Here is a 261393-nt window from a genome sequence, read left to right on the forward strand (position 1 = left end):
TATAGGGTGAGGGATGTAGGGTGAGAGTTGTAGAACACTGGAACAGGTTGCCCAGAGAGGTGGTGGATGCTCCATCCCTGGAGACGTTCAAGGCCAGGTTGGACGAGGCCCTGAGCAACCTGGTGTAGTTGGAGATGTCCCTGTTCCTTGCAGGGGGGTTGGACTAGATGACCTTTGAAGGTCCCTTCCAGCCCTAACCATTCTATGATTCTATGTAGGGTGGCCTCACGTGGTCCCACCACAACAATTCCTTGGGGGCCACCAAAGCCGGAGCCGGGAGGGACCCGGCGCCCCGTTTCGCCTCTCCCGGCCTTTAAGCCACTTGGTGGCTGCGGCACAATTAGGTCACTTAATGGTTTAATTAAGGCGGCGTTTGCGCGGCCGTGTGGGACACCGAGCTCACACAGGAGGATTGGGATGGCTTCATCCGGCATCCGCTCGGCATTTTCCGAACGTCCTTAAAGCGCTCCCGGTGGAGAAGGGCTCAGGGATGGGCACGGCGAGGGAATGTGCCAGAAACCCGCGCCCTGGCACCCACGAGCCGTACGCAGGGTCCGGCTGGGGTGAGAGGGATGGGGTTGGGGGGGGGGGGTCCCTTCCCACCTCCATCTTCTCCTGCAGTTCGGCATCGGTGGCACCGTCGTTCCCGAGGATGGGACACCCCGAGGACCGACACAGCCGCCGTGCAACGACGGTCATTTCTCCAAGGAGCATCCCAGTTCTCCCCACTGGCACCCGATGCCGACGCCGGCTAAAATCCGGTGTCAACCAACGAGCCCGGTGATGGGAATCGCTTTTCTAAGAGGCTGCCAGAGGGCAGCCACGCCGGCACCCACCGTCCCCGAGCACCAAACGGCGAGAAGAGGGACACGGCGGGGACACAGACAGGTGCCGCTGCCACCGCGGCAGACCCGAGCGCGGACGGACAGCGGAGCGGACGCACCGCCATCCCACCCCTTCTCGAGCCGAGACGTGTTTGGGAGAAATTAAAAAAAAACAAAGGGAAAAAAAAAAACCCTGGAAAAATGCGGTCGCACCCCGGCAATCCCATCGGAGGGGGAGGGAGGAGTTGTCAGGGGGCTGGAACGGGCGGTGAATGAGGCGGCGGAGCGGGACAGATGTTTCAATGCTTCCCTTGGCAGTGTGAGAAAATTACTGTCCAGTGAGCAAATGGCCTGGCCAGTTCCCACCCTCGCTGCTGCCCATTCTCCCCCAGCAAGACAAAGGCGGGCGGGGGGGCCGGCCGGGGAGAATCCCATTGTTCCCGCCCGCCCTAATTATGGAAATCTTGTTAATCTATTCAGCAGCGACTCTGAACTGGGCTTTTGTTCGGGGCGCTTTTTAGCGGGGAGCACCACCGAGGGCGTCCAACGGCTCAGCGTTGGCGATGGGGTCCGGGTGTCCCCCCCTCTCCAGCCCCGGGAACGCTCTCGCCGGGGGTTTCGGGGGCAGGCAGGGATGCGGGGCTGCCCCCGAGCGGCACCGCGGCGCGGGCTGCCGTCAGCGGAGCGCAGCTCCGTCGCCCGTGCGCGCGCGGCCGCGGTGTTTTATGGGTTCCCAGCCCAGCCCCGTGTCCGTAAAAACTCATGGCAAAGCCTCTGCGGGCGGATGGAGATGCCCCACGGGCAGCGTGTGCCAACGGCTGCAGCCATCCGGCAGCCCCAGCCGGATCGGGAGAGGGTCCGGAGAGATTTGGAGGGCGAAGGGGAGGGAGAGCACGTGGCCAAGCTGAGGATGTGCTGAAACCAGGGGCTAAATCCAGCCCAATCCCCCCGGAGCACCCGCGCCCCGGGATGAGGGAGCAGCACGCAGGAGGTGACCCCGGAGCGAGCGAGGGCTGGACGTGCCGAGGGGGACACGGAGACCTCTCGGCACATCCAGCCCTCGCTGCTCTCCAGAAGCATCCCGGCCCTTGGGAAGGAGCCGACGCTGCCGCCCTTCGGCTCCCGGTGCGGGAACGAGCCGCCTCCACGATGCTTTGCTCATCCCGCCGCCGTTTTGCTTCTTTTTTGGGCAGAGCGTGTCGGATCATCGCGCGTGACGGATCATCTGTGCTGGATTTTCCTACCGGCACGTGAAGGTGGGTGCCGGGCAGGATCCGGACCGAGCACCCGCAGCCGCGCGGCGACACAATTCCCGCTGCTGCAGCTGCATTCGCGGCACCGAGGGGCGTCGCATCCGTGCGGAGACGCTGCAGGACTTGCGGAGGCTCACGGCAACCCAGGAAAAGAATGTCGGAGGAGAGAATGTCCCGGAACGGGAGGCAGGGGAACGACTTTTTTTCTGTTTTAATGAGGCATTTCCTGATGATCTTTTCAGCTTCTGCTGCCAGGCGCTCATCCCTGCTTCCCAAGAGTGGCGTAGGTGAAGCGCCAGCGGCACCGCCACAACGGCATCGGCACAACGGCATCGCCACAACGGCACCACCACAACGGCATCGGCACAACGGCATCGCCACAACGGCACCGCCACAACGGCACCACCACAACGGCATCGGCACAACGGCATCGCCACAACGGCATCGCCACAACGGCACCGCCACAACGGCACCGCCACAACGGCATCGCCACAACGGCACCGCCACAACGGCATCTCCACAAAGGCATCGCCACAACGGCACCGCCACAACGGCATCGCCACAACGGCATCGCCACAACGGCACCGCCACAACGGCATCTCCACAAAGGCATCGCCACAACGGCACCGCCACAACGGCATCGGCACAACGGCATCGCCACAACGGCATCGGCACAACGGCACCGCCACAACGGCACCGCCACAACGGCATCGCCACAACTCAAACCACGGCTACAAACGGGAATTAGAACCCGCACGGATTTACGTTTACACTTGCCTGGACCTGAGGGTTGTGGTGATGGTTCTGAACTGGTTTAGCGTTAACGCCGTTGATTAGTGCAATGTTTTGGCACGGCGACGCGCGCATTTCAGCCAGGTACCGGTTATTTCCAGGGAATCCCTACATCAGCGGGTCTGGAAGAGGGAAAACCAGCCTGGCAGCAATTTACACCACGGCAGAGCCGGTCCCAAAGCCGGGATGGGGACAAGGAGAGTGCGAAGCCACACTTAGACAGAACAGGACCCCGGAGCAACATCTGGCAGCGTCCACGAAGGGCGAGATGTTTAAACCCCCCAGCCCTCGCCCACGGAACCGGGACTGCGCTGCCGGATTCCTCGTTGAGTTTTCCAAGGTGAATCCGGGTCGTTTGGCAAACGTGCCGGAGAGCTGCGTCCCTTTGTCCACCCCCTCCGCGCCGGTGCCGCCGAAGCGAAGGATGGTATCGCAATCAGAGCAGGGTCCACCTACACATGGTAAAAGGATTTAGGCTAATTCCCACCGTGCCCCCACACCCCCCCCCAGCAGGGACGGCCTCGGCTCCCACCGGCGCGAGCCGAAGGCTCCAGCCTCCGCTCCGGACACTCATATATCAAGTGCAGAGCAGCTGGACACCAGCACAAACTGGGAGTGACCAACGTCCATCGCCCATCTGTGCCGCTCCAGGACCCAAACAGCAAATGAAAAATTAATCTGGATCCGCTCAGGCCGGCGGCAGCTGAGCATCACCCATCTGTCATGGCGAGAGGGGAAAATCCCGGCGAAATGGCACCGGCAGGAAACCGTACGCGGCGCGTGGCCCTGGGAACGCCCAGACCGAGGGGATGGGGCAGTAAAATCCAGGTGTTATCCGTACCGAGGCGACACCGTTAGTGGATTTCAGGAATTTTCCTCCACCTTTCCATGTAGGATGGATGGGAGAGAAAGAAGCAAAAAAAGGGACCAAAAAAAAAAAAACTGGGGGGAAAAAAAGTGGAAAAAATATTAACAATTAGCCTCTTTCTTGCTATTTCTACTTTTCTTGCCTTCACTCGTGCCCAGGTCTCCTGGACCACTCCGACCTGCTGGGATCTGGGCTTTGGTCTTGCACCCACCCCCAGGAACACGGGACAAAACCGCTGAACGATTTGTTTGGGTCTCCAAACCACCGAAAAGGGGCTGGTGCAGCCCCCGCTCCTGCCACACCACCGGCACGTCCCGAAGAGGAACGTTCATCCCAAGAGATGAATTATGGCATCAGTCCATCATCATCTGCCCGCTCCTGGCCACGGGTGCGCTTCGGCACCTGGAAAACGTGGCTCCATCCGACCGCATCCCCGCGCCCGGCTGCACCGTCGCTTCTCCTCTGGCAGACATTCTCCTGCCCCGACCTGCCTCGTCCACCGTAGGATGTTCCTCAGGGTGACATTCCAGCCACGATCTCTACCAGAATCGCTGCTCGAGGGACGGATCCCAGGTCAGAAGGTGGTTTTTGGCAACCTGAGCACTCAGGTCATGGAAGTCCACCACCTCCCAAGGCTGTCTCAAGGTCTCAAACCTCAAGGTTGTCTCAGGGCAGGTGGTTGAGGTGGAGGAGAAACCTCAGCTCTCCCCGGACAAGGGCACCACGGTCCTCGGGTGCTGCTCGGATCCCCGTCGGGACTGAAGCCCTTCACTGAAATGTCATTCCTTGACGCTGGATGAGCTCCCCAGGGTTGGACCCAGCCCATTTTCGGAGGATTACATGACAGAGGAAAATCCATTTCTAATCAGCAGAACCATTTCCCCAAACAGACGTGGCCCCATCAACAGGGCAGGAGGTCAAAGGGACCCGATTTGCATGCAATCTGCATAACGACGGCCACGCCAGCGAGGGTGGCCAGGGCACCCCCAAGCTCCTGGTCCCACCACCCCATTCCACCACCCCATCCCACCCGGGCAGCGGGACTTTGCCTCCCGCTCCTGCCCGAGGCTGGAGGACGCCGCGAGGTGAGGACGTCGCTTCTCCCACCTGGGCTCGGCGCAGCCGCGACCGCCTCCTCCTGCAGCCCCCCCAGGAACATCCCGCATGGAACCACCTGCGGAGACAGCGGCTGTGCAGATGGATATTCACGCCGTCTACAGGAGGATGCAGAGCAAGAGGGTGGAGGCACCTTCACACCGGCTTCTACGGAAGCCCCGCAGCAAAGGACGCGCTGTCAGCAGACGGACGGAACCTGCTCCGGAAAACTCCTCGTCCTGACCTCGCTCCGCTCAGAACCACTTGTCGAATCCCACCGGGACTCACCACATCCCCCCCGAGAGGATGGTCTGACCCCACCTCAACCCGCAGAAGGAGGATCTGGGGGGGGGGTCACGCTCTTCCATGGTGCCGCGCAGTAGGATGCCGGTGGCGGTGGGATGCCAGGAGGATACAGCTGCCGGGATCTGTGCTCCAACGGCACCGGGAGAAGTAACGCCGCCGCGTTATGGGGCTGGACGCTGAGCCTGGCTGCTGCACCCCCCACCCTGGGGAAAACACCGTCTGACCCCCATCCAGCGCTGAGCACACCTGGGGACACCCCATGGGTGGGAGGATCTACGAACCCCGATATACACATAACCCCCAAAAGGTTGGAAACCCTTTGAAATGACTTATTTTTCCAAGGAGAAAGCATCGCCGTTACGTTCCGTCTTCCCACGAGCACTTGGGTGAGGATCTCTAAGCGCAGGAGCCGCTCTGCAGCCGGAAGGGGCCCAGGCACCCCCCAGCCCTCTCCCCTCCGCCTGTTTTTCCCCGGGAAGCTCCAATAAGGAGCCCCCCCAGGGGCAGAAGCGGAGGCAGGAGCCACCAGCCCCGGCTCTATCTCCCCCATCATCTGGCCTTGGGCCGGGGTCAGCGCCGGCGGCTGCGGCGAGAACCGGGCTGCGGCAGGGAGATAATGCGCCCCGTGCGCCGGAGCCCGTCCGCCGCGGCAGCCGGCAACGCTCCGGCTCATCTCCTCCATGGAACGAATCCATCTTAATTAACTCTAATTCCGGGGAGCCTCCCAGCCCTACCCGGCACCGCGCAACGCCGTTGTGTTTTCCGCCCGGGCGCCTCGCCGGGCAGCGCCCCGCAGGGAATCGGCAGGAAAAATCCTCCTTTTCCATCGTTCCCGCAGCGCCGTCCTCACCGGCTCGTGGGACCCCAGCCCCTGCGGACCACCCTCCCCGGCCGCGGCACCCGCGGCTTCGCCGTCTCCCGCCGGAGCTGGGCTGGGGGAGGCCTCTCGGTGGCTTTTGTTTTCACAAGCCTTTTGACTCGCGGATTCTTTTTTTATCAGCGGCCTGAAAAGCCGCGCTCCCTCCTGCACTCCATTCACTAATGGATTTTCCAGAAGTTCCCTTTTTTTTTTTTGGCTTCTTTCTTTGCCGATGCCGCTGCCCCCATCCACGCCCGGGGCTGCGGTTCCCCTCCGCCGGACGCCTGCGCTCGCACGGACGGACGGACGGACGGACCCGCGCTCGGAGCAGCCGCCCGGCCGTCGGCGCGCCGGGAGCTCACGCGGTTTCGTGGCTATTAGAAGCCAATTTGAACCATATCTCATTACAAGCACCAGGTGCAAACACCCCAACCTGCCACGAAAAAAGGAAAAAATAATAATAATAAAAAGTTAAAGAATTAAGAAGGTGGTGGCAGCGTTGGGGCGAAGGCATCGCCGGGAAATCGGGGAGAAGTTTGGTGCCGCGCTGGCTCCGTGCGGGAGCGTTATCGATCGGGGCAGCGCCGTTCCCGTCTCCTGGAGCGAATCCTACGGCAGAAATAATTCATTTTTCCTCCCTTTTCAGCAGCCGCTCATTAAAAAGTCATCACCTCGCGGGAGGAGGGTACGACCGGCCCGAGGTCAGATCCGTAACGACGTGATTTCGGGAGCGCGTACCTGGCTCGTGCCGAGAAGGGCTGCACCGCGCCCCCCGCCCTGCCCCGCCGCCGCCGCTTAATGGGAAAACGGGAATAAATCCCTTCATATTCGCAGGGATTCGCTCCTGGGAGCGCTGCCCACCCATGCCCACCGCCAAGCGACCAGCTCATGCCGGGCACCCCCGACACCAACGGTGGAAAACGGGGATGGCGCTTCGAAAGGTGTCTTTTAAATCTCATTATTTGGTGGTCTCTGCCGTAAATCTCCAAATTTCCAGCTCCTGATTTAGTTTTACATGGCTGGGACATCGCCCCAGCACAAAAACCTGGATTTTCTGGGAGCGCGACGCTGCAAAGTGTCACCACGTCACCGCGTCCCCATCGGCGGCACAGGCAGCGCCGGGACCGCAGCACCGCGCCGTAAACCCATCCCGGCACAACGTCCTGCCCATCGCCGGCACCGATTCAGCCGGGGGAATCGGGGTGCAGCCCCGGGGGGGTCCCAGGAGGGAGAGTGACCGCCCCGTCCCTGCGGCACGGCCGAAGGATGGTGGGGCTGGCAAAGTCCAACTTGGCACGTTGGTGTTTGAGCAGATTCACGTTTGCCAACACCTGATTCAGCGTCCGGAGGGAGGACGAGGCTCCGGGAACCGGCCAGAGCGCCGGGCTGGGATAGGGATGCAGCACGGTGGGGATGGGAGGCAGGATGGGGCTGGTCCCAGGGATTTGGCAATTCCAGATCCAGCCAAACAATGGCAAGACACCTACAGCGATGCCAGAATGGGGAAGAAAACCCCCCACCCCTAAACCCTTCCCAGTTCCACCCACAGTGGGGACAGCGACACCGTGTCTGTGCCAGGCTGGGGAGCCCTGTGTCCCCCACCGAGGACACACGGTGCCGGACACGCGGCACACTCCAAGCCGGGGACGTGCAGGATGAGCCCTTCGGGACACCCTGGACCCCTCCAGCCTCGCGGCACGTCACCCCCAGCCCTTCACAACACGGCTGTCAGTCCTCTCGCCATCCATGACCCCCACGGCATCCCGCTCCGGAGGGACATCAAGCTCTTCGGAGACTCTTTTCCAAAGAAACAGCCTCGGACGGGATCGGCGCTTCGCCGCGGCAGCGCCGAGGCGGCAGACAAAGCCGGTGCCGCGATAAGTCAGAGGCCTGAAGCAACGGTGAGAAAGATTAATCACGCGGAGACGACTCCGGTGCCCGATGCCACGAGTCCCCTCCGGCGCGGTGCCGCGGCCGCACCCCTCTTCTGTTTACACAGCGAGGGCTTTGTCAGGAGCAGGATCCTCTCCCGAGCGCCGGGGCAGGCACAGGGATACTTATTCAGCTATTATTCAGGGGGGTTTTGTACGCCAGACAAGCACGGGTTAAAGTGCAATTTGTCTTGACATTAGTTTTCACTTTCTTGGGGAAAAAAGAAAAAAAAAAAAAAGAAAAGTGGCTCTTTCGAGGGAAAACACTCGCCTGGGTATCACATCTCTGCTGGCCAAGCAGCCCGTCGTGGGAGAGCACCCCGGCATCCTGCCCTGAGAGAGCATCCCGGCATCCCACAGTGGGAGAGCACCCCGGCATCCTGCCCTGAGAGAGCATCCCGGCATCCCGCAGTGGGAGAGCACCCCGGCATCCTGCCCTGAGAGCATCCCGGCATCCCGCAGTGGGAGAGCACCCCAGCATCCTGCCCTGAGAGCATCCCAGCATCCCACAGTGGGACAGCACCCCGGCATCCTGCCCTGAGAGCATCCCGGCATCCCACAGTGGAAGAGCACCCCATCATCCCGCAGTGGGAGAGCATCCCAGCATCCCACAGTGGGATAGCACCCCAGCATCCCGCAGTGGGATAGCATCCCAGCATCCTGCCCCAGGAGAGCACCCCAGCATCCCGATCCAGGATGAAGGACCACCGGCACCATCACAACACATGCCACGATGGCATCACTGTAACTAAACAAACCTGCCCGATTTTCCCATGATTGTCTGTCCTGGGGAGAAAGGGGCCGGAGGGAAAACCTTTCATTTGCATCATCCCGCCTGCTCCCGGCTCGGAGCCAGCAGCATCCCGGGGCTGAGAAACATTTATCCCCTTGCGCGGTCTCACCGCCTGCTTTTCTTTTGGACTTGGCTGGAATCACCGGGACTGGCACTGGGAAGAACTGGTGTATTCCCTGCTCGGCTGCTGCTCCAGCAATGGGAATTTTCCTGCTTAATGGTAATAAAGTCAGATTTAGCCCCAACGGCTCCCTTCGGTCAGGAGCTGGGTGCCACCGCCGGCACGTGTGTCCCATGGGATGACAGCGCCGGACGCCTGATGACATGTGTGAGTGACGCAGCACCAGTGGCACCAGCGGCACCAGTGAGGAGCTTTCCGGAGCTGGAGCACCGCGCCGTTGCTAAACACGTGCGTTAACCAGGACGCCCCTTCCACACCCCAAAACGGAAGAAAACCACGTTTATTTTTGCTAAAAAGCCGCAAGAGAAGGACCCATCTCAGACGGACCCAACCGCGGCCGCGTGCCGGGGCGCAGGGACGGAGGAGATGCTCGGAGCCACCAGCCTTGAGCTTTCTTGCCCGCTGCAATATTCCAGCTGACGTCTGGGCAGATGCGGCGGGATCTGCCCCGGGAAAACCGAAGGAGCCTCCCGAGAGCCCCTGCCCAAGGGCGAAGCTCCACTCCCAACCACGTAACCACCGGAGCTCGAGAAATGGAACCAAAAAGTGTTTGCGATGGCAGAAACGCCGGGGTCAGCGTCGCACGAGGGTCACTATCGCTTCTCCGGGTGCGTTAACGTCATCTGCGGGGAAATTCCCTTTAGGAATCCTCACTCAGATCCGGCGCTCCGGTTGTGAGATTTCTCCTACCCGAGACGCGACCCATCTCCTTCCCGCTGGAGGAACGGATGGAAGCGGAGAGGTGGAGAAAGCCCAAACCAGCAGAGAAGCAGGACTGGGAGGGGAGAATGAAGAATATTTGGCCATTTACAGAAAAACCTGGAAGTGGCGTTTCCACCCTCCGGAACATCTCGACTAGCAGGACACAAAAATAACGAATACGGATAAAACTCCGCGGCATCGGCAAACGCCGGCGAGACGCGGCACCCGCTGCCAGCCTCCTGCCAGGGGATTTTTTATTTTGATGCCGCCGGAGATGCCGGCGTTATGGCGGTGACGATGTGCCACGCGGAATCCTTCCACTCCTTGTCATCCGCCGGCGCGGGACGCGGCTGCGGCTTCGGAGGCGAACGCTCCCGGAGGCTTTTGTGTTTACTTTTTCGGCGGGGGGAAGGAGGAGGTGAATTCAGTGACCCGACGGCCACTCCCCTGGCCGAAGGTTAGGCCCCCGCATCTGTGTTTGGCCACCCAAAATAACAGCTTTTTTTTTAATTTATTGGGTTTTTTTTCTCTCCCAGCAGCTACTGCAACCCCGTGGGGTGGAGGAAGACCGCGGGGCGAAGGCTCAAAACTTCCAACTTGCTTATTCAGGCGCCTCGATACAGGTCTGGGAGCAGCTTGAAGGAGGGATTTGGGAAAACTGCGGCTCCTGCTTCTATTTGTCCGTACAAACACCACCCTCCTCCCCAGCGAAAAGGCAAACGGGGACAGAACACGCTGATTTCTCCAACAACTGTTTTCCGTATTTTAGAGCGCCCGGGGAAAGCCGCTTTGGAGGTTTCCCAGCGTTTATTCCGTGTTTTAACTCGGGGGAACGAACTCCGCCGGGACGCGAGAGGAGAGGTTTGGGTTACGGGAGCGCGTCGAGCCGGCACCAAACCCGAGACGCTGTTAAAGCCCCAACCCGGCCCTCCGAAGGGAGAAAAAGGCCGGGGGGAAAGGGAGGGAGGGGAAAACACCGGCTCCAGATAAGCAATTGTTAACATGATCCATATGGTACACAACCAGCCCTTCTGGGTAACCAAAATGATAATGGCAAACGGGAAGAATGCGGCGGGGGCTGCGCGGGAGAACAAAGGCAGCTGCGAAAACCCTTCCCCGCTCCGGAGAAAACGGATTGTGAGCGGGAAGAGCCCGGGGCTGCTCTTCCCCGGGGCCCAGCCACCCCGACACCCCCCCAGCATCCCCCTGGCACCTCCCGAGCACTCCCTGACAGCCCCCTGGCATCCCCCGGCGTCCCCTCGACATCCCCCCGGCACCCCCCGGCTCCTCCGCAAAAGCTTTACAACTAAAACGTGGGGCGGGGAGTGAAACTGCAGCTGTCAGCAATAAAATAGTAATTAAACCCCAAAATAATCTGACAAGTATTAACAGGGACGTTTCCATAACCAATAATTAACTTCAACCGCGAGCTGCGGCTCAGGACCAGCATCGAGGTAGATGCTGAGCCCGTTCCTCTGCGATCCGGGATGAATCCGGCGCAGGGTGTTTGTGTTATGGCAGGATCCCGCGGCTTTCCCAGGAGCACAACACGGTACATGCCGGTCGTTATCCCCGGCAAGAGAAAATGTCAACACGCTTCTGCTAAATAGAGTGGATCCAAATGTTTAATGGGATAAAGAACTCCCGGGCCTCAGACCCCACCGAAATGCTTCATTCAGAACCATCTCTAAGAGCAAATGGGTGCCGGAGCCGCACGCCGGCATCCGGGAACGCCAAACCCAGCGCCCTGTCATCGCCGCCGGAGCAGGGACCCGTCGGTGCCGGTGGGGAGCGCGTTGGAGGGGAACTGGGGAAAAACCATCAGCAATTCCCATGCACAGAACCAGTTAAGTGGTTCTGAGCCATCATTATTGCATCACGCAGCCGCGCTGACACCCGCATCCCAACCAAACGCCGCGCGCCCAAGTTCTCCGCTTCCGAATCCAAGTCAGCGCGTTCGCGCCCCTGAAATCCATCGGTCGCAAAAACTGGGATCCAATTAATGCCAAGGTTCATTTTTGTTACCCCGCAGCAAAAGTAGGCACGATGTAAACCAGCGCACGACGTCTCCAACACCCAGAGAACGCAGGCAGGAGGACACAGTACCAAGCTAGTTAAAAACCTTCGGGATTTTTTAACCCAAGTGGAATAAGCACACTTCAAAAACAAAAAACAAAAAAAAAAAAAAAGGAAAGAAAGAAAAGAAAAGGATCTTTTGGGCGAAGCTCTTAATTAAAAAACGCCATCGGCTCCTCCGCGCCACGACTGTTTTGAAGGCGAGAGCTCCGGCGTGCGCTTGACGTGCGACAGCGGCCGAGGGGAGCGCGCATTGTTCCTGGGCGGCGGATGGATGGACCGATGGATGGATGGATGGATGGATGGATGGATGGATGGATGGATGGATGGACGGACAGACGGGTGCATGGATGGACAGACAGACCCCTGCCCTGAGCACACCCCTGCCCCGAGCGCACCCCTCCGGCCGTGGCAGCCCCCAGAGCGGCTGGGGCTGGGCTCAATCCCCCCCCGGCCGAGGAGGCTCATGTCAGGAGCACGTTTGCCCGGGGCTCCCTGCGCCCTTTTTGGGGAAAGGAGGGAGGGAAAAGGCAAAGGCCAAAGCGGCGGGGGATGCCTCGTCCCCCGGGAGGGGTCGGGTTACCGGGAGCCCCCTCCCCGCCCCAGCCCCCCCTCGCCCAGCACCCGCAATCCGCCGCTTTCTCCCCAAAACTCGGCCTCGACGGACACCGGGCGGGCGGGAGCCGCATCCTCCCGGAGCGGCGCGGCCCCGGCAGTGCGGGGGCCGCCCCATCGCTGCCCCCCGGGCCCCCCCCCCGGCCCCCCGCTCACCTCCTCATGCCGGCGGGCCCTATCGCAGCCCGGCAGCGGGCGGCCGTGCGCGGCCCCGCATCCTGCCGCTGCCGCCCGGACAATGCGGGGCGGCCCGCGGGCGGCGGGGGCTGGGGCCGGCGCTGGGGCTGGGGCCGGCGCTGGGCTGGGGCTGGGGCTGGGGCCGGGGCCGGGGCCGGGGCCGGGGCCGGGGCCGCCCCCCCCCCCGGCCCCGCCGCCCCCCGCCCCGCCCCTGCGCCGCGGCGGGGCGGAGCGGAGCGGAGCGCGGCGGAGCGGAGCGGCCTCTCGGCCGCGGCGGGGGCGGGAGCGGGTCCGCTGGGGGCGGCGGAGGCTCCGCGCCCCGGTGGGGGCCGGCTCGGCACAAAGGCGGAGCGGAGGGGCGAGCAGCCGAGACCCCGGGATCGCGGCACCCCGACCCCCGCAACCCCCAGCCCCCGTGCGTCCTGACCTCCTGCACCCCAGCGCCCATGCTCCCATGCATCCTAGCATCCATGCACTCCGACTCCCTGCACCCCAGAATCCCAGCCCCTTGCATCCTGACCTACTGCACCCCAGCATCCCAGTGCCCACGCACCCATTCATCCTAGCACTCAGCACCCTAGCATCCCAGCATCCCAGCACCCATACCTCCTAGTACCCTAGCACCCATGCACCCCAACCCCTTGCACCCCAGCATCCCAGCATCCATGCATACATATACACCAGCCTCCATGCATTTCATCCTCCTGCACCCCAGCATTCCAGCACCCATGCACCCTTCCTCCTGCACCCCAGCATCCCAGTGCCCAGGGACCCATGCATCCTAGCATCCCAGCACCCAGGGACCCATGCATCCTAGCATCCCAGCACCCATGCACCCCAACCTGCTGCAGCCCAGCACCCATGTGCTCCAGCCTCCTACATCCTAGCACCCGTGCACCCCATCCCCTTGCACCCCACACCCTGCCCCCCTCTACACCACCCTCCCATACGCCTGCACCCTGGCCCCTGGCCCCCCAGCACCCCGATCCCTGCACCCTGACCCCTGCACCCCAGCTCCGGCCCTGCCCGTGCCCCCGAGGAGCCGCTGCGGCTGGCGGGGAGCCGTGGGCTGAGTCCTCAGCTGCTGAACTGCGCTCGGAGGAATCCCAAATACCTGGAATACTTTCCTACGATTAGTTTACCGTGCAAAAATAAAACAGTTGCCCCAAGGATCCTGTGTCAGTGGGAGGTGCCCACAGCACAACCCGTTTATTGAGGCATTATCCACCCCACCGAGACCCTCCGGACCCACAGAGTCTTTGCTCAGCCCGGGATCAGCCGCGTTGCGACGGCCGGTGACGCGCTCCCTTCTCCGGGCCCAAAAATTCACCTTTTTTGGGTCGGTTTGCACCCGGAACGCCCCGCAGCCACCTCGCCTTTGCTCTCCGAACCCCCGCTTCGTTTTATTTAACCAGCTCAGGCTCTTCCCTGATGTAATCGCATTACGGCGTTATTTCCCTCGCGCGCGTGTTGTGTCATATCCCGCAGGGATTACGACACATTTTCTTTTCAGGAGCGGGCGAGCGTCGCCTGGTCTTGGGCAGATGTTGGAGCCGCGGGCAGCCGGCGCCTGCACCAGCCCGGCTCCACCAGCGATGCAGCGCAGCACCAAAACCCAAACGCCGGTGCGGTGCCGCTGTGCCGTTTGTTTTAACCCGGCTGCAAGCCAGGCATGGGAATATCACTCCTCTGGGAAAAGCCTGGAAAGGATGAATTAATGGGATTTGAAGCTGAGTGCTGGGCAGCCCAGCTCGGGCAGAGTGCGGTGAGCGGACGGGGTGGGCAGGGGTCTGCGCCCCGCCATCCCATGGCAGCTGTCCTCGCGCCGGCGCCGTGGCGGGAGCGCATCCAGGCACCACTGGCTCCAGGCACAGAGCGGGATATTTGCAGGGACAGCTCCTGGAAGGGCCTCGTGTTGGCTTGAGCGCTTTGACACCATTTCACTAATTGGGACTCTCCCACGGTGGCAAAACTCGGGCACCTCGTCGGTCCGACCCCATCCGTGAGCGCGTTTTGCTCCCACCTTGAATTCTCTTAGTGCGGTTTATTCACATGCCAAAAAAAAATCCTTTTTTTTTCCTTCCCCCAGCCACGACAATGCCCCGTTGTGCTTTTTCTTTAGGGCATGACAAAGGAGAAGGCGTCCTTGAGCGCGCGCGGAGCCCCGCTCGGCGCTGGGAGCGCGCGTGGACGTGGCACTTCAACGCCGGCGGCTCCGTCCTTCTCCAGTTTGGCTTTAGGAGAGGGATTGTATGTCACGGCTTCCCGGGAGCTGCTCAGTGACCTGGCAGGGGCTTCCCGCTCTCCCCATGTCCGTAGAAAACCGCCGGGCGCTGGAGGTTCCCCTTTTATCTCCATCAATAAATTTTTTATGAGGAAATGCCTAAAAATTGCCTCCCCCACCCCAAACCACCACCTGTTGCTGGTTTTCCCTGGAAACCCAGTTGCTCCGGGAGGGCCATCCAGGGCTGTTCTACATTCAAGAGGGAAAGGAATGAACTCAGCTTCTTGCTGCGTCCCCGAGGGGTGTCCGGATGGGTCCCTTCTCGCCTCCCAGACGAGGGGACAGCCCAAACGACAGTTCCAGGACTTAATTTTTTATAATAAAATTCAAAAAATATTTATTTTTCTTGATTTTTACTGTGATTGCAGTAAGAGACTGAAAACCTGCAAATGTGTGAGCCCGGCTGTGGCCGTGGGGCTGCCAGACGTGCCGGGACCTGCACGCACACCCGATGCCCCCGACCAGCTCACCTGAGGGCAGCTCCAGCTCCGGCTAAGCCTCCCTCTCCCGGCGCTCTTGGAGTTTTCCCATCCCTGTTTGGCACCCGGCGAAGCTCAGCGCAGATCTGGGGAGTGAAACCATCATCTTCCTCGCTCCCTGCCCAGATCCCGGCCGCATGCTCTCCCTGCGGCACAGCGGGACGCCGCGGCGCTCACCGCAACCTTCGGGCACCGCGGAGAGGAGACCGCGCGCATCATTTCGCCGCCGTGGAGCCGAAACGCCGCGGGAGACGAGCCGAGTGCCCCGGTGAAGGCGCACGGCTCGGAGCTGGCACGGGCACGAGTCGGTGCGACGCACGGGCACGAGTCGGTGCGATGCGCGGCCGGCCGGTCGCATCGGTTGTTACCGGATAGAGGCAGGGGTGGGATCTTTGCCGATGGGATCAAACTGGTCTTGTTCCAGTTCTTACTCACAGCACTCAGGATCCCACGAAGGTCCATCAGCGTCCCTCGTAGTCAACCACATTGATTAATTTGCCCGTGGTGACCCAGCAGGCTCCAGCCACGAGTCCTCCAGGGCCAGGACTTTCCAGCCTCGCCGGACTGGGATTTCGGCCGCGCGTCCATCCCGAAAGTGGTATCGAACAATTCGAATCCCGGCGAGCTCTAAAACGAGCCGGACATTTACCGTGGTTCCGGTTTCACGAGGTATGAGCTGCCTTTTATTAACCGGAGCAGCCGGATTCCTACCCCGGCTCCCGGGGTTCAAACTCACCTCATTAGCCGCGGGAGCGGCGGATGGGAACCGCGGGGTCACGCAATTCATTTTCCCTAATCGCTCCCCATGATTCCTTTAAAAAATAAACTCCTCGTCGAAAGTCCGAATCCGTTAATTATTCCTCTGTTTGATCAGCGATAGAAACCATCAGCAGAAATCCGTGCTGACACCTTCTCCTTAAAAACGCCGGGGTTTCTCTTCTCCCACAGGGAAGCTGCCATTCCGCAGCCCGCATTAGGGTTTAACGGCAAAATACCATAATCCCGGGGCCGGGGGTTTCGGACATGTGATGCCGGATATTTTCCGCCGGTTCACGGAGGGGTGACGTGTCCCGGCCTCGGCGGGAGCAGCTGTGCCCAGAGCCGGACCGAGGCACTCAAAGCGCCCGGCGCCGAGCGAGAGGCATTAATTGAAGAGGCCTCTAATTATTTAATGTCCTCATTCCTTAGGGATTGGGAAGAGCTATAAATTCCCACTACAAAGGGTTTAAAATCCGTGAGAGCTGGAACGCTCGTGGCTCATCCCTGCATGGTGGGATGAGCCGGCTTTGGCTGGAAGGGGGATGCCGGAGCCGGGATACGGAGCCAGGACTGCCTCGATGCTCCGCTTCGGGCTCGTTTCAGCCCTTAAAAACGAGCAGATCGGCGGTTTACGGCGCGGCGGCGCTGGCAGACGTGGCGGGCGGCCGCATCCCTGTGGATCATCACATCGGGATGAGGAGTGCTGTAGAGAGACTTTAATCCCAATCCCACTTTGCGGTGCCGGAGGCTTCGTGTCACGCTCGGCACCGGGGTCTGGCCAAAAGCCACAGAGACCCCAAGAAACCAGCTGCTCTTCGGCAAAGGGTCAACCAGGAAACGCACCGCCATTTCTGGAGGGGTCTCCAACCTGCTGAGCACCCAGGATCCTACTGGAAGCCCCACACACAGGAATAAAACCCGCAGGCAGAGTGGATTATCCTGCTGGAACCACGGGGCTGAGCACGGTCGGGTCCCGGCACGGATCCAGGTAGGTTTGAGGGGTCCGCCGGTGATGTCCGGCTCGGTCCGGCGGTGAGCATCAATCCTGTGAATGCTTGTGACGGGTACTGGTTGTGCCAGTAGAACCAGTTAAAGAGTCTGGGTATAATTAGACCTGGGCAGGTCTAATTGCAAGCAGCAGTTAATGAAGGCGGTGCCCTTAGGAAGGAATATTCTTTCCAGGACGTGGATGGGAAAAATGAGGCCGAGGAGAGTTAAACAGTTGCCCATCGGCAAGCAATGGGACGGGGACAGACCCGGGAGCCCCAATCCATGGTGAGCTGGTGGGAGGAGGGCAGGGGAGGACAAGGGGTGGGATTTTTGGAAGCAGGTCTGGTGAGTCTATGATGCTCCAGCCAGCAACATTTTCGGAGGGTGAGTGAGAAGCTCTGCCAAGCTGAGCGTCTCCGGCTGCTTTTCCTCTTCCAGAACCCTCCAAGCCCTCTGCGATGGGGATGCGCATTCTGGGCTGGCAGCGACGCCATCCTGGCAGGAGGAAGGTGACCTGGTGGGGATGAAGGTGATCTGGTCCCACCGAGTTTATATCCAGTGCCTGGGGGACTCCGGCTTCCTTGCACCAGAAAAGCCGTCGATCCCAATGAAGGGCACCCACGGTGAGGGGCACCCACGGTGAGGGGCACCCACGGTGAGGGGCATCCAGGACCCACGGGCTATGTGTCTGGCAGTACCTGGGTGGCCAGCTCAAACCTCTCCCCCCGCTCCCCATGCTTCAGCCATCCCCCAGTTCCCAGCAAACTGGGAAGCAGGGAGGAGCTGGGACTCTGCCCGCGGAGACGCTGCACCGCAGCGGTCATTAAAAATCTTCCCAGGCCCCCAACTCCCCCGTTCCGGCAGACAACCATCAATCCACAAATTATTTTAAAGCACCGTGCCAGGGCGGGAGGTTGATTTATGCCTTACAAGGCTCGAGCTATTTTCATTTGTCTGATTTATTAACGTTACATAAAATTATACGGAGAGGCGCTGATTTATTAGCAACCGAGCTGCCGGCTCCTCGCTGCCGGCGCTCTCTCCCGGGATTCGGGGATACCTGCTCCCGGTGACAAGATGGAAAACACACCGACTCCGAGCACCCTTCAGCTTCCAGAAATTTTGGTTTGGAAACGGGTCTCCTGTGCATGGGGAGCTTGTGCTGTGTTTTGGGGGGAGACGATAAAGGAGCAGAAATCGGGGAAGGAGCTCGCGGCACGAGCCCGACTCTGGGATTTTAGCGATGGAAACCCCCTGGAATTGTCACAAGTGAAATATCTGAGCTGCACCATCCCCTCCCCGGCCCGTGCGAAGCCTCTGGTTTCAGGAACGGCAGCGGAGGGGGCGCGGAGCGACGCGGGGGCCCGGGACCCCCCCCGGGGCCTCCGCCGAGAGCACAAAAGGAGTTTAACAGCTTCATCTCCCACATCTGGTTGTGCTTAAAATTCGTGGAGTTAATAGGGCTTTTTCCAGCCCAGCGCGAGCCGAGGGCTGGGGGGCGGCTGCGCTGTGGCCATCAGGGACCCCGTCCCCAGCATCCCCGCTCCCGCTGGCAATCAAACCCTCCTCCTCCTCTCTAGCAAGAGGCGAAGCTGCCTCGATTCCCTTCCCTTTCTCCACGGAACCGGAGGAGAGGAGTGAGTGGCACGACCGCGAGCCCCGGAGCATCGCCGCCGGCACGGGGATCCCGGCCACACCGAACCGTGCAAAGGCGGAGAAGGCAGAGGGTCCATTAGCAGCTTTAGGTAATTAAATCGGCTCCCGAGGATGATGACGGCAGCTCGAGGATCCCAGTCCATCCCGAGGAGGGTCCTCATGGGCTTATCTCTGCCACGAGGGAGCAGGGAGAGGAGTTGCCAGAGCTCTTTGCCGAGTTCACTTGCGTAAGGAAAATCGTAATTCCATCCTAAGACCTTCCCCCGGGGCGAACAAGTCCCCTTAATTTAAAAAAAAAACAGGAAAAAAGTCCCAAGACAATGAGAACGATGTGGGGATGAACTGCCAGCACCAACCTGGCAAAGCAGCCACTGCCACCGGGTTTGGTGCTGTCTCCGACGCCGGCTCGGGCCGGGGGTCCGGCCGCGGGGTTCCACCCTCCCCCCGCCCCAAACGCCCGATTTAGCAACGGCGGCCGCAGAACCGGGGCCGCGCTCCGCACGCACAAAGGGGAAAGATTGATCTGGAGAGGCTAAATCCACTTAGAGGAGCTTTAGGGGCCATAAATTGATGGCTCAGGGGACGCGGCGATGGCAACAGGAAACGGCGCCGTATTTACGGAAGGTTCCTGCGGTTTTTGCCGCGGCGCTCGGCGAACGGCTCTGAAACGGCAAGCGACGCCCACGCGCTCGCCGAGCGGGATTAAAAGGAGGCGGGTGGTCCCTCTGCCAGGGAGGATGGTCCCTCTGCCAGGGAGGATGGTCCCTCTGCCAACACCCTCTGGCGTTTCGGGGTAAGAAATCTCCATGGCAGGCAGAGGAGATCGCGGCTCTTCTTGCAGCTTCCTACATCCTGGACCGCTTCCAGCATCCCAGTGAGCCGCGTGGCTGCTGCGCCGGCACTGGGTGCCGGGAAGCGGGAACGGGGAGCGCGGAACCATGATGCAACGAAGCGACACCAGGCGCAGGGAAGGAACGCTCCGAGTCAAACCCCCGCGTGAAGAACCTCGTTCTGATCAAAAATAATGGAGCAAAACCACAAAAAACGAGCAAATCTGACTTTTTCTGCTCCTTCCATCCGTCTGACTCCTGTCTTTTTTCTAACCCAGTGCCTGATTTTCAGCCAATGAGATGTTTGCATCCGAAGTGAGAAACAGGGCGAGTTTCTCCTGAAGGCTTTGGTTCCGCGTAGCTGCCGGGCAGGACTCCCTGGGATGGGGTTCCCATGAGGAGCGGAGCCCAGGGAACCCCGGGAGGCCAAACCACAACCGTGCACTGACCCATTTTCCGCTCCTTTGCAGAATCTGGAGCATCGTTAAAAATTCCCCCCGGAACTGTTTTTTTTTTTTTTCCAGGGGCCAGAAATTCCTCCGCACCAGTAAACATCAGCCGAGCGTCTCCGGCTCCGCGTGTTAAACAGAGCGGAGCGGTGGTTCGGGCTGGGAGCGGGACGGGGGCTCGTGGCACGTGAGCTCACGCTGCCGGAGCCTCGGGAGGGCTCGATTCCAGCAACTGCTTAAAGTTGTGGACAAGCTGAGCTGGAAGAAGGGGACAGAACCCCAGAGCATCCCGCTTGGAGGGTAGAAAAGCCCCCGGAGCCACAGTCGTGGTGGGGTTCGGACTTCAGATCCATATGGAAATTCCGTCGTCCGTTTCAACGTGCAACAGCGGCGGTTTCGGACCGCTGGCGGCCGCTGCCGCGCACCGCGGCGAAACCCCAACGAGCACAATGGGGTCTTGTTTCTGGTAACCCGAGCTGCCTCCGTCCCGGCTCTTTAATTTTAGCCTCCAACGCGCTCGCATTCCTCAGCACCACAATGGCAGATATTTATACTCTGGAATGCAGAGCCCGGCGCTAATTTAACGGGGCTGCGTAACCCGGGGCCGCTCTCCGAACGGAGATTAAGTCGGACCGAGCGGAGTTTTATGAGTTTTATGAGTTTTATGAGTTTTATGAGTTTTATGAATCTTTGCGTTTGTTCACTGGTCCCCTCCTCGGATAAAAGTTCGGTGATGCTCCCTGGAAAGGCACCGGCTGCCGTGCCAAGCAGATGGATGTGGTGGATGGGAGAGGGTGGCATGGCCACGGCTGGTCACTGCCCAAGGAACCCTACAGAGAAGTTCAAACTCTTCAAGGGCTCACAGAGTCACAGGGCGGTTTGGGTTGGAAGGGACCTTCAAGATCGTCTAGTTCCAACCCCTCTGCCATGGGCAGGGACACCTTCCAGTAGACCAGGTTGTTGGAGTGGGTCCAGAGGAGGCCACGAAGATGATCCGAGGACTGGAGCACCTCTGCTACGGAGACAGACTGGGAGAGTTGGGGCTGTTCAGCCTGGAGAAGAGAAGGCTCCAGGGAGACCTTTCAGCACCTTCCAGTACCTAAAGGGGCTACAGGAAAGCTGGAGAGGGGCTTTGGACAAGGGTGTGTAGTGATGGGACACGGGGCAATGGTTTTAAACTGGAAGAGGGGAGATTTCCATGAGATCTAAGGAAGAAATTCTTCCCTCTGAGGGTGGTGAGCCACTGGACCAGGTTGCCCAGAGAAGTTGTGGCTGCTCCATCCCTGGAAGTGTTCAAGGCCAGGTTGGATGAGGCTTGGAGCAACCTGGTGTAGTGGAGGGTGTCCCTGCCCATGGCAGGGGGGTTGGAACTGGATGGTCTTGAAGGTCCCTTCCAACCCAAACCGTTCTGTGATTCTGTGATTCCCTCTGCCACGCCTCAGTTCTTCCCATCAGTAAAAGACGAGGATGAAGCTTTCTTTGGGTGCTGGTGGACATCCCCACCTGGAAGCCTGTCCCTGGAGAAGGATGCTGTAGGACGGTGACAGCAAACCCCGAAGGAACGTCAATGATCTCCGTGTCAGAGCCGCGGAGGCGGGCGCCGCGCGGCGTCACCCACTCGTGCGTGGAGGAAGCCGCGCTGACGCCGGCAAAGTGGTCCCAACTTGAGCGGGTCGGGGGGGGACGGCAGCTAATTGAGAGAGGAGCAGTATTAGCAGATAAGGGGGGAGGTCAGCGCTGCCAGGCTAAATCCTTGACCTGTTATTTAAAAGGTCGGGCAGAGTTCAATAGACTACTCCAGGTCAATTCACTCAATTAAAATATTAAAAGTTCGAGGCAGGAGCACAGAGATGGAGGTTATTCCCCTTCTCCTCCTCACAGGGGGAGAGAGATTAGGGATTATGTCGGGGGGTCCGTGGTGGGCGAGAGGACGTGCCATGAGAGGCAGAGAGCTATTCCTGAGTCGGATGATCATAAGGCAAAATCTCCAGCCATATCCAAGGCCACCGATTCCAGCGTTTATCAGAGCTCATCCCACACCCAGACCCTGTAGATGACATTAGGGATGAGAGAGGGGGATCCACGGAACCGCGTGTCCTCAGCCTTACGCTGCCAGGAAGCTCCAGCCGACGTGTCCCACCACCAGCCATCAGGATGGGAAGACTCCCCGCTCCCACCCTACTGCTGCTGAAGAAATGGAGACCCCATCACGGCCATGGTCCTCCTCAGAACCCGCTCTGGCTAAAAGAGGGCTGGGATTTGGGGCTGGGCTGGCAGAAAATGGGCACAAAAGGTGATGAGGAGGGGGTTCAGCTCCCAAACCAAAGGACCAACACTCCTTGCACGGCGTTGCCATGGCCAAGCGTTGACCGTACCCACCCGTGCCGGTACCTGGGGGCAAAGGGGCTCCCGGGAGCTGCGGGTTCATGTTTTGTGCCCCTGAGGGTTTCAGGGCTTTTCCGCTGCCGGTGGCCGCGACGCTTGGCCGTGGCACAGGAGGTGCTCAGGCTCCCGGCGCGGTACAGAACCCGCTCACACCCACATCGAAAGGGCTTCTCGCCCCCTCCCCACGCCCGCGGCCTCTTACGGCAACTCCAATTAATCTTTGTCACGGGGTCATCAAAAGGAGAGGGGTATATAGATGCATCAGCCATTAATCTAATCTCGTTTAACGGAAGGAAGGGAAGGGCACGCGCTCGGGCAGAGACGTCGCCTGGCAGGACCCCCGGCCCCCTGTGGTGGCCGAGGCTGGGGCACAATGGGGTGCTTCTGCCCTTACTGGTCCCAGCGGATGGGATTGGGGAATGATTTAGAGACCCCAGCGCTGCCATACTCAGAAGAGAGGATTATCCGGAGCGCGGAAATAACATCGTTAAAATATACAACTCCTCATCCATCCCTATCCCAGATGAGTTTTAGGAGCAGAGTCATGAGAAGAGCACCCACAAGCTTCTTGTGAAGCTCAAGGACCAAGAAGCACAGCAGGGACAACGTCCCCAAGAGCTGACCTCTCTTTCCATAAATATTCAAGGAAAAGTTGTGATTCTTCTTCCTCCTGCCCCAATACTTGACCAGCTCCAAACTTGGCTGGCAGGAACGTGTGGTCTTCTCAGCAGCCAGGCCATGGTCCCAGCAAAGTTGTCGGCCCCATGGGAAAAGGCAGCGTGATTGACAATGGGCCAGATCTCATCAGCTGGATGGCAGAAAGCAGCGTCCTGCCTAGGCTGGAGCGATGCCACCCGTGGTTTGTGTCCCTGATGTCCCATGTGAGCCATCGTAGAGAAGCAAAGTCTTTCTCCAGGGTGGACAAACAAAGGTTGCTCCTCTCCAGGCCGGCCGCACGCCAAGCCAGCACACTTTATAAGAATAAATAAAAGCTTTCAGCAAAATTAGCAACAGAAGGAATAGATAAACACTAAGGAGATATTGACTTCTGTTGAGGTGAACGTCAAGATTTATTGACCTGGGGAGGTAAATATTGACCAAGGCAAAGCTAAGGTCAATAATTAACTCAAGGGATGATAAATCAACACGCAATGAAACATGAACTCTGGGCGGGTGTCGTTACAGACATTTTGAATGTCTCCATTGAGGAACCTCTTGACTTTTGGTTAGGTGGCAGGACTTCAAACACATCGTGGATGTGCCTACTGACCTCCGGAAACCCGGAAGGAAGAACAATATTTTGATGAAGAAAGTCCTAAATACAAAGACTCTACAGCTTTGTGCTCTAAAATTGGTTCAGTTTTGGAAGAAGAAAACCCTGGGTGTTGGGTGGATTTACACCAGTCCCAATGTCGCCTGGATTTAGGACAAGGCACCCACTGTATGGATATTTCCAGACTTATGTAAGTCCAGATTTGGTCCTTCTTGCTCCTGAACACAGCAAGATGAAGCTTTTCTTCTGAGTTGAGGCCGAAGAGGCTGAGGAGGTGATCACTGGTCCGACACTGGTGGGTGTCATTCAGACGGCGGATGCAGGACCTCAAACCTCTCTTCCCTCTGCCGGGCAATGAGGACAAGTGGGGCCAAAAGCCCTTTTGTGGGAGGAGGGAGCAACATGCCAGGGCAGTTCGACCGGCTCGGAGCAGCCGTGCCCCACGGCTCCATCGCCTCCACACATCTCCAGGGTCTCCCATCCATCGGCCACATCCCGCCTCTCCCAGCGGTCTGACTCCTCCTGTCCCAGATACGTGGGGACACGGCGTGAGCCTCTCCTCTCTTCCACCCCATCAAAGCCGGGTGACCGCAGTGCTCCCAGCAGCTCCCTGCCTCCCCCACTGCTATTTTCCACGCTCAGTTGAGTGCGGCACCTGGATCTGCTTTTCCCACAACAAGCCTCTGCAAGCAGCTGCCTCCTAAAAATCTCTCGACTGTTGTTCCCCCATCACAGCTCTGGGCAGTCTCGCCGGTGCCGTGGCCCACCGCGGCCCAGGAGCCGGCACCTCGAGTGGCCACGACACCGTCCTGCCCACTCCCGTGGCTCCGCTCGCACAGGCAGGACCAAACTTCACCGTAACGTGGCTGTGGCACGTGCAGGCAGCCGGTCCTCGGCGAATCCACGCCAGTGGCAGGGAGGTGCCACGTCCCTGGCCAGCAGCTCGGCTCTGGCACCAAGGGGAAACGGGGATGGCAGAGAGGCTGACGCTTGATGGAAAGCAGAGCGAGATCGCTGTTGTCAAGAGCTTTTGTCACTCAGGTTGCGGCTCCCTGCACCCTGGCTGACCCCCATGGATATGAGAATAAATTAGCTAAGATAGACGAAACATCCTCGTTAAGCTCTTTGGCGTGAAACTGCAGCACAAGGGTCGTGCCGGGAGCGGGGAGCTCACGGACCGACGATGCCGGTGGTTGGTGGTACCCAGCACATCAACCCCAGGGTGTGTAGTGGACTTTTTACAAGGGTGTGTAGTGATAGAACAAGGGGCAACGGATTTAAACTGAAAGAGGGCAGATTTAGGTTAGATATAAGAAAGAAATTCTTTACATTGAGGGTGGTGAGATACTGGCACAGGTTGCCCAGAGAAGTTGTGGATGCCCCATCCCTGGCAGTGTTCAAGGCCAGGTTGGATGAGGCTTTGGGCAACCTGGTGTAGTGGAGGGTGTGCCTGCCCATGGCAGAGGGGTTGGAACTGGATGGTCTTTGAGGTCCCTTCCAACCCAAACCATTCCATGATTCTTTGATTCTATGTTCCGGGGATGGGGCGATGGAGATCTCCATCGTTGGGTAGAACATCCTAATGAAGCACTTCATGCCACCCAGCTCAACTTCCAGACTCTTTTTACTGGAAAATTGCAAATAAACCCATTGTGGTGCTGCACCTTTCTCAGCAGATCCTGGTCGCGGTGAAGCCGGGATGAGGGTTGAGTTTTCCCGAGCTCAGGAGAAGCCGGGACAGCCCAGCCTGGCCCTGCCCTTCCTTTGGAAGGACCAAACCGCGCTGGGCTGCTTCAGCCACCAACACGCGTCGGCTCCGAAGGGAGATATTCCAAATGCCCCATTCGGACGTCAACGGCAACAACTTGGTAGATGTACAAGGGGCAAGAGGTCCATCGATGGCACCAGTGGCACCAGCCCCTGCCCTGGCTGCTCCCCGGTTTCTATCTGAAAAAGGGGGGAAAAAGGGGAATGGGAAGAGGGGGAATGGGGTGTGGAGGGTTGGCGGCCATACCGAGGGGCTTTGCCATCTACCAGCGCTCCCGACACGCGAGCAGAAAGCCCTTTTCTTTATCCAAGTGATGAATTTAAAGCCTGTTAAAGAAATTTAGAGAGACTCAACGTTGCCAAAGAGCTACCGGAGGGAGCAAACCCCCTCGGGGTCTTCAACGCGACCCACCCACGAAGGCTGCGAACGCCAACAGCACAGGGCAGATGGCTCGGTCCTTATGGAATCTATAATGCCTGGGGAGGGGGACTCAGGTGCCGGGGGAGCTCTGCCTCCCCATCTCGACCCCGAAAGCAAGAACCAAACGGGGACATTTCAACCCCCCCCATCCCCGGGCTCGTCCCCGCGGCCGGTGCCGGGTGAAGGGGGTCCCCGCTCCGGCCCGGGGAGAACGCGGAGGGTCCGCATTGTTTTTTCCTCCGTTCATAAATCACGGCTCTTTGTGGCCCCTTCCCCGTGCGCCGCACAATTCAGGTTCGGTTATAAATAGGGTCCGGGGCTCTTTCAGGTTGATAAAGGCCGGGGGGGTGGAGCAGCGGGGGGGCGTCACGACTACATAACACTTTCATTGCCCTGTCAAAATAAAGAATACCGGCGCTGCCGACCCCTTCTTTTGCAGCATATATCAGCCCGGCTTCTGACACCACGTTTCAGGCCAAAATAGTGATTTAAAAAAAAAAAAAAAAAAACACCACAACCCACAATAACCCCTCCCCCAGTTTCCCACTGGTTGCCCAATCCCATGGCTGGTAGCCCAGTTGCTGCTGGACTTGGGTGGGGAAGGTCCAGCTGGGTGCTCTCTGCTTGGTGGGATGTGGGGATGGAGATGTTGGACCAGCCCGTGCCGGACCTTTGTCTCCCAGCAGTGGAAGGGGCAGAAACCCCCCGGGGGGGATGCGACAGGGAGGAGGAGGATGCAGCTCTGGGGAGGAGGGGGACAAGACAGAGCTGCTGCCCCACAAGAGCATCCGGAGCTGGAAAGGTTTAATGAGGAGCCCCCCGCCCCACCGGGACCTTTGCGCGGTGACGAGGTGCGGTGACGCTCACACCCGGCACGCGGAGCTTTTGGGAAGACCCAGACCCGCGGTGACCTTGACCGGATCCAAGACCCTTCGGAAAGACGACACGTGTCCGTCTCAGGTCCATCACACGAGCGTCCTCATCACAGACACTTCACGCTCCAGCCACCACCCAGCTCCCCCAGGGACCCCCCCCCCCATCAGGGCCGAGCACCCCAAAACCTCACGTGCCGCCGGCATTGCCGACAGCCACAGCACCTGCCACAGGGGACGGGATTGGGCCCACCCTGATGATGACGAAGGAGGTGCCCCAGGCTGGGGAGGGGGTGGGTGTGCTCCGTCCTTGGGCGACGACGATAATCGGAGAGATTTATATTGGCGAAAGGGCAGGGGGGAACGACGGGGGGATGCAGAAGGTGCTTCCTCCTTCATCCGAACATCCCGACATCTCGGCGGGATGATTTAACGCGGAGCAGGGAGGTCCCCGCTCCCCACCGAAGGACGCCGGGTCGCGATCCCCGCACCCCTCGGGCTGGTGCCTCCGTTAAGCTACAGAATTAGGGGCTGGGGGGGAAAAAAATAAATAAATCAGATGCCTGAGATCCCCCCAGGAGTCCAGGAGGAAGAGAAACCTGGGAGAGAGGCACTTTAGGAGGGGCCAGGCTGGGAAGGGGACCCCCGCCCATGCTCTGAGGGTCCCTGGAGCCACAGTGGTCCCAGTACAGCAGATGTGGGATGAGCCCCTGGGAAGCATCCCCTTCCCCCAGGAGCATCGTGCCGCACCCAAGAGGTGCCATCCCAGCCCCAGAGCCCCAGACCCCCCGCTCCTGGGTACAACGAGCCCCTTTCCAAGGGCAGGGAGGTTACCCCCAGCCAACCCCCCGGCCGAGCCCGGGGCCAAATCGGCCCCAGATCTGCCTTTAACAGCTCCAGTGATAAAAACGCCGGTTTATTGGAAACACATGGAGTATTTATAGGGGACATCAAAGCGGGGAGGAGGTTTACATAGCAACAGGCCAGATTACGCAGAAGGCATCTGCTTTTTCGGCAGCCCCCGGGGCTCTCGGGGGGCACAATAAACTGGCGGCACACTGGTCCTTTCATTCCCTGCTCCGGGGAACGCGGAGGTTGGCAAAACAAAACCAAACCGCGTGCCCGGCGGTGTAAACCGCGGCAGGAACGGGAGCGTCGGGTCACCGGCGGCGCGGTCGCACCCCGGCACGCACCGGGGGGGCTGCCAGGGGGATGAATGGCCGCGGCTGGTGGGCACCGCAGCCCCGAAGGGCACCTCAGCTCCAGCCCACCCTCGTTTGCCCCTGGCTTCCATCACCCCGGGTCGAGGCCAGCACCCGGCATCTCCCATCGCGGTGCGGCGATGCCGAAGGAGCGCCGATGCCGACACCGAGCTGCCAGGCGCAGGATTCTTCCTCTAAACGCAGTTTATGGCGAAAGAAAATCCTTAAGTAGGATGTTTGTGGGTTTATCTGATCCGTGGGGGTCGCGCTGAGAGCGGAGCACCAGCCCAGCTCCGTTCCTCAGTTTCCCCACTCATCAGTGAGTCCTCCCAGCGCAGTCAGCAGAGGGAAGGACCGGACGGTGCCAGGTGTAATGCCACGCCGAGGAGATCGCGTGGCTCCAGGTGGTCCCAGGTGCATCGTGCCAGGGCAGGTTCGGTTTCAGCTTGGCAGCCTGAGCTTGGCCGGCCGAGGGCCACCCCCCGGCACCGCCGCCATGCCGCGCCGCACGGCCTTGTGTTAATTAACCTTCCAAACACACCCGGAAGATTTTGCCAAATCTAATAAGGCAGCGCCGGCCGAGGAGCCGGGACGCCCAGGGTCTGAGGTGGGGGGGTAAGAGAGGGGTCCCTCCCTGCAGCTTCAGGAGCCTCCAGTACCTCCCTGACCCTGGGGCTCATCCTCCTCCTCACTGCTGTGATGAGCAATGGAAAAAACATGGAAAAAGGGACAGACTCTGCTTTCTCCCCGGGAAGCAGCCCCCCCAGCCCCTGCCCCGGGTGCGGCAGCATCCCAAGCTGGTGTATTTGGGGGCTGGAATGGAGAACGAAAGCAAACCCCCCTCCTCCTGCCGTGGGTGGGATACAGGCGGCACAGACTCACCCCCGGGTACCCTCGGAAAGGGCTGACCCCCCCGGCGTGTGCCGGACACTGGGGGTTGGCAGTCCAAGAGGGTCCTGGGCAGAGATGATGAATAGCCGGGGCCGGCTCCTCCCGGCGCTGCCCGCGGAGCCCAGCTGGGCAGCTCCGGCCCCGCCACCAATCCATCATCTCCAGCCCTGTCACATCGGGTGCGTCCCCGAACGCGGCTCCATCCCTGCTCCCCTCCCTCGCCAGTCCCACTCCCCGCACTCGGGGTATCCCACCCTTCCGTCCACGCAGTGACGTTCCAGGCGGATGCGGTTCCATCTCCGCTCTCCCCTCTTTCTATTTATTGCCTCCGTGACCGGATAACTCGACATTCATTTTCATGGCAGGGATCTGGCTCCTCTTCCCGCTCCCCGCTCTCGGCCACCCCATGGCACCTCTTAGGTTGCCCCCGGCTCCGAAACCATCGGTGGGGCTGGATGAAACACCTTGGAGACGGGGGATTTTTGGAGTTGGTCTGTTTTTTTTCTCAGCCCTGGGAATTGTTTTTCCCCCAGCCAAGGATGATCCGGAGCTGCTGGAAACCCCCCATGAGCAGCAGCAGCTGCGCTGGGTAGGGAAGGAGCCAGCGCGAGGATGAGGAGGGTGTGTGAAGGCTGCTGGGGCTTGTCCAGGCGGCTCCTGGAGAAACGAGGGTTTGTGAATACAGGGAAACCCCTGTGAGTGACATTGCGTTAAAAAAACAACCCAAAAAAATCCAATTACTTCGTTCACAGTCACCACCAGCCCACGGGGCCGGCGCTGCTGCGCTCGGGCTCGTTTCCGGGCTTTTCTTTGGGGCCCCGATGGTTCCTCAGCCCCTTCCAGACACCCGTGACCCCATGGACCTTCCAAGATCCTGATTCCAAGAGATACCCTGAATATCGGGTGAATATTGGGCATCTCCGCTCCTGCCCGGAGCCGCGGGTGACCGTGCAGCCCCCGCAGTGCAACGTGGTCCTTACAGAAACCCTGGACCTGCTTAAAAACCCTTTTTATGGAAATTTGGGAAGGCTGAGGGATACGGTGACAACCAAGAAGATGGGCTGGAAAATAAACCATTTTAGGGGTGGGGACAGTGGCTGGGGATGGGGACACCGGACACTCAATGTGGTGGCTGGGTAACTCCTTATTTTCCCAGCTCCCGTTGCCTTGTAACGGAACTGATGGATAACACTCATCGGGAAGGCGAGAGCGCGATGCCGTCACCTCGCCTCCCTCCGCGCGCCGCGATCCATCTTCTTTATAGTGAGGATCCGGAGCCAGCACCATCTGCGGCACCAGAAATACAATTACCGGGGGGCGGGGGGAGCCCCTCTCCTTCCAAATTTCATGGAAGCTCCGCAAAGCAGCCCTGAATTATCCCTCGCACACCAGGGACCTCACGCGGCACCGTTTCTCGTTACGTATAATTACAGCCGGGGAATTAGCAAGTCTGATTTTCTCCCCCCTCTTCTGCACCATCCTCGGCGCTTCCCCCCCTCCAAAAAAAAAAAAAAAAAAGGGAGAAATTGAAATTGATCCCCGGCTCCATCGCTGGGCAGCTGTAATTTAATCAGAAAAGCCTCTCTCTTGGCATTTATTTATTTTTTTTAACCCCAAGGTCCTAAATTAAAAAGGACGGTGGCGGGGTGGGAACCGGAGGGGCCGCGGTTTCGGGGAGCCGCGGCGGTTGCCGAAGCGTCTCGCCGGTCCCTGCGCGGGGAGGCTCGTGCCAGGTTTTGCCAGCGAGTGAGCGGCAGTGCCAACAAGCCACGTCCGGCCACACACGGGGCTGGTTTGAGCACCCACCCACTCCCCGGGGCCCGATCCTGCACCCTGCTCCCCGTGGACGCCCTCAATCCAGTGGCTCTTCTCAGGTTCGGGGCTGCCCATCGTGTCGGCGTCGAGCCGCGCTTCCGAACCCGAAGGCGAATGGTAAACGCGACGCAAAAGCCTCGTAAAACCCCTTTGACCTGATGCTGCCGCTCCAGGAGCAGAAATGAGAAAAAAATTACTTGTAACAAACGCGCCCAAGCCCTAAATTGCCTTTTCGGGCAGCGATGCCAGGCTGTGCCAGGGCTGGTTCCTCCGCCTGCGCCAGGGTTGTGAAACTCCGTGTTAAATACGGGAACAAACCCCGGGTTTCTGTTGTATTTTGTCTTTTTTTACTGCTGAAGACTTTTCCCCGCAGCCGCCGTGACCCCGCGTGCTGCGGCATCACCCGCCCTCCGATAAGGCGCTTTATGGTCTTAACGTGCGTTCGAGGTAAATCCCGGTGAAATCCCCCCCTCCTGGTTTCGAGCACGTGCCGGAGCGGGCAGGCGTGCTGCCCACCCCTGCCCAACGCGTGCCACCTCCCGGGATGTCCTGGTGCAGGACCAGGCGGGCACCAGACAAGGGGTTATTGTCCCCGTCGCCCCGAACCCCGCGGGCGGCAGCTCCCCGAGGTGCTCGGCCGAGCATGACGGATGCACCGACGGCTTTGTCCTCGCCGGTGGCGGGGGGTGGCATTCCTCGGCACAGCGGGACTCGCCGCGGGAGACAATCCCCCCTCCGCAGTGTTTGGGATAAGGAAAAGGGATGGGGGCAGCGGTGCAGGCAGCCAGTTTGGTCTCCGGCCACGCGGTTGATGGGAAAAGCAGAGTTTGGGATTTTGCTCCACGGTGTAGAAACCCTGGGATGACACTTGGGGTGCAAACCTCGCTGCTGTCCCCACCAAGCCCTGGCAAACTCCTGCTTACACCCAATTTTTGTTGCACACGCGGGAACCGCACCGGTACCAGCCTCCTGCCGGCACGGTCGCAACCACAGCGGTGTAAATCATGGCTTGACCCCGGGTTTGCACCGGCTGCCGGCCCTCTGCGAAGGGTTGGCCTCGTCATCCCGGCCGGTGACACCCGCCACCGATTTACGACCGGGTTGGGAGCGGGGCTGCGACACCCCAGACACCCCCGCACCCTCCGGCTGACGGCGGCCGCCGCAGCTGGCCCTTCCCCTGCCACCCCGCTCCTTCCCCGGGCATCACCTGAGCGCGGTGGCAGCAGGGCTGGATGCGGCTGTGCGGTGCAGCTCGTCCCCATGGCCCCGTAGCCGTCTCTGGCACACTCGGCCGTGACCCGGCCCCAACCGCGGCGAGGAGGGCCGGGGTTCGGAGAGCCCCGGCGGTGGGTTTAAATCAACGCCCTCCACTTCCCTTCCATGCTGAGTTATTGCACCCTGGTTTGTGATGGAGATGACTGGGCAGCGCCGGACAAGTGACCTGGGCCAGACCACCGGGCTTGGCGCTCCCAGCCGGACCCTGGGCGAGGGGTGAAAGATCAGGGCTGTCCTCCAGCCCCTTCCCGGCCCCCCCACCTGCACGGATGCTCCTGAGCGTCAGCTGTGATTTAGTGTGCGCGGGTTCACCGGGAGAGCCGGCGATGCTCTGCTGCCGGAGGAGCTGCTCTCAGCAGCACATCCCCACAGCAAAGCCACCGACTCCAGTGCTCCCAGAAAGGGGCTCCTTCCCCCTGTGACCGTTTCCACGTGTCAGCCGGGCTGTTGGTCTCTGAGCTCTGCCTCACCCCCTCCCTCGGTCCAGGACGTCCTTAAGGGACACATTCCCACGCCGCGAGGCTCAGGTATGTGCAGTGAGGCCTGAGAGGATGCAGTCACATCTGGGAGGACATGACATGTGACGGGATGCTATGACATCTGGAGGATTCTGTGACATCTTGGAGGACATCATCACATCTGGGAAGACGCTATGAGATCAGGGAGGATGCCGTCACATCTGAAAGGATGCTATGACACCTGAGAGGATGCTATGACATAAGGGAGGATGCTACCACATCTGGGTGGACACTATGACATTTCAGAGGATGCTGCCACATCTGGGAGGATGCCATGACACATGGCAGGATGCTATGACATCTGGGAAAACACTATGACATCTGGGAGGACGCTATGACACCTGGGAGGACATCGTCACATCTGGAAGGATGCTATGACACCTGGGAGGATGCCACGACGCCCATGTACAAACTTCTTAGAAAAAATAACGATAATAATAATAACAATAACCGTAATCCGAGTCCCTCCGGCGCGGGGGCAGGACAAGGCGGTACCGGGGCCGCGGCGCGGAGCCCCGGCCGGTCGCAGCCGCCTCCCGCGGCCTCGGGCATCCCCGTGTGGCGGCCAGAGCCTTTGCAAAGCCCCAGCAGCAGCGAAAGGCTCCGCGAGGAGCATCCCCCCGGTGCCATCCCGCCCGTCCCTCCCGGCCCCCGGCCTGGCCACGGTGCGGAGTCACGGACCAGCACCGCGGGGGAACCCTCGGCCCCACCGAAAGCCCCGGCACACGGGGGGGGGACGGGGGGGCTGAGGCCGCGGCACCCCGGGCCTCGTCCTTACGCAAGTGGCTCAGAGCCCGCGGCTCGCGGCAGGCAGCGGATTACGGCACGGAGCTCCCCAGATCCCCAAATAACTCCTAAGCCCTAAATCTGTCCCCGGACCCCTCCCGGGATTGGGCAGGGTGGGGAGTGTCACGGTGGGGCGACACCACGCTGCCCACCCCATCCCACGGGAGCATAGGGCTCAGCCCCGAGGATTGGGCCCAGGGATTTCGGTGCTGCCGTAGGGTATCTGGCACTGCACCGCGGCGATCGCCGGCTTTGGGGGCTTCCCCAGGCGGAGCAGCCCGGAGGGGGGCCGACAGCCCCTTACACGCCGTGCCAAAGGGCTTGGAGCGGGTCCTGGCCCCTGGCAGGGATGGGCATGGCCAGGGTGACACCAGGTTTGGGGGGACCAGCTCCGGCTCTGCGGCATTGAGCACCGGGACCCTCATGTTCGGCATCAAGATCCTCACGTTTGGCATCAGGATCCCGACATTTGGCCTCAAGATCCTCATGTTCGGCACCAGCATCCTGACATTTGGCATCGGGATCCCCATGTTTGGCATCAAGATCCGACATTTGGCATCGGGATCCTCAGCTCGCGCGTCCCCGCAGGATGTGCCGAGCACGGAGGAAACAGCTGGGATCCTTCATCTGCTCCCTGTTTTCATGTTCAAGGATGCAAAGTGACCTTCGGGACTCAGCCTTAACGGTCGCTTTAAATGGAGGATGTGGCCTCCCACGATCTGCTTTGGAACCAAACTCCCGCCTTTTTGCCACAAAAATAGCTGCTCTAGGGACTAAAAGTGCCCTTTCCCAGATCCCACGGGCCACCCGGCCCCTGTATCCCAGAAAACATGTAAAAACCGACCAACCACACAAAAAAAAAAAGCCCTTTAAAGATGAGGATAAGAGAGCAGGCGGGTTTGGCGTGGGATTCAGGAATCCAGTTTTTGGGGCTCCTGGGTGATGTCCTGAGGAGGGGGTGGGCTGGGGGCTCCAGACACCTCTGGGGGGGGTGGATTTCAGGGTTTATTTAATGCACCTGCACAGTTACGGGCACCTGTGCCCTTGGCAGAAGCAGCAGGTGCCCGGGTCCATCTGCTCAGCAAATTCACCTGCGGATAAAAGGAGGTGGAAGGGAGTTGGGGGGGTTGGAGCTGAGCTGGTGGGGGCTGCTCAGGCTGCAGCATCTCACTGAGGGGAGATGGGTATAAAAATACAGCCCCGGTCTCCCAGCAGCTCAAGATGTTAAATCCTGCCCAAGCAGCCCTGATCCTGCTCAGGGTGGATGGAGCCATTTTAAGCAACAGTTTAAATTAAGATACCTCGGCCGGCTGAGCCCGCGGCAACGTGCGGCTTCTCACAGCTTGGGTGCCCAAAGGCCACCTCGGACCTGGAGTGGAAGCTTCTTTCTCCCTGCAAAGGCTGGGAGGGATTTTTCCACCGTCTCTTGCCGAGTTTTCCGTCCTGGTCGGAGCCGTGATGCTGCCCAGGTGAGGAGGGACCCGCCGGGAAGGTCTGAGCAGCCCCAGGTGAGATCGGGGTACGGTGAGAAGAGCATCCCTCACCCCGGAGCCGGGTTTGGGATGTCCAAGAGGGGCAGGAGAGTTTAATGGAATTGCGAAGGCTTCCTTCCTTTCGCGGCACCGATTGATTCCTGGTCGGCTTCTATTTAGAAGCAAAATGGTTTAATTTCTGCTGCTGGGTTGCAGCCCATCCATCCCTGTGCCAGGGCTGTGGGTTGCCCAGTGCCAGGTGGTTTCAGGGGCTCCCTGGGGAGCCAGGAGCTGCTCCATCATCTTCTCTCCTGTGCTCAGGTCATAGAAAGCTGGATTTAATCCTTCTTTTTGTCCACCGCTCTGGTTCTGCTGCCAGGAAAGGTCTTTGCCGCTGCTTTGACGTGCAGCAGTTCGGCAGGGAGGGCTCAGCCCCCGGCCACGCGGTGGGATGGAGATGTGTCCATCCTGCTGGCACTTGGCATGGCAGCACAGCTGCATTCAGCGCCCCCATTGCCATCCCTACCCCCCTCGCCCCGAGACGTTCCCAATTTCCCCACCCGTCCGGCTTCAACACCCGGACCACGGGACGTCCATCCACCCCGTAAACCCCCACGACGTCCCCCCATTCCCCCGCGCTGCCCTGGGGAGCTGCTCCCCCCGGGCTCTCGCAGTGCCCGAGCCCCCGGCGCACGCGGTTGCATGGGCAGAGGATGGAAACTGGACCCACGGGCTGTGCCGGCAGCCGGGAGCCAGCCAAGGCTTCCCGGCGGGACGGGGGACGCCGGAGCCCACGCGGTTCCCACGCCGGCTCTGTGTCTGCGCAGGGAGGAGTGACCGGTGCGGAGCGTCCCCTCGGCCCCCCCGGGAGAGGCTCCCGGCCCCAGGCAGGGCTCGGGGCCAGGCTGCGCTCGCTCCCCCCGGCCGGGCCGGATGACAGATGCCTGCGGTGAAGGAGAACATGCTGCAGCCCTCGCGTCCAGCCCGGATGACTCCGACCTGGAGCTGCACTATGAGGAGGAGGAGGAGGAAGAGTCGGAGCCCTCAGACACCAGCAGCATCTTCTCTGACGACTCCATCTACCCTTCCTACGAGCCCTCGCTGGGGTCTGGTGGTGCTGGGGAGCTCAGCCTGTACCAGTGCTGTGCCAGGAATGATGCCAAGCTGGTGCAGGAGAGGCTGGAGCACGGGGTGACGCGGAGCGAGGCCACGGAGCTGGACGTCAACGGGAGGGTGAGCGGCTGGGTGGGCACCCTGCGGAACAGAAAGAGGATTTCCCAGGAATAGGCAGATGTTGAAGGGTGGTGGTTGCTAAAGCAGGTGGAAGAGGAGGAAGAGAAGGAGGAGGAGGGAGAGTCCAGGGTGGGATGGCTTTCACAAGGGATGGTCTCTTGGGATTGATCCCATCCTTGGAGCAGAACCTCATCTGTCCTCCCATCCTGAGCCTGTTGGGTCTGGGGGGGTGGGTGGGGAGAATCTGGCGGGGGGTCCATGGGGAGCACCACGGCGGGGAGGATGGTGCAGTGCCGGCCCCGGCGCTGAGCACCGTCCCCTCGCCAGAACGGGCTGATGGTCGCCTGCTGCAAGGGCTTCGTGGACATCGTGCCGCTGCTGCGGAGGTGCCCCTACCTAAACGTCAACCAGCAGGACAAGGACGGCAACACAGCCCTCATGATGGCTGCCCAGGCAGGTGGGCACCACGCGCGGCCGTGGCAAGGGGCAGCCCCCACCAGACCCCCCAAGACGTGGTGTGACATGACCCCCCCATCCTTCCCCTCCAAAAACCCCAAAATGAGCCGTGGGGGGAGCCGAGGGATGTGACTCTCCCCGGCAGAGCTTGCGGTTCATCTCAGCACCCTTTACAAACTGGGTAGACGATGCAAAACCAGAGATTCCTACAGTGACGTCATCTTGCAACGCGTCCTGCCGGAGCGGAGCCGGAGCCGCCCCTCGTGCTCCGGAAAAGCCCCGTGAGCCGCCGCGATTCGCCTGCCCGCGAGGTCCGGGCTGGCAAACGCCACGTGCAGGGACCAAATCCCCGGTCACGAGGGTTTTCCTCGTTACGGCAGAAGAGTCCGGGTCCCTCCGCCCCGATTAACCGCGGCGGGAAGAAGGAGGGTCTTTATTCCCACTGTATCCTTGCTGGGATTGATGATTTTTAACTTTCTTTTTTTTTTTTTTGGCATTTTTGTACTCTTTCCTGTGTTCTCTGCTGAAGCAGCTGGTGCAACGCTGCTCCCTGCCTGGCCAGACCCAAAACAAACCCAACCCAAATCCAGTCCTGATCCTTCCCAATTTCTGCCTCTTCATCCTCCCGAGATGCCGTTGCCAAATGTTCTTTCTCCGATAGGCACCGGCGGTTATCGCTCGTTGAGTGTCGGAACGCTAACACGGCTTCTCTCCGGATTTTAGGACACATCACCATCGTCAACTACCTCCTCAACTACTACCCCGCGCTCGAGGTGGACAAACGGGACCCCCGGGGCCTGACGGCGCTGATGAAGGCTGCGGTGCAGGGGCGGCAGGACTGCGTGGCTGCCCTGCTCCTGGCCGGTGAGCGTCTCCCCACAGGCTTCCCAGGGTTTTTTTGGGGAAGCGGTGGTGTCGCTGCTCGCCCCCCGCTCTGGGGTGGGATGCCGCGGTGATGGTCTCGGCGTCCCGGTGTCTCCAGGAGCAGACCTGCGAGCCGTGGATGCCGTCAAGGGGAAGACAGCCAGGGAGTGGGCAGCCTTCACCGGCCGCTTCGAGACGACCGTGCGGATCCGGAGCCTCCTGCAACGCCCACGGGCGGAGCAGTTCAGTGCCCAGTACCGGCCTGAGTGGCCAGCACTGGCCGAGCTGGTGGCCAAGGCGCTGAGCCCCAAATCCAGGGGCAAGAGGTTGTCGGAGAAGATCCGATCCATGTTCACCTTCAGCTTCCCCCGTGACCCTGCGGAGGACGGCGTGATGGACCACATGGTGAGGATGACCACCTCTCTCGCCGGCCCCTTTGTGGCCACCGCTTGCCAAACCATCTGCCCCGACAGCCCCCCCGAGGTGGGCAAGCGCAGACTATCCGTGCCGGAGATCCTCGGGCAACACGTGCCGGATCCGGATGCTGAGCCAGAACCCACCTCGTCCCCTGGCACCGCTGCGTCCTCTTGCAACGGCCAAGCCGTGTCCGAGATCCGGCTGCTGCCGCCGCGCCGCCCGCCGGGCGGCCTCCTGAGCTTCCTGCCCCTGCGGCTGCGGTGCGGGAACAGCGTCTGCCCCGGAGAGCCCGTCCCCAAAATCAAAGTGAGCAAAGCCTCCAGCCCACCCGCCTGCGCCCCGGAGCGGCGGCCGCGGCGGGGGGACAAGGACCGGCTGCAGCCGCCCAAGTGGAGGTACAAGGAGCTGAAGGAGGAGAAGAGAGCGGCCGAGGAGGGGAAGAGCGAGGGGAGGAAGAAGAAAGGAGGGAAGAAGCGCTAAGGCGGGGGCTGTCGGGGTGGGGGTGAGGTTCCAGCCGACCCCCTGGACCTCCTCAGGGGGTTTGGTTTATTTTTGGCACCGGGGTGGTTTCCTTCCCTGGTGGGATGGTGATGCTGAGGGAGGGGGATGCTGTGGACATACCCAAGGGAGATTGCCCAGGTCCCCCAACCCTCTGCCCAGCCCCTCATCATGCTCACTGCAGGGTGGCCACCTGGGCACAGCTCTGATTGTGCCAAGACCCTGCCTGGCACCGGGCTCTGGCTCTGCCGGGGAGCAGGTCTGTGGCAGAGAAGGCTCTTTTGTCATTTTTTTTTTTTCCTTTTTTTTGCCTCTCTGATCTTCCTGAGATCTTGCCCTTGCAGCACGTGGTGGAACACGGCCGCGCGAATTAAACCGGGAGCGGTTGCCATGTTAACGGGATTGATTTAACGAATAAAGCTCGGGGCTGCCTGTGGGGCTGGCAGGAGCCCTTCCCCCTCACTGCCACCATGCCCTGTCCCCCCCCGTCACCCCCTCGGTGCCATTGGCTTCCCCACTCCTGCCTATTCCCGGGTTACAGATGGACAAACCAAGGTTCAGGATGGGGAAGCATCTCGGTGGGGGCTCACCGGGAGCTGCCAGTGCCAGGCACGGGCTGGAAACTGAACCTGGGGTGCCCATGGGCTCCATCCCCAATGGCCCAGCCACCCCCTAGAGCAGGGACGGGGGGAGAGGACATTACCTGAGACAGGACATGGCAGTCCCACTTCCCAATTTAAACTCTCTGCCGGGACCCCTTGCCTGCACCCATGCTGCCCCCCAGCCCCACTCCCACGGCAGAACCGTGCCGCTGCCAGCATGCCCCGGTACGTGATGCTCGGCAGCGAGCTCGTGCTCCCCATCTTCCAAACTCCTCCTAAATCCATCCCCCTCCCTTTGCCACCCCCTGTTTTATGGTGACAAAAGCCCCCGCTCCCCAGTTTTCGGCTGCGGCTCTGCCTTCTGGGGCACGAAGGGGCAGGGGGAGTTTGGGTGTGTTGGGGGCAGATGGGGAAGGAGCCATAACCTCCCTGTCTGTGCCGCTCCAGCCCTTGGCTCGCAGCGGGCTCCCTGGCATGCGGCTGCGTCCTTTGCCAGCTCCTGGCGGCGGCTGGCAGATGAGCCGGGGGCGGCCGGCACATGGAGCAGCCCTGGCACGCACTGCACCAGCGCGGTGGCCACTGTGCCAGGGGGAAGGGAGAGCCGGGCCAGCCCCTCGTCCCCCTCCGCCACTGCGGCAACATTTCGGCAAAACCCCGAGGGATGGCTGGATACATCCGGCCACGATGCGGGGCAACCCGCGCCCTTCCGTGGGACGGAGCCCCAAACGATGGCAGAAAGTCTCGTTTTGGCTTTGAGGGGGTGGCGGGAGGTTGCGCCACGGCGGGCAGGACCGGCGGGGTGCCACGCATCGCGGTGCTGCCGGCGTTCAGCCCAGCGCTGCGGCGGGCGCCCATCCCTGCCAATTCGCCCCGGCTGCCCCAGCCAGAGGCTGGCACCGGCGCAGTGCGGGGCAGGGAGTGCTGAGAGCACGGGCAGGGTTGGCATGTTCATTACCTACCGCTATGGTCGGTCCCAGCTCGGGATGGATTTGCTTTCCCACCGCGGCAGTGCCAGAGCTGCAGCCTGGCCCGGGGCTCCCGCCCATCCCTGCCCCTAATCCCACCCAGGATTAGGATTTAGTAACTTTTAGAAGTTTTTAAGCAAATATTTCTCCTCCCAGTGCTGATTTTGGTTTAAAAGCATGAAGCTGCTGCGTTTGGAAGACGAAAGCGCACGGATCGAAGCAGCCAGCACCAGCCCTCGCCGGAGAGCCGGCACGCTCGGCTGCCCGGGGAAACTCCAGCCATAAAAGCGGGGTGCTGGCACCCACCGTGTTCCTGCACCCCTGGGAGGCAGCTGGGACACGGGAGCCAGCCAGGAATAACCCGGGAGGGGCCAGTCGCCGGTCAGATCACCGAAACCTGTGCGCTGGAGCAAAGATGGTCACGGCGATAAGGCGTCCGCAGGCACCGGCTTCCTCCCGGGCGGCTCCTATCTGATGGAAACTGCCCGTTTCCCCCGCGCCGGCTCGGCAAAGCTCCCGGCCCCGGCGCGGGCAAGGTCGTGCGTGAAGGTCCCTCGTGTTTTATCCTGGTTTTGTGCTTTTGTTTGTTTAAACTTCCGAGATGACGGGCGATAGCGAGGGAGAGGCGGCCGGCAAGACCTCAAAGACTCGCAGCCGCGCTCCGCCGCCGCGGCACGGGGAGACGCCGGCTGCCGGTTGGGTCCGTGATGCGTTCGGGGTTGGTGATGGCAATGGGGAACGGAGAGGGACGTCAGGACCCGTGACTTCGTTAGGGAAGCGGCTGCCATGCCAGTGCACGTGCCACCGGCTGCCGGCCCGCGGCAACCAGTCACCGCACCAGGCGGTTCTGCCAGGACAAAGGCAGGGATGGGGCTTGGAAAGGCTCTGGAGGAAGAGGAGGGGGACGGGATGAGTGCGAAGGTGCTGAGAGTGGGGTGGCTGAAAGAAAACAACCCCAAAGCGGCAAAACGGGAAGCAGCACTTCCGCTGCCCGCGGCGCCAGCAGCCGCGGTGGCCCCGGCAGCACCACGTGTCCTGGGCGAGTGGGAAGTGCCCAACCTCTCCCCGTGGGAATGGCCCCACCGCCAACATCCCAGCGCCCGCTGAAACCGCGTCTCGAGGGCCGTGGTGGGCGACGTGCCAGCGGGAGGCACCGGGCGAACCCCCTTGGCCACCCCCAGCCCTGCTCCACACCCGCAGCCGTGGCAGAGCATCCCTACCGGGGTCACCATTCGGCAGCACCCCCCGAAGCCACGTTACGCTCTGGGGGAGAAACCCCCCCCACCTTCCAGCGCGGCACCCTGAGAGCGGCGCGGCCAGCACCAAATAACCGGGGCTCCACCGTGATGCTCCCGTCCCTGTGAGGGTCAAGTGCCGGAGCGGGCAGCGCGGCCGAGCACATCAAGGTCATTCCCGCAACATCTCTCCGGACCATTCCCACCCCTGGCATCACCAAAGCAACCAGCTGCCTTTGTGCCAAAGATGCCAGAGGAAAGGAGACGTGATGGATGTTCCCCCCGCTGCCGGCTGCAGCTGGAGGGTTTGGGTTTGCCTTGAAAGCCGGGAAACCGGGAAGGGAAGGACAGGGGCGGGAGGAACGGGGCAAGGGAGAGCAACCAGGATGGAGCGGGGGCCCGGCGCGCGGGAGGAAGGGCGGCTGACCGCGGCTGTGCGCTCGGCAATAGGAAATGCTTTATGAGCTGGGAGTGGTGGAGGGGAGCCAGGCAGGAAGGGGCAGTAATAAGAAACATTTTTGTGACTTCTCCCACATCCAGACCGCGGAACGTTCGCCAAGCGGTTGCGTTCGGCCAACGGGGCCGCCCGAGCCGAGCCTCCGCGGCGGGGCCGGCGACGGAGACGTTCTCCCCGCCGGGACGGGTGACGCTGCGGCCGTGGGAGCGCGCGGCGGGACGGGAGCGGATCCATGAGGGTCCTCCAAGCTGGGGCGCGCGGCACGGAGCGGAGCTGCCCCGGCTGAGCCGCGTGCGCCATCTCCGAGCTCGGGACTGCGGCCGGGAGAGCCTCGCCAGGGCCCGGCGGTGCCGCGGGTGCCCGCGGATGCTGTAGGTGAGTGAGGAAGTGCCGCGCGCTCGCGGGGTTCGGGGCTGCACCTCCTGGAATCAGAATTTGGCCCCGTTTCCTTCGCGTTCGGTGGGACGCCGGCGTTGACGTCAGGGTTAGGGGAGGCTGGAATCGGGGCTCTGGCAGAGCCGGGAGCGTAAATCTGGATTTACTCCGGTGCGGTAGGAGCAGGATCCGTCCCCAGGTCTGTGCTAAAGAGCTGAAATAATACGCAGCTGCTACCGAAAGACACGGGAAACAGGGAGTTTGGGCGTGTTTTGGAAATACGTGGGGAAAAACAAGGGAAAGTTGACAGCTCCGCCGGCCGGGGGCTGGAGCGAAGCCGGTGCGGCACCGGCGGCAGCGACACCGCGGGACTCGCCGCCTCGCCGCACCCCTTCTGCAGAGCCAAACCCCGGGGCCCTCGGAGGAAGGGTGGGTGAGGAAGAGCCAAACAGCGGCTAAAGAGGCTCCAGTTCCAGAGCAAAGCCAGTGCGAGCCGTGCCGCCGGCATTCAAATCCAGCCGGGAACGTCGCCATCGTCCCGGTTCTGCACGAGGAGCTGCGTGTGACGCTGGCCCTGCAGAGAGACGGACACGAGGCGGCTTTGCCGCTGTCTTTGCGCATCTCTCCTTCACGGCACGGCGATGCCATCGGTGCAAGAGGGGCTGGGATGGCACAGACCACCGGCACGGGTCCCTGAGCCGAACGTCCCCCGGCACCGGCAGCACCGGAGGATGCCAATGGCTTTGCTGCGTCTGTGACCGACCTGCCACTACGGTGAGAGGGGCAGGAAAACCTCCATCTGTTGCCCAAAACTGGGCTGAAGCGTTGGGATTCTGCGGCAAAGCTCTTGCCAACTCCAACGCGGTGCCCATCCAGCCTGTCGCACCTGCAGCCGGAGCTGGCAGCGGCTGGCACACGCCTGGCTCACCCCGCTTCCCCCCCCGGCTGGTGTTGGCGCAGGCAGCAGCCGGCACAAGGGTCTCTGCTGTGTCTGGCTCCCAGCAAAAAGGGGAACTGAGTCACGAGCCACCTCCTGCAGCGAAACCCCCCCCGGGAGCAGCAGAAACCGCAGGGGAGGGCGGAAGCGCCGGGATTGCGACGCTCTGCCGCGGCACCCCGGTGAGAGCAAGGGCTCCTCTGGCCATCCCCGTGTCCTCGAGGCTTGTGCCCCACCGTCCCCTTCCCCAGGCTCCTGCCACCTCCCGCTCCATCCCTCCACTTTGCTTTTCTCTCCGTGGGGTCACAGGGAAATTCCCTTTCCAGTCTTGCTCCGGACCCCCCTGGCTGGCACCGCGCCGCGGCTGCCTGTTGCTGCCACGGCTGCTGAGCGCTGCCGGCAGCTTCTGCCAGCACCCATGACCCATCAGAGAGGTTTTGTTTGGGATTGAGGTTTTTTCCCTTCTCCTGATGCTGCTGCAAATCCCAAAGGATGGAACAGGATTTGCCATCACCCCCCAGGCGGGCTCCGGGTGCCGGGAGGGCACGTGAGCCGCAGCTCCAGCGCAAGGAAGGAGGGAGGACGACTGGGGACAGGGATGGGCCCACGGGGCTGGTTTGACTCGGCAGGAATGTTTTTCCCATGGGATGTCAGGGACGGCACTGGGATGAGGTTTGCTCCCAGTTAACGCCAACAAACCGTGCGGTGCCATTGCGTGTTTCGCAGCAAATATCCCGCAGCCAGCTAACGGCTCAGGATTTTATGGAAGTGTTGCTGAGGAGGGAATTCACCACCCAGGAGCCTCAGTTTCCCTTTAAAAAGGTGTGTTTTATAGCTCTTGGGATGACGAGGAGAAGCGCCGTGCTGGGAGCATCCCAGAGGGTCTGGGAGCATCTGGGAGGGTCCAGGAGCAGCAGCCCCAGCCCAGGCGAGTTTATTTTTTAAAATAAAGCGGATCCAAATCTCTCTGCTTCAGCCAGAGACCAGCCCTGGCATTGCTTCTGGCACCGGGCACCCAGGACCAGACCCCCCATCCACCCTCCAGCCTCGGGGCACCCGATCACCGTTTTTTTCTCCATCAGAACCAACCAAACGAGCTATTTTGGGGTGGAAAAACCCATTTTACGCCGCGGCTGGAGCCCGCCTGGGTCAGCCACGTAGCCGAGCGCCGGGTTTGCGTGACTCCGCTTCCCCATCAAGGACAGAATCTAAACAATCTTGATTCCTGTCCGGCGGCCCCGGGCAGGGCTCCTTCAATCGCAGGAAACGGAGACTTTGGCGTGTTTGTGTCGGGAACGGCGAAGAATGAGCCGAGGAGGGGCCGGGGAGCCGCGGCTGCCGCCGGCTGAGCCCTCGGCCATGTGAAAGGGGCAGCGATGCCGCAGGGCGAGGGGTGGGGAGGCAGCACCGGCTCGGCCGTGTTTGGCTTGGCACGAACATCTCTTTTAGAAGGAAAAACTCAAAAAAAAAGAAAAAAAAAAGAAAGAAGGAGAAAAAATAGCAAAACTTCCCCCAAAGGTGCGGCCGGGGAATTTTTGGCTGCCCCCGTAAGCTCCATACAAAAGTCCCCCCGGAGCCGAGCCCCGACCGTGGCATGAGGGCTTTGAGCTCCGTGCCATGGCACGGGGCTCGCCAAACCTGGGATCTCACCGCCGTGCCCGCCACGGCTGCCGAGTCCATGGGGTCTGCCGCCAGGGAGCCACGGGAATGGTGGGAAATGCCGGAATAAGGACCGCTGGGATGAAGGAAGGATGTTGGGGCAGCACGGCCGTGGCGAGGGCCCCGTTCTGCAGCGCTGCCAAGCGCCACGGGGCCGTGTGCCGTGTCCCACGCCGCGGTCGGGAGGTCCCGGGGATCTGCTCTCAGGAAGGGCCGTACCGGGATGTCCGGAGCCGAACTCCGCGTGGAAGCAGCACGTCCCACTTCGCACCACTCCCCCCATCTCCCTCCCCACCAGCCTCCATCGCTCCCCATGGCCCCCAGCCCGGCAATGAGCCTCTGGGGGGGTCTAGGGGGAGCTGGGGTGAGGCTGGGGGGGCTGGGGGGTTTGGGGGGGCTAGGGGGCTGCCTCACCCCTCCGCTCTCCGCAGGAAGATGCCGTGTGGAGCCTGCGGCCGGGCGGTGCTGGCGCTGATGACCCTCTCCCTCGGCTTCGCAGCCGGTGAGTACCGAAACGCCGCGGTGAAGACAACCGGCACCGGGGGGGTTAAAATAAACCTTCGACTCTTTGGGAGCATCGTGGCTCGCTTGGCTCAAAATCCACCGCAGCGGAGGGCGGCTCGTTCGAGCTCGCCCAGGGGATGGCGAAGCTCCACGGGGACCCCCAGGTCCCCAGCGAGGGGCTTCTCCCCTCTGGGACGGTGAGCTGCCAGAGAGGATCTCAGCTTAATTAATTACAGTTCATCAATTAGATAATTACGGGTCCAGGCTGGTGTTCGCGGCAGTGTGGCTGTGCTGGGAGGGGACAAGTCCCCACCAGGTCCCCATCCTGCTCACGGGGCCACCGAGCCCCCAGGGCTCATAGCCCCAGCCCCGCCACCGGCCATGGCACCGGGCAGGGGGGCGACAGGCGCAGGAGCGGGGCTGGTCACAGCCGTCCGTCTGTCCGTCCGTCCCGCCGCCGGCTGGCTGGCTGCCCTCCTGCTGAACTCGCTGATTCCAGGAGGGATATTTTCTACCCGAAAGGGCAGAGCTGAATTGGGAGGTCGGGAGCGCGGCCACCCCTTGTGCCGCTCCAGGGTGGCTGGGGACAGCTCCAGGAAAGACCCTGGATTCGGCACCCAGCACCCACCGGGGAGGCACCGGCTGAGCTCGGGGCTCTTGGACCCATCCTGGCTCTCGGGAGCCGGCTCCCACAGACGGCCACGGAGCGGGGCGCTCCCACGTCCCCTGGGACCCCGCGAGCAGGATGTGACCCTGTGCATCCCAGTTAATCCCAGCGAGCTGGGCTGGATGCGTTTCCCCATCCACAGGGGCGCAGGGACAGGTGACCCCCAGCTTCAGAGCTGGTGCTCGGGTGCCGTTTTCCAGGAGGTCTCAGGACGCGCTGAGCACCCCCAGCCACCTTCCCCAGGCTGGACCCCGCCCGGCCAGAGCTGCTTGATCTCAAAATTTGGTTTGAGAGTTTTTAGGACAGATGTCACTGTCCCCAAAGCCACTGGCACGTTCCGGTCCAGGCAGTGGGGTGGCCCCGTGGCACAAAATGTCCCCTCGTCGTGCCCGCAGACGAGCTGCTGTGTGCCTGCGACGTGCCGCACTGCGGCGTGCCCACCTGCACGGGCAAGGTGTGCTTCGTCAGCAAGAGGAAGGAGGAGGGGACCATCACCCAGCACCGGGGCTGCTTCTCCCAGAACATCCTGGAGAACTGCCACACGCCCGTGACAGAGCAGTACGGCATGAGGTGCTGCAAGTCCAGCATGTGCAACGCCAAGCTGGAGATCTTCCTGCAAGGTACGGGGTATGGTCCCCTTCGAGGAGCTTGCAGGGAGAGGGACAGAGCTGCCCACCCGGCTGGAGATAGGGTTGGGTCTCTATGTCATCCTCCTCCTCGCTCAGCACCTCCAGGGTCACCCTTTTCCAGGTGGGATGGGGCCAGTGAGATGTCCTTGGTTGTCCCTTCTTGGGCTGTGCCTGCAGAGCTGCCACCCATGGGGTTGACCCCAATGGAGCCATCCTCCCCAGCTCCAAGCCCCAGCTCCAAGACCTCCACCCTCCCCAGGTCCAAGTCCCAGCACCAAGTCCTCCATCCTCCCCAGCTCCAAGCCCAAGAACCACCTTCACGCTCCCATCCATCATTTCCCCCTCCCAGGAGAAGAGGACCTGGGAAAAACGCCTTCCCTGCCCAACCTCCTCCTGATGATCTTCGTCCCGCTGCTCGCCCTCCTCGTCCTCGCAGTGCTCGCGGCGCTCTTCTGCTGGAAGGTGGCTCAGCACCGCCAGAAGAAAAGCGACTTGGGAGACATGGACCTCATGCTGAAGGCATCCATGGTGGGGGACAGCACTTTGGAGGTGGGTGAGCCCCGGGGGGGACCCCGAGGTGCGGGAAGGAGGGATGCGCTGGGTGCGGGGCAGCAGCTGGACTGACCCCGTTGCCACCGTGGCTGCGCAGGACTTGCTGAACGACGACTGCACCACGGGCAGCGGCTCAGGGCTGCCCTTCCTCGTCCAGCGAACGGTGGCTCGGCAGATCACGCTCGTGGAGTGCGTGGGTAAGGAGAGTGGCCGGGCACGGTGGGAGGCTGCCCTGGCCCCCGCAGCCGGTGCTCGAACCCTTTCCCGCAGCAGCCGGTGATGGCACTGCCATGCCAGACCTGGGAGCAGGGGTTGGACCCGACCGTCTCAGCCAAAACCCCATAGAGACCCTCAGTTCTCCCCAGTCCTGCTGGTGGGGGAGGCGGGGAGCAGCTGGGTGGGCAAGCGGCAGTTGGCCACGGTCAACGGACCCCACACCGCCCCACCGCTGTTCCACACCGGGAGCTGAGCTCATCATGCCAGGCATGGGGAGGGGGGGTCGGGGGCTGGAGGGGCTGCGTGACACCGTGCCACGGCCACGGCAGGCAAAGGACGCTACGGCGAGGTGTGGCGAGGCGTGTGGCACGGCGAGAACGTGGCCGTGAAGATCTTCTCCTCCCGGGATGAGCAGTCGTGGTTCCGTGAGACGGAGATCTACAACACCGTCCTCCTCCGGCACGACAACATCCTGGGTGAGTGGGGGGCCGGGGGGGCCGGGGGACACCTGCACAGCAGCTCCACGGTCCCGGCTTTTCTCCTCATCCAGGCTTCATCGCCTCCGACATGACGTCGAGGAACTCCAGCACCCAGCTCTGGCTCATCACCCACTACCACGAGAACGGCTCGCTCTACGACTACCTGCAGAGGACGGTCCTGGACGTGGAGACCTGCCTGGCCTTGGCCTCTTCCATCATCTGTGGCCTCGTCCACCTCCACGTAGAGATCTTCGGCACCCAGGGCAAGCCCGCCATCGCCCACCGCGACCTGAAGAGCAGGAACATCTTGGTGAAAAGCAACCGGCAGTGCTGCATCGCAGACCTGGGTGAGACAGGAAGGGGAATGCAGTGCCCTGGGGATGCGGAACCCCTGCGGATGCAGTGCTCTGAGGATGCAGTGCCCCAGGGATGCAGTGGCCCAGGGATGTGGTACCCCAGGGATGTGGTGACCTGGGGATGCAGTGCCCCGGGGCTGTGGTACCCCAGGGATGCAGTGCCCCAGGGATGTGGTGCCCCAGGGATGCGGTGACCCAGGGATGCAGTGCCCCGGGGATGCGGTGCCCTGGGGATGTGGTACCCCAGGGATGTGGTGACCTGAGGATGCAGTGCCCCAGGGATGCGGTGCCCCGGGGCTGTGGTACCCCAGGGATGCAGTGCCCCAGGGATGTGGTGCCCCAGGGACGTGGTGCCCCAGTGATGCAGTACCCCAGGGACGCGATACCCTAGAGGTGCGGTACCCCAGGGATGCAGTGCCCTGGGGACGTGATGCCCCGGGGATGCAGCATGGTGAGGACACAGCACCAGCATGGCACTGACTGGGGCCGGCATCCCTGCAGGACTGGCCGTCATGCACTCACAGGGCAGCGACTACCTGGACATCGGCAACAACCCCCGGGTGGGCACCAAGCGCTACATGGCCCCCGAGGTGCTGAGCGAGCAGATCCGCACCGACTGCTTCGAGTCCTACAAGAAGACGGACATCTGGGCGTACGGGCTGGTGCTCTGGGAGATCACCCGGCGGACGGTGGTGAACGGTGAGCAGCCGGCCGCCGCGCTCCCGGCTCACGCCGCCGCTCCGCTCTTGCTCCTTCCTTGCCTCTTTTTTATTTATTTTTTTTTTTCCCTCTTTCCCTTCGCCCAGAAGATTAGCTGTAAATTATAAACACTGTAATCTGGTGTCAGCACCCGGCTCCCTGATTAAAGGGCCCATTAGACTCAATCAGCGCTTTGTTTGCTCAGCGCTGATTAGAAAACAAGCGGCGTCGAGCGAGCGCTGCCTGGAACCCGGCCACGGCCAGGACCTCCGGCCGGCGGGGCTTGGCTCGGGGCGGGGGGACAAGGGATGGCGATGGGGACGGGGTCCCCCACTCACTGGTGCGAAGCTGGCCAACGGCCAACGTCGCTCACTAGTGCAAAGTCCAGGAGAAGCATTAATTAAATGGTGGGCACTGGTGGGAGAGGTCCCCCCCAGGCACAATCTGGCCGGGATAATCCCGTTTACCGCCCCGGGGCTCCTTCAGATTAAACATTTTTTCTGAATTACCAAAACCATGTGCAGGGGATGACCTTCAGTCGGCTGGATTTAACCCCTCCAGGCACCCTCGCCCTCCGGGATGGGCTGAGCATCCCCTGCACAGCCCCGGGGCACCAGGGACGGGGGCTCCAGGGGACCCCGAGGTTCGGGGGCCACCCCTCAAGGTGCAGGGGGGTGGTGGGTGCTCGGGGCAGCTTGGGGGGTTAAGCCCCGTGGACACGCAGACATATGGAGGCACTAAGTGGAGATTAGCTGGGCCAGCTGGCTGGCTCGCCGCGGTGCTGCCAGCGGAGGTGCGGGGCTGCGAGGTGGCATCGGTGCCGGGAGCTGGTGCTGGTGCCAGGAGCTGGTGCTGGAGCTGGTGTTCATGGTAGGGCTGGTGCTGGGCTTTGCCAGTGCCAGAGCCACCATCAGCGCCAGAGCCAGTGCCAGAGATGGCTGCAGCCTCCCCATGCCATCCTGGTGAGGTCCCGCGGTGCAGCCAGGGCTGTATCCCCACACCCCCCGCCAGCATCACCGCCGACACAGTGGGGCAAATCCCACTGGTGATTCCTGGCCCCCCACAAGGCTGGGGGCAGGTCGGTCGTGCCAGTCACCCCGGGTGATGTGGGGGGGGGGGGGAAGTGAACCCCATGCCCCCCCCACTGCCCTCATGCCCCCCCTCCTTCTGCAGGCATCGTGGAGGAGTACCGGCCGCCCTTCTTCGACGCCGTCCCCAGTGACCCCAGCTTCGAGGACATGAAGAAGGTGGTGTGCGTGGACCAGCAGACCCCCGTGGTCCCCAACCGCCTCTTCTCCGACTTGGTGAGTCCTGGGGGGAGGTCACCCAGCTCCCACCCTGAGCTGGACCGTTGCTCCCCATGAATCCCTCCCATTTTCCCCTCTTTTTGTGCCTTGCCCAGGTTTTGTCGGCGCTGGCGAAGATCATGAAGGAGTGCTGGTACCAGAGCCCCTCGGCCCGTCTCACCGCGCTGCGCATTAAAAAGACGCTGAAGAAGCTGAACAATTCCCTGGAAAAGCCCAAACCGGAGCAGTGAGCGCCAGGCACGTGCCAGAGCTGCCTGTGGGCTACACCGGGGACGGCGGCAAAGCCAACGCCAGGACGGCTGCCGGTCACGGAGGGGGTTTTTGTTTTCCCACCTCTCCTCGGAGCTCTTTTCATTTGCAAGGAGGGAAAAAAATAGGAAAAAAAAAAAGCAAGCAAGGGAGGAATCTTCCAGCTCGGTTATAAAAATACCCCCCGGATCAGTCATCCGACGCCAGCACGTCTCGCCTGCCCGGCGGGGATGGCAGCGGGCGCCTGAGGCTGGTGGCCCACCCCAAGCCCCCCAGCCAGATGCCACGGTCAAGGGGCGAGCAGACACCGGAGCCAGCACCATCCCTTGGCCGCAGCCCCTGAGCCCGGCTGGGCACCCATTCCACTGCTGGCACCCAGGCAGCAGATGCTGCCCAAACCTGCCTGCCCGGCACGTTGGCAGCAGGGATGCCGCAGGCTCGGCGGCGGCGGCAGGAATTCTCCGGCAGGGCTGCGGTGCCCGGCGCACCTCTCACCGAAGGAGGTCTGGATTTCGTTGGGAAAGGATGATCCACAGCCAGCGTCCCCCCAGCCGCGCCAGATCCGTGCCCCGGCGTGTCTCAGGGCTCCCCAGGACGAGGAGCCACCAGCACCGGGCATCCCCCGTGCCACAGGGACCCATCGAGCTGGGTGCTCCAGCAGCTGCAGTGGCCCGAACCTTCCGTGGCGAGCAGCCAGCAATGCCCCTTTCCAAACCCTTTTGGTCTTTGCCAACGTGTTGGTGTTTTCCGGGCTGTTTTGGTGCACTTCGCGGCCGCCTCCAGCCCGCACCGCTCGCCGCCATCCCAAAACCCACCCCATGCCTGAAGTTGTTAGGACGAGTCCGGGATGTTCAGCAGAAGCAGCTTTGCGCCCTGCTCCGTAATTATTTAATTATTAAGATTTAATATATTTAATAAAGTGTAAAGCTATTTTATCGCTTAACAGCTGCCAGCCTCCCCCGTCGGGCACCAGGCGACCGTGGCAGGATGAGACCCCGTGGCCCGGCGCTTCTGCATGGCTTAATTTATTGCTTCGACACCGTGTAGCTGCCGTGTATCGCTCCGGCGTCGCCGGATCCCGCAATAAACCTCGCTCCAGCCTCGTGCCAACCCTCTCCCTGTGCCCGCGAGGGGCTGGGGCTGCACCGGGGTGGGGGGCTGCGGCTGCCACCCTCCCACTTCTTGGGGTTTGCGCTGCTGGTGGTCCCCGGTGAGGGCGAAGCCCCCGGGCTGAACGGGGAGCTGGCTGCTGGGGGGGATGTTGGTCCCTGGGGGACATTGGCCTTTAGCGGAACATCCTGGTGTCTTCCCGGCACATCGCTGCGGCCACCTCTGGCTTGGCTTGTCCTGTCCTCGTATCCCGCTCCCAGTTAAGAACTGGGAGCAACTGGTCAGCAAAGGGGAGCTGCTGGCTGTCAGTGGGGCAGGCACTGGGGTGAGGGGTACGTGGGGCTGAGCAGGGCATGGCTTGGGGTGCTCAGCACAGGGTTTGGGGTGCCCTGCCTGGGGTCTGGGGTGTCCAGCCTGGGGTTCGGGGTGCTCAACACGGGGGTCAGGGTGCCCTGCCTGGGGTTCGGGGTGCCCAGCATGGGGTCTGGGGTGCCCAGCCTGGGGTTCGGGGTGCTCAATACAGGGTTTGGGGTGCCCTGCCTGGGGTCTGGGGTGTCCAGCCTGGGGTTCAGGGTGCTCAATACAGGGTTTGGGGTGCCCTGCCTGGGGTTCGGGGTGCCCAGCATGGGCTCTGGGGTGCCCAGCCTGGGGTTCGGGGTGCTCAATACAGGGTTTGGGGTGCCCTGCCTGGGGTCTGGGGTGTCCAGCCTGGGGTTCGGGGTGCTCAACACGGGGGTCAGGGTGCCCTGCCTGGGGTTCGGGGTGCCCAGCATGGGGTCTGGGGTGCCCAGCCTGGGGTTCGGGGTGCTCAATACAGGGTTTGGGGTGCCCTGCCTGGGGTCTGGGGTGTCCAGCCTGGGGTTCGGGGTGCTCAACACGGGGGTCAGGGTGCCCTGCCTGGGGTTCGGGGTGCTCAACACGGGGGTCAGGGTGCCCTGCCTGGGGTTCGGGGTGCCCAGCATGGGCTCTGGGGTGCCCAGCCTGGGGTTCGGGGTGCTCAATACGGGGTTTGGGGTGCCCTGCCTGGGGCGCAGGGTGCCCAGCACGGGGTTCGGGGTGCTCAACACGAGGGTCAGGGTGCCCTGCCCGGGGTTCGGGGTGCTCAGCCCGGGCACGGCTCAGACCCCATCACGCACCAGTCGCCCCCTGCCTGCAGCTGCCGGGCTCCCACCGCACCCTCCCCGTGCACGGGCACGGGCACACGCACCGCACCATTACGTGTACACACATATCATCGCACACCCCTTTTCCCTTTCCCCCCCCTCCCAATTCCGTGTCGGCCGACCCACCCCGGGCGCGCCCGCCCCTTTAAGGCGCGCGGCGCGGGCCCGGCCCCTTTAAGGCTCGCCCCGCCCCCCGGCCGCGCGCCGGCGCTCGCCCCTCCCGCAGGCGCTGGCGGCCGCTCGGCACCGAGGCCGCGGCGCTCGCCATGGCCGCCCCGCCGCCGCCCCGCGCCCGCCGCCCCCCGGCGCCCCCCGCCGCCGCCCTCGCCCTGCTCGCCCTGCTCCTGGCCGGAGCCATCGGCGGAGCCCGCGGTGAGTGGCGGCCCCCGGGCCCGGCCCGCACCGGCCACAATATGGCGGCGCGCCGCCCCGCCCCCGCCTGGCGCCGAGACCGTGAGGGGAAGCGAGGTGGGGGATTGCGGGGGGGTGTGTGCTGAGAGGAACCGGGGACGGGGGTCGATGAGGAGAAGCCAGAGGGGAGGCGGTGCGGGGGGGTGAGGGAAGCGGCGGGTGCGGGGGGAGCCCGGGCCTGGGAGTGAGGTCGGCCCGGGGGGGGCGGGGAGGGGGTGGGGGTGAGACTGGGGGGGGGGGGGGAAGGGGGTGCGAGAGGGTTCGGGGGTCTGGGGGTGCCCTCGAGGCTGTGGGGAGAGCCCTGAGAGGTTTGGGGTAAACCCCCCTTGGGGGGGGCTGCGGGCAGGAGGGGCCCTGGGGGGGCAGGGGAGGGGGCGTCAGGGTGGGCAGAAGGAATATGGGGGGATCCATGGGGTGAGGGGGGGTCCTGGGAGGTGGGGGGGTGTCTCTGGAGGCATGGCGGGGGTCGAGCCCCCGGGGCGGGGGTCGAGCCTGGCCGGGGGGGCTCGCAAGGGGGCGTTTACTGGGGGGGTGTGGTGTGAAGGGGCCCCGTGAGCTCGTTTGGGGGGGTCGTGCCCCCCCGCCGCAGAGGGCCCGGTTGTGTGTCTGGAGGGGCAGCAGCAGTTGGGGATGGGGGCTACGGCGCCGGCCCTCCCCCCGGGGCCGGGGGTCGCTCCGAGGAGGCACACGCTCATCCCCGCTTTGGCTGGGAGGGGGGGAACTGGGAACCCCCCAGCCTGGCGTGGGGAGGCAACGAGGGGAACTGGAAATTTATGGGTTTTTCCCAGAGTGAGGAAGAACTGGGGGGGCTCTGTGTGTGTTGGTGGGCTCAGCCCCGGGGGGGGACGTGCCCCCGTGTTGTCGCTGGGCTCCATCAGACCTCCGGAGTTTGGCGTCGGGCTGTCGGCGCGGCCGAGGGGGGGTCGGCAGCCCCCCACGCACCAGTGTGCCCTCAATATGGAGCCTCTGGAAATCTGCGGGGATTGTGACACCTGTAAATATTTGTTTGGAGGGCGGTGAGGGAGGGAAAACTCTTTGTTTCGGCTGTTTGTTCTCTGGCGATGTTTTTTTCTGTACCCGGGGGTGGGATGCGACCACTTCTGCTTCCTGGGGAAGAGTGGGAGGCACCAGCTCTGCGCTTTTGGAGAGATCGGCCCTTTTCCCCAGAGCTGGACGAGCCTGGAGCATCTCTGCACGCCTGTTGGCACAGACAGAGGACAGGCTGGTGGCCACGGCGTCGGAGGCTCCGCCGCGCCGTCCGTCTCTCCGTGGCTATCGGGGGCCATCGCCGCTTGTGTAACACGGGTACCTGTTCCGACAGGAACCGCATGGAAACGCTTTTCTCCTCCCCAGCCCTCTCGCCGGCCGTGTTCTGTATTCCCAGCCGGCTGTCAGAAGGTAATAACTCTGTGCCTGCGGATCCGGACTTGTTCGCTGCGGAAAACGGCTCCAAACCCCACTGGGGCAGGAGGTTGGGGTGTATCTGCGGGTCGTGTTGACTCTGGTAACCCAGATGTGCTGTAGGGGAGAACGGCTCGGCTTCGTTAAAACAAAAATTTTACTTTAGGTTAAAGCCTGAAGTAAAATCCAGCCTCGGGAAGGTGCTCCAGCTTTTCTGCGATAAATGGCAAAGCAGAACCACGTGAGGCTCGGCGCGTGTGTCTGCTCTCAGGCTTTCGCTTCACGTTTTTTATACAGCTGGTGTTGATCAAAAATACGTATCTATAAAATAAATAAACAGGAAAGGGCCGATTGACTGTGCGTATCTCCTGGAAGCTCGTCCGAGCGTCGGTGCCTTTGATGCCGAGCTCTGTGTGACTGGCTATTGTTTCCGCTCGGGATGTGCCGTACGTTTTCAGTTGTGCTGGCCAGTAAAAGGTGTGACTGGTGTCGGGGGCACGCGGGAGCAGGACGACAGGGAATAGGGATCCGAACCCTGAGGATTGTTGGCTCACTGTGCCTCCTCAGCCAGCAAGGCTGCCCTTACTATCGTGCTTTATACAATAAAGCTCTTGACAGCTCCTTATTTCGGGGTAGGTTGGAAAAACATCCGAATTCTTGCAGTGCTTGGGAGGTGGGAGCCTCTGTGTGTGTTGGTAAACACGCTCCCCTCTCCTTCACTTTAAAAAAAAAAAAGGGAAATTAAACCCAAAGGTGCCTGTGAGCGGTGGTTACGGGGTGGTTGTAGGTCGGCGTTGTTTGCGTGCTTGCAGTAAAGCCGAAGAATTCCGTGGGGAGCAATCTTGGGCCAGCAGATTTTATTATTAACACCTGCCTAAAATATTTACCCGGTTAAATCAGGCAAACTCCGCGTAGTCCATGAGTTATATCCTACAACTTTCCAAGAAAGACTCCTCTAACTGGAAATTAAAAACGGTGTCCAACAAGCATTCTTGAACTCCTTCAGCTCCTTGGCCAGACAGCTCGGATTTTTTTTTTTTTTTTTCCCTGGGTTCGCCGTCCGCTGCCAGTAGTGGATGCTCCGGAAACGGCTGTTGCGAAAGGAGCGGAGTAAAACGTCAGTTCTCTGAACAGCAAGCAAAGTTCACTGGGTGTCGACCCGGAGAAATATGTTGTACAGCACGCAGCCGGCGCGGTTATTCCGAGGAGGAATCGCTCAGCTCCAGGGAGGAAGCTGCGATGGTATTCCGGGGATGAAGCCCTCGCTGGTGCTGAGCTTGTGGAGTCAGAACGGCACGTGTGAGCAGACGTACGGGGTGGGAGCACTCTTTTTTTGTCCTTATTGTTTGAGCCACTGGCTTCCCGGCCTCCCTTTTCTTTGGTTGTGGTCCCATATTTATGATTTTTCATCAGAAAAGCAGGATTCCCTGCACATAGAATCATGGAATGGTTTAGGTTGGAAGGGACCTCAAAGACCATCCAGTTCCAACCCCCCTGCCATGGGCAGGGACACCCTCCACTATACCAGGTTGCTCCAAACCCCATCCAACCTGGCCTGGAACACTTCCAGGGATGGAGCAGCCACAGCTTCTCTGGGCAACCTGTGCCAGCGCCTCATCCATCCTCAGAGGGAAGAATTTCTTCCTTAGATCTTATATCCGAGTGAAAAATATCTTCCTTACATCAAAGCCCCTTGTTGAAGGCTTGGGTTTGTAGCGCTTGCCACTTTCTGTGGGCTTCTTAGGAGTAACCCATGGACTGCTGGGTGCTGGGATACAGGCTGCCCCAGGAACAACTTGTTATTTAAACAAAAAAAAAGTGTGTGCCAGTTGCCTGGTGATGCACAGCGTTGGGTTTGAATCGTGAAAACCATGGGGAATGATGTATGTGTACCTGCCGTGCCGTGTGGCTGGTTTGCACAGTGCTGGTGTGGTACGGGTGGCTCCTAAACTGGTTTCCTGACAAGTTAAAACACAAAATAGGTGTCAGACCGGAGCCCGGAGAGGGAGTTCGGAGCCATATGTCTGTTTTGGGAGTTGTAGAGCAACAGCAGCAGAAATGTCAAGGCTTTTTCTAATTAACCTATTAATGATGAGACTCCTGTCAATTTGTTTATTTAACATTCACTTGGAAGCTCTCCTTTTGTGTTACTGGAGTAGATGCAGGGAAAGTTCTTCACTTTAAAGGTGAGAGCACGTTCTTCCTGCCTTTTTTTTTTTTCCTTTTTCCATTTAGTGTATGTTTTCTAGTCAGCCCTGATGCATTCACGTCAGGTTCAGCCTGTGCCAGGGGACTGCAGCCAGCTTGAAAAAGTTGGGACTCTTGTTTCCAACTTTAAATATCCCAGTATAATTTTTAGTTTCTGGATGACTTGCGTGAAAGTGGTTTTTTTCGTAGTACTTTGCAGCTAATTTTAACTCTGTTTCGTTTAGCAGCAGTGGGTCAGTAGATTTCATAAGCACCAGCAAGGAGCAAAAGAGATGTTGAGATCCAAAAGCAGGAGGAAAAGTTGACGGAACCACAAGATGTAGGAAAAATATCCAAGATGGTGGTAGTGTATGGACAGAAGGGCAAATCTGTACTCGTTTCTTCAGCTGTGAGGAAACAGGGGCAGTGTGAGTGTCCAGAATTAGTCTTGCACTTGATTTTTGGAGGTGGTGGGTGCAGGTGAGCTGACTCTGGGGCTTGGAGAAGGTCCTGGTGTGCTGTACGAAGTGGGCATTTTAGACTCGGGTGTATCCTAGAGAGGGATGTAGGGATCCCAGTTGTTGACCCCAGGCAGCAGAATAATCAAGGTGAGTGCAATGGAAAGTAAATCTTTGGGTGTTAAGGTCTTCATCGGATAGCTTTGAGTGTCTTGGGGTGGTATGGTTGGAGGAGGAGCCCAAGAGGACTCTTGGTGCAGACCTCTGCTCCCCTCCCGCGAGGGAATGGATGTCATTCCTAAACCGCTCTGTGATAAAGGTTATTCTTTATTTATTTCAGCACAGCGTGTAGCGAAACACTAAAAGGCATTTCTTTCTTCCAAGCGTGTTTACACACGTCCCTCTTCATTAGAGCATCTGAAGAAACTGCAGAGGTACAAACCCAGTTGTTTTCCATTTCTCTTGCGAACATTATGCTGCTGCAGCATTAAAACATCGCTACCAGAACGGGCCTCATTAAGTTAGGTGCTGCACAGAGACATAATAAATTGCAGCTCCTCTTCCAGAGCCTTGTAAAGGCTCCAAAGTCAGGGGAATCGTTCTTCCAGCCTCGATTGGAACTGGTGAAAAAGAACAGCAGCTTACGATCGCTGCAAAAATCTGTTTATCTGGTAAATACGTGGGTGGTTATTGGCAATTTTACCAATGATCATGCTCAGGTTAATTATCTTAATACATCTTGATCAGGTAGCGTTCAGCCCCGAGAAGATGTCGTCTCGCGTAGCACAGCTTCAGGAGATTTTGGAAAACGTATTCCAAAAGGTTCCAACACCATTACGTTGGATTTTGCTGTGAAACTTTCCCCTGTCTTGCTTGCAGAGACATCTTGACACATGCAATCCTGTGTGAGAATAAATGTGTGCAGAATGAGCTCAGAGAGTTGCTGGATAAAAAGGAACGTTCTTTGACAGGCAGAGCTTCATGTTTTAGTCTCCGCGGAGCCCAGAGCTCTGATCTATGGCCCCCCACCTCTTTGTTTGGATTCATTTTGTAAATAAACATCACCTTTAACGGGGGAATTTGGTGAAAGGGGGTCTTCCTCTCTGCTGGAGTTAATGCAAAGGGATGCTAGCACCTCTGTGCCCCCAGTTCCTACTGGGAGCGATCCTGCTGCCACCTGTGACCCATCACCCTTGCTGGGAACCTCGCAGGGAGCAGGAGCACCTCTTGGGCTCAGGGTGGTCCCTTGAAGGGACACCCACCCACCTGGCCCAGCCACCGAGCCCCGGGCTGTGTTAGCCTCGGATCGGGGAGAGTTTATCTTGGCAATGCCAACGGACCACCGGGCCGGCTCGTTCCTGCGATTGCCGTCACAAATTCCTTGGATTAAATCGCCACGAGGGTTCGCTTCAGCGTTAACGCCAACCCGATCCATCTCCCGAGCGAGAACAAAGCTCGCCTTCCGAGGATCCGCAGCTTAATGCCAGGCCTGTTCAAACAGCTTCTCCGGAGGGCCGGGTTTGTCTCGGAGCGGAGCGTCGGAAGGAGCGTGCTGAGCAGATGGAGCCGACTCCGCGGCCAGCCTTCCGTGCAGACTCGGCCCCGGGCGTTCCGAGCTCGCCGCCCCGGCCGGGCGAGCTGCTCGGCGCTTTTCCTTTGCTCCATCTCTTGCCTTCGGCCCAGCCACTTTCTTTTCTTAAGTAGATTAGATGTTTTGCTCAACAGGAGCTTTTCTTCCCAAATAAATAGAGTTCCGTTGGTGTGAAAAGTGCTTTTTTTCACTCCTGTCTCCTTTTCTTCACCCGGGCATTCCCAGCTGCTGTCGGGGGCACCCGAGAGATGCCCGGCGGGGGCTCTGGGTACCCGTTTGTTTTCAGACCCCCACCCAAGGGGAAACAACAGTTGCTTATCCCTGACTTCTGGTGTTACTGATACAGAAGAATTTTCCCTTCTGGTTAGTCAAACTCAAAATGCTGGACCCGTGCAGGTTGCCCTGTAATTTTCCTCGGTTCCCAGCGCGTCCCAGTGTGGAGAGGCCTTTCCTCCCTGGCACAGCCGGTGCCCGTAGGAGCGGGGCTCATCTCGCTGCAGCTCTGGCAGCCGGTGGCAGGCGATGCTCAGGGAGGAACATGGCTGCAGCCATGGTAGATGTGTATTCTGGGCTTTTTCGTAATAAAAATAAAGACAGAGTCGGCTCCTGGCTGCATGAGGGAGGCTGGAGCTGGACTTTGGCTTCTACCCAGGGATCTGATCGTCTTTCCTAAAATTTGAGTGCCTCCCTGCAGCCCAGAGGTTATGGATTGGGATATCTAGAAAGCCCTTGGAGCTGAAGGCTTAATTTTCTGTGTTCCTGCAGCTTTCCTTACCGTAGGGGTGCCTGAGGTGCTAAATGTGAGAATTCCTCTTAAAAAGGAACTGTTGTCTCCAAGGGGGAGCAGGAGGTGAAAGGAGGCCGCCGTGCTCTGCGGGGCATACCCCTCCTTAGCAGGAAACTTCTGCTTTCCCGAGGAACAGATAAGGATCTTCTCACTCTGTCCCTGCGCACCGGGGCTCGGGTGTCACACCTGGCAGGTAAACTGATTTCTTTTGGGTTAATTCTGCAGAGGAAACTGAGCAGATACAACCAGCTCCTCCGCTTTCCTTCTCAAAGGGGTGCTTAGTTTCAGGCCAAATACTTCCAGAAGTTTACAAAACCAGTTTTATGAGTGCGTTGAAGTGTTTTGTTTACTTCTGAGCTTCTGGAAGCACAACTGCTGTAGCCGAAATCTTGGGTTTGAGACCTTAGAAATGAGTCTTAACAGGAACAAAGTTCAATTTTACCGTACCTCCATTGAACTGAAAAAAATCCTACGTGATGAAATGTGCATGGTTTAAGTGTTTTTAATTTGTGCCTTGAGTTTTTGATAAAGTGATAAAGGAGATGCTTTAAAACGCTCTTTCCTTTTAAGTGTACTTGAAGGTAGGAATGTGCCTGGGCTGCTCTTTCCTTTCTCATGTTTTCATAAAAACTCCATTATAACCAACCTTTGTTCCCCTAAGTGTGGGCATTTTTCAGAAGAATTGGCTTTTCTGTGCTCTGCTGCCCACTGGAAAACAGTGTACTGGGGGCAGTTTGTCAAGTTGAACATTAGTGGGTTTTTTTTTTTTTTCCTTTTATTATAAAGTTTCCTGTAAAAAGCTGTGTGATCCATGTGCATGGTGCTCTCAACACGTTTGGGTCTCAGGGTCTTCCCTGTCCATTTTCTCTTCTACATCCCTTTTCCTTGGCCTGTGCATAAGCCACATGTGCTCATAATGCTTTTTAAAGACATCTCACTTAACAGCTCCTGTGTGTTTTACTGGCTTTTTAGTGCTCCTGCCGTTTGGAATCTCTTGGTTCAAACTCAGCAGCCCCTGCATGTAGCTCTGAAATACTGCAGCCCACCCTTGAGCTGGTCAGCAGCTCACACCACCAGCGAGGAGCCGAGGAGCAGCGTGTCCAGAGAGAATTAAGTAAATAGTAATGCAATTAGGCTGACCGATTTACCGAGGACGCTGGCGATAAGGGATAATGGGTGTCTTCTCCTAAATGAACCCTGGCATTGAGCAGGACCTGCTTATTTTTCGTTAAGCTCAAGGTAACGTGTCCCCAGACGTGGGACCCTGCTGGGCTCTGGACCCGGTGCTGGCTGGGAGCGGGAGGCTCTTCCAGTGCCGTGAGTACCTGGAATGCTGATGCTCCTTAAATCTGCCAGTTGCGGAGATGGTGCGACTGGGGGCTCAGCATTTCCACAGCCCCTGATGCACAGGAGTGACACTGACTTTGGTGTTTATCTTTAAACCAAGAGGTTACACGCAGACGTAGAGGGTTGAGCTGTCGGAGTGGGGAGAGTTAACTGTGGCGCCTGTATCTTTTAAAACACTTCTTCAAACTCTCTCTCCACCTGCAAGACCATTTCTGCAGCGGGTAAGTACATGTTTCCGAATCCCTCCGGGGAGGCTGGAAGATCTGATGAAAGCTGAAGGAAATACTGCTGCTAAACAAGCCCCACCCTTCTCCTTGACATTGTTGTACTCGCTCTTTGTTCCCTGGCATGGCGAGGCCTGGGGATTTGCTTACAGTTTTTCAGGCAGCTTGAGGAAAGCACACTGACAGCTGGGAGGCGGAAAAAATGTGGGAATCTGCCTCGGAGTTTCTCCTTCGTTCTTTACCCAAATAATCCTGATGGAGAGCAGGCAAAAAGCCAGGAATTTCTGTGACCCAAAGTAGCGTCTCGGCTCGGGAAGGCAGTTACTAAATAAGTGACTGATCCAGTTGCGCGTGGCACGCTTGGCTGGCGTAGTCGGTTGGAATGGGGTTGGTTTTGGCGTCTGCCAACTGCCTCTTGCCTCGCACGGGCTGGGGTGGTGGTCGTGCCGTGCCAGGCAGCTTGTCTTCGGCGTAGGGCAGCGCGTTCGGGCGAAAACAAGTCTGTCAGTTTGAGTAATCGTTGTTTTCGGCGTGAGTTCTGACCCGAGCTTGGGTTGGGAGTGGATCTCGGTAGAATCTAGCCTAGTTTGCAGGGATGACTTGGGTCATCTCTGTTAGGGATTGCAACAGAGGCAGGAAGAAGGGCTGTCTGGGCAGTCGTCTTCTGGAAAGTCTCCTCTGTTTCCACATTTTGTGCTTAAATTGGGGTCTGAAATACTGAACGTGACTTGCTCTGTTCCTAAAGCCAGTTCTTCCTGAGCCTGAGAACAGCCCGTTCCCTCTGAAACGGGAAACTGGAAGAAGAAAGTTCTCTCTTGTTTGAGCGTTTGGTCTCTGGTGGGTTTTAAGGAGGTGGTCTTGTTTTGATTCCTGCAGCTTTGACATGTTTGTGCTCCGACTGCAAACAAGCGAACTCCACGTGTGAAACGGACGGCGCGTGCATGGTCTCCGTCTTCAACCTGGATGGCGTCAAACATCACGTTCGGACCTGCATTCCTGAAGCAAAACTGATTCCTGCTGGGAAACCCTTCTATTGTCTGAGTTCCGAAGATCTGCGTAATACTCACTGCTGCTACTCTGATTTTTGCAACAAAATTGATTTAATGGTTCCCAGTGGTGAGTAGAGAGCTAAATAAATGGTCTGTTTGAAGTGGGGAGGAGAGAAGCTGCCTGTTTGGGATCGGGAGTAAGGAGTTCTCGGCCCTGTTTTCACCTCTTCCCTTAGGTTGCTGTGTGAACTTGAGCACTGGGTTTATGTCCTTGATCTGTAAAGTGGAAATAATAACAAACTACTTCAAATTAAAATGTGAAGTTGCTTGAACTCCCCTGTGGCCGACAAAACGTCACCAGCTGGTGAGGTTGTTTTAGGGTAGGAGAAGCTTCCAAAGTTTAGGGTTGGTTTTTTTTCCCCACCTGCACTCAGTAGCTCTGTGTTATGATACTCAGCCCTGCTGCTGGTATCCTACAGCCTCCTGAAACGCAGTGTTCATCTACAGTTCAATAGAAACTTCTGCTGCGTGGTGCTCTGTGCCAGCGGTGGCCGGAGGACGGCACGTGTTCCCTGGGCACAGCTCGGATCCCTTTTCCGGCGCCGAGTTGTGCTGCAGCCTGACTTTTATCGGCCGGAGCTGCTTGCCTTCTAGGACTGCATATCTTTTCGGTGATGAGCCATCAGTTTGGGGATGTTGCAGCAGCTTCAGAGTAAAGTGTGCGGGGCGGAGGGGTGCCCAGGTTCTGGATGGGTGAAGAGGAAGCAGCCCTGCCTTTGAGTGAGGGTGTGGGAAACGTCTGCTTCTTTCTGTTTCCTGGGACAGAGAGGGCACGTGGTGTTTCCTCATACCTCCTTAATCTCCATTTTGGGCTGCTGTTTTGTGGGTCGTATGAAGACTGCAGTATCCGTTTTCCTTGCGTGCAGTGGGGAAGTCTGATCTGGTCTCAAAAAGACAAATAAATTGTCTTCAGGTACAAGTCTTCGCTGGTTGTTACAGGGCGAAGGGGAAATTGAGTCCTTACTGACTGGTTGTTTTTTCTCCCACTTGGAGAGTTCAAGGGGAAGGTAAAAGTCTGGCTGTTGTAGCAAATTCAGCCCAGAACAGGCTCCTGTCCTCTTTTAAATAGCAAATGCCATAATCCCTGGTCCTACCACCGATGCACCGTCCCCTTGTAGGAGTTTTAGCTGTACTTTGCCTGCCCACTGACTTGATCAGCCCCATGTTAATGCTGTTATTTGGTGTGTCCTCTGCCATCCTGGAACAGCCAGCTAAAATTGTCCAGGCTCGGCGAGGATAATTAAAACGCAAGAAGAAAGTCCTTAAAGAACGCTTGGGAAGGAGTGATAATTCTCTAAAACAATCTGATTTTTCTCCTCGCTTTGCTTTCAAGGACACCTGAAAGATAACGAACCCCCATCGAGCTGGGGTCCTGTGGAGCTGGTGGCGGTGATCGCCGGACCCGTCTTCCTTGTGTTTGTCGTCATGATCATAGTAGTCTTTGTTTTTCATCACCACCAACGAGTCTATCACAATCGTCAGCGGCTGGACATGGAAGACCCCTCTTGCGAAATGTGCCTGTCGAAGGACAAGACCTTGCAAGATCTAGTCTACGATCTCTCCACCTCTGGCTCTGGCTCAGGTATTCAGAGATGACTAGAAATGACGAATGGGAACTCGCAGTTGCAATGGAGTAGTCTATTCTGGGCTCCTGGTTGCCACAGCGTTGCACGGCCGCGAAGCCGTTGCCTCGTCAGCCTGTTCAGGTTGCCGTGGCGTGAGTAACGTGGAGGGTGTGCTTTGAATTCAGTCGTGCAGCCGGCGCCGTAGCCACAGCCCCGCGTCAGCGCTCAGGGCTTAGGCTCAGGAAGAGCAATAGTTCAGCTCCCCTGTAACCGCTGATGTGTAAGAATAGTTTTGGTTTAGCTCTCCTTTTCCGCAAGAGGATAACTCCAAACGGCTACATCTGTTTGAAATTTAGCCCTGGAACTGGGTTTGGGTTGGAAACAGGCATTAAGTGCTAACCTGTGGGTTGTTGGCTTTCAAAGGAGGATGCTGGATGTCACCTGCATCAAAGCCAGCAGGAAAATGGGAAAGATCCCAGCAGCCGAAAATTTTACAGTGTGGAAATACTGCGTTTGCACAGCCCGTTTCATCCCAAAGAGTCCTTGGGTCTTCCGAGGTGGACAGTGTACAGCATTCACTTCTGTAGCACTTAAAAGAAATCATCCCCGGAACACACAGGGAATTCATCGTTTTATTCGTGACTTTGAACTAGGAAAACGGTTAGGTTTAAAAAAAAATACCAATTTTGCAGCAGATGGAAACTGTAAGATAATCCACAGAGGGAGAGCATATAACAACCTGATATTTGACCAGGGAATAGACCTTCAGCACCTGCATCTGCTGTATGTAAAATGTTTTGGGATCTGTTTTGTACACGCTCTCAGCAGATGAGCTCTGTAGCTAAGGTAAGAGGTGGCAGCTGTGTCAGGACTCTGTTCTTAGGAGAAGTTCTGGGGGTTTACTGCTTTTTAGCCGAGTCGTGTCTTCAACGAGCTCTGTTTTTTGCATATTCAGGCTAAAGTTACTTTGATCTGCCGTGGAGCAGAAGTTCCCCAGCCGCTCTGTGCCTAATCACTGGTGGTTTGCAAACTCCTTCAAAGAGATATGCAGATGCTGCCCGAGCAGCCAAATGACACGTCCTACGCAGGAGCTACCACCATTTGCTGGTTTGGGTCTTGCTTAGGCTGCTGGTTTTCTAGGTTTGAGGATGTCCTAGTTCAGATTCTGGGGCTTCAGACGTTTCTTTTGCCACAACAAGCATTTATTCCTCCGATTTCTTGTCCACAGGTTTGCCACTTTTCGTCCAACGAACTGTGGCTCGGACAATTGTCCTTCAGGAGATCATTGGCAAAGGCCGCTTCGGGGAAGTGTGGCGTGGCAGGTGGCGTGGAGGCGACGTAGCTGTAAAAATCTTCTCTTCGCGTGAGGAGCGGTCCTGGTTTAGGGAAGCAGAAATATATCAAACCGTTATGCTGCGACATGAGAACATCCTGGGATTTATTGCTGCAGATAACAAAGGTAAAAAAAAAAAAGCCTCGTTCCTGAGAGCAGAGATTCCACCAGCGTGCAGGCTGCTCCTGGGAGTTGCCTTTCTTCACTTGGATTTGCAGTTAAATGGTTAAAGAAAACTGCCAGCGTGCTTTTCGGATAGCTGCACGTTTGGATGTTTTTTGCCAAAACGTGGTAAAATAACCGCTGCGTGCAGCGGTGCGTTTACTGTGCCTTACAAAGCTGTGTTTTGCCTTAAACTTCATAATTTTTCCCCCAGTGTGGCTGTTGAGCTGCAGCCTCACCCAGCAGCTCTCCTCTGTACCAACAAGATGGGGTGCAGAATGCCCAGTGGCTGTGCCATCCCTGCTTCGTGCCCGTCTGAGCACAGTCTCTTTTCCGCTGCAGATAATGGAACATGGACGCAGCTCTGGCTCGTCTCCGATTACCACGAGCACGGATCTCTCTTTGACTACCTGAACCGATACACGGTGACTATCGAGGGCATGATCAAGCTTGCCCTCTCTGCTGCTAGCGGGCTGGCCCATCTGCACATGGAGATTGTGGGTACTCAGGGTAAGAGCCAAGTTTGAAAAGGTGCTGGGAATTCTTGAGGAGAAAACAAAGCCGAGCTGATGAGGGGGACTGATGTCAGCCCGGATTTATCTGGGCACTATTGACCAGAAATTGGCTGGCTGCGAGGTGGGTTAGCCTGGCACTAGCTCTTGGGAGTTCTCCCAGCATTTCACATCCCCATCCTAAAATTGGTGCTAGTTGGTGGGATGTTAGCGCAGACAGCAGCGACATTATCAACTCCGTACGTCTGGTGCCTGGGACGATGGAGTTTACGTCCCTCTGGAGGCCTCTGGATGCCAGTGCATCAGCAGTGCCTCCGAAGCGTAAGCGGAGCCTTGGCATACCATGGGCTGTCAGCGCTGAAGTGGATCCAAACAGGAAAACGTGTTGCAACACCAAGAGTTTTAACTAACGCCCTGAAATCCGGTGCTGCCTCCGCACCAGTTTGACTTAACGGATTTCACCAGACCTTGACCCCCGGTCCTTTTCATTTTGCTCTGTTAGGAAAGCCTGGGATTGCTCACAGAGACTTGAAATCCAAGAACATCTTGGTGAAGAAGAACGGCACGTGTGCCATCGCTGACCTTGGTCTGGCCGTCAGGCATGATTCCGTTACGGATACGATTGATATCGCCCCGAATCAAAGGGTTGGAACCAAACGGTAGGAGAGCGGTGTTCTCGGCCAGCGTTCGAAGGCGGCAACTGGTTGAGCTGGTGAAATTCTCTGTCTTAAGCGTTTCCAAGCGTCTCGTGGAGTGCCAGTGTTGTGCCCAGGTTGATGTTGAGGGACGTCAGTGCCTTTGTCTCCAGGTGCTGTCAAGCTGAGAGGTGCAGACCAGCTCCATAAACTCAACACCAGGGAGCTCATGCAATGTTTGACGACAAGCTTTGCGTTCTCAGAAGCCTTTTGGGGCCTGCTGTCTGGAGCCTGGTGTGCTTTTGGATGTTTTTGCCTCTTTCCCAACTTGCTATTCTCTTCTGAGTTATTTTTTTCACTCTTACTAGGCCACGGGGCCCGGTTCTGTGCTGATTAGGGCTGCGCAGAGCAGAGTTTTGTCTGCTGGGAAGTGCTGTGTGGGAAAACTTGCCATTTACTGTCTTCTGGAAAATCCCTTCCTAAAATAACAAGCTGTTCCTTTTCTGCTCTGCAGATACATGGCTCCTGAAGTCTTGGATGAAACCATCAACATGAAGCATTTTGATTCCTTCAAATGCGCCGATATCTACGCCTTGGGCTTGGTCTACTGGGAGATTGCTCGAAGGTGCAACGCAGGAGGTAACGCCCTTCGTGCGCCCGTGCCGTCGGCGTGACGTGCTCCTGGGTTTCCCAGCCCCGGTGGTTTGTGTCGATGGGATGTTTGGGAGGTTTGAGGGCACCCTGGAGAAGAGGGCTGCGGGAGCGCGGCGCCGTGGTGCGTGGGGCAGTCCTCCTGCCGTCGGCTCGCTCGAGGTTCGATGACCCTCCCTCTCTGCTGGGAGGTCTGGATCGCAGCACCCTGACTCCGTTCCAGTTTGGGCAGCTGCGTTTTATTTCCCTGAATTTTTCTTGTAAACTCAAATCCCCAGATTCTTCGTTTCTGTTCTAAATAACTGCAAAGTGTTGACGCATCTCAGCAATGAGTCATGTAGCCCAAACCAGTATCGGCGAGCGCCGTGGTGACGATCCGTTCTCCCAGGAATTGCATTTCCCCTGCTCTGCCTTTCAGGTATCCACGAGGAGTATCAGCTGCCGTACTACGACCTTGTACCCTCCGATCCTTCCATCGAGGAGATGCGGAAGGTCGTATGTGATCAGAAATTACGGCCCAATATCCCGAACTGGTGGCAAAGCTACGAGGTAAGGTCTGCTTTCATCTTCACATCCCCTTCCCCCTCGGTGAGTAAAGAGTGAATCGAGCTCCAGTTTTGGGAGGTGCAGAGGCTGTATCAGTGTCCAACCAGGCAGCAGCCTGGTGGAGACCGACGTGGGGTCAGTGCTGACGTCTGCCCTTCTTTCCTACCCAGGCACTACGGGTGATGGGTAAGATGATGCGAGAGTGCTGGTACGCCAACGGAGCGGCTCGACTCACCGCCCTCCGCATTAAGAAAACCCTCTCCCAGCTCAGTGTCCAGGAAGACGTGAAAATCTAAGGCTCTGAGCCCCAGCAGGAAGAAACTGCACAAAAGCTGCCGTGCTAGAGTAGACGTGTGATGGAGGCCTACCTCGTGTTTCTGCCCGATCTACTGCTACCAACCAGACAGCGTGACCTCCAGGCTGCTGGGTGGGGTGTCGGAGCCTGTTGAGTCGCTCTCTTCCCTGCTTGGGTATGAAACAATCAGAAAAACCTTTTATGATCACCTCCTGACAGCGTGAAGACTTCAGAGGGACTTGACCTGAGGGACCTCAGCCGTGAGCGTAACTCTCGTTTCTTTAATGGAAATCCCTGTAAAGCTGGGTGCGCACCGTGCACCCGTTGGCGGTGTTTGAGGCCGGGGTGCTGGGAGTGGGAAGGGAAAGGGAAGGTTTTTTTTTTCTTGCCGTACTCTGAGGATTTGTTTTTTTTCCAGGGACTGGCATGCTAATGCAGAAAAAGCATTTGCAAAACAAATGGTGCTCCCTTCCGAGAGGCTGAGCCTGAACAGTTTATCAGCTTCACGAAACCGTTTCCCTCCTTTTTCTTAAGCTTGAAAAATTCCAAGTGGAACCCAGAATCCTGGCCGGCTGTCGGTGTGCGCGGTGGCGTGTGCATGCGCGAGGTGCGCGTGTCCCTGTGCCTGTTCCTCTCCTTCCGTAGACGTGCGGTGTCCGGCCCCGTAGGGTGGCTCATCTCTGTTCGTGCTTTCTGTGCATGTGCAAATCTGGAGTGTCCTTTTTTTATTTTTTGGGGGGTTTTGGTTGGTTTTTTGAGCTGTGCGCGCTGGTGCTCTCCTTGTCGAGTCGTGAGCGTTGTCTCGCTTGGACAGGCTGCTTCCAACCAGATCCTGAGCTCTCCGCTGGGTGCTGCGGCCTCGCTGTCCGCACGCCGGCTGCAGGAATGGCCCATCAGGTTGCCTCACTGCCACCCCCTCCCTTTTTTTTTTTTATTTTATTTTTTTTTTAAGACAAAACAAAATGAGGAACTGACTTTCCTGGAATCCAGGTCTTTTTGTCTCGAGCCCCTGTGGTTTGTAATTCTTGATAGGGTGGAAAGAGAGACCTGGGGGGATGGGGGGGGTGGAGATGCCACGGAGCTGAGATGCAGGTCAGAGATAGAGCGGGCACTGTGCCCCGCTGGAAGGACACCAGGCCACGGGGCGACACGGGAGACCGTTCCCGTAGGAACGTGATTCCCGAGTCTGCCAGCTGGGCACGCTGGGCAGCGTGGGGCAGCCATCTCGGGGTGGGGGGCCGGTGCCCGGGTGTGCTCCGTGCCTCCCGAGAGGCGCCCACAGGGTCTGACAGCGGGGTGTGGGTTGGAAATCGATGTCCATCTTTGATTTACATATATAAATATCTCGTAATCTGGAAGTGGCCGTGCATAACGGGGGGGGTGGGGGGAAACTGCATGAATTTTCCGTTGATTAAATGCTGAATCAGGGTGAAGTAGGGTTGGTTTGACTGTTGCCTGCAGCTGGGCCTGGGGAAAATCAGAAGGAGCCGAGTCTGTCGTGCTGGTTGCAGCACTGAAGGCAAACTGGGAAGTGCTGGTTGGTCGGTGGTTAGGTCAGTATCTACGGTATAGAACTCTGAAGCCATAACTTTTAACTGGAGTGGTTTTGATTTTTTTTTTTTATTATTATTATTATTTTATGGGAGGGTCTGGATTTTAACTTTTTTTAATATTGTTAATTCTTTATAAGAGAAGAAAAACAATCTATGATTATTACCTCTTGACCTGTTCGTTTGTAAAGAAATCACTGAAAAAAAAAAAAAACACACAAAAAAATGCACACAGCTCGATTTACACTGGAACTGTTTCTACTCAAACCTTGAGCCTGCTCTGTAAGGTGAGGTTTCATCTCTGCTCCGGCCACCGGGGTCAACTTTTTTTTTGTTTGTTTTAAAAAACACTCTGTTCTTGCTGTCTGTGTATCTGTCCGTGTGTCCGTCTTGCCCCAGACTCCGTATCTTGTCCGTGACTTTGTGTACGATGAGGAGTGGTGGGGGGTTTTTTTTTTTTTGCATCGTGTTTGGAGCCGTTCTCGTGTCCTGCCGTGGGTTGGAGCGGTCGGGCGGCGCGGAGCTGCCGTGGAGCCATGTGGAGTGTCCGCTTGGATGTCGTGGATGTCCAGCTTCCCTTCCCCTCCGATTTGTCCTGACTCCTGTCTCAGCCAGAGGTTACCGTGTGTCTCCGGTACCGTACGTCCCGTAACCGAACCCTTCTGCATTTAGAAGCCGAGGTGGTGGTGGGCACTCACAGATGCCCTAAAGACCCTTCAGCTGCTGCCACGGGCCCCTGGCGATGGCCCGGCCCGCCGGGTTGGGGAGGAGGAAGCCTTGGCGCCCGCGAAACAAACCGCCATAGGAAAGCCCGTCACGCCGGTAGGTACGTCGGCCGCGCGCTCCTCCGCCAGCACCGCGGCCTCCCGTTTCCCAGTACGAGTCTCCCGTCCCCGCTGGCGGCGCGGGGCGGCTCCTCCAGGACACTAAATCAGCTACGTGACTTGCACTGACTCACACCCACCCCTCCAACTGTAGCCACACATGCATCTGCCTCAGCGCCAAACCAAACAGCGGAGCGGTTTCGGACCGGGGACGGTCGGAAGGGGTGCGGGCAGGAGGACAGGGTGTCCCCTGCCAGCGGGGTTGCAGAAGAAGCATTGTTTGCAGAGAGATACCGTGGCGAGATGGTCAAAACCGAGGAGGATCCGAGACGGGAACGCTGACTATGTAGCATTTATCCAGCACTTTCCATGCAAACACGTGCCAGGGAGGCGCAGTGCTTACGTAGCTGACTGGTAGCAAACATCGGAACCGCTGCCCGGCTCCGAAACGTGCCCGGCTCCGAGGTGGCCGCAGCATCCGGGGGGGAAAAAACACGCAACACTACAGAGAATTGGGGAGAACAGACGGATACCGAGGAGGGGAGACGTCGGATTCCGGAGGGCAGGCGGCGTTGGGGAGAGGCAGAGGTACGGAGCGCGCGCGTCGCATCCGGCGCAGGGTTCATCGGCGGTACGCTGGCTTCGGAGCAGATCTCCTGGTACTTCTCTGCCCCTTTTCTTTGTTTGGGTTTGTATATTTTATTAGAAATGGACTGTAAAATAGCCACTTAGACACTTTACCTCTTCAGTATGCAAATGTAAATACGATGTAACATAGGAAATCTTTTGTTTAATATAAACCAAGGCTGTCGATTTCTGCTGTACATGATTAAAAGTCGGTTTTATTCACTGGAGGTGTCGGAGTCTCGGGCGATTTGCTGCGGAGAGGGGCAGGAACCGAGCGGCGAAGGCTTAAAGAGTCCCAAAAAAGGGTTGGGTGGGGGCTTGTTCACCTGCAGCCGAAATTCATCTCCCTGGGAATGCTGCTCAGCAGATCCTAGTGTTGAATATTCCCCTTTTTAGTGGGGATGGAGCTTCCCTGCTCCTCGGCCGTAGCGGAGGCGAGATGAGGATGGAGATTTCCAACCCGCTGAGCCAAAATCGGGTCTCCCCTTCTTGGGGGGTGGGGGGGGGGGGGGGAGTAATCGGAAGCAGCACCCCAGAGCGTCCCCCTGGGTGTCCACACACGGACCCACAGCTTCAGAGAAGGATCAATCCCAGTTCACGCTGCCCAGCAGCCCTGTAAAATCCTGTTTGCTCCGGAGGCAACTGGTGCTGTGCAAACTGCCCTCGTTAATTCTCCCTAATTAGAGCCTCCCGGGAACGAGCGTGTTGTGAGCGGATCAAGGGGAAAATCCGCCGGGGCCTGGGGTCCCCCGTGGGCTCAGACTGGTGGTGGTGGTGGGGAGGGGGAGCTGCCATCTGGGCTCTCCCCTGCTCAGCTTCCAGCTTTGTCTGCAGCTCCCGGGAAACTCCAACCTTGTCCTGGAAATCGAGGCAGCGGGTGAGTTGAGAGTATTTTTATTTTATTTTTTTTTTAAAGCCAAAATTGTCTTTACTCTTCTTTTAGGAAATACGATGGGAAAACAGGTCTGGGATGGCTTCGGCCGAGGGGCCAAGCCGTTACCTGGGCTGCTGGATTTTGGGAACAGGATGGGATGTTCTTTGCACCCTCATGAAGGGTTGGGGTTTGGCGCCCTGGGATGGGTGGTGGGCTCAATCCTGTCCTTTCCCAAGCACTTCCAGGCTGGAGGAGCTCAGCTCTGGGAGCGAGCTTGCCTCCTGGTAACCCTTGGACAGCACGTGGGCGGGCGGCTTGGGTGTAACGCCGGCGGGATTGTTACAAACTTGATTTTTTTTGGCAAATTTTAAATAAACATCTGGGCAAACCCCTTAATTCCAGCTGGAAAATTTCTGCCGCTTCCTAGGGCAGCGCTGCAAGGAGCTGCCCGGAGCCGCGCGACGCGTTGGCAGCAGACACCCCGTCTGCCTCCGGGAATTGTTTTTTCCCTCCGTGTCCCGGTCCTCAGCTCGGGCAAAGCTCTTCCAGGACCGGTTTGGATCCTCCGGTCCTGTCTGCCCACCGTGGTGCCCCCGGCCTCCAGCTTCTGCCCGGAATTCCATCCCAAACGCGGCCTCGGGGGCGGGTGTTGTCCCGGGGGGGGGTGAAGCGGCCGCTGATGCCGGGCTGGAGCCGGGCTCCGGTACAGCCCCACCGCTGCTTCCCGGGGAAACCCACCGGATTCTCCCGTTACCGCCCCCGAGGTGCGCCCCGGGAGGACCCCCCCCCTCTTCCATGGTCCCCCCCCCTCCTCGCCGCGACCCCCACCCCGCTGCCCCGCACCGTCAGCGCGGCCCCCCCGGGGCTCCCCGCGCCCGGCCTGGGGCGATGCTCCGTGATGGGCGGGGCTTAACGAGGGGGGCGTGGCCTGTGGCCGAAATGGGCGTGTTCTCCCCGCAGGGGGGGGCGTGGCGTGCGCTGGCCCCGCCCTCCCGCGGGCTGATATAGCGGCGCGCGGGGCGGCGCGGCCCGGCCATGACCCTGCGGCGGCTGCGGCGGCTCCGGCCGAAGGAGGAGGATGCGGCGGCGGCGGCGGCGGCGCCCCCGGAGCGCCCCGGTCCCGCCGATGTTTACCGGGCGCTGGCGGCAGCCGGCGGCACCCTGCCCCGGGTGCGCAAGGTAGGGCTGCCGGCAGCCCCGGCTGCGGGGAGGGTGGGGGGAGCCTCCCGTTTTTGCGCACCGGGGCCGCTGGGGACTCAGCGTCGGTACTGGCAACGGGATGAGGGGGGACGGGGGTGTGGGGTGTCCCAGTCCCGCGCGGCTGCTGGTGCCTGCGCCCTGCAGGGCTGCTCTGGTGTCTTCTGCTGGGGTCTGGTCCCGCCCCGGTAACCCCCAGCCTTTTCCCCGTGTCCTCATCCCACCCCGGTGACCCCCCACCAGCCTCTTCTCCTGCCCCATCCTGTCTCAGCATCTTCCCAGCGTCCCCATCCCACTCCGGTGGCATCCCCCCAAGCGTCACATCCTACCCCAGTATCCTCCTTGTGCCCAGACCCTCTCCCAGTGTCCCCCCACCAAGCCCCACGTCCTGTCTCAGTTCCTCCCCACGTCCCGCCCTGCAGCCTTCGGGGCGCAGAGACAGGCCCCACCCCAGTGTACGTGGGTCACTGGGACAGACGTGTCCCCACGGCCCCTCTGGGCTCTGCCCCGCAGGGAGGACAGGGGGACAGGGCACAAGGTACCCTAGGGTCCGGTTCGGTGGGACACAGGACCATCTGCCACCGTGCCCCAGGAAAGCCCCTCTCCGGTGGCGCTGGGGCTGTCACCACCCTGACGCTCCCCCCGGCCCCGCGGCACTTCCTGAGCGTCGGGGGGGAAGCGAGAGCGGGGCCGACATCCGGAGCAGAAGTGGCTCTCGTGGCCGCGCTGGCGCAGGCCGGGTCACGTGCGGCGGCCTGGCTCCCGCTCACCGGCCGAGGCCACCGCCGGAGACGTCTCCGAGGGGGCTGGGGCGTCCCGCGTCACCTCCCCGTCACTGGGGTGACGTGGGGGTCCGACGTGACAGACGGCAACTTTCCCAGTGGTGAACGCACCCGATTCCGGTGGTTTTGCACTTAAACGCCCACGGATGCACTCGGGACGGACAGCCCCAGGGCTGGTGGCACCTGCGGGGCTGGTGGCACCCGCGTGGCACAGAGAGAGGGAGGCAGTGGCACCTGGCTGCCACCAAGATGGACCACGTGCCACTCTCGAGGCCGGTGACGCCGGCCACACCGTGCCAGGGCTGCCAGAGCCCAGCGGCTGCGGAGGGGCATTTGGGGACAGCCCCGTCACCTCCTGCCCCGCGGCGAGGGTCCCTTCGCCCGCCCACGCCTCCGTGCCCTCCACAACAGGGACATTGTCCTGGCTGGGGGGGAATTTTGCATGAAAAAAAACGACTTTGTGACCACAACAGGGCCCCTCTGTGCCCAGTGCCCCCCCGGAGCGTGGCGTGGGGTGGGGTGCGGCGCGGGCTGACGTCAAAGCGTGGGGCGAGCGCGGAGCAGATGTGAGGGTGGCTTTGAGCACCGATAAAAGCCTCGTTATGCCCGGCCGTTCCGGGGGGGCCGCGGGACAGTGGGTGCACCCGGGTGCTGGTTCGGTGCCGCCTTGGCACGGTGCTCCCCGGGGATTTGGCGGGGTCCTGATGGGACACGCGGTTTCGGCTGTCCCTGGAGGGGGTGGCGGGGGGGACGTGTCCTGGGACAGTGTCCCCCACTGACGACCCTCCCTCTGCCGCAGGACACGGGGTTCAGGTGGGTGTCCCCGAGCCAGTCCCCGGAGGAGCACAGGTAGGGACGGGGGACACACAGGAGTGGGACTGGGGTCCCAGTGGGTCGGGGCTCAGCGCCCCCTGGACATTGCCCTGCTCTGGACACCCCACGGGGGCTGGAAATGGGGGTGATTTTATGGGGGAACCTGGGGCAGGTGAGAGCAGCGATGGGGACACAGCTCCCAGCGGGCCTGACACCCCTGCACCCCATGGGGACCCTGCCTGGCACCCATGGAACAAGCTGCAGGGCTCAGCCAGCCTGGGGGTCCTATCACTGAGGCGGGGGGGGGGGGTCCCGTCCTCAGGGTCCTGCCCAGCACAGAGAAAACCCAAACCCCAACTCAGCGTTTCATTAGAGAAGTGCCCGAGGTCGGGGTCGGGGCAGGCCGGGGGCTCTGCCATGTCCCTGACCCTTGTGTCCCCCAGGAGGGTGGTGACGCTGGAGAAGAAGGCAGAAGAGACCTTTGGCTTCGAGATCCAGGTGGGTGCCATGCCATGCCATGCCATGCCATGCCATCCTGTTCCATGCTGTGCTGTTCCATGCCGAGCCATGCTGTTCCATGCCATGCCGTACCATGCTGTGCCATGCCATGCCATTCCATGCCGTTCCGTGCCATGCCGCACTCCCCACCCTTCCAGCTGCACCTTGCTTTGCATGGAGGGTATTTTTAAATTGTCGCTGAGCCAGGGTTTATTTTAGCGGTGACGGAGCCGCCCGGTTACCGAAGCCTCCCCTGGCCATGACGGCGGGGGCAGCCGGGGGGGGCCCCGCTTGGGGTGCAGCCATCAGGGACCAGACCCCCCCACCCCAGGGGGATGCTGCCCCACGTCGCCCAGCAGTGATGAAATGCTGCGATTTCTGCCTCGTGGCTTCTCTGGAGGGGGTCGGGGGGGACCCCGGGGGTTTGGGGGTCCCTGTGCCCCTCACCACCCCCACCCCCCCCCCCCCATTTCAGACCTATGGGCTGCACCACCAGGACAGGAACAGTGTGGAGATGTTCACCTTCGTGTGCCGGGTGCACGGTGGGAGCCCGGCCGAGGCGGCGGGACTCAAGGCTGGTAAGCACATCCCCCGGGGGGGCCGGGGGGGCCCCCGCAGTGGGGACCGACATCCCTGAGCCCGATGCCCGCCCCCCACCCTGCTCCAGGGGACACGATCACGGGGGTGAACGGGCTCAACGTGGAGGGCGTCCGGCACCGTGAGATCGTGGAGATCATCAAGGGCTCAGGCAACATGCTCCGGTGAGCTGGGGGGGCGGGGGGGGCGGTCACGGGTGGCCCCCAGCCCCCCCCACTGACAGCTCCTGCCCCACAGGCTCGACACGCTCTACGGGACGTCCATCCGGAGGGCCGAGCTGGAGGCCCGGCTGCAGTACCTGAAGGTGATGGGGGGTGGATTTGGACGTGGGGGGGCCTGGGGACCCCCGCGGGGTCCTTACCCCCCCCCACTGTTTGCCCACAGCAAACGCTCTACGAGAAGTGGGGGGAGTACCGCTCGCTGATGGTGCAAGAGCAGCGGCTGGTGCGGGGTGAGTGGGGTCTGTGGGGGAGAATGGGGGCTGGGGTGGGGAATAGGGGCTGGGGGGAGGTGGGGGGGGAGGAGTGAGGGCTGTGTGCTTCCCCCCTGACCCCCCCCATGTCCCCCATTAGGTGTGGTGGCCAAGGACCCCAGCATCTACGACACGCTGGAGTCCATCCGCTGGTGCCTGCAGGGCGAGGGGGGGCTGCCCGGGGGCTCCCCCCGCGCCAGCGCCTGCGGCAGCGACGACTCCCTGTACCAAACGTGCCTCTTCGCCTCCGCCGACTCGCTGCACCGGGACAAGGACGGCGACGGGGACCGGGACAAGGACGGCGACAAGGCCGGGGACAGTGGGGGTCCTGCGCCACCCCCCCCGCGCCCCCGGCCGGCCCTGGCACGCAGCACCAGCCTCCGGTGCGCCGGGGGGCCAGGAGCAGCGGGGCGGCTGTGGGCCCGGGCTGGGGAGCCCGGGGAGGGGGCGGCCGCCCCCCGCAAGGGCCGACACAGCAGCTTCCGCCAGCGGCTGCTCAAGTTCATCCCAGGACTGAACCGGGCGCTGGAGGAGGAGGAGAGTCACCTCTAGCGGGGGGCTCTGCTGGCCCCTCCAGGCCTATTTATTTATTTATTGCATGGGGCTGCACCCCCCCCGCCCCAGGGACTGCTGGAAGGAGCGCGGGGTCAACCCCCAGGGTCCCAGCTCGGCCCCCCCCATGCTGTTGGGGTCACGGCACCGAAGGACGGACATGGGGACCCCTCCCCGAGGTGGCTCGCGAAGCCACCGCTCATCTCAGGAATCGGTGCCCTCCTTGCTGGGGGGCACAGGGGGGACCTTGTATCCCCCCTGTCCCCAGGCTCGGGGGCCACGGGGGTCCTGCCGCCCCAGGGGGGTTTTGTACTGCACCGGCGCGCTCGGCGCTCGCCAATACAGAGGATTTTTGCAGCGGCGTGTGGCTGTGAGTGGGGGGGCACAGACCCCCGTGGGGACGGGGACAGGCTGGTGGGGGGAGAACGTGTCCCCTGGGGGAGCCCACGGGGGCTGCAGCCCCCCCTGACCCCCATGCTGCCCCCTTTGCACCCCCTGCTGCCAGCCGGGCTCTGGGCAGGAAGGCTTCGGGGTGACCGGTGTCACCTCGGACCCTGTGCGGGCTCCTGGGGACCCCCCTGTCCCCCCACCCACCGCAGCAGCTGGTGCCGTGGGCCGTGTCCCGGTGCTGCGGGGCGCCGGCCAGCCCTTCCTGCCCCGCTTCCTCCGGCAGCTGGCGGGAAGCCGGTCCCACCCTGAGCCCTTCCGGCTGCCCGTGGGGAGCAAGACGGGCACTGGGGTACCCCCCACCTCCCCACCCCGTTGCCCCCCAGGTCCCACCGAAGCAGCACCCAGAGGCCTTGGGGTGCACAGAACCCCTTTTGCTGCTGCAGCGAGCACCCACGGGTGCACGGGGGTGGCCTTGCACAAGGATTCCCTTGCACAAGGATTCCCTTGCACGAGGGTTCCCTTGCACGGGGGTGGCATTGTGTGGACAGTCTGTGCAAGCACTGACAGCCCCCAGCCCTCTGCCGCAGGGGAGCGGGGAGCTGTGCTCTGTGCCTCAGTTTCCCCTCTGGCTTGTACCCATCCCTGACTGGGCCACTGTGTGTTTGGGGAGCCCCGGATCCGAGCTCCTGTACCCACCGCCGGGCCCCAGGGTGCCCGGCCATGGCTCAGCCCCCCCGGGGCCCCCAGGGGGATCTGCAGGAGATTTCGGGGATGAGAACCGCGGAGGCACGGGGGGGCTGCACGGTGCTGCAGTGCGGCATGCACGCATGTGCCGCGTGCCCACCCGTGTGCGTGGGGCAGGGGTGCGTGTGGGGCCCGGCCGGCTCCCCGCCGCCCTCCTGCCTTGTCCCCGTTCCAGGACGGCTCCGTGCTTGGACATTTATGGTCTGGCTCACGGGGCTCGCGGCAGCCGCCCGCGCGCTGCCAGGGTCGGGGCACCCCGTCCCCGTCACGGGACCCCCCCCCCGCGGCAGCTGCCACCCCACGCCGAGCTTTTTTTAGCCCTGACCTGATGCCGCGTATGCCCAGCGCTGGGCAGGCGTCGGCTGGACACCGGAGTCACGCGTGGCACTGGCTGAGCCCAGGCTGCGGGGTACGGCCCGGGAACGCCCCGGAGCAGCCTGTCATTACCGACAAATATAGGCTCGGAGCAGGGAGCCGGCACCGGCCATGGGCACCCTGCAAGCACCACCCGGCCCGTGGGCACCTTCCAGTGCCCTGACACCCACCCGGCCCGTGGGCACCCTCTGGTCCCCCAACACCCACCCAGCCACAGCCACGCAGGCCCCGAGGGCAGCGGGAAGGGTTGGCTGGTGGCCACCATGTCGCCATGGCCTCACCGGGGTGTTGAGGTGGAGCCAGCACCCCAGAGCCGGCGTGAGCCGGGGCTCCCCCCGCGCACACCCGTGGCCTTGCCGGGGTGACCGGGCTTGGGTTTCCTCCCCCGGAGCCGGCCGTGCCCCGCGGCCTCTCCCGGGGTACAGTTAATCCCGGTGCGGGGGCTGCCAGCGTCACCCTCCTGCCGCCGGCAACGCCGCCACCGGCTCAGGCACCGAGTGATGGGTGCGAGGGGCTGCGGCCGGCCGCGCTCGGTGACACCGGTGGCTTTGGGACCCCCATCGGCTCCGGGACCCCTGGGCTGACCCTGCCCCGGGGGGCTCCTGGCCGTACCCCCAGGCTGGCACCGGCTGTGCCCCCCGGTTTGCACCGGCTGCAGCCCCGGACCGAGCCCCGGTACCGGCGGCGCCGCTCGCGGGGTGCGGGGACCCCGACAGGTCCCGGCCGCGCCCGGGGGATCCCCGTGGGGGCGGCCCCGGTGATGCCGCGGGATCCGGGGACGTCAGCGGCTAGATGTGACGTCACGGGGCCACCGCCTGGGGCGGGCGGCGCGAGGGGCCGGAGCGAGGTAACGGGCGGCGGGAGGAGGCGGCGACGGCGCCCGGCCCCGGGCCGCCACCTCCGGTACCCCCGTGCCCCCCCCGGGCTCCCGGTGCCGCGCTCCCCGGTCCCCTCCGGTGCCGGGCTTCCCTCCTCGGGGGGCCGGGTCCCGTGAAGCCGGGCAGGATCCCGGCACCGGCGGTCCAGGCAGCTCCTCCCCCGACCCGGTCTCCGCCGTGTCGCCCCGACGCCCCGGTGATGGGCCGGTGCTCGACGCCGGCTGCGATTCCCGGGGCGCGGCGGCACCGGCCCGAGAGCCGTTCCGCTGCCCCGGCGGGGCCGGGCCCGGGGGGCTCTGCCGCTGCGGGGGGCATTGCTGGGGTGGCACTAACGGGGGTGGCACTAACGGGGCTGCCAATCCGGGGACGACGACAGTGCACGACGGGCCGTGTCCTCTAAGACCCCCGGTTCGCCTCCGGGAGAGGATACCGGAGGGTACCGGGGTGGTACCGGAGGGTACCGCGGGGGGATACCGGGCCCCTCTCCGCCCACCCCTCGCCCTCCCGCCGCCCGGCCCGGCCCCGCACGGGCTGAGCTCATCTTTCCAGCCCGCGGGCGCTGTTCCCGGCGCTGGGCGCCCGCCAGCAGCCGCCGCTCTTTCCATCGCCCCGGCCAGGGTCTCCCCGCCGGGACCGGGCGGCGACGGGACCCCACGTCCCCCTCTCCCGGGATCAGCCACCCCGGGCACCGAGCAGGAAGAGACCGGAGGCACCGGGAGGATACCGGGGGCACCGGGAGAGCACCGTGGACAGTGGCACCGGGGATGCTGAGCGCCGAAGATACCGGCTCAGTTGGGCACTGGGCATAGAGGCACGGTGGATAAGGGAGAGCAGCGGGGATACCGGCACCGAGGGGGTACCGGGAATGGGGGCACCACCGAGGGGGCACCAGGGATGGGGGCACCGAAGGGGCACCGGGGATGGGGACACCGGGGGATGCCAGCCCCGAGGTACCAGCAGCGAGGGGACACCGGGCATACCGGCACCGCGGATACTGGCACCGAGGGGGTATCGGGGATGGGGGCACCATCGAGGGGGCACCAGGCGTGGGGGCACAGAGGGGGCACCGAGGATAACAGCACCGGAGATACCGGCACCAAGGGGGCACCGGGAATCGTGGCACCGGGAGATGCCGGCACCGAGGGGACACCGGGGATACCGGCACCGAGAGGGCACCGAAGGGGCACCGACGATGGGGGCACCGGGGATACCGGCCCCCCCTGCTCGTCCCGGCATCGGGGCCTCCCCCCTGTCCTTCCCCCCCCCCGCCCCGCTCCACCGGCGGCCCCGGGAGCCCCGGAGGAGGGGGGGGGGGGGGGGGGGGCACCCGGGCTATTTTTAGCCGGGGCCGCGCGGGTATTTTTAGCGCGGGCGCCGCGGTTGCGTCAATGGAACCCCGCGTGCGTCACGGCCGCGCCCCCGCCGGAACCGCCCCCCCCCCGCGCCTTCTACGGCGCCGCCGTGCGTCACGGGCCCGCGCGCCGCCCCGCGCGTCACCGAGCGCTTAAGAGAAAAGTAGTGGCGGGGCCGGAGCCCGGCGGAGCGCGCGCAGCGGCGGCGGCAGCGCAGCGGGAACCGGAGCGCCGCCGCGCCGGCACCCGGGTACGGGCGGCACCGGGCTGCGGGGGGCAGCGGGGGAGGGATGTCCCGGGGGTACAGGGGACGTCCCGGGGGTACCGGGGACGGGGGTTGAGCGCAGCGGGGTGTGCATGGGGTCGAGCGTCCCGGGTGGCATCGGGGCGAGCCGGGTGGGGTGGCCCGGTGACACCGGGAGGAGTCGGTTTGAGTGCCCCGGGGATGAGTGGCACCGGGGGGGAAGCCGGTTCGGGTGGCCCGGTGGCACCGAGGGGGAAGCCGGTTCGGGTGGCCCGATGGCACCGGGAGGGAAGCCGGTTCGGGTGTCCCGGTGGCACCGGGGGGGAAGCCGGTTCGGGTGGCCCGATGGCACCGGGAGGGAAGGTGGTTCAGGTGTCCCGGTGGCACCGGGAGGGAAGGCGGTTCAGGTGGCCCGGTGGCACCGGGGAAGAGCCAGTTCGAGTGTCTCGGTGGCACCGGGAAGAACCGGATCGGGCGTCCTGGCGACACCGGGAGGCGTCGGTTCGGGTGTCCCGGTGGTACCGGAGGCGAGCGGCGGCGGGCGTCCCGCAAGGTGCATGGGGTCGGGTGTCTCGGTGGCACCGGGGCTCGCCGTGATTCGCGTGTCCGAAGTGCCACCGAGGAAAGTCTAGGGTCCCGGTGGAAGGGACCGGGAGGTGTGTGCCGCGCCGGGCTCTCCCTCCGGGATACCCGGTAGCGGGAGGGACCGGCAGAGCGAGGGGTCCCGGTCCTGGGGATCCCGGACACCAGGCTGCGGGAGGAGCCGTGTAGCACCGGGAGCCGTTTATCGGGGCTGCCCCGGACCGTGCTGGCGGTCCCAGGACCGCCCGCCGGGTCCGGGGGGAGGCAGAGCCACCCCCAAACCGGGCATCGCCCCGGGCGTCCCGAGCAGAGTGGCCACGGAGCCGGTGCGGGCAGCACCGGGGGCATTGCCGTGCAGGCAAGAGTGTGCGGGCAGCACCGGGGGCACGGCAGCGCGGGCAGCACTGGGGGCATTGCCGTGCAGGCAGCACCGTGCAGACAAGCCCCCCGCTGCCCGCTCGGGCCTGGCAGCGTTTTGGCAGGGCGAGGCAGCAGGTGCAGGCAGGGCGGTGGGCAGCGTTACAGTCCCCCCTCCCCGGCACTACCGGCTGCTCTCACCCGCCCGCGGCCCAGGGCCCGGTGCCAGCGGCTGCCACCAGCCCGCGCAGGGCAGCGACCTCCGGGCCTGGGCATGGGCAGCTGCCTGCGCTCCCGAACCAGGAATCTGCAATTTCTGCCCAGACCGTGGGCAGCGTGGGGGCTGCCGAAGGGAATCGGTGCCCAGTTGTCTGGGGGGGGTTCATGGCAAGGGGGAAACCCAAACACCACCGCCGCGGGAGCGATTTGAATAAGGAAGCGGTATCCATGCCGGGCGCTGCCCGCTGCTGCCAGGCAAACACCGTGCCGGGACTGTGGGAAGGGTTGAGGCTTTGCATAGCCCAGCCGGCGGTTTGGAGCCAGGATTTGCATGTCGGCGAGGAAAGATGCCGCTGGCAGAGCCGGTGTCCCCCACTGCCATGTCCCCAACGTGGCCTCATGTCCCTCAGCTGCGTGCGGGGACAGGAGGCAGCTGGGGGGGGGGTCACCACCACCTCTGAACCCACCGCCTGAGCCTGGCACAGCCCTGGTCCCTGGTGAATGGGCACAAACCCCACCAGGGCACCGGGAGCAGGCCGGGGGCCAGTGCCACCCCGTGGGTGCCAGGGCTGGACCCACGCTGGGTATTTTTAAACGCGGCTCCCCGGGCAGGTATCGATTTTCTGGGCACCGGTGAAAAGTGCCCGGACTTGGCTGGGGGAAGCCGGGGGCTGGCGGGTGAGCTGGCAGCGGTGCCGTGGCGGGGCCGTGGCAGCCGGGTGCCAGGCGCGGCGTGACCTTTAAAGGTCTGTGAGATGAATTACATTATCGTCTTGCCACCGGGGTCACTCCTGGCTTGACTTTCAGCTGCCCCGGGACTCCTGTTACGTCTTAACGTGGGGCCGGAGCTGTGCCACGGGGACGGGGGGCTGCAGCGACAGGCTGGGGTGGGCTCCTTGCCCCCTGCACCCAGTGGGTCCGGCTGGGTTTGCTTTCCCAAAAGGCTCCGAATGGGCGGTGGTGGGAGTCGGACCCTCGAGCTCCGGTTCAGCCCGAGCTCCGGCTTCCCCCAGCCAGCCCCGGGGCTCGGGAATCCGCCGGCCACATTCCTCCCTCCTTCCCTTTCGGCGGCTTTGCTAAGCCAGCGTTTTGGGGAATGTCCTTTGCGCCCATTGGTTGCGGCGTGACCTTTCCCGGGGACGGCGGCGGCCGCCACCGGGCTGCCAACGGCTCCGGTGGTCCGGCTCCGGCACGAGGGGGAACCCGGGGAAGCCCCCGTAGTTCTCGCCCCGTCTCCATCCTCCACCCGGGACGGAGGGGCGGCGGCGTGGTCCCCGCTGACGCCCCGCTCTCCCCGCAGAGATGCCCTGCATCCAGGCGCAGTACGGCACGGTGGGTGCCGGCCCCTGCGAGCGCTGCCCGGCCGAGCTGCTGAGCCCCGAGGGCGGCCGCTTCGCCATGGAGGTGGCCGGAGCGGACCTGGCGGCCGCCCCCGCCCTGCCCAGCTTCAGCACCTTCATGGAGGGCTACGCCGGCGAGTTCGACGCCTTCCTCTACCAGCTGCCGGCCGGTGGCCAGCCCACCGCCACCACCGCCTTCAAGCTGGAGGACTTCCAGGTGTACGGCTGCTACCCCGGCGCCTTCGGCGGGCAACCGGACGAGACCCTCTCCTCCAGCGGTTCGGACTGTTACGGCAGCCCCTGCTCCGTCCCCTCGCCCGCCACGCCGGGCTTCCAGCCGCCCCAAGCGCCAGGCTGGGAGGGCTCCTTCGGCACGTACTCGCCCCCACCGAACTACGAGGGCGGGCGGCCCTGGGCTGAGCCAGCCAAGGGCGGTGGGGCGCAGCCCCCCTTCTTCGCCTTCGGCCCCCCGGCACCAGCCCCGGCGGGTCCCCGGGACCCTGAAGGGACAACCGGGCCCCTCGCCCCGCCTGGACCCGCGGCTGCTGGACACGGACGCCTTCGCCCTAGCCCAGGGCTCCCCGGGGGGCTTTGCCGGGCTGCCCCTGGCCCCCTCCTCGCCGCTGCTGGAGGGGCCGGCGCTGGCCCCCGCCAAGGCGCGCAGCCCCGGCACGGGCGAGGGCCGCTGCGCCGTCTGCGGGGACAACGCGTCCTGCCAGCACTACGGCGTGCGCACCTGCGAGGGCTGCAAGGGCTTCTTCAAGGTAAGGGGGACCCCCCCGCCCCGTCCCCTCAACCCGCCGCCGGGATATTCCCACAATGCTTTGCGGCAGCAGGAGGATGCTGCGGGTCGCCCCGGGGAGGGGCAGGGCAGGGAGCGCGGCCCCGGGAGCCCTCCCCGCGGACGCGGAGCCGGATGCCGGGCTGGAGCGGGAGGCAGGGGAGGACAGAAGGGCTTTTGTTCGGTGGCTCAGCGCCCCGGGCTGAGCTCGGGCCGCTCCTTCCCCGCCCGCAGCGCACGGTGCAGAAGAACGCCAAGTACATCTGCCTGGCCAACAAGGACTGCCCCGTGGACAAGCGGCGGCGGAACCGCTGCCAGTTCTGCCGCTTCCAGAAGTGCCTGGCCGTCGGCATGGTCAAAGAAGGTACTGGGGTCCCGTCCTGGGGGCTGGGGCTGGGATGGGGGGGTCACTTCAGCCAGCCTGGTGGCGCTGAGGATGGATGTGCTCATTGCACGTCCCTCGCCGCAGTGGTCCGGACCGACAGCCTGAAGGGGCGGCGGGGCCGGCTGCCATCCAAGCCCAAGCAGCCGCCGGACGCGTCGCCCGTCAGCCTCATCACCTCCCTGGTGCGGGCACACATCGACTCCGTCCCCAGCGCCACCAAGCTTGACTACTCCAAGGTAGAGCTGGTCCCAGCCCGCGCCCTCCCCGCGGCCGTGCCGGGGCCGGATCCTGACCCCGGTGCCCCGCGGCAGTTCCAGGAGTCGGTGCCGTGCCAGTTCGAGAAGGAGGACTCGGTGGACGTGCAGCAGTTCTACGACCTCCTCACCGGCTCCATGGACGTCATCCGCAAGTGGGCTGAGAAGATCCAGGGATTCGCCGAGCTGCCCAAAGAGGACCAGGACCTGCTGCTGGAGTCGGCCTTCCTCGAGCTCTTCATCCTCCGCCTGGCGTACCGGTGAGCCCCGGCGCGGCACGGCGCGGCAGGGGATAGCTGGGGCTGTGCTGGCGGGATGACCCCTGGTTGTGCCCTCAGCTCCAAGCCGGAGGAAGGGAAACTCATCTTCTGCAACGGCGTGGTGCTGCACCGCCTGCAGTGCGTGCGCGGCTTCGGCGAGTGGATCGACGCCATCCTCGAGTTCTCCCACAGCCTGCACCGCATGAACGTCGACGTCCCCTCCTTCTCCTGCCTCGCCGCCCTCGTCATCATCACTGGTGAGCCCCTCGCCGCCTGCGCCGCCCTCCCTTTCCCCGCCCTGCGTCCATCACCGTGGCCTCATGCCTCTGTGTCCCTTTCCCTTTCCCAAGACCGCCACGGGCTGAAGGAACCGAAGCGGGTGGAGGAGCTGCAGAACCGCATCGTGGGCTGCCTGAAGGACCACGTGGCAGCGGCGGGGGCCGACGCCGGCCGCCCCGGCTGCCTCTCCAAACTGCTGGGCAAGCTGCCCGAGCTGCGCAGCCTCTGCACCCAGGGCCTCCAGCGCATCTTCTACCTGAAGCTGGAGGACCTGGTGCCACCGCCGCCCATCGTCGACAAGATCTTCATGGACACGCTGCCCTTCTGAGCGCCCGGCGGGGGGGGCTGCTGTGTGCCCATGCCCCAGCACCCCCTGCCCGGGGACCCCTGGGTCACCCCCTGGGATGCCTGGATCACCCCCTGGGTCCCCGTGGGGATGCCCGTGTCCCCCTCCATGTGCCTTCATGGCACCGGGGCGCAGATGCGTGGCAGCCCCGGTGCCTATTCCCCCCCGGGGGGGACATCGCCAGCGCGGCGCTCCCCTTCTCCCCTGTAAAACGTCCCCGTTGTAAATAGCGAGCGGCCGGATCGTGTACAGAGCGGGGAGCGCGGGGGCGGCGAGGGGGGTCCGGCCCCCCCCAGCAGCCTCGTCCCCCCCCCCTCCCCTTTATATATTTTTTTTTTCTTTTCTTTTTTTTTTTTTGTTTTTTTCCTCTCTTTTGGCCGATTTCTGTATATAAACTTGTACGTTCCTCGCCAGCCGCCCAAAGGGGCCGTTTCTCCCATGCGCCGCCCCCCCCCCTCCCCGGTAATAATCATCTTTTAATTTAATACACAGTGATTTGGGAGGGGGGGGGGGGAGGCTGGCTGAGCCCCCGCGCCCGGGCACAGCCGAGGTGCCCGAGCCGCACGTTGCCCACGCCGCTGCCCTTGAACCGTCACTCACCCCCGCGGCGGCGGCTGCCGCGGCCCCGCACCTGTCGCCCGCTTGATTTATCCTCCCCAAAATAACCGGGAAGCGTGACCGGGACCCCCCCCTCCCCGTGTCCCTGCGCCCGCGGCCGTTGGCAGTGCCAACCCTGGCACGGGGTGGGGGGGTGATGGTGTTTGGGCTCAGCCAGGGGCTCTGGGGGGTTGGGGACAGGGTGGGGGGGTCCCGGTGGGATGAGGGGTGCTCGTCCCCTCCCTGCTGCCGGGGACAGCCGGGCCCCGGAGCAAATATTACCGGGGACACCGAGGGACGGTGCCGAACAAGGGCCACATTGAGGCTGGGGGGGCCCCGCGGCGTCGCACAACAAGGGCCCCTCTGTGTCCCCCCCCCCCCACCGCCCGCCCCCGCCGTGGGGAGGGCGCTGACGCACAGCGGGGCCGCGGCCGGGAGGTCGGTCTGCAGGGGACCGGGAGAGCCTCGTGCAACGGGGACAGGGGGGGCACGGGGTGGGCTACTGGCACCGCACAGCACTGTGCGGCGTGGCCCTGCTCCGGCTCGGGGGGGGTCAACTATGCCATGCCATGGGGCAGGAATGGCCGTGCCTTGGGGTGGGAATGGTTGTGCCACGGGGTAGGAATGACCGTGCCGTGCCATTGCCATGGGGCAAGAATGGCTGTCCTGTGCCATGGCATAGGGCAGGAATGACCATCCATGCCATGGATGCCATGCCATGCTGTGCCATACCCGTAGGGCAGGAACGGCTGTGCTATGGGGTAAGAATGGCCATGCCATGCCATGCCATGCTGTGCCATACCCGTAGGGCAGGAACAGCTGTGCTATGGGGTAGGAATGGCCGTGCCATGCCATGCCATGCTGTGCCATACCCGTAGGGCAGGAACGGCTGTGCTATGGGGTAGGAATGGCCGTGCCATGCCATGCTGTGCCGTGCCATGGAGGAGGAATGGCCGTGCTGTGCCATGCCACAGCTCAGCAGCTGCCTGTCCCAATGTCCATCATGATGCCAACCCACACCCCGAAGCCACCAGGGAGGGCAGCCCCAGCCACCCTGAGGCCACCAGTTGAGTCAGAGAGGGGTGGTGGGTCCCTGTCCCCTCCCCATGGCTCAGGACTGGCTTCTGCCCACCTTGTCCCCAGCCCTGTCCTTGTCCCCAGCCCCTTGGCAGAGGCTGCTATAGGGGGAACGGGGACGATGGTGCCAGCAGGGCCAGGTAAAAATAGCGCCGTGGCCGGCTCCGGCCACAGCGGTTGCCCCGCGGCTGCATGGCACAGACACCTGTGTCACAGTGTGTGCCCGGCCCTCTGCCCGGTGACATGCCACGGCCACAGCCCTCCTGCTATTCACACCCACGGTGGCGTGCGTGGCCCAATGCCGAGACCGGCCAGGGGACACTGGCATGGCATCAGGCCGGTGCCTCAAATCCCCATGTCCCTGTGCCCTCCATGTCCATCCATCCCCCTCTCCCTGTGTCCCCTGTCCCCATGTCCCCCTTTCTCCAGCATTCTCTGTGTCCTTGTGCCCCGTGTCCTCATATCCCTGTGTCCCCCTGTCCCACGTGTCCGTATGTCCCCATGTCCCCGATGTCCCTTTCTCCAGCATCCCTCGTGCCCTGTGTTCCCATATCCCCGTGTCCCCATGTCCCCGTGTCCCCCATGTCCCTTTCTCCAGTATCCCCTATGTCCCCCTGTCCCCCGTGTCTCTGTGTCCCCCTTGTCCCTATATCCATGTCCCCCGTGTCCCCCTGTCCCCGTGTCCCCCCATCCCTGTGTCCCGCTGTCCCCGTCCGTGTATCCATGTCCCCCGTGTCCCCCCTGTCCCTGTATCCATGTCCCTCGCGTCCCCATGTCCCCTTGTCCCTATATCCATGTCCCCCGTGTCCCCCTGTCCCCCCATCCCTGCGTCCCGCTGTCCCCCTGTCCGTGTATCCATGTCCCCCGTGTCCCCCTGTCCCTGTATCCATGTCCCCCGTGTCCCCGTGTCCCTGTCCCCATGTGCACCCTCGTGTTCCCTCCGTGCCCCCCCCCGGCCGTGTCCCCCCGCCCCGGGCCGTGACGCCCCGCGGGTGCCGGGACCCTCGCCCCGCCGCAGCCCCGCCGCGGAGCCTCCGGCGCAGGGGGCGCTGTGCGCCCGGCGCGCCCCGAGGGACTGAGCCGCTCTGCGCCGCGGAGCGCAGCTCTGTGGTCCCGGAACGAACCAAGCGCGTGGCGGTGCGGGGGGAGGGACAAGGAGGGGAAGGCGGGCGGGGATTCCGCCCCCGGGGGCAGCACGGCGGTGGGGAGCGGCATCGATGGGCGCAGAGTTAGCGGGCAGAGGTGTGGATTGAGAAAACGCGGCTGCTGCGGCGGGAAGAGCCGCCGTTTCGGCAGGTGGCGTGACCGGACACCCCCTACGCAGATGGGCTGCACCACTTCCCTGCTCCCCGCGGTCAGATGGTCGGGCCCGGGCGGTGAGTGCGGGGCCGCCGGCGGCGGGGGGGGCCCGGGGCCCGGGGCCCGGGGCGGGGTGAGAGCGGCGGGGGGCGGAGGGAGACCGGGGCCCTCGAGGCTGAGGCGGGCGCGGGGCTCTCTGGCAGCGGGGGAGGGGGCCGATCGGGACCCTTGGGTCCCTCTGGGTGACTGGGGGGGCCGTACTGGGACCACTGGGAGACTGGGGGGGCCGTACCGGGACCCCTGGGTCCCTGCGGGGTAGAGGGGGGGCTGTACCGGGACCCCTGGATCCCTGTGGGGTGGGGGGGGATGTACCGGGACCCCTGGATCCCTGTGGGGTGGGGGGGGCCGTACCGGGACCCTTGGGCCCCTGCGGGGTGGGGGGGACCGTACCGGGACCGCTGAGTCCCTGTAGGGTGGGGGTGTCATACCGGGACCGCTGGGTCCCTGCGGGGTGGGGGGGCCGTACCGGGACCGCTGGGTCCCTGCGGGGTGGAGGGGCCGTACTGGGACCCCTGGGTCCCTGTGGGGTGGGGGGGCGCACACCGGGACACCCACATCCCCAGCGGGTGGGTAGAGGGGCTGTTACCGGGTTCTGTTGCCGAAGCAGGGGCACAGCCCCCCCGCCAACACCCTTCTTTCCCCGCAGGACCCTCTGTTGTGCCCCCCCCGGAGCCGCCCCCGCCATGAACTGCCGCGCGGAGGTGCTGGAGGTGTCGGTGGAGGGGCGGCAGGTGGAGGAGGCCATGCTGGCGGTGCTCCACACCGTCCTGTTGCACCGCAGCACCGGCAAGTTCCACTACAAGAAGGAGGGCACCTACTCCATCGGCACCGTGGGCACGCAGGACGTGGACTGCGACTTCATCGACTTCGCCTACGTCCGCGTCTCCTCCGAGGAGCTGGACCGGGCGCTCCGCAAGGCGGTCGGAGAGTTCAAGGTAAGGAACCCCCCCAGGACCCGGCAGGGATGGAAGTAGGAGCTCAAAAACCCGCCAGCTGTGCCGTGTCCTCGCCTGCGAGGGGGAGGTCAGTCCCTGGCACCCCCTGAGCTGTGCCACGCGCTCTCTTGGCAGGATGCGTTGCGCAGCTCGGGCAGCGACGGGATGGGGCAGATCTCCCTGGAGTTCTACCAGAAGAAGAAGTCGCGCTGGCCCTTCTCGGATGAGTGCATCCCCTGGGAGCTGTGGACCATCAAGGTGAACGTGGTGAACCTGGCTAACGAGCAGGAGCGGCAGATCTGCCGCGAGAAGGTGGGCGAGAAGCTCTGCGAGAAGATCATCAACATCGTGGAGGTGATGAACCGCCACGAGTACCTGCCCAAGATGCCCACCCAGTCGGAGGTGGACAACGTCTTCGACACCAGCCTGAAGGACGTGCAGCCCTACCTGTACAAGATCTCCTACCAGATCACGGACTCCCTGGGCACCTCGGTCACCACCACCATGCGCCGGCTCATCAAGGACACGCTGGCTCTGTAGGGCTGGGGGCTGCCAAGGTGGGTTCACCCCGCTCCCTGTGCCCCTGGTGCTTTGGGACAACATCTCTGCTCGGATCCCTCCTCTCCACCTCCAAAAAGCCTCTGCAAGGAGCTGGACTCGACCTGGCCCTTAATTAGGGGCTGCTGCTGGTTTGTTTTGCACCGCGGGGCACTCACCCGCCTCGAAGAACCGGCTCGGCAGCTCCCAGGTTGGCCGAGGGGTGGGAGCTGCTGGTGGGTACGCGCGGCATCGGCTCGGCACTGGGGACCGTCACGGAGGGGAGATGGTGGCTGAACCCCGTCCGGCCCTGCCGGCGGCTGCTCTCTGGTTTGCACGGCACAGCTGGTGCTGGCCCTGGCCCTCGTCACCGCGTGCGTCCCCCAGTGGCATCCCAGTCCCCGGGACTGAGCCGCTTCGGGGCCTGGAGACGAGCTCACCGCCCTCCGCCAGGGCAAAAATAAAATATTTCTCCTTTCCCGTGGAGTCTGGTCACCTCCCGGCTGCTGCTGGGGCTGGTGGCTGCGGGATGGGGGGAGGCAGGTGCCGAGGGTGGGCTGGGGGACCCCTCGTGCCGTGGGGCTCACTGGCTGCAGTAGGGAGAGGGAGAGATCAGGGTGGGGGGATGCCCCCAGGTCAGGGTCAGTGCCACCCACCCCCCCCAGGAGCAATACCCCGAGTGGGGCTGCCCCAGTTTGCCCCCCAGGGGAGGGGATGGGGCAATGCCCCTTCGTGCAGGACTCTGCATGCCCCCCCAGCACCGAAGTGGGGAGCAAAGCCCCTTCCCCTGCCCCGGGGGGGGGTCATCACCCAGGCACCAGCTCCTCAGCAGGGCGAGGGGGGCCGCGGGGGCGGCTGAGACGGTCCCTGACATCACTTAAACCCTCCCCGTCTGCTGCGCGCCCGCACTCTGCTCCCGGGAGGAAGAAGAGGAGGAGGAGATGAACGCCACGCTGGTGCGAGCCAGCGCCCAGGGGAACGCGCGGGTGGCCGAGGCCGCCCAGATCGCCATCGTCCTGGTGCTCTGCCTCGCCGTCGCCTTCGCCCTCTTCTTCCTCGGCTGCAACCTGCTGCTGCAGGCGGAGAGTCTGGCGGCGGCCCCGGCGCAGGGCGAGCGGCGGGCATCCCGCGAGGCCGAGGGGGCCACCGAGGGGCTGGAGGGACCCGCCTGAGCCCAGCAGACGGACAGACAGACGGATGGATGGACGGATGGACAGACAGCGGCGGCTTTGCCCGCAGCGTCTCGGATGGCACTTGGGGACGGAGCAGGATGGCGCTGGGGGCCGCACAGATGGATTAAATGGCAACGGGGCCAGCGGAGCTGCTGGGGGGCCGGTCCTGGGGCCGGGTCTGGATCCGGCCATGGGTGCGGCAGCGCTGGTAATCCCCCCCAAGAGGATTAGGGGAAACTTTTATTCCCTGTTTTCAGGGCTAATCCCTAGGCTGGGGGGGGTCTGGGGTCGCATCCTGCCCCTCTGAACCCCTTGTACCCCCCCCCAGCGGAGATGCCAGGGCTGCATCGTGCTGCCCCAAACCCTTCCTGCCCCTCTCGGGATGCATCCTGCCCCCCCCAGCCCTTGGGATCCTGCTGGCACAGACGCAATGGCCACATCCTGCCCCAAACCCTCCGCTCACGGGAGGGCCCATGGCCCCATCCTGCCCCTCCATCCCCTCCTGCTCCCCCACCCCAGCCCTAAACTGCTCCCAGTCCCCCACAGCTGCCAGCAGTGGGGTGAACCGGGGCCACCCCACCCTGCAGTGGGGCTGGGGGGGGGGGGGCTTCCCCCCCCCCCGCAAAGCGTGTCCCCTCCCTCCCTTAATCCCGCAGCTTTAATAACGCCGCCACAAAGCCCTGCTTAAGGGTCTGCTCCTGGCATACACGTGCCCCCCCCCTCCCCGGGACACAGGACCCCTGGCATGGGGGGGCTCCCTGGATGCCGGGGTCCCCTCTGCGTCTCCCCCCGGCCCCCCAAGAAGGCAGCAGCCACATAAAAGACTCCATATATTTCACATGTACAAAAAGTCGCCGGGGAGGGGGGGGTGTCTGGGGGGGTCCGGGGCAGGGGGCACCATCCTGCCACCCCCCACCCCGGCCTGGCTTTGGTCCCTTTTTTTTTTTTTTGGCAATTAGTGTTCACATCAGTGGTCAAAGTGACGAGCGCTGGGGGGGGGGCCCGGTCCCTGCAGTGGGCTGGGGGCTCTGGGGCGGTGACCCTCACGGGGATGAGGGGACCCCGATGGGGACGAGGGACCCCAGTGGGGCACCCCATGGGTCAGCCACCGCCGCTGGGCCCCCCCCCCAGCCAGAGGCAGGACTTGGCCTCTGCCATGGGCAGACTCGGTGGGGGGGTCTGGGCCACACGTTCCCCTCAGGGTTGGGGGGCCGGGGCCACCACCTGCCAGCCCAGGCGAGCATGGTGGCACGGGATGTCCCTGCACGGTGCCGGGGGCAAGACGGAGACGTCCCCTCAGGCCTGTGGGGTAGAGCAGAGTGAGGAGGGGAAACTGAGGCAGCCTGGCCGCCGCAGCCCGGCGCCAGCCCCGAGTCCTTACCCTTGCTCGGCTACAGGCGGATCCACCTGCGGGCTGCGGGAGAAGGGAGAGGGTCAGGGGGACCCCCCTGGCCTGGGGGACAAGCCCGGGTGACCCCCCAACGGGGCCAAGGCAGCCCAAGGTTGGTCCTCCAGGCACTGGGCTGGGACCCAGCGCTGGGATCCAGTACTGCACTGGGACCCCACACTGCAGCAAAGACCTCCCGGTGCTGGAAACCCAGCCCTGCACCAGGACCCTCACTGGGACCCAGCCTCACACCAGCATCCAGTGCTGGGACTCATCCTGCAGCGGGATCGGTGCTGGGATCCAGTATTGTGCTGGGACCCTGCACCACATCAAAGACTCCATACTGGAAACCTGGCCTTGCACCAGGATCCTGTGCCGAGACCTTGTGCCGGAACCCCAACGTTGCACCGGAATCCAGTCCCAGGACCCAGCCTTGCACTGGGATCCTGTGCCAGCATCCGGTGCCAGGACCCAGCCTTGCACCAGGATCTTGTGCTGGGATCCTGTGCCGGACCCCAGCCTTGCACGAGGGTCCCACACCAGGACCCTGCTCTGCTCCAAGGGGCTGGGAGCGGGTGCTGGGCACCCTGGGGTGACGGCATGCGGGGAGGGGGGCGTGCAGGACGGGACATGCGGGACCAGGGGGTGGATCCAGGGGGTATCCGGGGGGGGTATCCGGGAGTCCGGGCATGCAGGCGGTACCTGGGGGCTAACAGCTGGACTCGTCGTGGTGGGACGGGTCGCAGAAGAAGCGGGAGCCGCGCTTGGCGGTGCGGGCGGTGAAGGGGACGCTCTTCAGCGCTGCAGGGGGGCAGGGGCGAGGAGGGGGGGGACACGGACATGGGGAGCCGTCAGCCCCCGGGTACAGGCAGGACCCGGGCAGGGGCGGTGGCGGGGGCCGTACCGGTGATGATGTCCTCGATGGTGCCATCTTTGCCCTCGTAGACGGGGCGGTGGTCCTTGGCCTGGCGCCGCCGCAGCTCCGCGATCAGCTCCTGCTGCTGCCACTTGTTCCGCTGCGAGGGAGGCGCGGGGACCCCGGGTTGGGGACACACGTGTCCCCTCCGTGTGTGTCCCCCCCCCCAGTCTCCTCCAGCCCACCCACCCTCACCTTCTCCTGCTTCTTGGCCTCCTGCGCCAGCAGCTTCTCCCGCATCACCTCCTCCTGCTTCTTCCGCGTCTCGTTCTCCTGCTCCGCGTCCTGCCGGGGCCAGGGCATGGTGGTGGGTGCCAGCCCCCCGGCCAGTACCGGTGTCACCGACCCCCCAGCAGCGTGTGTCCCCTCCCGGCCCCACCTCACCTTGTAGGAGCGGATGAACCGGACAAAGACCGGGAAGAAGACGGACGGGGGGGTCGTCTTGGGGCTCTCGCCGAAATACCGCACCACCGTGTTGTAGGCGTCCTGGCCAGGGGGACGGGCGGTCACCGCGGGCCACGTGTCCCGTGGCTCCCGGTGGCCTCCCGGCACGAGGGGTGTGCAAAGCAAGGAGTGCACGAGGACTGTGCAAAGGAAGGTGTGCACGAGGGCCGTGCGAAGCAAGGAGTGCACGAGGGCCGTGCAAAGCAACGTGTGCATAAAGCACGTGTGAGGAGCGTGCAAAGGAAGGTGTGCATGACAAGGCCTGCACGAGGAGCGTGCAAAACAAGATGTGCATGAGGAGCGTGCAGGAGGAGTGTGCAAGCAAGGCGTGCATGACAAGGCATGCACAAGCATGCAAAGCAAAAGGCGTGCACAAGGAGCATGCAAAGGAATATGTGCACGATAAGGTGTGCACAAAGAGTGTGCACAACAAGGTGTGTACAACAAGGCGTGCACAAGGAGCGTGCAAAGCAAGGTGTGCACAACAAGGTGTGCACAAGGAGCGTGCAAAGCAAGGCATGCACAACAAGGCGTGCACAAGGAGTGTGCAAAGAAAGGTGTGCACAACAAGGCGTGCACAACAAGGCGTGCACAAGGAGTGTGCAAAGAAAGGTGTGCACAACAAGGTGTGCACAACAAGGCGTGCACAACAAGGCGTGCAAAGCAAGGCATGCACAACAAGGCATGCACAAGGAGCATGCAAAGCAAGGTGCACACAGCAAGATGTGCACAGCAAGGTGTGCACAAGGAGCGTGCAAAGAAAGGTGTGCACAACAAGGTGTGCACAACAAGGCATGCACAACAAGGCATGCACAAGGAGCATGCAAAGCAAGGTGCACACAGCAAGATGTGCACAGCAAGGTGTGCACAAGGAGTGTGCAAAGAAAGGTGTGCACAACAAGGCGTGAACAAGGAGTGTGCAAAGAAAGGTGTGCACAACAGGTGTGCACAACAAGGCGTGCACAAGGAGCGTGCAAAGCAAGGCATGCACAACAAGGCGTGCACAAGGAGCGTGCAAAGCAAGGCATGCACAACAAGGCATGCACAAGGAGCGTGCAAAGCAAGGCATGCACAACAAGGCGTGCACAAGGAGCGTGCAAAGCAAGGTGCACACAGCAAGATGTGCACAGCAAGGCGTGCACAAGGAGTGTGCAAAGAAAGGTGTGCACAACAAGGCATGCACAACAAGGCGTGCACAAGGAGCGTGCAAAGCAAGGCATGCACAAGGAGCATGCAAAGCAAGGCGTGCACGCCAGTGCTCCCCAGCCCTCACCTCGGCCGTCCGCGCGTCCTTCTGCAGCCGCTCCAGCTTGCCCTCGCTGGTGGCCAGGAAGGCGCGCAGGACGCCGTTGTCGTGCAGCCCGCACTCCCGCCGCAGCAGCTCCATGCCCCGGCCCAGCTCCTTCACGTCCAGCAGCACATTCTCCAGGGACACTGCGGGCACACGGGGGACGGGTCAGGGGACACAGGGCTCCGGGGGATGCCGAGCCGGGGTGGGGGACGTGGGGACGGGGAGCACCTGCCGCCGCCTTCTCCACGAAGTGCAGCTCCTGCCAGAAGGTCGCCAGCTCCGGGTACTTCTCCCGCACCGTCAGCGCGATGAAGTGCAGCAGCGTCATCTTTCTGTCCGTTGACTTGGTGTCCAGGAGCTGCAGAACGATTCAGGGCAGCGGGAGGGTGGTCAGGGCTGTGGGACCCCCCTGGGGTCCCCCATCCCAAGCACCCGGGGCTGGGGGGGGAGGTCCAGGGCTGCCCACCAGGTCCAGGCTCTGCAGTTTGAAGCCGTAGACGGCGCCGCGTTTGCTGCTGTTCATGTAGTTGCCCAGCGCCAAGATGATCTGTGGGGGGCAAGGAGCAGGGATGGGGGTCAGGGAGGAGCGAGACCCCTCCATAGGACCCCCCCACCCCCCTATGGTGAGCAGGACCCCGGGGTCCCTGCATCCCTGCTCCCCCCACGCTCACCTCCAACATGTGCTTCAGCTTCTGCGAGGACTTGACGGAGGCCGAGGCTGCGATGATGGCGTTGAGCTGCTGCAGGGGGACAGGATGGGGTGGGGGGGCGGCTCAGCTGTGGTGCAGGGTCCGGGCACCCCTGGCAGGTGCAATCCCCCCCCTCCCCAGCTCCGTACCGGCGTCAGCATCTGGAGGTTCTCGGCGAAGTTGCCGAGGAAGGCCATGATGGCCATGCGCTGGGGCAGCCGCTCCACCTTGCTGAAGTGCAGCATGAAGCGGTCCTCGTCCGCCAGCTCCTCCAGCGGCTTCCGCTCCCGCTCGTACTGCCGCAGCGCCTTCACCTCCGCCTCCGTCGGCAGGAACCGCATCAGGCACTCCACGAAGTCCACCGGCAGCGTCGCCAGGTCGAACCTGCCCCACGGCCGCGCCGTCGAGGACCGGCTCCCCGCTGCGCCCCAACCAGACCCCCTGTGCCCTGTCTGGGTCCCCTGCACCCCATTGCACCCTAACCAGACCCCCTGTGCCCTGTCTGGGTCCCCTGCACCCCATTGCACCCTAACCAGACCCCCTGCGCCCTGCCTTGGCACCCCTGAACCCCTACCAGACCCCCTACACCCCAATCAGCACCCTGCATCCTGCCAGACCCCCCCTACACCCTGCCTGGACCCCTTGCACCCCCAACCAGATCCCCTGCAGCCCAGCCAGCCCCTGCACCCTGTCTGAGTCCCTTGCACCCCAATCAGACTCTCTGCATCCTGTCGTCCCCCTTGCACCTTGCCTGGACCCCACTGCACCCCAACTAGAGCTCCTGCACCCTGCCTGGCACCTCTGAACCCCAACCAGCCCTCCTGCACCCCAATCAAACCCCCTGCACCCTGCCTGGCTCTATTACACCCCAAACAGCCCCCCTGCACCCTGTCTGGGTCCCCTGCACCCCAGTCAGCCCCAGTCCACCCTGCTTGGCCCCTCTACACCCCGCCTGGACTCACTGCATCCCAAACAGCCCCCCTGCACCCTGCCTGGACCCCTACACCCCAGTCAACCCCCCTGCACCCAGTCAGCCCCCCTGCACCCTGGCTGGCCCTCTGCACCCCGACCAGCCCTCCCTGCACCCTGCTTGACCCTCTGCACCCCGACCAGCCCCCCTGCACCTCACCTGGCCCCTCTTCACCCCAGCCAGCCCCCCCCCAGCCCCACAAACCCCCCCCCCAACCACTGCACCCCAGCGCAGGGCCACGTACGTGTGGATGGCCCTGCAGATCTCGTCGGTGCCGCGGCCCGCCTTGCGCAGGGTGATGGCCAGGTTCTTGGCACGGTTGGCCTCCAGCAGCGTCACCTTGCTGGCCGCCTTCTGCGACGCCTTGCTCTTGGCGCAGACGAGGTCCAGGGCTGGACCCTGCGCCTTGGTCTTGAAGAGCTCCTCGAAGCGTTCCAAGTCCAGGTCCTGGTGGGACGAGGCGGGGGCTCAGAGGTGGTGGCAACGGTGCCCACCCGACCGCTCAGCCCGGTGCCCGCGCTCACCTCCAGCACCCGCTCGTCATCCAGCTCGCTGAACACCGTCCCGCTGATCTGGTTGGGCTTCAGCGCCGTCCAGTTGAAGACGGGCAGTCGGAACTTGGTCTTGATGGGCTTCTTGATCCGGATGGCTGCCAGCGGCGCAGGAGCCGGCTCAGCCCCCGCCGGGGTGGGGGGACGTGTCCTCTGCCCACCCTGAGCCACCCCAGCCTGGTGTGCCACTCCCCAGGCTGTCACTGGCCCCGTGCCGTGGTCCCTGCACCCGTCCCTTGGCCCCGTGGTCCCCCCACCCTCCCTGTCCCATCCCCATCCCCATCCCCGTGGTCCCCCCACCCTCCCTGTCCCATCCCTGTGGTCCCCCCACCCTCCCTGTCCCCATTCCCATGGTCCCCCCACCCTCTCCGTCCCCATCCCCATGGTCCCCCCACGCTCCCTACCTACCCGAGAGCCCGACGGTGAGGGCGATGGAGGGCGAAGCCCCGGGCAGCGGCGGGGCCGGGGGGCACTTGCCTGCGGAGCGAGGAGAGGGTGAGACCATCCTGCCAGGGGGATTGCCCAGTTTTGGGGACACACCCCCCCCCCCAGCACCAGGGACATCCTGGTTTTGGAGCTCACCCCCCATCCTGGGGATGCTCCAGCCCTGGGGACACCGCAGCCCCAGTTTTGGGGATGCCCCGGGGGGGCTCCCCATCCTCACCTGGGAGTGGGGGTGCGGGGGGCGGCAGGGGGGGCGGCGGGGGGGGTGGGGGGGGCGCAGCCTCCACAGGGGGCAAGACAGGGACCCGCAGGGCCTCCTCCAGGGGCTCGGGCTCGGGCTGGGGAGGGGGCTCAGCCCCCGGCACGGGGGGGGGCTCGGAGCCGTAGCGCCGCCGAAAAGCCTCGTCCTTCTCCTTGATCATCCGCCGCAGCGTGTGCACCTGGTGGCTCGTGTGCTCGTAGGTCTCCTGGGGACAGCGGGTGTCACGTGGGGGTGTCGGGGGCAGGGGGGGGGCCAGGACCCTGCCCCGCTCCCCACGGCCTCCCCCCGCCACGCACCTTCACCATCTCCAGCTCCTTCTCCCGCTGCAGCAGCTGCTTCTCCAGCTCCGCCACCCGCATCATGTTCTCGTTCTCCAGGTCCAGCAGCTTCTCCGTCAGCTGCGGGGGGGGGGGACACACGGCTGTGACAGTGGCTCGGGGACCCCCCCGGTATCACCGCTGGCCTCGCCGGGGGCAAAGCCAGACCCCGGGGGGAATGTCCCCGCATCCCCCCGTGCTCACGTACGTGGGACAGATGCTCCTCCAGCTCCTCCACCTTCTCCAGGGCCACGTTCTTGGTCTCGGCGTCCTCCAGCAGCCCCCCCACGTCGAAGACGTTGTCCAGGTACGCCTGGATCTGCACCTGCAGCTTCTCGCTCTCCGTGTGCCTCGACTTCTGCGGGCACCGGGGCGGCGTCAGGGACAGGGGGGTGCTCCTAGGGGTGCCCCCCCCAACCCCCATGACGCCCCGTACCTGCAGGAACTCCTCCAGCCCCAGTTTGGTGAACTCGTACTGGAGATGGACGCGGAAGTTCATGTCCTCCACCGAGTGCACCACGATGTTGATGAACTGCATGCAGGCGACCTACGGGCAGGGCTGGCATCACCAGGAGCCCCTCCTGCCCCTCCAGAGACACCCCCGCGTCACCCAGGACAGGGTGGCCCACCATGAAGTCGATGCTGCTGTCCTCGTTGCGGAAATAGTCCATCAGCCGCTCGAAGCGGTGCTTCTCCTTGCAGACCTGCGCCAGCAGCACACGTGGGGTCACACCAGCATGGCCCCCCCCCAGCCACCAGTCCCCCCAGCCACTGGGCTCCAGCCCCCTCATGCCAGCCCCAGCCTGGTGCCCCCAGGCCCCCTGTCCCAGCCTGGGCTCACCCTCCCTGATCGCCCATCCCTGGGGCTCCAGAGTCCCCGTCCCAACCTGGTCCTGGTGTCCCCCAGTTCCTCCATGTACCAGGTCCTGGTTCTCCATCCCAGCCTGATCCTGGTGTCCCCAGTCCTCCCATCCCAGCCTGATCCTGTCCCCCAATCCCAGTCTGACCCTGTACCCCCCAGTCCTCCCATCCCAGCCTGATCCTGGTGTCCCCAGTCCCCCCATCCCAGCCTGATCCTGTCCCCCAATCCCAGTCTGACCCTGTCCCCCCCAGTCCCCCATCCCAGCCTGATTCTGGTGTCCCCAGTCCCCCATCCCAGCCTGATCCTGTCCCCCAATCCCAGTCTGACCCTGTCCCCCCCAGTCCCCCATCCCAGCCTGATTCTGGTGTCCCCAGTCCCCCATCCCAGCCTGATCCTGTCACCCCCAGCCCCCCAGCCCAGCCTGATCCTGTCCCCCTATCCCAGTCTGATCCAGTCCCCCCCAGCCCAGCCTGCCCCCCCCCCCCATACCTCCTTGAAGTTGTCGAATGCCGCCAGGATGATCTCGTGGCCGCCCCTCACCAGGCAGACGGCCGCCAGCAGCTCCAGCACCAGCGCCTTCGTCCTACAGCAGAGCAGTGCCAGCACCGTTACCCCCGGCTGGCACCAGGGATCCCCCCCACTCCCCAAAACCCACCCCCACATCCCCTTTACCGGGGTTCTTGTTGTTGAGGCTCAGGGCGATCTCGTTGACGGCGTGGGGATGGGACATGACCAGGTTGAAGCCGTACTGTGGGGAAGGAGCGGGGACAGCGTCAGCAGTGCCAGCGTGGCGCTGGCACCAGTGGCATCGGTGTCCCCCCCCCGCGGGTGGCAGTACCTGGTAGTTCATGATGGCCCGGAGACACATGATGCAGAGGTGGACGTCGTCCTTCTGGCTCACCAGGCGCGAGTTCTTCAGCGCCCTGCGGCTTGGCAGCGTGCCATAGCTGGGGGACACACCGGGCACCGGTGAGCGGGACCCTCGCACCACCGCTGCTGCGCCGCCAGCGCTTGCCCGGGCGGGAACCAGCCCCGTGGGACCACGGTGGGGACCAGGGTGGGTACGGCACGGGGACAGCTTGGGCACAGTGGGGCATTCGGAGGGGCAGAGGCAGAGAGAAGCAGGCAGAGGGCGAGAGGGACAGACGCTGGCAGAGATGCGGCACGAAGCCACCGCGAGTGCCGGGCTGGCCCCGGGCAGCCGCTACTTACCCGGCGGGCGAGCGGCCAGGTGGGCGCAGAGGAGAGAGAGAGAGAGCGCAGCCAGAGAGGGGGGGGCCCGGCCTGGAAGCAGAGACGGGGCGCGTTACCCCGGGGCACGGGGGCAGAGGCAGAGTGGGGGGCGAGCAGAGGCAGCGCGGCCGTGGCAGGCGGAGGGACGGGCAGCGCGAGGATGGCAGCGGCGAGCTGCTGTGGGCGGCACGCGGCATGCAAGGCAGCGCGGATGAGGCACGCGTGGCACGTGCCACGGCAAGGCCGCGCCGAGGGCAAGGCACAGCCTGGTGCTTGGGGTGTGCCATGGGGCAGCTGGCACACAGGACGTGGCACGTACCACGCACACGATGGTGCATGGCACAGTATCCACCATGGGCAGGGTGGTACGCAGCATGGCACGCATCACACGGCAGCGAGCGTGCAGTATGTGCCATGGCAGGATGGTTCATGGCCTGGCATGCACCATGGCAGGATGGCACACGGCACAGGGCACGATGGCACAGCACGCACCATGGCAGGATTGTGCATGGCACGCACCACAGTACATGGCACGAGGCACCACGGCACGGGGCACAACAGCATGGCACACACCATGGCAGAACTGTGCATGGCACACACCAGGGGTAGGACAGCACAGGGCACATGGCACATGGCAGCGCCGTGGCTGGGCAGGCGCTGGGCGCAGCGGCGGGACGTACCGTAGTGCGGTCTGGCGGGCAGAGCGGGCGAAGCTGCTGGCGAAGGGGGCGGGCAGGGCGCTGGGGTGCTGCAGATCCTCGATGGACCTGCTCCAGGCGCGCAGCTTCTCCAGCGCGCCGTCCTCGCCGCCTTCCGGGCACTCAAAATCCAACCTGGGTGGGACACGCGCGTGGGTGGCAGCGGGGGGGCAGGGGGGTGGCAGACGGTTTCGGCGCGGAGCGGCACAGCCACCGCGGCAAGCGCTGAAGCGGGCAGCGGTTGGGCAGCGGCGGGTGGGGAGAGGCGCGAGGGTGGCCCCGGGACCCCCGTCCCCCCGGGACCCCGCAGCAGGCGGGTCCTGGCTCGGTGCCTGTAAGGGGCTGAGCGGTATCAGCCGCCCGCAGCAGGGAGCTGCCAAGGGGCACCGGGACCCTCTGCGTGCCCGGGACCCCCCGCACCCCAGGGACCCCCCAGCACCCCACTCACATGACGGCGCACTGGGCGAAGGACAGGTAGTTCACCAGCACGTCCAGCCCTTTGTTCTCATCGTTGAGGAACTCGCGCACCCACCTATGGCACCACGTGCCCGTCAGGCCCCCGGGAGTTGGGGGGGGACACCCTGCATCCCATCCCCTGGCACAATCCTCCCACCACCGGGACCCCCAGGATGGGGACAGCGGGGCCATCCCGCGGCTCTGGTGGCGGTTGCAGCCCCTCGGCTATCGCCGGTGCCAGCGCCGGTGCCGCGTTATCTGCCGGCTGCAGGGCAGGGAGGGCTCGGCCCCGGGTGCAAGGCGGGAAGCTGAGCTGGGTGCTGGGGCTGTGCCCCCCCACCAGCACCTAGGCATCGCAGGGTGGGAGGGTCCGGGGTGCCCCGGCCCCCTGGGCTTTAGGGTGATGAGTGAGGGGCTGCGCTGGGCTCTGGGGGGGTGCACGGGGGGGGGTGGGGAAACATGGTGGGAGTGTGTGTGTGCACGGCGGGGTGCGGGGGGGTGTACTGGGAGTGTGCACAAGGTGGGGGGGTCTGCATGGAGGGGTGGGGGTGCACGTTAGAGGGGGGGCTGCACCCGGAGCGCTGGAGCACAGGGGGTGCACACACCCCTGGGGGTCCCCACGCCTGCCCGTGCCCCTGCCCGCGGCGTGGGGGGTGAGTCTGGCAGCAGCGGGAGCCGGGGATGGGGGGGCTGGGGGGGGCCGTGGCCGCCCCTTTCCTGCCGGCACCAGCCCCTCGCCCCAGCCCATTTCCTGTCTCCGGCTGCTGCTATTTTCGGGCTGCGGGCAGGGAAGCGCCGATCGGCGGGGCCGGTGGCGGGGCCGGTGGCGGGGCACAGCCTGGCACGTGCCCGAGCCACCCCGAGCACGCAGCCATGACCACGGCCGCGGAGCCGGGCACCCACCGACGACATCCCCACCCTCCCTGCTCACGCCCCCCATCCCTCCGTGCAGCTCCCGGCACGCCGGAGGGACGAGCTGCCAGTGTGGTATCGGTGTGCCGCCGGCACGGTGCCGGTGCCAGGAGAAGCCGGGTGGGATCCGGCCCCTCCGCCCGCACCAGCTGCCCCCTGGGACCCACTCGCCGGCAGCCCTGGCCGGCGGCACAGCCGGGACAGGAACCAGCCCAGTTCCTGCAGCGCCTCCGACTTCCCCTGCAGCTGCAGCGGGGCCGGTGCCAGGACCCTGTGCCCCCCCCCGGGACCCCCCCGCCCACCCCCGGGTGCCCGGGCTCACCCGATGTGGTTCGTCCTCAGGCTGATCTCCAGCTCACGCAGCACCTTGGTCGACTCCTGCACCCTCCTCCTGAACTTCTGGGGGCACAGTGAGGCTGAGCGGGCACCCCCTGGCCCCTTCACCCCCCCTGACCCCCCCCTCGCCCCCGCCAGCCCCTCACCTTCCGCGTGACGCCCGGCTCCAGGAAGCTCCGCAGTTTCTGGATGTAGGCGTGGGGGGGCTCTTCACCTGGAACCGCTCCTGGGGGGCGGTGGGGGGGTTGGTGACGCTGGCACGGCAGCGCCACCCCCCCCCAGGACCCCCCCCAGACCCCACCTGGTCACAGATGAGGTCCCACTTCTTCTCGTTGTCGTACTGGCGCAGGAGCCGCGCTTTGTCCGGGGGCAGGTTCATGGAGCTCTGGGGGCAGACAGGGGGGTCACCCTGGGGGACATGGGGATACTGCCCCCCCCGAGTGTGCCCAGCCCCACGGCACAGCTGGGGTCCCCCCTGAGGGCACCCAGTCCCACGGCACAGCCGGGGTCCCCACTGAGGGCACCCAGCCCCATGGCACAGCCAGCGTCCCTGGCACTGGGAACACCAGTGGGCACCACCACCCACATGGCACGGGGAGGGCAGTGCCACCAGTGCCACGTGCCAGACGCCGGCAGCACCAAATCTCCCCAGTGCCGACGCATCCTTCCTGTCTGTACCCGCTTCCTCGCCGGCAAACCGCAGCCTCCGCTCCCTGACCGCAACGCAAAGCCTGGCAGTGGTGCCCAGCTCAGCGGGGCACTGGGCGTCTTCAGGAGGGACCCTGGCGACCGCTGGTGCGGGATGTGGCCTGGGGCATTGGTACTGCCAACGGCACAAACGGGATGCCATGGTGGAAACTGGATGGCGGTGGGCTCCGGGCCACTCCAGTGGGCGATGCCACCCCACAGGTTGATGCCACCTCGGCGGGCAATGCCACCCTGGCGAGGTGGCTCACGGGCAGTGCCATTAGCAGGAACTGGCCACCGCCACAGCCGGGAGGTGCCAGCACTCTGCCCGCCCTACGGCAGCTAAAATTATCCGACTCCCGGTCAGCCTGGCCCAGCGGAGCCGCAGGAAACCGGGGCAGAGCCTGGGCGAGGCTGTGTGCCCCCGGAGCGGGGCACACGCCGGGACGTCACCCCCGGGATGGGGTCCCCGCCAACGCCGCCCTGGGAACGCAGCCGGTGCCCCCTCCCCACAAGGCCACGCTTATCCGTACGCCGTGGCCGACGGTAAAATCACGGGGCCCCCGGGATGGCGGCGGGGTGGGGGGCGACGCACGGAGGCCCCGGGCAGGGGGCACCGGGGGGGGGGGGGCTTTGAAGCCCGCCGCCCTCGCCGGCATTCCCGCCGCTCGGCTTCCTGCCTTTGTGGCGGGAGCGGGGCCGCTCCCGGCTGGGCACTTCCTCCGCCACCACCCCCCACCCGGGACCCCCACCCAGCTGCCCTGGGACTCAGCCCCCCTGGGGACTGGGGGCTACTGGGATGGGAGCCCACCCCACGGCGGGGGGCACCCGGGGCCAGATCCTGCCCATTCGGGGGCCGCTGGCGCTGCAGCCCCATCACATGATGAAAATTTTCCGCCCCGGCAGTAGCCGGGACGGCACCGGGCGACGCCAACGCCGGGGCACTGTGGGATATTGGCCGACGGGGGGGTTCCCCAGTGCCACCACCCCCAAAATCCCACACCGCCCCGGCGTCGGCGTCACTCGGCAGGATGCGTCCCCCCCGCCACCGGCCCCACGGGGACCGGCAGCCGCATCCGCCTCGCGTGGGATGCAGGGACGGGCAACGGCCCCGCGGGCGGGTGCCACTCGCCACCGGCGGGACAGTCCCACGCTGGCGGTGCCAGTGCCCCCCGGGACCCCTTGGTTCCGGCTCCCAGAGCCCCGTGGGGCCACGTTCGGCATTTCCTGCCCGGACGCGGCTTCCACTGGCTACGGCCACCACCGGGCCGGCAGTGCCGGATCTTGGGGGCCGTGTGCCCCGGTGCCACCCAGTCCCGGTGCCACCCAGCCGGTGGGTGTCCCCCCCAAACAAAGGCAGCGCCGTAGATGGGCCACCCCACAGCGGACAGGCCACGGGGCCGCTGCGCCATGCCGTGAGCCGGGCACCGGTGGGACATGGTGGCCTCCGTGGCCTTGGTGGTCCCCGATGGCACCGGGGGGGCACAATGTGGGGACGGGGGGTCACTGCCGAGCCACGTCCCGGTAACGGGATGGCACCGCAGCCTTGGCCGGTGACCGCTGCGGGAAGGACACCGCCCCGGTTGTGACAGCGGACAGGGGACCCTGTGGGGCACCCGTGCCCACCGGGACCCCGCGCCCACCGGGACCACGTGCCCAGCCCCGTGCTCCGCCGCGATGGGACTTTCCCGGGCCAAAAAGTCCCGGGGCCGAAGGGCCCCCCCCCGGTGGCACCGGGAGCGGCGTCACCCGCCGGGGCTGTCCCGGGACGGGCTTCCCCCGGGGTTGCCCCCAGCCCCGCGGGCACCGGCGCTCCCTGCCTGCTCCCGGTTCCTCCCGGCGCCGGTGCCGTCACCGGCCGCGCCCGCCCGCCCGCAGCCGGACGCCGGGAGGGGAGCGCGGCGGCGGGGCGCGTCCGGCCCGGGAGGGCGCACCGGGAGGGGTCCCGGGTAGGGACGGACCGGGAGAGCGCAGCGGGCTCCAGGGGAAGCAGGGACGGAGACCGGGGGAAGCGCACCGGAGAGGCGCACCGGGAACCGGAGGGGCGCAGCGGACGGCGGGCGGGGGGCGCAGCGGCGGGGGTCGGTCTCTCACCAGCACCAGGGCGAAGCGCTCCTCCAGCTCGCAGGGCTCCGGCATCGGCATCTTGCCCGGGGCGAGGAGCCCGGGCCCCCCCGGGGCCGCCGCCGATCCCGGGCCCCGGGGCAGCGCCTCCCCGTCCGCGCTCTCCACGTTCCCCATCCCCGGCCCAGGCACCGGGGGGCGGCGGGGGAGGCTCAGCCCGTCGCGTCCGGCCGCCGCCACCGCCTCCCTCGGCCGCCCCGCCCCGCCCGCCCCGCCCGCCCCGCCCCGCCCGCAGCTCCGCGGCGGAGCCGCCAGGGGGCGCCCGAGGGCGAACGGGCGGCGGCGCCACCGGGGGGCGCCCAAGAGCGCCCGCCAGATGCCGATTGGCCCAGTCCTGTCTACTGCAACCAATGAGCGTCGAGCTTCTGTGCAGGGGAACGAGCGCCTGGCCAACGGCTCCGCTCGGGCGCGGCCGGCCGCCAATGGGCGTCGGCGTCGGCTCTCCTCTCCCCAATAGGCAGGCCAATAGGACGAGGCGGAGGGCGGGCCTTCGCTGCGCGCCGGCCAATGAGCGCAGGGGGCGTGGCGGAGCAGGGACCGCTCGAGGCCTGGCACGGACGGCGGAGCGCCGCGCAGGTGAGGGCCGAGCGGCGGCGGGGGGGGCCCGGCCCGGCCCTGGGGGTCCCCGCGGCCCCCCGGGACCCGAGCGGCGGCTGCGGGCGCGGGGCAGCCCCCACCGGGCCTCACCGGGGGGTCCCGGCGGCTCCCGCCCCCACCACCGGGCCTCACCGGGGGGGTCCCGGGCGGCTTCTGCCCCCCCGCCGCGCCTCACCCCGCGGGGGGCCCGGTCTGGGCGGCTCCTGCCGCCCCCCACCAGGCTTCCCTGCCCGGGAAGGGGGGGAACCCGCGGGTCCGGCCCCCCGTGGGGTCCGCCGGGCTCCCGGGGGCTGCAGCGGCGCGGGGGGAGCCGGGGGCCGCCCCCCCGGGGGTGCCCGCAGCGGGAGCAGGCGGGTGCCGGCGGCCCCGGGGCAGCGCCGGGGCCGGGGCTGGGCGCAGCGTTGGTGGGTAAAGGTCGCCCGGCGGTTACCCATTGACAACGGCCGGCGCTGCCCTCGCGCCACCGACCGACCGGGGACCGGGGGCGTCACCGGCGAAACCGAAACGGCTCCGGTCCCGTCTCAGTCTCGCGACAGGCGGAGGGCTGCTGTCCCGGCCCTGGCGCGAGAGGTCCGGGTCTTTCCGCCGTCCCGGAGCCGGCACCGGGACCCACCTGCCGCCCCCGCGGGGAGAGCGGGCGCTACCGGACGGAACCGGCCGTCACCGCCGCACCGGCGCCGGGAGGAGGCTGCCACCGCGCCCCGCGCCCCGACAGCTCCCCCATTGCCCTGCGCAACCCCCCCGGTACGGCTGCGGGGCAGCGACCCCCGGTTCTGCCCCACCGTGAGCCGCGGGGCCAAGCCAGGGCGTCCCCGTTGGCACGGTGGCACCAGACCGGTGCTGGGCTGAAACCAGTGCAGCCCTGTACAAGGGCAGTGGGTGTAGTGGTCTGTGCTGGTGTGGCAGGAGACCCCAGGCCCTCCCCTCTGCTGGGAAAGCCGGTTGACAGCCCCGCGGCCGGTGCCCCTCGGGGACAAGTGACTTGTGCCACTCGCTGGGCTGGTCGGGCTCCTGCAGGTGCCATGGCAAAGAGCACCGGGCGAGCCGGCTGGACCAGGGGCTGGCAGAGGGATCGGAACAGGAAGGGGTGAGGAGGAGGAGGAGGAGGCCCCGCAGGGAGCCACGCGCTGCCGGAGCCTCCTCTGGGATGTCATTACGGGTGCTAATAGCAGCCTGGCACAAAGACGCTTTCCAGGTGCCAGCAGTGCTCCCATGGGGTCGGGTCGTTCCCAGCGCAGCCCCCGGCCCCGCAGCAGCCCATGGCGCTGGCACCAGCTGGGCAAGGAGGGCTCCGCGTGCCCAGCTGGCACAGAGCGTGGCACAGCCCGAGCAGTTTGCAGCTCCTATTGCTCATTCCGGGCAGGTCCTCAAGCTCCTGTGCGGCGTGGCAGGAGCTTCGGGAGCCTGGGAGGGCACCAACATCCCCCTGACCCATCTCTTGCAGCTGGCACCTCTGCAAAGCGGCCGGTGGGCCCCCTCCCAGCCGGCACCATGAACGTCTTTGACCGAAACATCAACTTTGATGCCCTCTTCAAGTTCTCCCACATGTGAGTAACGCCTCGGGCAGGCCGGGCTCGAGGTGAGGGGCTCAGGGGAGGCTGTGCCAGCCTCACTGCCGGCCTCACTGTGGCTCTGCTTGCCCGCAGCTCGGCCTCCACCCAGGAGCACCTGAAGAGGGTCTATGCCAGCTTCGCCCTCTGCATGTTTGTGGCGGCCGCAGGGGCCTACGTCAACGTGGTGACCCGTCTCTTCCAGGTGAGGGGCCTTCGAGGCATCATGGGGGGTCCTGGCGCTCGCACCCCCCTGCCCACGAGGCACTGCCGGGCTCCCACCTGCCTCTTACCCCACAGTTCAGCCTCCTGACCGGCCTGGGTGCCCTGGGGCTGATGGTCTGGCTGACGGCCACCCCGCACAGCCGGGAGACGGAGCAGAAGCGGCTGGGGATGCTGGCTGGCTTCGCCTTCCTGACAGGTAGGTGGGCACCGGGCACCCTGCCGAGTCCCACGGGACCCCGTGCCGCAGGGAGGGCACACAAGGGCCCCGACACAGCACCAGAATGGTTCCAGTGACACCCTGCTCTGTCCTTCCAGGCATCAACCTGGGGCCCCTCCTGGAAATGTGCATCTCCATCAACCCCAGGTAGGTGCCTGCCCCCCCCGACGGCTGCCCCCTGCGGCCCCCCGGGCCCCGTTCACCCCCTCTCCTCTCTCCTAGCATCATCCCCACCGCCTTCCTCGGCACCGCCACCATCTTCGCCTGCTTCTCGCTGAGCGCCCTGTACGCCCGGCGCCGCAGCTTCCTCTACCTGGGAGGTGAGGGGGGACCCACGGGGGGCTGGGGGCTCCCCTCATGGGGCGAGGGGCACCCCATGGTGGGGGCCAGAACCTGACCTCACTCCCTGCCCTCTCCTCGCAGGTTTCCTGCTCTCCGGCCTCACCCTGATGCTTCTCTCCACCGTGGTTAACATCTTCGTGGGATCCACTTGGCTCTTCACGGTGAGACCCCGTGGACGGACGGATGGACATTGGCTCGCACCGGTGCCGCTGGCACGGGATGCCCCCATCTAACGTCCCCCCCTCCCTCCCGCAGGCCAACCTCTACCTGGCACTGATGATCCTGTGCGGCTTCGTGCTCTTCGACACGCAGCTCATCATCGAGAAGGCGGAGAGCGGGGACAAGGATTACATCTGGTGGGTGCCAGGGCTGGGGGGGCACAGGGGGGCACACAGACCAGGCCCCCCTGAGCGCGTCCGTCCGTCCCCGCAGGCACTGCGTCGATCTCTTCCTCGACTTCGTCGACATCTTCCGGGAGCTCCTGATGATCCTGGGCATGACCGAGGTGGGTGCCGGTGCCTGGGCACGGCCGGGGCAGGGACAGACCTGCCCCTCGGTGCTGGGGGGCACGGGGGCCACGGACCCGGCCGTGACCACCCGCTTCTCCTCTTGCAGAACAAGAAGAAGAAGGAGAAGAAGTGAAGCGGCTCCGGGCCGAGGTGGAGCTGTCCCTGTCCGGTCCCATCCGGTCCCCGTCCCCCCCGCCCCGTCCCATCCCTTCTCCGATCCATTAAAGGGGTTGCGCTTTGCTGCTGATGGAAAAGCAGCCCGGAAGCTTTCGCACCTTGTGGGTTTTTCTCTCGTTCAGCTTTTCTCCGATTAGAAACTGGATCCTGCTGGAGTTCGGCTCCCTCCACCCTTCCCATTCCATCCCCCCCCCCCCAGCACCCACATCCCTCGGGGTTCCCACTGCCACGGGGGCTTTCCGTCGAGGTTCCTTCCCAGCCCCATGGGTGTTATCCCCCACCCCGGGCAGCCGTGGGCCTCCCAATGCCAACTGGGGGGTGGGGGATGGATGGTGGGACCCCCCCCCCCCAAGCCAAACTCAAGGGAGGAGCCGCTCCTTGAACACCAGTGCCAAGAAACGCAACGGAAAAGAAAAACGGATCCGCGGGGCCGAAGGTGTTTGGATTCCGAGCTCTCCCAAATCCTTTGTACACCGGGATGGTTCAATAAAACGCTCAAGACGTGAAGCTCTCGCCCCCCCGGCCCCCCCGGCACGACGCAGAGACGACAGCGGCGGCACAATAACGTATATAAATAACCCGGGGGGGGGGGCGGCTTTATTGAGTTAAAAACCCGGCGGGTGGGGGGCTGTACACTGCGATAGCACCATCGGAGAGAGCCGGGCACGGGGGGCATGGGGCACTGGGACCCCCCCCACCCCGGGAAGCACCCCCAGACTGGGATTGGGGAGTAGGGGGGGAGGCAACGGGGCAGGGGTGGGGGCGGAAGACGTGCGAGTGCGGCCGGGGGGGCTCAGCCCTGGCTGCCGCAGGAGGAGAGGCTGTCGTAGAGGGAGTCGCTGAGGGACTCGGAGTGCTCCAGCCCGGGGGGGCCGTGCCCCCCGTCCTGCGACCGGGCCTCCGTGCTGCCCTCGTCCCCCACGTCCGAGGCACTGGGCGTCCGGCTGCTGCTGGCGCTCAGGGCGGGGGGCAGCGGCGGGGGGGCCTCTGGGGATGCCGCGCGACAGCCCGCCGGGCTGCACATGGGCGCCTGGGGAGGGACAGTGTGGGCAGGGGGGGCTCGCTGGGCCCCCTGCTCCCTGCCAGTGTCACCTCAGGAATGGTGGGGGGTCCCACAGCCCCCCCGCTCCCTGCCAGTGCCACCCCAGGAATGGTGGGGGGTCCCACAGCCCACCCCACTCCCTGCCAGTGCCAGTGCCACCCCAGGAATGGTGGGGGGGGTCCCACAGCCCCACCCCTGCTCCCTGTCCCCCCCTTACCAGCGTGGGCCGGTGCAGCCCCTCCAGCCCACCGGGGGGGCAGAGGAAGGGGTCAGCGGCGCCGCAGGCTTTGGCGTTGGGGAAGGTCCAGTTCTTGCTCTGCTGGACGCGCCGCGGCTTCCCAGAGGCATCACCGGGATCTGCGGGGAAAACGGGGTGGGGGGGTCAGTGCCAGCCAGGAGGGCCCCACCACCACCCCGCTGGGGGGCTGAGCCCCCGTTGCCCCCATGGGTGCACAGCCGGCACCGTTGGTGGTGCCTGGCACACCCGCAGCATGGCGGGACACTGACCGTGGGGACTGGTGCGGTGGCTGGGGGGGCCGGGGGGGCCCGGGGGGCGGCATGTCGGGGCGCTCCGGTGCTTGCCGGCCACCAGCAGCTCTTCCACGCTGGGCACTTCCCGCTCCAGTGTCCGGGCCTTGCGCGGCACTTTGGTGATGGCGGGCGGCCGCGCCGGTACGGCACCGGGCAGCGGCTCGGGGCGGCCCCGCGGTTTGGGGGTGCTCTTGGCGGGGACCCCCCCGTAGTCAGGGGGTGGGAAGGTGCCGATCCCACTATCCAGTGTCCGCGTCAGCGACCCGCAGGCTGCCGGCACAGGGCACGGTGTCAGTGCCAGGGGGTCCTCCCTGGCACCCCCTCCCCACCATATCCTACCCCCCCTCCCCACGCCAGCACTCCCTCACCGGCGAAGTGCTGCGACGTCCCCGATTCCGACAAACTCTCGTCCGACGGCAGCTCGTCCCGGAGCGCCACGTCCGGCACCTGCGGCGGTGGGAGACCATGAGCGGCCATGGGGTCCCCCACCCCGCAGCAATTGCGGGGGGAGAGGGATGTCCTCACCTTATCCGGGGGCTCCCGCAGGTGCCCCACGATGCCGTTGCGGGGCGGGTGGCAGAGACGGGGGTCTTTGGCATCGGGGGGGACCCGCCGGAGGTCACACAGCTCCCGCTTGTGCTCCAGGCGGTTCTCGTAGGGCGCATCCTTCCCGTCCACCCTGGCACCACCGCCATGTCAGGGTGGGGGGGTATAGGGATGTGACCCCCCCCCGACACCCTCCCACCCCCTCACCCCGGGGTGGGGGGTCACCACTGACCTGTCGAGGAGCTGCTGCATGAAGGTCTCGGCCGTCACCTCCTGGTACATGACCGGGAGGGCACCGGGGCCGCGGGGGGGTCCACGCGGCCGCCCCTTCTCCAGCGCCAGCCCCTGCAGGAAGACGTGCTCGTCCCGCAGCGCCTTGCGCAGATCCTCCGCCTTCTCCATCAGCTTCGAGATGTTGAGGCTCTCGGCTTCCAGCTTGCGGGCGGCCAACTTGACCTCCCGCCGCAGAGGAGCCGGCGTCCCGGCCCATTCCCGCCCGCGCCCGCCATCGCCGCGCCGGCTCAATGCCGGCAGCTTGCTCCGGCGCAAGCCGAACCAGCTGGCCAAGCCGCCGGCCGCCTTCCCCTTGGCTTCGCCGCCCGGCGCCCGCTCCTGCCCCTGCAGCCGCAGCACGTTCTCCTCGATGCCCTTCATCACCTTCTCCTCGATGGCCGAGTGCCCGGCGGCGCCCGGCGGCGGCCCCGTGCCAGGGGGCTCAGGGGCGGGCGGCGTTTTGCGGGGGACCCCCACCGCCACCGCCTTGGTGCCCGCTGGCTCCTCGCCCCGCGGGGCCCCGGCTTTGCCACCGCCTGCCTTGGTGGGCAGCTTGGTGGGGCTGCCGTGGGGGCTGCGGGCAGCCTTGGCAGGGGGCGCCGGGGGGACCCGCGGTGGGGTCCTGCCGCCAGCGGGGCGCCCCTTGCCCCCTGCCTTGCCAGGCTCGCCCATGGAGCCGGAGGAGTAGCAGCGGGCCAGGGGCTCCCCGCCGTGCGCTGGCTCGGGGTGCTTCAGGCTGCCCCCCAAACCCCCCCCGGGGAGGGGGCCGCGGCTCGGCCCCGTGGCCTCGCTCCGGCCGCCCTGGGCCAGGGGGCTCGCGGCCCTCAGCCCCCCGCAGCTTGCCCAGGGCGGCCAGGCGCTCCTTGAAGGGCAGGTAGCCCGGCTCGGGGGGCTTCTTGCCAGGGCGGCGGGAGGGGGCCGAGCCCCCGGTGCCCCGGCGGGCGCTGGGGGTGAGGCGGTCGCCCGCTCCGTGCTGGCGGGGGGTCCCAGTGGCCCGGGGGGCTGCTCGGCCACCTCGTAGGCACGTGGCGGGGGGAAAGCGGGGGGCTCCGGGGAGCCGGGCTGGGGGGGGGCATCGGGGGAGGCACGGCGGCTGAGCGCCGGCGAGGCTTCGGCGTTGCCGCTGCGGCACGGGATCTTGGAGGCGCGGGCGAGCTGGGGGCTGAGGCGCAGCGCCCCGGGGGGGGGCGGCAGCTTGAGCACCTTGGTGGGGGACGCCAGGGGGTTGCCCCCCACCCCGGGCAAGAGCGGGGCGAAGCCGCCGTCAGGGCTCTCCTCACCCGGGGCGTAGAGCCCCAGGAAAGCGGGGTGCTCCCCGCGCCGCTGCCGGGGGGGTCCCCGGGGGCTTCGCCGCTGTGCCGGCAGCACCCCCCCTCGCCACGCAGCAGCCGCTCGGCCAAAGCGCTGAGCAGGGCCCCCCCCGGCGCCGCAGCCTCCTCCGGCGACGAGCAGGGGCTGCCCTCGGCCCCCCGCCACCCCCCGGCAGCCCCCGGCCCCCCCCGCAGCGGGCAAGGGGGCCAGCCCGGGGCGGCGCAGGGTTCGGGGGAGCCGGGGGAGGCCAGGGGGGGCCCCAGCAGAGGGTCTGTCTCCTCCAGCTTGCGCAGCACCTCCAGGATCTGGGCTTTCTTCTTGAAGAAGGGGGAGAGGGCGTCCAAGGGGGGGGCACCGGGGCTGAGCCCGGGGCTGGGTGATGGCACCGATGGAGTCACCTGCAGGTCACCCCACGGGCACCGTCACTCCATGGGCACCAGGCACCGAGCCCCCACGGCACCGTGCTGCACCCAGACTGGTGGGGCTGGGAGAGGGGAACACCATGGGGACACGATGGGTGGAGGGGGATGGGGAAAGGACGCAGTGGGGTTTGGGATGGGGACACGATGGCGTCGGGGATGGGGACACTGGGGGCAAAGGGGGTTGGAGCTGGGAACATCACAGGTGGAGGGGCTCAGAGTGGGGGATGACAGGGACCCGGAGAAGGGGACACCATGGGAGCAGGGACAGGGACACCGTGGGCAGCCAGGCTTGGAAAGGGCAATGCCACAGGCTCAGGGATGGGCACACCACAGACCCAGAGAAGGGACGACACCATGGGCTTGGAAAGCGGGGTGCTGCGGGCTTGGGGACACCACGGGCTTGGGGACACCACGGGCTTGGCGAAGGCAATAGCATGAGCTTGGGGAGGGCAACACCAGGGCACGAGGGTTCGGAGACGCCGGTACCCACCTCGGGCAGGGGGACGCAGCAGCTGGGGGGCAGCGGAGGGGGCGGCTGCTCGGCAGAGCCTGGCTGGGGGCTGGCTGGGGTGTCCAGGGGCACCAGCACCGGGTGCAGCGGCAGCTGGAGAGGAGGGAGATGCTGGGTTAAGCTTTGGAGGGAGGGGGCTCTGCCCTGGCACCCTCCCTGGCACCGACGCAGCCCCCGGCCGCACCTGGGGCAGGGATCCGGCCGAGAGCTGCAGTTTCTGCTGGAAGAGGTCGCTCAGCGCCTGGTTCTGGCGCTCCAGGTCGAAGACCCGTTTCTTCAGCTTGATGCACTCCTCACGCAGGTCCTGGCCGGAGCAAGGCAGGGGGGGATCAGCCGGGACCCCCCCCCCAGCATCCCCCCAGCCCCCCACCCCAAAACCCACCTTCTGGTTGAGCAGCGCCTGCACCACGTGGTTGGCGACCTGGGGAGCAGAGGAGGGGGCTTGGGTGGGGGGTGCGAGGGCACACACAGCCCCACGTCCCGGCACACGCGTGTGCACGCGTGTCCCATGTGTCCCCCCGGTACCTCATCCAGGCAACGCTCGTACGTCTCCCGCTGGTTCTCGTTGGCCTGGGCCAGGGCCGAGTTCTCCGCCTGGAGACGGAGCGGAGACGGCTCAGGGGACATGGCAGAGGGGCCCAGGCACCAGGCCCCCCCCCACATGGTGCCCAGGGGACCCCTCCTCTGCCCGGTGGGACCCCCATGCATGGAGGAATGGGCTGCCCCAGGAGCGGTGGCACATGAAGGCCATGGAAAGCAGGGAAGTGCTGCCCCCCACCATGGCATCTGGGCTGCTGGCCCCGTGGCACAGGCCACGGCTGCACGGTGGCATTGGCTGTGGCTGCACCGTGGCCGTGGTTGCACGGTGGCACTGGCCACAGCTGCCTGCAGGCGATGGCCATGGCTGCCTGGTGGCACCAGCCACAGTGGCACGGTGGCAGTGGCTGCACAATGGCAGTGGCCACAGTTGCCTGGTGGCACCAGCCACAACTGCCCAGTGGTCCGAGCTCTCCGTGGCCTCAGCCGCCGGCCCCCCAGTACCTCCAGCTCCCGCAGCCGCTGCAGGAGCTCATGGCTGGTGCCCGTCTCGCCAAGCGCCGCGGGGCTCCCGTCTCCTGGCACCTCGGCCACGCTCTCCGACATCGCTGGCTGTGGGGGGACGCGCATCAGGCCGGGGGCCCAGTGTCCCCTGCCCGGTGTCCCCACAGCACAGCCCGGACCCCCTTACCTCGCTCGGGACGTCGCCAGCCCCGTCCCTCCACGGAGTCACCTGCGGGGAGAACGGGGCTGAGGAGGGGGACGGAGCCTCGGGGGAGCCCCGGGGCCGAGCCCCGACCCCACCGGCACCGGTACCGGTACCCGGAGCCACGGGGACCCCCTCCCGCAGCCCAGCCATCCCTGCCCCTTCCCGGGGCGTGCAGGGACCGCGGGACCGGCCCCGGGGCACCGGGATGTGCAGCACCCCCGGGACCAGCCCCGGCCCCGGGGCACCGGGATGTGCAGCACCCCCGGGACCAGCTCCGGCCCCAGGGCACCGGGATGCGCAGCACCGGGTGCACAGGACTCCCGGGGAGCCTCCCGGTGCTGGCCCCGGTGCCGCCACACCCCGCTTCCCCCGGGGCTCCCCCCGCCACCGGTGCCGGTACCTCCTCCCCGTGCCGGAACCGGGGCCGGCCCTGAGCACCGGCCCCGAGCACCGGGCACCGGCCCCGCTCCCGCAACACACTCACGCCCGGGGCTCCCGGCGGCGCCGCCCGTCCCCGCTCAGCGCGGCCCCGGGGCCGGTCCCGGTGGCGGCGGCGGCGGCGTCTCCATCCCGGCCCGGCCGCGCTATTGTTGGGAGGCGGCGGCGGCCCAGCTCCGCCTTCCCGCCGCGGCCGGGGAGGAGCCGCCGCCGCCGCCGCCTCCGGTGCGCGGCTCCGCCAGCGCCAGCCCCAGGCAGGGAGCACCGGGGAGCCGGCACGGGGGGTCCGGGACACCGGGGAACCCGGGAGAGGCGGTACCGGTTACATCGAGCATCCCGGGAGAGGAAGCACCGAGCATCCCCATGTAGCACCGGGCACCCCCGAGGGTACTGGGCACCCCATGGAGAGGGATCTCCCTGGGGCACCCAGCACCCTTTGGAGAGGGACCCCCAGGACCCTGGGCACCCTTCGGGGTGGCCCCCGGGGCTCCGGGCACTGAACTGTGCCGTGGCCCCAGGCCGTGGCCTCCACCCTGCACCCCACGAGCCGGGCAGGGGTCTGGGTTCACATGGGGCCATGCGGCCCCGGCTCACCCAGACCCCACGGTGGCAATGCCCGGCACCCCGGCGGGGGAGTTCGGCAGCACGGGGGGAACCGGAGGGGACAACGGGAGGGTCTGGGGGCGATGGATGTGGCGAGGCTGGGCAGGAGGGCGCTGGAAGCAGGCAAGGTTAGGGCACGTGAAGCACTCGTGACAGCCCTGTCCCCCACCAGGGACCCTGCACGGCTGCACCCCGGGTGGGAGCACTGGGGGCCACTGGCTGGCCCCGGGGCCAACTCTGCCACCTTCTCCCACCCAACACATCGAAAGCAGCAAAAATAACTGGAGCGTCGGTATTTACAGCCCTGCCTGGTGCAGCAGGGATGGGCACAGGGGCTGTGGGGTGGCCCCCATGGCCCTGCCAATCCTCGAGCCGGCCGTCCCCACCGCCGTGGGCTCCGTGGGCCCGGGACCCCACCGGCTGCATGCACAGCAGCACCATGCACCAGCACACGCGGCCGGACCTCGCGCGTGCTGTCCCCGTCCCCGTCCCCCTGCAGCCCGTGGGGCCGGCAGTGAACCTGGGCAGGTCTCCGGGGTGGCCCGCGGTGCCCGTGGGTGCGTGGGCCCCCCTCGTGCTGCCCCCGGCGCAGGAAGCGGCCCAGAGGCCGGCGGCTCCGGCTGCGTCACGGGGGGGAAGTGAGGCTCTGTCTGGAGGGGAAGAGCAGCCCGCGGCCCCCCCAGGCCCGCCGGCGGGGGACAGCCGGGGGGGCCCTGACAGATGGATGGCGCCACCGTCCCCTCCCCCAGCGTGGGGCCCTGCGGGGAAGGCGGGAGGGTCCCTGTGGGGAGGGGGACACAGCTCCAGCAGAGCCAGGAGCACTCGAACCCCATGTCCCCCTCCCCAGCGGCCCCCCCCCCCCAGTCCCTCTGGGCCAAGCGACAGCAGCCGCTCACTCCAGGCACTGCGGGGACACGGCACGTGCCCAAACCACACGGCTGTGGACACGCCAGCGCGGCAGGGAACGGTCCCCTGCACCCAGCCACGGTCTCACGGCACAGCCACGACGGGCCGGCCTCGGTGTGCCCCACACCAGTGTCCCCACCCTGAGCCTGGGGACATGGGGTGACAGCCCCAAGTGGCCCCAACGCTGCTGGGCTGCTCTTGGGGCAGTCAGGACACACTGGGGACAGCCCAGCGACAGTGAGGATGCACTGGGGACAGCGGGGACACCCTGGGGACAACTGGGATGCACCGGGGACAAGTGGGATGTGCTGGAGAAAGAGCCTTGGGGTAGCAGGGACACATCGAGGACAGCTGGGACTCACCAGGGACACGTCAGGGACAGTCAGGATGCACTGGGGACAATGGGGACATACTGGGCACAGTCAGGATGTGGTGGGGTCAGCAGAGACACATGGGGATGTACCAGGGGACAGTGGGGACCAGTGGATGGGATGGAGGAGAGCAGGGGACAGGCCAGGATGCACCGGGGACACTGGGGGCGCATCAGGGACAGCCAGGACACAGCGGGGAGAAGAGCCTGGATGTACCGGGGGACGGTGGGGACAGACCGGGGACAGCGGGGACGGACCAGGGACAGGCGGGATGCGCCGGGGGCACTCGGGATGTTCTGGAGACAACAGCCCGGGGACAGCGGGGACATGCAGGGGGCACAGCCGGGAGGCACCGGGGACGCACGGGGGGACCGGCCGGGACACCCCGCGCCGCCTTCCCCGCGGGACCCCCGGCCCCGCCGCTCGCCCCCACCGCCCCGCCCCGGCGGCAGCGGGGACCCTCCTCCGCACCGCGGGGCTGTCGGTACCCCCGAGCCGCGGCCCGACTTCCCGGGGGATCCCCCCTCGCCCGCGCCCCCCGCCCGCCCTCCCGCCGCGGCGCGGCCGGACTCACCGGGGGCTACGGCGGGGCGGAGGCGGCGGCGGCGGCGCGGGGCGGCATGGCCGGGACCGGGGCCGGGACCGGAGCTGGGGCCGGGGCCGGGGCTGGCCCGGCGGCGGCGGCGGTGACGTCATGGCTCCACCGGGCCGGCTCCGCCCTGCGCCCCCGCCGCCGCCAATCCGCGCCCGGGGGCGGCGGGGGGGGGTCCCGGGGCGGCGGGTGTCCCGGTGCCTCCGCATCCCTTCCTCGGGGCCGGGCTCCCCCCTCCCGGCCCGGTGCCTCCCCGCAGCGCGATCCCCGGGGCTGCCCGAGCGGAACCCGGTGCCCCCCCGCCCCGCTGCAGCCCCCGAGCTCCGGGGTCTCGTGCGAAGGATCGAAATAAGGGAGCGAGACCCCAAGGCGGGGTCCCACCGGCAGCAGGTCCGCAGAGCAGAGGGATCGCCCCCTTCCCCCCCCCCAGGGGGGGCCGTTGATCATCCCGTGCCGCCCCCCCCAGCCCAGTTGCTCCATCTCGCAGCTCCTCCGTCCCCAGCCCCAGCCCACCCTCGCCCCAGGACACAGGGACACACGATGTCCGTCTCCATTGCTTTATTGGGGGGGCGGGGGGGTGTCCCCGCAGAAGGGAACCTCATTCCCAGATCCCATGTCCCACCCCCAACCCCAGAGGCCCCCCCAGGGACCCCACGGCAAAGGACCCCACAACCCCCAGGAGCACCGAGAGCCACGGTGTCCGTCCTTGCTCCCAGTCCCGCTGCGGCTTCTCCCCGGGTCGCCCCATCCCTGCGTCGAGGACAGGCAGAGCCGGGGCAAGGAGGGTCCGGGGTCCGGGAGCCCCCATTGCTCCAGGGACACCGCCGGCAGAGGAGCTGGAGCTGTGGCTCAGCCTGGCACCAGGCAACGACACCGTCCCACCGCTGGGCTCCGTTGCCAGTCGGGCTTCACGAGGGAGCAGAGAGAAGCCACGTGCTGCCGGTCTCAGCTGCTGGACGTTGGCTCCAGGCTCCCGTTGGCGGCCGCTCCGCGGGCCTGGCCGGCGGAGGTGGATTCCTCCGGCCGCCTCTCATCCCTGGGCCCCAGGCGGCACGCAGTGGTCATGGGCAGGTGACCCTGGAGGGGGACAGAAACGCCGCAGTGGGCTGGTTGCCCAGGTGAGGGCAAGCCCAGGCTGTTGTTGCTCCCACACGAATTGGCCGTTCCATGGGGACCGGAGCGCCAACAGACCGGGAGATGTTTCCTCTGGGCTCCTGCTTGAAACCAACGGCTACAGCAAACCGGTGGTCTTCATTCAGGGCCTGGGGGCGTGTGCTTCAGGGCTGGGGGTCCCCTCACCCCAACATTTGGCTCCCACCAGGGGAGAGGCACCGCAGGGACAGTGTCGGAGGGGTGACAGGGGACGGGGCGTCTGAGGACACCTCCAAAGACAACACCCCACGGGCCCGTCCTGAGCGAGCCGCAGGCTCCGGGTGGGACACGAGAGGAGCAAGTTGCAAGTGAAAAACGAGACTCAAAAGAAGGAAAAAGCAGAAGCCCTTTGCCCAGAAGATGACAGCTCCCCTTAAAATCCCCAGCTGGGAGAAAAGGGGCTCCTTCCAGCATGTGAGACATCCCCACCACATCCCACGCACAGCAAGAGGGTGGCACTGAGCCACCCACGGAGAAGAGGTGCCCGCCCACCCTCCGCCACTCCCCCGGCACGGGCTCTGGCTGCCACCCCCTCGATGCTCCAAATACCATCCAGACCGTGGGTGTAACACGGGTCCCAGCTCTGCTGCACGGGAGAGCAGCCCCCCAGGGTCTCCCTGCACGGCAGGAGGGCAAACAGGGACTTCTCCAGCCCCACGGACCGCGGCTCGCCCGGAACGAGGGCTGCGCTACCGCTGGCAGCCCTGGCACTCGCCCAGCTGTACCTGCGCAGGCAGCTCGGCCGGAGGTTCTCTGGCTGGGGAGAAGACGTGGGCAGAGGAACCCCCTCTGTCCGTCGGTGCCATCTGTGGAGGGAGGCCGGGGTGGGAGGGCTCCTCCAGGGCCAGGATGTCTATGGGGGTCTCGGCAACGTCTCTGAGGGACTGATCGAGGGCCACGGAAGGATCAAAGAGCAGAGGGGACGGGGGACACTGCATGCCATCGCCCACCACGTCCAAGTCCTAGGAGAGAAAACACCAGGAGCGGCTCATCAGCAGGAGGGGTGCCCGGGAGCCCCGTGGGAGACAGCAGCACGAGTCCTCGCAGCCCATCTCGTTACTCCCTCGAGCAGCAGGGCACGAGCGGGCAGCATGGGAGGAGGGCAGAGCAGGGGGCACCACACCACTAGGACCCCCAGCCTCAGCAGCCAGGAACATGACAGGAGCCGCTGCCTCCAGGAACGGCGCGATCCAGGCTGGCAGTGCTCCCACCAAAAACAAGGCGTAGGGCACAAGGTCCGGAGCCCAGCATGACGTGCTGCCCCAGAAGCAGCCCGGCAGCAGGCAGGAGGGTGACAGGGTCCAATCCTGCCTTCCTCAGGACACCCAGAGCAGCCACCCCTCTCCCAGGATTTCACACAACCCTCTGCTTGCCGCCGCGTGCGTGGATCACCCCGCTGACGCGAGGGGCTGGGATTCCTGCGAGGCCATTGTTAGAGGACGGGATTTGTTTTGGCTTTGGAGGGCGTTTGACACCAAGGCGAGATGTCTGCGACTCACGAGCAGCACTCTACCAGCCCGGAGCGACGCGAGATAAAACACAGATGCCCTACGCAGCCGTACGCTGCCGCAGCTCCGAATCCCTCCGAGCCGCGGAGCGAGGGCTCTCACAGGGTGTCTGTGGTTACATCCACGCACTGCTCGGGGTGCCCGAAGCACCCAAAACCCCGCACGGAGCGGGGGACCCTCTCGAAGGACAGGCTGGGGAAGAGAAAGAGTGATGTTTTTCATTTCTGACCTGAAAAAACCCCAACCAAACCCTCTCCCATCAAGGATGTTTCCACAGAGAGCGACGTGCCGGCTCTGCCCCGCAGGAAGGAGGGCTGGGATCGGGTCCGACGCCCACCGAAGGCAGGGAGAGCATTCCCTCGACCCTGGGGGTGCTGGGCCCAGTCTGACCCCACAGCAGCAGCATTTATTCTCCCATGTTCAAGGCTGTGGCTGCTGCCATCCCCGGGACTCCGCAGCTGCTGGCGATCCCTCCTCCGACTCCGAAGCAGTTACGGGCTTTGCCTCCCGCTCGATCTGAACACTAAAGCAAGTGACACCTCGTTCCGAGGAGCGGCTCCAAACGACCACGGTATTTTTTGTTTAAACAAATTTCAGAGGATTTTAAACATGGAGGCTTAACATACATGCAGGACATCAGAATAATCTAGGGATTAAAATCCTCATGGATTCCTCATGGGAAAGTGGGGGGGAAAAAAAAAAAAATCCTCTTTTTAAAAAGCGCCTAAATACGGATTTAAATGAGAGCACAGCCCTTCTATAGGAGCAGTCACCAACCCTACAGCAACAAACACCTCCCAAACCTTTCGCATTCCTGCACGTTTCGCAAGAGACTCTCCTTCCCCAAGCCAGCAGGAATAAAAAAAAAATAATTCTACGTTATCCTGTACTTTACAGGACCGTCCACGCGTGCTCCACGCAGGGAGCACCGCGTCTGCCGTGCTGCAGCCTGCCCCACCGGCATTTCGGCGTGACTTCGTGGGGAGTAACGAAACCAGGAATATTTCTGCGGGACACGTTGCCTAAAGCACACGGCACAACTTACGTCGCTGAACTCCAAGGGCAAGCTCTCCGTGGGCTGGAGCTCAGCGGCGCTCAAGTACAGGTCCGTGGGGGCAGCTCCCAGCTCCTCGGGCACAGCCAGCACCTGCTCGGGCACGTACATCTGCGGAGGCAACTGGAGATGGAGCGGGCAGCACGGATCCTCGGAGAGGCTCACGGGGACTGGCTTGTTGCAGGGCACTTCCTCAGAGCCTTGACACGGCTTAAAGAGAGTCTGATTCGTGTCCTGACAGATGTCTGGGAAGATGGGGTCAAGGGAAACCTGTGCAGCAGACAGGCTACAGGCAGACACGTATCCAGAGGCACAAATGCTCCCGGCTCACCCACCGCCCTCCAGCAAACGGTGTTAAAAACCACGCACATCTCTCCAAGATCAGACTCCAGAGTCGCACCCCGACTGCCCGGCGATGAGGGTGACGTTAATTGCACAACGGAAAACGGGGACAACAGTGACAGCCTCCCAGCAACGGCTGGGAGACGTAGCTGGGTCCCTGTACAGCACTCCCAGATCCTCGGATGGAAGATATCACAAACGCACGGGCTTGCTTTGATTCGCAGACGTCCACTTACAAGGCATCTGCACAAGCCATAACACCTAACGCGCAGCGGAGATGCGAGCACACACAATGCTTTTTCCACAGCCAGGAGTTTAGTTCCGGTATTTCTATCTTGCCCAATGCGTTTTCCTTCCCAATGGAAAACCTATTCCTGCCAGAGGTGTAAATGGGATTTCCGGCCTTTAATCACAAACAGAAACTCTGCTGCGATTGCGTCGCGCTCGCAGAGCGACCCACCAGCAGAGAGTAGCTACACACCGAATCCCATCCTCTTCCAAGGGCAGCGTGAAACTACAGACGGACCCACCGTGGAGGCTGTCACCGAGTGAGGCACAGCCTCGGCACAGGGGACACCCCAGGGCTGCGGCCGAAGCAGGTTTTGGGTGGGGATCGAGTCTTCCAGGTCAGATCCCTCAGCACCAAACCCACCCAAATAACCACCCGGCTGTTCTCCACGTTTGTGGGGTTCACGTCGCAGTTTCCTCTTCGCACAGCACAGTGTGGGAGAGGAAAAAAAAAAAACAACAACACAAATTAATTTCCAAACCCAAATAAAATGGCAAAATGCAGTTTAACCCAGTTTCTTAAGCTGTCTAGGTTTCAGATTTATCCTTTCCTCCTCTTCTCCCTGCACCGAGGCAGCTGCGAACGCTCCGATACGCCTTCCCAGCAGGCTGCAGGGAGCCCATAATCCGTGCTCACCACGGGACCGAGCCCAGCCTGGAGGAACCAGATCCCTCAGACACTCGTGGGCAGATGCGGTGAGGAAAGCATCTCTGTATCAACAGCAGGGTGGGGAAGGCAGATTCCCATCTCTCCGAACGACTCCCGGATCAAGCACGGACATTACGGGTAGCCGAAGAGCGCGGATTGCCGAGCTGACAAAAATCCCAGGCTCCACCTGGAGCCCACCAGCCCAGCTGGGATCGGTCCCTCCAGTGCATTGTCACAAACAATCCAGCTCCTGCAAAGCAAACAAAGCCCCAGAGCCCCCGACAACGCACCGAGCGGGGCGGCTGCAGACGGTATCGGCTCCGCGGGGCCGATCCAAGGAAAATGCTGTTTGTGTCCGTGGAAGCCAGCTGACAGCTCGGACGTAAGGAAATCACACCTGGCTTTGTTCCACTCCCTTCTCCGCCTGCCCTGCTCAACACGAGCCAGCTGCAACGAGCGGCTCGAACCGTTTTACAGGTATTTATCCTGACTTTATTTCGGAGTATACGGTCACTGGAGAGAAACAAAAGCAGCTTCCTGCTCTCCGGGCGGCTCCCTGCGCGTAGCTGGAGTCGAGGCTGCCAACTCCAGTAACAAAACAACAAAACCAAGAGCTCATCCTCCCCCTCGCTGCCAGCTCTGCTCTGGGACGCAGCGCCGGAGCTTCTCCCGACTCACACCAGCAACAGCTGCTAACGCCGCTCCCACACGATCCAAACCCGCTCCTGGACGCATCCGCCCAATCCCACTTGGACAAGAGCTGCGCAGATGAGGCGTTGAGCGACCTGATGTAGGGGAAGGTGTCCCTGCCCATGGCAGGGGGATGGAACTAGATGGTCTCAAAGGTCCCTCCCATCCCAAACCACTCCGAGTCCATGAATCTGGGGCGACGCTCAAAGCGTGGATCCTATGTTGGGGTGGTGATCCCTGAGCTGGAGGGATCCCAGTGGAAATTTCGGTCACCTGCAGCCAAGACTTGCTTCTGCTCCCCTTTCACTCAGCCAGAAACCCTCTCATGCTTCCCACGGGCTTCGTGAGGTTCCCTTTTCTCTTCCAAGTGAACTGGCCACCCCGTTCGGATGCTCTGGTGAGGCAAGCTCAGCTTTCTGTCACTCCCACACAAACTGGTCATTCCACGGGGACAGGAACACCAACAGACCGGGAGACGCTTCCTCTGGGCTCCTGCTTGAAACCAACGGCTACAGCAAGCCGGTGGCCTTGATTTAGGGCCAAAGAGGGAAAAAGGAGGATCAGACACACTTCAAACCACCAGCAAACGGTCAAGGCAGCACAGGCAGATCAAAGGATACGCATGAGGCAGTGCCGGGTCATTGGGAGGGACTGGTTGGAGCATCGGACATCATCGACAAAGGCCAAGCACCTCTGGCTGGAACGGGTGGTGTGCGCCTGCAAGTCCAAGAGAAGAGCTCAGAGCTGGGCTGGAGTCATCCGGCTCCGCTCCAGAGAAACCCCCCAGCTACACAACACTCACGTCCTGCTTTCAAAACACGCCAAGACCAAACTCCCCGTTCCGCTCCAGCAGAGCCTCACTCCTCATTATCTCCTTCCATTCAAGCCTTTACTAAACAGAGCTGAGATAATAAGGCACGACTCGATTTCCATAGGAAGAACTTCACCCCAGAAGTATGTCCCAACGAACGAGGCTTCTCAGACTTATCCTTCAACTTCGAGGAGTCAGGGAAGGGAACACTTCGAATTTTAAAATGGTTTCCAAGAAATGGCTGCACACAGCTTCCAATTTAGGTTCAGGTGTGATGCAAGGGGCCTGCCTTTGGGTCCCCACAGGTCACAGGGCAGTCTGGGTTTCACCATCAGAAGGAGGAGTATTTTCCACACGTTTTTCAGCGATGAAAATCAGGCTACCCTGTACCGAGCCCTCCCTTTCAAAAGGAAAACTCTCCAAGCCCACACTTTAACTTTTGCAGTGTTGGTGCCTGTTTAAAATGACTCGAGGAACCCTCAGTGTCTCCGCCAACACGTGGACACTGAGAGTGGTGGCCAGGACCAGATCTTTGTGTCCTTACAGAAAGGGGCCATCCGGCAGGGCCAGAGCGGACCTGGCCTGGGATCGCTCCAAGAAAGGGACAAGAGGAGCGACTCAGCTTCCCAGTAAGGCTGTAGCTCCAGCCGGAGGCTGGACACTGGTGCTACTGGACGCACCTGCTGGGCAGCGCCGTCGGTCGCCAGCATCCTGCGCTCCTTCAGCTGCCGGTGGAGCAGGGCCTCCACGCCGTAGCGCTGCCGGTAGCGGCGCAGGCACTTCAGGCGCTTCAGGTTCTCACGCTCCTTGGCCATCAGCCCCTCCGGACCCGTCAGAAGGCTGCTGCCTGCGGGGAGCGAGGGAGAGGTCAGAAAATACCACCCCACCTGCCACGTCCTTCCATATTATTATTTTTTTGGTATCGAGAGCCAAAACCAGCTGTGGAGAGCTCCAACAGCCGACTCAGGACACAGAATTCAACACGCAGAGGGAAGGAGCAGAGTCCCATGTATAGACAGAAAGAGCATTTTTGGTTACACAAGATGACCAGGCAGACTCCATCCCAAAAATTTATCCTAACTTCTCTCTCTGCACATAAGGAACATTTGATATTTTTCAAATATCTTTTAAAATAATGTGTCTAGTTCAAAAGTCTATTGTGCTTTCTGCAGGCAGAATAGAAGTTTGTCAAATTGCAGCTCGCTCCTGTCTGTGCAAGTTCTGGAAGCTTCCCGTAAGCACCCCGAGCTGTAATTACAGGGCAACGCTGGGGATCTGCTTTTCTATTACTGGTTTGCTAAAAAGAGTTCTACAAAATTGTTATGTACCAAACTTTCAGTTATTTTTACTTGGGACGGAGCTGTATCATGCCATTTTCCAGGATGAGCTATTCTAAGACCACGCTAGAGAGAGCGTTCTTTGCACTGCAACACTTGCAACCAGTTACACAGCCCAGTTCTGCCTCTGAAGGACAAACTCCTGCCTCCAAGAGTATGTCCCATCCAGAGAGAAATTTTACTGAGGCAGAAATGCTGTTGCAAGGGAAAGCTGCATCTGTGCTAAGGAGGAATACGTCATTACAGCAGCACTGGTGGAACCACCAAAACAAACTTCGGCCGAGACAGACAGGACCTTGCAGATGAATAAATTTTTTGTTTAGAAACCCAAAAAAAACAGGAAATCCCATACAAAAAAAGAACTTTTGTCTCAGAATTAACTTTGTAGTCTCATTTCCTGGCAGCACTGCAAACTTTGAAGAGCAAAGAAACGCGGCAACCTTTCTAACCCAAGCGATACCAATCTCCGGGCGCGGGGCCAGCTACAGAAATACCTTCTCCAACTGAGTTTGGGTCTTACAGTAATTTCCACCCTCATGGAGACAGAACTGCTCTGAAATCTGCTCAAAAAAAGAGCAATTTTTTTTTTTTTAACGCAGAGTTCTGCATGTGTTTTAGAGAAATGCTGTGCCCTCGGCCAGAGAAATACGGATCAGTGACTGCCTGGACCAGTACTTGCCTATGGCTTCATGCTCTCCTTTGCGGCTGTGCAGGTATCGGCGCTTCTTCTCCTTCAGAAGGTGCTGGAGTCGCTTGAACTGGTCGATGTAGAGAGACTGCAGGCGGATCAGCTTCTCCCGCATGATCAAAGTCACCTCCTCAGCCGTGTACACACCAGCATGCCTGAAAAACACCCACACAAGAAGGGTGAAGTTCCCAAGGGTCCCTCAGGGCTGTTCTCCTGACCGAATGAGATGGATGTTCTCAGAAACACGGGCTGAGCAGGGCTGATTAGCCAGATCAACGGGAAGCGAGCAGAAATATTGACTTTTACACATTTATTTTTAAGTTAAGAGATCACTCAGAGACTCTTGCTGAATGGAACACTCCACACTGAAAGGAGATCACTATCAAATACTCCCCAGAAGAACAACCGGGCCCAAGACTGGTGAATGTTCACACCTGGCAACTCACCAAGGCACAAAGTCCAACTGTGACACCATTAATGTTGTCACCTCTAACATAACCACCACCTCCTCCAGTGTCACACTGAGCTCAGAACGCTCTGCACGCTACACGTGTGCAAGGAGCCAGCAGCCACCAGCACCCAACTTACTTCAAGGGATCCTCCTGGTCGCTATCAATGCTGTCAGCTTCACTGTCCGGGTCCCCTCGCCACGTCTGGTCCACCGTGATAGGGTCCTGTTCACCATCACTCCAGCTGTCCTCATCTGAAAAGTCAAGTCACCCTCAGCAACAGGACACTGTCCTACATCCCAGCCCTCACTGCTCTGGAACAGGACAGCTGGGGACCCCGAGAGCTTGGCTCCACAGAGGTGAGCTGGCTCTGCCTCTTGCCAAGAGAGGCTTCTCCTCCCCAGCGCAGCGTGAGCAAGGGACGTGGGACAACAGGAAGCCCACCAACTCGGCACAGCCAGAACACAGAGCTCCTGCAGAGCGACACTCCTGCCTACTGAGGAACCACGACCTGCTGGATGAACGACCCTGCAAGACGGGAAGCTCAGCACGGAGCCAGCACTTGACAGGCACTGCTAGAGACTAACACAGCAGAGAGGGAAGCTAATGTTTCTACTCTGCCAGCACAAGGGAAGAAGATCTGCAGGATTTTGGTCTGGCAGTGTGACTTGTCTACAGTCGGTGGCAGGTGAGACACACCAGGGTCTGCAGAACATGATCTTCTACCCACGGACCCTTGGGATCTTTTTTCCACTGGATTTAAGAAGTGATATTCTTGGCATTTCCACACAAAATGGAGAGCTCCAGGTCCTCTCTTACCCAGTTTTCACTTTCAGTTCTTACCTAGAATCCGACTGGCTTCGCTGCGGCTGCTCTCTGCGGTCTGGGAACCCAGCTCCGATTTGGCGTAAGAGCTGAGCTGGCAAAGGAGAGTCTCACTTACAGGTCCAGGATTGGACTTCTTCGTCTGAGCCTGGAGTGCCAGAGTGTTCCTACGGGCATGCTCCGCACAGAAGGACACGCTGCAGGAATAAATCACAAGCTCATTAAGACTCCAAGCCCTCTGCCAGCAAAACAAACAAGCGATGCAGTGAGAAACATCCCCTGGCACCTGGACAGAACATCCCCTCCACAGCAATCTCACAGAGAGCGCTGCTGGCTGCAGGTACAGCTCGGAAATGCCAGAGAGCCCCCGGTGGCTCGCAGACCACACACCACCGCTGAAATGCCACCTCTGGCACCAGAGCTGGCAGCCACATGGCACAGCAGCAGGTAGAGCAGAGCTTTTTACATAAAGCCACTGAGGTGAGCTCTTCTGCTTCCAAACCTTCACACTGGACTCTCAGTTTCCATGCTAAGCACGCTATCCCACACTGGGTAGAGTCTTTTTATCGCAGAGGGACCGAGGGCAGAATCAAGACTACCAGTGTCCCCATCTGAGAAGGAAACACGGGTCAATGCTCCTGTAAGGGAAACTGTGCTCTGCTGGATGTCGATAACTGTTCTGGGTCCTTCTGTCCACAGCAATCAGAACATCTGATATACATCAGAGAACAAGAAGCACAACCAGGTCATCAACTCCACATAAGAAGCGACCAGAGTATCCGTGCTGAGGATTATCGGTAAGCATGGACAGCAGCAAGTTAAATCTGCTGACCTGAGCAGAGGCACGGCACCGCGTGGGTGCACATACAGCTCTTAAGAAGGACCTGCCTGGATCACTGCAGCCACCTTCTGATGGCAGAAGGCAGCAGCCGGACAGTCCTGCAGGACCAAGACAACTCCATGCAGTGCCCAACGCTCACAGAGTCTTTTTCTGGATCAAAAACACTTCAGAAAGAGGGAGCCGCTTGTCTGAGGCAACATAGTGCAGCAGCTGAATCAGGAGAAGGACCTTTTTCTGCCCATTTTGATTCTACATGGTACAGAACCCGGAGACAGAGGTACTCACCCATCCTTCTTCTCTGGTTTGGGCGCAGCATTGGGACATCGCTTTCCGTTCTTTGTTGAGACGTAGCTGCACTGCTTGAAAGGGGCACTCCTGTCTTCGAGGATGTGCTTAATACAAAACTCCTGCCCCTCCAGCCGCGGCTGGGAGCACTGGCGGTGGGTGAAGGCACACGACAGAGGCTCCTGCGGCCTCGGCACTGGAGTAAGGCGGCCTCGGCTGGAGGGCAAAACGTGGATCCGAATTCTGTTCATACCAACACCTGCTCGAGAGATGCAGACCAGTTAAAGGAAATGAAACAAACTATTGATTAAAAAAAGAAGCAGCATGTGCTAACACCTCTGAATAAAACACTTTGACCCCCTTGTACAGGCGGGAGATGAAGTAACTCCCGCAGAGAGAATTTCTCCCAAAGTCCGAGGAAACTTTTAGCTTTGCAGCAACCCCATTTCTGCGCAGAATGAACCACATCTCGCTCACCCGAGCTACCCCGCAGCAGCACCCATGCCCAGGCGCGGGCACGGGCAGCGCCGAGCTCTGCGAGGGGGGGCACACGCGTGTCCAGAGGTACCCCCCACCCCCCCCGCAGGGCCCCCTCCTCCCCGCAGCCCCACGCCCCCCCAGGGCTTATCGCTCCGCCCCACACACGGCGCACCAGCCCCGTAAGGCCCGATACGAGCCCCATCCCCCCACGGCAGCTGCCCCCCCCCCCCCCCCCCCCCCCCCCCCCCCCCCCCCCCCCGCCATGGCGCCCCCGCTCCCCTCACCCCACCGGCCCAGCGCTCCCCCCAGACCCGCTGTCCCTCTGCCCCCCTCCCCGTGCCGCTCCCCGGTGACCGTCCCCGCTCCCGCCGCATCCCGGTTCCCCCCCCGGTCCCGGCGCGGCCCCTCTGCCCCCCGCGCACGTGCTGCACCACCCGCCCCGCGCATGCGCAGCCCGGTTGCGCCGGCGCCGCCATTTTGTCCCCGGGCGTGAGGGGCGCACCGGAGAGCGGCCCGGGCAGCGCTGCCGGAGCGGAGAGCGGGGTGAGAACCGGGCCCCCCCCGGCCGGGGAAGGGTGTCGGGGCCCCGGGGGAGCGCGCAGGCGCCGCGGGGAAGCGCTGCGTGAGCCCCGCACAGGGCGGGCGGCACCGCCGCCATCTTACCTCGCTGCCGCCCCGGCCTCCCTGCTGCCTCGCCGCTCGCCCGCCCCGCCACCTCATTGGCCCGCCCGGCCGCCAATCCGCGAGAGGCGCGGAGGCGGTGCCGCGCGCCGTTGGCCGAGCCCTCCGTCACTCCGCAGGGAACAGCCACGCCCCCGGCAGTCACGTGAGGCCGGCGCGGCGGGAGCGGGGCAGCCCCGAGCGAGGGGGGAGGCGGAAGCAGGTTCGTGCTGCGGCTCGGGAAGGGCAGGAGCTCTCGGCAGCCCCGGGCACACCGCGCGGTCCCAGCGCACCGACAGGGGGCCGAGAGCCCCCCCGGCTCTGCCCCGTCCCCTCCCGGTTCCCCGTGACAGCTGACGGCCGACATTGGTCTCTGCTGATGAACGGAACGGGCAGAACGAGCGACTCACCGCGGAGCCCTACCCAAACCGGCGTGGGGGTTACGGACGGCAGAGGGTCAGGAGCACCCACTGCTCTGGAAAACCAGCTGGATGTAGGAGGAGTTGCACAAAACCTACAGAGTGTATTTATTGAAGGGCGGGAAAGCCTCTGAACAAAGGAAATCGGGTTTTCCGAAACGTTCAGCCAAAATTCGGGTGGCTGCCCTGGCCCGGGGTTCGGGTCACCAGAACCGTTTCCAGTTCAGCTGTGAGCAGCCACGCACCGAGGGGATCCCCTGGAAGAGCCACCCCGTGCCCTGGGCACGGCGGGGGCACAGTGACCCTTCCAGCCAGCCGTTCTGCACGGCCTCGTCCTGCATCCCGGCTGGGAACACGCCATGCCGCCCCTCTCCACATGGATCCCTAGACAGCCACGGACCGAGTCCATAGACCGACTCCACCGACAGGTTTCACGCCCAAACCGGCTCTATATGCACCAGCAGGACCCCACCAGCCACCGGACCGCTCTGCCCCAGTGGGTACTCTTGGGCACGATCTGGCACTGCCAGCTCCTGCAGACTCCCCCTCTACAAAATGCAGCCATGGCAGGGCTCAATCCAGCACCCTACTCCAGCTGCTCTGCACCAGCCGTCCCAAAACACCACCAAAAGCCCCCAGCACACGCGCTGCTAACGCCCCACCACCACCGGGTTTTCCAGTGTCAGCAGTGGGACCTGCAGGAGTGGAGCAAGGGATGGAGATGGGATCCTGAAAGCAGGATCCGATCACCGCGCAGTCACAGCAGCCACGATTCTCCCACCCCCATCCTGAGCAGCCTCCGGACTCTGCTGTCCCCTCCACCCCCCAAAAAACTCCTGAACCCACCATCTGTTGCAGAAACCACCACCGAGCCACCTCCAGCCCTCCCCGGGCTCCCCCGCAGCACCACAAAATTCAAATGAACAAAACACTAAGATATAAGTTACTGCTTAAATTATTTGTAAAACATCTTAAATTTTCTGTGACATATTTTAAATACCCCCCGGAGCCCCCCCACAGTGTGTGTTCCCCAGAGGGGGCTTCAGTTCTGGCAGGCAGAGCCCACCAGGAACTCGATGGGGGAGGGAGCAGGAACAGAGAAAGGGTTTCTTATCCTTTCACAGCTTCAACAACTCCGAACTCTAAATATCAATAATAAAAGTTATAATATAATAAAATAGTTCTTCGTGAGGCAGTGGAGATCGAACGAGCCCTTTCAGGCCCCCCCAGGGGCAGCCCAGGTTCGGGCTCGGGCTCCGTAGAAACTCAGTAGTAAAAGTTTTACTTGGGGAGAGGGGGGAGTGGAGGGGGGGGTTCTGAGGGCAGGGGGGGCGGTCGGGGCTTGTCCGTGTTGGCGGCGGCTCTGGAGCTGGTGGAAGCCCGGGGGGGGTTCAAGAGCTCGCCGTACGGGTGGAAGTCGAAGGCGGGGGGCTGGGTGGGCTGCATGCCCTGCGCGCTCAGCAGCGAGTGCAGCATGTTGACCGTATCCTGGTAGTCACTGGCCTGGCTGGCGTTGTGCCCGTTGGCCCCGTGGGACCCTTGTCCGATTTGCCGTGGGTGCCCCGGGCTTTAGTGGCGGGGGGTAAGGGAAGGTTACCCGCATCCGAGCCGTGCCCGCGGAGGTGGGCCGCCCCGGGGAGGTGGGAGTAAGGGAACGGCATGCCGGGGCCTTTGGAGGCTTTGCTGACTTTGGGCTGGTGCTCGTGGGCCGTGGCCATGGCTGTGGCTGCTGCCTCCTCCGCCAGGGGCCTCTTGCGGGACGAGGCGAGGGGGCCGTAGCTCTTGTGGGGCACGGCGCCGGGCTGGCCGACGTGCTTAGAGTCTCCCGGCCGCTTGTTCGGCACGCTGCTGGGGCCGGCGCCGAGCTGGGCGTGCAAGTGTTTGTGAGAGTGGTGGTTGTGGTGGTGGTGGTGGTGGTTAGAAGGGTAGGGCTTGTGTCTCTCCTTGTGCTCCCGGTTCTTGCTGCTGCTCTCATCCGCAGAGCCCAGCCTTTCCGGGGCATTTGGCATCTTGATCCGCATTTTTATCTCCTCCTGCTTGCAGGGGAGCGGCCTCTCCCCACCTCCACCTGCCACCGGGATCCTCAGCTTCAGCGCCGAGGCTTTGTCACCCTTTTCAGGGCCAGGAGGGCGCTCGGGGTTCTCCGAGCCGCCCATGGGAATTTTCAAGATGATGGGAGAGGGGTTGCTGTCCTGCTGGACTTCCCTCTCCCGCTGCTGCTGGACCAGGAGATTCTGCGCGGCGTAGGCGTACTGAGAGCGGACGTTGGCCTCCATGTTCTCCAGCTGCCGCTTCTGCGCCGCCAGCTCCTCGGCGTGCTTGGCCCGGTACTCCTTGAGCGACACTTTGGCCGCCGGGGCGTTCTTGCCGCTCTGCTTCTGATAGCCAGCGCCGTCTTGCTGCAACGGATGCTCGGGGGCCGACGAGCTTTCGTTAGTCCTGTGACTCTGGCCAGCCTCCAGCTTGGGTGGAGGGTGCTGCTGGGACATCCAGTGGTCAGGCTGGGACATATCCGTGCCGCTCTGGTCGCCGGGCGACTCCGCCGCAGCCGACAGAGACGGCCCCGCTCCGGTGGTCGAGGACGTTGACATGCTCATCAACCCAGCAATGTTCATGTCTGAACTGTTGTTCCTGGAAATCATGTTGAGGATCGTCTGCTCCGACAGGCTCTCATCTTCACCGTGGTCATCAGCCTTCGACTTTCTGGCTGCTTGAGTAGCCTGGAATAAAAGCAGCAACGGGTCATTCACTTTGGGATGCTACAAGAGCTGGTTCGATGCCAGCAGCTCACCCCGTGAAGCACAAACTCTTGTTTAAAGACAGATCCGCTTTGCCCCCGTCTCTCCTTGCGGGAAAAGACCCAACCGGTGCCAGAGCAGTGGAAAACCCAAGTCTCTACAGAGTTAACTGGGAACAGATGAACTCGAGCGCCGAAGCGAGATTCTGCAGACGCGGAGCGTTCGCGTTTGCCCCCACACGTGCCCTTCAGACACTGTCTCCCATTGTAACACCGGAGAAACCAAGAGCTTGTGTTCTCCTGCAAGCACCCGTGCTCCCAAGGAGATTCTTACCCGCCAGTTCCGGATACGTTTAAGCCGGTTGGGAGTTTTCTCAAGGATCTGTAGGAATTCATGAGTCAGTTCTGCAGAGGAAACACAAAGCAGGGCAAGAGGGTCAGAGGTGGGCAGAGCAGCACTGATCCATCAGGGCAACCCCCTGCTTACTGCTGAGTGGAGCTACTCCAGGAGGGGAAATACTGACAACTAGTATCACTGGCCCCATTGAAACTCATCTCACTGTGCACCTTCTGCCATCCCTGTTGTACCATAGGAGCTGCTGCTGCTGCACTGGGAACAACCTTGGCAAGACCTGAAGTCCTGGAGTCCATGAACCGGCCGGTGGCCGCATTTGAACGACAGAGCCAGGGACAGAGATGCCAAAATAACGTAAGAGCCTTTGGGGAGGGGTGAACCTCGCTCCAAAACTTACCATCTAAGAGCTCCAGAGTTACAGTGCCATCAACGTATTCCCACCAGTGCTTCCCGTCCGTGGAGACTGGGATCTCCCAGTTGGACCACTTACAAGCCAGGTGGATACAGACGCAGGCCACAACGGGAGGGGTGTACTGCAGGCTGAAGGTGGTCAGGTGCAGGCTGCCGTCACCAGCAGGGAGAGAGAAACAGAAAGCCATGAACTCCCAAGCCTGAACCTCGGCACTCGCAATCGCCCACCGAGCAGCCGCTGCACCAGAGGCGGACACGGTGGGGAAGGTCCTGCCATTCCTCCCCCAGTACAACCCTACTGTTACGGGCGTCTCTATCCCGCTCCACCGATTTGCTTGTTCCTTCCCCGTTCTGCCGTGGGTAATTTGGGTCCAGGCAACTCTGGCTCAAATGATTTTTAGGAAAAACACTGCGGCTTCGGCTGTGAATAGCACCATACGCCGGAGTGACTCAGGAGCGCCTAAAAGGAAGCCTGGCCGCCTCGTCAAGCACTTTAATTAGTAAATTAATGTGCCGTGTGACAGCTCGGCCATCAGGGCTGGGAGGTCTAGGTAGCACTGGGAACAGGAGAAACGATGGACTAGGAAAGCATCCTACTCTACCTGCAGGAACACCAGGTCCACCAAGCCCTAGAAACCATGGAACCCGCTGTCACACCCGTCCATCGGCCCTTTCCAAGAGCGTCCGATGGAAACGGTGCCACCGAGCACCGACACGCAGCCGCCGGACGGCATTATCCGCATTTCTTCGCCGTGCTCGGGTTATTAAATGCTTTTCCATCAATGCAATGCAGAGACACAGAGATATCCATCTACAGCCAAAAAGTCTGAGGCCGTTTCACGGATACCACGTTTATCCATACATCAAGAAGTCAAACCCAGGGAATTCAGAGCCTTTATCCGGTCTGCCAAGGTGAGAAGTGAAGTTAAGGTGCACAAAGAGAATTAACTCTGCCCCGTAATGATGCCAGAAGCAAATAAAAGTTGAACATCTGTAGCTACACCTGGTTCACCACCGAAGCACCTGCATCAGGCGTTTCATGTCGTCACTTCAAGGCAAAATTGCCTGGCTGCATTTCCTACTTTCTGCCTGGATTTCCTTCCATTATAACCTTAACTCGTAATTCTTTGGTTTTGCAATTATTGCTGCAGGGATAAAACACGTTTCAAGGATGTATTTACCCACACGTTCCTAACACCACCTTCCCTTTACACTCGTTTTTGCAGGAAACCCACACAGTGCCCTTTGGAGCTAGAGAGCACCTTCAGCAAACAATTCTCCCAGCACGCCGCGGAGGTGAGCTGGCAACACCTCTCCCGGGCAGAGAGGAGACAAATGACTCGCCCAAGGCCACAAACTTCCATGGCTCAGCCTCTCCTCGCTCTGCAACCTCACCTGTGCCAACACCTAAACCATCTTTTTCTCCCATCCTTTCACTTCTGCGAGCTCCTTCGCAAAAACACAAAGGTTTTTCCACGGGACTCAGTCCGTTCCACCTGTGATTTGTCTGAAGCTGGTAATCCAGGAAACTCAATTAAAAAAAAAAAAAAAAACACGTCTGAAGTCCCAACACAAGAGCTGGTATCAGCCTCGCAGGGAAAAAAATTGAGCAACAAAACTACCCAGACCTCTCAAGATGAAAAAAAACCTGGGAGCTTGATTTCCAGGACTCTGGTCACGCAGGCCAGACAAGACTATAGTTTTCCCTTGAAATGCCTCATGCCTGCATCCAGCTACCCTTTTTTTCCCTTTATACTCTAGATCAGCTGTCTCTGGGGTACAGACTGTATTTGTTGACAATTTTCACAGCACCTGGTCCAGCGAAAACTCTGACACCCACGTACTAACCGAGTAAAACCGTATATATTCATTTCAAGTCTACCTTTTTGTTTCGCTTTGGGGTTTGTTGTTTTGTTTGGGGTTTTTTTCACTTTCACAACTGTCTATCTCCCCATAAACGAAAGCAGTGAAGCTCCTGAGCATCCCATCCGCCTCATTTTGCGGCTGGTTTTGACCAGCAGCTAGCAGGAGAAAGAGTTCCTGCTCTTTCTGAACCAAACCGAGCGATCCCCAGTTGCTCGCAGGCTGACCAACACCCCAGGGGTCACCAGTAGCACATCTCCTCCAGATAAGACCCTCTGTCAAACACGAATCAATCGTAAAATAATAACCTGTTGGTAGCCATGAAGTAGGAAGTCTGCGCCAAGTCCTTGCTGGCTGGAAGGGAAAAGGAAAAAGCAAGGAGTTAGTCTGCAGAGCCACAATATCGCGCCAGTTGTTTCCAGCTGCCTCTATTTTGATGCTCTTTATAGTTATCGAGGAGACTGGCTTTAGGCAAGTTCTCAGATGAACACTACAACGTATTTTTACAGTTCTCTGCCCAGCTGAGGTTACGTGGCAGAGGAGCCGCGAGCACCCTACGTCTGACATCACAGAATGGTTTGGGTTGGAAGGGACCTCAAAGATCACCTAGTTCCAACCCCCCTGCCATGGGCAGGGACACCTGCCACTACACCAGGTTGCTCCAAGCCCCATCCAACCTGGCCTTGAACACTTCCAGGGATGGGGCAGCCACAGCTTCTCCGGGCAACCTGTCCCAGTGCCTCACCATCGCTCACCTCGCACGAGCTGGGTGCACTTCACCACATGGGTATGGGGGTGGTCAATGGTGATCTCAAAACCTGGAAGAACACAGACATACGGCCATCAGGAAAGCAGCAGCACACCCCCACGGATCTACGAACCTCACGTTTCCTGCTCCTGGGGACAAGGCCTTCTCCCCTTCCCTCCTACAGCCCCTGCTCTCTGCTCGGAGGCAAGCAGGAATAGAGGAGATCGTTTTCCTGTATCCAGAAGACTCCAGTTCTCCAGTCACAAAACCCGAAGGTCACTGCTGCTGCCAGACCTCCACGCAGCTAAATGACTTCTGTGCTCGAAAGACCTCACTGAAAACAAAACAACTATTAAGGATTTCAAAAATAGCAGGACAAAGCCTCTCACCAGCAGCTGGGAGGAAGGAGAAGACAATGGCATCTGCTCAAAGGAATTTCTCTCACCCAAAAGCTAAGAGGAAACAGACGTTTTCCCTTTGAAGGAGCCTACAGCACTGAAGAGAACTGAACTAAATCCTCGCTTCGGTTTCCTATTCAGTTTGTGCATTATGTTTTAAAGAAAAAAAAAAAATCAAATCGCTCCATGTGTGCAACAGATTTGGTTCTTCCCATGCAGAACGTTCTAGAAGAACTGGGACGTGAAAAAAAGGCAACTGGAGAACTGAGTCGTTGCAGAACTGGGGTCACAGTTTCGCCACTGGTTTGCCAAGCCAGCGCGTCCGACACACCTGCCCCTCCAGTCCCCTCGCGAGAGAGGGACTGGGAGCACCGAGTCGGAAATAGCAGAGGCCTACGGAGTACTTTGGAGTGGCAGGCTATCTACAAACTCCCTCTGAAATGGAACAGATGTTAGCAAAAACACATTTTAACAGTATATTTCAGAAAGGAACGGGATACCGAATCCAACAGCCACAGCCCTAAACGTAGGCTCCAGCTTCTACTTTCAAAAAAAAAAACCCAAAACTTGCTGTTTTTTGTTTGTTGTTTTTTTTTTTCCACGTTCAGCTATCTGATCAAAATCTTAACTTTCAACCCAGGTTCTGTCAGACATCTCCCAATGCAACCTGCTTCCTGGCCACACAACTAGAACGTTATCAAGTTCAACAGCACAACAGAGGAGAGCGACCGGTGCCCAAACGCTACAAAACCTGTCGTGGGGGGAAAGAAAAGAGATGAGCTGCACTTCCACACTTCCATTTCTCCGAGCATTGAACCTGACACAAGTTCCACCTGAAAAAACGGACGTTAGAAGGAAAACAGGAGCAGGTGGGGAAAATAAGAGTTTGTTGCCTGGGCTCTTGTTGTCCCACTGGCCAGCTGTGCGTCTGCCCTCCAGCTGTGGAGAAGACTGTGCGGTTAGGCTCTCCACCCTGCGGAACACTCCTGGGTCTGGGATTCGTGTGGCAGCCCGTCCGCTTTGAAAAACTTACCCAGGGTCTGCAGTATTATGCTCTCTAGAATGACCAGGTCTTGGGCTTGCTGCAGGTAAGCCTGGGGTTGAGAGGACAGGCAAGTTACTCACGATGAGGCACTCCGTATAAAGCCTGCACATTTCTAACACCCTTTTCTCAGGGAGGCCAAAACAGCAAAGGGGGAATCTTTATGCCAATCTGCACTGGGGGAACTGGCACAGATTCCCTGCCAGAAAGGAGAAAGCAGAGTGCTGGGGTGGACCCGCTGCCCTGCCAGTGCTTCTGCCAGGGGACGGCTGCATCGGGATCCACAGTGGCCCTCTCAGTCCTGGTCCCTCGCACTGCACGGGACGGCTATCCGAGCAGTACAGGAGAGGAATTAGCTGCTTTTTGGGTTTTTTTTTTCCTCAAGCTTTCCTGGATAAAGCTGCCCCTTTTCAGCAGGGTTGGCTGCTCAGTTCCAGGTAAGACGGGCTGTCTCGAGAGATGGGGAATCGGCAACGTTTTTACCATGTGTGGGGACAGAACAGAACCAAACCTTCTGCTCTGCCACGGGCACTGCTCAATCCACACCCACGCCCTCCTCAGCAGCTTTTCACGCAGACACTGTCACACAGCACATCCCAGCCACATTTGCAGCAGAGAACAGGAGAGGGGTTGCCACAGAGCAGGAAACAAAAGCCTTCTGCTGTACAGAAGCCAAAAAGCTCTCACAGCACCAGAGCAGTTTAACTGGGAAGCTCTCCCTGACCACCCCAGGACACGGTCGGTCACTCAGAGAGCAGGTACTGCTGAACCCGATTTAACGAGACGCTGTAGCCACGCGGTTCAGGATGCAGCACGCTTCCGCCATTCCATTGCTCCTGCCTCTGCTCCTCACATCAGGGCCCAGTTCTTCCACCTCGACGCTTACCTCGCTCTTGGTGTCTAGAGTTTCCTGGTGATGCAGGCAGGCGTTTGCTACCTTGATTACATGCTCCAGCTTACGAGGCTGCTCCTCCACCTTGGCTGCCAAGAACAGAGCTGCTGGTACCACTGACTTCAGAGAGAAAAAAAAAATATTTTATTTAAAGTTCGTAAGTTTAAAATTAACGCAAATAAATCAGGCTAATTCTCAGGTTTAAAACAAACATTCCTTTAGGAAACAACCACCAGGACAGAAAAGGGTCTTTGGTGACTCACAGAATCACCCTTCCCCTTCCCAAGCCCCATCCCCAGGGCTGCTCCCACCACGGTGGCCCCCCAGCTGGCTGCCAGGAGCAGAGCTGGGGGGTTCCCGGCGCCCCCCACCCCACCAGACCCCGGCACACTTACGTTCCTGTGGAACTGGGTGAAGGACTGCACCATGTAGAAGCGATGCATGTACACGATGGCCGTGTTGATGGTGAGCTGGGAGCTGACACCGGCGGTTAAGGAATCACACAGCCGCCACGGCGACACTTAAGCAGCGCCCTCAGCTTCCCTGCATCCCACCGGCACCGGGCCGGTGCTCTCCCCGCCGCCGAGCCCGGTTCTCCTGGCTCTCTCCCCGGGTTTCACTCTCCCCGCGGCCGGGCCCGGCTCTCCCCGCTCCCGGGCAGGGTCTCACTCTCTCCGCCGCCAAGCCCGGCTCTCCCAGCTCCCGAACCGCCGCCAGCTCTCCCCACTCCCGCTCCAGGCCCGGCCTTCCCCGCACCCCGACGTTCCCCTCCCCGCTGCCGGGCCGGGCCCGGCTCTCCCCGCTCCCGAAACGCTCTCAGCTCCCCCCGCGACCCACCCGCTCTCTCCCCGCGCTCCCGACCCGGCCCCGACCCCCCCCGCACAGCTCTCCCCGCGGCCCAGCCCGCCTCTTTCCGCCTCCCGGCCGCTCCGACCCGGTGGTGGTGGCGGCGGCCGAGCGCAGGCCGCGCGGCCTAGCGCGCCCCGGATACACGTTGAGGCGCTGCCCCATTTCCTGCAGCAGGTTGGCCGCCTGCTGCCGGTACGAGAGCTCCTTGTCGGGGTCGAGCCCGGCGCGCCGAGAGGGGCTGCGCTCCAGCTGCTCGCGGCTGAAGTACCAGCGCCGCCCCGCCGCGCCGCCGGCCCCGCCGCCCGCCGCGGCCTCCATGGCGCTCTGCGCCCGCGCGCGCACCGACGCACGCACGCACGCACGCACGCGCGCGTACGCCTGCGTCACGCGGCGCGCCGAGGGGAGGGGGAAGGAGGGGCCGGCGCGGCGCATGCGCAGTCGGGTGGATGGGCGGCGGGCGGGGCGGGGAAGTGGGGGGGGGGGGGGCGGCCGTTACTCGCCGCTTACCGGTAACTCAGGCCCCACCGCTTCCCGCCTCCCCCCCCCGCCCCACACGCCGGGCGACAGCTCGTATCCAAAGTGAGTTTTATATATAATTTATCTGTACACACAAGGACAAAGTACCTCAGGTCTGCGCTGGGGGAGGGGGGAGGGCTGCCCCCCCACCCCCGGGTGACCCCCCCCCCTCCCCCGCCCCAAAACTGCTTCTAAAAACAAAAAAAAAAAAAAAAAAAGGAAAGAAAAAAAAAAATCACTTCATTATTTGTTTTTTTTGCATTTAAAAGGGGAGGGGGTGCTGCCCCCCCCCCCCCCACCGGCAGCCCCCCGGGAGGGAGCGGGACCCCCCGGCCGGGGAGGGCCGAGGCTCCGAGGGGGGCCTGGGGGGGCCGCAGAGGTGCTTTGCCTGCACCCCCCCGGGCAGGCGGCACTTCAGTTTGGCACATGGAGGGGGGTGAGGAGAACACCCCCCCCCAACACCCCTGTCCCGTCCCTGGGGGGGCCCCTGTCTCCCCTCTTTGGCACATGGGGGATTGCAGCAAAGGGGGGGCTGCACCCCAACACCCCCCCTCTGCAAACACCCGGTGCGGGGCTGGGAAATGTCCCCCCCCGACACACCACCCGGGGGGGGGGCACACCCCCCCTCCCCAGCCACCTCCCTTATGTCCATGTCTCCCTTTTTTTTTTTTTTTTTTTTTAAACACGTGGATTTGGGGATTTTTTCCTTTTTCACCTTACCCCGGAGCAGGCTGGGGAGGCAGCGGCCTGGGGGGGGGCGGGACACACACCACAGTGCCCCCCCCTAACTCCCCCCAGGGCCAGCGTTGAGGAAGTAGGTGGTCATCTCCCCCTTGCCCTTGACCTTGACCAGCCCCCGGCACTCCAGCGCGTAGCCCTTGGCCGCCAGCACCTGGTACAGGTCCGTGGTCACCTGGTGGAGGAGGACACGGGGGTGAGGGGGCTCTGGGAGGGGGGGGGAGGGAAGCCCCCCCTTTTCCACCCCCCCGCTGACCTGGATGCGGTCGGGGACCCCGGTGCTGTCCATGCGGCTGGAGACGTTGACGGTGTTGCCCCAGATGTCGTACTGCGGCTTGCGTGCCCCGATCACCCCCGCCACCACCGGCCCCATGTTCAGGCCTGGGGGGGCACAGGGGGGGCACAGAGGGTCACAGCTCCCTCCCCTGCCCAGGGGGTGAGGGCGCGGGGGGGCGTGCGAGGGGTAAAGGGGGGGCAGAAAGAGGGGCATGGGCGAAGGGGAGGGGGTGGGCAAAGGGTCTGCACGTGCACAGGGGTGGGGGAAGGCAAAGGGGTGTGCAAAGGGGTGTGCAAGGGCCAGGGTGTGCAAAGGGGAAGGGGCGTGCAAGGGTTTGCACGTGCAAAGGGGAAGGGGTGTGCACGAGTTTGCACGTGCAAAGGGCTGTGTGAAGGCTGCGTGTGTGAAAAGGAAGGGGTGTGCAAGGGTTTGCGTGTGCGAAGGGCCGTGTGTGCAAAAAGGAAGGGGTGTGCAAGGGTTTGCACGTGCAAAGGGCCGTGTGTGCGAAAAGGAAGGAGTGTGCAAGGGTTTGCACGTGCAAAGCGGTGTGCAAAGGCCAGGGTGTGCAAAGGAGAAGGGGTGTGAGGGCCAATGCCTGCAAGGGCTGAAGGGGTGTGCAACATCAGCATGTGCAAAAGCCTGTGTGCGAGGGCTGTGCGCGCAAAGTGGAAAGGGTGTGCAAAGATTTGGGGTGTGCAGAAGGGCGTGCACGGGCCGAGGGGCGTGCAAGGGGGCGTACACAAAGCGGTCTGCAAAGGCTGTGTGTGAAAAGGGCGAGGCGCGCAAGGCTTTGCCGGTGCAGACAGGTGCACGAAGGCTTGGGTGTGCAAAGCCCAGGGGGGCGTGCAAAGCCCACGAGTGCACGGCCATGCACCGGAGGCCGCGTGCACGACGGGGAAGAGGCGTGCAAGAGGCAGCAGACACGAAGCCACAGGCGAGGGCCACGTACACACGGGGGCAGCGGGTGCACGAGGGCGTGCGAGGGGCGTGCAAGGAGTGTGCAAGGGGCGCTCACCGATCTTCATCTGGAAGTTGTTGAAGGAGTGCTCGTTGATGTACTTCATCTGCTCCATGAGGTGCATGGCGTAGTCGGCCAGCGCCGCGATGTGGCTGCGGCCCTCGCGGTCGTACGTGGCGGCGTTGAGCCCCGAGGCCGCCATGTAGGTGCTGCCGATCGTCTTGATCTTCTCCAGCTGACGGTACTTCTGCTCGCTGATGATCTGGGGGGGGGCACGGGGGGGGGTCACCCACAGCCCGCCTCCCTGGGCACCCCATCCCCTGCACCCCATCCCTGGGCACCCCATGCATCCTACTCCACTTCTTTGGGGCCCCGTGCACCCCATCTCCTGCACCCTGTCCCCATGCACCCCATCTTCCTGCACCCCATCCCTCTACACCCCATGCATCCTACTCCACTTCTCTGGGGCCCCGTGCACCCCATCTCCTGCACCCTGTCCCCTTGCACCCCATCCCCAGGCACTCCATCTCCTGTACCCCATCCCTGTGCACGCCATGCATCCTACTCCACTTCTCTGGGGCCTCGTGCACCCCATCTCCTGCACCCTGTCCCCTTGCACCCCATCCCCATGCGCCCCGTCTCCTGCACCCCATCCCTGTGCACCCCACACATGCTGCTCCACGGCCTCTCCAGCACCCCATGCACCCCATCTTCCTGCACCCCATCCCTATGCACCCCATGCATCCTACTCCACTTCTCTGGGGCCCCGTGCACCCCATCTCCTGCACCCTGTCCCCTTGCACCCCATCCCCAGGCACTCCATCTCCTGTACCCCATCCCTGTGCACGCCATGCATCCTACTCCACTTCTCTGGGGCCTCGTGCACCTCATCTCCTGCACCCCATCCCCATGCACCCCACACATGCTGCTCCACAGCCTCTCCAGCACCCTGTGCATCCCACCTTCCTGCACCCCATCCCTCTGCACCCCATCCATGCTGCTCCACAGCCTCTCCAGCACCCTGTGCACCCCATCCCCATGCACCCCACCCATGCTGCTCCACAGCCTCTCCAGCACCCCGTGCACCCCATCCCTGCATACCCCACCCCCTCGCACCCCGCTCCGCCCCCCGGCACCTCGTCGAAGTCGGCGATGATCTCGTTGAGCAGCCGCAGGCACTCGACGCCCTCGTTGTTGGCCTCCAGCTCGACGTAGAACTCGGAGAAGTTGCTGATGGAGGCGAACATGACGGCCACGCACTCGCACGACTGGTAGTAGAGCTCGTCGTTGCGGCGCTCCCGCGCCAGAAAATGCGCCGCCACGTCCTTGGGCAGGATGTTGTGCAGCAGCCGCCGGTTGTACGCCTGCAGCTCCTCCATCTCCTCCTTCTCGCCCGTCGCCTGCGTGGCACGGTGCCATGCGGGAGCCGCGCCGAGGCCCCCAGCGGCCACCCCGGGGCGCGGGGAGGGGGTCGGCGTCGGCCCCTCGTGCCCCCCAGCTCCTACCTGCAGCTTCCAGAGGAAGTCGAGGCGGGCGGTGGACTCGACCTGCTGCGCGTGCAGGTACAGCGCCAGCGCGAAGACGGCCAGGATGACGGGGGTGACGTACCGCAGGGCCACCTTCCCCTCCGCCGGGCTGCGGGCACCCCCCGTCCGCTTGAGCTGGGGTGCCAGATGGGTCCGTGCCCAGCCCAGGGGCCCCAAGGCTGCACCCACCCCTTAATATGCACCTACCCCAGAGACTCCCAAAGGTGCACCTACTCCAGGGACCCCAAACCTGCATCCAGATCCCAAACCTGCACCCACCTAAGGGATCCCCTACGATGCACCTACTCCAGGGACCCCAAACCTGCACCCACCTAAGGGATCCCCTACAATGCACCTATTCCAAGGACCCCAAACCTGCACCCACCCAAGGGATCCCCTACGATGCACCTACTCCAGGGACCCCAAACCTGTGCCCAACGCCATAAGATGCACCCACCCCAGAGACCCCCAGGCTGCACCCAGAGACTCTGTAAGATGCGCCCACCCTGGCACCACAGACGCCCAAAGGACTCTCCTGCTGCTGCCCACCCTCACCCCCCTCCTCCCATTTTCCCACTAATCCCAGTTCCCCACTCACCATCCGCCCTGGGTCCCATTGAAGGGGGGCCTGGGGAGGGGAGAGGAGCTGGGGGTTAGCGGGGTGGGGACATGGGTCCTGGGGTGGGGACCCCTGGGGACGGGGAGGGGACACCGGGCACTCACAGGGCATTGGCCACTACCAGCAGGTCGGCGTTGTCAAAGAGGGCGGCCTGGGGCCCCTCCACCAGCACCAGGTAGGTGCCCTCGATGGCCACCATGAGCAGCAGCTTCCCGATGCTGCTGATGTGCAGGAAGACGGAGCAGGCCAGCAGGCTCAGCACCACGCTGTAGGTGAAGTACTGCGGGGGACACGGCGCAGGGATGCACCGGCACCCCGTGGGGACGCCCAGCTGGCATCCCGCACCCAGAGGGACCCCCTGCCCACACCCACGGGGATCTCGCACCCATGGGGACCCCCTGCCTGCACCCCCAGGGACCCCCTGCCAGCACTCTGTACCCTCAGGGGCTCTGTGCCAGCACCCATGGAGGACCTTGCGCCCGCAAGGACCTGTGTCACCACCCCATATCTGCGGGGGCCCCATGCCAGCACCCGGTACTCTTAAGGACCTCATGCCAGCACCCTGGGGGACACTGTGCCTGCAAGGACCCCATGCCAGCACCCTGTACCCTCAGGGACCCCATGCCAGCACCCTGCATCCTCAGGGACCCCATGCCATCACCCTGTACCCTCAGGGACCCTGTGCCAGCACCCAAGGATGACCTTGCACCCACAGGGACCAACACTCGCACCCATGCAGGACCCCATCCCAGTGCCCTGCACCCACGGGAGCCCTGCACCCCGCACCCATGGGTGCCCGGTGGCTGCTCACCTCGGGGAAGTCACAGGCCAGCCCGGTGCGGTGGCAGGGGCCCGTGGGGGTCCCCAGGGAGAAGTTGAGGGCCCGGAGTTGGCACGGTCCCACGGCCTCGGGGGTGACGTTGAGCTCGTGGGCAGCGCAGTCCCGCAGGGCCACCCGGCTACAGGTGAACTGGGGGGTGGGGGGGGGCAGAGAGAGGGGTGAGCCGGTGCCCCGCAGCCCCCCGCAGCCCCCTGCGCCCCCACGGCCCTACCATGTTGACAAAGGCGGCGATGAAGACGAGGAGGATGGTGAAGACCCCGATGACGGTGCTGTGGGCGCGGGACTGGACGATCTTGCGGGAGAGCTGCTGCAGGGCGGCGGGGAAGAGCTGGGGGGGGGGCAGAGGGACCCCGTCACGTGCAGCCGAGCCCCCCTACACCCCCCCACCCATCAACCCCGGGACTCACAGTGACGCAGGAGTAGACGGCGCAGACGAAGAGGATGGCGGCGAGGAGGATGAAGATGCCAACGTAGACGCCGAGCATCAGCGGGGAGCTGGGAGGGAGGCGGCTGTGAGCACTGGGGTGTGCGAGGGGCCGGGGAGCGGGGTTTGGGGGGGCTTGGCACTCACTGGGGGAACACCACGATCTGGAGGCAGCAGATGAAGCAGAAGACGAGGAGGGTGCAGGCCACGTAGCCACCGAAGCGGTCGTCCACCTTCTTGGAGTACTGGGAGGAGAGGGGTGAGCTGGGGTGGGTGGAGGGGGACGGAGGAGACACCGGGGGGGAGGAGATGAAGAGGATGGAGGGGCCACGACAAAGGGGACCATGGAGCCAGTGGGATGGAGGGGACCCCCCAGATTAGAGGGGTCGGAGGTGACCCACGGGATGGAGAGGGTGGAGGGTACCATGAAACCAGGACAGAGAGGACCCCCGGGGATGGAGGTGAGATGAAGGGGACAAAGGAACTGATGGGGGTGGGACAGAGAGGACTTCGGGGGTGGAGAGGATCAGAGGGGGCCACAGGGCCAGGATGGAGGGACCCCCCACCTTCTTCTCCAGCTCGGGCGTCTGGAAGGTGAGCAGGAACTTCTTGACGTGGTCCTTGCGGAGCTGGTCGATGCTGCGGGCATCGATGGCGCGGCTCAGGAACTCGTCCACCTCGTCCTCGGGGTTGAGGGCCTCCTGGGCACCGCGGCTGGGGGCACCAGCAGGTCAGAGCCCACCCGGACCCCCAGCTCTGCCCCAGGGAGGGACTGGCTGCCACCCCCTGGGCACCCCAGCATGGGGACACTTACTTGTCCTTGCTGGAGTCCTCGATGCCCTGGGGAGACACAAGGGAGATGGGGGTGTCAGAGACACCCACACGGATGGGGGGGACCCTCATAGATGACAAGGACATGGGGCACCCCCCAGGGCCACCAAAGACGGGGGACAGTGGTAACCAGGACAGGGGGATCCCCACAGGTTCCCCAAGTGTGGCAAGGATTTGGGGTGGGGGGTGTCTGCAAAGGGAGGGTGGAGGGCTCTGAAGGGGGTCTGACACCAGCGAGGACGGGGAACCTGAGGGTCCCCCAGGCCACTGAGGACAGGGGGGAACCCCAAGAACTGGTGAGGATGGGGGGGACACCTGGGGGTCCCCATGGGCTGCTGATGGTAGGGGGGGATCCCCAAGGGCTGGTGAGGATGGGGGGGACACTTGGGGGTCTCCATGGGCTGCTGATGGTAGGGGGGAACCCCAAGGGCTGCTGAGGACAGGGGCAGACCCAGGGACTCCTGGAGGCCGCGGCTGCGGCGGGCAGGAGGAAGCAGGCACAGGCTGCGGGCAGGGCTGGCACAGCTCCATGGCAGCCGCAGAACAGCAGCGAGAGGCTGATACCACCGCGGCGAGGGGCCCCCTGCGCCCGACACCCCCCCCCGAGGCCACTCACCATCTGCCGGAAGGCCTTGGAGTCCTTGGTGCGGGAGAAGGAGCGCTCGGGCACCCAGCGCGGCACCAGCCCCTCCGTCGAGTTGGCACGTGCCCGCTGCAGCTTGGCCAGGATGGCTTTCTCCTCCTTCTGCGGGGCGACACGGCCGTCAGAGGGGTGGCCCCGGGTGTCCTTCCCCCCTCCCAATCGTCCCCACCAGACTCACGCGCTTCTGGCTGCAGCCGACGATGAGGAAGGTCTCGATGTTGTGCTCCTTGAGGTAGGCATTGCGCTCGCCCCCGTGCCCCGGCTCCACCTCGTAGTCCCCATTCAGGTACTGCAGCGTCGCCCAGGTGATGTGGATGCGCCTGCGGATGGAGGAGGGGGGCAGAAAAAAAGGTGCTGAGCACCTTCTGCCCCGCGCCCACCATCCCGGTCCCCATCCCAGCTCCCCCCCCGGTCCCGGCTCACCCGGCTTTGCCGCCCGCTTCCATGTGGTTGGCGAGGGTGACGTCGTTGGACCAGACGTCGAACTGCCACTTGCGCAGCCCCAGGGACGCCGCAGTGCACCCGCCCGCTGTGGATGCCCACGCGCATGTTCACGTTCACCCCCTTCACCCTCCCGCACCAGCCTGCGGATGACACCGGCACCGCGTCAGCCCAAGGCACCGGCGGCACTGGTGGCAACCGGCGGTGCCGCGTCCCGCGCTGGGGATGTGCCAGCACCAGGGTCAGGTGCAGCACTCCAGGAGCACGGTGGCACCATGAATGTGCCAGCACCAGGGTCGGGCGCAGCACCCCAGGAGCACGGTGGCACCGGGGATGTGCCAGTACCAGGGTCGGGCGCAGCACCCCAGGAGCACAGTGGCACCATGGATGTGCCAGCACCAGGGTCGGGTGCAGCACCCCAGGAGCACGGTGGCACCAGGGATGTGCCAGCACCAGGGTTGGGCGCAGCACCCCAGGAGCACAGTGGCACCGGGGATGTGCCAGCACCAGGGTCAGGCGCAGCACCCCAGGAGCACAGTGGCACCGGGGATGTGCCAGTACCAGGGTCAGGCGCAGCACCCCAGGAGCACGGTGGCACCGGGGATGTGCCAACAGCAGGGTCAGGCACAGCACCCCAGGGTTGCAGTGGCACTGGGAACGTGGCAGCACCAGGATCAGGTGCAGCCTCCCAGGGTTGTGGTGGCACCAGGGACGTGGCAGCACCAGGGACGGGCACGACCGCCCCCGTTCTCTGCCCCCACTCACGAAATGGCCTCGATCATGTCGACCCCCATCTCGACGCAGCAGTGCGCGTGGTCCCGCGCGCCTCCGGCAGCCCCGACACGCAGTAGTAGTAGCAGTCCCCCAGGATCTTGATGCGCAGGCAGTGTTCTCCTGGGGAGGGGAGGGGGGACACGGGCAGGTCAGGGGGGCCCTGAGACCCCCATCCCTCCAGCTCCCACCCCCCCCAGCCCCGCCGCTCACCGCCGCCAGCTTGTCGAAGCGAGCGAAGAGCTCGTTGAGCGTCATCACCAGCTCCTGGGCGGTGCACTGCGATGCCAGGCTGGTGAAGCCCTCGATGTCCGCGAAGAGGATGCTGCCGGGAGGAAGAGCATGGGCTGAGGAGGGACCCCCCCTCACCGAAGCCTCGCCCACTCCCCCACCCGCAGCCCCACTCCCGCGGTACCTGACGTTGTCGTGCTTCTGGATGTAGATCTTGTGGAACATCATGTCCTCCTTCTTGGTGTTGATGTCCTCCTTCATCTCCATGGCCACGTGCTGGGGCAGCACCGAGAGCAGCAGGCGCTCCTGCACCCCGGCACCACCCATTAGCGGGCGGGTCTGGGGCCCTGATGGACCCCCCCAGCCCAGCACGGGAGACCCTGGGACCCCCCGGGACCCCCAGCCCACCTGCTGGCGGTTCTCGCGCTGGAGGTGCAGCCGCGCCTGGATGTAGCCACGGGTCTCCTGGAACGCCTGGCGCTGCGACACCTCGGCCGGGTAGTGGGTGCAGACCCCCACCACGTTGGTGCAGAGGAAGATGAGGGCATTGGCGCTGAGCTGGTGGGGAAGGTGGGCTCAGCGCAGCGACATGGGGACCCCCAGCCCCACGACGAGACCTGCCAGCTCTGCCACCCCAAAACCCCGGCTCTGGTATGGGGGGTGCCATCAAGAGGAGCAGGGGGGCTGTAAGGGTGGAACATGGGGCAGGGGGATGTGGGGACCCAGGGTAGGGGGCATGCAGGGAGCTGGGGACAAGGTGAGGGGGGATGTGGGGCATGGGAAACTTGGGTGGGGGGGGGTGCAGGGACATGGGGGACCTGGAGATCCGGGGCAGGGGGACACGGGGCACCTGAGGCTGCAGGAAACCAGGGCATGGGGGATGCAAGACATGGGGACACAGGGCAGGGGGGGCACAGAGGACCTGGGGACACAGGGCAACAGGGGGCACAGGGGACTGGGGATGCAAGAAACCAGGGCAGGGGGGATATGAGGATGCAGGGACTCGGGGTGGGGGGAACATGGGGACCCCAGGGTTGGGGGGGGACACGGCCACCGCGGGCACTTCGGAAGCGGAGGAAGCCAGGGGAGGGCCGGGAAGCGGAGATGGCTGAAGCGGGAGAGCTGTGGTTTCCCCCCCCCTTTGTCCCCATCCCCGTCCCCGGGACCGGGGCCAGGGCTATTTATAGCACTGGGGCGGGCTGGGAGCGGGGGCCTCGCACCCACCCGCCCACCGGCCCCATCACCCACCCTGGGGGGGTTAACCCCACTAAGGAGGGGTTCCCCTCCCGTGCCTCCCCCCCCCCAGCACCACGTTCTCGCCCTGTGCCCCATGGGGATGGCACGTGGCCCCAGCCCCGGCCAGGCAGGGCGAGGGTGACGGGTGGCCCCGTGCGAGGAGCGGGGAGCGCGGTGAGGCCCCGCCAGGGACCGGGAACACGAAGCCTCGGGGACGAGGGAACCCCCCCACACCCCCCCTGTGCATGCAGCACCCCACGGGGAGCATCCGCCACCCCGGGGTGGCAGGACTGGGGATGCTGCCAGGGTCCCAGCCCCCCCGGGTGGCAGCCATCCCCCTGCCCTGGCGCCCTGACCCTGTGTCCCCCCTCAGGGGCTTCCGCTGGTCCCACAACGGGGGCTTTGTGGGTGCCCCCCCCACCCCCGGCACAGCCCACAATGGCAGGTCTGTGCACGGCCCCGCTGGGACAAGGGGCCCTGTCGTCCGTCCCCCCCTCAATGCAGGGCTGCGCCAGCAGAGTGACCCCCAACCACACCGCAGGCAGCACCCACAGGACCCCAGCACTGGGACACCCCCCTAGGACCCCCCCAGCCCCGGACAGCTGAGGGGCCCCTCCCGCATCCAGAATTTTCCATGTGCAGAAAAGCCCAATTTTGCAGAGAGGGACACGGGGAGCCGCCGGCGAGGATGGGGGGTCCCACCCGGGGTCGGAGACAGGCAGGACCCCCACAGCACAGCCCCCCCCCCCCCCCATGTGTGCACGTGTGCATCCCCCCCACCCTACCTGCTTCCAGAGGAAGGGGTCGGCGGCGTTGCGGTGCCAGGCGATGGCGAGGTGCAGGGCAGAGAGGAGGCCGCCGGCCAGCACGGCCGCCCGCATCCGCACGGGCAGCAGCGTGTAGGTGATGTAGATGAAGAAGACGCTCCACCAGACGCCTTCGGCCGCGCTGCGCGGCGCGACGGCCGCCGTCCCCAGCGCCTGCACCCCGGCCAGCAACCCCAGCACCACGTAGCTCACCACCCACATGTAGTCCTGGGGGAAGGCGCTGCGGCTGCACAGCACCATCAAGAGCAGGAAAAGAGCCGTGGCGCTCGCCAAGGCGGCGGCCGCCGGCACGTGCGGGGCGCCGGGCAGGCAGTGGAAAAGCAGCATCACCCCGCAGACCAGCACCAGGACCCCCATCAGCACCGTCAAGCTGCTCTGGTTCATCTGGAAGAAGTAGCGCTGGTAAAGCCGCTCCAGTTTGGCCGACTGGAAGCGTTTGGAGCGGAAAACCTGGAGCAACCGCCGCCAGCATTCGGTGGCCAACGGCCGCCCCCCGGCTCCCTTCGGCCCCTTGGCTTCGCCGTCTTCCAAACCCAAGTCCACCGATTTGAGCCCCAGGTCGCCCGCCGGTCCCTTCTTGCCATAGTGGTCCTCCTGCCAGGTGCAGCGCGGGCCCCGGGGGGGTCCCCCGCCCCGCTCCATCTCAGGGTCCTGAAGGCAGCTCATGTAGCGGGGGCCGCAGAGGGTGGCGCGGGGGCGGGTGCCCTTCTTGCCGTTGCGCTCCCCCCATGCCGTCTTCCGCTCGTCCACCTTGGGCACCAGGATGCCGCTGAACCACGACATGCTGCGGGCACCGGGAAGGGGTCAAGCACTCAGGCCCCCACCCGAACGCCCCAGAAGGTTGCCCACGGAGGGGGGCAGGGCAACCTGGCGGGGACGGGCAGCAAAGAGCCCTGATGTCCCACCCTGAGGAACACAGACCCTCAAGCCCCAGCTTGCCCACCAGCCCCATGGCCCCAGCAGGAACAGCTGGTGCCGGTGCCCCGGTGCCGGTGCCCCGGTGCTCGGGCCCTGCCAAGGCCGCCCCGAGCCCGTCCTCCCCCGGCGCGGCGACCTGCGGCAAAGCTGGAACCGTCCCGGGCGTCCCGGCCCTGTTTATCTTGAACGGTGGCCAACGGGCTGCACCGGGCACCGCGGCCCCGGGGCACGGGGGACCAAACGGGACGTGGCAGCCGGTTCCAGCCCCGGGCGAGCGGCGGTGCCGAACGGTCGCCCAGGAAGGGCCGGCCCCGGCGGCGGCGGCCACCTCCCTGCCTGCCCGCTGCGGGCACGGCCCGCGGGGAGCCCCGCCGCGCCCGGCCCGTTCACCCCGCACCCGCCAGCGCCCTCCCGCTGCCACCCTGGGCAGCCCCGCCGCACCGGCGGCTCCCGCCGCACCGGGCAGCCCCCCTGCGCACCGGGCAGCCCCCGACGGGGCCGCACCGCTCCTGCCGCCCCGGGACCCAATCCGGTCGCCCCGCCGCCACTGCACCGGTCCCCGCCGTCCGTCCGTCCGTCCCCCCCCCCCCCGCCGCGCCCGGTCGGCCCCGCTCACCTCCGCCTCCGGCGCCGCCGCCCGCGGGGCCCCGCGCCCCGGCACGGCCCCGCCGCCGCCCGCTCCTACACGGCGGCCGCGTTGCGCCCTCGCCGTCCCATCCCGCGCCCAGGCCGGGCCCCCGGTGGCGGTGGCGGCCCCGGTCCCGGCCACAGCCCCGGCCCCGGCCCCGGCCCGCCCCGGCCGGTGCCCGCCCCCCCTCCCCCCCCCCCCCCGCCCGCCCGGATCCGCTCCCGGGCGCTCCCGGCCGGCGGCCTTAAAGGCGCAGCGGCGGCGGTGGCGGCCCGGTACGGTCCGGTACGGCCCGGAGCGGCCCGGTGCGGCGGGGGAGGCGCGGGCGGCGCGCGGGGGCGGCGGGCGCGCGCGCGGGCACGGGCAGACCGGCACCCCCGGGGCTGCGCACACACACCAGGCACACACACACACACACACGCACACACGCACCGCCGCGCTGCACCGACATGGCGGGGACAACGGGGACGCGCGCACGCCGGGCCCCCCCCCCCGCGCGCGCACACACACGCACCCCCCCCACCCCCCCCGTGCACCCCCCTTCTCGGCACCGCACACGCACACCCCCCCCCCGAGATTGTCCCTTGCACGCGCACCCTGTACGCACCCCCCCCTTACCCCCCCCTTGCACGCCCACCCTGCACACATACCTGCACGCCCCCTTGCACACACACGCGCGCGCACGAACACACACGAGCGCACACCCTTGCACACGTGTGCCCCTCTGCGTGTGCACGCACGCACGCGTCTCCCTGCACACACACTCACACGCCCCTTAGGCACCCCCAGGCGTGTGCACACGCACACGCACGCCTGTGCACACGTACCCTTGCACACACAAGCGCATGTGCGCGCACCCCCCCCCCCTTTGCACGCAGACGTGCCCGTTTTGCACGCGCGCGCGCACACGCGCAGGCCCCTTGCACACACAGACGCCCGTTTTGCACGCACACTCGTGCAGGCGCCCGCACCCGCTTTGCACACGCAGAGATGTGCGCGCACACCTTTGCACGCCTGCGCTCCCGCTTTGCACACACATGCACGCACACACACGTGTGAACACGCCCTTGCACGCACACATGCACACACCCCTCCCGTTTTGCACACACACACACACTCCCACTAACCCCCCCCCACACACACACACCCCTTGCACGCACCCCACACCCCCCCATCAGCACCCCGTGCCCACACAGGCGCAGCGCACCCCCTCACTGGGGTCCCCCCTGGCACCCCCCCACCCCCCCGTACCCCACGAGTGTGCGTGGGTGAGGCCCTGGCGCCCCCCGGCCCGTGGCGGGGCCCCCCCTCCGGGCCCCCCCTCGGCGGCGGCGCCGGGCCCCGCGCCCCCCCCCGCAGCAGCGCCGGGCCCCGGGGAGCGCAGATTAATCATTAATTAGCAGCCGCCGTCCCCGCGGCCCCACGCGGAAGTCCCGCCGCGCGGGGGGGGGGGGGTGGGGGGGCGGGAGGGGGCACAGGAGCCCAGTGTAGGGGACGGGCCGGGGGGGGCACCTCGGGGGACACCGGGATGGGGTCTCAGCACACCCTCAGTGGGTGCCAGCACCCGCCACCACGGGGATGGGCGCTGAGGAGCTGCCTGCGCCTCGCCCCGGGCCGGATCCTGCCCGTGCTGGGGACCCCAGGAACGGATCCTGGCCCTGCTGGGGATCCCTGGGACGGATCCTGGCCCTGCTGGGGACCCCTGGGACGGATCCTGACCCTGCGGGGGGCCCCTGGGACGGATCCTGACCCCGCTGGGGACCCCTGGGACGGATCCTGACCCTGATGGGGATCCATGGGGCGGATCCTGACCCCGCTGGGGCTCCCTGCGCTGGATCCTGATCCTGATGGGGACCCCTGGGCCGGATGCTGACCCTGATGGGGACCCCTGGGACCTATCCTGACCCCACTGGAGCTCCCTGCGCTGGATCCTGGTCCTGATGGGGATCCCTGCGCCGGATCCTGGCTGTACTGGGGCTCCCTGAGTCGCATCCTGACCCTGCTGAGGCTCTTCAGGACAGACCGGGGCCGTGCAGGAGCTCTCTAGAAGGATCCTGTCCACATCAGACCTCCCTGGGCCCGATCCTGACCGTGCCCCGGGCCCCCGGGCCGGATCCCCGCCGCTCCTCTCCCCGCCGCCGCCGCCGCAGCCGCCGCCCATCGCTCCGGCCGGGCGGCGCAGGGATGCGGCAGCCCCGCCGCACCGGGCCGGATCCGGCCGCCCCCGTGGGCACGGCGGGGACACGGGGCGTGGGGTGAGTGTGCGGGTGGGCTGCGCCCCCCGCGGCCCCGCCTGCCCCACCTGGGAGGGAGATGTGGGGGCAGATTCCCCCCCGGGTCCCTTCCCGGTGGGATGCGGTCGGCGGGGCTCCCGCAGCCCCGGACGCGCGTGGGCATGGCGGCGGCCCCGGGGCTCTTCTTTCCCGGTGCCGCCCTCACGGTCCCGGCAGCACCGCGAGTTGCGGGGAGGGTCTATCCCCGGTGCCCCCCGGTGGCTGCCCAGCTGCGGGGGCGCGGGCCGGACGCCACGGGGATGGGCGCGGGGGCGGGCAGGCGGGGGCGGGGACGGTCGGGACGCCCCGGCGGCCCCGTGTGATGCGGAGCGCGGCAGTGGCGGCGACGGCGGCGCGGCCCTTCCCGGCGGAGAGCCGCGGTCCGGTGCGGGGCGGCCCCGCCGGGATCCCGGTGGCTCCGGTGGGTGCCACCGGGCATGTCCGCCCCGGCGCAACCCACCGCTCCCGGCTCCTTCCAGGTGAGCGGACCGGAGCCCTCCCGGCCGCCGCGGGCCCGGTGCGGCCCGGTTCTGTTCTGCCCGCAGCGCGGGGGCCGCCGGTGGTAGCGCAGCGGCGGGGCCGCGCCGCCCGGTGCTGCCCCGGTGCTCACCGGCCGCCCCCGCCGCTCCCCCCGCAGAGCCCCCGGAGGCTCCCGAAGCGCAAGAGCCGCTTCAAGCGATCGGACGGCAGCACCTCGTCCGACACCACCTCCAGCATCCTCCGCAGGCAGGTGAGAGGCCCGGCACCGGCACCGGCACCGGCACCGGCACCGGGGCGGGGCAGCCCCGGCCCCCCCGCCGCGGTTCGCTCCCGGGGGCGGCGGCGCTGCGGCTCCGCATTAAGGCACGGACCGGGAGGGAGCGGCCGAACTCTCCCGCCCCCGGGGGGGAAGCGGGCGGCCGCCTCCGCCCCGCTGCTCCCCCGGGACCGGGGCTGGGCACCGGCACCGGGCGCCGGTGGCATCGCAACAGCCGCTCCCCGAGGCTAAAAATAGCGAGTGCTGCGTCAGGGCCGGGCCGGCCGCCGGGCACCGGCACTGCGGCGCGGGGGGGGGGGCGGCGGGCGGCCCCAGGGAAACTGAGGCAGCGGAGAGAGAACGGAGTGGGGGGGGAGTCTGTTGTACCGCCCTGCCCGGTCCATCAGCCGGCACCGGGCCTCCTCCCCGCGCTGCCCAGGGGGGCATGGACCCCCTCGTCGGCCCCCACCCGTCTGCTCCGGTTCACCGAGCGGAGCATCTCGCCCCGGCCGCCGGCGGGGGAGCGAGTACCGGGGCGGCCCCGGGGAGGGCGGGGGGTTCCGGTAGGGGAGGCCCCGGGGGGAACAGAGAGGCCCGAGCATCCCGTTTCCCTCCCAGGGTCGCCCCTGGCCCCCCGGTACCCCCGGGAACCCCCCGCCCCGGCCCCGCACCCGGCGCGGCCCCTTCAGCACCTCGGAGAGGGCCCGGCCCGGCCCCGCCGCGCTGCCCGGTACCGGGGCCGGTGCCCGGTACTCGGTGCCCGGGGCCGGTGCCCGGTGCTCGGTGCCCAGGGCCGGTCCCGCCGCTGCCCGGAGACCCCGTCCCACCGAGCGATGCCCCGCGGCCCCCGGTCAGGGCCCGAGCCGTCCCAGGCCGGTCCCGCCGATGCCCGTCCCGCTGCGCGGTAACGGGGCGGGCCGGGCCGGTCCCCCGGGGCTCGCCGCTGCCCCCCTCCTCGGGGGCGGGGGGGGGCGCGGCGGGGGGGCGGGAGCGGCTCCGGCCCCGCCGCAGGCCTCGCCCCGCAGACGGGGCTGCTACCGGCTCGGGGCAGGACGGGGGCCGCCGCACCGGAGCATGGAGGTACCCACGGGGCCCCCCCGCCGCTGCCCCGGGATCCTGGGCCACGAGCTCCGGGGGGGTGTCACGGCCCCTCCGCCGCCTCCCCGAGACTCCCCTCCCTTGCCGGGAGCTGCCTCTTTTGCAAACTGCCCCCCCGACCCCTCTCCCACTGCCCCGGGGCCCCGTCCGGGTACCGGCTACCGGAGCCGCTCGGGACCCCCGACCGCCAGTGCAACCCCCCCGGGGGTCCCACCGGAGCGGGCCTGGAGCCCCCCGCCAGCCCCGGGAAGGGAGAACCGCGACCCCCAACACCCCCCTCCCCCGCAGGCTGAGCCGGCGGGGGCGGCTCCGTGCGCCCCGGGGGGGCGGCGGGAGGCGGGGGCGGGGAGGGGCGGGGAGGGGCGGTGGCGGCGGCGCGGCGGAGCGGGCAGGGCCAGCCGGAGCCCGAGCCGCAACCGGAGCCGGTGCCGGTGCCGGAGCCGGGCGGGGGGGGCGCGGGCGGCTCGGCTCGGCTCGCCCCGTCTATGTCGTTTTCTGACTCCAGCGCTACCTTCCTGCTCAACGAGGTACCGGCCCCGGTACCGGGGGGGACCCGGGGGGAGGGCGGGGGGCCGTGCCCGGGGGGGCCGCGGTCAGGGATGGGGTGGGGGGAGTGCGCCCGGGGGGCGGTGATTGTGCACCGGGGGCTGTGCCCGGTGCGGGGGGGGCTCTGCCGCCTCCCGGCCCTTTGTTCCCCGCCGCCGCTGATGGTTTCGCCCCCCCCCGCCCCCGCAGGTGCCACCGGGCCCCGGGACCGGAACCGGGAGGGGTGGGATCCCGACCCCCATGGGCGGGCACCCTTCGGGGGCCGAGGCTCCGGGCCAGGGGCTGCTTGGGGGGGGGGGACGCTGGAGACGCTGTACTGGAGATGTTGGAGGGGGGAAGATGCTCGGGGGGGCGGTGACGATGCTGGGGGGAGCGCGCTGGGGAGGCCATATTGGGGGGGGCCCTGCTGGGAAACCATAATGCGTGCGTTGGGGTGGGGGGGCGCAGGCCCCCCCCCATGTGAGCGAGGTGGGATGCACAGGGTTGGGGGGGGCTGTGCTGGGCAGCGGTGCTGAGCTCAGCCCAGCAGGGCCCGGGGGCCTTGGGGGGGGGGCGGGGGGGGCTCAGCCACATCCAGGGACCTATAAATATTTCACCGCAGCTTCTGCGCCTGTTCCGGGCACAGCAGGCGATGGGTAATTACCGACAGGGTGGGGAGAGCCGGGGGGCTGCACCGAGCACCCACCGGGCACCCCAGGGTGGGGGTGGCTGCAGCAGGCTCACGTCCCCAGGAGGATGGGGACCCCCAGCCCGGCCCTTCCCTGGGGTCTCGCCCCATGGCTCCCCCCATGACGTGGGGGCTGCACCCCAGGGCAGCCATGCTGGGCGATGCCACCCATATTTGCCCAGTTTGATGCCACCACGGACCCCTGAAAGCTGGAAGGGGCTGGAGATCAGCCGGGTCTCCCCCTCGGGCTGGCACTGCCTCAGGGTGAGGCCCCTCTTTGCGGGGGTCCCCGCAGCCCCCCGGCACTCAGCCCCGTCCCCCCAGGGCTCGGCGGACTCCTACACCAGCCGCCCGTCCCTGGACTCCGACGTGTCCCTGGACGAGGATCGCGAGGGTGCCCGGCGCGAGGTGGAGAGCCAGGCCCAGCAGCAGCTCGAGAGGGCCAAGGTAGCGGGTGGGGGGGACACACACGACACCCGAGGGGGGTGTCTGGCAGGTCCTGGGGTCACTGACCCCCCCCCCTCACACCCACCATCCCCAGCACAAGCCGGTCGCCTTCGCCGTGCGCACCAATGTCAGCTACTGCGGGGCGCTGGACGAGGAGTGCCCGGTGCAGGGAGCCGCCATCAACTTCGAAGCCAAAGATTTCCTGCACATCAAGGAGGTGAGTTGGGGTATGGAGGGGGGGATCAGGGCCAAGGACCCCTCCCCAGCCTCATCCCTGCCCTGCCCTCGCCCAGAAATACAGCAATGACTGGTGGATCGGGCGCCTAGTGAAGGAGGGGGGGGACATCGCCTTCATCCCCAGCCCCCAGCGCCTGGAAGCCATGAGGCTCAAGCAGGAGCAGAAAGCCAGGTAGGGACCAGACCCCCGACCCCCCCAGATCCCCCCCCAGCAGTCGCTCACCCACCTCTTCCCCCAGGAGAGCTGGCAATGCCTCGGGCCTCGGCGACAGCGGGAACCGGCGATCGCCTCCCCCCTCCTTAGGTAAGGGCAGGTCCTGGCCCGAGGGGGTCCTGGGGGGGGGGAGTCTCGGAGGGAGGGGGGGCCCCTCCTTTGCTGTCGCCAACCTCTGTCTCTTCTCTCCTCTCCCCAAGCCAAGCAGAAGCAGAAGCAGGTGAGTCCCCAGGGCTGGGCTGTGCCCCGGGCAGGGGGAGATGGGGAGGGGGCTGCAGGCAGGGCTGAGCGCAGCCACCCTGGGGTGGAGTGGGTGGGGGGCAGACACCCCCCTTCTGCCCCTGGTTATGGGGTTGGGGAGGGCTCCAGGATGCCGGGGTTCTCTGGAATAGGCTCGTTGACCCCTTCCTCCCTGGGGTGGGAGCGCAGGGCAGTGACGTGTCCCCATGTCCCCCCCCCTGCAGACACAGCACATCCCACCCTACGACGTGGTCCCCTCCATGCGGCCCGTGGTGCTGGTGGGGCCCTCGCTGAAAGGATACGAGGTATGGGGGGGGGGGGCCCTGTGGGGCGAGGGGCTGGTGGGGGGCCCCCACTGAACCCCCAGGGTGGTGGCCTGCACCCCTGGTCCCCTCCCTGCCCGTCGCGTGCCGGTGGCGGGCAGATGGCGGGGCCGAGGGCTGCTGGCAGGGTGCCGGGCGGCTGCCACCTCCCTGCCGGTGCCATCTGGCCGGCTCACCGGGCTGGTGGCCCTGCCGGCAGGTCACCGACATGATGCAGAAAGCTCTCTTCGACTTCCTCAAGCACAGATTCGACGGCAGGTGAGACCCCCCCCAACCCCTACCTTGGCCCAGGGGGGTACCCAGGTCCCCACCACTGTCCCTCTGCCCCCCCCAGGATCTCCATCACCCACATCACGGCCGACCTCTCGCTGGCCAAGCGCTCCATCCTCAACAACCTGGGCAAGCAAGCGATCCTGGAGCGCTCCACCACCCGCTCCAGCATCGGTGAGGGGCTGGGCTCACCCCAGGGTGCAGGGACCCCCCCAGGGGACAGCCCAGCCTGACACCCCCCCCACCTCCGTCCTCCCTCCCCAGCCGAGGTGCAGAGCGAGATTGAGCGTATCTTCGAGCTGGCCAAGTCCCTGCAGCTGGTGGTGCTGGACGCCGACACCATCAACCACCCAGCCCAGCTGGCCAAGACCTCACTGGCGCCCATCATCGTCTACGTCAAGGTGTCCTCACCCAAGGTGGGGGGTGACTGCGGTTCTAGGGGGGCCCCAGGTGCCCCCTGTGGCAGCATCACCCTCCTCTCCCCTCCCCAGGTCCTGCAGCGGCTCATCAAGTCCCGTGGCAAGTCCCAGGTGAAGCACCTCAACGTGCAGATGATGGCAGCCGACAAGCTGGTGCAGTGTCCCCCGGTGAGCCGGCACGTCCCCCACCTGAGGGATGCCCGAGGTGGGCGGGGGGGTCCCTGAGCCACCCCTGACCCCTCTCGCCTGCCCCCCAGGAGCTTTTCGACGTGATCCTGGATGAGAACCAGCTGGAGGACGCCTGCGAGCACCTGGCCGAGTACCTGGAGGTGTACTGGCGCGCCACGCACCACCCGCCGCACGCCCCCCACGCCGTGCCCTCGCCCACCGGCCTCCCAGGCTTGCAGGTACCCCCGGAGCTCCCCCCTTCCCCGTGGGCAGCTGGCACAGGGGTGCACGGGCTGGGGCTGGGAGGGGACGCAGCGTCCCCCCCGCCATCCCCCCAGCCCCATCCCTGCCGGCAGAGCCAGCAGCTGCTGGGGGAGCGGGGGGAGCACTCGCCGCTGGAGCACGACAGCCTGATGCCGTCAGACGAGGCCGGGGAGAGCTCCCCCCAGCCCTGGGGGGCCGCGTCCCAGCGCAGCTCCCGGCACCTGGAGGAAGAGGAGTACGCGGACCCCTACCCCGACCTCTACCAGCCCCACCGACACCACAACAGCGGGTTGCAGGGTCCCGGCACGCCGGATCGCCAAACTGAGCGCAACCACGACAGGAACTGGCAGCGCAGCCGGCCCTGGGCCAAGGACAGCTATTAGGGGTGGGGAGGCGGGGGGGGGACCCGGCTGGGAACCGGCCCCCCCCCTACCCTGGGCGCTCCCCGCCTCGCCCCAGCCCCGTTCTGGGGGTGCTCAGACAATCTCCCTCTCTCGGGGAACTCGTCCGCACCGGCAGCTTCCTCGCGCCCGGCCCCTGGGCACGTCTTCAGCCATAAGCACAGGGGAGGGGGCCGGCAGCCAGGATGCCCCAGGACCCCCCACTCCCCCCAGCTCCTGGGGACCTGGGGGCAGCCACATGCCTTCTCCCTGCCTCAGTTTCCCTGCCTGATCCCCGCATCGCCGGCCGTCTCATTCCCCGCAGGGCAGCCGCCATAAAGAGGGTGCCTCCCCCCCGGAAAGATCTGTGGGCCAGGTAATGGGGAGGGGGACACACAGTTTTAGCAGCGTCCCCCATCCCGCACAGACCGGAGGAAGACGAGGAAGGTGCCCGCCCCCCCCCCGGGCTCAGCCTGCCCCCTCCCCTGCCCCTGCATGGGACCCCCGGGAGGAGGGGGCCGCACCAGTCGCTTCGCTCTGCACCGATTTCCCCCCGTCCCGGTCACCGCAGCCAAACCGCTTCCTCCCCCAGGGCCGGGGCACAGAGGGGGGCAGCCGGACCCCGTGCCAGGGCCGGGGGGGGCCGCCCCACGCCTGCACTCGCTGCCCCGTCCCCGCCACCCCCCCTCCCCACGTAGCCGTCACCGCACGTCACCGCACAGTCCTGTAAATACGGCGCCCGCCGCCCTCGGCCGGGGGCTGCTCGGCGGAGGGTCCCCCCCACCCCGGGGCCCTGTGCAGGGAGCTGGCCTGAGCCAGCGGGGGGGGCACAGGTGGGGGCCACAGATTTGTTATAATTTCTTTTGTAGAAAGCACTGATTTCCCTGTAACCCGTTTCGGAAACACGAGAGTGCTCGGAGGTGCCGGTGTCCGTGTCTCTGGCCGGGGAGGGGGGACAGGGGACACCCCGGCACAGGGACGGTGGGCTGCGGGGGGAGACCGTGAGGGGGAAAGGACCCAGTGCTGGTGGGTGCTGAGCACCCAAAGGCTCTCTGCTGGTGGGAGATGGCACCCAGGGGCTGTCGGGCACCGCAGGAAGGGAAGAGCACGCGGAGGCGACGTCCGGCAACGCAGCTGCGGGTTTATTCCGGCAGCCCGGAGTTTCGGCTAAAAAAGGGATGAAGGGAACGCAGCTCCTGGGACGGCTCTGCCCAAAAACCAGCACGCAAAGCCCAGCGCCAGCCTGGCAGCGGGCGGGCAGGGAGGAATCTGCCCCCCAACAGCCTCCGGCAGCTCCAACAGTCCATGGGGAAGGCGGGGAGGGGGACTGGGAGAACAGGGGGGACGTTTTGGGACAGTCCTGGCCCCGGTCTCTGCTGTCGGCAGTCCCAGGGTCTGGGGGTCTGGGAAAAGAGCAGCCGGAAAAGTCCTGGCAGCCCCCAGCCCCGCTGGTCCCAATGCCCCCAAAAGGGTGACTGAGAGGGGGGCACCAGCCCCAGGGACTCAAGCGAAGATGGTTTCCTCGCGCCGCTTCTTGGTGAGGATGGTGCCAGGCTTGTGCTGGGCGTCGGGGTGGTTGGCCAGCTCGGGTGGGCAGGAGGACACCGGGCTCTCCAGGATGGCCTGCTTCAGGTCGTAGAAGACGGTGGAGTCCTCCTTGGTGAGGAAGGTGATGGCTACACCGCTCTTCCCCGCTCGGCCCGTCCGCCCGATGCGGTGGATGTAATCTGCAGGGCAGCGGAGGGGTCAGCGCTGGGGCCGGGCACCCCCCGCAGCCCCCCCGGGCCGACCCCCACTCACCCTCGATGTTCTTGGCCATGTCGTAGTTGACGACCATGGAGACGTCGTGGATGTCGATACCGCGGCCGGCCACGTCCGTGGCCACCAGGATGTCCTTGGCACCGGCCTTCAGGTTGGAGAGGGCGAACTCCCGCTGCTCCTGGCCTTTGCCGCCGTGCAGGGTGCAGGCGTTGTACTGTGGGACGAGGAGGGGGTCAGCGGTACCCGGAGCCGTGTCCTGGGGTCCCCACGCAAGGGTGGGGGTGCAGGGGGTCGGGGTGACCCCCACCCGCCACAGCCAAAGAGAAGGGGGTTCCGGCCCAGCCCAGACTCACCCCCATCTTCTCCAGGGATTTCGCCAACACATCGCAGCCCTTCTTCTGGTTGACGAAGATGATGATGGGCGGGTCGAAGCCCTGTTCCAGGATGGCTAACAGCTTCTTCCTGTTGGGGAGGAGGACAGTTGGGCGAGGAGAGGCCCGCAGGAGCCCCTCTTCTCCCCAAGGTTCCCCCTCCCAGAGCTCCCTCACCCTCAAACACCCCAGACCACCCCCCAAGCCCCGTCCTCCCCGCTCCATCCCACCCCAGCAGCCCCCTCCGCACCTCTTCTCCGACTCCGACATGAGGAAGACCTTCTGCTCCACCCGCTCATGGGGTTTGCCGGCGGAGCCGATGTAGACCACAGCCGGACGGCGGAGGTAGCTGCGGGCCAGGCGCTCCACCGCCGGCGGCATGGTGGCCGTGAACATGACGGTCTGCGGGAGAACGGGGCAGTGAGCCACGTCTTCCGGGGGGCAGGAACGCGGCTGAGCCGTCGCCATCAGTTCTCCACAGCCCCGAGGTGTCCCCCGGCCACCCCATGGACCGCGCTCGGCCCCACGGCAGCACCCACAACCCCCTCCTGGGGCTCCCACCTGCACCCACCTGTCTGTACTTGTGTTTCCCCGACTCAAAGTTGGCCAACATCTTCTCGGGGTCCTCGGCCTCGTCGGTGTCGGGTTTTTGGTTGGTGACGGGCATGTGCTCCAGGATCTTCTGCACGTCGGGCTCGAAGCCCATGTCGATCATGCGATCCGCCTCATCCAGCACCACGTAGGTGCAGCGGCTCAGCACCAGGTACCGGTTCTCCAGCACGTCGATGAGACGCCCCGGTGTGGCGATGACGATCTGGGGGGGGGGCCAGGAGGGTCAGTGGGGGCAGACGGGGGCTGCACCGCTCCCCCCGCTGCCCTCCGCAGGGGCCAACGCTCACCTCGCAGCCCATGCGAAGGCGGAAGCCCTGGTCCTCGCGGGAGATGCCTCCGATCACGGCCACCGTGCGGATGCCCAGGGGCTTCCCGAACTTGATGGTTTCCTCCTCGATCTGCTGGGCCAGCTCTCGGGTTGGGGCCAGGATGATGGCGTAGGGACCCTGGTCCGACTCCTCAATCCTGCGGTGTGCCAGGGCACGGCCGCGTCACCAACGGCGCCAGGGCCACCCCCTGCTCCGCAGCACTCCGCTGCCGCCCTGCCCCGTGCCACCTACCGATCGATCTTGGGCAGGGTGGTGATCCACACCAGCAGCGGGATGAGGAACGCCGCCGTCTTGCCGCTGCCGGTCTCGGCCACGCCGATGATGTCGCGGTTCTGCAGGCCAATGGGGATCGCCTGGCGCTGGATGGGGGTGGGCTCCTGGCAAGGAGAGCAGCAGGTTTGGGAGCGGAACTTCCCCTTCTCGTCCCCCCCCTCCTCAAAGATCCGACCCCAGGAGCCCCCTCCTCCCCGTTCCCACCTTGTAGCCGCACTTGTCGATGACCTCCAGGATGTGGGGGGGCAGGGAGGAATCCTTCCAGGAGCGGATGGGGTTGGGGATCTTGCCCCCCTTGGTGGTGATGCTGTAGTCCTCGCGGAAGATGCGCCAGTCCCTGTCCGTCATCTCGTCCAGCTTCTTCTGGGACCAGTGCCGGTCGTCCCAGCGCTGCTTGGCCTCCTTCTTCCGCAGCTTCCGCAGCCGGGCCCTGGGTGGGGGTGAGGAAGGGGACAGGGTTCACTCCATGCATCTCACCACCCATCCCAAGGACGTGCTGCAGCCCAGAGCCACCCCCCAGCTCCGCACTCCGGCCAAGCAGAGCCAGCCAGGACCCCGGACACCCCTTGGTGCCCTCCCAGCTGCCCCCAGTATGCGCTCACTCTTCCTGCTCCTTCTCCTCCAGCGTCCGCCTCTTCTCCATCAGGTCCCCGTAGAAGCGTGACTGTTCCCGTTTCTGCTGCTTCAGGTCGATCCCTGCGATGAAGCCCCGGCCCAGCAGCTGCACTTGGTGCCGCTCCTTGTACCTAGAGCGGGATGGGGGCATCAGGGGCAGGGCTGGGGATGCCCCCCAGCCCCAGGAGCACCCCCAGGGACACCCTCAGGGACATCCCCACCCCCAGGAGCACCCCCTGGGATACCCCCACCCCCAGCACCCCCAGAGACACCCCCAGGGACACCCCCACAGCCAGGGACACCCCCAGGGACACTCCCAGCCCCAGGGACCCCCCCAGGGACACCCCATCGCTCACAAGGGGTTGTAGTCGATAGAGGTGTCTTCCGACGCGTCCCACTCAAAGACGAACTTGCGGTCATTCAGGTGCCGCGTGCGTCTCCGCTTCTTCACCCCTCCCAGGTAACGCTCCTGCAGGTGGGAGAGGATCAGTGGGGAGGGAATCCAGACCCCCCCAGCCCCCCACCATCACCCCAGCCCAGCTGCCAGCGGAACCTTGATGGCGTGGAGCTCTTTGCTCTTGTCTTTCTCCTCCCGGATCTTCTGCCTGCCCTCCTCGTCCTCGGTGCCGTTGGTCTCCCGCTCCATGCGTTCCCGGCGCTCCCTGCGCTCACGCTCCTGGGGGTCTTCTGGGGAGCAGGGGAAGGGTATCGGAGCCGAGCACCCTCCCATGGCGGGGGGAGGCGCTCCAGGGAGTCCTGCCCCAGCCCCTCGCAGCCAGGCAGCGCGTGGTGGGGACGACACCTTACCCAGCATCTTCCTCCCCATCTCCTGGAACTGCTTTCTCTTCTTCCTCTCCTCCTCCAGGAGCTTCTGCCGCTCCTCCACCTCCTGTTGCCGCCGCCGCAAGGCCTCGGCCTCCCGCTCCGCCTTGGACAGGAACTTGGGCTGGGAAAGGAGAGGGAAAGGCTCACACCGACCCCCTTGCTGCCAGAGCTGTCCCAGTGGAGGAACCCCTCTCCTCAAATATCCGCCTCATCCCAGGGAGTTTACAGGAGAGCCCGGATGCGGGGAGAAGGCTCCCAGCTCCTACCTTGGCTTCTGCCTCCTCTTCAGCCTTCTTCTTCGCCAGCAGCTCCTCCAAGGACAGCGGCTGTGCCTGCAAACGCGGGGCCCGACCGTCAGAGGACCCTTTGCCCCACCAGAGCGATCCCCCATGGGAGCTGTTCCCAGCCAAGCCCCCTCCTCACCTTCTCCTTCTTCAGGGCATTCTCCTCCTCCTCCTCCGCTTTCCGTGAGTCCCGCTCCTTCCGGGACTTGGAGTCCTTCCCCCGGCTCGGGGACAAGCTTCCAGCAAAACAAAGAGGAATCAGGCACCGAACACAGTCCCAGGGTCGCCCCATCCCCACCGACTGGGAGAACCCCACTCTCACCCAGTTTACTTCCGACAGGAAACAGCCCCGGGGTGCGTATCGGGGAGCAGGAACACCCCGAGAAGCGAGGGAGCTCACCTCGATCGCTTCCTGTCCTTGTCCCGCCGGTGCCCATCCTTCTCCCGGTCCCGGTCCTTCTTGTTCCGGTCCCGGTCGCGCTCCTTGTGCCGGCGATCCCTGCGGAGCGGGGCAGTCATGGCGTGGCCCCAGCCCAACCACCTGCTCCGACCCCTTTGAGGGGCCGTCACGGACACGGGAGATCTCTTCCCAAAAAACTGGGGAGCTCCCTGTAACACCCCTCACCTCTCTGCCGACTTGGACCGTGAGCGAGACCGCGACCGGCTGCCTCGCCTCCTGTCCCGGGACCGGTGCCGCTTCCTGTCCTTGGAGGGGGAACCCTTGCGGTCCCGGTCGCGGTCCCGGTCCCGATCCCGGTCCCTGTCTGGGGAGCGGGAGCGTTTCCTCTCCTCCTTAACAGGGGACGCGTCCCGGTCCTTCTTGTCTGCCAGTTCTCCAGCCATCTACAGGGGAGAGGGTCAGACAGAGCGTGAGACTGGGGAGGGAGCCCCGGGAGGGGGCGGGGAGGGCTGGGGGACCCGGAGGGCGCAGAAGGGACCTGGGGAGGGGTCCTGGAGGGCTGGGGGACCCGGGGAAGGGGGGCACAGAGGGCTGGGGGACCCGTGGGGTGCGGAGGGGACCCGGGGAAGGAGAGTGTGGAGGGCTGGGGGACCCGGGGGGCGCGCAGGGGACCCGCGGAAGGGGCCCGGGGGGCTGGGGGACCCGGGGAAGGGGGGCACAGGGGGACCCCGGGAGGGAGCGGGGAGGCGGGAGGTCCCGGAGCACCCGGAGCACCGGGGATCCAGGCCCTGCTCCGGGTGCCCGGTGCCGGGGCGCAGCCCGGTGCCGCGGTCGCGGGTCCCTGGAGACCCTCGGGCCCGCGGAGCTCCCCGGGCCCCTCCCGCGGGCCCGTTCAGCGGCCGCCGCCGCCCCCCGCCCCCCGGCCCCCGCTCACCGCCGCCGCCCGCGGGCCGAGGCCTCAGCACCGCCCCGCCGCCATGGCCGCCGCGGGGCACGCCGGGAAGGCGAGGCCGCCCCTCCGCGCGCCGGGACTACAACTCCCAGCAGCCCCCGCGCGCGAAGACGCAGCACCGCGCCGCGTCCCGCGGATCCTTCCGCCGCGCTGCGCCCCCGACCCTGCGCACCCCAAAACCCCCCCCGCGGCCCCCACCGACACCCCCACCCCGGGGGGACCCGGGCAGAGCAGGAGGAGAGGCCCGATGGGGGGTTGTGGGGTGCCGCCCCCCCCAAGGCACCCAGTAGCACCAGTACCACTCCCCACCCCACCCCAGGGACTTCGCCCTCTGCATCACCACCCGCAGGTGACAGCACACACACCAGCGTCACCATCACCCTTCCCCTGCTGGCACTGGTGACACCCCCCTCAAGAAAAACCCCACAGGTGTCCACCCCCCCCCCCCCCCCCCAAAAAAAAAATAGGACCAGGCCCCCGCTGCACATGGGTGGGTGTTATATTTCCGATAATAAATAAGCTTTTTAATAACACTGACCATGGAACAGAGACATCCCCCCCACACACCCCCCCGACAGTCCATAAAACAGCCCCCACAGCCACCCCCTCCCCACCAGGGTCCCTGGGGCCAAGCAGCAGATGAGGGATGGGGCAGAGAGGTGGGGGGGAAGAGGATGAGCCCCCCCCAAGGGTTGAGGAGCAGCCATTGAGCACCCCCCCAGACCCCCACCCATGGCAACTCCATGGGTGCTGCCCCCCAGGACAGGGGCTGGTGGGGGAAGCAGTGTGATGGGAGGGCAGCAGGCACCCCATCTTCCTCGCAGGGCTGAGGGGGGCTCCAGGGCCCTGTGCAGCCCCCCCACCCCATCCTGGGCACTCAGGGGGGGTGGGGGCTTTGAGGCAGGGGTGGGGTGGGGGGTTATTCATGTCGTGTGTCCCCCCCTTCACATGACAGAGCAGCTTTTTGCTTTTTCCTTCTTGAAGGTGGAGGAGATGAGCTCGGAGCGGCTGGGCAGGTGCAGGAGTCTCTTGGAGAGGCTGCGGGGGGGGCTCTTGGGGGGCTGCGGGGGGGCTTTGCTGAGGCAGATGCCGGACACGGTCCGGAAGATGCTGTGGACGCTCTTCTCCGAGGTGAAGGCTGAGCACTCCAGGTAGCTCTCGGCTCCCAGCTGCCTGGCCGCCGCGCAGCCCTGCAACCCACCCCCGCGTCAGGCTGGGGCAGCACCCCCAACCCACCCCCCACCCCGCGGCACCCCCCTCACCTGCTCGTAGGAGATGGGTGCCTGCTTCTGGTGGGAGAGCTCCATCAGGGTGCTCAGGTCCGTCCGCAGGTCCGTCTTGCAGCCGATGAGCAGCACCCGTGTGTTGGGGCAATAGTCCAGGATTTCCGTCTTCCACTGGGGGGTGGGGGGGCACGAAGCTGCCGTCAGCATGAGGGGGACCCTAAACTGCTCCCTGCCCCCTCTCCACGTCCCCCCCTCACCTTCTTAGATGCACTGTCTAGGGTCTCGGGGCGGCTGATGTCAAAGCAGAGCAGGACGGCGTCCGAGTCGCTGTAGCAGAGGGGACGCACGTTGTCATAATAGGGTGAGCCTGGGAGAAAAAAGGGGGGGGGGGCGGCTGTCACTTCACGGCACTACGCCCCTCTCCCCCCCCCAAGGGGACCAGACCCCCAGGCGGGAGGTACTTGCAGAGCCTGGGGCAGGGGACAGACAGTTCTAGAGCCCCCCCAAACACCGCTTCTGCTCCCCGCATCCCATTAGCATCCCCATTGCCCCTAACGAGACAGCAGGAAACAGATCCCGCGGTGTTTATATAACAACCGCCCCCCCCCTCCATGTTGGGGAGCCCCATCAGCGGGTGGGGGTGTCGAGGGGCAGCCGGGATGCGAGGGCGGGGGGGGTGGCTGCCACCCCCACAGGGTCCCCAGGGAACCGGGGCCACCAGCACCACTCTGGGGACCGTGGGGGAAGGCAGTGCATAGGGGTGCGGGGGAAGTGGGGTGCCCCTCCGGGTGTGGGGGTGGCCGGGGTGCCCCCCCCCACCTTCATCACCGCCCCCGACCCCAAAGGGCCTCGGAGGGGTTTTTGCAGCCCAGACGCTCCGTGCACGGAATAGCAAAGAGGCTGCGCCAGCACATCGCCATAGCAACACAGGGACCGCGGGTGGCGGGGACCCCCCTTCCGACGGGGGGGACACTGCAGCACCCGGGCAGCGCTGCCCCGGCACCCCCCGACCCCCCCACAGCCCTTCGGGGTGCCCAGGGAGAGGGAATACCAGGATGCCCCATCACCCCCCCATTCACAGGCAGCCCCGCAGGGAGGGTGCAGGGACCCCAGCACCCCATACCCTACCTGGGGGGGGGGGGTTCACACGGATGCGGGGGACCCCCCTCAGGAAGGGGGTCAGCCCTGTCTCCCCCCCAGCCTGTGAGTGTGTCCTCCCCGCAGGGCCAGTCCCCGGGGACTCCCCAGCATCCAGGCCCCCCCCCGTGCCCCCCAGCCCCGGAGATCCACCCCCCCTACCCCGAAGCAGCCCCCCAGGTGCCCCCACCGCGGCCACCACGCCGCCTCGCGCGCTGCAGGGACTCCGGTGCCCCCCTCCCCCCCCCCCGCGGGGCTCCCCCTGCTGCAGCCCCCTCGCAGGGCCCCCCCGAACCCCAGGCCTGCCGCTCCCCCCGAGACCCCAACCAACCTTCCCCCAGTAAATCACCCCCACCGAGGCCAGGGCTGTCCCCGCCTCGCTGCACCCTCCGGTACCGGAGGGACACCCCCACCGCCACCACCCCCGTGCATGCACCTTCCTCCCCCCCCCTCCCCCGGTACCGGAGGTGTCCCAGAGGCTCAGCTCCACCCGCTGCTCCTCGCTGGCCAGACACGCCGTGTAGTTCTCGAACACGGTGGGCACGTACGTCTGCAACGGCACCGAGAGCATCAGCGCCCGGTCCCGCTGCCGGTCCCCGGTGCTCGGTGCCGGTCCCCGGTGCCGGTCCCGGCTCACCTCGGGGTAGCAGTCCTTGGCCAGCACCTGCAGCATGGCCGTCTTGCCGCACTGCACGTCGCCCACCAGCACCAGCTTGCAGCGGGCCGGGGCGGCCGCTACCGGCCTCCGCTCCCGCATGGCGGCGGCGCAGCGCGGCCCCTCCGCCCGCGCCCGCCCGCCAGCCCTGCGCCCCGCCGCCGCAGCGCCCTTATATACCCCGCCGGCGCCGAGCCCCGCCCACGGCGGCGCCCGCCCGCCAATCCCCGCGAAGGATCCCGGCTCGCCGGCCAATGGCAGGGAGGCGGGGGACTGGCGGAGCCCGCCTTGTCGCGCGCGAGGCCGCTCCTCCAGGCCAGGGGGCGCCCGACTGGCTGCGGGCGGAAGTGGGGCCGTGCGCCCGCCCTACGCCGGAAGTGGGGGTTGCTAGGAGACCGGTGAGACGCCGGTCGCTGGCCCGGGCGTGTTTCGGGGGGCGCGACTGGTACCGGGATGGCTCAGGCGGGATCCCCGTGGTGCGGGAGGGGGCGCCGAGGGGCGGGGGGGGACCGGAGGGATGCGATAGCCCCTGGGGGTACCCCAAAGCGGGGGGCACCTGGGGGGTCCCGAGAGGAGATGGGGGTGAACGGGGGAAACGGGGCCTGGGGGGGGCCCCGGGGGGAGATGGGGGTGAACGGGGGAAACGGGGCCTGGGGAGGGGGTGCACCCCGGGCACCCCGGGTGCTCCCCTCACCCCGTGTGCCCGCCCAGGCGCCATGCCAGTCAAGCGCCACTCGCGGGAAGCAGCTCCCATGGCGGCGGAGGACGGGCTGCTGCTGCTGCAGAGCCGAGCGCTGGCCGAGGAGGAGGCGGCCAAGGCGAAGGGGGAGATGCTCACCCGGTTCCTGAAGGTTCGTGGGGTGCCAGGGGGGGAGTCGGTGGCACATTCCCCCGTGCACCACCCAGCCCCTGACCCCCTCCCCAGGACAAGCTGGCCAAGGAGGAGCGCAGCAGCACCCTGAACCTCCGCAAGCTCCACGCGCAGTGGCGGGCAGCGCTGCGGGAAGCCAAGGACGAGGAGCTGCGGCGGGACATCGGGATCCTCAGCCAGACCTTCGCGCGGGTGATGGACTGCAAGGACAGCGTCATCGAGGCAAGCGCAGGGCTGGCGGGGTTGGAGTGGCACCAGGGCCCACCTGTGACCCCCCTAAACCGCCGCAGTCCCTGGCCACGGACCTGGAGGAGGCCGAGGAGCAGCATGCCCGGGCGCTGCGCAGCCACCTGCACGACGTCGATCGCCTGCTGCAGCTCCAGCGCTGCCTCCTGATGTGCCTGGAGGAGGGGTACGGCGCCCAGCTGCAGGCCCTGGAGATGGAATTTGAGGATGAGAGGTGCGGAGGGGGAGAGGGACAGCAGTGGCACCCGCTGGCTGCCCTGTCCGGGTGCTGAGCCCTCTCACAGCCCGCGGCTTCCCTCTGTCAGCAGCTCCCCTGCATTTTTTTCCCCAGGAGGATCATCCTGGAGCAGCATGAGCGAGAAAGCAGCTTCCTGCGGGACATGACGCTGGCCATGGAGCAGAATTACGCCAAGAACGAGCATGAGGCCACGCTGAATTTCCAGAGCGCCCGGGATGACATCAAGCACAAGGCATGAAGAGGAAGAAGAACCAGCAAGGAGCCTTTGAAGCACGCGGTGAGGTTTGGGAGGTGGGGGGGTCACCCACAGCCGTGTCCGTCCCCAGGGCCAGCAGGAGAAGCACTACAGCCGCGTGCAGCTGGGCGGGAAGGCGGAGGGGCTCTGGGAGCAGTTCCAGCGCGCCATGCAGAGCTACGCAGAGGCCACCGAGCACCAGAGGGTCACTTTCGAGGCGCTGAAGCAGAAGGACGAGAAAAGCTCCCGGGAGATAGAGAAGCAGACGAAGAAGCTGCAAAAGCTCCAGGTTGTGGCAGATGAGATGGCTGTGGGAGCAGAGACACCCCTGTCCCGCTGCTCACGTGCTGCCTGTCGCCAGGACGCGGTCGCAGCCACCAAGGGCCGGATCGCGGCTCGTCTCCGCGAGAGCGAGGAGCAGAACCGGCGTGTGCGGGAGGAGAAGGAAAGGGCCCTCGGGCAGCTCCAGGAGCTCAAAAGCGACATGAACCGGGCCAGGGCCAAGGCCCACGGCAGCCTGGCCAGGCTCGTGGCGCAGAGCGGAGCTGCCTTGAAGGCGCTGGCACGGGTGGTGGAGAAGGTGAGGCCGGGAGCTCGCTGGCAGAGGGGAGCACTGGGGTGGGAGCACAGCTGTCTCCTCCCACCCTGCCCTCACTCGCATCCCCCCAGGCCCAGCGCGTCCTGCGGCTGGCCGAGATGTGCCGCAGGCTGGAGACGGAGGAGGAAAAGGTGCTGCCCTTCTACCCTTCATCCCTGGAGGAGGAAGAGCAGCGAGATGCCCGGCAAGTCCTCGAGGAGATGCCCACGGAGCCTCTGGCCCGGGTGAGGAGGCAGCGACGGGGTCCCGGATGCTGCGGTGGGGGAGCGAGGGGTGGGATCCAGCCTCGGGGACAGCCCAGCTGGTGCCTGGATGGGCTGGAGACCCCCTGCCCTCCCCTGTGCCCCTTGCCCAGGCCATGCAGGACTACGTGGGGTTGGAGCGCTTCTGGCAGCGGTTCAACAAGGTGAAGCTGGAGGAGCAGGCGCTGGAGCGGGAGCGGGCGGCCCTGAGCCAGAGGAACCGGCACCTGCGGGAGCTGCTCGGGCAGTACCTGGCGGGGATCTCCGTCAGCCGGGGGGTGCTCGACGGACCCAACCTGCTCCTCGCCGTCGAGCGCAAGAACTGCGTCCCCAGAGACTCACCCCGCGCCGGGGGTGACTGTGCACAGGGTGGTCAGGGTGCCACACACCTCGACAGCCTCCTGGACCCCGTCCCCTGCTCTGCTGGCACTGGCTGAGAATCCCACTACGGACCGGGGTGCCCAGCTTGGTGCTGGGGGACACCGCAGAGACCGTGACTGCCCAGAGGTGCCATAAAAGAGCTTAACTGCCCAAAAATGTGCTCCAGGGTCTTATTTCTGGGACCCACTGAGCTTCGTTGGGGCAAATGCGGGTCTGTCGCCTCCCGCTCAGGTCTGACACCCACCAAGAGTGGGCAGAGAGCTTGGCGAGGTGCACAGCCCCTTCCCACTGGTTTATCCCCCCACCGCTGCCGGAGCCGGACAGAGTAGCCACGGAGCAGCCGCGGATGCCAAGGGGAGGGCTTTATTTCTTTTTGGCTTTGTTCCTCTTCTCCTCCTTCAACTTCTTCTTGGAGAGCTTGGGGCTGCTGGCCTTGCGGTACAGGTGGTACCCGATGAGCCCCAGCAGCGCGGGCACCAGCCCCAGGCACAGCAGTGGCAGCACCTCGTTCACCACCTTCTGCCAGTAACTGGCCCGGGACAATCCGACCAGCTCCACCTCGAACCGCAGCACCGCGTCACCTGGGTCGGGGGAGGCAGAGCCTGAGTGGGGGGCACAGAGGGCTGGTGGGGACCCCAAGGGGACCCCGAGGGCTGCGCTCACCTGGAATGGTGGGAGGGGAGCCCCGCTTGCCGTAGGCCAGGTGAGGGGGGATGATGGCTCTCCGCTTCTCCCTGCCGTGGCGAGAGACCGTCGGTGCCAGTGCCCAGCGGGGCCGGACCCACGCCAAACCGCAGTGGGAACGCTGCGGGGGGGTGGGCGCTGCCCACCCCATCGCCCCACCGCCCGCTTACCCCACACACATGTCCAGCAGACTCTGCTCCAGGCCTGTGAGGAGACGGGGGAGAGGGTGAGGGGGGCTGCCCAGGGGCATCCCCCAGCCCACCTGACACAGCCAGATCCCAGTTAATGCCCCCCTGTCCCCCTCCCAGCCCCTCGCTCACCGGGGATGACTTGGTGCTTGCCCAGCTCCACCTGGAGCGGGTCCCGGCTCAGCGAGGTGTCGATAATCCGGCCATCTTCCAGGCTGCCCTGCAGGGACACGGGCACGAGACCGTCACCCCTGGGCACCCCAGGGCTGTCCCCGTGCGGGTCCCAGTGTTGTCCCCCTGCCACCCTGCTGTCCCTATCCCTGTGCTGGTCCCAGTGCCACCCCCATGACACTCTGGGGACATCCCCACCCTGCTCTCAGTGCCAGGGCACTCCTCATGCTGCTCCCAGTGCCAACCCATCCCCATCCCGGGGCTGCCCCCGTGCCAGTCCCAGTGCCACCCCTATGCCAGTCCCACTCCCACCCAGGGCCCATCCCGGGGCTGTCCCGGTACCACCCCAGTGCCGCCTCCGTGCCCACCCTGGTGCCGCCCTAGTGCCACCCTCATGCCCACCCCGGTGCCATCCTTATGTCCACCCCAGTACCAACCCAGTGCCACCCCGGTGTCGTCCCAGAGCCTCCCCGGAGCCCCCCTCGCCGGTGCCGGAGCCGCCCCCGCCCGCCCCGCCCGCGGAGCGCAGTGCTGACGTGTTCCTCCCGCCGCCCGCCCCGCACCGTGTAGTGGACGTGCACCGTGTCCCCCGGCGCCGACAGCTCCGTGCAGCCCTCGGGGGCCGCCACCTGCAACGGGGGGTCACGGGGGGACTGGGACGGGGCGCCCCCGCCTCGGGTTCCACGCACTCCCCGCACCCACGGGTCCCCCGAGCGCTCCGTGAGCCGGACTCCCCCGCCGGACCCTCCGTCCTCCCGGTGCCCCCGTGCGCCCCCTGCGTAGCTCCGTCCTCCCGGTGCCCCCCCCCTCTGCAGTCTGGTCCTCCCGGTGCCCCCCCCCTCCGCAGTCCGGTGCCCCGTGCACCCCCCACCCAGGCCGTGCTCGCCGCCTCCCCCCCCGCGCAACAGCATCTCGCCGGTCCCCGGTCCCCTCCCCGAGTCCCAGCTCCCCGCCAAGGAGGCCACAGCGGGTCCCCGCTGCCCGGTGCCCCCCGGTCCCCCTCCCCGTTCCCCCCGGGGCTCACGAGCGTCTCCAGCCGCAGCCCCCGGGCGCCGCTTTCGGTTTCGCTCTCGGCGGCGCGGGCGGGCGGCGGCGGCAGCAGCAGCGCCAGCAGCAGCAACGCGGCGGGGGGCGGCATGGCCGGGCTGGCGGCGGCGGCGGCGGCACCGGGACCGCCCCGCCCGGCCCGGCCCCCCGGGCGCTCCCCGAACCCCGCCCCCCGGCCCCGCCCCCCCCGGCCCCGGGACGCTGCACCGGGACCGACGCTCGGGACAGGGGACGCGCCGTCGGGGCGGCGAGAGCTGCCCCGAGCCCCCCGGGGAGGTCTTGCGGGCGGGGGGGGGGGGATCCCCGGGTCCGGCCACCCCCTCGGTGCACGGGGACACGTGTCCGTCTGCGCTCCGGTGCTGGCACCGGGCGTCCGTCTCTGCCCGGTGGCTGTCCCGGTGTTCCCGGGCTGAGCCGGCCGCCGCTGCCCACCCCCGGCGGGGGGTTCGGGTAGGGGTCTGGGCTCGTCCCAGGGCACCGGCTGGGTGCAACACCCAGGGTCCTGACACGGTCGGGACTCGGTCCCAGCAGGCGGCAGCAAAGCCTGGAGAAACCGGCACCCACCGGCGTCCAGGACCCCTCCCTAGTACCCATCCAGGTCCAGGACCCCTGCCTGGCACCCACTTGCGTCCAGGACCCCTCCTCAGCACCCACCCGTGTCCAGCATCCTTCCTCAGCACCCAGTGGGTGCAAGGCATCCCTTCTCCTGGCACCCCAGCACCCTTTCCAGCCCCACAAGCCGCGTGGGACAAGGGAAGCTGAGCCCCCACCAGCAAGGAGCTGGACTGGGGGGCCTGGAGCTGGGCCGGGGCCCTGTGAGGAGCCAAACCTGCCCCAAAGCCCTCGTGTCCCTGCGCCTGGGGGGACACAGCCCCCCCGGGCAGGAGGGAGAGCCCAGGGCCAGGGAAAAACGGGGAGCAGCCCCGGCTCGGGGGGGGGTCACACTGGCACATGGCAGGAGCCTGGTTCCCTCGCCCCATGCCGGTGGTGGTGGTGGCCCCGTTGGAGACAGCGGTCCCCTTGGCGGTGGTGCCGGTGCAGGCCCCGGTGCGGCTCCCGGACGACGGCATCGGCACGCCGGCCCCACCGGCGCACCCACATACCAGCCCCGGTTGCCGAGAGGTGGGGAAGCCCGGCTGGCGGATGGGGGGCTAATGGGATTAGGGCCACCGGGTCAGAGCCGGGCTGGCCCCCGCCACACAAAGCTGCCGGCCGGTGGGAACGCACCGGTGCCGGCTCCGCGGCTCCCAGCCCACCGGGGAACCCCAGTCACCCCCACTTCAGCTCCCTGGCATCCGGGCAGCCAGCACCGCACCCTGGCTTGGCGTCACCAGCACGGGGGGGTCATGGGGGCCAACAGCCCCCCCCATCTGGTGTGGGGACAGATGTGCTGGCCCCCAACGGGACTCAGCTGGTCCCCTGGCCCGTGGGGGGGGTGACACCGGGGGGCTGAGCCCCACTCACGCCCAGCCCAGCACTGGCACCGTCCCCACGCCCCGGCTGGGATTAACGCTAATGGGATTTACCATTTCATCCAATATTCCCCTAAAGATGAGCCTGGGAAGGGGGGGCCCCCCCTCGCCCCCCCGCCAGCCCCCCTCGCCCCCGCTAAGCTCTTTCTAATTAAAACCAGCCCGGGGCTGTCCATCACCGTCCCCTCCGCCGGACCCCCGCGCCGGGGGGGCTGCGGAAGAAGAGCCGTGGGGCAGCGCTACATAAAACATGTTTAATATCCAAGGGGGGGGCCGGGGGTCACCCACCGTCTCAGGCGTGGGGTAGGGGGGGTGTGGGGGGGGCGAGTACACACGTCCCCGGACGGGGCAGAGCCGCAGCGACACGTCACACCAAGCACAGACCGGGGGTATAAATACAGTGCCAGGGAGGGGGGGGGGGACAGTATGGGGCCGTCCGTCCGTCCGTCCGTGAGGGGCAGGGACATACAATCACTATGCTGGCATGGGGTTGGGGTGCAGGTGGCCTGGGGTGGGAGGGGGGGGCACGGCCGGGGGGATCGCGGGGGTCCCAGTAGCCCCGTCCCCCCCCACCCCATGGGGGTCACACTGCGGGGAGGAGACCTGCCTCGAAGTGACATGGGGGGGGGCCGAGGACGTGTGGGACCCCCCCGGGGGGGGCACGCAGGGCTGGGAAGGGGTGCTGGGGTGGGGGGTGGGGGGTGGGGAGTGTATGGTCCCAAATGCCCCCTGCGGCCCTGCTGCCCCCACATTTGGTCCAGAGGAAGGCGAGGGGGTGCGGGGACATGCACGGGGATGGGGTGCCCTGGCACGGCCCCCCCCGGGCAGGGCAGCACCGAGGTGGCCCCCAGCCCCCATCCCGCTCCCCGGGGCTCTGCCCCCGCCCCCCCAATACGTTATATATAGCTGTATTTCCACGCACGCACACACGAGATCCGAGGGGAACCGAGGAGACCCCAAAAAAAGGCGAAAAAACCCCACAGCAACCGGTGCCAGAAGAAAGCAAAACCCAACCGGGGCGGGGAGGGGGCGGCTGGGGGGGGCCTGGCACAGCCCCGGGGGGGGAACCGGGGGCACGGGGAGGGGGCCGGGGCCAGCGGCCGCCCGCTCACTTCTTGTTCTTGAGCTGGTTGGCGAGCCAGTCGAGGCCCTCGTAGAGCCCGTCGCCGCTGGTGGCACAGGTGGCCTGGATGTACCAGTTACGGTGGCGCAGGGAGTGCAGCCCCAGCTTGTCCGTGATCTCCGCCGCGTTCATGGCGTTGGGCAGGTCCTAGGGCAGAGACAGGGTCACACACCAGCCCCGACGCCACGGGGACGGGCGCTGTCCCACCGCGGGGGCAGACGCCAGCCCCAACGCCGTGGGGATGGGCGCCGTCCCAGTCCAGGGGGCTGACAGCAGCCCCGACGCTGCGGGGAGGAGCAGGGGTCTGCCACGGGGATGTGAGATACCAGCCCTGATGCCATGGGGATGGGCAGAGCCTTGCCACAGGGGCTGTTTTACGGCAGCCCTGACACCACGGGGACGGGCACCGTCCCACTGCGGGGGCTGACACCAGCCCTGACGCCACGAGGAGGAGCATGGGCCTGCCACCGAGGTGTTAAGATCCCAGCCCCAACACCACAGGGATGGGCACGCTCCTGCCTCAGGCACCCAGACACCAGCCCTGACGCCCCGGGGATGGTCCCAGCCACATCATAGGGGCCGCTGCCCGCCGCCCCCCGCAAGCCCAGACCCACCTGCTTGTTGGCGAAGACGAGGAGGACGGCGTCCCGCAGCTCGTCCTCCGCCAGCATCCGCATGAGCTCCTCCCGCGCCTCGTTCACCCGCTCCCGGTCATTGCTGTCCACCACGAAGATCAGCCCTGCGGACGGCGAGCGGGTGCTGCTGGGAGCGCAGCATCCGGCCGGCCCCGCGGCCACCCCGCTCCCCGGTGAGCCCCGTCCCCCCCCACGCCGCGGCCCCGGGGGGGTCCTACCCTGGGTGTTTTGGAAGTAATGCCGCCAGAGGGGCCGGATCTTGTCCTGCCCACCCACGTCCCACACGGTGAAGCTGATGTTCTTGTACTCCACCGTCTCCACGTTGAACCCTGCGAGGAACGACAGCGGAGGGAAACTGAGGCACGCGGGGCCGCCAACAGCCTTCCAAGGAGCCCAGATGGGGAGGGGTCCCCACCACGGTGCCCGCCCCCCGCCCCGCACACCTATGGTGGGGATGGTGGTGACGATCTCCCCCAGTTTCAGCTTGTAGAGGATGGTGGTCTTGCCGGCGGCGTCCAGCCCCACCATCAGGATCCGCATCTCCTTCTTCCCGATGAGGCTCTTCAGCAGGTTCCCGAAGATGTTGCCCATGGTGACGGCGGCGCTGGCTCCTGGCTCCGTCCGCAGGCGAGGCCCGATCCTGCGGGGGCACGGGGCAGGTGCTGGGGCGGGGGGGGGAGCTCCAGGGATCCCCCGTGCTCCGGGGGGGCTGCAGGGATCAGGGACTCCCATGTCTCGGGCTTGGGGGACCCCGGGTGGGGGTCCAGGGATGGGGCCACGCATTGCATGGGGGCTGCCCTGGCGTGCAGCTCAATGTGGGGGGGCCGTGCTAGGGGGGTGGCCCCCCCCACAATGCACCCTACAAGGGGACAGGCGAGCGCTCTGCACTGGGGGAAACTGAGGCACGGATCCCAGCCCTCCTCGGGGAAGGGCACAGCCCCCATCCCGGCCCCGACACCCCCCCAGCCCGTCCACGGCCCCCCCGGCCCTGCAGCCTCTCCGAAGGGGGGGGCCCCGAGCATCCCCCGCCCGGCCCCCCCCGCACCGCAGCGCGCCCCTCCCGGCCGTGGGCTGCCGCCCGCCCCCGACGCCCCCCCGCAGCCCCTCGGCGCGACGCCCCCTGAATCCATTGCCCCCTCCCGGACCGCAGCACTCCCCCCTCCCCGCTGGCACTGCGCCCCTCCAACGCACCGCCCGGATTGCAGCGCACCCCCAAATCGCCGCGCTCCCCCCGCCCCCGCCGCATCGCCCCCCGCCCCCGCACGCCGCACAGCCGCTGCCCGCCCCCCCCCCCCGGTATCCCCGAGCCCCTCCCGCTGCACGGCATCAGCCCCCCTCGGTGCGATGCCCCCCCCCACCCCGGTGCTCCGCACCCCCAATGCACCGCGCACCCCCAAACGCGCTGCAGCCCCCCCCACCCCCCCTCCCCGCCTTCCCCCCCCCGCCCTCGGTGCAGCGCACCCGCCGACACGCGGCGCCCCCAAACCGACCCCCCCCCGGTGCGGACCCCCTCGCACCTGGTGCCGGTGCCGGTGCCGGTGGCGCCCCCCGCCCGCAGCTGACTCTGCACCGCTCCCGCCGCCGGAAGCGGAGGCCCGATCGCGCCGATCTCGCGAGAGCGCCCGGTGCCCCCCCCCCACCCCGCTTCCCGCCCCCCCCCGGTCCCCAACCCCGCACCGGGCCCGGGGGCGCGCGCTGAAGCGGGGGGGGGGGGGGCCGCGGAGCTCGCGAGAGCCGCGAGCTGTTTCCATGGCAGCGTCTGCAGCAGTGCGGGGGGGGGGTGTGGGGGGGGGCTGCAATGGGGGGGGGGGCGCGATGAGGTGGAGGGGAGCGGGGGTGTCCCGGTGCCTCCTCGGCATGAGTACCGGGGGGCAGAGCCCCGTGCGGGGGAGGCATGACAAGGGGGGGTGCCCTGTGCTTCACGGGGGGGACGGCGGGGACCCCAATAACCGCATGGGGGTCCCAGGGATGCTCCCCCCGCATAGGGACCCTGGCCCTGCCTCGGGCCAGGCTGGACCCCCCCGCCCCGGCCTGGTGCGACACCGGCGGTACCGAGGCCGTCCCGGTGCTCACGGGCCGGGCAGGGGCTGGCAGCGGGCGCGGGGCACCCCCGGCTCCCCCCCGTCCCTCGATCCGCCCAGCTGTCCCGCGTCCGTCCGTCCGTCCGTCCGTCCGTCCCTGCTCGGTGCGGCGGGACGGGACGGGACGGGACGTGCGGCCCCCCCCGCCCGGGCAGGTAAGGGCGGCCGCCCCGGGGGCACCGGCAGCACCGACCGCCCCGACGGCTGCGGGAGCCGCTACGCGCCGCCGGGATCCCGCGGACGCCCCGGGGGCAGGGGGGGTCCCGAGCATCGCCCCCTCCGGGGCCACCGTCGGGCTGCGCGGGGGCAGCAGAGGGGACGGGGTGGGAGCGGGGGCACCGGCAGGGGTGCTCGAGGCAGCGGGAGGCGGCAGAGGGAGCGGGCAGGGGGTCCGGGGGGAGTGGAGACCCCCGGGAGGGCCCTGAGAAGGTGCAGGGGAGAGGAAATCGTGTTTGGACCCCGCCGCTGGTGGCACAGCCCCGGGCAGGGCCCTCCCGGCCGCGCCCCGGGGCCTCCCCGCGGCCGCTGACCTCAGCCCCGGGAGCCCCGACGGGGCGGCGGCCCGAGGGCGCGGACACCGCCTGGCCCGGCCGGGAACCGGGGAGGGGGGGGGCGGGAGATGCCGTCCTGGAGTGGACCTCGGGGCGGCCTCGGGCCCCTCCCGGGCCGGGAGAGGGGGTAAGGGGGGGGGGGGGACCCGGTGTGAGCCCCCCACCCGCCACCGGCCCGGGCTTTGTCCGTTCATGAATTGAAATCGCGAGCGGCGGCCCCGGGCCGTGACGGGCGAGCGGGACTAATCCGGCCCCGCATGACTGGTCCGGGGAAACCGCCGTGGGGGGATTACCCCCCCCGGGCCCCCCCACAACGGGGGGCTCTGCTCAGCTCAGCGCCCCCCCCCCCCCCCCTCCCCTCCCCAGCCCATCCCGGTCCCGAGGATTTCACACACACGCACCCCCCACCCCCCCCACCCCAGGAGGGGACAGAAGAGACAGACCCTCGTCCCCACCGAGACACGTCCCGGCACCGGCCCTGTGGTCCACGGACACGCGGGGCCATCCCCCCGCCCTGGGCACCCCCCTGCCCTTCTCTCCATCACATCCCTTCATCCCTCTCTCCGGTCCGTCTCTCCGTCCCTCCCTCCGACACTCGGTGCCGGCCCGGGCCGGGCGTCCCGGGGCACGGGGAGCCGTGCGGGACCGTGTCGCACCCACGGAGGGTGCACACGCCATGGGCGCCCACGGGCACGTTCGCTGGGGGTCTGGGGTGCAGGGGCGGCGTCGGGCCCCGTCCACAGCCAGCCTGGCCCGCTCTGCCCCCGGGACAGCCCGGCCCCGAGCGGCCAGAGGACGCGGCCGCCCCGTCGCGCCGGGCACGGACCGGTACTGGCGGCGACTGGAGCGGTAGAGGGGTCTGGGGGTCCCGGACCGGCCTCGGTGACCGGCGCAGCCCCGACGGTCCCGCGCCCCGGCGAGGCTGCGCGTTCCCCCTCCAAACCCGGGGGTCCCGGGACGGCGTCCCCGGGCTGTCCCGGGTCTGTGATCCCCTGTGAGCCCCGGGCTGTGCCCAGCCTCTGCCCTCCCCGTTCCCCCGGGGCTGTCCCGGGAAATCCCGTCACTCCACTCCCCCGTGCGCTTCGGGCTGTCCCGGGAGATCCCGGGCTATCCTCGGCCCCCGCTCCCTCCGTGCGCCCGGAGCTGTCCCGGGCCGTCCCGGGCTATTCCGGGACCTGCTCCTCCTGGCGCCGGGAGCTGTCCCGGGCCGTCCCGGGCTTCCCCCGTCGGTGCCGGTGCCGGTAGAGCGTGTGCGCGGAGCGGCGGGGCCGGGCGGCGGGGGGCGGCAGCCGGGTCCCCCCACACCCCCCCGGCCGCGCTCTGGGCACGGGGCCGGGGCGCAGCCACCCGCCGGGCTAATCCGGGCCGTGACGGACAGGCCCGGCGCCGCCGCTCCGGCCGCCCCATAAGAGGTGCCGCGGCTCCGCCGCTCCCCATTGTTAGGGCGAGGACGCGGGGAGGCCCCGCTCGGCGGGACCGGCCCATGGGGACCCTCCGCGCCGCCCCTATAAGAGGGAAGGGGCTGGAAGATGCTCCCGGGTGCTGAGCGCTGCGCACCCGCCGCGCCGAGCCGAGTCCAGCCGAGCCGCCTCCCCGGGGAGCCACCGGGAGCCGTGCACCGACCGCCCAGCATCGGCACCGGGCACCGGGTACCTCGTACGGACCGCCGAGCACCGGCACCGGGCGCCGGGCACCGCGCACGGACCGCCCGACGCCGCGCCCCGGGGACCGGGCGGGGAGCGGCGGGCACCGCGCTCCCGACGCCGGGCACCGGACACCGGCTGCAGCCCGGTGCGGGTGTCCGGTGTCGGTATCGGTGCCGGCCCGCCCGCCCGGCGCTCCCCGCGTCCCCCCGCGGCCGCCCTCATCGGAGCCGCCCGCCCTGCCCGCGCCCCGCGCGTCCGGAAACACGCGTGGATGTAGCGGCCGGGCCGGGGGCTCCGCGGCACCATAAATACCCCGGCGGCCGCTCGCCCGCGCACTCTGCCGGGGCCTCCCGGTGCCGGAGCCATGCGAGCCGCCGCGCTGGGGCTGGCGCTCCGGGCGCTCTGGGCTCTGGCCCTCTCCTCCCTCTCCAACACGCTGGCGGTGAACAACAGCGGGCGGTGGTGGTGAGTCCGCCGGCACCGGCACCGGTACCGACACCGGGGGCGGGATGGGGAAACGGGACTGGCACCGGCACGGCGGCGGCTGCCCCGTAGCCGGAGATGGGGCGCGCAGGTGCCACCAGAGGGGATGCACGGTGCCGTGACCCCCCTCCCCACCAGGCTGCGGGGAGGAGGATGCTCCGGTAGCGGAGAGGAGCCGGGTCAAGGCTCCCCCACGGGACGGGGGGGAGGTTGAGGTGGGGAGCGGGATGCCAGGGACCCCCTCCCTGGTGATGGTCATCGGCGCCTGTGCCACAGGGGCATCATCAACGTGGCCTCGTCCACCAACCTGCTGACGGACTCCAAGAACGTGCAGCTGGTGCTGGACCCCAGCCTGCAGCTGCTGAGCCGTAAGCAGCGCAAGCTGATCCGGCAGAACCCCGGCATCCTGCACAGCGTCAGCTCCGGCCTCCAGACCGCCATCAAGGAGTGCAAGTGGCAGTTCCGCAACCGCCGCTGGAACTGCCCCACCTCCCAGGGCCCCAACATCTTCGGCAAAATCGTCAACCGGGGTGAGGCCACGGGGCGGTGGGAGGCGGCGCGGGGCTCCCCGGACCCCCTCCGCGGCACCCCGGAGGAGGGATGCTTGGCGAAGCATCGCTGGTTCACCGCGGGGCTTCGCCAGCGTCCAGCCCATCACCAGCCCGTCATGGCTGTGGGTTGGGGGTGCAGGTGGGTGCCCCCTCGCCATCCCGGCAGCACCCTGAGGTCCCGCTCCCCTCCGCAGGCTGCCGGGAGACGGCGTTCATCTTCGCCATCACCAGCGCCGGCGTGACGCACTCGGTGGCCCGGTCCTGCTCGGAGGGTTCCATCGAGTCCTGCACCTGCGATTACCGGCGCCGCGGCCCCGGGGGGCCCGACTGGCACTGGGGGGGCTGCAGCGACAACATCGACTTCGGGCGCCTCTTCGGGAGGGAGTTCGTGGACTCCAGCGAGAAGGGCCGTGACCTGCGCTTCCTCATGAACCTGCACAACAACGAGGCCGGGCGCATGGTGAGGGCACGGGGGGCTGCCAGCAGCACTGGGGGGGAGGAACGGGGACGGCCACCGAGCCCCCCAGCCTGTCCCTGCGCATGGCTTGGGAACCGTTGGAGAAAAGTTTCCCACCTGGCTTTAGGCAGGCTGGGCATGATGCGATGCTGCAGGGAAACGGGGTGCGGGAACGCAGTGGTCCCCGGGGGGGGTCCCAGGCTGCTCACAGCACCCCGTATCCCCCCCCCCCGCCCTGCAGACGGTCTTCTCAGAGATGCGCCAGGAGTGCAAGTGCCACGGCATGTCGGGCTCCTGCACCGTCCGCACGTGCTGGATGCGGCTTCCCACCTTCCGCGCCGTGGGCGACGTCCTGAAGGACCGCTTCGACGGCGCCTCCCGCGTCATCTACGGCAACAAGGGCAGCAACCGGGCATCGCGCGTGGAGCTGCACCACCTGGAGCCCGAGAACCCGGCCCACAAACCCCCCTCGCCCCACGACCTCGTCTACTTCGAGAAGTCGCCCAATTTCTGCACCTACAGCGGGAAGACGGGGACGGCGGGCACGGCCGGGCGCTTCTGCAACAGCTCCTCGCCGGGGCTGGACGGGTGTGAGCTGCTGTGCTGCGGGCGCGGGTACCGCACGCGCACCCAGCGCGTCACCGAGCGCTGCAACTGCACCTTCCACTGGTGCTGCCACGTCAGCTGCCTGAACTGCACCAACACGCAGGTGCTGCACGAGTGCCTGTGAGCCCCTGGCACCCATCCTGCCCAGCCCCAGAGGGGGTCTGTGCCAACCCCCCATGACGGGCGCCCGGCTGGATTGAAGGTGCTCATGGATGGGCGTGTGGCCGTGCCCTGGGGACCCTCCCCGCGTCCTGTCCTGGGCAGAGCGGGCACCCCGGGGCCAGCAGCTGGCCTGGGTGGGCTCGGTGCCACGCACCTTCCCGGCCCCGGCTCCGTGGGGTCCCCCTTCTCGCTGTAAATAAAATATTTATTGTGGTCGGTTTGATGCCGCCTCCCCCCTCCCGCCGCCTCGTGCTTCGCTGGCCCCAGGCCCTGTTTTTTATAATTAAAGATAATAATAATTAATAATAATTAATAATAATAATGCTTTGTTACAGGTTTTACTGATAGCCTTTAGAGAAGAATAAAGGATATATTTTTATCAGTCCTGCCCCGATTCCTTTCTGGGGCACCAGGGTAGGGAGGGGATGAGTTTGTGGGGAGGGGGACAACGTCCGTCCACTCCGTCCATCCATCCATCACCTCTCCACCCACTCACCTCCCCATTCGGTGTCCATCAGTCCCTCCAACCGTCTGTCTGTCCATCCTTCTACTCCTTTCCTCTGCCCTCCCCTCCGGCAGCCCCTCCCTGCAGACCCCCTTCTTTCTCCCGCCGTGCCCGTCTCCAGCCCAGCCGTCCCTGCCGCCGCTCCCGGCCGGGACGTCCATCCCCACGGCTGGGGCGCCCATCACCATGGCACTGGGCTGCGACATCCCCGGCGCTGGAATTTGCCGGAGCGGTGGGGCTGGTGCCGCCAGGGCCAGGCGTTGGGAGCGGCCACGGGAGGTACAAGACGGCAGACAGGGAATGAGCATCGTCCATCACCGCTCCGGGCCGGGGCTGACGGCTCCCCTCGGCGCCGGGGGAGGAGGGGGGCTGGGGAGGGCACTGAGGTTACTGGAGATGGGGCTGGGGGGGGGCTGGGACTGGCCACTGGCCCCACACGCAGCCCCACACCCATGCGTGGGGTCTGGCTGCAGCTGGAGAAAGGCCATGGCAAAGGTGGGGCGCAGCTCCGTGGCTGGTAGTTGCCCCACTGGCATGGGCACCTCCCTGGGATGGGCATCCCACCGGAATGGGCATCCCACCAGGGTGGGCATCCCCGTGGGATGGGCATCCCACCGGAGTAGGCATCCCCCTCGGATGGGCATCCCTCTGCAACAGGCATTCCCCCAGGATGGGCATCCCCTTGGGACGGGCGCAGGGCCCACGTACACCCGCTGCACCGTAACTCCACGCCGTGGGTGCGGGGCAGGGCGAAGCAACAGGCTGCAACCCCCGTTCCCATGCCCGACGCGGGGTAAACCACGGGGCCACGGTGGCATCCAGGCATGGAGAGCGGGCAGTGCCCCGTCTGGGGACCCTCGGTCCCACGGCAGCGGGGGTCCACCCAGCCTGGGGTGCCCCGTGGTCAGAGCTGGGAACCCCATGGGGCCCCCGGGCATCCGCAGCATCAAAGGCTGCGGGATGACGCTGCCGCCACCCGAAATATCCCCAGAGCCGATAGTGGAAAAGTTGATGTTTAGACCCAGGCGGCAGGGGAGGGGGGGGGAAGCAAAAAACCCCGGGGGCCCCCGCTGTCCGCGCCGAGGTGAAAACACAGCCTGGCGTGGCGAAATAAAATAAAGAAATGCGAGAAAAAACGACTGGAAAGGAACAGAGCCCGAAATAACCCGCCGAGCATCTCCCGCCTGCCGGAGTTATCTGCCGGCTAAATTCTGCGCACGCACAGGGCATGAAAATAGGCTGTTTTCCTGCGGTAGCGAGGCAGGAATATGGATAATGACATTCTTATAAGTCACCTCTGTTACTCAGCTTTTCCTGCGTGCCCGTGACCGCCGGGCACCTTGGGCAGCCACGACCCCCGGGCAGGCAGGGGCACCCCGGCTGCGGGGCACAGACCTCCCCGGCTTGTACAAATACGCCCGGGCGCTGGAAATAGCCGCTGTCGCAGCGTCGGGGCCGGCGCAGGGACGGGGACGGGGACAGGGACAGGGCGGTCCCGCCCCGTGCCAGCCCGTCACATCTGGGAAGCAGGGTAACAGCTGGACGGTGGCCGCAAGCCGGGCCTGCTGCAGGATGGGACCCCCTGGCAGGGCTGGGGAATGGCAGGGGGGGGCTTTGTCCAGAGGTGCACGACAGACGGACAGAGCCATGCCCAGAGGCATGGGACAGAGGGATGGGACAGTGCCCAGAGGTGTAGGACAGAGGGACAAGGCAGTGCCCGGAGGTGCAGGACAGATGGACAGAGCCATGCCCAGAAGTGCAGGACAGAGGGACAGGGTCTTTTCCAGAGGTGCAGGACAGACGGACAGGACAGTACCCAGGGGTGTAGGACAGAGCCATGCCCAGAGGTGTGGGACAGAGGGACAAGGCAGTGCCCGGAGGTGCAGGACAGATGGACAGAGCCATACCCAGAAGTGCAGGACAGAGGGACGGGACAGTGCCCAAAGTTCCAGGACAGGAGGACAGGATGGCTCACAGAAGTGCAGGAGAGAGGGACAGGGTCGTTTCCAGAGGTGCAGGACAGATGGACAGGACAGTGCCCAAGGGTGCAGGACAGACAACCAGAGCCATGCCCAGCTGCACAGGCTGGCCAGTGGCACCAGCCCACCCGCGGGACCGTCCCCATCCCATGCCCATCCTGTGCCCATCCCGTGCCCCGCCAGCCGTCGGCAGCAGCACAGCCCCATCCCGGCTCCCCTCGCCTCCGACCGCCGTGGGCCCGCGTCCCGCCAGCGCCTGCCTCGTCCGGCCGCCCCCCATCAGCCGCCACATTCCTCCGGCGCGGGGCCAGCGCGCCCAGCAACCGTGGCAGGGCTGGCCTCTAATCCCCGGGCATGCCAACCCCGGGGGGACCGTCGCCGTCACCCACTCCCCGATAGGTGACCAATGCCCGAGACGAACAATTAGGGACAAAGCCGGAGCCGCCGGGGGCTAACGCCAGCCTTCACGGGTGCCTTGTGTGGCATTCGGCGGGTTTAATGAATTGTCCATCACTCCTTTCAGCTCCGCTCGCCCGGGCGGGATTAATCGGAGAAGCCGCAGCGGGGAAGGAGCAGCTAAGCCCGTATTTATTACTCCGCCATTGTAACTAATTGAGGTAATTATCTGTGACTCCAACCCCGCGCCACAATGCCGCATTCACCGCACCACCTTCCCGCCGCCTTCTCCGCGCGGCCTGGGCACAGCCGGCGGCGTGGCCGGCACCGCGCGGCCACCGCGGCCCCCCGGAGCGGGTGGCCGCTGTGATGCGGGGCTACGGTTGGCGCGGTGGCCAAGGTTGGTGTGGTGGGATGTGGTTGTCCAAGGACGTGGCGTGGCTGGCACGGCGTGGCCGTGGCGTGGCTGGCACGGCGTGCATGCGGAAGCCACCGCACCGGGGAGACGCAGCCGATGCTGCTGGCACACGTGGGTCATGGCATGGCCGGTGCCAGCTGCACACGTGGGTCACGGCTCTCTGGGGACACGGCTGGCACTGGCACACATGTGACCACGGCTCCGGGGATGTGCCAGCACCGGTGCCACATGTGGCTCATGGCTCTGGGGACACCGGCACCGCGTGGCTGTGGTGGTCCCCGGGTCCCGGCTGGCACAGCGCGATGCGCAAGGCAGGGTGTCCCCCTCCCCGCGTCCCCGCCGTGCCCAGAGCGGGACCCCCGGTGCCCCCCGGTGCCCTCCGGTTCCCCCCGTCGGTCACCGGCTGCTCGGCGACATCTGGCGGCCGCGGACGGGACCGCGACCCGGTCCGGGGCCACCGGTACCGGCCGGGACCCCCCGGCCCCACGCGTGGGCACCCCCGTGGCTGCACCCCCCCCCCGCCCCGCGGGGACCCCGGGCTGCGGCGGGGTTTGGGGGGCGGCGGGAGGCGGGGGGGCGCGCGGGGGGGGCGGCGCTGGCGCCAGCGCAGCCCGAATTAGAAGGTGATTTTCCCGGCGGGGAGCGGGAGGGGTTTGGGCAGGAGCTGAGCCCACGGAAAGGGCCGCGCCGCCGTCCCCCGCGTCTGGGACACCCCGGGCCGCGGCGGGCACCGTGCCCGGCTGTGCCGAGCTGTGCCAGGCTGTGCTGGGCCGTGCTGCATGGAGCTGATACCAGCTACGCCGGGCCGTGCTGTACCATGCTGAGTTGTCCTGGGCTATTCCAGGCTTTGCTGGGCTGTGCCAAGCTGTGCCAGGCTGCGTTGTGCCATGCCAGGCTGTGCCAAACTGCACTAGGCTGTGCCAAGCCGTGCTGAGTCGTGCCAGGCTGCGTCATGCCATGCCGAGCCGTGCCAGGCTGTGCCGAACCGCACTAGGCTGTGCCAAGCCATTCTGGGTCCATACCATGCTGGGCAGCACCGAGCTGTGCCAAACAGTGCCAGGCTGTGCCAAACTGCACTGAACTGTGCTGTGCCAGATGATACCACACCGTGCCAAGGTGTGCTGAGCTGCGCCAGCCCCCAGTGCAGCTGTGCCACGGTGGGCCGAGGTCGCCGGCACGGCTCGTGGCAGACCCAGGCCCCCGGTGCTGTGCCAGGCACCCGAGGCCCCGCACCAGGATGGGGGGGGGTGATGTGTGGGGTGACGTGGCCTTGGGGCTGCCCCGCTCGCGGCCCCGGACGCCCGGGTCCCCCACTGCGTCGGCTGCCCCACACCGTGACCTCCCGGCCGGTGTCACCGGGATAATGACAGGGTCGCGCAGGGGGGCGGGGGAGGAGCCGGTTTTAAATAACGTGCAAATTGGACACGTTATTTGTGCGGTTTCCTCTGGCCGGGGGGGATCCACCCCCCCCCCCCCGCAGCGTGACTAAGAGGTGGCGGCCGTCGGGGGGGACAGTCACCCCCGGTGACTCACCCGGGGTCCCCCCCCAGCCGTGACGTGGGGCTAGTGGCCGTGGGCCAGCCCCGCCACGCTCACCTACTCATTATGGGGGACCCGGAGGGGGGTGTGTGTGTGTGGGGGGGGGGGGGGCGGCGCGTCCCACCCGCGCCGTGATGCGCTGCGGTGCCCGCCGGGACGCCCGGGGCCTCCGACTGACCCCAGGACCGCGGGGGTGGAGGGGATGTCTGGATGCCCAGGTCCTCACTGGGGTGGGGGGGGGGGGTCCAGAGGAAGGGGGGGCCCTGGGGAGGGTGATGGGCCCCATCGAACCCCCCCTCGCCGCACACACACAAGGGGCAGAGGCGGCACATCGGGATCCCGCAGCCTTTATTGGGGTGAGCCGGTGGGAACCGCAGCCCCAAGCCCCGCCCCTCGAGGGCCACACCCTGCCAAGCCCCGCCCCACCTGGACCACACCCCGCCAAGCCCCTCCCCCTCAAGCCCGGGGGGGGCTCGCAGCCCCCGGGGGGGCCCCGGTGCTCTCCAGGCTGCTGCTGCTGCTGCTGTAGGCGCAGACGTCGCGGCAGTGCCGCCGGCGGGGCCCCCCCGCGCCCCCCTCCGCCTCCGAGTCGGAGTCGGGCGCCGTGTGCCGCCGGATGCGGGACACGGCCTCGCGCAGCGCCTGGGCGTACAGCACCGGCCGCCGCGGGGGGGGCCGCCCCCGGGGACCCCCATAGCCACCCGGGCTGCACCAGGGACTGCGGGGGCTGCCGGGGGGCTCCTGGGCAGGCGACGGTGCTGCTGGGGGGGTGGCAGCCCCAGGGACCGCGGAGGGGCTGCTGGTGGGGGTGGTGGGCCCTGGGGACCCCCCGGCGTAGCGGACCTGCTGGCGTTGCGGGGGGGGGACATACTGGGCGCGGACCACCACGCGGGTGGCGTCGATGAGGACGTGACCCCCCGTCCCTCGCCGGCCTCTCCCGCGTCCCGGGACCCGCTCCCGGCTTGCCGCCGCCCGGGGCAGCGTCTGGCTGTACTGGGGGGTGCCGGACCCCCCCGGGGATGGCTGCCCCCCACAGGGCCGCCGGTGTCCGGCCTCGGTGGCTGCCCGGGGCAGCGTGTGACTCCAGCCGCCCGGCACAGCCCCGCGGCCCCGGAGTGCCGGCAGGGGGCTGCGGGGTCCCCGGGGGGGCCAGAGCTGCAGCGTGCGGTGGGGAGCATCGTAGGCGGGGGGTGAGATGTAGGGGGGTGGCCCCCCACGGCGGGTGTGGGTCGCCTGCACCCGCTGCATGTGTGCCTCGTAGCTGGGGGGGCCCAGCCTGCCCCCTGGAAGCTTGGGATGGGGGGGGCACGGCGAGTGCCGGGACCGGGATCTGGTGCCCCCCGTCCCCTCGGGCTGCCCTGGGGGCCAGCGGGTGGGGGGCGGCCGGGGCCGGGTCTCACATCCCGGGGGGGTCGGGGTGGTGAAGTCCTGCAGGCGGCGGGGGGGAGCAGGGGGGTGCTGGGGGCCAGGGGGGGGCCAGCTCTGCCACGAAGCGCTTCTCCAGGTACCTGCAAGACAGAGAGGGGGGCGTGAGGGGCACCGGGGCTGGTGGGGAGGTGGGCAGCCGCCCAGGCAGGGACTGGGGTGCAGGATGGACCCCCCCACCCCACCCATCCCCACTCACGCAGTACTCCCCGGCGAAGCGGCGGTAGGTCCAGGGGGGCGCGGGCCGGCACCCCGCGGCCATGCCGGCGGCCGGGCTGCAACATGCCACCGTGTCGATCTCCACCAGCAGCAGCTTGGTCCGCTCGCAGATCCGCAGGCGCCCCGTGCCCCGCTCTGTGCCCCCCAGCATGGCCCCGGGGGGTCCCCGCCGCGGGGGGGGACCCCACCGCCACGCGCTCGCCAGAGCCTCGCCGGAGCCACGCGCCCGCCCGCACACACGCGCAGCCACCGCCGCACGTGCGCCCCCGGGGACCCCCACGTCCTGCCCGCTGGCACTGCCAGGCCGGCGGCCACGGGGTATGGTGTCCCCCTGGGGTGGCCTCGCCGGCTGGGAGCCCAGCGCACCGCAGGGACCCCACCGGCCGTCCTGGGGGTGTCCCCCCCCCCCCCGCCCCGGGATCCCTTCCCCCCCTGCGACAAAGCGAGGCGATGCCGGGTTTGGCACCGAGCGCTGCAGCCCACGCGGGCTCCGAGCGGAGCTTAGCAACCCTCCGGCGGCGGCATGGCAACGGCACCGGCACCGGCACCAGCCCCCAGTATGGCACTGGGCCCCCCCGGACCTCCCCCCCCAGCCCCACGGGCACCCGCCTCGGCTCTCACCTTGCACCGCTGCACCGGAGCCTGTGCCGGACCTCGGCGCTGGCGGGAGCTGGTGGTGGCGGGGGCCACGTCTCGGCCTCCCCCCCGGCCGGGAATGTGCCACGCTCAGCACGGTCCGGCCTCGCGCCTCCCCCGAGCGGCACCGGCAGCGAAACCGGGTGTCCGAGCTGCCCGCGACCCCCACCAGCACCCCACGGCGACCCCAGCATCCCGGCCCCCCCAGTGCCGTCCCTTCCAGCCTCCCCCAGCCCCGGCCCTGACACCCCCCCCTCACCGCGGCCACCACCAGGAGGGTCCCCACATCCCACCGGGTCCCCGTCCCTGTCCCGTCCCCAATCCCGGCCTTTTAGAAAAGCCACAGGCGGAACAAACAGGGATTTAGGGTCTGGGTGAGCTCAGCAGATTCCCCCTGTCCCGGCTGGGGGGTGGGGGGGCCAAGTCCCTTCTCTGGGCACCCCCTCCCTCGGCACCGGTGCCCCCCGAGTGCCCCCCACGAAGCCGGGTTCGTGCCAGGTCTGTGTTTATTCGCGGTTTCTCCGCACACACGAAGCGGTGGCGGGCGCAGACACAGCCCGGCAGGGAGTATGGCCAAGGGGGGGGGCGCTGGGGGGTGCGGGGGGTGACCCCGGGCCGGACGGAGCTGAGTGAGGGCGATTCAAACCAAATTTGGTGAAAGCCCATGGCGGGGGGGGGGGGGGGGGGGGGCGGGGGGGGATGAGGGTCCGCACAGGGGGGACCCCAGGGGGGGGTCAGGGGGTGCCCCCAGCATCCCGCCCCCCCTGGCCAACACGGTCTTGGGGCGCGGGGGGAGCCGCGGGCTCTGCCCACCCAAGGAAGGGCTGGGGTGGCGTGGGGCTGCCCCACGGCTGGAGGTTATTGCTGGACACTGCTGGTGAGAGGGGACCTCATCCCAGGAACCCCTGCCAGCCCGGGGGGGGCACGGCATGGCAGGAGAGGAGGGTGGGGGCACCAGGAGGGGCTGAATCCCCCCCCCCCCATCGCCTCAGGGGCCCTGCGGCAGGACCAGGGCTTGCAGGATGTCCGAGAGAGAGACGATGCCCTTGACCACGTCGCTCTCATCCACCACCACCAGCCGGTGAACCTGGTGGGGGGGGACAGGGAGGGGCTGAGGCCGGTACAGGGACCCCGGCCCCCCCTTGTGCCCAACACTGGCACCCCGGGGGATGGTTACCTCAGCCTCCACCAGGCGGTTGATGATGGTTTCCAGCGTCTCGTGCTTGTAACACTTGAGGACGCCCTCGAAGTAGTGGGAGCGGTGCTGCAGCGCCCGCGTCACCGTCACGTCCAGGTTGTTGTAGGTCTTCTCGGCCGCCAGGTTCTGGGGCAGGGAGAGATGTTGGGCACACGGCCGGGCCCCGGGCGGCCCCCACCACCCCGCAGCCACCCCCCAGTACTCACAATAACGTCAAATTTGGAGTAGATGTCCACCACCCGCCCTAGGGAGGCAAGGAAAGGGCTGTAAGACGCGCCCATGGTGCCAGGTTTCCGGTGCCTGGTGCGCCGGAGGGGACGTGGACCCTGGTTGGTGCCAGGTTTCCGGTGCCTGGTGCGCCGGAGGGGACGTGGACCCTGGTTGGGGTCATCCAGCACACGCTGTGCCTCGTGCCAGGCCCCGTCCTTACCCGAATCATCGACGACCGGCAGAGCGGACACGCGGTGCTGCACGAAGATGCCCAGCGCCACGTAGATGGGGGTGCTGGTGCGCACCATGGCGATGTTGCTGTAGGTGCCGATCTGCAGCTCCTCCAGCGTCTTGGCCATGAACTCGGGTTTTGGGACCTCTGCTATCTGCAGGGGACGGGGAGGGGGACAGTGCTGACGCCGGCTCCGCCTGCTGCGCCCCAGGCCCCGCGGTGCTGCCAGCTCCGGCCGCCCCTGGCTCGTGGGGGGCCTGGGCCGCCGTCCTAGGAGTGAAAGCAGAGAGCGCTGGGTGCGGAGCGGGGTCCGGGGCACCCCCGGGCAGAGGTGGCACAGGCGGAGGCGGCGGAGACGGCCTGCGAGGTCCACGCAGTGTCCTGGGGGCATCCCAGCACCCGCGACGCACCGCGAGCTGCGCCAACCCCGGCGGTACCTGGCACAGCCCGGGCTGAGCTCGTCTCGGGGCGGCCCCCGCCGCCGCCGCGGGACGGGGACGGGACTTACAAAGAGTTTGAGGAACTTGAGGATGCGTTTGTGGGTGAGGATGTAGAGCGTGTTCCCCGAGTCGGGGTCGATGACGGGCAAGCGGTGGATCTTGTTCCGGATCAGGGAGGTGACGGCATCAAAGAGGCTGCGGGGAGAAAGGGAGACGGAGAATCGGGGCTCGCCCGGACCCCGGGCTCACACCTGAGGGCGCTGCCGCCGGCCGTGCCCCCCTCCCCGCAGCACGGGCTTACCTGGCGTTGGGAGAGATGCAAACCAGCGGCTTGAAGGAGTCTTGTAGGTAGACCTCTGCGGGGAGAGGAGACGCTGAGGGCACCGGCAGCACCACGGGGTGCGGAGCCGTGGGGCTCCAAGCGTGCCAGGCAGGCGTGGGAGGGCAGGAGGCAGCTGGCAGCGATGCCTCTCACCTCTCCACGTCTCTATTTTGTGCTCCTCCAGCTCGTAGATCTGCACCTGGGCACGAGGAGAGAAACCGGGATCGACGGCGGCCGCGTGCCGGGGGCCAGACCCCGGGTCCCCGCAGGGGCCAGCGCCGCGCAGACACCCCGGTCCTTACCATGGGTGACTTGTAGTAGCGGTGCAGGATGTTGATGAAGTCGGTGATGGTCAGCATGCCTGGGGGGAAGGGTAGGGTGAGGGGGGGTCCCGCCAGCCCCCTGCCACCCTCCAGGACCCCTCGTCCCGCTCGCTCACCCACGAAGCTTTGCTTCTTGCTGTCCCACAGTGGAGCAGCCCGCACGCCGTTGGTGACCAGCGCGAAGAAAGCCTTCTTCACCTGCGGCCGGGGACGTCACCGGAGGGACAGAGCACCCCACGGGGGAGTGGGGACCCCCCAGAAGCCCACGTCCCTTTGCCCCAGTTTGCAAAACCTTTACGAGGCGGGTGAACAGCCCCGAGACTGTCCCACAGAACCCAAACCTGCCTCCTAGTCCCAGTTAAGCCTCCAGTCCGGTCCTCGTCCTGCAGCCCCCAGCCCCAAACCTGCCCCCCGGCCCCAGCCCACCTGCAGGGAGGTGTCAAAGACAACCAGTTTGGAGCTGGTGGGGATCAGGTCGTAGCAGCGGTGGGACTTCATGAAGGTGGTGTAGGCGCCGCGGTGGGGCTCCCCTGGGGACGGGCAGCGTGAGGTGCCCAGCAGCGGCGAGGGGACGGCCCGGGACACCTCAAATCCTGGGACACCCCAGAATCTGGGACACCCCATCCCAGGGCCCTGGGACACCCCTCACCCCGGGACACCCCAGAATCTGGGAGATCCCATTCCAGGGCCCCGGGACACCCCTCACCCTGGGACACCCCATAATATAGGACACCCCATCCCAGGGCCCCGGGACACCCCAAACCCCAGGACACCCCAGGACACCCCAGAATCTGGGACACCCCAGAATCTGGGACATCCCATCCCAGGGCCCCAGGACACCCCTCATCCCGGAACACCCCAGAATCTGGGACACCCCATCCAAGGGCCCCAGGACACCCCTCATCCTGGGACACCCCAGAATATGGGACACCCCACCCCAGAGCCCCGGGATACCCCTTATCCCGGGACACCCCAGAATCTGGGACACCCCAAACCCCGGCACATCCCACACCCCGAGGCACCCCACGCCCCGGGGCCATCGCAGCCTCCGGGACACCCAAACCTACGCGGCACCTCCCGGGCCCCCCCCGTACCCCCTTAGACACTCCCGCTATCACCTTCCAGCCCCGGGGGGCTCAGCTCCACCGGGGTCTCCGCGGCCGGACCGGGACCGGGGCCGGGATCCTGCGGACAGACACGGGGCGGATCGACCCCCGGTCCCGTGTACCCCCCGGCCCCGCTCCCTCCCGGTCCCGGCCCCCCCGCCCGGTCCGTCCCCGCTGTCACCCCCCCACCTCCATGGCCACCGGTCCGTCCCGCCGCCGCCGCCGCCGCCCCACTTCCGCCCGGCTCCTGGCGGCGCCTTCCGCCAGCACCGCCCACGTGACCGGGCGGCTCACGTGACTCATGCCCGCGGAGCGACCTTTGCCCTCCCGCCGGGTCGCGGCGTTGGGGGGGGGGGGCCGGGACACGGACACGATGCGGGGGTCCCATGGGTGAGGGGGGGTGGCACGACACCTCGGGGAGGGGTCACGGGCGGGGGGGAGGGGGGAGCACGATGTCAGGGACCCCCCCCGGGGGGCTCAGAGAACCCCCAGAGGCACAAAGACCCCCCCCGGAGGCATAGGGACCCCTCGAGGGGCACAGAGACCCGCCCCGGAGACACAGGGACCCCCCGGAGGCACAGGGACCCCCCGGGGGACACAGAGAACCCCCAGAGGCACAAAGACCCCTCGGGGGGCACAGAGACCCGCGCCGGAGACACAAAGACCCCCCCCGGAAGCACAGGGACCCCCCGGGGGGCACAGAGACCCCCCCGGGGGGCACAGAGAACCCCCAGAGGCACAAAGACCCCCCGGAGGCACAAGGACCCCTCGGGGGGCACAGAGACCCGCCCCGGAGGCACAGGGACCCCTCGGGGGGTACAGAGACTCCCCCGGAGGCACAAAGACCCCCCCCGGAAGCACAGGGACCCCTCGGGGGGCACAGGGACACCCCCGGGGGGCACAGAGACCCCCCCCGGAGAGATGGGGGGGGGGGGGGCGACACGGCGGTACCACCCCGCTGAGCGCGCCGGGGGGGCCCCCCTCCCCCAAGCAGGCAGGCACACGGGGGGGCTTCTCACGCGCTTTATTTTAAAATAACATCCAGTGGTTCCGGTATTGGTAAAAACGGGATTTCTACACGCCCCGGCTATGTACAGCTCTGAAAGTTAAATTTCTCGTATATTTTTTTTTTTTTCTGTTAAAACTTTCTCATCCCCCACCCCCACTCTCGCTTTTTTGTCCTTTTTGTTTGTTTTGTTGTTTTGTTTTTTTTTTAACTTTTTTTTTTTCTTTTTTACCTTAAACTTTTTTTTTTTTTTTTTTTTGCAGCTTTTTGACGAGTTGCAGGAAGCAGCTTTTAAAGATCGCCCCGGCCCTGCTCGGCCCCCCCCCCCCCCGCCACACCGGGGGGGGAAGAGGGGGGGGTGTGTGGGGGAGAGGAAAGCACCAACCCCCTTCAGCTGCCCCCCCCCCCCCCCCCCATAACCCCGAGGGGGCCAGACCCCCCCCCGGAAGCAGGAGGGTCCCCCCCCCCTCCGTGCGTTTGTGCGTTAAGAGATCCCAGCTCCCCCCGAGCACCCCGGGGGGGGTCTCCCCAGGGAGGGGGGGGGCAGGCAGTAGCCCCTGGGGGATGTGTGTGGGGGGGGGGCACAGCTGGGCAGCTTGGGGGGGGGGGGGGGGGGGGGGCCCAGCATGTAATGCCCACTCGCTGCTTCGCTCTCCGAGGCCCCCCCTGCCTGGCAGAAGGCTCCAGACCCGCCCCCCCCCAATCCCCGGAGATTGGGTTTAAAAATGCCGCAGCCCCCCCTTGCCCCTGCACCCCAAATCTCAGCCCAGCAGAGCACAAAGAGCCCCCCCTCCCCCCCCATCTAGTATATACAATATAAGGTATAAATAGATAAATAACCTTCCCCCCCCTCCCCATCGCCGCCCCCTGCGCTGATGGGGGCTGCGCGCAGCCCCGGCCGTGGGTGCCGTGGGTGCTGTGGGTGAGAGGGGGGGCCCCACCCAGGCCCCCCCACCCCAGCCCCACCTCACACCTTGGCACATCGCACGGCTGGGACCTCCCGGGGTGGGGGACGAGGGCAGGGGGCCCCCCCCACGCCCCCAGTCTTCCCAGGGACCCCCAGCAAGGGGCCTTCTGCATCCACATCTGGAGAAGGGGGACTGGGACTGGGGGGGGGGGGGGTGTGGGTCTACATCCCCTGGAGCCCAAGGGAGAGGAAAAGACCCCCCCCCCGGGGGCCAGCTCCGGTGGCAGGAGGCTCTGCCCACATGAGGGGGGTGGGGGGGGGGGCTCACATTTAAAAACAAGAACACCACCAACACAAAAAAAAAAAAAAAAAAAAAAGCAAAAAAACTAACACTTAAAATGAGGTAGGTTTGGGTGCAGAAGCTCCTTGTGTCTGTCGGGGGGGGGGGGGGGCCCTCGCCCCAGGCGCCTCCTCCCGCGCCGCCGCGCTCCGGGGGTCTCGTCCACACGCACAAACAAAAAGAGATCAAAAAGGAACCGAGCGAGCTCTGGCCGCCGCGGCGCGACGGGGCAGAGCCCGGATTGTCGAGCTCAAGGAGTCTGTGTTACCTTGGTAATTAGCGAGCAAATATTATTAGTTTCGTTTCTAAAAAAAAAAAAAAAAAAAAAGGAAAAAAAAAAAAAAAATTAAAATAAAATAATCCAGGCCGGCTCCGAACTCGCTCCGGCTCCGCTGGGACCACTCTGCTCCCCCGTGGCTCCTCCACGAGGGAGGTGGGCGGTGGTGGTGAGGGGGGGGGGGGGTCTCGCTGGACATCCCCCCCATCCTCCTCTTCCTCGCAGGACGAAGCAAAGAAAACCCTGAGTTGCCAGTTCGTCCGTCCGTCCGTCCCGCCCGGGCAGGGCCGGCGGCTCCGCGGCGGCCACCCTCCCCGCCGGAGCTTCCGTGCCCCGGCTGCCGCCGTGCCCGGCTGCCCTGGCACCTCCGGCGGGGTCTCTGCGGTGGGGAGCCCCTTCTCCCGGTTAGTTCATCCACTTCCGGCAGTTCCAGGCTCCGCAGTGGCACGGGATCTTGTGCTGATCGTCCTCGAAGTCGAACTGGTAGTCGTAGGTGAGCTGGGGGGGGAGCAAGGAGTCACCCACGGCACGGCATGGCACGCAGCTGGCATCTAGCCCCCCCCCCGGCCGCCCCCGCGCCCCTGCCTGACCTCCTCCCCCTTGGGGATGCGCCGGCTGGAGATGATGATGATCTTGTCCTCCTTGTCGAAGGTCACGACTTCGGCCACGCAGTTCGGGGCACACGAGTGGTTGATGTACCTGGATTTTGGGGGGGGGGGGGGGGGGGTGTGTGGCAGAGAGGGGTGGGGGTCATCACCGAGATCCGGGGAGGGAGGGCAGGACAGGCGGACAGTCGCTGCTCCCGCTGCGAGGGGGCCCACCACCCCAAAAAGCCCCCCCTGGGCTCACCTGGCCGGGCCCCCCGTCAGCGTGGCGTCAATGACGTGCTCGTTGTTGATGCGGAACATGTAGATGCCGCGGTTCTGGGGGGAGAAGAGGGTGTCAGCAGCCATGCCGAGCCCCCCACACCCCACCAGAGCCCCCCACACACCCACCAGAGCCCCCAACGTCCACCAGAGCCCTCCAGTATCCACTGGAGCCCCCAACGTCCACCAGAGCTCCCCAACGTCCACCGGAGCTCCCCAACGTCCACCGGAGCCCCCAACGTCCACCGGAGCCCCCAACGTCCACCAGAGCTCCCCAACGTCCACTGGAGCCCCCAACGTCCACCGGAGCCCTCCAGCGTCCACTGGAGCCCCCAACGTCCACCGGAGCCCCCAACGTCCACCGGAGCCCCACCTGCTCCTCGTAGATCTTCTCCCGCCGGTTGGCCACCTCGTTGCGGATGATGGTGCCGATGTACTCGATGACCATGGTGTGCTTCTCGATGTCCTTGGCCGCGTAGAGCCCCAGCCCCTGGATGCGGGATCGCGCCAGGTAGACGTTGTTCTTCCACTCCGTCTTCAGGCGCCGGTACTGGGAGGACTTGGAGTGCACGAACTGTTTGCTGTAGGGCGTGTTGGTCTCGCCGGTGAACGTGCTCTGGTACGCCTTGGACATGCTTGTGCTGTTCAGGGTGTGGGGCCTGCCGGGAGGGCGAGAGGAGGAAGGGGGGGGGGGTCAGAGGTGAGGGATCACCAGGGCTCCCATCTCTCCCAGTGGATCCCGGCTCATCCCAGCTTACCGCTTGTAATGGGTGAGGATCTTGGGTTCGGAGCGGGCGCAGCCGGTGGGGTTGATCATCAGTGGCAGCTCCATCAGCGGATGGCGCCCGTAGCGGAACAGGTAGTTCTGGCAGCTCTCGACGCCGGGCAGCTGCCGCGGAGGGGTCGTGGGTCGAGCAGCCGCTCCCCACCTGCCCCCCCCAGCCCCTTTCCCTACGGGGCGGAGAGGAGACAGACCCCCCCCCCCCCCAAACCACCACCATGCCCAGGACCTACCGACTCGGCGATGCGCAGCACCGCGTGCACCGTGAGGCCGAAGAGCTCCTCGCCCTTCAGGTACTCGGGGAAGAGTCGCAGCATGTCGGCTTCCTTCCTCATCATCGCCACCGGCTCGATGATCCGGTTCCAGACGGCTGCCGAGGGAAGAGGGGGTTGGAGCCGGGGACCCGCCGCAGGCTGCCCCACCACCGCGGACCCCCTGCCAGAGCCACGCTGGGACCTCCCATCACCATCAGCGGGACAGGGGTGGAGGAAGGCAGCGTGCCGGCACCTGCAGCTCCCTTACCCTGCGGCGAGGAGTCGGAGAAGACCAGATCCTCCAGGCCCTGCTCGATGACTTGCACGACGAACTCGGGGCGCCCGTTGTTCTCGCAGATGGTGCAGCGGTAGCAGCAGCGGCGGTTGTTGGTACGCAGGCTCCAGTAGATGCGCGTGGCCTCGTAGCCCACGGGGTAGAGGGCCGTGACGCTGTGGAAGTCGGCCATCTGGTGCGGCAGGAGCTGCCCGATGGCGTGGAAGACCAGCCCGCCCACGCGGAACATGTGGAGCCGCTCGCCGCGCTGGATGATGCTGGCGATCTGCTTCACCTCGTCCCGTTCGATGTAGACGCGGCGGAAGACGGTGAAGCTGCTCAGCTCCTGCTCGCAGGGACCCTTCAGCTTGTGCACGGGGCACAGCATGGTCTTGTCCTTGAAGAACATGCACTTGGCGCGGATGGCGCAGGCGAAGTGGTAGACGCTGGGGCAGCGGATGCGGTTGCAGCTGTTGGTGGCGCCGGTTTTCTGGCACAAGGAGCACTTGGTGAGCAGCCCGCGGTGCAGGGCCACCTCCACGTTGATCAGCGCCCCTCCCTGCGTCTCGTAGACCTCCGTGGACCACAGGGCACAGTTCAGGTGGACCCAGAGGTCAAGGTCGAGGTTGAGCAGGCGAGCCGGCCCGTCCGTGGCCCCGTCGCCCTCCTCGTGGCAGAAGCAGCACTTGCGCAGGTCCCGCGGCACCTTCTCGGGGCGCAGGGTGGTGCCCAGCTTGTCGATGAACTCGGCGATCTCCTTGTCGCCGTCCCGCTTGGCCCCCCCTTTCTGGATGGTGACGAGGAATCGCAGCCGTTTCCACCGCACCCCCTTCCACTTCTTCAGCCGCGGCCGCGCTTCGTCCCCGTCCTCCGGCGGCCGCGAGCGCGGCTTGAAGCGGGGCGGCGAGTGGGGGGCCGCGGCCCCTTCCTCCTGGGGGGCCGGCGAGGGGGCTGGAGGCAGGGGCGAGGAGGGGGCCGGGGCTGCCTCGTGAGCCGCCTCGGGGTCGGGGACCCTGGCGGTCTCGGCGGGGCTGGATGGGGAGGGGACAGAGGGGGACAGCGGGGGCGAGGGCTCCTGGGGCATGACGGAGAGCTGCCGCACGTCCAGGTTGGAGACGTTGTTGACGTAGCAGTGGTGGAGGGTCTTCTCGGGCACGGGGCTCTCCTGCGGCACGGGGAGGGGGGCACAGGTCAGAGCGTCCCCCCAGGGATGGGGACCCCCAACCTCCCTGCGCATAACAGCGAGGGGGCCTTGGCCCTGCAGGGACCCCACGGCACCTCCCCGACCCCTTCCACGTGGTCCTGGGAGACTCAGCACCTTTCCAGGGGTCTGGTCCCCCAGGAAAACCCCCTGCACCCTCCTGCAGCCACGAGGGAACCTACAGGGACCCCCCCCTCACCCTTCCTGAGGTCACGCTTGGTCCCAAAGGGACCCCTCCAGCATCCATCACGTAGCCGGAGCCTTACAGGTACCCCAGTACCCCCCTCCCAGCGTCGCAGCCCTGGGGGGGACCCCCGCGCCCCGCTGACCTGTCTGAGCAGCGTCAGGAGGTCCAGCTCGCCCTTGAGGCTGTACCCCGGCAGCACCGCGTCGAACTGCTTCAGCCACTCGGAGCTGCTGTCCGGCACCTTCCCGGCCAGCGCCGCCTTCTCCTTGCCACCCAGCACCCCTGCGAGAGACAGAGAGCCCGTCACGGAGCACCCGGCCCGGGGACACAGGGCACCCAGCCTGGGGACACGGAGGAGCCCACAGGGACATAGGGGCACCTAGCCCAGGGACACAGGGCCACCCATGAGGACAAGGCAGACACTCACCAGCCATGTCTGTCTCCACCTTCTTGGCCTCAACGACGGCCGCTCGCACGGGGCCGTCCGGGAAAAGGACCTCGTAGGAGCTGGGGATCTTCACGCTCAGCAGCTCGGCCATGGCCACCATCACCCCGTTGAGATTCTGGGTCAGAAGAGAACAGGATGGGTCCGGGGTGCCGGATGCCACCATGCGGGGTCACCGCTGCCAGGACCCCCGAGGGTCTCGCCTCCCCCTGTCCCCTCGCTCACCTTGGCGGCCGCCGCAGACACCGTCAGCATGACGGACACCTCGCTGCTCTTGCCCTTCTCCCACGGGGCGCCCGGGCCCGCTGCCCCCACCTTCCCGGGGGGAGCCCCGAAGGGCTCTGCGGCCTCGTAGGGCTTCGTGTCGGGGAACACTGGTGTGGGGAGAGGTGGGTCAGAGCCACGGAGAGCCAGCTCCACCGATAGCCACCCCCGAGCCCACCCAGCCACCCCAGACCCGTGCAGGAACACTGCTGGGAACCCACCACTTTGTGCAGGACAGAAATCGGGGTGCGGTGACAGGGACGGAGCACCCAGCACCGACGGGAAACCCTTGGGAAGAGGCCAGCCCTGACACACGGGGTCACGCTCAAGGCTCTGCTGCCCAGGGACTGTATGCCCCCCCAGACCCCTTCCCCTCAGCCCACACAACCAGGGACCCCCTCCTGCCCCATCCATATACCGCACAGACCCCTTCCAACCTCATTTATGTGCCCTGCAGACCCCCTTCCCTGCCCTACCTAACCCTGCCTGGTCCATACATCCCACCGACCCCACTCCTGCCTGGTCCATACATCCCACCGACCCCCCTCCTGCCTGGTCCATAAACCCCATCGACTCCCCTCCTGCCTGGTCCATACATCCCACCGACCCCCCTCCTGTCGGGTCCATACATCCCACCGAACCCCCTCCTGCCTGGTCCATAAGCCCCATCGACCCTCCTGCTGCCTGGTGCCCATGTACCACAGACCCCTCCTGCCCTGCCTGGTCCATACACTCCCCAGCCCAGCCCAGCCCACCTGGGATACTGGCCCGGGGGATGATGGGGATGATGGGGGACAGCACGCGCTCCTCCAGCTCCGGCTTGGCCTCGCTGAGCAGGGGGAAGCGGAGCAGCTCCTCGCCCAGCACGCTCTCGGGGGACGAGGCAGGGACGATGCTGTCGGGGGAGTCGCTCTCATCGTCGCTCTCCATCCTGCAGAACACAAGGTGTCACGGGCCGCAGGGGCCGGTGGCACTGGCGGGTGGGTGGGTGTCACCCACGGGGGGGGTCACCGTGGCCGGTGGCTCACCTGACGTCCTCGGTCTGGTTGTGGGGAGGGGTGGGCAGAGCTGCCAACAGGTCCAGGCTCTTCACCTCCACAGCTGGTGTGTCTGCATAGGCAAGGGACGGGTGTCACGGAGGTGGGGGGGGGGGGTCACGGGTGACGCCAGGGACTCCATGCCACCCCTTGTGCCAGCCACGCTCACCTTTCTGGCCGTGGGGCTCACGGGCCGCGTCGGCGTCCTTGGGCTGCTCGCCCAGCTCCTCGGGCACCGTGACACCATTCACCATCTTCTGCTGCACGGAGGGCGGCGGCGTGGGGGGCAGCGAGGAGGGCGGCGTGGGTGGGTTGCTGAGGTTGTTCTGGGGCGGGGGGGACAACAGCGGGGTGAGCACAGTGGGGTGGCCCAGGACCCCCGGACTGGGGCACGGGGAGCAGTCCAGGGCACAACCCAACCTCACCTTGGTGAGCAGCTGGGAGTAATAGTCGGGCACGCTGTCGAGCACGGCGCTGCCGAAGGCGCCCCGCAGCTGGCTCTTCCCGTTGATGGGGCTGCTGCCGAAGGGCGCGAAGAGGCTGAAGTTGGCGGTGATGGTCGGCTCCGTCAGCGGCAGCAGCGACAGCTCCTGGGGGCAGAGTGGTAAGGAGGGGACGGGGGCAGAAAGCAGCCCCCCGCCGTGCCCCCGGCCCCTGGCCATACCTGTTTCAGCTGTTTCATGAGAGCTTCGCCGGGGCGCAGCCCCTCGTCCTTCCGCAGCTTCTTGCGGGACGCCGGGACCCGCTCGTTGCCCTTCTGCACCCGTTTGGGCTTGGCGACCGCCGGCTTCCTGGCGATGGAGGGGTCCTGGGGAGGGAGAGAGAAGCAGGAACTGTGCCGAGTGCCACGCCGCGTGCCCATCACCCCCCCGTCCTGCCCCACAACGCCCCATTCACCTCCCGGCCCAGCAGCACCGGCTGCGGCCGCAGCTCCGTCCCAGTGCCCCGGCTCTCCGTGTGCCCGTTGAGCTCGCCCGGGCTCTGCGCCGAGAGCTGCACATTCTTGGCCCGCAGCAGCTTCTGCAGCAGGAGGTGTCCGGCCTCGGAGCGGCCGCCCGGTCCCAGAAGACTGTTGGCTTGGCCAGCTCCGGGGTCTCCGTTGGCCTCCGGCTTCGCCACCTCGTCCCCGTCCACCTCGCACTGTGCCACCGCCGCTGCCGTCTCGTCCTTCGGCTCCTGCTTCACCAACACGTGGGGGGGTTCTCCTGCTGTGGGGGGTCCCTCTGGCACAGCCCCATTGACGTGGGTCTCGCTGGGGTCCGCACCAGGTGCCTCAGGGTCCCAGGGGCCGTGTGCCGGCTCAGGCAGGGTGCCGCTTGGCGCGGGCGTCAGCCCCTGCTCCGCCGGTGCCGCAGGGCTGGGGGCCAAGGCCGGGACCCCCGGCGACGTCTTCTTTGGCTCTTGGGGGCTCTGCTCGGGCGCACAGCCCAGGGGCGAGGGGGCTGGCGGTGTGGGGAGCCGAACGAGGCCGGGCTGGGGGCCACGGGCAGCCAGGGCCGCCTGCACCAGCTCAGCCAGCGGCTGCTGCCCCGCTGGCATGCGGCTCTGCTCCGCGGCGAAGCCGCTCTGCGCCTCCAACCGTGGCTGGAAAAGCGGCCCCAGCGGGCGAGGGGGCTGCCGGGCCGGGGAGCTGTGGTCAGGGGCCTGCCCAGGGAAGGGGCCGGGGGGCCGGAGCGCCTGGCTCTGCTGCAGCAGGTTCTGCTGGTGCCGCTGCACCAGGAGCGCCTGGAGCTGCTGCTGCTGCTGCGGCGTCAAGTGCCGCAGCTGCGGGTTCTTGGCCAGGACGCCCTGCAGCTGCGCCCGGATCTGGCCCATCACCGGCCCCGGCACCTGCCCCAGGAGACCCGAGGGGAGCGTGGCCGTACCCGGCGATGGCACCGCTGGCACTGCTTTGTGCTGCCCGGGGCTCTGGAGCCGCGGCTGGCCCTGCAGCGAGCCCGACGACCCCTTGCCCGGCTGCTCCGGGGGCCGCGGTGCCTGCGGCAGCCCCAGCCCCTGCGCCTGGCCCGGCCCGCAGCCCAGCGGCGGCTCCGCCAGCCCAGCGGCGTCCCCGTGCTGCTGGGCCAGCTCGGGGCGGGTGGCCCCGGGGCTCTGCAGCGGCGGGGCGAGCAGGGCACCCGGCTGCACCGGGGCTGGCCGCAGCGCCGGCTGCGCGCCCAGGACGCCCGGCTGCGGGGAAGCCAAGAGGAGCTGCTGGCCCTGCCCCAGCTCAGCCTGCTGCTTGGGGGCCGGGGGCTCCGGGCCACCCAGCCCCGGGGGGTTGAGGGCTCCCTGCTGCTCCTGGGGACCCCCGTGCAGCTGCCCCCCACTCTCGTTGCCCTCGGCGGGCAGGGCGCTGCCATCCGCAACTCCGGGCTGGTCCTTGGCAGCCAGGACCGGCTGCATTCCCTGACTCAGGTGCAGCAGGGAGGGGGTCTGGCCCACCGCCCCGTGCTGCGGAAAGTGCTGGATCGGGGGCTGCCCCTGGCCCAGCCCCAGGAGGCCCGGCTGGGCGGCCGCCGAGTTCTGTTGCTGCTGCTGCGGTGCCAGCAGCGCCCGCGACTGCCCCAGCTGCTGGGACAGCACGAGCCGGTGGCCCAGCATCCCCGGAGTCTGCGGCGCCAGTTGGGGCGAACCCAGCACCCGCTGCTGGTGGGGGGCCAGGAGGACCTGCCGCTGGGGCTGGGGGTGGCCCAGCACCGCCTGGTGCTGCAGCCCCGGCGCCTGCGCGTGGCCCAGCAAACCCGGCTGCTGCTGGGGCGAGAGCTGCTGCACCAGCAGGCTCTGCTGGCTGCCCATCAGCCCCGGCTGCTTCGGCACCATGGGCTGCCCCACTGTGCCCGGCTGCGGGGTCGGTTGTTGCTGCCCCAGCAGCCCGGGCTGCCCCACCATAGCCGCTGGCTGCATCGAGCCCTGGCCCATGGCGCCAGGCTGCTGCATCGACGTCTGTGCCATGACGCCAGGCTGCTGCATCGACGTCTGTGCCATGACGCCAGGCTGCTGCATCGAGGCTTGTCCCATCACGCCCGGCTGTTGCATGGACGCTTGTGCCATCATGCCCGGCTGTTGCATGGATGTCTGTGCCATGACAGCCTGCTGCTGCATCGGCGTCTGCGCCATCACGCCCGGCTGCTGCATCGAAGCTTGTCCCATCACGCCCGCCTGCTGCATCGGCGTCTGCGCCATGATGCCCTGTGGCTGCATCGACGCCTGTCCCATCACACCCGGCTGCTGCATCGACGTCTGCCCCATCACACCCGGTTGCTGCATCGATGCCTGCCCCATCACACCCGGTTGCTGCATGGAGGCCTGTGCCATGACACCCTGTTGCTGCATCGATGCCTGTGCCATGACGCCCGGCTGCTGCATCGATGTCTGCCCCATCACACCCGGCTGCTGCTGCATCGACGCCTGTCCCAGCATGTTCTGTTGCTGCTGCTGCTGCAGTTTCTGGGCCAGCTGCATCCTCTGGAGCTGCCTCTCCTGCATCAGGCGGCTGTCAGCAGCCAGCCCACGGAGCGCGGGGTTCCCGGCAAAGAAGGCGTTGGAGGTGCCGGGCACCGGGGCGTTGCCCACGGCTTGCTGGCCCATGAAGGATAAGCCTTGCTGCATGGCCATGGACACGCCGCCCTGGGGCAGGCGCAGCCCCCCGGGCTGCCCTGGCTGCTGGCCGAGGCCTTGCGCGCCGCCCACCATGGTACCCGCCGGCTGCTGGACGCCGTGTGCCGAGAGCAGCTGCCCGGGGAGCTTGGACATGAGACGGGGGCTCTGCGAGGGGCTCAGCGCCATGACGGCCGACGCCTGGTGCTGGTGCTGCTGCTGCTTGTTGCGGTACTCGGCCATGAGGTTGGTGTGCTCCTTCTGCTGCTTCCGCACCTGCCAGGGACGGCGGGGTGTTGGCACCGGGGACTGGTGGGGTGTTGGCACCGGGGATTGGTGGGGTGTTGGCACCGGGGATTGGTGCGCCTGCCCACCCGCAGAGCCCTACCTGGTCCAGCTGCTTCTGGATTTTGCTCTGCTGCTCCGTCACCAGCTTCAGCTTCTCGGCATCGGCCTCGGGGAACTCCCGCCCGGCTTTCTTGGCAGTGCGCTGCTTGGCGCAGAGGGCCTTGCGCGACTTGCGGTGGGCACCGATCTGCTCCTCCAGCACCTTCAGCTGCATCTGCAGCAGCTGCTGCGTGTGGAAGAGCCACTCCTCGTACTGCCGCTGGTCGGCCTCGTCTGCAGGAGCGGGGAGAAGGCTGGGATCAGCGGGGACCCTGGCTCCGGAGCGATGCCAGTTCCCCCCGCGCCGCATCGGTACTCACTGATGACGCCCTGCGCGAAGGTGGGTGGGTTGGGGCGAGCCTGGGTCGGGTCGGTGCCACTCCGCTCCTGGCAGAGGAGAGCATTGAGGACGTGGATCACACTTATTCCCGCTCCGTGGTGCACCCCCGTTCCCTCTCCACAGCCCCCACCCCCCCAGGGGACCACGAACCCACCGCCCAGAGCGGCTGCTGCTCAGCAGGGACCCGAACACCATGCCAGGCAGCCCCATGGGGACCCCCATGCCCGTTCCAGACACCCCACTCACCTGCCCACTCCCCGCCAGCAGGTGATTCTGCATCTCGGAGACGGCCGGGCCCCCCGAGAGCCGCTGCGCCAGCAAGGAAACCTGTTGCCTTTTGGGAGGGGAACACAGAGATAAGGAACGAGCCGAGGCGCCCTGCCCACCCCAAGCCATGCCCCGTTGCCCGCTGTGCCCCTTACCTGTTCATGCCCGGGGCCACCCCGATGCTGCCCTGAGCCATCACCTTCTTGATGCCCTTCAGTGCCACCATCTTGGCCTTGGCAATAGGGTCCATGATGTCCTCGGCCGCGAACTTGTCCAGGTCTGCCAAGAGAGAGTCAGCGGACGGTGCCGCTGCGCCTTCAGTCCTGTGCCCCCCACCCCAAAACAACCACCCGCAGCCCCTACCTGTGTCTGGGAAGAAGCTGTTGGCCAACTGCTGCTGCATGACGAGCTGGGGGGGCTTCAGGCCCAGGGTGGGTGGCTGCACCCCGGCCATCGGCTTCTGCACCAGCACCTGCTGCTGGCTCTGCTGTGGCTGCGCCAGGGCCACCTGCACGCTGTGGGGGGCTGCCAGCACGTGGGGCTGCCCGGGGGCCATGCCCATGTGTGGGGTTAGTCCTGGGCTCTGCTGGGGTGTGCCAAGCCGGGGTGGCTGCGGCGGCATCAGCGGCGGCCTGGCCACCAGCCCCAGCTGGAGGGGGGGCTGTGGGGCACCCAGGCGGGGTGGCTGTCCCTCGGGGGGCTGCCCGGTCGCTGCCGTGTGCAGCATGGGGTGCCCCGGGGCCGGGAGGTGGGGAGTGCCCCGGGGCAGGTGGGCTGACATTTGCTGCTTCTTCTGCAGCTCCTTCTTCTCGTGCTCCAGCAGGTCCTCGATGAGCAGGGGCAGCTCACTGGCCACCAGCGAGCTCTCCATCTTGTCCAGGTCATCGGCCGGTGAGTGCCGGGCACTGCCCAAGCCCAGGGCTCCACCATCCAGCTCAAACTTCTCCAGCAAAGGGTTGCTCTGGCTGCCCATCTGGGTGGTGGCCAGCCCGCGGCTGGGGCCAGCGTAGGGGTCCTTCTCCGGCACAGGGACGCCAGCGTGGCTGCTGTTAGCCAAGTGAGTCAAGCCAAGGCGAGCTGGGCCAGCGCCAGGGCTCAGGAGGGTCTGGCTGGATTTGAGGCTCAGCCCCAGCGAGGCAGAGATCTTATCCGTGCCCTGCAGAGCCTCCGACTTGACGGGGACTGGGAGTCGCTCGGGGCCGCCGGTGGTAAACTGGCATGGAGAGGTCTTCAGACAGCCGTCCTCCAGCTTGGGCTTGACGTCAGCGGGCACCGAGCCCGCCTTCGCCTCCGTACCCTGTGCCTTGAAAGCTGGGTCTGGTGCCAGCGCGGCGCCCGGCGGGCAGGGAGCGGGGCCCAAGCCCACCCCAGGCACCAGCCCTTCCTTGGCCACCTCCGGGTCCTCCGTGGACGGGGCCACGTCTTTGCCGTCCCCGGTATCGGGGAGCTTCGTGCCAGGTGCCGGCGGCTCCGTCTTGAGCTGGGCTTCGCGCTCGGCTTTCTCGTTAGCCGACTCGACCAGGCGAAGGTGCTCGTTGAAAATGTCCTTCTTGTCGCCGGTGTCCAGCTCGGGGTCGGTGTAGGCCAGCAGGTCGAACTCGTCGCCGTTCAGCAGGTCGTCGAGGTGGGGATCCGCCGTCTCCAGGCTGTCCAGGTTGTCCAAGTCATCGTCCCCTTTAGCCACGTCCGGATCCAAGCTCAGGTTGGCCAAATCATCGTCGTCTTCCAGGTCCTTGTGGGAACCGAAGTCGTCGTCCAAATCGGGCTCCACTGGCACCTCGCAGGGCAGACGTGCCCCCTCCAGGCTCAGGTGGCTCTTCCCCGGGACCGGAGCCGGCGTGGGGTCCGGTGCGGGGCCGTCCTTCGGTCCGTCGGGGCGCAGAGCAGAGCTGGAGGACAACGGGCGCGGGGGCACATGCTGCAGCTCCAGGCTGGGGGCTGGCAGCGGCAGGGGGGCGGCCGCTTTGGTGTGAGGCTGGTGGTGGCTGTTGCTCACGTCGGTGCCCTGCGGGGAGGCGGGCGGCAGCGGCACCGGCATCTTCTGGGGCTGCAGCGCCGGGGCGGGGAGCGCCTGCATGGGCATGACGGGGGCGCAGAGGGCCTGGGGGGTGCCCTCCTCCCCGGGCAGGAAAAAGCGGGGTCGGGGTGCCTGGGGGGCAAAGGGGGAGCCCACGACCCCCCCGGGTCCCTTCTGCACGTTGTGCCGCAGCTCGATGAAGGGAGCACCCAGGGCGGCGGGCGAGGCGGGCACTGTCTCGGTGGGTGCCGGCAGGCGGGTGCCCAGGCCGCCCACAGGGGTGCCAGCGGCCGGTGGGGCGAAGCGGGAGGTGACGGGGAGCCGCAGGGCCGCGGCTGCCGCCTGCTGCTGCTGCCAGAGGTGCTGCTGCGGGGACGGCGCCGGGAAGACGCCGCGGGGGTAGAAGGCCTGGGGGTGCCCCACTGCCGCCCTGCAAGACATCACAGTGTCAGCATCGGATTGGCACTGCGATGTCCGTGACACACCGCACGTAGCACGCAGAGGTCCGAACCCCCTCGGACCACACCAGGCACCCAACGAAATCACGGCCACCTCCGTCCCTCCGGGGTGATCCCGGCAAGCAAGAACTTGGGGGGACGCAGCCCCGCTCGCTTGTCACCCGCCGCGGTGAGCCCACCGCGCCGCCGCTGGGCACTCACCTCCCGTTGATGTCCAGGGCGGACGGCGTGGCCGCCGGCGGGGGCCGCGAGAGCCGCTCGTCCTGCGCAAAGCCAGCCTGCACCATGACGGAGCCGGGCAGCTTCCCGGTGCCAGCCGCGGTGGCCAGCGTCCCGAGGAGGCTCTTGTCCTGGAAAAGAGGGAAGGACGCGGCGTCACCCCATCCACCCACCCCCAGCCTCCCAGCAGAGCCGTCCCTGCCGAGCCACCCTACCTGTGCTGGCTGGTAGGGAGCCATGCCCCGGCTCAGCTCGAAGGGCTGGCTACCAGCCTCGGGGGGCCACCCCGCTGGCGAGGAGGTGGCAGCCGCCGCCGCGCTCTCCTTCTCCTGCCGCAGGCTGTTGCGTTGGATCTGCTGGCGGATGAGCAGCTCGCGGAGCCGCTGGCGCTGGGAGGAACCAAGCGTTAGGACCGAGAGCAGCTCGTGCCAGGACCCAGGGACAAACCACGCACGGAGACTGCTTTGGTCGTGCCAATCTATGCCCACCAGCCCGGGTCACCGTGCCCTGCTCCACGCCTCTGGGAAAGGAGCCACGAGCGGAGCCGGGCTCCTCAATGCCATTGCCAACTGCAGAGGTCCCGGTTCCTCCCTCGCATCCCCTCTTGAACTCGGACGGACGCGGCGCAACCGTCGGTGAGTCCTCACCTGCCGCTGCTTCTCCAGCTCCGACTGGCTCATGGTGCCGAGGGCCGCATCCTGAGCGCCAGGCAGCTCTGCCAGGTCCCGGTTCGGGGGCGCCGACAGCCCCGCGGCCACCTCGTCCCTCTTGTCGGCCGGCGTCCCCAGCGCGGCACGGGGCAGGAAGGTGACAGATGCGTCCTGCTGCTGCGGAGCGGCCGGTGGCTGCTGCGGCAACACCGAGGGCGGCCGGAGGGGCGAGAGGCTGTAGGTTTCGGCAGCCGCGGTGCCCGGCCCCAACGGGCTGCCAGCTTGGTGGAAGCCGGGGGACGAAGCGTAGGTCGCGCTCTGGGGCTTGCCAGGGACATAATGGCTGTTGATCCCGTGGGGCTGGTGGGATGGGGAGCCCTTGAGCGGCTCCGAGACGGTCGGGGGGAAGGTGAAGCGCATGGGGGGCTGGCTGCCCGGGAAGACGCTGGCACCGGGAGAGCGGGCGAAGGGGGGTTGCTGCCCACCCGGTGCCTTGGCATGGGGCTCGCCTGCCGGGGTGCCCCCAAAGGCCCCGCCGGTCGCCGGGCTGTGAGAGAGCGGCACCGACTTGAACCCCGGCTCCGGCATCTGGGGCCGCGGCGGCTTGTGCAGGGGGGTGAAGGGGTCCCGGGACTGGGGCCGGGAGGGCGGCTGGGAGTAGGGGTCTGGCGACTGGAAGCGGGGGGTGACGGGGGACTGGCAGAAAGCTTCGTTGGAGAGTGGCCGGGGCGTGAGGGGGGACTGGGAGCTGGACTGGGACTGGGGGCTGGCGGGAACACGGGAGAAGGGCTCCGAGGGCAGGGAGCGGGGCGGGAGGGCGCAGCAAGCCTCGGGGGGCTGCGGCCGGGGCGTCAGGGGGGGCTGTGAGTAGGGATCTGGGTAGGGCGACTGGCGGTAGAGATCGGGGTGGCCAGGGGGGGAGGGGGCCATGGGATGGGGGTCGGGGGGCCGGTGCCCCAGCCCCGGGCTCTGCGGCTCTACCTGAGACACCCGCGGGGTCATGGGGGCTTTGAAGACGTCGGCCGCCTTCAGCTCCGCAGCGGAGAGGTGGGGGCCACCCGGGGAGTCCCCGTAGCCCATGGCGGGGGCGTAACCGGGCGAACAGACCCCCAGGCTCCCCCCTTCCTCCTTCTTCACCTCCAGGCCCTTCTTCTGCTCCCCGAAAGGCAGGGGAGAGAGGAGGGCCTCAGGGGGCCGGGCCCCGGGGCTCCCTGGCACCGAGAGGTTGTCCAAGGAGGGGCACCGGGGTTTCAGGAAAGGGTCGGGGGTGCCAGGCTGGTGCCGGGGGGTGCCTGGTGGCGTGGGGTGGAAGTCGGGGGGCTGGGAGCCGGGGCCAGCGCGGGGCTGAGGTTGGCCAGGGAAGGGCTGGAAGGCAGCGCCCGCCGTGGGGCTCTGGCCCAGGGACGAGGGGAAGTGGGGCTCCAGCGCGTAGGCGGGCGCCGCGCCGTAGGGATCGTGCGAAGGCACTTGGGCTGGGGACTGGGGTGGGAGCTTGAGGAAGAGCTCGCTGGGCGACTCCGGCCCCCCTCCGGCACCCACTGGGGGCTTCAGGAAGCCCTCGCTGCCGCCACCGGCGGGGGGGCTGCCGATGTAGACGGGCTGTGCCCCCGGCGGCACCGGGATCCGCAGGTGCAGCGAGGGCCTCTCCGGTTTGCGCAGTCCCTCCCCTTTGGTCTGCTTGTTGATCTGGCTCTCGGCCTGCTGCAGAGAGAGCCCGGCCGTCAGAGCGGCGGGCACCCACGCCCGCCCTGCCAGGGGGCTGGGGAAGGGGCTAAAGGGGCAGGGGGTCGGCACGTCGCGTCCCCCAGGGCTGGGCCGGGGCCATCGGGCACCTCCCCGCTCCAGCACGTACCTTCTGCACCTTGTTGATGCGATGAGCCGCCCGGTTATCTTTGGCCTTTTGCTAACGAAAACACGAAGCCAGCTGACTCGCCGCCCCCGGTGCCCCGAACCCCCCACCCCGGCAACGCCCTGGCACTCACCAAATAGGGGGCTTTGTCCGTGGCGGGCACCTTCCTCCACAGCTTCATGATCTGTTTGCAGCGGCTCGACCAGTCTGGGAGTCCGGTACGGGCAGAGGAAGAGGAGAAAAGAGGTGTCAGCCCGTGCCCGATGAGCCCACTCGGTAGGTGCCCACTCCCCTTGACACGAGGGGATGGCTCTGTGCCCAGGAGCTGGCACCAAGACTCCCCCCACCATCACTGCAAAGAGCATGTCAGTCCCACGGCCAAGCTCTGTGCCAGAGCAGACAGGATCTCCCCTCCGAACAGCGAACAGGGACCAGGGGTGTGACATGCACCCACTGCCCACCTGCCCTCTGGGGGGCCACAGCCCCCCCAGAGCCCTACCTGGATAATCCTGCTTGAGGTTGGGGAAATTCATGTTGGCATAGAGGACGGGCGAGATGGTGGAGAGTTCGCCCAGCTCCTCGTCCTTCTCCCAGCGCTGCAGGCTGCGCTGGTTGTAGGACAGCCCGTCGCCCTCGCCCTCCGTCGTGGGCGTTGTGGGCGTCGAGGGGGTGGTGGCGGCCGAGCTACTGGCCCAGGGGCTCTCGGGCTCGCAGTGGTCTGGGCTGAAGAAGCCACTCCGCTCCCTGCGTGGGAGAGAGAGCGTCACAGGTGTGAGGAAAGGGGGGGTCCCACAGCACCCCGGGGGTCACTCCATCCAAGGAGGTCAGCCCCAGCTCCCCCCACCACCCACCTACCTGTTATCGAGGAACGGGGACTGGCAGACACCCGGATACGAGTCCAAGGAGACGGCTCCGGAGAGCGAGCCCAGGGAAACGCTCCCTGCGAGAGAAGGGAGGGAGGTTGCAGGGGGGGCAGAGCTGGGGCTCCAGCCCGTACCCACCCCAGGAACCCCTCGGACAACACAAGACCCCCTCCCCACGCTCCCGAAACGCTTTCCGCGTTCATCCCCAGAGCAACATGGAAAACCCAAGCCCGAGCCCTCTTGTTCCAGCGGCACCGCGGCTGTTCCCACAGCTCAGCCCCAGCGAGGACACGGCACCATGTCCTGGGGCTGACGGCAGCTCCTGCCCTTCTCCCCCCTACCCCGATGGCCACATCCGGGCTCGGGGCTGCGCTGCCCCCACCCACCCTGCCCCGGCAGCTGGAGATCTCCCTGCAGGAACGGCCGCGGCGCCCGGCCGGGGTCCTGCCCTGCGCCGCCGGCCTCCATCCCTGCAGCCGCGCAGTTCAGGGGCTGCTCCCCGCGCTCCGCCGAGCCCAGCACGTCTTTGAAGAGCTGCTGGACGTCTTTGCTCTCCATCTTGGGCAGCTCTGCGGGCGGGAAAAGGAGGTGAGTGCCCACGGGTGGCACATGGGGCAAACCCACACCAGCAGGACAGAAACCAGGGAGTCCCGGTCCCAGAGGATCGCGGTCTGGGGGGTCACACGGGGGTCCCAGCTCGGGGGGAGTCCCAGTCCTGGGAGGGTCCTGGTCCTAAGGGGGTTCCAGTGCTGGAGGCATCCCAATTCAGGGGGGTGGTCCTGATCAGGTCCTGGTCCCGGGGATGCCTGATCCCAGGGAGGGGTCCCAGTTTGGAGGGTGGTTCCAGTCCTGGTCCAGGGGGGTTCCAGTCCCTTGCGGGGGGGGGGGGGGTCCCTCACTTTAGCTGCCGCAGGGGCATGAGGACGCCTCACCTTCCGTGGGGATCTTGTCGAGGTCAGAGCTGAGCGCGCCCTCACCCGGGGTGGCCGGTTTCTCCGTGTCCGCAGGATCCGGGGAATCCTTTGGCTCATCGGCCCCTGCCAGGAGGAACCAGAAGGTGCCACCGACACCCCGGGACGGCCCCTCCTCGGGGCTCGGGACCCTCCGGAGCGGCCCCCATCGCCCCCCGCCCCCACGGGGTGACGGGAGCCCCCCCGGCCCGCAGAGACCACCCCGCCACGCGGGGGCGCCCTAAGCGCCGCTCTGCGGAAGTCACGCAGCGAAACCATAGAGCTCCCACCCAAGCGCCTAGAGCGTCCTCCTCAACCATAGAGCACTCCCCTCTCTATGGTGGCAGACGCTCTAGGCCGCCTCTCGAAGGCCCCCGGGAAGGACTCGGCTTCCGGTCAGTCCCGGTGGCTCACGGGGAAGGCGGGGGGGGGCCGGGGGGGCCCCGGGGCTCACCGAGCTCCTCGGCCTTCGCGTCGTCCTTGCCGTCGTCGTCCGGAGCGGCGGCACTGCCGTCGGTGCTGTCGTCCCCTGCGGGGCACCGGGTGCCCATCACCCCCAACCCTCAGAGCCCTCCTGCCCCCCTCGGTGCCAACCAGCAGCCCCCAACACCCCCCGGTATCCATAGCAACCCCCAACCCCCCCCCCATTACCACCGGGGGCCGGGTTGGGGCTCCCGGGGCAGACCCCGGCTGCACTCACCTCGGGGGTGCACGGGGGGTGCCCCCTGCAGCGCCCCGGCTGGGTTGGGGTCCCCCTTGGGCCGCGGGGCGCTCTGGCCCAGGGAGGGGCGGGCGGCCCCGTCCCCCACGCCGCCCGCTGCCAGCAGCGCCTTCCGGCTCAGGTCCATCAGCGCCTTGCCGAAAAACGCCTCCTGCCAACGAGAGGGACACTGTCAGTGCCGTGATGGCCGTCAGGGTGTCCTCTCTTGGTCCATCCCCACCTCTGGCCACCCCTGGGCCACCTCCAGCCACCCCTAGGCCACCTCCGGGCATCTCCATCCACCCCCGGGCCACCTTTGGCCACCCCCATCCCTCCCACCTGGAGGTAGGGGGGGAACATGTCCTCCAACTTGCTCTTCTTCCTCCCCCGGCGCTTCTTCTTCTCGTCCCCCTCTGCCGAGCCCGGATCCAGGCCACCCTCCGCCGGGAGGTCCCCCGGAGCGCCTGTGAAGCCACCACCATCAACACCCTCCCCCCCGAAGAGAGTTCGGGGCCGTTCCCGCGCCGCGGGAAGGGCACTGCCACCCCGTGGTCCCTCTCCGTCCCCAGGGGACGGGGAAGGGAACGGGTGCCAGCGGGCCCTACCGTCCTCCGGGTGCCCCTCGGCGCTCAGCCCCTCGCGCCCCGCTTCGCCCAGCGCCGCCGAGATCTTCTTCGGGCGGGAGTGGGACTTGCGCTGCCGCACCATGAAGCCACCGATGCCTGGGGAGCGGAGGGAGACAAGGTGGGGGGGTCACGGTGGCGGTGGAGCCAGGAGGGGGGTCCAGCCCTGGGGGGCAACCGCGGGTGGCACTCACCGGGCCGGTACGGCTTGCGCTTCCTCTTCTTGCACTCCTCCGGGTCCTCCAGCCCCTTCCCTGAGTCCACGTCGGCCCCGGTGTCCCGGTCGGGGCTGGCCGGAGCCTCCAGCTTGATCTCACACTCCATGTGCTCGACACCCACTGCCGGGGGGACGAGGGGAACGTCAGCCTCCGGGCACCCTCACACCGCACCCCTCTGGCTCACCCGCTGGGAAAAACTCACCTTCGGCTTTGAGCAGCTCCTCGGCGTCCAGGTCACCATCCTTCTTGTCGTCGGGGCCCAGGGGGTCGCCCCCCTCCAGCCCCCCGTCGCCGTTCAGGGCGCCCGGCCGGCCCTTGCGCTGCCGCCGCTTGTGCAGGGGCGAGAGGGAGAGGTTGCGCAGCACCGCCATGCCCGTCTCCGTCAGCCACACGCCCTCGAAGCGGAAATACTGGGGCTCTGCGGGGACAAACGCCAGCGTTGGCGACGAATGCCAGCACCAGGGAGCCCGCGGCGCCGGTGCCGGCACCGATTTTAGCGCCGCGTGTACCTGGCTCCTTGGCCTTGACCGAGGCGATCTCCGCGGGCGGCACGGGCACTGCGGAAGGAAAAGCAGGCAGGGAGGTGAACCCCCACATCCCCCAAACGTTCCCCAAACCCCCCGGGCTCCTGCCCTGGGCACTCACTGGCCGGTTTGACCACGTAGGGCTGGCAGGCGCTGCAGTCAAAGCCTTCATCCGCAGCCTGCTCCACCTCCTCCTCCGTGAAGAGGCTGTCGCACGCCGCGTGCAGCCACCTGCGGGCGAGCGGGCACCCCGTCGCGCACCCGACCCGAACGCAAAGATCCCCCCCCCCACACACTACGCATGCGCCTCGTGGCGGGGTGGCACGCCGCGAGGACGCGGTGCTCACCGATCGCAGTGCCGGCACTGGATGAGCAGGTCGTCCTCCACGTACTTCTGGCGGCAGAAGGGGCACACGACGAGGCTGGCGCAGGGCGCGCAGTGGGTGTAGTTGTTCTGCCACTCGCAGTGGAAGCCGGGGGAAGCCGCCCCGCACTGCACGCAGCACACGCACCTAGGGGCAGGGGGACACCCTGAGGGGTCAGTGCCAGCCCTGGGCACCCCCTCCCCGACCCTAGGGCTGCCCTCACGTATGCCCCGTGCCCCACGCACCACTTGCACTTCCAGCCGCCCTTGGGCACGGTCTGCAGGGGGGGGTCCAGGCAGTAGGTGTGGTAGCTGATGTCGCAGTCGTCGCAGAGCAGGAGGCGCGAGGGGTCGGAGGCTTTGCCACACACCTCGCAGACGATGCACTCCACGCAGCGCCAGCCCTTCAGCAGCATCACCTTCGTGATCTGGGGGGGGCACGGAGAGCGGCTGCGTGAGCCCCTGGCACGGCCACGGGGGTCCCCAGGCTTGGCACGGTCGTCAGGGACGCCTCGGAGCGCGGCACGGCCATGCGGACCCGCTGGGCACGACCTCGTGGTGGTGGTGTGTCCCGAGGGACGTGGCAAGGCTGTGCGGGTCCCCTGAGGGGCACGGCACGGTCCTGCCCGCCCGGCGCGGGGGTCCCTGTCCCCCTCACCTTGCTGTTGACGCAGTAGGGGTGGTAGCACTGGGAGCACTGGGAGCAGGCGAGGAGATGCCCCTCGGCCCCGCGCCCGAAGCTGCCGCACACCACGCACATGTCCTGGGGGAGAGAGGCCGTGAGAGCAGCCGGGGTGGGGAGGGACGGGATGGGAGGTGGGGAGGGGGGGACAGGACCCTGTCCTGTCCCGTCCACCTGTCCGTCCCACAGCACCCCAGTTACCTGCATGAGCACGAACTTGTCGGTGTTGGAGAAGAGGACGACCGTGTTCTGCATCGTGTCGTCATCATCCTCGTCCTCCTCCTTGCTGGGTGAGCTCTCCACGTCAGCGAGCTGGGGGCACAAGGAGGGGGTCAGCACCAGGGACCCCCACTCTCCATGCAGATAGTGGTGGGCATCAGCCACAGCTTGGAGCCAAACCGGGGCAGGGGGGGCACAGGAATACATGGGGGCAGCTGACCCCCTGTCCGCCAGCCCTCCCTGGGGGGCAGCTCTGCACCAGCCCTACACTTGTGGGGCAAAACCCCCAGACCCACAGCACCTGCCCCCCAGGACCCCCACCCACCCTACAAGCTCCTGAGCCTTTCCCAGGGACCAGGATGGTGGGGAAGGGGATGGGAGGGGGGCACGCTGGGCTCTCAGCCTCGCCACCTAACAGCTCGGGGACCCCCCCCACAACCCCCCAACACCTGCCCCAGCCCAGCCTTACTGCTAGGGTGTCAACGGACGAGGTGGTCGACTTCAGGCGCGCACGGCCCCGGCCCCGGCCCCCGTGGGACCCACCTCGGGGGCGCCTCCGCCCGGGGAAGCTGCTGCTGCGACCCTACGCCAAGGGGAGAGGGCGGTTACGGCAACCCAGGGAGGGGGGGGGGCCCGGCTGGACCCCCACCACACATCCCAGCTGGGGCAGGGGCAGCGGAGGGGCACAGCCACCCATCCCACCCCCACCGCGCGCTCAGCCCTCGCCTACTCGCCGCAGGGGCAGCCCAGGGAGGGGTAGTGCCCCCCTCCCACCTCGAGATGGGGGCTGGCGGGGTCCCCCCCAGTACCTGCTTGACGCGGGAGCGCCCCGGGGAGCTGCGCCGCCGGCTCTTGTCCGCGTCGCCCTTGGCAGCTGGCTCGAAGAGCAGCGAGTCGTCGGTCTCGGCGCCCAGCGGCAGCGACCCGGCGTCCTCCTTGGGCAGGCTGGCATCGGCCGAGGCGGGCCCCAGCTCCAGGGACAGCGAGCCCCCCCCCTCGGGGTCCGGGGAGCCCAGCAGCGGCTCCGAGCCGGGGAAGCTGCTGCTGGTGTCCCCCTGGCTCAGGTTGGAGATCTCGTTGAGGATGTCGGGCCGGGGGCGCAGGGTGGGGGGCTCGGGGCCCCCCTCGTCTCCACGGCCCAGCAGCTTCTCTCCGGCGGCGCACACCTCCATGGGGGTCTCGGGGCCCAGCTCCTCCGGCTCCAGGAGCAAAGGGGACCCCTTGGCTTCAGGGTCCCCCCCAGCTCGGCCTTCCTCCAGCGCATCCTCCTCGCTCAGTGGTGGGGAGCTCCCGCTGGTGCCCTCCCGCTCCAGCCTTGGTGCCTCTTCTTCCTCCTCTTCTTCCTCCTCAGGCAGGCCTGGGAAGGGTCCCAAGTCTGGGGCCGGGCTGGCACAAGGACCGTCTCCAGGGGGGCTGGCTGGTGACTCCCCCTCGCCACCGGCTGTCTCCATCTCCTCATCCTCGGGGGGCTCAGCGGGGACCGGGGTGCAGGCGGGAGAGCCCAGGGGCGGTGGCGGGGAGCTGGGGGGCTCAGTGTCCATGGCGGTGCTGGGGCTGCCGGGGGGCTCGGGCAGGGCTGGGCCGGGGGGCTCGGGCACCTCGTCCTCCTTGGCATCAGGTGAGGGGCCTGGGGGGTGGGCAGGTGAGACGGCGCAGAGATCTGGAGGAGTAGAGAGGAGAGAACGGTGACACCGCAGCCCCCAGCAGAGACATGTGCCCCCCCAGTGCGTCCCCAGACCCACCTGGGGGAGCCGGGGGTGCGGGTGCCGTCTCGGCGGGCAGCAAGGGCTCCGGCTCCAGCTCCATCTCCTCTTCGGGGGGCACCTCTGGGGCCAGGGCTGGCACTTCCTCTGCCACAGCCACCTCGGGGAGGAGACCTGCGAGACGGATCCATGGGTGAGGGGGTTACGGGGGTCCCCTCCACCCCTCCTGCCACCCAGTCTGGGGCTGAGAGGCAACAAGTCTGGACCAGGGACCCCTCAGCCCCCCAGGTACCCCCAAAATAGGGCTTCCAAACACGAAATCAGGGTCAACAGATTGAGGGTCACACAAAACCAGTGCTGGGAGAGGACCCAGGTGTGGGATCTCTGCACCCATGGGAGACAGGGACAGACTCAAAGGTCCCCCGTTTACCTGGTGGCTTAGGGTCCTCCTCGGGGGGCAGCTCGCTGGGGAGCGGCTCTTCGGGGGGCAGCTCGTCAGGGGGCACTTCTTCAGGGGGCAGCTCATCCAGGGGTGGTTCGTTGGGGGGCAACTCATCAGGCGGCGGCTCGTCAAGGGGCAGCTCGTCGGGGGGCGGCTCATCAGGGGGCAATTTGTCGAGGGGCAGCTCGTCGGGGGGCTGCTCCTCGAGTGGTGGTTTATTGGGGGGCAGTTCATCGAGGGGGGGTATGTCGAGGGGCAGCTCCTCGAGGGGTGGTTCGCTGGGGGGCAGCTCCTCGAGGGGGGGTCTGTCAATGGGTGCCTTGTCAAGGGGTGCTCTCTCGAGGGGCAGCTCATCAGGGGGTGGCTCATCAAGGGGCAGCACGAGAGGAGGGGGCTCCTCGGGAGGCTGCATGAGAGGAGAAGGGTCTTTGGGGGGCGGCTGCATGAGAGGACGGGGGTCCTCGGGGGACTGCATGAGTGGAGGGGGCTCCTCAGGGGGCTGCACGAGAGGAGGGGGGTCCTCGAGAGGCTGCACGAGAGGAGGGGGGTCTTCAAGGGGCTGCATGAGAGGAGGAGGGTTCTCAGGGGGGCAGCATGAGAAGAGGGGGGTCCTCTGGGGGCTGCACGAGAGGAGGGGGGTTCTCTGGCAGCTGCATGAGAGGAGGGGGGTCCTCAGGGGGCCGCACGAGAGGAGGGGGGTCCATGAGAAGAGGGGGCTCCTCAGGGGGCTGCACATCAGGGGGCAACTCATCAGGAGGTGGCTTGTCAAGGGACAGTTCATCGGGGGGCATCTCGCTGGGGGGCACCTCCACAGGGGTCTGCTCGCCAGGAGAAGACCCGCCATCGCCACGGGGTGCCTCCTGGGGGTCCCCCCCTGCCCGCGTCTCCTCGTCGCACCCCACAGGCTCCGGCTCAGGCTGGGGGACGGGCACATCCGTGGGCTCACTGCGACCAGGAGACGCCAACCTGGATGGAGAGACCAGGCGAGGGGAGCGGGACTCAGGCCAGTCCCTCTCACCTGCAAAGGGGGCACCCCAGTCTGAGACCCTCCCCCATAACCTGTCCCCCCCATCCCCACTCACGTCTGGGCGGGTGGGTCTGGTTGTGGCGCGTGTGCCGGCGTCTCTCGGGCACCCTCCGCGGCACGGCGCTGCTGGCAGCCCTGGCACACCGAGTAGCTCCGGTCCCACTGGCAGCCAGGCTCGAGCCCCGCCGGCCGCCGGCCACAGTCCGAGCAGACCCGGCAGTCCTGCGAGGGGGGGGCAGGAGGCTGTCAGGGGCAGGCAGGGGGCTAAGTACCCACCCCGTGCCCCCTCAGCGAGAGCGGGACGCACCTTGCACTTCCAGGAGCCGGCGGGCAGGCCCTGGACAGCTGGCTCCATGCAGAAGGTGTGGTAGCCCTTGTCGCACGCCTCGCACACCAGCATCATGGAGTCCTCGCCCGGCTGCCTGTGGGGCGCAGGGGCGAGGGGGTGAGGGTGGCACCCCCCCCTCCTCGTCCCCATCCCGCCGCGATGGCCACAAGCTCACCTGCAGGTTTGGCACACTTTGCACTCGGGGCACTGCCAGCCCGAGCGCTTGCGGGGGGTCAGGGCGATGTCCAGGCAGGCTCCGTGGTAGTGCTGCCCGCAGCTGGTGCAGAAAACCAGGTCCCGCAGGTCACCCGGCCCGGCACACACCGAGCACCGCGCGTCCTCTGGGCGAAGGGAGACACGGGGGCTGTCAGCGCCACCCCCTCGCCGGGCTCTGCCCCCTCCCCAGGCCGCAGGAGGGGACCTGGCACCCAGGGCTGGCAGCCCCAGCCCTGTACGCACCCATCTGCGCGGCCTCAGCCACGTGCTCCGGGCAGAGGAGCCGGAGGGTCCTCATGGACTGGAAGCAGCCGCTGGCGGCGGCGCAGGGCAAGTGGTAGAGACGGGGGCAACCGGTTGCCCGGCACGGGATGGTGGCCCCCAACCGCCGACAGTGTTCACATTTCTGAAAACGGAGGGGCCCGACGGGGTCAGAGGTGCCACGCGGGGCCAGGCTGAGCACCCCCCGCCGCCCCCCACCCTTCCCCGGGACCCGCTCACCTGTGAGATCCCTGAGAAAACGGCTCTGTCCACGCCGGTCAGCCCCGCCGCCTCCTGTGCCACGCCGGCGGACCAGGCTGCGCACCAGCGGTGCACCCAGCAGTGCCCTGCGGGGAGGGGGGGTCAGGGATGGGGAGGGGGGTCCCCGGGCCGGACCAGGGTGGGTGGGATGGGGACCCCGGTGCCGCAACCGCGCTCACCCGTCGGTTCGAAGAGCTGCGCTGGAGTCACCCGCTCGGAGAAGCCGATCTGCACCAGGTCGGTGCCCGCCGGCTCCGGCGAAGGGTGGCTGGGCACCTCGGGGGGCTCGTAGCCCGCCAGCCGCTCGGGCCAGTCGGGCGCCGGCTCAAAGCGCTGCAGCTCCCGCTGCCCGTGCGGGCTCCAGTCCCCACAGTCGCAGAGGGCGCAGCGGCGGGCCGGCGTGCTGGGGCGGGGGGAGATGACAACAGGGGTGTCAGAGACGCTCCTGACCCCCCCACCAGCTCCATGCCACCCCCTCGAGCGCCCCCCCATCCTCACCTGCCAGCCTGCGGAGGTCCCTTCGTGTCTGTGCTCTCCGGCTCCGGCCCTGCCGAGGCTCCTTCGGGGGGTTTCAGGGGGTCCCCCTCCGCGCTGCCCATCTCCTCCGAGGCCACGGCCCCATCAGCTGCGGGGGGAGCGGCTGTTACTCACCACAGTGGGTCGGAGGGGGGAAAGAGCACCCAGCACCCTGGGTGCCCCTCCTGGCACCCAGCCCTGCCCCGCACTCACCGGGCGCGTCCTCGTCCTTCTCCTCGCTGGGCGGCTTCTGTTCGTCCATCCTGCCTGCGGCGTCCCTCGGGGAGGCCCGCGGCTGCGAGGGGGGGGCATCCATCAGCACGTGGACGGAGGGACCCTTCCCCAGCCCCCCCGTGATGCCACCCTCCCCCCCTGAGGGACAGGACAGCCACCTGCGGCCGCTCCCCGAGGCGAGTCCGTGGGGTCTCAGCCCGGCGGACGCATCCCGCCCCACGTGTGCCAGCAGCAGGCCCCGGTCCTGGGGGGGGGTCCGGGAGACCCCAGGCAGGGACGGCTCCTTCCCGCTCCCCCCGTCGCACCCCAGGGCTCCCCCGAGGGAAGGGTGGGGACGGCACAGTGATGCCATGGGGCACCCCGGCGTACCCAGGGCACCGCGCTCCCCGCTGGCAGGGCCACGGGGTGGCCAGGAGCGCGTGACCTCGATTAAACCTGGGAGGGGGCAGCAACCACAGCCCCGTGGCACCCTGGGGGGTCACCAGGACCCCCAAGGAGCCACCCAGACCCTCCCAGCAGTGGCCACACCGACTCCACCGGGCAAAGCAGCCCCAGTGCCCACAGCGAAGCCGGGAACCCCGGTGCCGGGTGGGATTTGGGGTGCAGCGATACGGTGGGGTGCCCGGGGGCCCCTCCCCAGCACCCGTGCCTCAGTTTCCCCAGGGCCAGCACCAACGCGGCCAAGCCTCCCACAGCACCGGGGGTCCCAGGATGGGCACCGGGGAGGGGGGACGCGCCGGGGCAGCCCCCGGAGGCGTCGCGGGGAGGGACCGCGGCCGGGCACGGTGGGGTCCTGGCTCGGGGGTCCCCCCCGGAAAATCCCCTCCGGTTCCCCGGTAATCCCGGGGAGATCGGGGCCGCCCCACAGTGGCTGCGCGCTCCCCGGAAGGGCCCCGGCGCGCACCGGGGACGGGGGGTCGGCGGAGGGGCCCTGCCGGGGCTCCGGGGGGGCTAAAGCACCGCGCGGGACCGCCCCTCCCCTCCCCGATGCGCCCGGGCCGCGCTCCCCCCGCCCTCCCCGGTGCAACGGAGCCCTCCGGGGGGGCCGAGCCAGCCAGGCGCAGTGCCCCGGCCCGCCGCGGCCTACCCGGGCACCGGCACCGGGGCCCCGGGCCCGGCCGTACCTGCGCTCGGGCGGCAGCGCGGCGGCCCGGACCCCACCGGCTGCCCGGGCGGCGGGCACCGCCGGTACCGGTGCCGGTAGCGAGCACAAAGGGAGCCGGGGGCCGCGCTCCGGGCCCGGCCGCCGGGGAAAGGCCTGGCCGGGAGGAGGCGGCGGCGGCGGCGCGGCCCGGCGGAGGCGGCGCGGCCCCGGGGCCGAAACGCGAAGCTTCTCCTTTCCGGGACCGCGGGGACCCGGGCCCGAACAGCGCGGGAACCCCGGCGGGGCCCCCTCCCGCCCCCCGCCCGGCTCTTACCCCCGCGGCCGCCCCTACGCCGACGGGCCTCGGGGCGCGGGGCGGACGGTGCTCCCCGGCGCGGCCATTTCCAGAGGAAAGTAGGTCCCGCCGCCCGCCCCCGCCCCGCCCCGCCCGCCCGCCCGCCCGCCCCGCCGGGGCCGCCGCGCTGCGCCCTGGGGGCCGCGGCCGGGGGGGGCGCCGCGCCCGCACTACTTGGCGGCGGGGGCTCGGGCGGAGGGAGACGGCGCTGCGGCGGCGGGCGCTGCGGCAGGCGGGGGGTGTGACGGCGCGGGCCGCAGCGCACGCTGCCGGGAGGGATCCCTCCGCGACGCTTAACCCCGCCGGCGCCGGGGCGGGCGGCGCGCACGTGGGCACGGCGGGGCGGAACCGGGCAACGGCGCTGGCTCCGCCCACCCCCGGCCCCGCCCGCGCGGGCACCGGAACGGCTCTGCCGGGGGGGAAGGCGGGTGCCCGCAGGGAGGGCTCCGGTACCGGCGCCGGTTTTCCGCGGCTACAGCCGCCGCGCTCTTCCCCGAGCGCACGGGGACGGGCGGCCGCACCGCAGCGGGTACCGGGAAGCCCCGCGCGCCCCACGGACCCCGAGCTCTCGGGCCCGGGCGGCGGGGCGAGGGGACACAGGCTGGCACCCCCCGAGCGGGGCATCCGTGCGCCGAGCGCGGCCGGATCGGAACGGCGGCTCTGCTCCGCTCCGCGGCCGCCGTCCCCACCGGGACCCTGCGGAAGCGGCCCCGGCCCCCTCGGTCACGGCCGGAGACTCCCCGCCCCGCCGTAGGACAGCACCGGGGGCGAGGGCAAGGTACGGGGCGAGCAAAGGGCCCCCCCGGGAGCCTGAGCCCCCAGAGCGCGGGGTGAGGGGGTGGGCTCAGACCCCCCACCAGCCCCCAGGCTGCGACATCCCAGCCCCAGCACCCAGTTCCAGCCCAGCACCGAGCATGGGGCCACAGAGCAGCACCCCCCCTTCCCCCCAACACCCCACTTCTCAGCAGCTCCTGCTCCTCTCTAACAGCGTAATTGGGTAATTAGCAGTAATTAGCCCGACTGGGTGGAGATAACCCACATGGGGAACCGCAGCCAGGCCGGGCACCCCAGCACTGCAGAGCCCCCCCCAACCCAGCCCAGGCTGTGGCTCCCCAGGGGGCACAGGGCTGCAAAGCCCCCCCAGAGTCCCAGCGACAGCCCCAGGGTGCTCAGCCCCACGGGGAGGGGGCTCTGCCCCATAGTGTGTTCAGGATTGGGGGGACCCCAAGGCTGGAGTGTTGGGGGATCCCCACGTGCTGCCTCCCCCCCCATCAGGGCAGGAACAGCCCCCCCAGCCCCAGCTCCAGGGGGTTCTCAGGCAAAACAACGTTTAATTGTTCCAGCCCCGACTCCCACGAGCGGCGGCTGCCAGCGCGGCACAGCCGGACCGCGGCACAGCCGGACCGCGGCCCCACGCCAGGAACAACACCCGCATTCAGCCTCGGCTCCCCGCAGCCAGTGTGGGGGGGACACAAACGGCCCCAGCATGTCCTTGTGCATGTGGGGGGACAGCAGCTACGAGCCGGGGGTGCTCCCTGGCCGGGACGGGACCCCCACCCCGCTCCTAGCCACTCGTGAGCCACATAGTCCGTGCAAAGTGAGGGGTCCTGCAGGATGGCGGGACCTCCAGAACCAGCCCCCCCCCCAAAAGCCACCGCTGTGGTCTGGGGGAAGGTGCCATGGGGGGTTTGCCCCATCCCGGGGGTCTGCCCTGGGCAGGGCTCACATCAGGCAGCAGCCGGTGGATCTGCCGTAGGAGTTGTCCAGCCGGTCGATCTCCTCGATGATCTTCGTGAAGATCCCCTGGGTCACCTGGGGACGAGAGGACGTCAGCCTCAGCACCCCGGGGACCCCGCCCCCAGCCCCGGGGTGGGGGGTAGCATCACCCTGCCCCAGACCTGGTTCTCCTTCGCCGAGGACTCGAGGAAGATGGCCCCCCACGACTCTGCCAGCTTCTTCCCTTCATCCGTCTTCACCTCCCGGCTGGAGACACAGCAGAGGATGGGCAGGGTGGGCCACCGGGTCCCCGGGCACGGGGGACAGGAGGAGGGGACGGCACCCCCAGAGCCCTCCTTACCTCTGCAGGGACAGGTCCGCCTTGTTCCCCACCAGCACCACGGGCATGCTGCGGGCACGGGGAGGGTGAGAGCCCAGCCCCCCCCCAGGCACCCCCATCCTCCCCAGGAGGGACAGCACCTACCGTGTCTTCCCCCGGCTCTCGTACAGCTTGTTGTGGAGGGTCTTCACCACCTGGAAGCTGTGGGGAGAAGGGCAGCTCTGGGCACTGTGCCCCCTCGGGGTCCCCCCCACACCAAGGGGACCCATCCCCAGCCCTGAGGGTGCGGGGGCTGCCCGGCAGGGTGGGGGTAGCCAAGACCCTCACCTCCGCAGGGACGTCACCGAGTACACCAGGACGTAACCGTGGATGCCGATGACGAAGGAGTGGGGCAGGATGGTGTACTCGTCCTGGGGGAGGGCAGGGCCGGTAGCAGGGGTGGCTCTGGGGCCAGCAGCCCCTCACCCCCCACACACACCCCCCGAGACCCAGCAGTTACCTGTCCAGCTGTGTCCACCAGCTGGAGCTGGAACTCATCCTTGCCCACCACCACCATCTTGTTGTAGGCTGCAGAGGTGGCACCAGGTTAACGGGGCTGCTGGGGACCCCTGTCCCCCCCAGGGACCACCCCACTCCAGGGGTGCCTCAGCCCCTGGCACCCCAGCACAAGGTTTTGGGGCACACATCCATCCTCATCACCTGTGGCCCTACAAAGGCAGCAGGAAGGGGGACCCCAAGCAGGTCAGCCCCCCCCCAAACTTACTGCTCTCCACCGTGGGCTCGTAGCACTCCACGAACTTCCCCTCCACGAACTGGTGGGCCAGGGAGGTCTTGCCTGGGGGGGGCGAGGGAAGCGCTGGGCTGGGGGCCTGGGTCCCAGCATCACCCCGGGGCAGCGGAAGGAGCCCCACGGAGGGAAGGGAACCGCCTCGATGACCCTGCGCTCGCCGCTCCCTCCCGGGGGGGGTTCCAGGGGACACGGCCCCGGGGTGACGGGGGCTCCCGGGGTGGGCGTCCGCCCTGAGCACCACCCCACAGCCGCCCCCCCGCCGTGCTCTGAGCCCGCGGCGGCGGGAGGCACCCACGGGGTGCCCGGCACAGCCGTCCCCGGTGCCCTCCACGCCCCCCGGCAGTGCCCCCGTGGGGCAGCCCCGCTCTCACACACCACCCCGGGCAGGTTCCCCCCCCGATCCCCGTGGGGCAGAGGGCACAGCCCCCCTCCCCCGCCGCCCCCCCGCACTGACCCACGGCGCGGTACCCGAGGATGAGCACTTTGCGGTGGCGGACCGGCGGCATGGCCCGCGGCGCGGGCGGGCGCGGCACACGCAGTTATAAACCGCCCGCCGCGGCGGGGAGGCGGCGCTGCCCGCCACTACACCGGCGGCCCCACGTGACCACAACACCGCCCGCCCGCCCGCTCCCATTGGCTACGCGGAGGCGGCGGGGGCGGGGCGTGGCGGCCGCGCAGGCGCGCTGGGCGCTGGGGCTCCATTCATGAAAACGGAGGGAACGGTCGGGGCCACGTGGTGGCCGCGCACCTGAGCGGGGCCCGGGGGGCGCCCCCCCCACACCCCGGAGACCCCCAGGAACACCCTCACCCCCCCCTAGATCCCCACCCCGGCCTCCTCCAGCCCTACAGCCCCCTGGGATCCCCCAGAGACCCCCCAGCCCCCCGGGACCCCTCAGCCCCAGGGACCTGCATCCCCCCAGGATGCCCGACCCCAGTCGCAGGGACCCCCAGTCCCGCGGGATGCCCGACCGCAGCCCCAGGGACCCCAAGCTCCCCCCCGGGGTGCCCAACCTCAGCCTCAGGGACCCCCAGTCCCACGGGATCCCCCAGCCCCAGGGACCCGCACCCCCCCAGGATGCCCGACCCCAGTCCCAGGGACCCCTAGTCCTGCGGGATGCCCGACCCCAGCCCCAGCTACCCCCAGCTCCCCCCCGGGGTGCCCAACCTCAGCCTCAGGGACCCCCAGTCCACGGGATCCCCCAGCCCCAGGGACCCGCACCCCCCCAGGATGCCTGACCCCAGTCCCAGGGACCCCCAGTCCTGCGGGATGCCCGACCCCAGCCCCAGCTACCCCCAGCTCCCCCCCGGGGTCCCCAACCTCAGCCTCAGGGACCCCCAGTCCCACGGGATCCCCCAGCCCCAGGGACCCGCACCCCCCCAGGATGCCCGACGCCAGTCCCAGGGACCCCCAGTCCTGCGGGATGCCCAACCCAGCCCCAGCTACCCCCAGCTCCCCCCCGGGGTCCCCAACCTCAGCCTCAGGGACCCCCAGTCCCATGAGATCCCATAGCCCCAGGGACCCCTAGCTCCCCGGGATGCCCGACTCTAGCCCCAGGGACCCCCAGTCCCAGGGATACCCAGTCCCACAGGATCCCCCAGTCCCAGGGACCCCCAGCCCCCCAGGATGCCTGACCCCAGCCCCAGGCCACCCAGCGCGGCCCCGTTCACCCACTCCCAGCCACGGCTCCACCAGGGCCATAAAGTCTCTTTATTTACCCAAACAATTAAATAGTAGTATTTCTTTTTTTGTTTCTTTTTTTAAAGAGAAGTGGTTAAAAGCAGGCTGGCCCCCTGCCCCGCGGGGCGGGCCCCACTGCCAGGGCGGGCAGGCGCGGGGGTCATTTATATTACCATTTATAAATAGAAAAATAAAACTCTCAAGCAGGGCAGGTTAGCGGTTAGCGCGGTTAGAGCCGTGCCCGGCACAGGGTGCCTGTGCCTGCGGCAGCCACCCCGTCCAGCCACCCTGCGGCACTGAGCTGCACGGGGATGGGGACACCGTGGGGGACGGAGGGACAGACTTGGAGCTGGGGGACAGGCAGGAACTGCTGCCAGATGCTCGGCTGATTCAGCACCGCCCCCCCCTTGGGCTGGATTTGGCCCCCGGAGCAGGGTCTGGTGGTGCCCAGCCTCGGCTCAACAGGCAGCAACCCCGGCCCCAGCCGCAGCGGTTAATAAAGCAATAAATACAGGGGGAGCGTGCGGGGGCCTGGGGCATGGGGACCCAGCCGGGCACTCAGCAGTGCTGCAGGGGGGGCCCCGGGACATGGGAGGGGGCTGAGTCCGGATCCCTGGGCCACCCCATGACACCCCACCCCAGGGAACCCCTCCGCACCACCCCGTGCCCCTGCACAGCGCTGAGCCAAGAGGCACCTCGACCTCTCCACGGAGCCAGAGGTGTCCCCATCTCTCCTCCCCAGCACCCGCTGGTCCAAGGGGTACCCAGGGCTGGAGCCCCCCACTTCCAGTGTGTGGCATGATCTGCAGTGTGGCGACTCGGGGGACCGGGGACCCCTATGCCCGCAGGGCCTCGTGGCCCAGCACGCCCCCGGCCAGCCGGTAGAGCAGGCGGGAGTACCAGTGCATGCCCGTCTCCGGCACCGTCCCGTTGCCCGCCTCGGCGCGGGTGGGCAGCAGCGAGAGGAGCCCGTGGAAGAGGCGAAGGGGGGCGAAGGCGCGGTGTGCCCAGCGGTGGCTTTCCAGGACGGCGTAGCAGGATGCCAGCACCCCATTGACCAACAGGGTCCCGTGGGAGGTGAGTGGGGCGAAGACCCCCACGCCGTCCTCCCGCGAGACCCTCAGCACCCGTGCGGGGCGCAGCCCCTGCCCGCCCGCCCCGTGGGCCAGCACCGCGTCGCCCGGCCGCACGCGGCGGGCGAAGACGGGCAGGAAGGTGGCCGTGCCGTTGGCCACCCCGCGGGCTGCGAAGACCAGGTGGGATGGGGTGAGGAGCAGCCGGCGCGCCGGGCTGGCCGTCTCGATGGCCACGAAGGAGGCGCGTTGGCCCATGTCACGGTCGAGGAAAAGCAGCACCTCGGTGGGCACCAGGCGCCCGCCGGGCTCAGCGCCCAGCACCCAGTCGCCCTGGCGCAGGTCAGCCAGGCCCCGGCGCTCGCCGCTCTGCAGCGTCACGGTGGCGTGGCCGGGGAAGCAGCCGCCGGTGCGGACGGCCAGCGAGTTATCTGGGTGGACGGAAAAAGCCGTGGGTGCCCCGTCCTTGCCGGCCACCTCCACTGGCCACCAGCCCTGAGTGGACCCACCCTCCCCAGCCCCCAGACCGCCCCCGGAACAAAGCGGGTATTTTCCGAAGCCCCCCCGGTTCCTGCGTGTGGCTCCCAGGGAGGCCGGGCACTGCAGGGCCCCTTTGTCCGCCCCGCACTGACGCCCTTTGTTCGGGGCTGGGACGGTGACATTTATGGCCACTTTCACTTTCTGTCGATTGTCACTTCTTGGCTGGATGGGGGCTGCCGGCCGGAGCGGCTGCGGGGCTGGGGGCCGCAGGCTGGGCCGCAACCGGCCGGATCGGCTTAACAGCCCTCGCTGTGTCCCGCGCCGGGAACCGAACGGCGAGGGTGGCTCCGGCCGGGCAAAATTTGGGGGAGGAAGTGTGTTTTTTGCCAATCTGATGGCAGGAAAGGCTGGAGGGGAGCTGGGCTGGGGCCAGACACGGGCTGAACCCGCTGGGGCCGGACACTGGTCAGAGCCAGGCTGCATCCCCCATGGATCTGGGATGCCACGGGGCAGCAGAGGCGGGGGCGGGACCGCGTGCTGGGATGCGTATGGGGACAGCAGCCCCCCACCCCAGCGGCAGCCCCCTCCCCGCGTGGTACCTGCTTTGACGGAGACGTGGACGTGTGCCTTGGACTCATAGTAGACCCAGTCGAAGCCGGCCTCCACGGCCAGGCGCGCCAGCATGCCATACTTGTGGCGGTCGCGGTCGGAGGTGGTGATGTCCAGCGCCCGGCCCTCGTAGTGCAGCGAGTCGGGGAGGTGGTGCCCGTCCTCGTCCCAGCCCTCTGTCACCCGCAGCTTCACCCCTGGCCACATGTTCATCACCGCGATGGCCAGAGAGTTCACCCGCTCCTTGCAGCGCTGCGGGGGGGGGACACCAGCACTGGTGTCACCCCCAGCCTCATCGCAGCTCCCGGTCCCCTCCCCGGGAGATTTGGCACCCAGATGGACACTGGGCCTGCATGGGGCTTGGAGGGAGCCCGAAGGGGCTGCTGGTGGGGGCTGATGGGGTGTCCCCCCCCCGGGGCACAGAGAGGGGCATGACTGAGCTGCCCCCCCCCACTCAGGTGCAGGTTGAACGTTAACGTGCCCTGCGGTCCCGTGGTGGAGCCACTCCTTGGCACGGGCAGCCGGGCAGAACGGGCAGGGGACCGCGACGGGCACCGGGACGGTGTCACCTTCCCCGCGGCCACGGCCGTGACTGATTAACCCGGCGGGGGGGGAATGTGGGGCAGAGCCGGGGGCGCAGCTGACCCTGAACCGGACCCGAGCCCCGGGGTGGCACCGCGGGCTCAGCATCGGCCGGGCGGGGCAGGGAGGGGAGCAGGGCCGGGAGGGGCACGGGGGGGGGTATGGGGGGACCGGGGCTCCGGTGCCCAGAGCCGAGAGTGATGGGGTGGCAGTCCCGGGCAGCTCCGGGATCTCTCTGCCCATCAGCACCGATGCGGGGTGCAGGGACCGGAGCTCCCCCCGGTGTCCCCCCCCCCCCGCCAGCAGCTGGTGAGGTCGCAGCGTCCCTCCGTGCCCCGGTGCCCCCCGCTCCCCCGTGCAACAAAGCCGCTCCCGGGAGCGCGGAACCGCGGGGGCGGGAGTGCGGGGCGCGGGCCCGGGGCAGCCCGGCCCGGGACGCGGGGGGGGCGGCAGCGGCGGGGGGGCAGGAATGCGCCCGGCCCGGCCCGGCCCGGCCCGGCGACAATAGGCGCCTTCCAGCCCGGCGCTGACCTCAGGCCCCGGGAATGCCGGCGCGGCCACAAAGGGCCCTTTCAGCCGCCCGCACCCCGGGCCGGCTCCGCGCCCGCGGCCCCGCCGGGCCCCGCCGCCCCGGCCCCGCCACCGCCGCCGCCCCGGCCCGCGGGAGCCTCCGGCGCCGCCTGGACCACTCGCAGCATCCCCCGTCGCCATGGCGACCGCGGAGCCGCCCCTCGCCATGGCAACCGTGAGCATCCTGGCGGGGCGCGGCGCCTCCCGGGCTCCCGCCGCCCTGGATCCCCTTCTCGGGGAGACCGGGGCCGCCCCCTCCCCGCCGGCACCGCCCCGGGGAGGGGGCGCGGGGGGCGCTGGGGGAGCGGAGCCGCCGGTACGCCGTGTTCCCGGTGCGGCGGCCGGACCCCGCGCCGCCGCCGCCCCGTCGATCCCCGACGGCCTGGTTTTTAAAGCCCAACGCGGCGCGACCGGCCCGTCCCGGGGCTCCGGTCCTGCCGCGCCGCCGCCAAGGGCCGGGGAACGGCGCCGGGGACCGGGGCGAGGCAGAACGTGCGCCCCGGGGAAGGGTCGGTGCCCCCCAGGGAAGGCTCGGTGCCCACCGGGGAGAGTCGCTGCGCTCCCGCCCGCCCCCCCGCTGCCCCCGCGTCCCCGGGAGCGAGGCCGGGCCGGGCGCAGCCCCCACCTCGGTCATGAGCCGGTCCGCCCCCGTGTTCTCCTCGTCCTTGAAGATGATGTCGGGGTTGTAGTTGGGCACCAGGTCCCTGAAGCGCTCCGAGCCCCGCAGCACTTTGCCCTCCGCCTTCCCGCTCGCCCCCAGCGTCTGCTCGGGCACGTTGGGCACGAACTGCTTGTAGAGCAACGGCGAGAGCTGCCGCCGCCCCAACCGCCGCCGCCCCACCGGGCCCCGGCCCGGGCCGCAGCCCAGCACCGGCGCGGCCAGCAGGCAAGCGGCGAGGCCGAGCAGGCCGAGGGCGAGCGGGTTCCGCCGGGGCATCCCGGCCACCGGGCCCCGTTGCCACCGCGGGCCCCGCTCAGTCGCCGGGGGCAGGGGCGGCCGGGGCGGGCATGGTCCCGGTGCGGCGGCCCCGGGGCTTTTAGAGGGTCGCGGTGCCAGGGGCGGGTCGGCGCCGTTTCCTTCTCACACCCACGGCCCCGTCGCCGCTGCGGGATCCGCGGCCGCCCGGGACGACTGACACCCCCCAACACCCCCCCCCTCCTCCGCCGGTGCCGCCACCCACTCGGAGCGCGGCACCCGGGCACCCGGACGGTGCCCCCCCTCCGCCGGTTCCGCGCCCACGGGCCACGCACCCCCTCGCCTGGCGCTGCACCCCGGCCCTGGGGACTCCTCGACACAGCCCGAGTCTCGGGGAAAGCCCTTGCGGACCGGCACCGGGCACACCGCACCGGGCACTGCCCCGGGACTGGCACCGGACACCCGGCTCCTGGAGCTGCCCCGGCACCGGGAGTCGTTATCCTGCTCCTGGCACTGCCCCAGGACCGGCACCGGGACCTGATCCCGCTCCCCGATCTCGCCTCCCCTCCCCGTATGAACCGTGCGCTCCGGTACCGGCTCTTCTCCCCGCTCCCGGCACCGCGCTCCGGCACCGGCACCCCCCTTATCCCGCGTTTCTGGTCCCGGGACCTCTTCCCTCACCTGTCACCGCCCCTCGGGACCGGAGATCCCCCCTTTCCAGGCACCGGCTCCGGTCCCGGCCCCTTTTGTCCCACCGCAGCCCCTGGCACCGTGGACACCCGTTATCCTAACGCTGCGCTGCCGGTACCGGCACCTGCTCCGTCCCTGACACAGCTCCGCTCCCGGGACCCGCTTCCTGGTACTACCCCGGTCCCCCCTCTTCTGTCCGACCCCCGGTACCGGTACCCGCTCCTGGCCCAGCCCCCGGTACCGGCTCCCCTGGGTGCCGGTCGGCACCGTGCGCTGCCTGCAGCCGCCCCGGCCGGGCTGCCCCCACCTGCGGCCGCTCGGCTCCGGCACTGGGCAGCCCCGCCGGGCCCCGCCTCGGACCCGGCCCCCGGGAGCGGCGGCAGCCGCGGCCACATCCCCCGGGGCCGCCCCTGCCGCCACCCGGGACCGGAGCACCCCCGGGACCGGGCACCCCCAGGGACGGGGCTCCCCCAGGGCACAGGGGCATCCGTGGGACCAGGGCACACCGGCACCGGACCGCCCCCCCCCCCCGAGCTGGGGCTGTGCCCCCCCCCAGCACCCCCAGAGTTCCCAGTGGGGCTTGGCGAAGCACCCAAGGGTGCCGGGGTCCCCGTCGAGGGCAGGAGCGGGACGGTGGAGGGTTGGAAGCAGATGGGGGGGGGCCCGGCTTCCCCCGCAGCCCCAGTGCCAGCCCGGGGTGACTGGGAGGGGAGCGGGTCGCGGGGAAATCGCGGGCACCGATGGCCTCATTTCCTGCAATATAAACCGGGCTTCCTGCGCTTCCTGCTCGGCCCCGGGCGGGGGGGGGCCCGGGCCCCCCACCCCCACTATGGGGGCAGCAGCCTGGCTGGGCCCCAGCAGGGGCAGGATGGGTGGGGGGCCGGTTCCCGGGGCAGTTTCCGCTCTGGCCGCACGACCCCCTCTTCCCCAGGAGCACAGGGGCTGGAGCCCCCCCACTCTATACCCCTCGCTGGGGGCAGCTCAGCCCTCCCACCTGCACCCCAAAACAGCCTGACACCCCCCCAACACCCCTGGGCAGGGAACTGCCCCCTCCTTCAGCCCTTCCTGGAAGGGGCTCATTAGCTCCAGCCAGGAAAAGGGTTAATTATGGCCCCCAGAGAAAGGAGAAGGGGGGGGGGAAACACAGGACTGGGACCCCTATGGGCAGGAAGCCCCCCCCCCCCACTTAGCCCTGCCCTGAGGGAGAATAACCCCCCCAGATTCAGATATATTTATATTAAAAAAGAGATTGTTTATTGCTCCAAACAAGTTCCGTGGTAACAGAGACCCGACAGACTCATCACACCATCTGCTGGGGGGGGGGCTGGTCCCCAGTGCCCCCACCCTCCAGCCCTGCTCCTCCCTTGGGGCCCAACCAGTGCCCCCATCAGCCCTGGGGGTGACACGGGGACAGGGTGTGGAGTGTCAGGGGGCAGGGGGGGCACAGGGCCCCCACTGCAGTGTCAGGACAGTCCCTGGCCTGGGGGGACATTTAAAACCCAACTGCACCCCAGGGAGCAGCCGGGGCACTGAGGGGATCTGGCTGCTCTTGCATGAGGTATGTAAATGGGGGGGACGACCCCGCGCCCATGGGGGGGCTGTGACGGGGTCACGGCTCAAGGACAAGGCTCAGTAGCGCAACAGGCTGAGACAGACCTGGGGAGGGGGGCAACCCCCTCCTCATGGCATCTCAGCTCTCCCTGAGGGGCTCCAGTCACCGCCAGGGCCAGCTCTGTGGCTGGTGGCCATCATGGGGGCCACCACGGTGTGGGGGGGCACGTCCCCGTGCCCGTCCCCCAGCCCTAGCAGGGCTCGCCGAGGGGCTGGGACCGCGTCACGGGCAGCGGCAGCTTGTGCAGACCTGGGCAGAGGGAGAGCGTGAGAGCCGGGGGGGGGACACAACACACAAGAGGGGCACCCCAACACCTGTCCCCGTGTGCCCGTCCTCACCGAGGGCACGGATGAGCTCAGCCTGGACGGCCCAGGAGACCCTCTTGACCAGGCAGAGGGTGGTGAGCCCCGCGAAGCCCATGTTGTAGAGGAAGACGATGTAGAAGTTCCCCAGCCAGTTGAAGCGGCCAAAGTCGCCCAGGAGATCGAAACGGGTGATCCCTGGGGGGTGGGGGGGTGCTGGTCAGGGCACCCCTGGGGACACCCCAGTCCTGGGGTCACCCTGACCCCCCGCAAGGGCTCACCCAGGGTCCTGGAGAAGACAGGCAGGGCTGAGCTGAGCACCAGCAAGGAGACGCAGTTCCCGATGATCTGGGGGGGACAGAAGCATTTGTTGGGGGGGGGGGGGGGGGGGTGAGCGCTGCCCCAGTGCCTGGCACCCCCCCCGGGCTGGGGAAGGGGTTCCCCAGTGCCAGAGACCCACCGGGACCCTGCCTGCACCCAAAGCAGCAGGAGGTGGGGGGTACGTGTGGGGACACCCACAACCGCACGCTGGAGGGACCAGGGGGTCCCGCACCCTGAGGGGGACCTGGGAGCCCCCCAGCCCCAGCCCGGAGCTCCCACCTTGGTGAGGGGGGTGTCCTGCCGCTCGGGCAGCAGCCGGGTGAAGAGGGGGGAGCTGTAGAAGCCCACGACGGAGGAGACCATGAGGTAGCTGCGAGGGGCGTTAAGGAGGGGAACGGGGTGGGATGGCCCCAGGGATGGTGCGGGGGACACGAGTGCCCGCCAGAAGGATACAGGATGAGGACGACCTGCAGGGCAGCTCCGAAGGAGCCCAAGATGGAGAAGGAGACCTGGCCCAGGGACGCGTCCTGCTGGGAGAGGAGGAGGAGGTGGCATGCTGGGGAGGGGGAGCGATCCCCAGGCCAGCGTGGGACACGGCTCTGCACTGTCCCCGTCCCCCCACCCGGGTACCTGGATGCCCCGGGGCATCGCGGCATCGTCCAGCAGCAGCTCCAGGACGTGGAAGCAGACGATGAGCACGGAGATGCCCTGGGAGGAGCAGGGGGGGCATGAGGGTGGTTGGGGGAGGCCAGGCTGAGCCCCCCGGGGAGCCCAGGGACACCCACCGTCAGCGCCAGCAGGCCCAGCATGGCCAGGGGGTAGCCCAGGTTCCTCTGCCAGGGCGACGCTCGGTGCCGCAGCTCTGCGGAGGGGAGGTGTGCCCAGGTAAGAGGGGAGCACGAGCCCCCACCCCAGGGCAGCAGGTTGGGGGGGGGCCCTTAGGTGCCAGGACAGGGGGTTACAGCCCCCCACCCGGTTTCACACCCACCCGCCCTCTATGGGGCTCCCAGTGCCAAGCTGGAGAGAATCCAGGCATCCAGGGCATGCCCCCCCCCTGCCCCCCCCAACCTCCTTACCCAGCTTCCGCCTCTTGCTCCGGATGCTGAAGAACTGCTCCCGCAGCAGCTCCACGTTCAAGTTCAGCCAGCAGGAAGATTTGCCTGCCCAGGGGAAGGTGCCGAGGGGCTCATGGGGGCTGAGGGCTCCCATGTGGGGGGCAGAGGGGTCCCCACCCCACCCTGAGCATCCCCCCTCCCCAGCCAGTGGCCATGCTGGGCACCCACCAGAGCAAATCCTGCGGGACACGGCGGCTTCCTCGAGCCTCGTGCAGCTCAACTGCTCGTCCAGGTCTTCCAGGAGCTGGGCATGGGTGAGGGGCCGGTGGGGGGGCGTGAATGGCACCCGGTGCCCAGGATGGGAGACCGGGCAGCCCCAGGGACTGTAAGCCCCCAGGCTGGGGTGGTGGGACTGGGGCGAGGGGGACACCTTACCCGGGGCTTCACCAGCAGCTTCCCAGTGACGGTGAACATGATGGAGAGGCCGAAGGGGGTGCACACTGCGGCGAGAGCAGAGGCTGAGCGGGGGATGCCCAGCCCCTCACCCATCCCCACGGCCCCAGAAGGGTCCCAGGTAGGGGCTGGGGGCTCAGCCCTGCACCACGACCCCTCCAGACCCCAGCATCCACCCCAGGGCACCCGCGCCCCCGACTCACGCAGCAGCAGCAGCACGCCGAGCAGCGAGATGCCAGAGTAGAGGTAGGGCAGGTAATATTCCCAGAGGTCTGTGGAGATGGTGGGGTCAGGCCAGTGGCACCGGGCATCCCTTCAGCACCAGGGCCTGATCCTGCCCTGCTGGAGCCGGGAAAGCCCCGGCGCATCCTGGCAGCACCCACCGTAGAGCGACTGGCGGGTGGCCGCGTCGTTGCTGACGATGGCAGAGGCCACCCACACCATGCCCAGCACCAGCAGCGTCAGCAGCAGCAGCACCACCGACGTCTCGTACACCCGGGCCATGATGCCCTGCGGGAGCGGGGTCAGTGGGGAGCTGGGGACAGGGGGGACGGGGTGGGGGGGCACCCCCAGCGCCACCCACCTTCCTGGATCCCGCAAAGCCCTCCGACTCGGTGAAGAAGTAGGCGAAGGGCATGAGGAAGACGAGGGACAGATTGGAGAAGAGGAAAACCAAGTTCCAGAGGCCTGGAGGGGAGAGGGGGGATGGCGTGGGGTGAGCTCCAGGGGGCACAACCCCAACCCACGGCCCTCAGGGCACCCTGGGGCCACCCCCCACACCCACCGTGGATGAGGGACCCGTTGAGCCACTGGATGTAGTAGTTGTGGGGGAAGGAGAGCAGCACCTCGTTGCTGATGATGGAGAAGGGCAGCAGCAGGACGGCGCCCAGCGCCACGGCCAGGGTGAAGGTGCAGAGCCCCAGTCTGCGGCACGGGTGAGCGTCAGCTCCACGGCCGGGCCCCCACGGGCATCACAGCCCGGCCGTGGCCCCCCCAGGGTCACTGGTCCCCACGGGCAGGGGGGATCCAGCATCCCAGCTGGGCAGGGAGCGGGACGGGCAGCGACTTACGCGATCCTGTTGACAGCAGCATCCTCATCATCGTGAGCTGCGAGGGGGGAAAAACCCAAACCACAGGGGCTGGGGGAGGCACGACTGCCCAGAGCATCGTTCCCTGCCCGCTCCCAAACCTCCTCCCTGCTCCGAACACTGCAGAAACACTCCTGGGGGGTGTGGGCTCTGCTCCCCTCCCATGGCAGCTGGGGAGGTGCCCGGTAGCGACCGATGGCACAGCAACCCCGGCTGCGGCAGGACCGGGGCTCCCGGGGGAGGCAGAAAGCGATGGAGGAACGAGTCCCGGGGAGGCTGAACGCGGCTGCCGACGGCCGCCTGGCTCCGGCAGCTCCCGCTCTCCTACCTGCCGCGAAGTCCGTGTGCTTCTTGAAGTGGGTTATGATGAAGTGGCAGAGGATGTAGAGGCTGGCGAAGAGCAGGGCACAGATCTGCAGGCAGAGGAGCGTGGGCAGCACAGGCAGGCCCGGAGGGCAGCGCTCCCACCCCCGGTGATGCCACCAGCCCCAGGACCCCTCAGCTCCACCCTATTTATTTTTCCACTCCTGGCTCTGGTTCCGCCCCAGACGTGCGCTCAGCTCTATCCGTGCATGAGGGCTGCACCCATGGGTGCCACCGCAGCACCCGGGGGGACACAGGGAGACCCCATTCAGCAGCTCTGGGTCAGCCTGGGCTGGCAGAGAGGGATCTGCAGGGATCAGAGTGGTCCAGACCACGTGGGACACCCGTCCCGTCCCGCTCCATCACTACCTGACCCCACAGCCCTCGTCCTGCTGGCACCAGCGCCTGGCAGAGCCACGGGAACAGCCTTGAGCCGGGCACCAAGGCCAGCTGTGGCGTTCCTCCCACTCCTGCCGGCACGCCAAGGTCCGGCCGGAGCAGGTGACATTCAAGGAACACGATGACCTTTCATCCCACCAGGAACGCGGCAGGATGGGGAAAGGTCACCCCAATCTGCCACCTTGGCACAGGTGGAGCAGAGCAGTCACGTCACCTCCCTCTTGCCTGGCCCGGGGGGCTCAACCGGCTGGGGGTCCTCAGGATCTGCCAGGTGGGGTGGCAGGGAGCTCTGGGAGCCAGTCCAGCTCCGGACCCCTGGAGTGGCAGTGCCCAGCAGGGCCCCCCGTCCTGCCTCTGCCCAGGGAAGGGTCTCAGGCCGCAAGTCCCCTCCTGCCATGGGCTGCACCCCGCAGCCCAAACCTTGGCCGGGCCGGGGGACTCCAACACCTCCCACTCCCAGTGGGGTGAGGCTGAGTGAGCTCCACGCTGGCCGTGCTGAGCCAGGAGCTCCTGGGAGAGACGTCGCTCCCCGGGACAGGTCGGGGCAGAAGTCTGGGGAGCTCCAGCGCAGAGATGCCACCGGCTCCTCCCCGCAGGCATCGAGCCCGGTGGTGGCCAGGTGGCCCCGGCACTGCTGGTCACAGCCCGCTTGGCCACCCTGCATGCAGCATCCCGGAGGGCCCTTGGGAGATGCCAGGACTGGAACACCCAGCTCGTCTCCGTCCCTGAGCCCGCAGCAGCCGGTGCCCTCTCCCGGCAGGGCAGAACCAGAGGAGCAGACGCAGCTGCTGCCCTCCGCGGTGCCCACGGTTTGGGGGGGCTCTGCAGGGCCCCCTCCCGCTGACACCCCATGTCCTGGGGGCTGGGTCAGAGGCAGGGGTCAGGGTCTGACACCACCGCACCCCAGCACTGGGCACCCCCAGCCCTCCCACTCACCCAGGGGCTTCCCGTCGGGGCAGGCGGGGTCCAGCCCCGGGGCTCGGGCACGGCGGGACCCCAGTGCCGTGGGGGGCGACCGGCATGGCGCAGGGGCTGGGCCGGACCCGGTAGGGGGTCGCGCCTGGGGCTCGGCACGGCCCCGGGCCCCGGCTATCTGCGGGGCGCACGGCCGGCCCGCCGCGGCTCTGGCACCGATAAGGACCGTGCGCGGGGCGCAGCGGCAGCCGTGCCCCAGAACCGCCGCCGGGGAACCCGGCCATCCCGAGGGACTGCGGGCTCCTAGCCAGGACCCTACAGCTTCCCCCGCCGCCGCACCGGGACCCTTCCCCTGCCCGAAGCCCCTCACCGCGGCCGCGGGCCGCCGGTACTCACGATGCACTCGCGGACCCGCTCGTGGAAGAGCTGCTCCCGCACCGACAGAGCGTCCTGCTCCGCAGGGGCCATCTCCGGCCGGCATGGCGGGGCCGGGCGCGGCGGGCCGGTACTACCGGGGGACGCACCGAGCCCGTCCGCGCCGCGGCGGGTGGCGCCGCCCCCTCCGCGCTTGGCCCCGCCCCGCTTCGCCGCGGCCTGAAAGAGCCCCGCCAGGCCCCGCCCCCTCCTCCCCATTGGCCTCGGGCGGTGAATGAGGCGCCCGCTCATTGGTCGAGGACGACGCGGGGCGCGCTGATAGGCTGAGGGCGCCGCCGCGCTCTGCCCGCCGCTCCCACGGGGGTAGCAGCCCCCCCCCCCGGGCGGGCAGGGGCCGGGATTAGCGCGGGGACCGGACTAATCCCGGGAACAGCGCTAATCCCGGGGGGGTTAATCCCCCGAGGGGGGGTGGGCCGAGCCGCCGGGGGCCGTAACGCACCAAAATCAGCTCATGGAGGGACCCAGCAGAGCAGCATCACCCAGGGTGCCCCAGCGTCCCCCCCCCATCCCATAGCACCCAGGAAGGGGGTCATGGGGGGGTTCACCCCTCCCCAGGGAACAGACCGGCAGGGGAAGGGCCGGCCAGAGCCGGCTGCCGGCAGCAGCGCTGCCATCCTGCCCGTCTCGCTGGGCACAGACAATGGGGACAGTCTGTTCCCATGGGCCGAGGCCAACCCTGCCCCCCCCTTCACCCCCCCCCCCCCCGGCACTGACACAGAGGGTTTGTATCCGACACGGCAGCAGCTTCTCTTAAAGCCTTTTATTCACAGACGTGGTACAGACACATGGAAAACCGACAAGAACATCGGAGGGAGACGGAGCCCAGCGTCCCTCCGGCCGGGCCACGGGGCTGAGCCCCCCCCCCGGCACACACGGAAGCTCAAGTGTTTGAAGCGAACGTTTCGTGGACATGCTACAGCGACAGAAGGGACTGGGGGCTTAGTATTCCTCCCCCTCCTCCTCGCCCTCCCCTTCTACCGAATCCACCCCCACCTCCTCGTAATCCTTCTCCAGGGCGGCCATGTCCTCCCGGGCCTCCGAGAACTCCCCCTCCTCCATGCCCTCCCCCACGTACCAGTGCACGAACGCCCGCTTGGCGTACATCAGGTCAAACTTGTGGTCCAGGCGGGCCCAGGCCTCGGCGATGGCCGTGGTGTTGCTCAGCATGCACACGGCGCGCTGCACCTTGGCCAGGTCCCCCCCGGGCACCACCGTGGGCGGCTGGTAGTTGATGCCCACCTTGAAGCCCGTGGGGCACCAGTCCACGAACTGGATGCTACGCTTGGTCTTGATGGTGGCGATGGCGGCGTTGACGTCCTTGGGCACCACGTCCCCACGGTACAGCAGGCAGCACGCCATGTACTTGCCGTGCCGCGGGTCGCACTTCACCATCTGGTTGGCCGGCTCGAAGCAGGCGTTGGTGATCTCGGCCACCGAGAGCTGCTCGTGGTAAGCCTTCTCGGCCGAGATGACCGGGGCGTAGGTGGCCAGCGGGAAGTGGATGCGGGGGTACGGCACCAGGTTGGTCTGGAACTCCGTCAGGTCGACGTTCAGGGCTCCGTCGAAGCGCAGGGAGGCCGTGATGGAGGACACGATCTGGCTGATGAGGCGGTTGAGGTTGGTGTAGGTGGGCCTCTCGATGTCCAGGTTGCGGCGGCAGATGTCATAGATGGCCTCGTTGTCCACCATGAAGGCGCAGTCGGAGTGCTCCAGGGTGGTGTGGGTGGTGAGGATGGAGTTGTAGGGCTCCACCACGGCCGTGGAGACCTGTGGGGCCGGGTAGATGGAGAACTCCAGCTTGGACTTCTTGCCATAGTCAACGGAGAGGCGTTCCATGAGCAGGGAGGTGAAGCCAGAGCCAGTGCCGCCCCCAAAGCTGTGGAAGACCAGGAAGCCCTGCAGCCCTGTGCACTGGTCAGCCTGGGGAGAAGGGAAGAGAAAACAAGGCCATCTGTCAGTAACTGTGCCTTGAAGCTGCTGCCAGGTTGCCCAAGGTGGCCAGTGTTCACTCCGCTTATCTTGGCGACGCAGGCAGCTGCCCAAGCGCCCTGACACTGCTTCCGGCCATGGCACCCTGTGCATCAACCCTGGGGAAGGGGTCCCTTCCCGCAGGGATTGGGGGACACTCGGCTCCTTCCCACTGCAGGAGCCAGCCCTGGCAGCACGGGCACCTGCATGCCCCAGGGGATCTGCTTTGGGGGAGAGGGAACCCGCACGGGCTGCCCTGGCATGAGTTAAACACGCGGCATGGCTGCTCGTACATAAGAAGGATCAGAGTCCAGATCAAGGAGAAACCTCACATGACCCTAAAAAAGGGAGGATTTAAGATTTTCCCAAGGGAAGAAAGGAGACAGCCCCCCACACCACCCCCAAGGCCCCATCTCACCCCCAGGCACACACCACCCTCGGGGGGCACATCCTGGGCTCGCAGGGTCCTGAAGAAGAGGATTCAGCCCATGGGGAGGGGAAGGGGCTGATCCTGATCTCCACTCGTGGGATCCAGACCCCACAGGGAGCCCCAGCCTGGCACAGGGTGCCAAGAACCACCAAACACACCCGGACCCTGGGGGCACAGCCCGGCTCCTTGCTGCCATCCAGGTCCCACCTGAACGTTCCCCCTTCCCCACCGGGGGTCTGTACCCACCAGCTTGCGGATGCGGTCGAGGACCAGGTCGATGATCTCCTTCCCGATGGTGTAGTGCCCACGGGCGTAGTTGTTGGCCGCATCCTCCTTGCCCGTGATCAGCTGCTCGGGGTGGAAGAGCTGCCGGTACGTCCCCGTGCGCACCTCGTCTGCGGGGACAGCCCGCCCGCCCCGTCAGTGCCCGCCGGCCACCGTCACGGCCGCCCCCCACCCGCAGCCCCCTGCACTCACCGATCACCGTGGGCTCCAGGTCCACGAAGACGGCCCGCGGCACGTGCTTGCCGGCCCCCGTCTCGCTGAAGAAGGTGTTGAAGGAGTCGTCCCCCCCGCCGATGGTCTTGTCGCTGGGCATCTGCCCGTCGGGCTGGATGCCATGCTCCAGGCAGTACAGCTCCCAGCAGGCGTTGCCGATCTGCACGCCCGCTTGGCCCACGTGGATGGAGATGCACTCGCGCTGCGGGGGCACAGCGGGGGCCGCGTCACCCCTGGGGTCCTCCCTTTGTCCCCCCCAGCTGCAGCACCAGCCCAGGACCCCCAGGATGGGCTGGCACCCAGCTGGGAAGGGCCAGCACATCCTGGGGGCCTGATCCTGCCCAGGCACAGCCTTTTGTTCTGGGTCTTGGGGGTGCCCCCCCCCCCCCCAACTCCTCCAGCAGACCCAACCAGCCGGGCTCAGCCCCGGGAGGGACCAGTACGTGCTGCGGGACAGACCGGAGCCACCGCTGGGCACTGCCCGGGGGGTACCGGGGGTACCGTCACCCCCCCCTCCACCCGCTCCCAAATGGCGCCCGGGGAGGACATTTTACAGCCCAGCAGGGCGAGGCCGCGCTGCAGGAGGAGGAAGAGGAGGAGGAGGAAGCACGCAGCGCGGCAGCGGGGACGTGACTGCACCAGCCGGCCCGAAACCAGCGGGGGGGGCCGATGGCGTCACCGCCCACCCCTCCCCGGGGGGGGGGGTCACTCTGCCCAGCCCCCCCCCTCCCGCCGCGGATCCAGCACATTCCCGGCTGCACCCTGCGCCGCACCACCTGCTCCCGCGAATTCCTCCCGCCCGGGGGTGGGGGGGGGGGGTGTCAGCCCGTGTGGGGCCCCCCCCCCCAAGGAGCCGCGGAGCAGGATTAGCCCCATGGGGTCGGACTGGGGTGGGTGCGGAGGGGGGGAACACAACAGGGACCCTGTGCCCCCGCCACGGGGGGAGAGTGAGGCTGGGGGGTTCCCGGCTGGATTTGGGATGGGGACGGGAGGGGAGGGGGAGCTGCTGCCGCAGGGGCGGGGCTGTGCCCCCGCCCCGCGCCTTCCCGCGCGCGGGAAGGGTAACGGTCGGGGCTTGGGCGCCAAAAGCGAGACGGAGCCCCGCCCCCACGGGGGGGCCTACCCGGGACCATGTGCTGCCCCTGGGTCGGTGTTGGGGCTCCCCCCGGCAAGGGCGGCACCCGCAGCCCCTGCTCTGCCCCCCGATGCTCCCCCCCAGCTCCTGCTCTGCCCCCCCGATAACCTGCTCAGCCCCCCAATACCCCCTAGCCCCTCCTCTGCCCCCCGATGCCCCCCTAGCCCCTGCCTCTGCCCCCCCCAGCCCCTCCTCTGCCCCCCCGATGCCCTGCTCAGCCCCTGCCTGTTCCCCCACAGCCCCTGCTCTGCCCTTCCAGGCCCTGCTCTGCCCCCCGAGACCCCCCCAGCCCCTGTTTTGCCACCCCCCTCCGCACCAGCTGCACCCCCTCAGCTCCCCCCTACTCCCCCCCAGCCCCCGTTCTGCTGTGTGCCCCCCAATCCTTGTGCCCCCCAGTCCTTCCCCCTCCCCTCCTGCCCATTCCCCCCAGTTCCCGCGTCCCCCAGCTCCAGCCTTTCACCCCCCCGTTTCCCAGCCCCCCCTCCATTTTGCAATCCCCCCCCTACCATGGTTGCGGCGCGGTTACTCGTCCCGACAAGCAAAGAATCGACGCAAGTACCAGGCTGCCGCCGCCCCCGGGCACCCCCCCTATATACCGGCCCGGGGGGCGGGCCAACACCCCCGCCCCGCGCTCTTATTGGCCGCCACGCCCGCCCATCTAGCCAATCCTCACCGCGGATTGGCTGCGCCGCGTGGCGCACCCAACCTCCTCCCTCCCCCCACTGCCGGGCGGCCGCTGCGGGGTTTGGGGGGGGGGGGCTCCCCCCGCCGCAGGATGCAGCGAAAGGCCCCCCCATGGGAGGGGGGGGCACTGGGGGGCTGACACCCCCCCCCCGCGGGCCTCGGCCCCCTCCCTCACTGCGTTTGCCGCGGAGGGGAGGGGGGAAACGGCCGCCCCCCCCCCCCCCCCCCGCCGCCTCCCCCCGCCCGGTGCGGCTCCGCTGCAGAGGAAAACTGCGACATGGAGGGGGGGGGGGGGCAGCACGTGCTGCCGCACCCGGCGCACCGCCCCCCCCCCCCCCCCCCCATTACCGCGTCCCGAGGCCGTTAATCGGCTTCTCCGGCCGGACCCCCCCGGCCCATCTGCACTACCCGCCCCCCCCCCCCGGCACCGGCCCATCTGCACCCTCCGGAGCCGCCCCTCCAACACCCCCCCGGGCCCATCTGCACCCCACGGCAGCCCAACCCCCCCCAGCTCATCTGTAGGTGGCCCCCGCAACCCCGAATCCTGCCGGGGAGGGGGGGCACCGTGCCCCGGGACCCCTCTGCATCTTCCCGGGGGGGGGTGTGGGGTGCGCAGACCCCACTGCATCTGCACTTGGGGGTCCAGACGCCTTTCGGTCTGCCTGGGGGGGGGCAGACCCCCCTCTCGCCGGACTGAGCTTTGTCTCAGCCGTGCCCGCAGCACTGGGACCCCATCGCAGTCCCCCCCACGAGCCAGGCGAAGCCCCCAGCCCCCCCCATGCCCACAAAACGGGGGGGGTGTGCTGGAGTCCCACCGTGCCCGCCCCCCTCCGGGGTCCTGTCGCTCGATGGGGCTCCCTGCCCCGATGGGGCAGGGAGCCCCATCGAGCGACAGGGCCCCCGGGGGGGCGGGCACGGGGGTAGGGGGGTGCCCATTACAAGCCCCCCCCTAATCCCTGGAGCTATTTGTTCCCAATAATCCACCTTCCTGTTTTGCCACGCCAACCCAGCGGCCCCTTCGGCACGGGGCAGCCGCTACGCACCACCGGGGCCCTCCCTTGGCCCCCCACTGGGGTCACCCCCACACCGGGAGTCACCCCCATACCAGGGTCACCCCGAAACTTCAGCCACCCCCGGGGTCCGCGGTGCCGGGGGCGGTGCGGGAGCATCCGCCGCAGCTGCATTGCAGCGAGTGACGTGGCTCCCCGCCATTTGCTTCGTCCCGCTGCCGCATGGCCGCCTCGGCACCTCCGCTCCCCCCGGGAACGGGGTGGGGGGGTGTTTTGTCCCCCCCTCCAGTCACACCGGGGTCTCACGACCACCCTCGGTGCGGGGGGTCCCGGTCGGTGCTTGGGGCCAGCATGGCCGTGGCTGAGCCGCGTTCCTGGCTCTACTCATCACCGCCCCACCAGGAGCTGGTGCTTCTGGCATGGGGGCGTCTCGGGGGGGTCCCCAGGGTGTCATGTCTGCCCCCCCCCCCTCACTGCAGCACCCACTTGAGTTCCACTCCATGTTCAACTTCCTCATTATTTATCCCTGACTGGAGCCATGAGCCCACAGGGGGGGATGCTGGGGGGGCACAGCCACCCCCTCCACCGTGCTGAAGTGGGGGGGCTGCTACCCCATGTGTGTGTCCCGTCCCCCCCCAGTGACTGGGGCTGCCAGGACCCGCATAGCCGGGGCTGCTCCTCTTCCCTGCAGGAAGGGACAGAGGGGCTTTAAGACACAGTAGGGATGGGGCTGGGGGGACCCCCACCCATCCCTGGGCACCCCAGGGAGATGAAGGGGCCACTCTCCACCCCAGAGATTGAGGGTCTGCAGCCCCAGTGCTCCCACCCATGGTGGGCAATGGGAGACCCCCCCCCCCAACCCCACCTCCCAGGGCAATGCAGCCCCTTCCCTGCCCAGGCAGAGACACCCCCCTGCCCCCCCCAAGGCTTCTGCCAAACTGAGGGGGGGTCAGAGATCCCAAGCCCCCCCAAGAGGAGTTAAACCACCCCATGTGCTCACTTGGCTCCTGGTCCCAAGAACACCCAGCACCCCCCCAGCCAGGGCACAGCACAGGGGGCACAAATAGGGGGGGGGACACACACTGCCCAGCCCAGGGGCTCCAGGGTGGGGAGGGAGGAGCAGTTTGGGGAGCACAGGGCTGGGGGGGGGCTGCAGGGTGCTGGGCTCAGGGACCAGGGTGAAGGACCCCAGGTGCAGCTGGGGACCCCAGGACTGTGGGGGACAGTGTCCAAACCTGGGGGGGGGGGGGGGGGTGTGGAGGTCACGGCGGCGCAGAGTGAAGACACCAGAGAGGCAGGGGGGACAGGGAATGCTTTGCTTTTTTATTTGGACCCACAGGGGAGGACGGGTGGGTCCGGAACAGACTTTTCCACTGAAGCACAGACCATGGACAGGACAGACCGCGGCGCACACACTGCTACCGACCCACGCGGGGTCTTCACTAGCTTACGTCACCCGGGGGAGCAGCACCCATGGGAGAGCTTAGTATTCCTCCCCCTCCTCCTCGCCCTCCCCTTCTACCGAATCCACCCCCACCTCCTCGTAATCCTTCTCCAGGGCGGCCATGTCCTCCCGGGCCTCCGAGAACTCCCCCTCCTCCATGCCCTCCCCCACGTACCAGTGCACGAACGCCCGCTTGGCGTACATCAGGTCAAACTTGTGGTCCAGGCGGGCCCAGGCCTCGGCGATGGCCGTGGTGTTGCTCAGCATGCACACGGCGCGCTGCACCTTGGCCAGGTCCCCCCCGGGCACCACCGTGGGCGGCTGGTAGTTGATGCCCACCTTGAAACCCGTGGGGCACCAGTCCACGAACTGGATGGTGCGCTTGGTCTTGATGGTGGCGATGGCGGCGTTGACGTCCTTGGGCACCACGTCCCCGCGGTACAGCAGGCAGCACGCCATGTACTTGCCGTGCCGCGGGTCGCACTTCACCATCTGGTTGGCCGGCTCGAAGCAGGCGTTGGTGATCTCGGCCACCGAGAGCTGCTCGTGGTAAGCCTTCTCGGCCGAGATGACCGGGGCGTAGGTGGCCAGCGGGAAGTGGATGCGGGGGTATGGCACCAGGTTGGTCTGGAACTCCGTCAGGTCGACGTTCAGGGCTCCATCGAAGCGCAGGGAGGCCGTGATGGAGGACACGATCTGGCCTATCAACCTATTGAGGTTGGTGTAGGTGGGCCTCTCGATGTCCAGGTTGCGGCGGCAGATGTCATAGATGGCCTCGTTGTCCACCATGAAGGCGCAGTCGGAGTGCTCCAGGGTGGTGTGGGTGGTGAGGATGGAGTTGTAGGGCTCCACCACGGCCGTGGAGACCTGCGGGGCCGGGTAGATGGAGAACTCCAGCTTGGACTTCTTGCCATAGTCAACGGAGAGGCGTTCCATGAGCAGGGAGGTGAAGCCGGAGCCGGTGCCACCCCCGAAGCTGTGGAAGACCAGGAAGCCCTGCAGCCCTGTGCACTGGTCAGCCTGGGGAGGAGAGACAAGGAGGGGGTGGACACACACATGTTTAGTCGGGCAGCAGCAGAAGTTGCTCCTTCCTCACTGTAGCCTCACGAGGACATTTGGGGGATTTCCAGCAGGAGCCACCAGGATGGGTGACACGGTGGCCCTGACCACACCAGTTGGGCACTGACTCATGGGAGGGGTGAATCCCCCAGGGAAGCCCCTCAGCCCCCCAGGTGTGAGAGTGGCCTTGCAGGGGGAAAGGGTGCCACAGGCTTGGCAGCAGAACTGGGACAGAGGTCTGGGGGGCACCAGGGGTTTGGGGGGCACCAGGGGTCTGGGGGGCACCGCACCAGCCCCGATACAGCCGCATGGTTCCAGGAGGGGCCGGTCAGGGCCGCCACCGCCTGCGCAGTCACCAGGACGCCGTCCCCAGCCACGCGCAGCTGGACTCGGCCGCGGCCAGAGCCAAGCGGGAACAAAGAGGGAATTGCACAGCTCAGCACCGGCAGCGCCCGGGGGCCGCGGCGCTGTGGAGCGGCTCCAGCAAACCCGGCTGCACAACAGGATTAACATTAATTAATAAATTAAATCTAAACCCAACCCTGGCAAGACCGAGAACCGGGTCTTTGTCCTCGGCTCACAGCCCACCAGCCCCCCCCAGGACCCACCAGCTTGCGGATGCGGTCGAGGACCAGGTCGATGATCTCCTTCCCGATGGTGTAGTGCCCACGGGCGTAGTTGTTGGCCGCATCCTCCTTGCCCGTGATCAGCTGCTCGGGGTGGAAGAGCTGCCGGTACGTCCCCGTGCGCACCTCGTCTGCGGGGACAGCCCGCCCGCCCCGTCAGTGCCCGCCGGCCACCGTCACAGCCGCCCCCCACCCGCAGCCCCCCGCGCTCACCGATCACCGTGGGCTCCAGGTCCACGAAGACGGCCCGCGGCACGTGCTTGCCGGCCCCTGTCTCGCTGAAGAAGGTGTTGAAGGAGTCGTCCCCCCCGCCGATGGTCTTGTCGCTGGGCATCTGCCCGTCGGGCTGGATGCCATGCTCCAGGCAGTACAGCTCCCAGCAGGCGTTGCCGATCTGCACGCCCGCTTGGCCCACGTGGATGGAGATGCACTCGCGCTGCGGGGGCACAGTGGGGGCTGCGTCACCCCTGGGGTCCTCCCTTTGTCCCCCCCAGCTGTGGCACCAGCCCAGGACTCCCGGGATGGGCTGGCACCCAGCTGGGAAGGGCCAGCACCCGGGGCTGGATGGGGCCAGCACATCCCGAGGGCCTGATCCTGCCCAGGCGCAGCCTTTTGTTCTGGGTCCTGGCAGGCACTAAGGGCTGCGGGGGGGGCCACGCCCCGTGCAGGGGGGTGCTCAGCTCCAGGAGTCCCAGCCTGGCCCCCTGAAGGCGCTGGGACCCTGCCAGTTGTGGGATGGGGAGCTCATCCTGGCCCAGGAGACTGGGACCACACCCAGGACAAGATGGGGAGCCCTGAGGGTCCCATCCTGCCTCTCAACTACCCTGTTGAGACCCAGCAATGCCCAGTGTGTGTGTGGGGTTCAGCACCAGGGGCTCATCCTGCCCACGAGGGTCCCCACTGAACCAGGGCCACACCCAGTGCAGGACAAGGGGGTCTCATCCTGTTCTGCCACGTCCTCCGGTGTAGGACAGGGTGCTCAGCACCGGGGGAGCTCCAGCATGCCCTGCCTCCCCGCACTGGGGGACTCATCCTGCCCCGTTAAACCGGGGCCACGCCCAGTGTGGGCTGAGGGCTCAGCACCGCGGGGGGGGCTGTTCTGCCCGGTTTAACGGGAGCCACGCCCAGTACGGGACAACGGCTCGGTACCGGGAACGGGGGGGCCCGATCCTGCGTCGTCGAACTGGGGCCACGCCCAGTACGGGCTCAGCACCGGGGACCCATCCTGACCGGTTTAACGGGAGCCACGCCCAGTGCGGGCTTGGGGCTCATCACCGGGAACCCATCCTGCTCGGTTTAACGGGCATCGTGCCCGGTGCGGGCTCAGGGCTTGGTCCCGGGGGGTCCCATCCTGCTCGGTTTAAGGGGTGCCACGCCCGGTAGGGGCTCGGTGCTCAGCCCCGAGCGAGGCACGAGGACCCATCCAGCCCCGTTTAACGGGAGCCGCACTCGGAGCCGGGTCCCAGACGACCCCCTCCTGCCCGGTGTAACGGGAGCCACGCCCGGTGCGGGCTCAGCCCCGGGGCCGAGGGGCCCCATCCTGCTTATCCCGGGCGGGGGACGGGAAACGGGAGCAGGGGGATGGAGACCGGGGACAACGGCGGGACCGGGGACCCCCTCCCCGCGCTCCCCCCTCACCATGGCGGCGGTCGGCTCCGGTGGTCTCACAGCCCGACGCTGAAGCGGTCGATGTAAGAGGCGCGGCGGAGCGCGGGGCTCGGCGCGGGGCTTTATAGCCCGTCGGGGCGGGGCGGGCGGCGGGGCCGGGGGCGGCGGCGGCGGCGGCCATTGGCGCGGGGCGGGATGAGGTAATGCCCCCCCGGAGCCGCAGACAAAGGCCGGGCGGGGCGGGGGGGGGGAGGCGGGGGCTGCGGCGGTCACGGAGCGGCCCCGCCGCCGGTTCCTGCCCGCCGCCGCCGCTGTCTGGGCCCCGGTCCCGGTCGTGTCCTTGTCCCCAGCCCGGCCGTGCCGCGGTCCCCGTTCTTGGCCAAGTCACCGTCCCCGGCCACGCCCTGGTCCCCATCCCAAATTGTGCCACCGCCCCCCTGTCTGGCCACTGTACTGTCCCCCATCCCTGTCCCCCATCCCTGTCCCCATCTCTGTCCCCATCCCTGTCCACACCCCTGTCCACACCCTGGTCCCTGTCCCCAACCATGCTGTGGTCCCTGTTCCCAGTCATACCCTGGTCCCCAACCCCAGCCATGTCCCTGTCCCCGTCCCTGTCCCCAGCCATGTCCCTGCCCTCATCCGTGACCACATCCCTATCCCCACCGCGTCCCCGTCCCCATCCCTGGCCACACCCCGGTCCCCATCCCCGGCCATGTACCTGTCCCCGTCACCGGGGACACTGTCCCCGTGCCTGGCCATGCCCCAGTGCCCCGGTTCCCAGCCACGTCTTGGCCCCCGTGCCCAGCGTGGCCCGGTGCCCGTCCTGGCCACAGCCCGGCCCTTTCCCGGCCGTGCCCGCTCCCTTCCAGCGCCTCTTTGTCTGCTCGGGCAGCACAAACCAGCCCCGCGGGGCCCAGCCGGGGGGAGAAGGCGCCTTCCCCCGGGGCAGCCGGGGACGAGTGGGGCCGGGGGGGCTGGGGACAGCAGGGGGACCCGGGGCACAAAGCCCCGAGGTGGCTCCCAGTACGGTTTTTGGGGCTGGGGGGCCTGGACCGAGCGGCAGCTGCTCTGCGGCAGCCGGTGGTTGGGACACAGCTGGGACACGCGTCCCCCGGCCACCCCTCCATCTGCTGCAGCCCCTGCATGGCCCCCCGCCACCCTGAGGTGGGGGGGTCGAGGGGGCTCAGTCCCTGCAGAGGGGTGACCCCAGCCTGCAGGCGCGGGCAGGGCTGGCCCCAGCTGCCGCAGGTGGAGCTGCCAGGATGCCCCCCCCGAGAAATCACGTTTTTCTCCGCTTTTTGCACATTATGCAGATTTCTGGGTGGCTCCAGGTTCCCACATCCCCACCGCCAGCCCCACATCCCCACCGCCAGCCCCACGTCCCCACCGCCAGCCCTACATCCCCACCATGAGACCCACGTCCCCACTGCCAGCCCCACGCTCTGCCGGCCCGATGCTTTCGGGGTGCTGCTGAAGCAGGGTGGGAGCGGCGAGGGGCGGGGGGCTCAGCTTCCCCCGGGGCTGCAGACAAAGAGGGGCCGGGATTCGGGCATCGCCCGCTGGAACAAAGGGCCGTACAGCTGCAGATGCACCGAGTGGAGGAGAACTGGGAAATTCGGCTCCCACCAGGCTGGTCCCTGTGTCAACCGGGTGTTTGGGGGGACCCCAGCCCCAACGCAGCTCAGCCCCCAGCCCTGACCCCGCAGTGGGGTGGGGAAACGCCTCCGCCCTTTGTCTCCGCACAGCCCCGAGGCCTCAGCGTCCCCACAGCGTCCCCACGGTGTCCCCAGGGCCTGGGGTTTTGGGGGCTCACAGCAGCCCCCACCTCGGGGACCCCTCTCCGGGCTGGAGGGGGTGTCCCTGCCCATCCTGCCCCCTGAGCCGTGGGCAGGGGGTGCCCTGTGGGGCAGTGGGTGGCTCAGCCACCCCCGGGGGTCACGAGGGGCCCTAGGTGCAGGGGGGGGTGTACCCCCCACCCCCTTCCCATCTCATTAGGTATGGAAGGCCACTTGTGTCCGTGTCCCCCCCCCCCGCCCCCCCTCCGCCGACTGCTGCCAGGCAACGGGCTGTGGTGGCAGGGTTGCTAGGAGACCAGTTGCTAGGAGACAGCCTGGAGACCCCCCCCCTGCATTCTCCTTTCCCGACATCCATCCTAGGGCTTGGCCCGAGGGGGGTGCTGGGAGACAGAACTAGGTCCTTGCTGTGCCGAATGGGGGGGGCACCATCCCCAGGGCCCCCCCAGTGCCTGACCCTGCTGTGCCGTGCCGGGGGGGGGTACACAGGTCCCAGGGTCCCCCAACACGGCACCCTGCCACGGGGGTCACCAGCCCCGGGACCCCCCTGACGTTCAGACCCAGTATGTGCCAGTGTGGAGGGGTCTGGCCCAGTTCTCAGCCCCCCCCAGCTCCCAGTGTCGCCCCCCCGGGTGCTTCCCAGCGGCCTGTGCTGTGTTGACTGTTGGTAGCAACACGGCAGCTCCTGGTGACGGTTGCTGCCCCCCCTGCCCCCCCCTCCATGTCTGCTGCCCGGGCACTGCCGAGCGGGACAGGCCATCGGTCCCACCAGGGTGCCCCCCCGAGCTGCACAAAGCCCCCAGCCCTGCCCATGGCTGCCACCCCCCCCAAGGCTGGGCATCTCGGGGGGGCTCCAAGAGCCGGTCTCTCAGCCCCTCTCCGGCGTGAGCCGCTTTCCCAGCCGCTGGCTCCCTGCCCGCGCCACGGCCGAGGTTTCCAGCCCCCCCACTTCGGGCCCTTCCTGGGGGTCCCTCACCAGTGACCTCGCACCCCACAACCGGGATGCACCCATCCCCGCGGATCAGGGGGTCCCAGCCCCACCGGGGGCTGTCGCGGCTCCCGGGGAGGGGGTGACATCCCGGGCACCGGCTGCTGCTATTTTTAACCTGTTTTCCCGCAGAAGCGGGGGGGCGAGCACCCGCGTCCGTCTGTCTGTCCCCGCCACCATCGATGTGATGGGTTCATCGGGACGGGGAGGGCGGGGGGGGGGGGCAGCCCGGGGGCAGAGGCTGCTCCTCGCCGGGGTGCAGGAATGAGGCCCTGGTGCTGTGGGGGGGAGGTGGAGGGGCACCGAATGGGCCCCGCCATCCCCTGGCTGGCTCAGGGTGGGACTGGGAGGCCGGGGGGGGGGCACGGCGGAGGTGGTGGCACCCATCCCTGTCCATGCGCGACCCCCCAGCTCCCTCCAAAAGGACAGGGTGATGGACCCCCCTCTCTCGGTGCTGGGGGCAGCGGATGACCCCATGGGAGGGTGCAGGGGGGTGTCCTCGCGTGTCCCCGCAGCTGGGGTGCCCCCCCCCCTTCCATCCCGCTCCCTCCCGGCGCTGTGGCAGCCACAAAAGGGCAGCTCAGCCCCGGGGAGGGGGGGCACGGGAGGGGGCAGGGGGGGCAGGACAGGGCGCAGGGCAGGCAGGGGCGGGGGGGGCAGGGGCCGTGCCAGCCGTGGGGAGGGGGCTGCAGCATCGCCGGGCGCTGGCGGGGCAGCACCGCATTGCGGCAAAGCCCGCGAGAAAGGAGGGGCGGGGGCGGGGGGGGGAGGGGGCGAGGCGGGAGAGACCCCGCTACCGGGGGGAGCCTCTGCTCCGCCAGCCCCCACCCCCACAAAGCACCCCCCGACCCCCAGCAGGGCCCTGGAGCCGGGGTGGTGGGGGCTCGGGGGGCTTTGGTGGTACCGGTGGCGGAAGGAGCAGGTGCCCAGGGAGTGGGGGGGATACTGGGGGTGCCCAGGGAGTGGAGGGGACGTGGGGGTGCCCAGGGAGTGGGGGGGATACTGGGGGTGCCCAGGGAGTGGAGGGGACATCGGGGTGCCCAGAGAGGGGGGACACACTGGGGTGGACAGGGAGTGGGGGAAACAATGGGGTTGCCCAGGGAGTAGGGGGGACACTGGGGGTGCTCAGGGAGTGGGGGGACACCAGGTGCCTAGAGAGTTGGGGGACACTGGGATGTCCAGGGAGTGGGGAGGACACTGGGGGTGCTCAGTGGGGGGGTCACTGGGGTTCTCAGGGAGCCCTGGGGGCCCCGGCTGAGCCGTTGTGCACGGCGCTGTGCAGTGGGGGTCGGCTGCAGCCTTGGGGCGGGGGGGGGGCGGTCACAGGGACCCCAGGGGTGCACAGGGGGCCACGATGGCCCCGCAGGGACGCGCTGCTCCGGGCCGTGCCCGGGGGCTCCCCAGGGCAGGGGGGACACCGCCGTAGCGGGTCCCCCGGGAACGTCCTGGTCCCCCCACCCTCACCGCTCTGCAGCCAGCCCAGAGTGGGGACGGGGTCCCTTCCCGGGGACACACACCGAGGGGGCGACCCCCCGCAGGGGTGGCGTTCGGAGCCCCGCGTGGGGGTCTCGGGGGCAGCCAGTGTCCCCACGCTGTCCCCAAACCCGTCCTGGCCCTGGGAACGTGTCCCCAACCCACACCCACCCCAGCCCAGGGTGGGGCGGGGGGGCCCAGGGGCTGCCGCCCGGGGGTGCGCGTGGGGTGCCCCCCCCGCCCCGTCCGTCCTGCCCCACGGGAGCCGCCCCCGGGGCGAACACGGGCGGCGGCGGCCGGGGGCGGGAGCCGGCGCGGCGGGTGCCCGCGGGTCTTCCCACGGCACCGGCACCGGGGCGGGCACGGCGGGACCCCCGTGGCCCCCGGGCCAGGCTGCGCCGCCCCCCCCGCCCCCAAAGCCCCCCTAACCCCCCCCCCCCACCCCCTTAGCCCCACTAATCCCCCCCGCCCCTTCAGCCCCCCCAGCCCCGCTGCCCCCAATGCCCACCGACCCCTTCTGCCCCTCCCAGTCACCTCCTGCCCCCCCCCCCGCCCCGTAACACCCCCCCGCCCCTCGCCCCGCCTCCCGCCATCCAGATTCCTTTCTGCTGACGTCACCGCCTACGCAGCCGTGGCCGACTTCGAACCGGCCAGTCGGAATCGAGGCGGGGCGGGAGGGGCGTGGCCCGCGGCGAAGGGCGTGGCTGGTGGGCGGGGCAGCGTGATCCGGAAGGGCGGGGCAAGGCGGTGCCCCGCCCTGGGTGCCCCGCCCCGCGGAGGCCCCGCCCCCCGGGGTATATGGCGGGGGGGGGCAGCGCCCGGGTACCCCTCGCTTCCCTCCTCGGCGGCTCCGTAACGGTTCGGGCAGTGAGCGGCCATGGTGAGGGCCGGGGGGGGTGGGACCCCCTGGGGGTGTAGGACCCCCCCCGGTGCAGCGCGTGGGGCTGGGGGGCACGGGGAGATGCCCGGTCCCCCCCGTGCCCGGGGCAGCACGTGGGGTGCGGGCTGGGGGGGGGGGGGGGGGGAAGGCTCCTCGCGTGTACCGGGACGCCCCGTGGGGCTGCCGAGCACATGCACGGCCCCGGGAGGGGGGGGGACGGACACGCGGGGCCCTGTGAGCCCCCCCGGCCACCCCGGTGCCCCCAGGGGGGAGCGGGCGGTACCCAACTCTCCAGGGACCCCCTCCCCGGGCACGGAGTGCCCCTCGCCGGGAGCGCGGGTGGGAGCGAGTCACGGCGGCGTGGGGCGACGGCGGGGGCAGCCCCCCCCGGGGAACTTTTCCGGGAAACGAAGGGAAACTTTTCCCGGTCCGCGAAATTTGTTCTTGCCCCGAGTGGAACTGGCTGGGGCCGGGGGCGGGGGGGGGATCCTGCTGGCCTGGCGCCCATCCCCGTGGATCAGGCTTGGTGGAGAAAATGGAGGGGGGGGGGTTGTTCCCCTCTCTGTAGGGCACGGGGTGCCCCCGAACTGGGGGGGGAGTGTGATGGGCAGCCCTGTAGGGAGGGGGCTGCAGTTCTCCCACTCCCAGTGCAAGGCTTGAGTGGAGAGGGACTGGGAGCAGTGGGGACCAGGAATAACCCTGGGGAATCCCAACTCCTGGCTCTGGGGCAGCGGGGGGGTGAACAGCTCCAACTGGTGTTGGGGGGGGGACACACACCCCCAGAGCCCAGAATCAGGCTCCCAGGATGTGCTGGCCCCGTCCAATCCCGGGCGCTGGCCCTTCCCAGCTGGGTGCCAGCCCATCTCAGGGGTCCTGGGCTGGTGCCGCACCCGGGGGGCCAAAGGGAGGACCCCAGGGGTGACACGGCCCCCGCTGTGCCCCCGCAGCGCGAGTGCATCTCCATCCACGTGGGCCAAGCGGGCGTGCAGATCGGCAACGCCTGCTGGGAGCTGTACTGCCTGGAGCATGGCATCCAGCCCGACGGGCAGATGCCCAGCGACAAGACCATCGGCGGGGGGGACGACTCCTTCAACACCTTCTTCAGCGAGACGGGGGCCGGCAAGCACGTGCCGCGGGCCGTCTTCGTGGACCTGGAGCCCACGGTGATCGGTGAGTGCAGGGGGCTGCGGGTGGGGGGCAGCTGTGGACTGTGGCCGGCGGGCACTGACGGGGTGGGCGGGCTGTCCCCGCAGACGAGGTGCGCACGGGGACGTACCGGCAGCTCTTCCACCCCGAGCAGCTGATCACGGGCAAGGAGGATGCGGCCAACAACTACGCCCGTGGGCACTACACCATCGGGAAGGAGATCATCGACCTGGTCCTCGACCGCATCCGCAAGCTGGTGGGTCCTGGGGGGGGGGGTCTCACAGGGTGGGTTCAACCCCGGGGGGTGGCTGGGGGCAAAGGGAAGCGGGTGTCCCTGGGGGGGTGGTGATCAGCAGGTTCTTCTCGCTCCATCAGCACTTTGGGGCTGAAGAAGGTGTGGCTGCCCCAGGAGGAACCCGCTGCCCGGGGCCTGGGTGACCGGTCTGGGCTGTCCCCAGCACCCACAACAGACATGCCAGCCCCAGGGGCAGCCTGGCCCCCACCCAGCCTGGTGCCCCCAGGGCAGGGGGGGCCACGAAGTGGTGTTTTGGGTGCTGGTAGAGCACTGGTTTGACTGGTGCAGCCACCTGAGCTCTTTGAACCTCTGGTTCCCACGCTGAGGCTGGCGCCAGGGCTGGCCGGACCTGCCGTGCCACTGGCACCGCTCGGGGAGCTCCCGGCACATCAAAGGCTGAGCTGGCTGCCCACGGGCTGGCGTGGGCCAAGTGGCTCCTGCTGCACCCATCCTGGGGAGGAAGGTGGTGTGAAGCCATGGCTGACCCGCTCCGGACCCCCCCCTTGTCTCTCCTCCTCAGGCTGACCAGTGCACAGGGCTGCAGGGCTTCCTGGTCTTCCACAGCTTCGGGGGTGGCACCGGCTCCGGCTTCACCTCCCTGCTCATGGAACGCCTCTCCGTTGACTATGGCAAGAAGTCCAAGCTGGAGTTCTCCATCTACCCGGCCCCACAGGTCTCCACGGCCGTGGTGGAGCCCTACAACTCCATCCTCACCACCCACACCACCCTGGAGCACTCCGACTGCGCCTTCATGGTGGACAACGAGGCCATCTATGACATCTGCCGCCGCAACCTGGACATCGAGAGGCCCACCTACACCAACCTCAACCGCCTCATCAGCCAGATCGTGTCCTCCATCACGGCCTCCCTGCGCTTCGATGGAGCCCTGAACGTCGACCTGACGGAGTTCCAGACCAACCTGGTGCCGTACCCCCGCATCCACTTCCCGCTGGCCACCTACGCCCCGGTCATCTCGGCCGAGAAGGCTTACCACGAGCAGCTGACGGTGGCCGAGATCACCAATGCCTGCTTCGAGCCGGCCAACCAGATGGTGAAGTGCGACCCGCGGCACGGCAAGTACATGGCGTGCTGCCTGCTGTACCGCGGGGACGTGGTGCCCAAGGACGTCAACGCCGCCATCGCCACCATCAAGACCAAGCGCACCATCCAGTTCGTGGACTGGTGCCCCACAGGTTTCAAGGTGGGCATCAACTACCAGCCGCCCACGGTGGTGCCCGGGGGGGACCTGGCCAAGGTGCAGCGCGCCGTGTGCATGCTGAGCAACACCACGGCCATCGCCGAGGCCTGGGCCCGCCTGGACCACAAGTTTGACCTGATGTACGCCAAGCGGGCGTTCGTGCACTGGTACGTGGGGGAGGGCATGGAGGAGGGGGAGTTCTCGGAGGCCCGGGAGGACATGGCCGCCCTGGAGAAGGATTACGAGGAGGTGGGGGCTGACAGTGTGGAGGGAGAGGAGGACGGGGAGGAATACTAGTGCCTTGGCTCCTCTGCTGGTTTCACTGGTTTGCTGTTCATTAAAATTGCTCTTTCCACTCCTGCCTCCATTATTGTCCCAGTGCAATTTGCCTCGTGGTGGCCTTGGGGGGTCATCCTGATGGGGGGGGGGACAGTCCTGGCTGGGCTGAGCTGGTCTGGGCTGCCTGCAGCTGGGGGGGCTGTGTGGGACAGGGGTCCCTTGGCTGGGTCCTGTGCCATCAGCTGGCTGTGCCCTGCTGGGCTGCCTCCTCTTGGGGGGGGTGTGGGGGGGTGTGGTTTCATGCCCCCTGTGTTGTTGTCAGGGGTTCCTGGAACATGGGTGGGTGCCCAGCTGGGGTGAGGTCCCCTAGAACAGCCCCCAGGGAGGCTGGGACCCCTTGGCACCCTGTCCCCCCCAGATTCTCTCCAGCTGTGGACAGGATCGGGCCCTGGGCTGTACACAGTGTTGTGCTGGTGGTGCTGGTCTCCCTGCGGTGCTCTGCAGAGCTGGGGGGAGGTCCTGGGGAGGAGGGACCCCCCCAGCCCCTGGGCAGAGGCACTGACCCCTTCCTGTAACCATTCCTAGGGAAGGGGGGGGCTGGGGCCCCTTATCCAGCCCCCCCTGCACATGGCAGCTCTGGCAAAGCCGAGTCATGGGGGGGGGGGGGGTGGGACACAGGGCCCCCTCCCTTGGTGCTGGGATGGGCAGGGCTGGCATTGCCAGCTCCCTGGGGCTGAGCACCCCGGGCATGGCAGGCCCCAGGTGAGGTGGGGGCTCTGCTGAGGATGGAGCTCACCCTGCAGCCCCCAGCCCCTCTCTGCACCCCCTTCTCTCTGTGCTACTTGGGGGGGGACCCCATAACCCCCGGTACTGCCCTGCACCCCGCGGGGTCCCCCAGCCCCTCTCCTGCGTCCTGGCAGGGGGGCACCCGGCCTCCCCCAGCCCAGGAGGGCGTCTGCACCCCCCGGGCACCCCCGACCCCTCTCCCCACCGCCCCTGGTGCTACCGGGCTCTTCTGTCCGCACCCCCGAGGGGGCACCCTGCCGCCCCCCGCCCCGCAACCCGAGGGGGTCCCCGGCCACTCCCGGCCCCTCTCCCCGCAGCCTCCGGTCTTCCCCCCCCCCCGCCGGGAGACCCCTCCCCTCGTGCCCGCACCCTCAGGTCCCCCCGGCGGGGCGGAGCCGCCGCCCGCTATAAACAGCCGGTACCGGCAGCCGCCGCCCTCCCGGTCCTGCCATGAGCCGAAGCGGTCGCGCCCCTCCCCAGCGCCGCGCCTTCGGGGCGCCGCCGCCCCTCACCGTAACTCCGGGGCGGCTGGCGGCGGCGGCTGCGGCCCGGGATACGGAACGGGAGGAATTGGCGGCGCTGAACGATCGCTTCGCCGCTTTCCTGGAGCGGGTGCGGGCGCTGGAGCGGCAGAACGGGGCGCTGCGGGCAGCCCTGGGCCGCGCCGCCGCCGCCGCCGCGCCCCGCACGGCCGGGCTGGTGCAGGGGGAGCTGCGGGGGCTGCGGGAGCGGCTGCAGCGCCTCGGCCGGGACCGGGACCGGCTCCAGGCCGAGCGGGACGGGCTGGCTACCGACCTGGTGGCCCTGCAGCAGCGGTGGGTGGGCGGCGGGGACGGGGGATGCATCGGGATGAGGGGTGCACCGGGGTGAGGACCAGAGCGTGCACCGAGATGGAGCCTGGGGGATGCTCTGGGATGAGGGGTGCACCGGGATGGGGACTGGGGGATGCACCGGGGTGGGGCCCAGGAGGTGCCCCGGGATGACGGATGCACCAGGATTAGGGTGCACTAGGATGGGGATCGGGGGATGCACCAGGGATGTTGGGGAGGGGCCCGGGGGAGGCACCGGCGACACTGGGGAGGGGAGCGCGGCACCCACCGGGGTGCGCTGGGGAGGGACCGGCCGCGTACCGGGGAGAGGGGACCGGGGGATGCCCCGGGTGTGGTGGGGAGGGGGGGAACCAGGAGGGGCGGGGGAGAGCCGGGCTCTGCGGAAGGGCGGGGCACTGGGAGGGGCACGGCGGGGGGGGCGCACCGAGAGAGGACCGGGACGAGCACTGCGAGGGGAGACGGGACCGGGGCAGGGTTGGACCCTCCGGGAGGAGCGTGTCCCGGTGAGGGGCCCCGGGGCGGTGCCAGGGCCCGGAGGGGTCCCCCAGG

General features: G+C 66.5%; 28 protein-coding genes and 2 non-coding genes across 43 annotated transcripts; 11 read left to right on the plus strand and 19 right to left on the minus strand.

Annotated features, from left to right (window-relative positions):
* Positions 1 to 35463: 35463 nt before the first annotated feature.
* Positions 35464 to 38046, plus strand: ANKRD33 (ankyrin repeat domain 33). The gene is made up of 4 exons (XM_086628602.1): positions 35464 to 35829; positions 36157 to 36286; positions 37009 to 37149; positions 37268 to 38046. The coding sequence occupies exons 1-4, from the start codon at positions 35530 to 35532 to the stop codon at positions 38044 to 38046; spliced, it is 1350 nt and encodes a 449-aa protein (XP_086484728.1). The 5' UTR covers positions 35464 to 35529.
* Positions 38047 to 42749: 4703 nt separating this feature from the next.
* Positions 42750 to 49933, plus strand: ACVRL1 (activin A receptor like type 1). The gene is made up of 10 exons (XM_086628628.1): positions 42750 to 42817; positions 44726 to 44796; positions 45861 to 46085; positions 46444 to 46643; positions 46744 to 46843; positions 47192 to 47338; positions 47413 to 47688; positions 48199 to 48396; positions 49570 to 49700; positions 49799 to 49933. The coding sequence occupies exons 2-10, from the start codon at positions 44730 to 44732 to the stop codon at positions 49931 to 49933; spliced, it is 1479 nt and encodes a 492-aa protein (XP_086484754.1). The 5' UTR covers positions 42750 to 42817; positions 44726 to 44729.
* A 2630-nt stretch (positions 49934 to 52563) lies between these two features.
* On the plus strand, positions 52564 to 68109 carry ACVR1B (activin A receptor type 1B). Of its 3 annotated transcripts, XM_086628601.1 has the most exons (9): positions 52564 to 52597; positions 61508 to 61747; positions 63014 to 63262; positions 64474 to 64704; positions 65083 to 65250; positions 65755 to 65911; positions 66402 to 66526; positions 66957 to 67087; positions 67255 to 68109. In XM_086628601.1, exons 2-9 carry the CDS (start codon positions 61573 to 61575, stop codon positions 67378 to 67380), a joined length of 1362 nt encoding a protein of 453 aa, XP_086484727.1. In that variant the 5' UTR covers positions 52564 to 52597; positions 61508 to 61572; the 3' UTR covers positions 67381 to 68109. The 3 variants fall into 3 exon arrangements, with proteins under 3 accessions (XP_086484727.1, XP_086484724.1, XP_086484725.1); XM_086628598.1 differs by lacking the exons at positions 52564 to 52597; positions 63014 to 63262 and having other exon boundaries at positions 61540 to 61747; XM_086628599.1 differs by lacking the exons at positions 52564 to 52597; positions 63014 to 63262; positions 64474 to 64704 and having other exon boundaries at positions 61540 to 61747.
* A 4180-nt stretch (positions 68110 to 72289) lies between these two features.
* On the plus strand, positions 72290 to 76174 carry TAMALIN (trafficking regulator and scaffold protein tamalin). The gene is made up of 8 exons (XM_086628585.1): positions 72290 to 72433; positions 74033 to 74082; positions 74490 to 74544; positions 75020 to 75122; positions 75212 to 75305; positions 75379 to 75445; positions 75526 to 75592; positions 75714 to 76174. The coding sequence occupies exons 1-8, from the start codon at positions 72290 to 72292 to the stop codon at positions 76163 to 76165; spliced, it is 1032 nt and encodes a 343-aa protein (XP_086484711.1). The 3' UTR covers positions 76166 to 76174.
* Positions 76175 to 82608: 6434 nt separating this feature from the next.
* On the plus strand, positions 82609 to 84933 carry NR4A1 (nuclear receptor subfamily 4 group A member 1). Its single transcript, XM_086628525.1, has 7 exons — positions 82609 to 83118; positions 83153 to 83410; positions 83662 to 83791; positions 83897 to 84048; positions 84124 to 84326; positions 84405 to 84583; positions 84677 to 84933. The coding sequence occupies exons 1-7, from the start codon at positions 82609 to 82611 to the stop codon at positions 84931 to 84933; spliced, it is 1689 nt and encodes a 562-aa protein (XP_086484651.1).
* A 3016-nt stretch (positions 84934 to 87949) lies between these two features.
* Positions 87950 to 89753, plus strand: ATG101 (autophagy related 101). 2 transcript variants are annotated; one of them, XM_086628595.1, is made up of 3 exons: positions 87950 to 87987; positions 88631 to 88919; positions 89055 to 89753. In XM_086628595.1, exons 1-3 carry the CDS (start codon positions 87950 to 87952, stop codon positions 89457 to 89459), a joined length of 732 nt encoding a protein of 243 aa, XP_086484721.1. In that variant the 3' UTR covers positions 89460 to 89753. The 2 variants fall into 2 exon arrangements, with proteins under 2 accessions (XP_086484721.1, XP_086484722.1); XM_086628596.1 differs by having other exon boundaries at positions 87980 to 88001.
* Positions 89754 to 92009: 2256 nt separating this feature from the next.
* On the minus strand, positions 92010 to 105324 carry FMNL3 (formin like 3). The gene is given in 28 exon segments (XM_086628589.1): positions 92010 to 92042; positions 92718 to 92816; positions 92920 to 93031; positions 93127 to 93216; positions 93316 to 93417; positions 94649 to 94809; positions 94895 to 95024; positions 95133 to 95213; positions 95338 to 95406; positions 95505 to 95739; positions 96570 to 96772; positions 96850 to 96974; positions 97285 to 97353; positions 97541 to 97787; positions 97879 to 97980; positions 98108 to 98257; positions 98336 to 98446; positions 98529 to 98603; positions 99251 to 99347; positions 99436 to 99509; positions 99600 to 99708; positions 100675 to 100827; positions 101141 to 101224; positions 102383 to 102459; positions 102543 to 102604; positions 102607 to 102622; positions 102698 to 102781; positions 105178 to 105324. Coding segments are annotated over 27 exon segments (3057 nt in total). The 3' UTR covers positions 92010 to 92042; positions 92718 to 92724.
* Positions 105325 to 106827: 1503 nt separating this feature from the next.
* Positions 106828 to 123912, plus strand: TMBIM6 (transmembrane BAX inhibitor motif containing 6). Of its 2 annotated transcripts, XM_086628593.1 has the most exons (9): positions 107046 to 107351; positions 107451 to 107559; positions 107655 to 107775; positions 107895 to 107943; positions 108019 to 108116; positions 108220 to 108299; positions 108394 to 108494; positions 108571 to 108643; positions 108754 to 109331. In XM_086628593.1, the coding sequence occupies exons 1-9, from the start codon at positions 107296 to 107298 to the stop codon at positions 108778 to 108780; spliced, it is 714 nt and encodes a 237-aa protein (XP_086484719.1). In that variant the 5' UTR covers positions 107046 to 107295; the 3' UTR covers positions 108781 to 109331. The 2 variants fall into 2 exon arrangements, with proteins under 2 accessions (XP_086484720.1, XP_086484719.1); XM_086628594.1 differs by lacking the exons at positions 108220 to 108299; positions 108394 to 108494; positions 108571 to 108643; positions 108754 to 109331 and adding an exon at positions 123144 to 123912 and having other exon boundaries at positions 106828 to 107351; positions 108019 to 108118.
* NCKAP5L (NCK associated protein 5 like) lies at positions 109618 to 114642 on the minus strand. Its single transcript, XM_086628590.1, is given in 14 exon segments — positions 109618 to 109854; positions 110084 to 110223; positions 110374 to 110667; positions 110766 to 110844; positions 110923 to 111076; positions 111176 to 111969; positions 111971 to 112161; positions 112164 to 112556; positions 112559 to 112925; positions 113440 to 113553; positions 113645 to 113764; positions 113843 to 113881; positions 113986 to 114054; positions 114502 to 114642. Coding segments are annotated over 14 exon segments (3117 nt in total). The 5' UTR covers positions 114628 to 114642.
* Positions 118490 to 129696, minus strand: KANSL2 (KAT8 regulatory NSL complex subunit 2). 2 transcript variants are annotated; one of them, XM_086628591.1, is made up of 10 exons: positions 129679 to 129696; positions 128536 to 128794; positions 127428 to 127606; positions 126724 to 126838; positions 126123 to 126290; positions 124791 to 124953; positions 123920 to 124016; positions 121322 to 121575; positions 119494 to 119730; positions 118490 to 118693 (listed from the first exon to the last, which is right to left on the minus strand). In XM_086628591.1, the coding sequence occupies exons 2-10, from the start codon at positions 128784 to 128786 to the stop codon at positions 118562 to 118564; spliced, it is 1596 nt and encodes a 531-aa protein (XP_086484717.1). In that variant the 5' UTR covers positions 128787 to 128794; positions 129679 to 129696; the 3' UTR covers positions 118490 to 118561. The 2 variants fall into 2 exon arrangements, with proteins under 2 accessions (XP_086484717.1, XP_086484718.1); XM_086628592.1 differs by lacking the exon at positions 129679 to 129696 and adding an exon at positions 129013 to 129028.
* Positions 118753 to 118881, minus strand: LOC147526509 (small nucleolar RNA SNORA2/SNORA34 family). The gene has a single exon (XR_015222925.1). It is a non-coding gene; the product is annotated as a small nucleolar RNA SNORA2/SNORA34 family (small nucleolar RNA).
* LOC147526510 (small nucleolar RNA SNORA2/SNORA34 family) lies at positions 123714 to 123842 on the minus strand. Its single transcript, XR_015222926.1, has one exon. It is a non-coding gene; the product is annotated as a small nucleolar RNA SNORA2/SNORA34 family (small nucleolar RNA).
* A 1335-nt stretch (positions 129697 to 131031) lies between the features above and the next one.
* On the minus strand, positions 131032 to 139707 carry CCNT1 (cyclin T1). The gene is given in 10 exon segments (XM_086628537.1): positions 131032 to 131626; positions 131629 to 132814; positions 133166 to 133236; positions 133584 to 133747; positions 135769 to 135814; positions 136216 to 136278; positions 137640 to 137700; positions 138535 to 138660; positions 138936 to 139017; positions 139532 to 139707. Coding segments are annotated over 10 exon segments (2226 nt in total). The 3' UTR covers positions 131032 to 131375.
* Positions 139708 to 140689: 982 nt separating this feature from the next.
* Positions 140690 to 151051, minus strand: ADCY6 (adenylate cyclase 6). Its single transcript, XM_086628464.1, is given in 24 exon segments — positions 140690 to 140818; positions 140900 to 141024; positions 141936 to 142140; positions 143015 to 143278; positions 143384 to 143513; positions 144003 to 144032; positions 144128 to 144303; positions 144835 to 144993; positions 145076 to 145192; positions 145272 to 145359; positions 145436 to 145533; positions 145855 to 146002; positions 146103 to 146128; positions 146736 to 146864; positions 146941 to 147082; positions 147186 to 147268; positions 147270 to 147332; positions 147334 to 147346; positions 147969 to 148023; positions 148026 to 148094; positions 148184 to 148299; positions 148390 to 148511; positions 148614 to 148763; positions 150227 to 151051. Coding segments are annotated over 24 exon segments (3462 nt in total).
* A 3473-nt stretch (positions 151052 to 154524) lies between these two features.
* CACNB3 (calcium voltage-gated channel auxiliary subunit beta 3) lies at positions 154525 to 160099 on the plus strand. 3 transcript variants are annotated; one of them, XM_086628636.1, is made up of 14 exons: positions 154525 to 154566; positions 154725 to 154817; positions 157459 to 157581; positions 157676 to 157798; positions 157848 to 157990; positions 158058 to 158122; positions 158233 to 158252; positions 158497 to 158577; positions 158795 to 158853; positions 158930 to 159039; positions 159130 to 159281; positions 159357 to 159452; positions 159542 to 159691; positions 159815 to 160099. In XM_086628636.1, the coding sequence occupies exons 1-14, from the start codon at positions 154525 to 154527 to the stop codon at positions 160097 to 160099; spliced, it is 1542 nt and encodes a 513-aa protein (XP_086484762.1). The 3 variants fall into 3 exon arrangements, with proteins under 3 accessions (XP_086484762.1, XP_086484763.1, XP_086484764.1); XM_086628637.1 differs by having other exon boundaries at positions 157875 to 157990; positions 159809 to 160099; XM_086628638.1 differs by lacking the exons at positions 154525 to 154566; positions 154725 to 154817 and adding an exon at positions 156407 to 156448 and having other exon boundaries at positions 157875 to 157990; positions 159809 to 160099.
* A 1124-nt stretch (positions 160100 to 161223) lies between these two features.
* On the minus strand, positions 161224 to 166538 carry DDX23 (DEAD-box helicase 23). Of its 2 annotated transcripts, none has more exons than XM_086628635.1 (17): positions 166501 to 166538; positions 165792 to 166009; positions 165567 to 165665; positions 165306 to 165402; positions 165149 to 165214; positions 164865 to 165003; positions 164611 to 164741; positions 164414 to 164526; positions 164045 to 164188; positions 163647 to 163872; positions 163401 to 163546; positions 163128 to 163305; positions 162800 to 163042; positions 162479 to 162630; positions 162211 to 162319; positions 161897 to 162071; positions 161224 to 161823 (listed from the first exon to the last, which is right to left on the minus strand). In XM_086628635.1, exons 2-17 carry the CDS (start codon positions 166007 to 166009, stop codon positions 161600 to 161602), a joined length of 2460 nt encoding a protein of 819 aa, XP_086484761.1. In that variant the 5' UTR covers positions 166501 to 166538; the 3' UTR covers positions 161224 to 161599. The 2 variants fall into 2 exon arrangements, with proteins under 2 accessions (XP_086484761.1, XP_086484760.1); XM_086628634.1 differs by having other exon boundaries at positions 164611 to 164744.
* A 923-nt stretch (positions 166539 to 167461) lies between these two features.
* RND1 (Rho family GTPase 1) lies at positions 167462 to 169638 on the minus strand. Its single transcript, XM_086628540.1, has 5 exons — positions 169519 to 169638; positions 169344 to 169431; positions 168002 to 168111; positions 167781 to 167915; positions 167462 to 167708 (listed from the first exon to the last, which is right to left on the minus strand). The coding sequence occupies exons 1-5, from the start codon at positions 169636 to 169638 to the stop codon at positions 167463 to 167465; spliced, it is 699 nt and encodes a 232-aa protein (XP_086484666.1). The 3' UTR covers position 167462.
* A 614-nt stretch (positions 169639 to 170252) lies between these two features.
* On the plus strand, positions 170253 to 172403 carry DRC2 (dynein regulatory complex subunit 2). Its single transcript, XM_086628499.1, has 8 exons — positions 170253 to 170387; positions 170462 to 170629; positions 170698 to 170867; positions 170985 to 171123; positions 171218 to 171415; positions 171488 to 171706; positions 171796 to 171948; positions 172080 to 172403. Exons 1-8 carry the CDS (start codon positions 170253 to 170255, stop codon positions 172401 to 172403), a joined length of 1506 nt encoding a protein of 501 aa, XP_086484625.1.
* A 305-nt stretch (positions 172404 to 172708) lies between these two features.
* On the minus strand, positions 172709 to 174528 carry FKBP11 (FKBP prolyl isomerase 11). 2 transcript variants are annotated; one of them, XM_086628581.1, is made up of 6 exons: positions 174415 to 174528; positions 173954 to 174019; positions 173352 to 173439; positions 173202 to 173235; positions 173011 to 173081; positions 172709 to 172928 (listed from the first exon to the last, which is right to left on the minus strand). In XM_086628581.1, exons 1-6 carry the CDS (start codon positions 174526 to 174528, stop codon positions 172711 to 172713), a joined length of 591 nt encoding a protein of 196 aa, XP_086484707.1. In that variant the 3' UTR covers positions 172709 to 172710. The 2 variants fall into 2 exon arrangements, with proteins under 2 accessions (XP_086484707.1, XP_086484708.1); XM_086628582.1 differs by lacking the exon at positions 173954 to 174019 and having other exon boundaries at positions 174415 to 174446.
* Positions 174529 to 177017: 2489 nt separating this feature from the next.
* ARF3 (ARF GTPase 3) lies at positions 177018 to 178258 on the minus strand. Of its 3 annotated transcripts, XM_086628575.1 has the most exons (4): positions 178111 to 178258; positions 177886 to 177996; positions 177647 to 177771; positions 177018 to 177179 (listed from the first exon to the last, which is right to left on the minus strand). In XM_086628575.1, exons 1-4 carry the CDS (start codon positions 178256 to 178258, stop codon positions 177018 to 177020), a joined length of 546 nt encoding a protein of 181 aa, XP_086484701.1. The 3 variants fall into 3 exon arrangements, with proteins under 3 accessions (XP_086484701.1, XP_086484702.1, XP_086484700.1); XM_086628576.1 differs by lacking the exon at positions 177886 to 177996; XM_086628574.1 differs by having other exon boundaries at positions 177647 to 177996.
* A 4051-nt stretch (positions 178259 to 182309) lies between these two features.
* On the plus strand, positions 182310 to 184166 carry WNT1 (Wnt family member 1). The gene is made up of 4 exons (XM_086628573.1): positions 182310 to 182410; positions 182705 to 182958; positions 183174 to 183439; positions 183678 to 184166. The coding sequence occupies exons 1-4, from the start codon at positions 182310 to 182312 to the stop codon at positions 184164 to 184166; spliced, it is 1110 nt and encodes a 369-aa protein (XP_086484699.1).
* Positions 184167 to 189497: 5331 nt separating this feature from the next.
* On the minus strand, positions 189498 to 190836 carry DDN (dendrin). Its single transcript, XM_086628500.1, is given in 3 exon segments — positions 189498 to 190496; positions 190498 to 190549; positions 190652 to 190836. Coding segments are annotated over 3 exon segments (1236 nt in total).
* A 1269-nt stretch (positions 190837 to 192105) lies between these two features.
* PRKAG1 (protein kinase AMP-activated non-catalytic subunit gamma 1) lies at positions 192106 to 195231 on the minus strand. Of its 3 annotated transcripts, XM_086628610.1 has the most exons (11): positions 195165 to 195231; positions 194473 to 194576; positions 194163 to 194244; positions 194026 to 194084; positions 193877 to 193922; positions 193703 to 193757; positions 193470 to 193596; positions 192950 to 193115; positions 192726 to 192763; positions 192499 to 192645; positions 192106 to 192408 (listed from the first exon to the last, which is right to left on the minus strand). In XM_086628610.1, exons 2-11 carry the CDS (start codon positions 194542 to 194544, stop codon positions 192310 to 192312), a joined length of 891 nt encoding a protein of 296 aa, XP_086484736.1. In that variant the 5' UTR covers positions 194545 to 194576; positions 195165 to 195231; the 3' UTR covers positions 192106 to 192309. The 3 variants fall into 3 exon arrangements, with proteins under 3 accessions (XP_086484736.1, XP_086484738.1, XP_086484737.1); XM_086628612.1 differs by having other exon boundaries at positions 194026 to 194244; positions 195165 to 195227; XM_086628611.1 differs by lacking the exons at positions 194163 to 194244; positions 195165 to 195231 and having other exon boundaries at positions 194473 to 194509.
* Positions 195232 to 198046: 2815 nt separating this feature from the next.
* On the minus strand, positions 198047 to 222916 carry KMT2D (lysine methyltransferase 2D). Its single transcript, XM_086628609.1, has 56 exons — positions 222868 to 222916; positions 222637 to 222763; positions 222318 to 222541; positions 222118 to 222224; positions 221860 to 222022; positions 221576 to 221741; positions 221380 to 221494; positions 221128 to 221294; positions 220672 to 221011; positions 220519 to 220565; positions 220034 to 220443; positions 219643 to 219777; positions 218710 to 219560; positions 218370 to 218483; positions 217883 to 217993; positions 217658 to 217762; positions 217246 to 217427; positions 216983 to 217147; positions 216757 to 216866; positions 216621 to 216668; positions 216314 to 216529; positions 216088 to 216231; positions 215876 to 215992; positions 215610 to 215734; positions 215271 to 215442; positions 215025 to 215099; positions 214553 to 214657; positions 214079 to 214189; positions 213613 to 213709; positions 213257 to 213501; positions 212891 to 212964; positions 212761 to 212811; positions 210906 to 212609; positions 210474 to 210647; positions 210241 to 210389; positions 207928 to 210011; positions 207720 to 207843; positions 207544 to 207631; positions 207278 to 207344; positions 206959 to 207191; positions 203907 to 206846; positions 203656 to 203799; positions 203417 to 203581; positions 203161 to 203317; positions 202983 to 203064; positions 202710 to 202885; positions 201916 to 202064; positions 201673 to 201808; positions 201388 to 201527; positions 199852 to 201022; positions 199563 to 199699; positions 199307 to 199437; positions 198922 to 199207; positions 198532 to 198605; positions 198273 to 198381; positions 198047 to 198180 (listed from the first exon to the last, which is right to left on the minus strand). Exons 1-56 carry the CDS (start codon positions 222914 to 222916, stop codon positions 198088 to 198090), a joined length of 15981 nt encoding a protein of 5326 aa, XP_086484735.1. The 3' UTR covers positions 198047 to 198087.
* A 3133-nt stretch (positions 222917 to 226049) lies between these two features.
* On the minus strand, positions 226050 to 227679 carry RHEBL1 (RHEB like 1). Its single transcript, XM_086628587.1, has 8 exons — positions 227628 to 227679; positions 227147 to 227218; positions 226883 to 226950; positions 226711 to 226793; positions 226528 to 226584; positions 226405 to 226452; positions 226226 to 226310; positions 226050 to 226139 (listed from the first exon to the last, which is right to left on the minus strand). The coding sequence occupies exons 1-8, from the start codon at positions 227677 to 227679 to the stop codon at positions 226050 to 226052; spliced, it is 555 nt and encodes a 184-aa protein (XP_086484713.1).
* Positions 227680 to 229687: 2008 nt separating this feature from the next.
* On the minus strand, positions 229688 to 233102 carry DHH (desert hedgehog signaling molecule). The gene is made up of 3 exons (XM_086628621.1): positions 232791 to 233102; positions 231004 to 231265; positions 229688 to 230355 (listed from the first exon to the last, which is right to left on the minus strand). Exons 1-3 carry the CDS (start codon positions 233100 to 233102, stop codon positions 229688 to 229690), a joined length of 1242 nt encoding a protein of 413 aa, XP_086484747.1.
* Positions 233103 to 235316: 2214 nt separating this feature from the next.
* On the minus strand, positions 235317 to 240747 carry LMBR1L (limb development membrane protein 1 like). The gene is made up of 17 exons (XM_086628620.1): positions 240676 to 240747; positions 238931 to 239015; positions 238585 to 238621; positions 238299 to 238438; positions 238098 to 238201; positions 237898 to 238024; positions 237718 to 237786; positions 237497 to 237561; positions 237290 to 237365; positions 237083 to 237166; positions 236792 to 236868; positions 236637 to 236714; positions 236460 to 236533; positions 236286 to 236376; positions 235967 to 236033; positions 235722 to 235883; positions 235317 to 235632 (listed from the first exon to the last, which is right to left on the minus strand). The coding sequence occupies exons 1-17, from the start codon at positions 240745 to 240747 to the stop codon at positions 235574 to 235576; spliced, it is 1467 nt and encodes a 488-aa protein (XP_086484746.1). The 3' UTR covers positions 235317 to 235573.
* Positions 240748 to 241653: 906 nt separating this feature from the next.
* On the minus strand, positions 241654 to 245290 carry LOC104379399 (tubulin alpha-1B chain). Its single transcript, XM_086628657.1, has 4 exons — positions 245252 to 245290; positions 243590 to 243812; positions 243359 to 243507; positions 241654 to 242634 (listed from the first exon to the last, which is right to left on the minus strand). Exons 1-4 carry the CDS (start codon positions 245252 to 245254, stop codon positions 241654 to 241656), a joined length of 1356 nt encoding a protein of 451 aa, XP_086484783.1. The 5' UTR covers positions 245255 to 245290.
* Positions 245291 to 247922: 2632 nt separating this feature from the next.
* TUBA1A (tubulin alpha 1a) lies at positions 247923 to 251258 on the minus strand. The gene is made up of 4 exons (XM_086628656.1): positions 251207 to 251258; positions 249782 to 250004; positions 249551 to 249699; positions 247923 to 248903 (listed from the first exon to the last, which is right to left on the minus strand). Exons 1-4 carry the CDS (start codon positions 251207 to 251209, stop codon positions 247923 to 247925), a joined length of 1356 nt encoding a protein of 451 aa, XP_086484782.1. The 5' UTR covers positions 251210 to 251258.
* Positions 251259 to 257260: 6002 nt separating this feature from the next.
* LOC147526526 (tubulin alpha-1C chain) lies at positions 257261 to 259246 on the plus strand. Its single transcript, XM_086628658.1, has 3 exons — positions 257261 to 257480; positions 257564 to 257712; positions 258272 to 259246. The coding sequence occupies exons 1-3, from the start codon at positions 257360 to 257362 to the stop codon at positions 259244 to 259246; spliced, it is 1245 nt and encodes a 414-aa protein (XP_086484784.1). The 5' UTR covers positions 257261 to 257359.
* Positions 259247 to 261393: the final 2147 nt, after the last annotated feature.

The sequence above is a fragment of the Tauraco erythrolophus genome, chromosome 31 (genome assembly GCF_009769465.1).
Source record: "Tauraco erythrolophus isolate bTauEry1 chromosome 31, bTauEry1.pri, whole genome shotgun sequence".
In the NCBI taxonomy this organism is placed as follows: domain Eukaryota; kingdom Metazoa; phylum Chordata; class Aves; order Musophagiformes; family Musophagidae; genus Tauraco; species Tauraco erythrolophus.

What these genes read in the sequence shown, in the direction of transcription:
- ACVR1B (XM_086628601.1), top strand. Translation starts at nt 61,573, where the DNA reads ATGGTCTCCGTCTTCAACCTGGATGGCGTCAAACATCACGTTCGGACC. An exon ending in TATTGCTGCAGATAACAAAG is followed by an intron (nt 64,705 to 65,082) that starts GTAAAAAAAAAA and finishes TTTCCGCTGCAG; the next exon opens with ATAATGGAACATGGACGCAG. An exon ending in ACTGGTGGCAAAGCTACGAG is followed by an intron (nt 67,088 to 67,254) that starts GTAAGGTCTGCT and finishes TTTCCTACCCAG; the next exon opens with GCACTACGGGTGATGGGTAA.
- RND1 (XM_086628540.1), bottom strand. Translation starts at nt 169,638, where the DNA reads ATGCGGGAGCGGAGGCCGGTAGCGGCCGCCCCGGCCCGCTGCAAGCTG. An exon ending in CCAAGGACTGCTACCCCGAG is followed by an intron (nt 169,432 to 169,518) that starts GTGAGCCGGGAC and finishes GTGCCGTTGCAG; the next exon opens with ACGTACGTGCCCACCGTGTT. An exon ending in TAGACAGTGCATCTAAGAAG is followed by an intron (nt 167,916 to 168,001) that starts GTGAGGGGGGGA and finishes CCCACCCCCCAG; the next exon opens with TGGAAGACGGAAATCCTGGA.
- TUBA1A (XM_086628656.1), bottom strand. An exon ending in CCTGGAGCCCACGGTGATCG is followed by an intron (nt 249,700 to 249,781) that starts GTGAGCGCGGGG and finishes CTGTCCCCGCAG; the next exon opens with ACGAGGTGCGCACGGGGACG. An exon ending in TCGACCGCATCCGCAAGCTG is followed by an intron (nt 248,904 to 249,550) that starts GTGGGTCCTGGG and finishes TCTCCTCCCCAG; the next exon opens with GCTGACCAGTGCACAGGGCT.
- LMBR1L (XM_086628620.1), bottom strand. Translation starts at nt 240,747, where the DNA reads ATGGCCCCTGCGGAGCAGGACGCTCTGTCGGTGCGGGAGCAGCTCTTC. An exon ending in GCTGCTGTCAACAGGATCGC is followed by an intron (nt 238,439 to 238,584) that starts GTAAGTCGCTGC and finishes CCCGTGCCGCAG; the next exon opens with ACTGGGGCTCTGCACCTTCA. An exon ending in TGTCTTCTCCAGGACCCTGG is followed by an intron (nt 235,884 to 235,966) that starts GTGAGCCCTTGC and finishes CCCACCCCCCAG; the next exon opens with GGATCACCCGTTTCGATCTC.
- TAMALIN (XM_086628585.1), top strand. Translation starts at nt 72,290, where the DNA reads ATGACCCTGCGGCGGCTGCGGCGGCTCCGGCCGAAGGAGGAGGATGCG. An exon ending in CCTTTGGCTTCGAGATCCAG is followed by an intron (nt 74,545 to 75,019) that starts GTGGGTGCCATG and finishes CCCCCATTTCAG; the next exon opens with ACCTATGGGCTGCACCACCA. An exon ending in GGCGGCGGGACTCAAGGCTG is followed by an intron (nt 75,123 to 75,211) that starts GTAAGCACATCC and finishes ACCCTGCTCCAG; the next exon opens with GGGACACGATCACGGGGGTG.
- DHH (XM_086628621.1), bottom strand. Translation starts at nt 233,102, where the DNA reads ATGCCCCGGCGGAACCCGCTCGCCCTCGGCCTGCTCGGCCTCGCCGCT. An exon ending in CGGACCGGCTCATGACCGAG is followed by an intron (nt 231,266 to 232,790) that starts GTGGGGGCTGCG and finishes CCCCCCCCGCAG; the next exon opens with CGCTGCAAGGAGCGGGTGAA. An exon ending in CCACGTCTCCGTCAAAGCAG is followed by an intron (nt 230,356 to 231,003) that starts GTACCACGCGGG and finishes CCGTCCACCCAG; the next exon opens with ATAACTCGCTGGCCGTCCGC.
- LOC104379399 (XM_086628657.1), bottom strand. An exon ending in CCTGGAGCCCACGGTGATCG is followed by an intron (nt 243,508 to 243,589) that starts GTGAGTGCAGGG and finishes CTGTCCCCGCAG; the next exon opens with ACGAGGTGCGCACGGGGACG. An exon ending in TCGACCGCATCCGCAAGCTG is followed by an intron (nt 242,635 to 243,358) that starts GTGGGTACAGAC and finishes CCTTCTCCCCAG; the next exon opens with GCTGACCAGTGCACAGGGCT.
- DDX23 (XM_086628634.1), bottom strand. Translation starts at nt 166,009, where the DNA reads ATGGCTGGAGAACTGGCAGACAAGAAGGACCGGGACGCGTCCCCTGTT. An exon ending in GCCTTCGCATGGGCTGCGAG is followed by an intron (nt 163,043 to 163,127) that starts GTGAGCGTTGGC and finishes CCCCCCCCCCAG; the next exon opens with ATCGTCATCGCCACACCGGG. An exon ending in AATCCCTGGAGAAGATGGGG is followed by an intron (nt 162,072 to 162,210) that starts GTGAGTCTGGGC and finishes CTCGTCCCACAG; the next exon opens with TACAACGCCTGCACCCTGCA.
- WNT1 (XM_086628573.1), top strand. Translation starts at nt 182,310, where the DNA reads ATGCGAGCCGCCGCGCTGGGGCTGGCGCTCCGGGCGCTCTGGGCTCTG. An exon ending in CGGCAAAATCGTCAACCGGG is followed by an intron (nt 182,959 to 183,173) that starts GTGAGGCCACGG and finishes TCCCCTCCGCAG; the next exon opens with GCTGCCGGGAGACGGCGTTC. An exon ending in ACAACGAGGCCGGGCGCATG is followed by an intron (nt 183,440 to 183,677) that starts GTGAGGGCACGG and finishes CCCGCCCTGCAG; the next exon opens with ACGGTCTTCTCAGAGATGCG.
- ATG101 (XM_086628595.1), top strand. Translation starts at nt 87,950, where the DNA reads ATGGGCTGCACCACTTCCCTGCTCCCCGCGGTCAGATG. An exon ending in CTGCTCCCCGCGGTCAGATG is followed by an intron (nt 87,988 to 88,630) that starts GTCGGGCCCGGG and finishes CTTTCCCCGCAG; the next exon opens with GACCCTCTGTTGTGCCCCCC. An exon ending in AGGCGGTCGGAGAGTTCAAG is followed by an intron (nt 88,920 to 89,054) that starts GTAAGGAACCCC and finishes CTCTCTTGGCAG; the next exon opens with GATGCGTTGCGCAGCTCGGG.
- ANKRD33 (XM_086628602.1), top strand. Translation starts at nt 35,530, where the DNA reads ATGACAGATGCCTGCGGTGAAGGAGAACATGCTGCAGCCCTCGCGTCC. An exon ending in CATGATGGCTGCCCAGGCAG is followed by an intron (nt 36,287 to 37,008) that starts GTGGGCACCACG and finishes TCCGGATTTTAG; the next exon opens with GACACATCACCATCGTCAAC. An exon ending in GGCTGCCCTGCTCCTGGCCG is followed by an intron (nt 37,150 to 37,267) that starts GTGAGCGTCTCC and finishes CGGTGTCTCCAG; the next exon opens with GAGCAGACCTGCGAGCCGTG.
- KMT2D (XM_086628609.1), bottom strand. Translation starts at nt 222,916, where the DNA reads ATGGACGAACAGAAGCCGCCCAGCGAGGAGAAGGACGAGGACGCGCCC. An exon ending in CAGAGAACCCCCCTCCTCTC is followed by an intron (nt 220,566 to 220,671) that starts GTGCAGCCCCCA and finishes CAGCCTCTCGAG; the next exon opens with GACCCCCCTCCTCTCGTGCA. An exon ending in AACCAGACCGAGGACGTCAG is followed by an intron (nt 202,886 to 202,982) that starts GTGAGCCACCGG and finishes TGTGTTCTGCAG; the next exon opens with GATGGAGAGCGACGATGAGA.
- TMBIM6 (XM_086628594.1), top strand. Translation starts at nt 107,017, where the DNA reads ATGGGGTCGGGTCGTTCCCAGCGCAGCCCCCGGCCCCGCAGCAGCCCA. An exon ending in TGGTGACCCGTCTCTTCCAG is followed by an intron (nt 107,560 to 107,654) that starts GTGAGGGGCCTT and finishes CTTACCCCACAG; the next exon opens with TTCAGCCTCCTGACCGGCCT. An exon ending in TGGCTTCGCCTTCCTGACAG is followed by an intron (nt 107,776 to 107,894) that starts GTAGGTGGGCAC and finishes CTGTCCTTCCAG; the next exon opens with GCATCAACCTGGGGCCCCTC.
- KANSL2 (XM_086628591.1), bottom strand. Translation starts at nt 128,786, where the DNA reads ATGAACAGAATTCGGATCCACGTTTTGCCCTCCAGCCGAGGCCGCCTT. An exon ending in GACCAGGAGGATCCCTTGAA is followed by an intron (nt 126,291 to 126,723) that starts GTAAGTTGGGTG and finishes GGTGTTTTTCAG; the next exon opens with GCATGCTGGTGTGTACACGG. An exon ending in CCGACGGCGCTGCCCAGCAG is followed by an intron (nt 124,017 to 124,790) that starts GTGCGTCCAGTA and finishes TTGGACTTGCAG; the next exon opens with GCGCACACCACCCGTTCCAG.
- ACVRL1 (XM_086628628.1), top strand. Translation starts at nt 44,730, where the DNA reads ATGCCGTGTGGAGCCTGCGGCCGGGCGGTGCTGGCGCTGATGACCCTC. An exon ending in GCTGGAGATCTTCCTGCAAG is followed by an intron (nt 46,086 to 46,443) that starts GTACGGGGTATG and finishes TCCCCCTCCCAG; the next exon opens with GAGAAGAGGACCTGGGAAAA. An exon ending in GTGCTGCATCGCAGACCTGG is followed by an intron (nt 47,689 to 48,198) that starts GTGAGACAGGAA and finishes GCATCCCTGCAG; the next exon opens with GACTGGCCGTCATGCACTCA.
- LOC147526526 (XM_086628658.1), top strand. Translation starts at nt 257,360, where the DNA reads ATGCCCAGCGACAAGACCATCGGCGGGGGGGACGACTCCTTCAACACC. An exon ending in CCTGGAGCCCACGGTGATCG is followed by an intron (nt 257,481 to 257,563) that starts GTGAGTGCAGGG and finishes CTGTCCCCGCAG; the next exon opens with ACGAGGTGCGCACGGGGACG. An exon ending in TCGACCGCATCCGCAAGCTG is followed by an intron (nt 257,713 to 258,271) that starts GTGGGTCCTGGG and finishes TCTCCTCCTCAG; the next exon opens with GCTGACCAGTGCACAGGGCT.
- RHEBL1 (XM_086628587.1), bottom strand. Translation starts at nt 227,679, where the DNA reads ATGCCGCCGGTCCGCCACCGCAAAGTGCTCATCCTCGGGTACCGCGCC. An exon ending in CCTCGGGTACCGCGCCGTGG is followed by an intron (nt 227,219 to 227,627) that starts GTCAGTGCGGGG and finishes CGCCCCCCCCAG; the next exon opens with GCAAGACCTCCCTGGCCCAC. An exon ending in CCTCGGCGAAGGAGAACCAG is followed by an intron (nt 226,140 to 226,225) that starts GTCTGGGGCAGG and finishes TCTCGTCCCCAG; the next exon opens with GTGACCCAGGGGATCTTCAC.
- ARF3 (XM_086628574.1), bottom strand. Translation starts at nt 178,258, where the DNA reads ATGGGCAACATCTTCGGGAACCTGCTGAAGAGCCTCATCGGGAAGAAG. An exon ending in CACCACCATCCCCACCATAG is followed by an intron (nt 177,997 to 178,110) that starts GTGTGCGGGGCG and finishes CGTTCCTCGCAG; the next exon opens with GGTTCAACGTGGAGACGGTG. An exon ending in TCGTCTTCGCCAACAAGCAG is followed by an intron (nt 177,180 to 177,646) that starts GTGGGTCTGGGC and finishes TCTCTGCCCTAG; the next exon opens with GACCTGCCCAACGCCATGAA.
- NR4A1 (XM_086628525.1), top strand. Translation starts at nt 82,609, where the DNA reads ATGCCCTGCATCCAGGCGCAGTACGGCACGGTGGGTGCCGGCCCCTGC. An exon ending in GCTGCAAGGGCTTCTTCAAG is followed by an intron (nt 83,411 to 83,661) that starts GTAAGGGGGACC and finishes CCCCGCCCGCAG; the next exon opens with CGCACGGTGCAGAAGAACGC. An exon ending in CGCCCTCGTCATCATCACTG is followed by an intron (nt 84,584 to 84,676) that starts GTGAGCCCCTCG and finishes CCCTTTCCCAAG; the next exon opens with ACCGCCACGGGCTGAAGGAA.
- FKBP11 (XM_086628581.1), bottom strand. Translation starts at nt 174,528, where the DNA reads ATGCCGCCCCCCGCCGCGTTGCTGCTGCTGGCGCTGCTGCTGCCGCCG. An exon ending in GGCTGCGGCTGGAGACGCTC is followed by an intron (nt 174,020 to 174,414) that starts GTGAGCCCCGGG and finishes CCCCCGTTGCAG; the next exon opens with GTGGCGGCCCCCGAGGGCTG. An exon ending in CTCCCCTCCCACCATTCCAG is followed by an intron (nt 172,929 to 173,010) that starts GTGAGCGCAGCC and finishes CCCCCGACCCAG; the next exon opens with GTGACGCGGTGCTGCGGTTC.
- DRC2 (XM_086628499.1), top strand. Translation starts at nt 170,253, where the DNA reads ATGCCAGTCAAGCGCCACTCGCGGGAAGCAGCTCCCATGGCGGCGGAG. An exon ending in GGGATGACATCAAGCACAAG is followed by an intron (nt 171,124 to 171,217) that starts GCATGAAGAGGA and finishes GTCCGTCCCCAG; the next exon opens with GGCCAGCAGGAGAAGCACTA. An exon ending in TGGCACGGGTGGTGGAGAAG is followed by an intron (nt 171,707 to 171,795) that starts GTGAGGCCGGGA and finishes GCATCCCCCCAG; the next exon opens with GCCCAGCGCGTCCTGCGGCT.
- PRKAG1 (XM_086628612.1), bottom strand. Translation starts at nt 194,544, where the DNA reads ATGAAGTCCCACCGCTGCTACGACCTGATCCCCACCAGCTCCAAACTG. An exon ending in GCTACTACAAGTCACCCATG is followed by an intron (nt 193,923 to 194,025) that starts GTAAGGACCGGG and finishes CCTCGTGCCCAG; the next exon opens with GTGCAGATCTACGAGCTGGA. An exon ending in ACCGCCTGGTGGAGGCTGAG is followed by an intron (nt 192,409 to 192,498) that starts GTAACCATCCCC and finishes CCCCCCCACCAG; the next exon opens with GTTCACCGGCTGGTGGTGGT.
- CACNB3 (XM_086628636.1), top strand. Translation starts at nt 154,525, where the DNA reads ATGTCCGCCCCGGCGCAACCCACCGCTCCCGGCTCCTTCCAG. An exon ending in ATTTCCTGCACATCAAGGAG is followed by an intron (nt 157,799 to 157,847) that starts GTGAGTTGGGGT and finishes ACCCCTCCCCAG; the next exon opens with CCTCATCCCTGCCCTGCCCT. An exon ending in CCTCGCTGAAAGGATACGAG is followed by an intron (nt 158,578 to 158,794) that starts GTATGGGGGGGG and finishes CCCTGCCGGCAG; the next exon opens with GTCACCGACATGATGCAGAA.